Source organism: Neopsephotus bourkii, unplaced genomic scaffold (genome assembly GCF_033783945.1).
Source record: "Neopsephotus bourkii isolate Nb327-2 ecotype Australia unplaced genomic scaffold, CSIRO-AGI_Nbou_v1 NB_272, whole genome shotgun sequence".
Lineage (NCBI taxonomy): Eukaryota > Metazoa > Chordata > Aves > Psittaciformes > Psittacidae > Neopsephotus > Neopsephotus bourkii.
In genome coordinates, this window is record NW_026900781.1 from 10,763,512 (window position 1) to 11,046,007 (window position 282,496).

The following is a 282,496-nucleotide window of genomic DNA, read 5'->3' on the forward strand; positions in this document are numbered from 1 at the left end:
AAGAACATTAAACATCTAATATAAGGTAGTTGTTTTTTTTTTAAAAGGAGTTTTTTGTTTTTTATGTAATAGTGTGCCAAAAGAATTTTAACTTATTAAATAATATATTCTAAGTGAACCTAAAATTTATGAACATAAAATGCATTTTTTGGTGTAATACATCAATTAAACCAGCAAATAGGAAACAAGAACCGAAAACAAAACCCAAACTGCATATAAAGTAGTATTCTCACCCAGCAACAGAAGCACTTATGTAGTTATTAAAAAAGAAACCCAACAACCAAACAAAACAACAAAAAACCAAACCCCCAAAGCAAGAAAACAAAAAAAGAAATCCCAAATCCAGAGATTTTTAAAACCCCCACTAAAACTAACTTATAACTTAGGATAGTCATACAGAAGATATTCAGTGATTCACTAATACTGCAAAACAAGCTCTTTTTAAGTTTTTTCTTTCTTTCTTTCTTTCCTTCCCCTTCCATTTCCCTCCCACTTCCCCGCATTCCCCTTCCCTAAGAGACAGTGGTTTCTTCATGTTATCTGGGTAAGAATTAAACGTATTCCTGCCCTCTTCCTCCCACCCCTCTATACCTCCCCCATAAAAGGACAGAGTGTTTTCTTAGCAATAATCCTGAGCACACTCTCTTTTTGGGGATATATGGTGATGTAAGCTTAACAGGGTTTAATTACCCCACATTTTACAATGTTCCATTGCTTGAGGTATTTCAACCTTCTTCTGAGGCAAGGCCTTCTATCTTCGCTGACTCCTTGGGCAGTGAAAGTAAGGGCTGGCTAATACCCGTTTCAATGCTGTAATCTAATGAACAAGAAAAGCATTATTCCAGACTTCCCTGCCACACAGAAAATAATGCAACACCATTCACTTTTTAATCCATTCTCTATTTGATACAGTACTAGCCAAAGATAACAAAAACTAGAGCCTTTAAAGAGATGTTTGGTAGTGCACTCTATCTTTTTTTTTTTTTAGCTTGTGTGCGTGTGTCTACATACACACTGTCACACACATATTACATTTTATATATATATATATATATAAAAGACATATATGCACACACATACACTTGTGTGTGTGTGTATATCTATATGTAACAATCAGGGAGAAAGGAGTTTTGTTCAGATTTAAGTGATACAGTACTTTTAAACCCCTTGACAATAAAAGGGGAGGGTGTCCACTCCTGTTCCCAAGCTGAGCAAGGGGTTAGTTTATATAGGTTTTTTTAACTGGGCACTTTATGTTTGCCCTGATGTCCCAGAAATACAATTCCAGTGTCAATGGGCATCTCATCAGAACTCATCAATTTTCTTCTGCAGATATTTTAACATTGAGTCCATTCCTTGTGCTGAGCCCCAGATTTTCTTCAAAACTTCACATTCCTTTTCGTTTGCTTGTTCCAAGTCCACCTTCATGATGTTCCGTACTAAAGCTTTGGATTCTTCAAGCACCTGGGCCAAACAAACAAACAAAAAAAAGGGGTGTTGTGTTAGTGTTTACATGTGTACTTACAGGTCGTGTGGATGGATCCTGGAGTTGATTATGAACCTAAGCTCATCATACATAGCTTACCAGCCTACAAGCCTAAGAAACACTTCGCAGTTAACAAGTACACAAAAATGTGGAAATGATGAAAATAGTAAAATTGTAACCATGAACATACATATATATGGTTTTATACTGATAACTAGAGAAAACTCCAACTTCATTTTGGTGACGTCTAATCATAATACTGTTATCCAGAGCTGCTCCAATAACCAGACAGACCTTGACAATCTTGGGCATTCAAAGGAGGCTGAAGAATCTCACTTGCTTTTCCATTTAGAAAGCTATTGATCCATTTCAAAATCCAAAATTTCCAATGCACAGGACAGTTAATTTGTACTTCATCTCTTCTCATAAGATTAAATATGGGTAGTTTTGGCTATTGTGCAACAGCCAGTAGTGCAACCAAACATGGGGGTTGGACTAGATGACCTTTGAAGGTCCCTTCCAATCCACATTATTCTAGGCGCTTTGTAGTAAAATTAAATTCAACATAATGTCAAAGACTGCATTTACTTCCCTAGTAATCTATATTATTATAACTCAAGACATTATATTACAACTCAAAGACTTCTGTGCAGTACTTAGGGCAACTGTTTACACTGTTGATTAGAATAAGTTAGGCAACTATGTTAAACACAAGTATATTATAAAGAGTCCAATGCTGTTTTCAATTTCATAACCAACGTGTACTATGGCATATGATAAGAGTTGGGTATAAACTTAAAAAGCAGTCCTCAAAACCCAGGAAATAAAAAGACGGTGCTATAATAAAATGCTGTACTTACTTCATGAAAATGGTTTTTTTTCAGAAGGATGTAATGATGTAGCCTAGTAATACTTAGATTAATACTTATTAATCTAACCATAAGCATGTATTGCAAGAAAATAAAGGAAACTTACAACTGAGTTACATGTGACCAGTTCCTTGATTCGAACCATTACTTCTTGTGTGAATGTTCCTGGCCAAAACACTTGAGAGACGAGTCCTTTGGCACAAGCTTCCTGTGCAGTCAACTTCCTTCCACTGAACAACATTTCATTGGCCTGAAGGGATAGAAAGTTACTTCTGGTATGAAATGTAATGAGACAAAACTCATTAAAGGAAAAATGTTCAAAACAAATAAGGAAAATGCCTACACTATTTGAAACAGTTTTATTATAGCTCTTCCAACTTCTAATGAATAAAGAAAAAGACTTGTCTATAGATAGGCAGCTGATGGTGTTCGCTATACTATGGCAGGAGTTACAAAAGAAGCAGAGGTCTGTGATTAAGGGTTAAATGTGAAACTGGCTTTGCTTGTTTCCCATTACTGAGCATTCATTAGCTCTAGCTATCTTGCTGCATTGCTCACTTGATTAACTATGTGGTAATAGGTTACAATGCCTGGCAGATCTGTAAAGCAATAACGAAGACATTGGCTTGCCCTCTGCAATAGTGTTAGTTGCATCAATGAAATCTGTGCTAAGATCTATCCATAAATGATAAAGATGACCCAGTTTTGGTAGCAGACCTCCTGGGAACTGCTAGTATTGGTAGACAAGAACAGGTTATTTTTGCAACTAATTTTTTTTTTTAGTATTGAATACTCAATGTGGTTTATTTTCAGCACTGCTCCAAAGTCTGCATCAGGATTTCATTTATAATGTAACATTTAAAATACCTGGATCATCTTAGAATTTGACCTCCAAACCCCACTGCACTGGGCAGGATATAGTCCAATTTCTGATCAAATATATGGAAAATAAGCATTCCCATTTTAGTCAGGAGCTCAATATGGAACTGATAAATCCTTTCAAAAGCTGACTTGTCAGTCTAATTAACCAAACCAGTATTTAAAAGCTCTGACCATAGTTGAAAGGTACAGAATTGAGTACTACATTCTGTCCAACAAGGTGATCTCCAGTTCTCTAGATTTTTTTTATATGTAATTATAATACACTTGACTATTTACCAGCTTCTCCATTAAAGCTCTGTCCTACAACCATTTACACTTACACTTTAATTCTACCTTTAATGAAGTTTCTTACATAGTTAAACATTTTGTTTGCCGTGACATCTGCATGGAAACAGCCAGTGAAGATAAAGGCAGAGTAACTGCCAACCTCAAAAACCCCAAATAAAGATGAGTGTGACTGTTTCTTTATGACTAATTTATATTGAAAATATGCCAAAATCATCACTGGACTCTTGAAATCTGGGAAATGAAATCTAAACCTGACAAGTGCAGCATTTGCATGTTTTGCAAAATTTGGAGGTTTTTAATGTTTTCTAATACTGGAAATTCTGGCAATTATTACAGAAACTTTCAGTTAAGGGTCTCAAATGATCTAATTGCTGCAGGAACTGTTCCCAGTTTTGCCATTTAATACATGAAGCAAGCTGGAAACTCCGAGGTCTATTACTTGCCCCTTTGTAACAAAATACAAAGATTGGGTTCTACAGGCAGTTGGGTTGCTGACTCCCAGTCCATAGAATTTACCAGCAGCACATTTCTCAGAAGTTAATATGGGAAGTTAGGGTTCACATATATCCATTAAAAAAAAACAAGTCTCAATCTAAGGATACAGAGTACATGCATGTATAGTTCTACCTTCTCTGAAAGCAAAATCAAATATACAAGGTTTATTAACTATCATGACTTTCCTTCTAAGTTCCTACATAGCATGTGAATAACCTGAATCACTAGCTAAAAAACCATCTGTGCTACACACGTTTGTCTAAAACCAGGAATTAATTATTTTCCTATGGGGATAAAAAAGTTATTCCAAAATAATTTCAAAAGCTACTGCACATTTATATCAAAGATCCAAAGGTGAAATCAGTCCAACTGGAATAAGGAAAGTCAGAAATCTACATCAGCTGGTTAGGTTTGCACATTATTCACATGTATTTTTGGTAACCAGGATAAAAACAAATGCTAGAAAACCTTAATGTGTTTTCTAGAACTCAGTAGCAACATGAAGCCCCACAAGTGATAGTGGGGCAGGTGCCTGTCTTCTGCCAGCTGTAACACAGCAGTAGCAGTTAACCTCACACGAAATGAGTGATCCTATGGGTTTTCGCAGTTGACAGGCTTTGAAGGGACATGTTTTGCTCTGGCATCCCTGCTTTTGATCTATGTACAACATGTGCTGGAAACCCACTGCTAAACAAGTTTTAATCCAATAAACACACCTTGTGTCTGCTGTGAAAAATAATATGCTTGGTGGTTACTTTGCAAGACACATGATACAGCAATAGAAATGACGGTGATAAAAATATTTCATAAATATAAGATTCTCATTAACAACCTTAATTTTCTACTTGGTCTTCCCCTTCCACAGAGGAACTTCATAGGGACATCCTCTGATCCCTCTTTTACAGCACGTGTTTTGAGGCTCATAGAACTTCTGTGCAAGCCCACAGGCACTAGCTGCTGAGGAGCATGACTCTCTTGCACTATGATCAGGAGGCTCTGTACCACCTGAGTCCCTGTCTGTGATGTGGACTGCAGGCACTGTAGAAATGCATATCCTGACTGACTGACAGAAGAGCATGAGAAACACTGCCAAGTGAGCTGGAGACTGGCAGGGAAACCCAGTGTGGGAAGCTTGAGCACGTGGCTCCTGTGCTTTAGATCCAGGACCAGAAAACCAGAGCAAGAACTCCACAGCAGTGGCACAATAACAGATCTCCATAAACAGGCACCACTTTCATCTCTGTGATAGATTATTTTCAAAAGCTAAGTTTAAGAATCCTTCTAAAATCCTTGGTATTCTCAATACAGCATCAGTTTTGAATCCTAAGGTCTGGACTTCAGATATCCCGTAATAACAACCTCTGTTGAACATGTTCTGTGGAAAAACCCCTCCACAACAGAGCTGCTCACCAGCCACAACTGACCCTGCAGAGAGCTGAGTATACTACAACAGTGGACATTCACCCCTGTCCCCTTCCACACTAACTACGGAATTGTTGCCACTGGAAACTTTCAGTTTAAATCTTTGTATTTAATAATGAGAGCATTCACAAATACACATGAAAGCGTATACTAGGGAAGAGCTTGTGTTATTTGTACGTCTTCTAAAGAAACAAAAAGCTACAACCACAAGTCTCTAAAGGACGGGGATGGATGGAATGGATGGATGAATGGATGGATGGCCAAATAAAAAGGGAAAGGAACAATCAGTTGTTTGAAACTTGCTAAGATATTAAAGCTACTCTTATAACTGTTAATCTATTTCAGTTACCTTTTCTCTTCTAATAACTTAATCCAGACATCATACAGTTAGTTAGTCATTAGATCAAGTGCACTAGAACCTGATGCTTTTAATGTATCAACATCTGTATTTTAAATCAGTAAATACCTACAAAGAAAAATTTGCTTTTATAACAGACAGTGATTTCGGAAAACCAGGTGTAGCTACAAGCTCTTGTTTCATACTGTTACTGTGCAATTTCAAACTGGAATGGGGCATAGGTCAAAGTTTTCAAAGAACACGGCATAAAAAATAGTAAGTAACATGAAAAGAATGTAGGTAAGCGATTTTTAAATAGTTTTTTGTTAATTTGATTCTCACATCCAGTCAGAAAGCAAGAAAAGGGATACTAAGAAACACGTGGCTCATGTTTTCAGCAGCAGTGCAAAGCTTTTCCATTTTTCAATCCATCAATACTGGAAATTGAGTCCAAAGACTAAAAAATAAGTAAATCAGTAAATAACCCTCCACAAAGGTGATTTGGGCTGAGTATTTCTTCCATAATGCACTAGTGTGAAACATTAGCAGAGATGTACAAAGTGAGCAAGTTCAACACGAGTTCTTGAGAACGAGTGCACAAGCAGAATTACTTATTTTGTAGATCAGCAGGAGACTGCTGAGAGGTGGTGCCACAGCGCTCTGCTGTGTAATGACACTGAGTGCAGAGCAGCCCATTCTCTGCTACGCTTGGATGCTGTGCTGAATGCAAGATATTGGTGGCTGGTCCTTACAAGGCAACAGCAAGGAAGGTGTGTCCTGGCATGCAGGATATAACCCTTCTGCCACTGTCACGGTTAAGGATTAGGTCCCTGCTTTTGGTTCTGTGCATGCAGGTGAAGACTAGGTTGCAACAGCATGGAGCAGAGAAGCTGTAAGTACTGGATTCTCATGAAAGGTTTTCACGAGAGAAAAAAAAGGCAACTCAGCAAAGGTAAAAAGTCTTGAAATCACTCTGGATAAGTCATCATAACTGCATTGCCCCTACTCTGCAAGCTACTTACAGAAGCCAGGCCCATTATCCGAGGGAATGTAAGGGATGAACATCCATCCGGACCTTGTCCAAAAGTAGTGTATGGTGTCTGAAACCAAGCCTTCTCGTTAGCCCAAACCACGTCACACAGAGGCAATATAGATGCTCCAAGTCCAATGGCTGGGCCATTTACTGCTACAATGATAGGCTTCTTAAACTGAATAAAAGTATTCACAAAATTCCTGAAGAGAAACAGAAACATGTACTCACTATGCATTTATAGAGAGTAAAATATAGCAGCCCTTGAAAACTTAGTAAGAATTCATCTCCACAGTAACATTACTTTCAAAACCAACCTGATAACTTTCCATGATGAGGTGGTTAGCTTGGATGAGGAGAGTGCAGTGGGTATTGTCTACATAGGTTTCAGAGTGAGGCAGTCAGCACTCTCTCCCACAAGACTCTCCCAGCCAAGCTGTTGATGTATGAGCTGGATGAGCAGACAGTGAGGAGGACTGAAAATGTCTGAATGGCTGGCCCAGAGGGTGGTGACCAGCAGCACCAAGGCTAGTTGGAGGCCAGTAATTAGTGTCGCAATGGCTGTTTTTGCATTTCAGTGAAACAGAACACTTCTACTATATTGCATTCATCACTACAGGTTATCATGCCCAACTCACCCTAGCGAGCTGAAGAATGCTGAAAAACTGCTGGAACAATCTTATGCAATCCATCACACAAACACTCCCAATTCAGAGATTCAAGATAATTTTAATCACATTTAGAATATTCCAGAGATTACCATCTTAGCATATATATGAAAAATACCATTCCTGTACTTGAAGGGGGGTTTTAAGTTCCATTTAGCCATTTTCTTAACAACGAGTAATAGGTGACAAATCAGGATTCTGGATGGAACTGAATTAGAACTAGTGACAGAAGCTCAGTGTTAAGAGCCTCTGTCCTCTGGCTGCATCTGAAGTCACTGCATGAGCAACTTTTATTTGGAATGACTGAAATATTCCCTTCGGGGGAGAAAAAAAGAAAGGCAACAAGAAAACCCCCCAAAACCCAACCCAACCAACCAGAAACAACAAACCCCACCTATTATCATCTCTCTGAGCCAAATGTGCCTCCAATGAAACAGGCTTTACATGTCAGAAGGCCTTTTTTAGGGACATGAGTATTGATAATGACAACAGAATATTGGTCTCTGAAGGAATATAGATGCTCTGGAAACATAACAGAGCTAATTCAAGAGCCCAGGCCCTCAAAGCCAGTGTTTAAATGATTAACTAAACTACTTGTTTGTACCATCTAAACATGTCCTTAAGATCCATGCTTTTTTCTATACATATTCTTCTAGTTTGTAGCAGTTGAGTTAATTTTCTTTAAATATTGGGCTTGGTACCTAGTGTTGGGATGAGGGTCACCAGTTTTAGTCTACTCCTCTGAAATATCCACCATTCCACTGCTCTGAATGTACTATACCAAGTTACACAGTCAATGCATATCCTGTATTTGCATGTGTTAAATTTGTTTTCTTGAAGCCTTGTAGCTGTTTAAATCTTTTAAAATTGGTTTCAACTGGAGAAGTATTACCATACTAACAGTTTTCATAGGTAAATTTTAGTAGTAAAAATAGCAATGCATTAAATAGCAACCCAAATAAGAAGGGACAGGGAATATAGAGAAGCGCAGCACAATATAGCACATAACAGGGGGGTGTCTGGGATCTTGTTGAATTAGAGGCTTTTGAAATAAAGATAAGACAATTACATGAAGAATACCCACTCAGACGACTGAAGATAATCTTACATACCTAATGGCTTCTGCCATCTTAGTGCTTTCCTTTTTTCTATCATCCGTTAAACGTCGTATAAAATAAATAAAATCAAGACCACAGCAGAAAATGCTACCAACTGCACTGAACAGAACGAGTTTACTGTCATCTGCAGCTGCTGTGTTCAGTGCACTCTGGACTTCCTTCATTACCTGAAAATCAAAAATTCATTAGCATCTTTTTATCCCATTATTAAAAAGTAGCACATTGTTCTCCTCCCCTCCTCCCTCTGAGAGCTTTAATTTCTCCTTAGGATCCACTCAACCAGCAGATTAGAAAAGTTCACTTGTTTCATTATCCAAACATAAGAACGTTAAATAAATAAATAAAAAAAGGTATGAGAAGCTTTGCATTTCAAAAATGTAATTAGACAAAGATAATGAAATCATTAAGACCAGATCTATTAGATGCTATCTGTAACTAAAGCTCTCATTCAGCATTTCTGTAATTTGGACAGCAGGTGGCACATGCAACCAGTTCAGAAAAAAACAGAACCTTAAATCAGGTTAAAGCTGATTTCAGGGTGCACTTCATAAATCACCACGTCGTACAAAAGACAGTACATCTCCATGTTCAGATAACACAGTTCTTACACAAACAACTGATTTTAAGTGTAATTCAGTTCAGTTTAACATCTTGCAAGCCACAACGTGAATCTTGTTTTGTGTACGTTTGCACCCGAATAACAGGGATAAATGAGGCAAGGACTTGGAACTCCCCCAGTACCCTTCCCCCCAAAATCTGAATTGTTCTGACCTCTGGATTTAGTGAATTATTTTCAGATGATTTTGTTGATAGCAAAATATGTGTGAATCCATCTTGTTTCCTGACAACAATGTCTCTGTACCGGTACGCGCTCTCCGTCTGCCTCACACTGAAACGTAGCCTTTTGTCAAAAGGTTGATCTCTCCTGTCATCAATAAACCTTCGTTTGCTGGCTGTGACTCCTGTCACAGACGTCTGTATGTTGGTTGTACCATTGGCTGCTAATGCTTCCATAAAGGTGGATGTACCTGGAAACAGTTTAAATAATAACATTCTAGTAATTATATTATACTGGGTCAACAATTGCAAAATCCTTATTAGCATGAAAACAGGCTAGTGATATTAAGAACACACAGTAAAGATGAAACTCAGCCCCCTGGAACTGAAATGTTACAGAAATAGACTCCATGCACAGAGCAAAATTAAAGTGACAAAGGGATCCAACAAATCTATTTTACAGTTGTAAGAAAATACATCTTAAACAAGCCAAATACACCAATCATCATATACTTCTTTTTAGAAGGAGGGAAAGGTTTATTAACATTCCTAATATCAATGCACTTCAGTCGGTTGATGCTCTGCTTTCTCCCTTTCCGACATCTTTAACTCCTTTAGCAGCACCAAGACTGCAAAGAGAAAGCAGAAGCCTTTTGTTTCAAATGCCATGAGAAGTTAATAGATGGAAGAAAGCGACACAAAAAGCCAAATAAAGAACTTGATTGACAAGATCATATAAAGCATAATACTCTAAAGGAAAATGGAAATGAAGAAATACTGACTACCCTTCTTTGAGAGGGAAACAAGACCCATGCAGTAATGGATATTGAATGGATTCATAGACAATGAGATATTTCTCAAGTCTAAACAATTTTTGCTATTAGAATTGGCAAACAGAGCATTATCTCTTTCTGGGTCTAGTTCCCAGTTACTTAAATAGAATTTGAGGGCATGCAAGTAAACAGCCCATTCCTCATGACACAGAAGGGACAGGTTTTTCTGTATTCCACATTAGAAACATAATACCAAATAATCGGCACTTGTAAGAGAGAATAGGAGAACATCTTAGATGCATAACCCATCTGTATGTTAAAGTCTTCATGTAAAGTCTCCATGCAATCTGTCAGGTTAAAGTAATGGAAGTATGCACTGGGGGAGGGTGCAGTAGAGTCAAAATGCTGGAAAAATGTCTTGCAGGATAGGAAAGTTTTGAGAGCTTTTTCCTGAAAACTGAGGTCTGAGTCTGTTAAAACCTACTGGAATCCCGCAGCCCTTGTCTCACAAACAGGTATTTCAGAACGTCAGGCATATGATGTCTTAAACAGTACAGTTAAACCAGGAATTGTTAATTAAATGCCATTGATGGATCTTGCTTAATTCAGTATTATTTTTCTGAAGAAGCTGCATTTCTAACGCTCTAATAATATGCCATGCTGTGAGTTTTAACTAAGAGACTTCAAATGCGTGTCCAGCGTAGACATTAACCAGGTTCACCTAAATAACTGGAATATCCTATATCTCCACACTCCAATTGTATTCAAATATTGCTTACTTCAACCCACATGAAGTATGAGAGATATATTAAAAGAAAAACTAACTTAAACCCTAGAACATTACATGTTTTTCCCGTTATTTCAGGAACTGCCCACAGATATAGATGACGTCTTTATATCAAATATTTTAAAATAAATGAATCTTTGGTTACAAATCTGTTATGATTAATTAGGCAAGTTGTCTGTCAAGGAGCTATACAATAACAAGATTTTATTTTGCTTCTCAGGGTCTTTAGTGGTGTATTAGTCATTTAATCCTTAGCATTTGTGAAGACAGCTCAGGGTTTGTCAATTGTTTAAAGTGAAGAGCAAGAAATTGAATTCTGTTTGTGATTAGAGACAGAGGTAAGCAAAATGAAAAGTAAAGTTAATATTAAATAACATCATGGAAATTTCATGTTTATTCCTAATTTTTCACCTCTTACCAAATTTTTTCATTGCAGCAGAATAAATCAAAATTTGAAGCAGACCAAATAAGCAGCTGATAAGGGCTGTCTTTGATACTTTTCCCTTCTAAACCACCTTACATTGATTACATTCCTTTAAAGAATTCAGAATTTGCAGGAACAGCACCATTGTATTTCACTAGGAACACAAGATTAAGTGAAAAAATGGCTGCAATGGTTTGCTTTGCCATAGAAAAGGTAAATTAAAACAAATGAAATTACCTCTAATTTCTAAACCAGATCCAAGATTTTATGGCTTCTGTCATAGTGAAAAAAGCAGAGAACCAGGAGAGCACAATAGACTAGACTAAGCCAAAAAATCCCCCAAGAGTCAGTAAACTTGTATAAGAGCTATGAGTAGGTCTTTTCCCACGACTCATACTTCCAAAACCATACTCAAATACCAGAAAATTACTTTTGAGATGTAAGCGGCAATGATTATACATTTTGAGAGACAGATCTTTTGGCAAAGAGATCAAGACGTAAGCACCCCACACCACTTTTCATGCTTATTGAATTGGCAAAGAGGACTTCCTATTTTTCATATAAATTCTACCTGCACTTGTCAACAGTTTCAAACCACACACAAGGGACAGCTGCAGTTCAGTGGAAGAAGTCTTCTACATCCAATCTTGTAAACACACTTTTAGGCTCCTTAAGACTGGAAGATTTAACTTTACTGCCATAGATTCCCCCACATGAAACTTTTGCAGTGAGGTTACTTATTTTCAGGTTAATTACAACTGTATTTTATGATGTTAAAATATAGATTTCGTAACAAACCAAAAGCAATTCTGCATTTTTATACATCAATAAAGACAGCGTGGCAAAGACAAACAAAACACCACAGCACTCCTCTTTTAAACTGAGCCTTCCAAACCAATAAGGGCTTGGAAAAAAGATAGTTTACCCTGGATATTGCAAACTAATGCAGAACTATGTTGTTTAAGAGGTAAACAAACTGCTTGTATAATTACAAAAACCCCTTCCAATGCCAACTATTAATGTAATGTGATCTTCTCAAAGCTGAAGCCATACTCCTATTGCATAAAGCTTCACCATACAGATGCAGAATGAAATTAAGAGGACTACTTGGTTTTGCAGCTGCTGATCAAAATCTGGTAACAGTCACATTTTCATGCAGCTGCTTTCCTGAGGAAGAGAAAAAAAAACATCAACCCAACAGATAATAAAGGAACTGGTCTTACTCAAAGACACAAAATACAGAACAGCAAAAGTGTCTTCAATCCTATTCCACTGGCAGAAAACAGGAAAAATAAAAGGCACCTCTCCAAAACATGAGCAGGGTAACAATGAAAATGCACGATGCCAGACATCCAGATAAACACAGTTAAAACCAAACCAAGTAACATGCAACTTCACAACAATCCAAAAGTCAAAATCCCACGCTCCTCTCTAAGCTATTCATGCATCCCAGTTACCGCCTCCTGAATTTCTGAGAAGTTCAGTTTAGCTTACATAGCAAGCCTTGAACACAGACACTTCCCTCCCTCCAACAATACTGGGACACATCCAAGCAGGTGCTCCAAAACCAGCTAAGCCTCTTTAGCATGCTTATTTTCAAGTACACCCAGACAAGTGCTGGTACTCTCCATTCAAATGTTTGTCTGACAGAGCAGGCTGTTTCTGAAAGGCTTAGCACAGATGTCTAAGGAACAAGCGCAAGAAGATGGGAGGTGTGAACGTGCTGCCCCCAACTCCAGCCACCAGAAATCTAGCAGTTCTTAAAAACTGTATGTCCAGAACCACTGGCTGCACCCAAGCCCACATAATTAAATCCTCATTCTCACTGGGATTGTCCAATTTACTTCTGAAACCACTATCGTTTTGTCTTCTGAAGTATCTTTTGGCAGTAAGTTCTGCAACATACATCTTCACTTTATCCCTTTCACCACATCCCTTCTCCAGGTTCATTAGTCCCAATTTTATTTACCCTTTCTTCTTCTGGAAGCAGACCAAGGCTGTCATTCTCCTCCCTGCCCCTCCCTTTCTACTAAATCTTGGAACAGGGTCCAAAATGTCACACAATACTCCAGATGGGGATTTATAAGGTGATATATTCAAGCCTTTGTCCTCTACTCCTTTTCCATAATAATTTCTAACTATTTTTTTAAACTAGCACCGGGCAGGTGTTTGCAGAAAGCTGCCCAAAATGAACCCATTGCCCTTTTCCTGAGCAGTAACATGGGTTCAGGAAACAGTCTTTGTATAGGCATGGGTTTTTATTTTGTAATGGGCATAGTTTTGCCTGGAAGTCTGCTTTGTCCCTCTCCATTGCTTGGCATTCATCTGAGCTGAAAGCAGCCTCTCGTTTTAAATCACAAAACCACTTGGTGTTTGCAGTTCAGTCTGCAGTGCCCATCAGGCGCTTCAGGGACCCCCATGCCTTCATGCACCACCCACATCCTCCCCTACACTAGGTGACAAATCAGTTAATAAGTGTCCTACCCGGATAAGCAAGTGAGAAACAGTGGCAACAACAATTTCTTACAGTGTTAACTGCAAAAATAACACTGTAACTGTAACTGGTTATGACTCAAGTAACAGAGAGGGGAAAATGTGACGGGCAGAACTGATTGGGGAAAACCTGTAAAATTAAACAAACAAAAGGTGCTAGAAGTTGGCTGTATTTTTTCCAAAGTCCTTTCTATACTCCACTGCTTTACAGTCCCCGTATACACAAGACACAAGAATCCCCATTAGTCGTCCAGTGCAGGTTGCCTCATGTGCCCTTTTTGCCTATAAACGGCAGTTTCCTACATGTTCATACATACAAGCAAACTAACTATAAACGCCATTAAGCTTTTCCGGTGTTAACTCTGCATGACATCAAATATCTCACACAATGAGATGTCGACCGTGGACAGTGCAAACGTAACATGCAACACCTTCCAGTAATTTTTCCACCTCTGCTTCAGCAATTACACAGAAAGTATTTCTCACAATTGTAGTGTATTGGCACAGATAACAGAAATTTAAGATGAGAGTTCTAAAAAAAACTATGTACGTGCCCATTTTTTGTCTCAGTACATGTATTTATAGCATAAACAGCACTTACATTTTGGAATCAAACAAAAGTTCCAGCATCCTTTGAAATATCACTACAAATATTTGTAAGAAAAAAAAAATCTTAATTTCTTGTACATTTCACCTCAAATTCCTGTTTTGCCTTGTGTTTCTGAAACAGTGTTCAGAAGGTATATGTCATTTATGAAACAAAGGTACATTTTAGTTAAATCCTTCAGAATATGGTGCTGTATTGATGCAACACAGGAAAATCACAGTGTGATCCAAATTAGCTGCACGTACCCTAGTGTTAGCACAGGCATCCCCAAAGATGCCAGGGAGGAGAGGGGTGGGGGGAAAGGGCAACACTTCTTCAAACTATGGGCTGCTGATCACTGTGATACCCTGCTGCTGGTGCTGAAACCTCCTCCAGACTCTTACAGTTGGGAGGGTGTGTGTGTTGTAACTTTATCGTTTCTAATAAGGCTTCAACCACTTCTTGATTCTGTTTCAAGGAAACAGTTACACAAGCAACAATTAGATGTTCTTCAGCTGGTTTTGCAAACTTGTCACCTTTCCATATTGAAAAACATGTAGGTTTTAAGCACAGATTAAGTGGCGAATTACTGCAGTAGTACTTGGTGGGATGTCAACTCTGCAGTAAACAGTCCTGCAGCAGCCAGCAGGCTTGACTGTCAACATGTATCTTCAATTCCTAAAAAAACCCCACCTTTTCTCGTGCCCTGTAATGTGTACTCTTTACCATATATTTTGTATAGCTGTTAATTTTGAATGTCACTTTGAAACATTGCTCCCATAAAAATCTACAGTTCTTACAGGACACTGTTGCCAACAAAATTAACACAAGGAAACATCCCCCTCCCTCTTAATGATAATTTTCTACTCAATTAAAAGTCTTTCTTTCCTACACCAGTTTTCACCTTTGCTGCCATGTCACGTTTAGAGTAGTATCATCTACAGTAGCCATTTTTTCCCCTTTTGTAGCTAGCTTTCTCTGTTTCTTTGATTACTTACAGCATCAGTCAAATATATTCATATGTTTACAGAGAAAATGGCATTTCTCCACCCTCTAGTTAAACAGGTTTACCTTAGTAAAAGATGGGAATAACAAAATACTGGACCTAACACTTAAGAGCATGCCCATAAGAACCAAAGGATAACATTAATAATATGCAATTTGGCAACAAGTGTTTTAAAAAGTTGAAGTTTTACTGCCTTTAAAAATGAACCGTGCATTTTTATGCATAAAGTGTTATATAAACTTTCCATAGTCTTACAGTGGGAAACAAAGTCCCCCTCCTAACAACTGCAAAAAGCTTTCCAAATACATCTCCATTTTTACTATTTCACTAGAAATACATAAGCAAACACTCCTCAGGTGAGCAAATCCTTTTTCTTTTTAAACATAGCATCAAGGTAAGTTAGGATTGTTCTCTTTGCCCTTTCTGTTGCAGATTTAGACTCATCTGGAAGCAATTTTTCTCCCATTGACTCAGGATGCTACTGGCTGACAATAGAAAACAGTGCACATAATTCTCACCATTTTAGCTGTTGCTCTAGGTGGCTGCAAGGAAAAAAAATGTATGTAAAGGTTCTTAAGAGCCTCTGATATTACTCCAGTCCAGAAATCCCAGCCATATTTCACAGTATGCACCAATGTATTTGATGGAGGAAGCAAAGAGTTGTATTTCTTTTTCTCACAAATGAGTACAAATAAGAAAAAACTTCCCCAGATTACTGCCACCTTTTGAAGGCCTTTTAATGCCAGAAAGATTTCCTAAGGAAGAACCCTCTTATCTTGACACTCTTGGAGCTGCAAGTTATGATACCACGACATTCATTCGAAATGCTCCCAAATTTGAGAGTTAAGTAATGACATCTCTCGGGGCTCATCTACAGAGGAAAGATATCACAAAATAGGCTAAGGCTTACACTTGAAATATACCCAGCTATTTCACACTAACTCCTAAGGTGAACACATTCTATATTAAGAATACTTCATTGCAATTTAATCCAATCCAATCCTCAAAGTGACTTAAAAAATTGCTTTCTTCCTGTGGAATAAGAGCGCCCTAATGTAAGGCTAGCCTAGAACAGATACTGCCAAAAGACATCCCAGATAGCTTGCTGTGTGGACACAAACATACACATGCCATGTATGCCTGACAAAAGTCTTGTAATGACATCAAAACTTTCTGAAACATTTTAGCTAAATTATCAGTGAGATTTATATAGATGGGTGTAGCACCACTGTGTTGGCAGAATACTTTCATTTACTTCTTTTAAAGAAATATGTCTTAATATGTCGACAGTCATATTTCATTCTTATCACATACATAAGGCTTTTGTTACCAGAGTTTGCAAGAGCTCCATTCACAACTGCCCTCCAACATTTGGCATTTCAATGCAAAAAAGCAGCAGACAACGGGGGCTTGGGGCTTTCTGAGGTTCAGGACACCGATGTGTAGGTATTAAGCTTTACAAGAGATCCCAGCCCTTGACTGCTCAGAGTACCTGGAGTGAGAGTGCTGGGAAGAAGCACCTCTGGTTTTACTTGTCTACCTCAACGTAGTACATGTGCCTTTCCAGCTACTGTCTAATGTCTACTATTAACAGTAAATGTCTCAGTTTCCTGTGGGATTTTCACCAACAGGTTTATTAAGAGGTGGCAACAGGTCTCTAGCTTGCAGTAGAGAGGCCACCTTCCAGTACCCATGTGTGCCCAGCTGTGTGCCTTAACACCCTATACTCAGGTAACTGGCAATACACAATGTTGCTGGCTGCTACTAATATGGGGTTATCTATTCTGTACCAGCACACTTTTAACAGAAACTACTGACCTTGACAAAAATAACTGATGGGTTGGAAGCGGAAGCCTAAAGGAGGAGTCTCTTGAGTCTTCACTTGAGGCCTTTTGGGTACCTCTTAGAAAAAAGATACATATTGCAGTGATGGGTGTTTAGTCTTGAGCCTTGCACTTGGGCAAGGGGGCTACTACCTTCTGGAGCACTTCTGCTGCCTCAAGGCTTGTGGAGCAAAAATCAGGAACTGGCACTGACACCATGGGGAGGAAATATGGGTGAAAAGAAGATGAGAGGTCTCAGGGAAGTATAAACACAGCTCTAGAGCCCTTTGAGGAACGGCACATTCAGAAATGCCTGTGCCAGGCAGGTTCTTTCTTTTGATTCAGAGGTACTCAACAGAAAGTAGTCTCCACTGGAGAGTCCAGGATTTGAGCCAAGATGATTTCTGAAAGGCCCTGCCTTTAGGCTGTCGTGGTTTAACCCCAACCAAGACAGCTTGTGCACTTACTCCCAGTGAGTGGTGCCAGGCTGGAAGCAATTGAGGCCCACGTTAGTCCGCCCCCCGCCCCCCCTTCCCCAGGGGCTGCCGCCCACTTTCCCCGCTCCCAGAGGGGTGGGGAGGAGAATCGAAGGAATGCAACTCCCACGGGCTGAGATAAGAACAGTCTAGCAACTAGTGTACAATACGAATCACCACCGCTACCACCAACGACAACAATGGTAAGAGAAAATAGCAAAGGAAAGGAGTACAATACCACGCGCCGAACCACCAGTCCGACCCGGCCGACCCCCTGTCCTTCCGGGTACCTCCCAGTTCCCCCCTGGGCATGACGTGCTGTGGTATGGAATACCTCTTTGGTCAGTTTGGGTCAGGTGTCCTGTCTCTGCTTCCTCCCGGCTTCCCCTCCTCCCTGGCAGAGCATGAGACTCACAAAGTCCTTGGCCAAACCAAAACATCATTTTTATCAGCTTTGTTCCCAGCCCGAAAGTCAAAACACAGCACTGCACCAGCTACCAAGAAGGAGAAAAAATGACTGCTGCTGCTAAACCCAGGACAAGGCAAAGCACACAACTGTTGTTTAAACCACATCTAAAGAGGCATTTGCAAATTGTTCTAAAGGCAATTTCCTCACCAGTTTGCCCACTATTCTGGGAAAATAAGCCCACATTAAGAGCAGGATGATGAAAGTTATCTTTGGGTATCCTATGCAACAGGTGCTGAATAGCTAGGTGTTCTGAACTCAAGAAGTAATTCAGAGCAGCGTATCACCTAGCCAAATTTGTCCTTTCATATTGCTGCAGAGGAACAAATCCCAAATATGATCCACAGGCAACACATGAAATGGAGTTCGATGGCAAGGAGTAAGTAAATAAAACCTGTGTTCTCAAGCTGAACCTGATCTTTCCTGGTTTTGGCAATACTAGCTAGGATCAACAAGTATGTGAGGATATGCCGGAATTGAAGCAGCCATGAAGAATGTCCAGAATTCTTATTCTTCCTGTATTATACAACAATAATTCAAACAAACAAACAAACAAACCCACCAGAGGAAGTCCTGAAGTCAACAGGAGACTAATGAGAATAAAAGACTTGGATCAGATGTGTTGCATGAGGAAAACTTTTATAATATATCCTCCCTTGATTACACTTTGTGCCATATCACTGCGGGCAACTACTAGAAAATACAGGAGGCGTTTGTCTTCACAGCACCTTGCCCCACAGCTTGACCTCAGCACAAGTGGTATGGTTCTCCACATTTCGGGATTTGCAGAGACAGTGAAGATCTTGAACACGGCCATGAGACTTGGGAAAACACCCATCACAAGAACAGCTTTTTATCAAATTTTGAAATCAAGAATACAGTGACAAACAAGAAACTATACAAAACTGTGTCCAGGGTAAATCACTTGACAATAACCACAGCCAAAAGCAGGGAACAGAGAAGGCAATGCTTCAATCTTGGCCAGCATCTGGGAGAAACTGGAGGCAGTGAGCTGCCCTAACACAGCAGGATGGATCACACACATCATGGGTAGTGTTTGACTGAGTACTCTTCATATTACAGAGGAAAGCAATCAGCTTCTGTTTAAGACCTTAGTCTTTCTACTTCATTGACTGTTGTCATATTTAGGAATAGTCTATCAAAGAGAAAATCTCACAGAAAAAAACCCTAAACTGATAACTTCATAAAGCACTAATTAAATAGTTAACATTTGCTGCCATACATAGAGAGTGGTGCAGAGCTGTAAGTATCTCCCCTCAGGCAACAGAACAAGTCAGTATAGAAGCCAGGATTATTAGTTACAGGTGGTCCCATCGCCAAAAGCTACTTTTCCCTGTAAAAAGCTGCTTTTATAAAGATGTCATATATGTCTAGATTTAAGTACAAGTAGCAATATTGATACTACTGCAGAAGACAGAGTTAAGGAAGCAACAGAATAAGCACCATGATATTTAAGTGGGACATATTGTTTCAGCAGCACCAATATATTAATATGAAACCACAGCCTCAAAGAGATTATGAAGACCAAATCTAGAAGGCTGAAATTTTGAAGGGGACAAAATAATCAATGCATTAGGAAATAACAGATGTGGTAGGGGGAAAAAATAAAAACAACCAAACCAAACAATGCCCCCAGGAAAACCAATGTGGGTTAAGGCAAATTTCAGAAGAAGTTTAAAAAAGCCAAACCAGTTAAGATCTATTTCAGAAAACAGGACTTAGCACCTACTATCAACTGTGCCAAAAGCAAGGGAGGCTTACTTAGGTAAGTATATATATATATATATATACTTACTTAGGTAAGTACATAATGCCTGCTACTACACAAAACCAAGACCAAAGTATATCATATCCGATGCTTTGAATCAAAGTATACCATGGCCTCAGAGATATTTTTATAGCTTGTGTAGCTGGCGCTGGCAATAGGAAAGGAAGACTTATTCGTGTATTTGGAGAGGGAGGTAGGAGCACATCTTTTCATGGGAGTTGTCCTGGTGTGATCATAGCTCAAGAGTCAATTTGTAGATTTTTTAAAATGCAATCAATGCAAGGGCATGGAAGGGCTTGGGCCCAAAACCTGGTAATTTGAGACAGCAGGGGAAAGAAAAGGGGAAAAATAAAATAAATAATAATAATAAAAAAATCCATTTGAATTCTGGCCTTGGTAATTGTAGCAACTCCAATTACTGTAATTCCAAAGCCCAGCACAGGAGCCTCAGATATTCAGCAGGAAGTTCATAAAGCTGTGCTCAGACTTACACTTAGTGGTTCATGGGTGACAGGCTCTGAACATCTTTAGATACAATAGGCACTTAAAATGCTGAATCTTGCCTTAGGAAAAAATCCATTAACAACACATAGAGAAACCAAAAATATCAGAGGAAGCCACTACATGAAATACAGGAGAACTACTACTGAGTAAAGCAAAGATCGTGTACACAAAAATAATGGGACTAGTACGTAACTAGTCACAATTGAGAGCTCGATTCATTTAAAACATGTCATAGATGAAACAAAACGACAGACGACTTACACAACTGGTTGTTTCCTAAAACCTGCCAGGGACCCACCTGTTCCAGACAGATTCCAACGCTAAACCAAGAATACAGAAAATAGAAGCAGGCGAGTATCAGCAAATGGAATTGAATTTTAATTTCTACCAAGATGAATGCTGTGCAATCTTAGATAAATGTGTTATGTAAAAAGATACTGCATGAAATACTTTTTAGACAAATAGCAAGGTAGCCCAGTCATAAGGAGGGGGTGTATAAATGGAACTAAACTTAAACAGTAATTGAATTAATTTCTTCAGGAGTGAGATGTAGCTTCAGTAAAGTCCACATGGTTAAACAGGTCAATAGGAACTGAGGGGTAAAAGAGAATGTGCTATACTTACAAGAAAATAGGAAGTAAAGAACACTGGGAAGAATACAGGGAGATGCTAAAACAGATAAAGAACGGGTATTAGAAATGCAAAGCAAAACTCTAAAGTTCTCACAGTTACAGATGCTAAACACAAATAATTTTTCCAGTGATTTAAAACAAAAAAAAGAAAAAAAAAAAGAATTTGACCAAAAATAAGAGTGAAATGTAGTGTAAGTAACAAAGTCAATTAAAATATTAGTGGGGAAACCAGCATGCCATAAGAAACCAGAAAAGATTTATAATGAGTATGAATATATTGTACTTATAACAAATGACAGACTACAAGGCTTGAACATGGTAAGATTGTTGAGTGACAGTAAAAAATGAGAAACAGACAAATGTGAGGGTCTACAAGGGAAATGCATCAGAGTAACTGAAATACCTCTGAGGCTTGCTTGCTTAAAGATTAGAAAATTTGGAAGTTACCTTGAGTAATAAAATTTGTATTCATTTCAGAGAGAGTTGGGAAAAACCTAAACACAAGACCCAAACCCCACCAAAATCCTAAAACAAAAAAAGGGGCAAGAAATGAAAAGCCTTTAACCTCTGCAGTTTATTTCTGTTCATAAAGAAGACTGCTTTCAAAGTCATGTTTCAAAAGTGTCATTCCATTTAAAACCTATTGGAGATTCAAAGCAATACCCAGGAAAGCCATGCTGGATACTGCAAAGAAATGTCATCTTCTTACAAGGACGATTACATGGTTATAATATAAATATATGTGCCATATTTTTACCAATATTTTGCAGTTTCGTACCATTGAAAAACGAGCAACAGAAAGAAGCCTCCCCATCACATATACTCACATCTAATGTAAGTGTCAGGATTTGAAAATAACACAAGAGCAATCATGTAGTGCTATAAAGTTGGAAATCCATTAAAAAGTAAAAGTTATCTATAAAAAATTAATTTTACTTTATAAAAGTCAGAAATCATTAAAGTTCTTCTTGATGTCAAAAAGTGGGAGCTAGTAACAACAAAGTTTTCAAGGTTATTGCATGATAATAGTAACATTCTCTGTTGTTGGGAGTTTGATATACAAAGCCGTAATAAACTCTGTATCTTCATTTGATCTCAGAATATGTTGCCATATGGTCAATAGTTAAATGAAACAATGATATTGCTTATAGCTTTCTATTCTGTTATTTATCTATATATCAGCATATTGGTGATTTACAAACCCAAACACCTTGTCCATTTTTAGTTACTACAGCAGGTTACTTTTCCCAGTGTAGCAACACCACAGAAAATATCACACTATCAGATATTCCCCCCACAGCTCAATTAAAATACTATCGATATCTCAATGGAATCTATCTTCAAGCTGTTCTTCTGAATCATTCTAATTAAGAAAAATGCTACAGTGGGATCCTCCTTTTCATTAGTTTGTAAACAATTACACGCTTACTGAAATTTCTAAAAGAAAGATTGTGGGTTTTGTTTAAACAACAAAAAATTATTACTTCCTCCCCCCTTTCTTTGAAAGCAATAAGAGACTATGAGAAAGCAGCAGCACGTTCACATGCTGGCTCAGATCACACCAACACTTCAAACATATTAACCAAGTTCACCCCTGCTACAAGAAGGAAGAAGTCTGCCGCATGTTTGTCCTTGTGCTTGACTGTCTTTGCCAGCAGACTAGCACTCCATTCAGCTGGCAAGTTCAGGAAAATCAGTCAAGGGCCTTCTTCCATGAGCTTCTCCATACCCCTGCGATCTGGGCAGGCAGTATGTAATGAATTACTTATTATTACTTAAATACCCATATAGTTTACATAACATGAAAATTAAGATCTTTTTTTTTCCCCTTTGCTGCTCTATTTCTTCCCTGTATAGTCTGTCAGACCAGAAACAAGTATTAATCACAGGTATTTCTCTCTAACCCAGAAACAAGGCAGCTGGGTTTCTTAATACCTTCCCTCCGTCCACCGACAGATTTGCTGAACAATTCCACCAGAGCTTCAAAGGTTAAACCAAATTCCAGTTTAAAACTATTTACCATCACCAGTGTTTTTACCCCCTTTGGTTTTCCTAGTTTTAAGACAACTGGAATCCTTACCTAAATTTACAAAACCCATTAAATATAGGTCAACTGCAGCAGAATAGCCAGGCAAAAGTGTTAGCGTTTTCCTATTCTGGGCTCACTATTTGGACAGAAATATCAACTTATGACTAAGTAGCAAGAAATGAGTAATAAACTGACAAAAACAAATTAAGACATGCCAAAGAAACCACAAGACCTGACAAAATTAATTTAACAGGAGGAACAAGCCAGACATTTTTGAGGGGTGCATTCAGTTAGCTTTCAGATTGATCAGTTCCCGAGTGCTGCTGCTGACCAAGCTGGAAGCAAGAATGTGTGGGGAAGGGGTGGCGGAAAGAAGACAGTATAAATGAGAGTAACGGGAAAAGCACGTCTAAAGAGAACAGCAACACGTTTCCAGTTTAAATAACACACTGACTAGCACATAAAAATTACAGAAAAAAAGCAGGTATTTCCTCAAGTAAAGCATTTAAAGTATGAAACTGAGTCCCAATATTACAAAATGATTTATCTGCACAGGAAAGTGGAATAATTGAAATCATCAGAGAACAGGTATCACTGTAGTGCTACCATACTCTTTCATGCTCTACATTCTAAAGCTTTAAAAAACCCCACCTGATGTGAATCTACCTCCTAATATTTCAATAACATGGCTACATTAACACTGAAATTACAAACTACTTTTGCAAGCATTAAGGCAACTTCCAGTTCAGAACAGATTTGTGTGAACTAGTATATCTGTACTTCAGAAAACATCATGTGATGTAAAGTCTTTAAACTTTCCCAATTAGAAAAATCATGAGAAAAACCACTGCAGGTATCTGCAAGGGAAATACAGCACACTTCATTGCTGGCATCAATTTGTAGTTTATCAAGCTTACCTACACAGCAAATAAATTATAAAAGTTATCACAGAAAAGAAAATGGCATCAGAAACAGACAGGATGTCCTGCTGAGACATGAGCTAGAGTGGGAGGTGGGAGGTGAAACCACATATCTGCTGAGGTTGACATAACCTGCAGTGGTATGAAGCACAAGCAGGGGACATAAAGGAAGTGTGACTACTTGTCACCTCATCTTCACAAGCAGGGTCTTCCCTGCCTGCTAGGTCCAGGACTGTCCCAGTAGCATGAGTTTTGGCCATAATAAATTCTAGAGTAAAATACACAGAATAGGAAAGGAGACTAACGTTCAAGCTGAGGCTCCATAAATTAATCTAACAAATACTCTACTAAGCCCTTGGAAAATGTTGGAGTGCCCTGACAATTCTGAGTATTATATTGGTGCAATATATACTCAGAAAGCACATTCAGGACTGTTTAGTTGATGATTTTGACAGCCTTTTGAAAGACACAGAAAACACTGCAACTGATAAAGCCTCTAAAGCTGTTGGGAAAGTTGTTTTTTCTAAACTAGTGGCTAAGGTAAATAGAAGAAATGTGCTTTGACATGAAGTCTGCTACATGCCATGACATGTTACCTATCCTTTAAAAGGGACATGGTTTAGCAGTGAATTTGGCAGTGTCAGGTTAACAATTGGACTCTATCACATTAAAGGTCCTTTCCGACCTAAATGATTCTATAATTACCAGCCCATGAAACAGCTCTGTTTTCAGACAGACTCCCAGGGTGCCACTCTGGGTGGTTCTCTCACAACTGCTCTTTCCAAAGACAAGTCATTTACCATGCACCACTCTGTTTACCAGCCAGCAAGTAAGGCCTTTCCCTTTATTTTATTCTGGTTACGGTTTAAAACAGTACAGTTTAAAGTTTAGAATCCCCCCTTCCTTTTCATCTAGCTTATATATGTTCCTTACAATATACGAAAAACAAATACGATGACGATGAAGTAGGATGCAGTCAAGAACAGAAGTGGGCAAACAGTGGTCCAGAGGATGAACCGAGACACAACAAGAAACTTCAACAGGTGGTTCTTTTGTTTTCAGATTTATTCCTTCTAAGTAACATCTTTCGAAGTGTTCTGAACCAAAATTAAAATGCTGCTTCAAAACAAAGCCAGATGGGTATTTAATAAATTGGATTCATTTGTAAAGAGGATCCTGCTCTTCCCTGTTCTAAGCTCTGCTTTTGTTGCAACTTCTATTGTTAAAGTGTTGCCCATATCCATTCAGAAGTAAAATAATTATAGCATTTATTACTAGGGTTAATGCAGCTGTTCTAATTACTTTGCTGTATGACCACATACATATTATTGATGTTACTTGTAGTAAAGATAAATAAGAAACATAATAAAATTTGCAAACACTAATACAGCACTTACCTCACTAGCTTCTCCTTGAGAAAGGTTAAAATTCAAGCAGAACAAACCCAGCACTACATCCTACAGGTAGATTTAATTTAGTCCCACATGTGTTTAGCTGAAAGCCAGAAATGATTCAATCTCAAATTCTGAGATTGGAAAGATGTCTCCCGTATGTGGTAAAGGGAAACCAATGGCTTGAATTCAGGCTTGTGTTGTTTCAAGATCACTCTTTGAAAGGGTCTATCAGTGATTTTATTCTGCTTTGGAAACAAAAAAAATTACACGTCAGTGTTCACAAGGCAACTGGAAACAACAAGTTCTCACAATTATTTTCCTTCCAAAAGCATTGGAGAAGAGTCTCCCTTCCAGACAAGATTCCTCTACAAAACGCAAAGTATTTTCCCCACACAGCCTCACTAGGCAAGCTAGGGCTGTACAGCCACACTACACAACCAGGCAAATAACCAGGACCCATAAGCAAAAAGGGTGAAGTATGGTCCATTTAAAATAACAGACATCCATTACGCTGTGTTTCAATTCCCCTTTATTGTATGCCCAAGAGATGTCTAATGTTCTCATACAACTAAATACTTCAGGAAAAAGTAAATTCAACCCAGACTCTGAAAGCAAAACAAGATTTTCCCATTTTGTAGTCTTCACAATCAAAAATAGCAACAAAAAAGCCAAGTACCTCCAGAGATATGCGATTTTCACTGAAAATTCCCCTCATTAAAACTCTCCTCCCCTGCATTCATGACTAGCTAGAATTATATTTCTGATATCCCAAGGGCATCTACAAATGCAGATGGCATTGAGACTTTATTACACTACCAAAAACACCTTCTCCTCCAACAGATGACCCTCAAAGAGAACCTACCTCCATGTTGCAGCTCCTTGCTTTTATTTCTGCACAGTGACATAACAGCTACTAGTCTTTTTACTAGCTGGCACATTCTTTAACCACAGAGCTACAGGTGTTTCCCAGTAACCCTGATGGATTCCCCTGCATGTGAAAACCATTTGACTGAATCAACAACAGCATCTGCAGAGCAGTCTGGGGGGAGGAGGATGGATTAGACAGCAAGAGTCTCCTCCAGCCTTATTTCCCAGTATTCTGTGATATATAGGTGATCACTCTATCTAGCATTTATGCCTTTTGTCCTGAGCCAAAAGCAGCTGCTTTTCAACAAGATGGAATACAAAGACAAGGTACCCAGACCTATGGTAGCAGGTGTAGATTAGCAAACTGTAGACAATGACAGTCAGATTCTTAGCTAACTGCTGCTTTCTGTCCTGACAGGGAGCACTCTACCTGTGTCCTTGGATGAATCCTGAGGGTGAAAAATCCTCTTCTGTGGAGATGTTCATGTATTTGTCTGGGAAGCCGCAACCACAGCTCCAATATGTATCTGTACCTCTGCTTAGGGTTTGATGCTATGTAAGGTCTTTGTAAGAATGCTGCTATGGATTGCAGTCTCCATTCCAAACTGATCATTTCTGCAATATGACAGTTACTCCTGTTTTATACATTATTTGTAAAACACTTCTGAATCAAGAGACTGGACTCCATGGCTGGGTACAAGAAATGATAGCCTTCTAACAGCTTCATAAGACTGAGAAAAATAGCCTGTGGCAAGATGAAACTTCTAATAATAAGTGATCAGATTAAAAATGACAACTCTCTTTTCTCTAAGGGTAAGGAACACAGTCATTCATCTGGGGAAACTGCTATCTGCTTTGGTTTCAGCACAAACAAAATACTAGCTAAATTAAATATGGGTGCTATTATTGGATAGAGTTTGTGTAATACCTTTTGGACTACTCAAGGGAGTTTATGACCAACTCTAGAATTCATTCTTTGAGATGACCTTCTGCAATGCTTGGTGTTAAGCTAGAATTTGTCAGGGTTGCAGGAAGAGAAGTAAAGCTATCCTGATTCCTCTGCTATTATTGGCATTTAAGTTTGGACCATAGTAAAATCAAATTTCCCCTGATGTGGGGGAGCCAGGAATATCTGATAGAACAATGGCGAGAGAGGACATAGAGAGTTCAAGAGCAACATGTTTGCCTGGCTTACTGTAGTTATTGAGAGGGGATGTCTACAGTTACTTTTTGAAGGTATTTTTTTTTCTTTCTTGAACTTACAGTGTTTTTGTGTCTCCAGTGTTGCCCACTATTACTATACTACTTCTGAATGCTGAAAGTTACTTGGCCATACAAAGCATACTGGGAGAAGGGGAAAACAGGTTTTCCATAGTCCCAACCAAGCAGAGCCAGTTCTCTCTTGAGGGGGCTTCAACTTCCTCCTTTCCCCCCAAACTACATCAAGCAATACTTTGCAGGTAAACATCAACAGGAGCAAAAAGAGCATTCAGTAGCTGAGCAAGAGTTTCAGGAGGGTCTTCCACCCTGGTGATGCTTTAGGCCCTCTGCCAGTTTGCAGCTGCTGTCCTAGGCTGGCAGGCAGGAGGCAGTGGGCTCCCTGCCAGGCAGACATTGCAAGGATGCAGCAAGGGCATGGAGTCACTCTTCTACAGCGAAGCACAGGATTACATTATAGAAAGATGGAAAAGGCTGATGAAATTCATCAAGAAGGAAAGAGGGGAGGGGGGGTTAAGGGGGAAGGAGTTGAAGCAGAAAGAGTTTTTAGCTGCATGACAGCAGAGGTAGCCACAGCTGGTTGTAATTTGGTGAGCAGCCCCTTCCCCACCTGGCCTGATCAGAGAGAGCCTTAGCTGTCCCTCTTCCAGCCCGCAAAGCCCTCCCCGCACAAAAGGAGATGATTATAAAACTCACCCCAAGGTGTTTCTAAAGAAGCCTAGCTAGCAGTGCAGCATTTCTATGCTGAGAATATCCATCCATTGAAAAGGAGAATGCTTCCTCTACTGTAAGCATCCCGTTAGTAGGACACATTTGCAGGTGCTGTTATGTTTTACTTTCCAAGCCAAACTACGTTCAGTGTAACGTAATGGATAAAAAATGAAAAGGGTTTTGCTTAGTGTGCACACAGTCAAATCTTTTTAGAAAAACTTAACAGGTGGCCAAGTCTGAAAGGATTTTAACATGATAGCAAAAGCACATCTCTTGACACAAAGGAAAAAGCTGGGTTCAATTGCAAGTTGTTGCACAAAGGCTCATCTAGGCCTGACAGTTCAGGTATTCAGAATGCAAACTGATGAGCAAAACACGACATTCTCAGCATATGGGAATTCCTGACATCTCATACATTTCTGCCATGTAATTCCCTCTAACGCAGCCCAATATTCACCACAGAAGATTCTGTTACTGACATTTTCCTTTGTTTTTCTTTCCGTTACTTTTCTGGTAATGGGCTTAAGTTTGGGTGATATATGAAGAGCCTGATGTTTATGCCCCTCCTGTTCCCAAAAGGCAAAAGATCTCAAGCCACTGTCCCAGAGTTTAAATACTGCAACTAAGATGGCCAGAACCAATTCCAGTCCTAATAAATGTGATTTATAACAATGACTCCCTCTTACAGTTTCAATGGAAATCTACCCATCAGACACCGTTGCTGCTGAAAGTCAGCCTATGTGAACATATACACACTAAAAATTCCATGTAAACTTATTTTTGTTTTAAAATTTCTTCTTGGAAAGGATGTTCCCTTATTTATCATAGTAAGTTATGTTAGTTTGCACTGAAAACTGTTCCATCTGCTTAGCAAAGCTGCATTTATGATTCAAGAGAATCAATGACTGTTTAATACAGTTTTTTCATATTTGTTTTTTGCCAGTGTAACTGATTCATTTACTCATTTACTATGTGGATTTTAGTGTTAGACTTCATTAAAATAATTCAAAATTGGCTTATCTAATTTACACCTATAACCTATATTTCAAAAATCACTTTTGTTATCTCTTGGCAAAGACTCATTTCTTGGTTCATTTAGCAATGTGACCATGTTAAAGCCTATTTTCTTTCACAAAATATGGTGAAATATATCTATGCAAAATACATATTCTTAAGTATTGCTACAAAACAGCAAATATGAAATGTAGTAAGACATAAAAAAACAGAAGCACACAGATACTTCTCTGAGTGTACATATACATTTATCCCAAATATATTATATTGTGAAAATCAGTCATTCAAAGTAAATATTAACAACCCTATTGAAAGCTCCATGTGCTGAAGTTTCACAAATTACTATTATTAATAATATTACTAATAAAAACACCCAACATTTAAACATTGTCCTTGAACATAAACAGGAGATGTAGAGCAAAAAGGCCAGTGCAACTCAAAATGCACTAGCCAGACCATAACCTTGTAAGATGAGAGAGTAAGAATATGAACGCTATGACAGCATCAACATTATGGCACTCCTAGTCACTAAAGCAGTGGAGAATAGATGGAATATTATTTGTATGGGCTTGTAACAACTGCAGTGAAATTACTGTAACAGAATCCTGGGCAAACACATTTGGTCAAACAAAATGTTTGTCTATGGAATTCTTTTGATTTATAACAATGTACAATGTTTTGAGAGAAAGATACACAGACAAAGAAAATAAATACCCTCTAAACTTTAAAATATTTGTCCTTTAGCTGTTAAACTGTTTCACAATTTAATATCTCTAACAATAGTTGTAAGAGGAAAAAAACAAATATAGTCCCTAAACCAACCACAAACACTGACATCCTAGAAAAATCTAAATATTTTGAAGATGGAAACAAGACCAAACAAGCAAAATAAAGAACATCCTTCTGTAGACCTTTATGCTAAAATTAACTGGCAAAAAAGGGGGTCTATGAAACAGTGATCATAAGATGAAGCTTATGTATCTTTGCTCAGGAAACTTAGGGAGATTTGGAGGAATAAAATTTCCATGCAGGAGATGTTTTACTGAAATTGCTACTCAGTGAAGCCTGGGGCGCTCTTATTAAATGTTCCTTGTCCTCTTACAGATTTTACTGTTTAAATCCTTCCAAGTAAGCTAGAAATTAAAGAATAACATGTTTTCTGCAGGTTTCATTTCTATCCCACCCTATGCTTTTTCACCTCACAGCAACTGAAAAACTGCTCCACTTTGAGGGTAAACCTGAAAACCAACCAACCAATCAACCAACCAACAAGCTAAGAAACCTATTAGTATCAAAACCTTACTATGGGGATTGCATTGAAAAACTCAAACAGAACAGAAAGACTGAAGATAACATACAGAGAAATAAAAAGTATCAATCTGAACTTAGTATTGAGGCATCAGAGGAGGGGTTTTTGTTTGAGAAGCAGTAAGCTTAGGACAGTATCATAGTATCTGCCTCTACTGTCAATGAATAAACTGACTTCAAAGCCCAAAAAAACCCAAAAAGTTCCAAAAAGCCCCTAAACCATATCTGCATATCTTCCCAAGTGAAATGCAACTTTTTATTAAAACACAAAATAAAGCTCTGAAGAAATACTGGCTCTTTCATGCAAAGGTCAGAGTACAGTAAACTATCTGAATAATTCTAAAGCAATTATTGACTAGAATTATGAACTTTAATTATGAGAAAACCAAACACCTGCCAATGTGTTGATGAATGTTCATACTGGAAATGAGCACAAAATTCCGTAAGAAAGAACATAACCATAAAATAAAATGAGCTATGTGACAGTGAAGGAGTACTATGTCCTTGGTATTTGCCCGGCTTAAACCAAAATCTAGATCTCAGGAATGCTACAATTAATTACCCATTATGGCAGGTTACTGGAAGAAGCTTATAAAATTGCTAACTCATATTCTGTAGTGCAAACAAGACAGCTCTACCTCTCAGCTGAAACTATTTCATTTATATTATGTACTGAAACTAGGTCCAAAAGAGTGATTTCACATGTGCCGTAGGAAAATGTTGATGATATGCTCTCAAAAAAATAGTAGCCAGAATCGCATCTTTCCTTTTTAGAACAACTATAACTTTTACAGGCCACAAATCATTCAATGATTTGCTACTGAGCCTTTCTTCCACCAGACTGAATTTTGCAAGAATCACACGAGAAAACCATGGGAAATTCAAAAGATACGGAAGAGGCAGCAAAACCCCTTGATGTTCACAAATGAAATTACTCTTCACTGAGCATAACTGTCTTCATCAAACAAAGGGATTTAGATCAGCCTGATACTTTTGCAGCATTTACTGTCAACCTAAAGAGCTGTCTTACTGGATTCACACTGAGTTTAGCTCCCTGGCACGATCAGACAGCAGAGATTTTCCATGTACTTACCAATGCAGTCTCAGGGGATCTTATTATCCTTACCTTTAATAACATGAAAAAAAAAAGGCAATAACACATTTATCAAATTCTAGAGAGTCCTAAATTTAAGGTAGAGATATGGAGATTATTACCTCTTTGATTTAATCATGTTGTTAATTCAGAGCAGCAGACTCAGGCAATGAAATTTGAATTCTCTCTAACTTAAGGGAAAAAAGAAAACACTTGATCCTAGAGTTTGGCTAGTATATTTTGTTGGCAAAAACCTGTTACACTCTCAATAAAAACCAGATACTGCTGCTTAAAGAGGATTTAATCAAACTCATGCATAACAACTCCCCACCTCGCCCAGTTATTCATTACCTGTAGACAAAAAAAATAATATCTTGACTAGTTTGGATATGTATCACATCAGTAACAGTGGTGATCTGTGAATTTATAAGGCAGGAGTCTCTGAAGCACAAGACTGATTACAGAATCTGGCATCAGTGTTAGGAGTTTTATGGGGCAGGCAATATTAGACATATTTAATGTTAGCCACAATTAAGTTAATTCTCCACATCATCTGAAATACACTTCTAGTGGTATGTGTACACATTGCTGCAAACTACACTATCAAATAAATATATGAAGACTTCTCCTTAGAAAATCCACATTTAAGAATTGCTTTATGCCACTTCCCTCACAGATGCATTAGAAAGAAGCTATCCCACTACAGCCTTCACGTCACAGGAGTTACTATTTGCCACCAACAAAATCAAATACAAAGCTGCAATAGAATGCAATCACAGAAGGCCCTAAATTAAGTATTTCTGGTCAACCTAGAAACTAAGACAAGATTCTTTTATACAGTGAACCAGGATACCTTTCCTATCACTGTCCTGTGTCAAAAGTATCACTCCACACTCCAAACTTACCAGACTACAGCAACTACTATATCTTAGAAATGTATATGGCTCTTGGAGGCATATTGCTTATCTCTGTCAGGAAAACACTACCTCTGACAGAAGTATAAAGATCCTCCTATACATGCTGTGATAACCCATGAACATTTAAGTTTGCAGATGTGCATTTTTGTTTGTCAATCCATTGCACAAACACTGAAAACAGGTTGTCTCTTCTGCTATCTTGATGAAAAGGAAATAAACAGTACAGGACAAAACCTACCGATTATTTTCCTGAAACACAGATAATTTGTCATTACATTTAACACAAAATATTCTAATCCTTCTGAGTGGTGGCCATGGGAAGTTGGTTCTTAAAAAGCTTGAAATCCTTTTTACCTTGCAAACAAGAAAAACCCAACACAGGCTAGATTTGTCAACTTTCTAGAATGTGTTGAGACAGAGTCAAAAGATTTTCAAGAAAGTCTCAAGGTAATGCTTCATTGCTTATGGCATTAAATAGATGGATAAAAATCTCTCTAACGGTTTTAAAGTGAAAAGCATGTGGGGCAAAAAGACAAGCAGGTTTTCAGGAAACAGGTACTGTTTCTTTAAGTCTGAGATAGGAAGCCAGAGCTCGGACAGGAAAAGTTCTTAAAGTACTTAGCAGGAATTCACTGAACTGAAGCTCCACCAATTCGTAATTAGTGACTTCACTCATTGCACCTCTTTATTTAATCCTAACCAGGTATATTGTTTGAGCACAAATGAATTTCCATGATTCTGTATGGTCAGCAAACAACCTAGAACTAGATGCTGACATTCTTGTATTATTTCAAGATAGAGTGATAAAATAAACACTGAAGGCATTCTTTCAGTACGTGTTTTAATATCATATAAATGTGACCTATTTTGAGAATTAGTATTTCCCCTTAATTTAAAGGAGCTGAAGCCCAGCAACAAGGCTCATAATTCATGTATTTAGAGTCTAAGTGATTTATAAATCATTTACGTTCACAGGCAAAACGAGATTAAAACAACTATGGCACTGTTTTGTTTTTTTAAAGGATGAGGATCACCACCTGAAACAATTACAAAATGTAAGACATGTCTGGTTTTACCTACAAAGTCGCAACTCAGAGGATAGGAAATATGTGGGAAAATAGGCATTGTAACAGTGTTATGAGGAGGAACAAGCATAAATCTGAGATTATTCAAACAAGCAGTGCACAACTTCTTGGAAAGTCTGGAGCTAAAAATGAAACAGCAAGTGCAACTGATTCAGCAGTGTCAACTAGTGAAACTGCAAATACTGTGCAATAAAAGAATCTGTGCAGTATGAACACCAGAAAGTATTCCCATGGAAAAGAGATGAACTGCAAATCACTCCTCCAAAATCAATACTTAAAGTAACTATAATTACAAAGTTCCTTGGTCAAAACATGCAGTTAGTGCTACCAAAAGGAAATCAGACCAATAAGGTCCAACCCTCCCAAAAATTTAAATAAAAATATGCCTGGAGGAAAAAAAAAAAAAAAAGAAAAAAGAAAGAAGCGAATTAATGTGTGTTGCTAATACATGCAAACAACATCACCTGATCAGACTGAGCAGGCAATACATCATAAAGACAAAGATCTACAGATCTTGGGCTGCTAATCTCCAGAGTGATCTTTAAAATCTAATAGGCAAAACATTTCAGATTTATGAGCAATTCAGAAACTGCACACACTTGGATTTCAAAACCTGATCAAATTCACTGAACCTGATCAAAATGCGAGCACTCATAAATTAGACCAAGGTCACCTTTCCTGGGGCAGTCCAGAGGCTGTGATCACACACAGAGCCCACTTATATATAGAGGGCATGCAAAGACCTTCTATGGGAGAGGGGGCTACAACTTCACAGCCCACAGGCACTGCTTCTCACGACAGAAGAGGAAGGTAGGACAGTGAGCACAGCCCAGTCCTGCACTGAGGCAATGAAATGCTGGGCCTTTCTTGCTGCCAGTCAAACCTCACAACCACAACCCTAGCAATCTCACTGAGGGAAATACAAAAATCAAAAAAACAACAACAATAAAAGAAACAAAAAAGGAAACACTTTCTTCCCATAATGGGAGGTGCAAATAGGGTATTAAGCTGCGCTGTGAAACTGACATGTCTTTAGCACCTTTTTCCCTTTAGAACGATAAAATCAGGAAGTCTGCATAATCTAGAAAGTCTTTCAGGTGACAACATCGGCCCTAAGTTTGAGACACAGCAAAACAAGGTTAGGAAAACTTGGAAGGTACTCATCACTGCTGGACAAGACAAGTGGAAAAAGGTATGCTGTGACAGATCAGGAGGAGTACTGGGGCAGGGGTTATAGGAATACATGGAGGGGAGACAATGCAAAAAAACCCAGCTTAAGTATTACACTTCTACCTGTAAATATACTTGGACCACAGCCTTTTTTCAATAAAATGTTTACTCATATGGAAGAAAAATAAAGCATGCACTAAAAACATGTCATTAGAGACTATGAAGCAGAACACAGAAAAGTTTATTTGGGTTATAATCAGTTACAAAGTGTACACCAGTTAACAAGGCGATGTACAAAGGAAGGGAAAAGCTCAACTGTGAGGTATACTGGTAAGAAAACTGCATGTTCCAGGAGATGATGCTTTCTACTAAGTACTTGTAAAGTAACTGCTGAAAAAATCCAGTTTGGGGTACCATACACAAAGGGAGGTACTTTGGACTGTCTATGGTTGATCAGCAATGGCAAAAGATTCAAAAACAGGACATATGAGAAAAGATGAAAGGAATAGGGTAATTTTAGTACAGAAGAAGGAACTACGGAGATCTGACAGCTGTTCTACAGCATGTGCAAGTAAAATTTGAATTGTTCATTGGAAGAATCACTACTGAAAAGCATTGGCTAAGCCGCATCAGTTAGAATATATTGGGGAAAGAAAAGGAAGAGGACTTTTCTGATCAAAGCAGTATGAAAGGTGAGTTAGAGATGGTTTAATCCCCATTATGAATTTATTTTGAATTTTAAGAACAGGTTATGCAAGCCCTGTCAGGGAAAACAAATACTTGCTCAATTCTGCCTCAGTACAAGAACGGACAAGGCTGTTCAACATCTCCTTTAGCCCAAGCTGCATCCCTAACAACATCCCTGAGGTTTAAAAAATAAATAAGAAAATCTGCTTTCCACATGCATTGTCCTGTTTTCAATGCTATTGTATTTTGAACAAAGGCCAATATTTATTGCTTCAGTGACATGTTGTTCTACACAGCTTTTAAGATGTTAGGCATTTCTAAATGGAGGAATAGCGTTCAAGTAACAAGCTTTCTATAAACACATGCCATCTTGCTAGTTTGAAGCTACTGATAGAAATCCTTACATACCAATAAAGACAGAGATCATGGGAGTCACTAACTCTCTAAGCTCCAGAGCACACACCACAGAATTCCCATCTGGTAACAGCATCTATTTGAGGACCCCTATTGATCTCCCAAATTCTCCAACTTTGTAACAGAGACTGTGAGGATACATGTCCAAATAATAAAATGATTCAAACATGACTAGTACTTAACAATGACAAGGTCTGATGTGAGATTCTCAGAGCTAAGGATGTCCCTCTTCCCCCACCACAAACAGACTTCCCAAGCTGAAAGTTAACAAGCAAAAAGTATTCAGATTTTGGCTCCCTCAGTCTATGTAGGATGGCACGACATATTAGAAATAAGCACCTAGCAAAAGCTGATGATCTTACTAATGTTGTATTTAACTACCTAACATGTGGCGCTGCAGAAGCATATCCAGGTTATTCTTGAAGGTGCACATTAAAGGATGAGGGGCAATGGAAACAGACTGTAACTGGGAAAATTCTGACATTCTGATAATAGGTTAGATAAAAGTTCGCAAAGAGGTAGTCAAGCACTGGAGCAATCATCCCCAAGTTGTCCAGTCTCCATCCCTGCAGATACTTTAAACGAGCCCTGAGAAACCTTCACAAGCATATACAAATGTCTGAGGAGAAGCAAACCAAAAAACCAGGAATTTCAGCACATATTGAAGCACATAATGTTTTTGAATAACCAAATACAACCCAATGTATTCTATTAGAATACACTGTTTGATCTTGGTAATTATTCCTACTATAGAGCTGAGTAAAGAAGAGGGACCTATTTGTTAAATACTGCTTTTTAAAATTTGTTTTGCTTCTATCTTCCCTGTGACCTGCTGTCACATTAGTCTAATGAAATCTAAAGGCATCTTCCCTCATCAGCTGGTTCCAAAAAGTCATGGTGATTAATGGCCCAGACCACATTTTGCTTGGTCTGAATTTAAAACTTCTTGGCTGAAGTTTCAAGTCAGTTACTTCCATTCTTTTCAGTCACAGGGACACGGCTGCCATAAGATTGGAGATGACTACAGGAAATTGCCATTAAAAAGGCTTTGTATTAGCTTAGCTGAGATATAAAGTAATCTTTCCACTGCTGTAAAACTCAGTTCAGAGGTTTTTATGTTCATGGATTGCATACTGCCTGTATTTGAAGAAGCTGCTTAGTGACACTGCATGTTCCTGTGAAGGGGATAGCAGATTAGTATATTACATCAGGGTTATAAGCATAGAATAGTTAGGGTTGGAAAGGACCTTAAAATAATGTAGTTCCAACCCCCCTGCCATGGGCAGGGACACCTCACACTAAACCATATTGCCCAAGGCCCTGTCCACCCTGCTCTTGAACACTGCCAGGGATGGAGCATTCATCACTTTGTTGGGCAACCCATTCCAGTGCCTCACCACCCTCACAGTAAAGAACCTCTTCCTTAATATCCAACCAGAACTTCCCCTGTTTAAGTCTGAACCCATTACCCTTTGTCCTATTGCTACAGTCCCTGATGAAGAGTCCCTCTCTAGCATCCTGGTATTGATAATTAGAGGACCTTGGAGTTACTAATAGTAATAAGCGCTTTTGCTCAGTGAAGAAACCAGCTCCTAACTACTCTCCCACCACTTCACTAGATTTTTTTAGCAAGAAGTCTTTTCAAGACACATCTAGGCCATGCTTTAGTAAGCAGCAGTGCCAGTTTCAAGATCCTCCTCTGCCCAAGGCCTGCTTGTTTCAGCCCATTTGAGTAGGCTGGCATAAATTAAAGGATATGGAGAGGAGCAAGAAGCCAAACCACGAGGTGGTAAGAGGAAGAGATAGAACAAAAGACATCATTGTGCAAGAAAATGTAGGAAGCACCTCTACTTAATGTTTAATCACAGTACTTAACTGGGGGAAAAGTATAGCTGGCTTGGGCTATGTTGGCTAAAAGAAGTCTGTGGTTGTATTTCTCCTTGCCCTCAATGAAGCAGTAGAGTCTGAAGATTTTGAAGAAGCTGCATTCAACAGAGAGAATGAAATTGGAGAAGGCACTTAAGCAAGGCACAGGAAAAATAACCCAAGCAATTTCAGAGAAAAAAACCATTCTTTTTGCCAGGACCTCTCCTGCCTTTGCAAGGGTTCAGGTACAAGGAACCTGAGAATAGTCCTGAAGCCAACTTCAGGAAATTGTAAGTTGCAAAATTTTAATTATGCAAGAAAAAATGCAATGTGTTTGTGAGACCTATCTTAAAATCTATTCACATTGGACCTCTCTGTCTTGGAGCTCCTACTGGTATCTCTCCAGGCTACAGCTCAGCTTGGCACATGCAAAATTAAAAAAACCTCTTTGGCAATATGCTATTCCATAGGCACTCACAACAAAACCAATCAATCAACCAACAAAACCGACAAACTCCCTCTCCCCCCAAACACCCCCAACCCATTTTAGTTAAAAAGAGAAACCACAACAAAAAAAACTCCTGTATTTCTTTTCTATTCATAAAGCCCCTTGTGCCAACTCAGCTTCCATGCTCAAGACAAAGTCCAAAGTTTATGTAGCAGAGGTTTAGCAAGTAATCATCCGAGCCCACTTATGTTCTCTTCTTCAGTTGAGAAGGACGCTAAAGGAAGAAATTGCTAATAGCAAAAGCAAACACTTTATCAGGATGACCTCAACAGAAGGTTCAGTAACCAGCCCACACAGTTTTTCATTGTCAGCACACTCAGGCATTCAGGGAGACACAACAATCTGCATAGGTCTTGGGTAGAGCAGAGGTTGCCAGAAGGAACTGTTTGGAGGACACATTACCAGGGCTAGGCTATGTGTACATGGCTGAAACATAAGCTGCTTTTCTGAAAGCAAGCTCTTTTAATAGGAATCCAATTTATTTATTTATTCAGAAGCAGATGGCATCCTCTCAAGATGTTATGCAGAACATGACACACAAAACAAGTATTTTCATCTGAGCATATTTTTTTTAATCAACTCCCTGCTATTCAGCATTAAATGACAAACAAAAATTTAGTCTCCAGAGTCTGGTAATACTCCAGGCTAACTCAAGCTAACACAGGATATAGCAGTAAGTGATGAAATGTAATGACTTGTAATACACTGGAGCGCAGACTAGATGACCTCAGTGTCTTTTGACTTGGATGTTGTATAAAAAAAGCATTCCAATTGTTGGAGGAAAATTACAAATTGTGGCCTCCATGCCGATGAGCACATTTGATGGAGAAACCCCATGACCCAAGATTAGTCAAAAGTGCCTTAATGCAACTTTTTGTATTTACACAAAGGAAAACAAGAGGCAAGAAATCCTATCATAAAGCATTGTCAGTAATACTGCCATGCAATCACTGTACTGTAGGAGTCTGTATGACACTGCTGATAGCTTTCATATTACGTTTTTATGTAATTCCTCCTGAATCATAACCTTTAATTTCCATTCATTGCAAAGCCCAAGCAACCACTACAAAGACTTGTGGAAAGATACCTTGTTAAAGAAACTGTTATCACTACATACAGACAAAACAGAATTTAGAAGAGAGTCTAATACCACCAAATACTGCCTTCTCTCCTGACCCTTTCCACTCCACACCTCATTGCTTAGATCACTGTGTGCCACCTTTAATAGATACTGCATGGTTTCCTTCTAATAGTCATATATATCCAAGTGTGCTGATGTACAGAGGTTCATTTACCACACATTAGTACAATGTATTACACCAAAGTGAGTCATCCTCTCATTACAGCCTCATACAACACATAATTAAAGTATAAGGGACTCCCACAAACTAAAGTGTTTGTAGAGTTTTCTGCATGAAGAACATGTGAACTTAACAATTCACAATTTTGTTTTTAAATAAAAGCATGCTCAAAGAATACTAATTCTAACTGAAAGAATTTTTATGTTTATGCACTACTTCAGGGTCATCCAAATTCAGCAGTCATTTAATTCATATCCAACTGTTAAGGTCCCTTTCTCCTTCTGCCAGTGTTCCCAATCTTCTTTTCAATGCTTCCCCTGCACCCTCACCCAAGATCAGCACCTTGCACTCTCTGTGGAAGGAGGTCCTTCCCCCTGCTCTCCCTCTCCTATATGAATTCTGCTTTTCATTTCTTCCATCAGCAACAGCCGCTCCTGCACACACCATCGTGAGACTGCTAAACCATCGCTCAAAAGTCAACAAGTCTGGGAGAGCTGCTGCTGATGGGCAAGACACACAGATGCTGCAGGAAGAACAGGGTAGTTGCTTCTGCTAGCAGCTTCTCTCCCACAAGCAGGAGCTGCAACCCTGGATCCCTGGGATGCAGGCAACGGAAAGGACTTCTGGACTTGGACTGCACTTCACTTTGTTGTGCCTGAACATGGGTAAAAGAGCAAAACTGAGGGGTTTTTAAAATGTACGAATTCTGTCCACTTCCCCACTCAGTTTGCTATCACCAGCAAACTTCAGCAGGGTACACTTGATCACATCATCCAGATCACTTATGGAGATAAGAAACAGCATTTGGCCCAATATGAACCCCTGGGGGACCACACTAGTGACAGGTCACCAGTTGGAAAAGGAGCTACTTATCATCACCTCTGGGTGGTGCCCATCAGCCAGTTCCCCAGCCACGGCACAGACCACTTGTCTAGACCATAACACATTGGCTTCCCTAGGACGCGGCTGTGTGAATCTGCATTGAAAGCCTTGGAGAAATCCAGGTAGACAATGGCCACCACTCACACCACATCACTGAGAAGGTTACTTTGTCATAGAAGACCATCAGGTTTGTCAAGCACAATTTACCCCTAGTGAATCCATGTTGGCTGTTACCAATCATGCTTCATTTGACCTGTGACAGCCCCCAGGAGGATTTGCTCCATAGCCTTCCCAGGACTGAAGCAAGACTGATGAGCCTATAATTTCCTTGGATCTTCCTTTGAGCAAGTGCTGTAGACGGGGGTGATATTTGCCTTCTGCCACTGATTTACACAACTTCTCAAAGTTTATTGTGAGTGGCCTCGCAACAGCGCCAGCCACCTCTCTTAACACCCTCAGGTGGATATTTTCAGGGCACATCAATCTGTAGGGGTCAAGCTCCTGTAACAGTTCACATGCCAGCTCTTCTTCACTGATGATGATGGGTCTGTGTGCATCAACCTGGATTTTTGTTCCCAAGGCCTGGGGCCCAACAGTGCTGGTAAAGGCAGAGGTGAAGGAAGTGTTGAGAACCTCTGCCTTTTCAGCATTGTTGGTGACTAATTCCCTTCTCCTGCTTAACACAGGACAGTATTTTCCCTCTGCTTTTGCTTGTTGTTTACATACCTGAAGAACTCTTTCTTGTACTTTTTGGCATCTATGGCTAATTTGAATTCAGACTGAGCTTTTGCTTTTCTTACAGCACCTCTTCACACCCTGCCACTGCCCTTGCAGTTCTCATTGGTTATTCATCTGCTTTTCCATGTCTGGTACTGTTCCCTTTTGGTTTTGAGCAGACTGAGCAGCTCGCAGTTAAGCCAGAGGGGTCTTTTGCACCACCTGCTTCCCTTACCTTTAAAGGGGATGAACTGGTTTTGTGCTTCCAGGAGAGTGTTCCTGAAAAAGTCCCAGCACTCAGCAGCTCCTTTATCCTCTGTGGAAGCTTCCTATGGAATCCCTTCCAACTGAGCTCTCAGCAAGCTGAAGTTTGGTCTTCTACAGTCTAAGACCCTGTCTTAGTACTAACCTTCAGTGTGCTCAGCAGGATCCCAGGCTCCACGGTATTGTTATCACTGCAGCCAAGGCTATCCCAGAGATACTGCAAAGCAGTACTGTATTTAATTGTCTTTTCACAGCATCTAACTGATGTAAACAAGACCGATCTAAGGTACAACAAACATTGGGCAGAGCAGTTCTAGGATTTTACAGCAATTTCTGCAGAATCTAAATGTACAACCCCCTCTTCCCCTAAAACAACAAATCAAACCACTAAACCAATTTACCTTTCTAATCTCAACCCTACAGAATGTTTTCACTCTTCTAAGTGAAGCCAGAGTACAATTTGAAGAGAGTTAGAGTATCTGCGAAAACTGGACATACACCAAGGAACTTACTGACCTATAAACAAACTTGTGAAAGTACACAACGATCACATAAATATCACTCTGCAACCAACAGAAATCCTCCTTAACTGCTGAGGATTGCCAGGGATGCTGGAGTACATCAGTTTTCATCCAAGGGCTCCAACAGCTTCCCCAAGGGCCTTCTCTAACCCTGACACAGTACTGTCAAATCCAGCCTTGTGCAGATCCCTCCTCCCTGGGCATGGGGATAGTGGGTACAGTGCCTTAGCAAGGGTGGTAGGATCATAGCAGGACTCAGAGAGGGAACAGAGAAACCAATGAGCACATACAAAGAGGAGGGGAAGTGCCTTAGAGATAGAAATATATAACCAAATTAATTAAAATCCATCAAAAATTGTCATAATGTAAGGGATTTTTCTTTTTGGAGTCTTCAAAGGATAAAAAGCCTATCCAAAGAATAAATTAAATAATTATAGAAAGTAGGCTACTATTTAAGTATATTTTATATATACATATATAAATATCAACACATACAAGACTGAAACATTTGAAAATGTAATCATTGAGTTTAACTAAGTTGTCAGAAGATCACAGCACAGCTAACTCTTACAGTAGCAAAATCTAAGCAAAAGTACAGAGATGTTAGTGCCAGGTCAAATACAGACCCATTCAGTGACTTTTATACAGATTTATGCTGAAATAAATTTTATTTAGTATTACCCCCACCCTTTTTAACCTGAACATATGTAAGTATATGGCCTATTTGTATTACATTACTCTACCACGTTTGTGATTTATAATATGTAATAGTGCAGTAATCATTTCTTCATATTATATTTTAACTGAAAAGAATCTAGAGAGGTGTATTTTACTGGGGTCTAAATTTCACCTGCCACAATCGAAAATATGATACAAAGTAATTTGGTACCGAACTGCATACCAGGAATTTTAAAATAAAAAAAACCCCAAAATATTTTTTTTAAAGTGAAAATAAATGCAACTCTATCATAAGTATTCATATGCATAAAACCTCTAATGGAGCACAGAGTGCTCCTTAACATTTTATGCATCAATCACTAATCTACTTCTATATCTTATTCAATCTTAAGATGACATTTCACACTGGCCTATGATGAAAAAACAGGGACCCCTTAACTATGACAAGACATAATAAGAGGAATAATGATTTCTTGAAAATGACCACTGTGAGAGTAAAAAAATACTAGAAAAGAAAGGACTTAAGAGCAAAATATCTTAACAAACCATTGTACAAGTCAATTTTTTTCCTCAACATTTCACACCAAGCCAAAAAACAAATATCAGTGAGGGGTACTGACTGGTGTTGCTTGCGTTACTTTACCAGAAGACTTAAGAGCTCCGCCTTTAATGTTAGCTACGTCTGCATTTGGAAATGCAAATCAAAAGAAATCTGATTTCCAAAAATGGAGAGCATCAGCACTTCCCCATGAGATCAATAAACATAACAGATATCTAAACTGTCAATTGAAAAAGGAAGCAAAAAAGAAAAAAAGCATACCATTGATTTGTCATGTGGCTTAAAAGCACTCATGCTTGGATAATTTTACCCATTGCTTTCAAAGCTGATTAAACATAATATGATTGTTACTTTCTCCTTTTATTTTTACAGCATCTAAAGGGCTGTTGAATCTAGCATTCTGAACAGAAAAAGAAAACCTTTGAAATAGGCATTTCCTCTGATTCTTAAGAGCAGAAACCTCAAGTACAACTAAATCAAGTTCAGAAAACACTCATTTCAAAGCACTTATTCCAGAATAGGTCCTCAGTTCTGACCCATAGTTTGTGCAGCTACTTCATTTACTATCATCGCTGTCTTATACTACCATGATCATTTAAAGAAACCCATTCTCTCACTTATTATAAAATACATATTCTGAAATTTACTTATTTATACCTTTTTGAAATTGAAAACATTCCACTTCCTACAAGGACCTCAGATAAGATATATGTCTAAATTTCATTTTTCTCTCTCTCACATATTTAAAATGGATTTCTTGCTGCTCTACTGTTTGTGCCCAGAAAGGTCATTTCTAAAAAAACCCCCAAACTAACTGACTATACACAACCCAATAAAGCTAATGGAACAAAAAGCACTCTCAAGGTACAAAGCAAAGAAACAAGAAAACAAAATGTCTCACTAGCTTTCAGTAACACTAACCAAAGATGTGACTTGTGTTTTATATAAAACTTTTAAATATTTAAACCAGGTTTTCAAGCTAATTGCCTACACATGCACCGCAAGTAAAAATAGATGGTTCTCTAAACCAAAACCACAAAATAATCCGTCGTCATTTGTATTCAGAAATTAATGGAGAAAATCAGAAAACATGGTAAATTGTTTGAAATACCCATTATTACTGTATAAATTTTCCTGCTTGTACTATATAACCCATCTTTGGGTTCCTTGGTGAAAGGGTTTTGCCCTGCACTGCCACAAATACATCTCCACACAGTCACCAACTTTAAGAGAAGCCCTAGCAGGATATCCTTTCCATATGCTGAAAATTATTTTAAATTATCTATGTCAATAAAATGTTATGCCTGGTAAAATAACAATTAGCTTTGTATTTACAGTTGGTTTCAGCTCATTCCTGTGTTTCCCAGAAGTGCCCACTGCATTTGAAATCTGTCCAGAAACCAAGGGAGGAAGGAAGAATACAAGGTAACAAAACTGTTTACACTGCAAGGGTTTTGTGCTAACTATCGCAAAAGGATGAATGAAGATCAGAATTCTTTACTTAAAGCACTTAAATTTGGGATTTGTTTGTGTTTTGGGGGGTTTTTTTGGTCGGTTGGGTTTTTTTTCCCAGATGATTGTTTTATATAGTTGTCTTAGCATCTTTTCAAGGAAGTCCTGTAAGAATCTAGAGTAGAAAAAGGTGCTTCACAGTAAGGACCTCAGCAGGAACCAGACCACAGCTCCACCTTCTTCCTGCTTTTTCAGTCCCTATGCTACTATCTTAACAGGGCAACAACTGGAATTTCTGAATATTTGCACAGTATCATAAATAACAGCTGAGTGAATTATTTCCTAAATAATAATGGCTAAAAGTGCAGAAAGAAGCATAAAAATCCCTAAATTACAGTTTTCAGGTATGTTACAAAATGTTTCGTTACTTCTAAAGCAAGACATTCTTTGTAAAACCGTATAACTCCTATACAGTGTACTCCCATTATCCTTATAAAGGCCTACAATTCTTTTAAATAGCCATTATCTCTTTATCTCTTGTACTCAAATACATTTTAGCAAACAGCTCTCAGGACTAAATGGAAGCCATATCAAAAGCCATTATCTTTCTGTTCTGAATCTGACACACTTTGATTTTTTTAGATATTCCCTTGTCTTATTTATTAAATTCCAGAACAGACATTTCCAACTCCATCAGTCACTATTTCAAGACTATAACTATCTTATTATCTAAAATATTTTCAGTATGACTTTATATCCTCTTTGCTCCTATTGTTTCAGTTTTCATCAATGGATTGGCCTAGATTCTTCAATGATGTACACATCGGAAGTCCATTTGGACACCTTTCATATGGAACTACTCTTGAGAAGGCAGCCAGCCAGTTTCTCGACTCCCTCTTATTCTAGCCCATCTTAAAAACAATATAGTAATCCAAGTTGAAGTCTGAGGGACAGCAGTGCTAACGCATGGAAGACACTACGCCAGCCAACATGTATTATTTACAGATACATTATAAACCAAGCTTGTTTGAAGAGTAATGACAAAAGTATGTGACAAACAGAGAAACCTTGAGAGCTTCTCTGGTCCAATATTAGGCCAAGTCTTGGAGTTGCTCTCAGCAGTGTTTAGGTACCCGTATCTGTATCCCGGGCTGAAAACTGTTTAGGAGCCCACAAGGAAAACAATCTTCTCAAGTCATCTTCCTGCTGTTCACCATTTTTGCTTTGCCTCCTGCTTTAGATATGTCTCTCTGAAGTTTCTGTTCTCTTACATAGAATCATGGAATCATAGAATAGTTAGGGTTGGAAAGGACCTTAAGATCATCAAGTTCCAACCCCCCTGCCATGGGCAGGGACACCTCACTCTAAACCATATCACCCAAGGCCTCATCCAACCTGGCCTTGAATACTGCCAGGGATGGAGCATTCACAACCTCCTTGGGCAACCTATTCCAGTGCCTCACCACCCTAAGTAGTAACTAAGTATTTCTCTGTAAGTGTTGTACCTTTGCTGTGCACTGCAGCTTTTTTTTTAAGTAGAGCACTAATAAATATAAGTAAGCACAGATCCTATTGCAGAGTCTTATGACATCCCACTGTTAACCTCTGACACAACTACCATGAACGATGAAGTGCACTCCATTTTCCATCTTTCCAGCCCTTTCTTCACAGCCTTTTAAAGCACAAGTACTTACTTTCTTTGGTTGCCTCTTTCAAGGAATAGTTTCAAAGAAAATAAATGACAATCTGCACTTCTTTATTCTTGTTTCACTACGGTGTTCAAAGAACTCTTTATACAATGCTAAGATGCTCTTTCCTCCCCTTCTTCCATAGTATATCTGAAAACTTCCCAGTTTTCAGATGTGTTCGAATATAGAATATTGTAGTTCAAACTACTAGTCTTATAAATTGCTTTTGTTTCTTAAAGGCATCTAAAATATAACAACTTGAAAGCATTTTAAATTAATAATACTTACTTAACAAAATCCAAAAGCATTTTTATGCATTCTAAGACTGCAAAATTAAGAAAAGTTACTAGAACAGAATCAACTGTTTGATAATTTGTGGCTTAATGCATTTTAGTGTGTGCTCTTAAATACATTTACAATATAAATGGAGTGTACAGAAGATAATTTAGGTTTTTTTACTTGATTTGAAAAAAATGCACACAATATCACAAATGTATGCCTTCTGTACTTATTTTCTTTAAAGAATATTACTTTGCTGTATTATTATCAGTAACTCACAGCAGCAGTTTTGGATCATGACTATGCCAGTTTGAGTACTGCAGCTTCTCTGGCTGGGTAGGAAGTACAGCTATCCTAGAGTAATCAGGAATGTGGTGATTTTATTAGTTGTCATTATGAAAAAAAGGGATATTTTTGCCATCACCTGTAGAATACAAACCTGCTTCCAGCTGTTGCCCAAGCAGCTGGCTTAAAAAATAAAATAAAATTTAAAATTTTCAGGTTTGCATCTCCTCAACTAACCATTTTCTCTCTTTCACATGCATGGGGGGGGAGGGGGGAAGAAAGAAATAGTTTACTAATTCTATGACATTTTATCCCACCTGTAGCAGTCCACCTATGAGGATGTTTTGTTGACTTTTTATTTTAAGCAGATGATGTGATCAAGGCAGATCTCTGATCCATATTATGAATGTTTTGGTCTGGTTTTGACGGATTTTTGTATCAACCTATTTGGGTTAGTGCGCTTTTCAAGAAGACACAGATTCATAATAACAAGTTTCCCTAGCAAACATGCACACCCTCCACTTCACAGCCTTAACAGAGATGGGAGATGTAAGTTTTTTAAGAACTGAGACAGCAAGCGACCATAAAAGCTGGTGGTTACTCTGCCAGGCACAACTGCAAAAGGCATCGCACAAGTATTTCTGATAGCGCTTCACATTTCTACCACGTTACCAAAAGCTCTCCTGAAATTCTACGATTTTGACAGTGGTGGAAGAAAAAAAAAAAGGTAGCCCAACATTTTTACTCTATTGCTTAGTCTGATCTTCAACACATTTTCTCTGCATAGATGTATGCAAAGTAGGATGAAGCAAGCCCTGTAAACAGGGCCTTTGCTTCACAGTGCTTCATCTTCCCTAAGTTTCAATACAGCAGGTATGACAAATGTGTCTTCAGATATTGCTTTTGCCTCATGTCGGTACAGGTACTGCGGGAGAACATAATGGCTGATCGTTATTGACCTCACCAGAGCAGTCAAGACAGATTGGTACTCCAGATCCTCAGTCTGTGTAAACTAGTACAACATCAGAAGAACTGCACAGCCAAGAGCTTTATGTTTACCAGTGGGCCTGCAGGTATAATATAAATATCAGTGAAAATAACAGGAGTTTTTCTGTCAACTTAGGTTTGAGGATTTTTGATGCAAATGGAGTATTTTTTGAGAACTTTCTTGCCTAGTTTGGGGTTTCCTGTTTGTTTGTTCTGTTGGGGTTTTGTGTGCATGTGTGTTTTGTTTTGTTTTGTTTTAATATATTTTATCCGGTTTTCATTAAAGGTTTTCCAGGGACAGAATTCAAACAAGGGAAAAGAACATTTCTGTCTCCCTCCCCAGGGATAAATCCTCTCCCTCACTGTCACTTCCAGAAGGTTAACAAAAGTAAGCCTGTCCTTAAAGGAGCAGCTGGTTAGACCATATTATAACCTGTGGTTTGGGGTCAGGGAAGCAGGGGAAAGGAACAGGACCACTCTTTTCTAAGTAGCTACTTTTTACACCAGCTTAGCTTTATCAAAAGTCTACACGGCAAAGCATCCAACTGGGGCATCTCTGTTCTAAGCATTGGAGGAAGGCAGACAAAAGAATAAACCAGTCACTTATGCCTTATGTTCTCAGGAAACAGCCTTAGAACTCAAGCAAATCCTGCACTTAAATCCTGATCTATTATTATGATAATCTATTGACATAAAGCAGTATGGCCCTGAATATGAGAGATTTTCACAAGAAGTCATCAACCCTCAAGCACCCTGTAATGTAACAATAATCTGTACCAAGAGCTGAACAAACAGTGGGGCAGGGGCAAGACAAAACCCAGAACAGTGTGGGATAACAGATCAATTTTCCATACAATAGAGACCATCCAGTCTACCATATTTTTAAACACTTTTGCATTTATATTAACCCAGAAAATACAGACAAACAAGAAATTGGCAACACTTCTGAATATTATTTCAGTTATATAAACTGAAGAACTTGAAAATGACATAGTAATACAGATGGAAGAATTGCTGGCAGGTTAAAATGTTGCAATACAGTGCATTAGAGAAGTAATAATGTGATTTTTTAAGGAATTAAATCTAAATGAAACACAACTTCTGAAGAAAAGGAACACAGAGGTGTCTTTAAGATTGATTAAATGAAAACTGTTTTACTCTTTACTCTTAGTGATTTGCTAAATGCATACACAATAAAAGATACAAAATTACACACTGCTGCATTTGACAAAGAAGTTTAACCAGTAATTTCAGAAGTTAGACAGTCTTTACAAAGGACTTTAACCCATTTCATAGGCTTTTGTTTGCACTAAGAAAATACTTGGTTGCTTTCCAGATCACTCAGCAGAGATCAAGCCACCATCCAAGTGCAACTTATAAACACACTGAAAAAGGAAGTTCCTGTCCTACTGCTTTTTTTTTTAATCACATTTTACTACTTAACCAAAACAAAAACAAACAAAAGAAGAGCTCAAAGCTGCTTCTGTCCTTCCAGGAGGCTAAAAAGAAATCCAAAAAACTTCAACTTTCCTTGTACTGTCCACTCTAGTTCACACAGCAATGAACTTCTACAACTCTCCTTTTGATATTGCTTTTTGAGAGGGTTATATGCATATAGCTTGTAGTCCACTTGGACAGTTAATGTGGTTCATGCCCAATACACCATTGTCAACTGCTATGCTCTTCCCATGAGATTCGAGAGTGGCCTAATGTGCTGTGCTGGTGACAGTGAACTGTTCCTCATGTAAAGCCTGGTCCCAGGCACATAAAGAGTGAGGGAAGAAAGTAACTAGGAGAACTTGGGAGGCAAATGGGTGAGCTCCCCTCACCCTAGGGAACAGGGAGCCACTAAACTCCGTCCAGCTTGGCTTGGTATTGTACCGAAAATGTGCATTTCTCCCTGGTTCCAGTTGCCTCCATAAGCACTTCTACACTTGCTTGGTTCCTGTTGAAGCTAAAGCTATCAGACACTTAACCAACAACAAACACTATTTTCCCTGGGTGTTACGGTGGATTCTTGGTTTTCTGAATCTGTGGTTTTTAATCTCATAAGCTGCTTTAGGTAAGGGAGAGAACAGATAAGAAACAGACCTTAAGTTAGCTCATTTTTTTCTTGATGCCTGGCTTTTCTTTTGGTGCTAATACCATTGTTTTGCGATAACAGCAGCACCATTATCCAATTGAAAAAGCAGCAGACACCTTGTAGGGTGAGATATACTGCAATCATCTTTGTATTCTCAGACAGCCTGCTACTCCTGCAAGTTATTCATCTGAATTAATACATGCAAGGACAGAGATGCTAATGGCACTGTGCACACTGGTGGTGCTTGTCTGCCTAACAAGTGATGTAATTCATTGCATTTCTTGTATTTCTTTTCTTCCCGTACGCCAGCCATCAGCCTGCCTTATTCTAATTATAACATATGCAGCTAGATGTGCTCTTCGAGCTCATTTTATACTTTAAGCTTTGCATGCCTTCCTGCCCAAAATATCCCTTTTTGTGGCATTTATTCTCAATTGCATCCACATGTTGGACATTGTTAGCTGAATAAAAACTGTAGCTAGAAACAGCAATAGACACTGCAGAAACTGTATAGGGTGACCCAGAAAAAAAAACAAAAATCCTAGAATTTGCCAAGCAATGGCACCTGGTTTATGGTCAAGCTTTGCAGAAGGTGAACAATCAATAGAGGCATTTAGTCCTTTCTGAAATTGCAAGACAGCTCTCTAGCCTTGGGTAACTGACAGATGAGATTCCCTTTACAGTTTCACTTGCACACTCTATTAAATAGAACTTCCCAATATATTAAGAGTGTACTATGCCTAAAACATTTGCAATAAAATCTCAAAGCTATTTTTTAATTCAATTTTGATGAAGGAAGTCTTCATAAACTTTGAAGGTATCAGAACTTACTGTTAAGACATAAGGCCACTTTTTCTCTTGCCTTGTTTTGAGTATTATACAGAGCTTGTAGGTGCCATTAACATTTTTCCACAACATTTCAGCTCTTTGGTGATGTTTTTCTCTTTCATTCATCCACTTCAGGATCACTTCTATTAGCTTTTCATAACAGCTGATGATCAACACATATTTCAAAATACCAGAAGCACAGCAATGTTCATTCAGTGACACATTTCCACTTCTTCCATACATCACCCTTCTTAGACTTGTATGTAGTATATTATCCCATTGACCCTGTTTTCAAGGCCAAGCCTTTAAAATATGAACATTCAATACAATGGTTCTCTTTGTTTAAAAAATATACTTTGGATAGCAGCTAGATTTTAGTGTGCTGAAAGCACCAACTCCCAGAGCAAACATTACCGTTATTTTATTCCGCTGGTACCCCTGCATATTTGTATAAATATTTGCTGGTGCCTTTTCTGAGACTGCAGGAACTTTGGAACAAGAACCGCATCATGGCAGTTTGTCTCGTGAAAAGCCAGACTAGGTACTACAATAACATCAGTATTTCCTAATAATTGCAGTCATGGGATATTTTAAGGTGTAGTATGTATTTTTCTAGAATTTCTTAAAGATATGCCTTCCAATTAATGATTTCTGTTTTGACTACTGGGTTTTTCCAACAAAATTGTTATAACTCCTAAACCAGCTCAAGTAGAAAATTATTTTTCAAAACATGCTTTTGTTTTCCTGACAACATGCTCCATGTGGAAGTAGGAACTCTTTAAAATTAGCAGAAAGTGTATGTGGAGGAGGTGGGAAATTTGGAAAGAGTGCTCCAAATGCCAGAACTATCATCTGTATTATTAATATGCCAGACCTGGTGCATATGAAGATGAAGGTATGAATTTGACACTGCTGCCCCTCAATGAATACCTCTCATGATGTGTGATTCCTGAGGCTGGTGTTGCAAATGTGATAGGTGTCCATTTAAGAGAGAAGGAATGTCTTAAGCAAGGAATGAAACGGAATCCTGCACTGTGACAGCCCCATGCAGAGGAGGGAACGAAGCATTGATTTGCTACATTTTTAATGAATAGCAGTGTGAAGTTAAAAATAAAACCAGCAAGAAGAGCACAGCTTTAATGAAGAGATAGAGAATGGATCAGCCCAGGAAGCTCCAAGGCCAAGCTAGCTGTAGGAGTCAGGGCTGCCTCTCTTGGCTTTTCTCTAAATATCCACTCTGGCCATGCAGAACAGTTGAATTGGAGCCTGGGCTTCTGTGAAAAAGGTATCTGTCCAAGAAATCCTAAAAGCTAGTAAAAAAAGACTGATGTCCAATATAAATGTAAAGGTTTTTTTGTTTGTTCATTTGTTTTTACTTTGTTTCTAAATTTCATAATCTGAAAATTACTGCACGATTTGGATGTTACCCCCAAAAGTGTTGCAGATAAGCATAACTGCCTGTAAAGTTGTAGTACATTTGGGTATTTAGCTTCTGTCTCCCAGTGCACTGAAGTGCTCAGATTGAGGACTAGTGACAGCATATCAGGACAAAGAGGGAAAGCCTCAGTTAATGTGCTTGTACTAATATATGCCTCCAGCAGCAGAAAGAAGGTGGAAACTTATTCTGAATTTTTGGGCATCTGCATATCGTGACTATCTCAGTGGCTCTCCTTCTTTGATCTACACCTCAAGATCTCATGAAAACATATGAGAAAAAACTCATATTGCCATCATCCTTAGGATCAATTGATAGCTTTCATTGGTGGTTGCCCAGACAAATGCCTAAGAAGAGCTGAAGGAGGTGGTGGCAATTGAGGAAATTGTAACATATCAGTGAAATGGATAAATGAACCTTAGGTAGCATTTTATGTGTCACCTCTGTTCCTGTGCAGGTCTTTCCACTTCCACTTGATGACCTATAACTGGGCCCTCACTGTACCACTATTATCTGAGCAAAAAATTGGTGGGAATGACTTACTCTTTTGTGGTTACTCATCTACCCCAAAAAGGCCTTTTGTGTACCTTTCCTTTTCTGAACGCCATGAGGCAAAAGCAAAGCTTATCAATCACTTGACTAGGAACAACACCATACTCCAAAACGCATATTGATTATCACAAAACTATCATGCTTGCACACACACTCCTCTACCTCACCTACTCAGAAAACTCTTGTACTGGCATTTCTTGCATTTTCCCCTCCAGCTTTGTTTGCATCCTCTAAGATTTACATTCCTTCTTTAGCCCATGCAAAGGAAGAGATATTCCTGGCATCTGTGTGTGCATTACCATGGTTACCTAGTTCATCTGCAGCAACATGGGTTGGTCCATGACCTGACACTGCAGCTCCAAGAGCATATTCCTCCCTCATCCACTGCTTTTCCCCAGCTGTTTTCTTGGAAAATCTGAATGCAACAGTGGGGCACCCAACACAAACTAGTTTGCCTGTAAGCACGTTTTTTGGCAAGCCCTGTCCTTGGTTTTCAAGCAATTTTTCCAGCAAGTCATCATCAATAGCATACCTGCAGATTCTACCCGCTGCATTTTATTTATTTAAGGACACAGAATTACACTTCAAAATTGAGACTCAAAAGCACACTTACAAGAACACCTGTGACTACACAACAACCTGGGTCTGTCAGGGAAGAGCCAAGGTTTGGGGCACAAGAATGAGGATCATGACGTCTTAAATGAGGGTCTCACCTGGGTGAAAGGAACAAACAGCTTCTTCACACCAAAGTAGTTTGGGTTTCACTGGTATCACAAAATTTAAAACACATGAACAGATGATCAGAGGACTCAAGCACCTCTCCTATGGAAATGGGCTGAGAGAGCTGGGATCGTTCAGCCTGGAGAAGGCAGACCTTATAGCAGCCTTCCAGTACCTAAAGAAGGCCTACAAGAAGGGACTTTTTACAAAGGCATGTAGGGATAGAACAAGGGAGAATGGATTCAAGCTGACAGAAGGGTGATTTAGATTAGATATTGGGAAAAAAATTCTTCACTATGAAGCTGATGAGACACAGGAACAGGCTCCCCAGAGAAGTTGTGGATGCCCCATCCCTGGAAGTTCTGAAGGTCAGGCTGGATGGGGCTTGGATCAGCCTAGTCTAGTGGAAGGTGTCCCTGCCCATGGCAGGGGGGTTAGAACTAGCTGATCTTTAAGGTCCCTTCCAGCCCAAATCATTAGATGATTCTATGATCTATTCCCATAATTTATGCTTCTAATATTTATACCAAATATGACCTATTTAAATAAAGCAATGAGGTAATCTCTGGAAATGGTACACTGATTATGTGTACCAGACAATGTCAAGGCAAACACAGATGTGTCTCATGGTGATTCTGAAAACACAAGTACCAATGGATCTCTGCGAGGAAAACAAAAGCTGGCAAAATTCAAAATGGCTTTGTAGTCATATAGCTATGTAAAATAAAGTTGTGAAGTCCTTCAGACTTGGTTTAACATGGCTGAAACAGAGTGGTAATTCATTTGAATCTGAACAGCAAAAAGAATCAGTAAAATGAAAAATCTACACAAAAATGACTGACCCATACACATACCTTTTCCATTTATTGTTAATGCTGATGCAATTGTGGCTGTTACTGGCACTGGCAATTGTGGCACTAATGGATGTATCCTTGGTCGGCTGCCCATTCTAGCACGCTCTGCACCAGGTCCTAATAAAGCTCCCACTGGTTTTTCTGCGGCTACTTCTGGTGCTACAGAGTCTTCTTGATCCTGTTCTATATGGTCCATTTTATCCGGGCTTTCATTCTGGAAGCCATCAACTGTTGTCCGGCTCTTCATTGGACTTTTGGGCACTAGGATTTTAATACCTGATTTTGCGAGGTCCATATTTTTCCTTCCAGAAAGAGATGGTGAACTGTTTTTCCGGAACTTCTGGGTGGCAGAAAAGAGTTGATTATTTTTTGACTCATGGTCTTTACCCATAACTAAAGATTTAGTAGATGTCTTTGAAAAAGAACTATTGGTAGATCTAGAGATTTGTTTTCTGGCGTTATTTGGAGAGGTCCTGTTTGTCCTGGTTAATGTGCTTTCTTTCTGCTTTTCATTGTGGCGTCTGTTAAATTCATGTATATATTCCTCACAATTAACAAGGTGCTGCTCTGGCTCCCAAGTATCATCTTCACTGTCGTATCCTTTCCACCGCACTAAATACTCTGTTTTTCCCTTCTTGTTTTTCCTTTTGTCAACAATTCTCTCTACCTGTTAAAAAAGGAAAATTAAACATTAGACAGGGACATATATAAGTAACTTGCATGCCAATAATTTCTTAAGTCGAAACAGATTTAAAGATTTCTTATAGTTCTGTAATTCTGTATTGGAGATCTATAGCTTACAGACTTTCACTGCTGACAAGAAATTCCTCTCTTTAAACTTCTGATTGTTACTTCCACCTCATAAAAGATGTTCTAAAACACCAAAATTGTTCTTTACTAAGTATTTTGCATGCACAAGTATCTGAATATGAGTCATTACAGTCAAGAAGCAGCACTGGCCCCAGCAAAGTTTTGACACCGACTTCAATGTGGATAGGATTTCCCTCCCTGAATATAGAGATCATGTTTAAATATGCTGTATAAACACAGTGTGTTTACCTTATAAAACTTATCAATTTGATATTGTTTGAATACTTTGCTTGCTTAGCGTAAGGCACATGAAAGTATCCCTTACTCACAATGAGCTATCCTTCCACTAACAGGGACAATACGGTACAGCTCAGAAACTGGGACAATTGTTTTTTTTCTGAGGCTGCTCCTGTCATGAAAACAGAGAACTTGTTTTGGCCAGTCTTTGATACACGTACTTGAACAAATTACCATGCCTCACTTGTCTGCAAATAGGGATGGTATTTATGTCATAAGTATTAAGCATGCACATGCTACACCTGCACGTGGGACCCACAGGTTAGAGGAATTCAGGCACTGCGGGGCAAAGCCCACAGGGCAGACAGCAGCAGCTGCAGGGACAGAGGCTCATGCCTTGTCCCCAAACTCATGCCAATCTTGCTACTCCTGGAGAAAGGGTATTCTTTTACAGAAAAGAGATGCAAGTGCAAAGCTAGTTTCAAGATTTCCCCTTCTCATTTAATATCTCCTACTCAAGTTGATCCTTCTGGTAAATCCTCCAGCCCATTTAATTTCAGCTAAGGGACCAATACAGCTTTCTTCCCCATCTCCATTTTCCCTTTTGATTATTAAAAAGGCAAGGGGGGGGGATAGGACTATCACTTATTTCACTTATTAATTTAACTCCTAGCCCCTGATCAACAAAGATCACACATGTAAGCCAGAACCACACATACTTAGAAGAACCTCTGAAGACCAGTAACATTTACTGGAGTGGCACTCACCAAATTGAGCATCTACAGAAATGTTTGGAAGGGTGGAAAATAGGAGTATGTATGGTATACATATATATGGTATACACATATGGAATATGATTCATTACCAAATCATGTGACTGTTAACAGCAGATTCTCTTAGGAGTACACCTTAGTCTTATATGTGACATGTTATCATAATGTACTGCCTGGTTTTCTACAGTGAGTTTAAATGATTACTATTATATTGCTGCTGAGATTATAATAATTACACATCCTACAAATTCATGTGATACCCTGCAGGTGTTGTACTATGCTGTCCTATCATTAGCATGTTGCATAGCACTCTTTGAACAGGTCTTAAAAAACCCAACCAAAAGAGCAACACACAAATAAAACAAACACAAACTAGCTCCACCTTCACCTTGTTACTCAGTTTTACAATTCAATACATTTTACATGTATTATAATGTAATACAAATTGTCCGAATATTATTTAAAATGTTAAAACATGTAAATAACCATTTTTATTCTGGTTATTTCACTTCTTAGTAAAGTCACTGGACTTAAAAAAACATGCAGCTAGGAAAATGAAATTATTGTTCTTTCCATGAATTGTTACTTAAGAGCATCTTAACAAAAATGCTACCCCTAATAATAAAGTGATTACAGAGAAATACGCATTCTTTTTTTTTTCAGTAGACACTGCGTAAGAAGACCTTCAAGTATTAGGCCAGAAATGTTAAATTCAAACTTACAAACAAACCAATGAATCAAACTTGATATACTGTCAAAAAAAAAAAACAACAAACAAAAAACAACACCCCAATTACTACTATAGCCTTGGTCATCCCCTCTCAACCTTCTAAATTAGATTTTAAACCCATGATTCTCATAGAAAGATCTCTACCACTAGAAAGGCAGTTTAATTTTCTAGCAGGAAATCCTTGTAAGAAACAGCATTGATTACTAGGCACAAAGTTCTGCTAATGTCTTTCAATACTGAAAGGCCACCCATAAACGACATGCCCTTTTCAAGTACGAAGCCATCCCTCTCACCCCAAAAAAACAGGTACCTTGCAGAGATAACAGATGAACTCTAGAACAGGAGATGCAAAAATCCATTCCCAACCCCATGATTTATAGAGTAAACAGAAATGCATAAAGAAAATCATTATATTTAGCTGTATTGTCCAAGCCTGCAACAAAACCTACTTTGACATTGCTTCTTTTGAACAAAAGGAGGTATTTTTCCTAACCCATTAATTCTTCTTGAAGACAACTTATTTCTATTTTATTTACAACACAAAAATTACAGCAATTAACCTGTGATACACAATTTATCCTGTGGCTTTAGAGCTTTAGTGAGAGACTTTTTGGATTGCCTCAGCTTGATTAGTCTAACTCCCGTAGGACCACTTGAAAAACTGCTTAGGAATATTCTGCCTCAATACTTTTGCTGATGATGACAGCTAACATAAGTGGTTCTCATCCAGAGCTGGGAAGAGGAAACTGGAATGCTTCCATGATGCACACAAGGTTTGAGTAGAACAGGAATCGGAATATCCATCCTGAACTAGTGGCTTATTTAAACTTAAATTGCAAAAACAGTGACTACAAACTTATACTTCTCTTTTTCTACTGAAAAAAAAGAAAGCTTTTCCAAGTCTTCCACATCTACTTTGATGTACAGTGGTGTGACATAACATGAAATACAATGCAAGACACATCACAGCCTTATGTTAGAAGAACTAACAACTTACATCCAAATATTAAAAAAACAACCAACCAAAAAAAAAAAAACAACCACACACACACAAAAGGGGAATCTAACTGATAGGGAAAAAAAAGTCTAAAGTCAGCTAACACGCTGGGACACCTAGGTAACATCTGCATGGGTAGTATTGCTTTCCCCTCCACTACTACTGTTACTTTGGAGCTGAGCAGGTGCTTTTCTGATTTTATGCCAAGATAGTTCGGAGTTAAAAACTGGCAGAGTGCCCCTAAGCACCAGGACAAGAGGAAGACCGCATCCTTTGCCATAATCATGGCAGAAATGCTGGTAACAAGTTCATGTAAACTCCCATTTCTACAGTGTCCAGTGCCTTGTGCCATGGGGTAATATTTCTTTTCAGAAATTAAAAGATCCTGCACTGTCAGGATTTGCCACTAATGGTTAGTTTCCAAGTATTGCAGTAGAATCAAAATAGAACGCAAAATTATATAAAAAGAAAAGATAAAAAAAGTACAAGCAAAAGTTATCAGGCAAAAGATAACATCTCCCAGTTTATTTTAGCATGCTAAATTATCACTTTCCCCACATGGGGTAGCGATCAATAACATTCAAAACCTCAGCCAACAGAAAAACTAACAGAAAAACAACACACTGCTCAGAGGTACAATCCAACAGTGGAGTGCCCAAATTATAATCCCACATACCATAATTATATCTGAGATTTCCTGTCTGTAAAACAGTAAATTTCCCTTCCATGAATGTGGTGAGAACTGGTTCATGTTTGCTTTCTTTCCCTGAGGAAGCAGATACTTGGATTTTAATTGCTTTTATTAGCCACATTTACACTTTTTCAAGAACCAGACAAGAACAAGATAAGGTTACAAGCCAAACTGCTGTTCAGCTAAAGCTACATCAGGTGAGAATGGCAGCACTGTAACTGCTCCTCCTTGCCCTCTACTGAGACAACAGTTGTCTCCTCCCCATCTGTAAGCACTTCTTTAATTATTCCCTAATGTAGTTCTGTCAAAGTGACCTGGTTTAGATATTAAGAATACCTGAGCTAATGTAAGCATCCTGAAATAACTGGTTTGGAGAGCAGCTGCGTATGCAGTATTTTCTGACGCATCTAAAAGGACTGCAACTTTCAGCAGAGGACAACAAACACCTATGAGCAGGACAGGCACACAAGTCACTTCATTATGCTGTGGTCAGAAAAAGGGCATGCTGTCTTAATTGATAGTGGAAGATCTTTAGTTCAGGTCAATAAAAGGAAGCATAAAATTCAAAAGGTAGTTTGCAGTCTAAAGCAATGTAATTTGGGCATGTTTCTAAACTCTATAAAAAGCATATTCTCTGTGTGTAACTCTATATGCATGCATTACATATATAAAAAGATCATACTTTCATTTAACAGATTTCAAGAGATTAAACTAAAAGTACAATTCTTGAGGGAGGGCAACAAAAAACAGAATGAGCAAAAATAAACATACAAGTAAGCATGTAAATATTCAATGAGCACTGCCTTGTTTATTACAAACCCATTTTCTATTCATATCAGAGAATCATAGAATAGTTAGGGTTGAAAAAGACCTTAAGATCATCAAGTTCCAACCCCCCTGCCATGAGCCGGGACACCTCACACTAAGCCATATCACCCAAGGCTCTGTCCAACCTGGCCTTTAACACCGCCAGGAATAGAGCATTCACAACTTCCCTGGGCAACCTATTCCAGTGCCTCACCACCCTTACAGTAAAGAACTTCCTCCTTATATCCAATCTAAACTTCCCCTGTTTAAGTTTTAACCCATTGCCCCTTGTCCTGTCACTACAGTCCCTAAGGAAGAGTCCCTCCCCAGCATCCCTATATGCCCCCTTCAGATACTGGAAGGCTGCTATGAGGTCTCCATGCAGCCTTCTCTTCGCCAGGCTGAAGAGCCCCAACTTTCTCAGCCTATCTTCATATGGGAGGTGCTCCAGTCCCCTGATCATCCTCATGGCCCTCCTCTGGACTTGTTCCAACAGTTCCATGTCCTTTTTATGTTGAGGTGACCAGAACTGCACACAATACTCCAAGTGAGGTCTCACGAAGGCAGAGCAGAGGGGCAGGATCACCTCATCTGACCTGCTGGTCACACTCCTTTTGATGCAGCCAAGGATACGGTTGGCTTTCTGGGCTGCAAGTGCACACTGAAGCCGGATCATGTTCATTTTCTCATCGACCAGCACCCCCAAGTCCTTCTCCGCAGGCTGCTCTGAATTTCTTCTCTGCCCAACCTGTAGCTGTGTCTGGGATTGCTCCGACCCAGGTGTAGGACCTTGCACTTGGCATGGTTAAACTTCATGAGGTTGGCATCAGCCCACCTCACAAGCGTGTCAAGGTCCCTCTGGATGGCATTCCTTCCCTCCAGCGTATCAACCGAACCACACAGCTTGGTGTAATCGGCAAACTTGCTGAGGGCGCGCTCAATCCCATTGTCCATGTCAGCTACAAAGATATTGAACAAGACCGGTCCCAACACTGATCCCTGACGGACACCACTCGTTACTGGTCTCCAGCCAGACACTGAGCCATTGACCACAACTCTTTGCGTGCAGCCATCCAGGCAGTTCTTTATCCACCGAGTGGTCCATGCATCAAATTGATGTCTCTCCAATTTACAGACAAGGACAATCATGTTCCCCTCTGTCCTCATATTCATCTCAGGCTATATTAACTTAATAATAAGTTAAGAGAATAGCATCTATTTGACTCCATACTCTGTCTGTTGTCTTTAAATACAGAAGAAAGTCTCCAACTAACGCAACAAGGCTATGTTTACATTAATGCTTTGGTTCAGAGCAGTAGCACAACTTAAAAGCAAATCCTTCTCTGCTTCACACTATTTCCGCTTACTGTGCAATGGTTTTGTTTGCAGACCAGTCTTTGTATACGTGGTGAGGATTCTTTATGGAGAAACATAAACTAGAAATGGAAATGTACCAATGCAATGGTGTTATCAGTCATGCTTCAATCCCTAACGGGCCACACAGGTCCAGGCAAATAACAGCCCTGCACAATTTCAACACACAATGTAGCATGTCTACTTGATCTTGAGAGGCTCCACTAAATCTAGGCCAAAACAGAAGTGCCACATAGCAGAATATGTAGAGATGAGGTCACAGCACCAGCTACTATACTCAAGTGATTTTCTCCAATTGAGACAAACTATGACTCTAGACTTTCCCCAGTTCAGAGACTGAATCTAGAATATATGCAAGTCTTGCACACGTGTGTACTATATGTGAACAGTCACCCTTGGTTAAATTGGAAACTGTTCCATATACAAATGGGACCTAAATGATCATCCGTAACAAATCAGCAACGTTTACGAATGACTATGTCCTCTATTATTAAAATCTTGCAGAGGTCAATGATAAACAGTATTCAAATACTTCTCACTATAAAATAAAATAAATGCATTCAACATTAAAAAAATGCAACTCATATATAGCAGCATACAATGCATGAAAACAGTTAAGTGCCAAGTTTTGCTTAAAGGAAAAGGAGAAAAGAGTTTTGGGGAGACAGTTATTCAAAAGAAATTTAATGGTGATGTCAAAATACACCTGAAGGTCTGCAGAATGTGCACTAAAATCTTCAATTTATACATTGTATTAGAAAATACATCATTTACAAGAGTATGGCTTAACTTGAGTTTTGCTCATTGGTCACAGCAGATTGCACCAGCAGGTAAATTTTAAGAACAGCTTAACACACATATGTTCAGAATACCACAACCATAGTAGTGTGATTTAAGTTCAAACAACATCATATAAAAATTACACTAGGATACCGTATACATCCTGAAGTTCATCTTTACTGTAACTGCAATATTTTACTCCCTTTGTATTAGCCTGGGGGTGTACATGTAAGCCTGCCAGCACGTGCTTCTGGAGCCGACTGATTTGATCAGTAGGACAGAATGATTGGATTAAGTCGATGAACTGTTGTAAACTGAGCCACTGCATCCTTATGGCACAACTGGCCACAGCCTCTATACAGTGCAGGACTCTGGCTATGGTGATGACTGCAGTACATATATATTCTTCTGGAAACCAGAGCCGTGCAAAATTAGTATGTATCAGATGTGGGCAGATTATTGCCTTTGTGTCAAAATTGCTAGAGCAGGTAATACAGCTTTTGTGTTTCTTTTGTGACAGCTCTGGGATGAGGGATGATACCTGATCTGGCCTAAAGCCTGCCAGTACAGAGTTCACATGCTCAACTGTCTTCTGGCAATTGGGACCAGCAGTGTAAGTTCATACAGGATCCTTGCTTTGCAACCCGCAGCCACACCTAACCTGCTTTTGAGGAGGCAGTGTGTAGTGAAGCTGGAACACATTCATGCCCATGAACAGGAGTCACATAAAGGACTAATACACTTTAGGTAGTCCTTCATGCTAGCAGAGCAATAAAGAGAACCGTATATCTCAACCTTCCTTCCAAACTGTGCTAAAACAGACACTAAGACTTCTCTTTTCCCCAAGCTTTACTTCATTCAAAGAATGTCCATTCTTTTAGGATTCCTGGACACAAGTCATGCAAGAGCTAACTTTGTGGTTCTCTGCAACACTCAATTACTATACTGGCCTTCAGGTCATAACTAAAGTTTTAATTCACACTGTATAAATGTCTAATTAAGTTGCCTATAAAAACACAATTGTTTCAGTGAAGCTCATAATTTATCATCAACTTTATGACTTCTGAAGCCTTAACAAAGATGATAAACAAAATAATTACTGCATTCTCATCAACAAGCCAGTGGTTCCAGGGAATCACAGCTGTGGTGTGTGCCTTGCCTGGCTGCACAACCACCTCCTCCTGAAAAGGCATTTTAGGAAGTTCTATGCCTTGTACTTATATTCAACAAACTCAGTAGCACTGTACCTGCAACTCCTTTATGATCTATTGAAAAATACAGTCTGCAATCAGGAAAAAAGGACTTAGTAAGGAGCCTTTTCCATAGAGGACACCAGGGAAATGAGTAATTGCGACACAATCATTTTGCCTTAGAGAATTAACTGAGAATGATGAGATTTACTTCCTCACGAGTCACCGCTGATGATTGATGCTAAAATGTCAGCATCACAAATCCTTCCAGACACAATTTACATCGAAATAATCAAGCAAGTTGCAGTGCAAGTTACAGCCTACTACAGAATTGATCAACTGCTTTAATTGTAGTTATCTAACTATTGCAAAAATGGTTAGAAAAATCTTATTCTCATCAACTCACTGTTCATAATTGTTCAAACCTTTTTTTACAAAGAGATAAAACAGACTTACACACTTTCTACTGGGCACAAAAGCAGATTGAAAATACATGAAAATCTGTACAAATACTGAATATAAACAAACACCTGCAACACTGGATTCTTACCAAACATGCACAGTTCGAAGTAAGAACAAGTAGCGTCAAAGAGGCTTATCATCTTAAATGGAAATGGCCTTAATCAGAAGGAACTATTAAAAATTACTAGCATTTGATTCAAGATACACATTTTGGGCAGTCAAAGCTATTACACAGGTATTACTGTGCTATTAAGTTATTAAAATTTTTCTGGTTGCTCGTTATTAGAAGATCTCAGCACCACCCACACATAGAATTCTAAAGGAAATGCTTCCCATCTTCAATTCATTTCTAAAAGCTATATCTCAGGAAGTAAATCCTGGATTACTTTTTTTATTATTATTTTTTACCTCTAAGGTAAATATTCTGCCTGCACTTGTCAAATTCTCTTGCTAGTATCTCTCCACAGCAGTCAGGAGAAGTGCAGGTCTCTAACATGGCACAACCAACACTAAACCAAAGAAAAAATATAGAAAACTCCATCAGGTATTTATTACTAGCAACACGAAAGACAAAATTATCACCCAAAGTTGATCACGTTTTTGGATGTGATAATTCAGGGAAATGTAATAAACTAAAGCTACCTCACAGAAAGAACTTCAACAGCTTGATTACTATTTATTTAAAGTGTAAGACCAATAGAAACATTGTCACTTCATCCTTCAGCTAGAATAATACAGAGTAGCAGATGAAGAATTTGTCAACATTAAGTATCCAGCTTACGGACCTTTGCTTCCAAAGCAGGAGAAACTGAACCTTGAATCTTGAACAGTGCTAAAGTACAGACTCTGTAAAGACAAGTGACTGATAGAGATTAAAAATATTTTATCTAAAAAGAGTGCTTTAAGGAGAGAGTAGGTCACAGCAAAACCACACTCCAAACACACTAGAGAACACTGGCACAGCGAAGCAAACTTCAAAAACGGGAACTGTAACAAGAAAGAGGAACAGGAAAAAGAAAAAAGAAAAATGACAGGACAGTTGAAGAGTGAACTTGGTATGCTGTACCCACTTTATCAAATTCCATTTAATTCTACAATAACACTTTTATCCACCAACACCAAACAAGGCCTTTTAGCAGCCTACTGCTTGCAGAAGGGACAGCGGCATGAGTCTGCTACTGTAGGTCAATTGACAAGACCTCAGTAAGAAGGGACATAGACCTCACAGAAGATCTTTGAAGATTCTTAGGAAGCTCTTCTTCCTTTTTTCTTGTAGAGATCCTAAGATGCTTGTCCTAAATAAAGATAGTAGAGATAGCTTTCTTGGGAATCACTGCATACAAGAAGACACAATATAATATGCACTTACAACCTCCTACCAGGCTCTTCTCACCCTTGCACCAAAAGCTTATTTCAGCAAGACATAATTCAGACTTCTAGATAGAAGAACACGACTGCGTTTTTGTTTTCAAATACAGAAAAACACACTAAATGGTTCCAGATAATAGTAAAGACCATTATTTACTGTGTCTTCCTGCATTCCTTACCTCAATTCCACCACCTTCTAGAATGTCCTGTATATAAGCACAGGTCCCCAGTCACTCTGCCTGCAATATGACTTCCCTCAGTACCTGATCTAATCCCATCTAGAAAAGCTAGTGATATGGAAATTTCCCCTAATTAATCAACCTCAGTGCTGCACAGCTGCCTCTTAGTTCTGACATGAAGTTTCTCTATAGGATTTATTAGTAGATGAATTATTTTTCCAGTTGGAAAAAGGCAGTTGTCTGGTTTAGGCCTCAAGTACCTCTACCTCCCCAGCTTTTAGTCTTAACCTAAACTCTTGCTCCTTATTTAACACCACTGCAGTGGAGTGTGACTCCAACTCTAATTTTCTTTTGAAACCAGGCTGTGTGGTACCAATAAAGCCATGTGATCATTGGTAACTCTGCTTGGCAAAGATTCTTACAGCCTGCAAATTTTAAAGTTTATTCAAAAAAGCAGGGAAGTTTTATAATGTCCTTCCAGTGCGTACATTCCTAACAATTAACAAAATCAGAGTACATACAAGTAAGTCCATGATTCTGGCACATAGTTAAGTTTTAACTAAGCCTGCACATGGCACATTAATAGTACAAGTTTTGCAATAAGGTGTTCAAATGACTTTCTTATTTCACCCATGTTTGTAACTTTCCTAAACCTCATCTTTTCATCCTTCAAACATGCCAATTGGAAATAAAACTAGCCTACATTTCATCACTTTTTAACCTCCTGCTGGCATAATTTGACTGAAAAGATATTTCCAATAATTACAGTTTTCCCAAATTGTATCTAATGCTTTAGGCATGATACATACTTTTTTAACATCACTCGTCATTCAGCCTAACATATTACATTGATATTACAAGTCCTGAATTAAAGGGACTGATGCCTACAAGATTTTCTTCTATTGCCTTTTGAAGATATGTGCTGTCTTAAGCTCAACTATTTACGGATCCTACCCAGCACGCATTCCTATGTGCATGCTAAAAGTAACATACACTAGATATGAATCTGATTACCTTGATGCTGGTTCATAAAACATGTTATTCCATCTCAAAATCCCCCATGCTTTGTAATACCAATAAATAAGCATGAAAAGTGGTTTAGGCTTGGAAAACAGCAGCTTCACCAGCAGAAGTTAAACTCATTTTTCAATAATTCAGATTTTTTTTTAAAGCTGGGTAGCTGCAACTTCTCTATGACATGGTTAACAATAATTTCTGAGGTAATATAGACATAAAAACTTTCTGCAGAAGAACCTCTATTCACTATCTTCTGGAATGAAGTAAAATAAGGAAAAATACACAACTTCCAGAATTGGGTAATAAAACAAAACAAACAAACAAACAAAAGTTATTTGTTACTCAAAACACTTCCTGTCCATTATTTTCGTTCAGAAAACATTGTCTCAAAATTGGCCGTAGCATGAAGTAGCCACTGATCTCTTAATAGAACACTCAAAAACTATGCTCTTTAAGGTCATAATGCAGATATTAAAGAAACATAAACTATTTGTTCTACAGATTTTGCCAATGCTCTTCAAAGCATGTGCAAAGCCAGAGCTTCTCACTAAAACGAGCCATAGCTGAAATCTTCATATAGACAGAAATGATATGCACTGCAACTTGCCAAAGTCCATTCTCAGGAACAAAGGAACCAAGCACAGATTTCCTTCTCTACCTGCACCCAAGTCTTTCCTTCTTCAGAGAAGTCATATAAAATAATTTGTCAATTTTCTACTATTACTATGAAAATATTTTAAGTAAACTACCACGTGCTGTTTTGCAGAGGAAGCACATATTTTTTTTCTGCATTTTCCACCAGATATGAACATTGTATTGGCTTTTGGTGCATCTTCACCCTCCCACTGTACTCACTTCTAATAACTCTGTTTAAAAGAGTGGTTCTTGGTGGGTGGAAAAAAAAAGAATGTAAATCTCTCATGCCATCTCCTTCAGTTTCAATTGCTTTTTAGCCCTTTCTCTGTATTTATCCCTGTCTGTATCTGATACAATTTGCCGTACTTTTCCTAATCCCACATCATAGTTTGCTCTCCAAGTAATGCCTTGAGGATTTTATACTATAACAGTGTATTAAACCCTTATTAATTTCTCTAGTTTCAATACTGAAGTAATTTGTAAAATATCTTGCAAAATAACAGCTTTTGTTTAAAAAAAAAAATCATTGTGTAGACTAATCTATGCAGCAGTTTGTGGTACAGTCACTGTTCACAAACAGGTTTTTATTATATATAAGTATTTTAAGTTAGGTCCAAAACTTTCTTTTTACCATAGTTACGTGAACAATTTCACTGATGGATCACAAGTTGTTATATCTACATGGTATAGGCTGTAGAGAATAAATGACTGTGTCACCTCTGTGTTTATGAAATAGAAAAATTCACTAATGGGTGTGCGGAGAAGACTTAAGTATGTAATAAATACCCTGGTATCTATTTTCCCCTTCCCTATGTCTTTCATATTTAAAGTCCGTTTAAATATGCACTTTTTTACTGAAGAGCTGGGTTTGGTATAGAACATCTTAGCATTATTACCCTTTCTCCGCTGAAAAAACCCACAAACCCTCATATCCGAACTAATGCCACAAAAAAAGAATGTCAAATTCACATAAAATTAGCTTCACATTGCAACACAAACATTATTTACAGATTGCCTGCTCTGAGAAACAGTCATTGCATGCCAGTGTCAACAGGGGGAAGTTACCTTTCCAAAATAGCTACTGTCTCACAAAACACCTTTCCAGCACTAGTAATGCCAGTCTGTTTCTTTACACAAAGTCCTCCTCAAATTCTGGGAATGGGCAGGCAAGGTGTAGCATATTGCTCTTCCAACTGTCTAGCCTTGGTAATCCCTGTCTACACAAAACAGAAACAGTGTACATAAAAGCAAGTTGCCAAATTCCAGAAATATGGCATTATACATATTTTGTCATAGCACAGTTAAAATAACATTGAAATATAGAAACATATTTCACTTTCGAATTTGACTGGAAGTGCAGGTGAGAGCTCCTTTCTTCCTATATGTTTTTCTTTATATCTACCATTATTACTGCATATCTCTACTGCATCTAAAGAATTTATGCTGAAAATTCCTTGCCAAGAGTCCATCTGTTTCTAGAAATAGTCACATATTTTGAAAATCTTTTGAATTCAGGATCTTCTTTAAAAATATATAATTTCCTATTTTTCTTTCGATACTGGCAATCAAGTCATCTGTTGGCAATGTCCAATATTGCCCGCAAATTCAAAAGAGCTTTTTTGGTTAACTTGAATTAAAAAGCCATAACTTTAAAAAAGATGTTTGCATATTAAAAGTCTTTTGTGATAGTTTTTGATAGCTTTTTTAATACTTTAGCACTATAAAGTCCAATTGGTGCAACTCAGCACAGGATTTAGTCTTATCTCTATAGTTACTAAAAAATTAAACTAAATTAATTGACATTGTTACCATTACAATGATGCTACAGAATAGAATTGAATGTCTAAAACAAATGCACAAATTCAGATGTAATCCAAAGCACTAGTGATTTTGTACAGGCTTTCCTGGAAACTGTGTCCAAATCGCTGTACTTTGTCACGTAGTTCATGATTCTGCATCTTCCACACCTTGCTAGTTGAATAACACAAAGGTTCTGCTTCTTCCTTGCTATTTTTATTATTACTTATCAGTGACCAAGATATATACCACTGACAAATTTAGACTTTAAGGCTATACTTTCCATTATACTGTGTGAGTATTGATTAGAGAAGATGGCTCTGTTACTGTAAAGAACATGGCTCATTCCTTCCTTTTCCAGAAAGAAGCAACATTATGAATTAAACTGGTGAATGGATCTGCTTAAAATAAGTACATCTGAAATGTTTTGGTTTTCAATTGGTTTACTGTGTAATCATACCTTCATGTGACGGAAGTGGGACAGAGACAGGCAGCGTAAATGGAAATTCACTCCACTTACTTTTTACTCGAAAAAAAAAAAAAAAAAAGTGGTGAGTTTTCCTGGAATAATGAGAATGTGGAATCATGGTGAAAATTGCTGCAGTTCCATAGCAGCATGGTTTATAAGGGTTTGCAATGAACACAAAAGAAATTTAATCCAGAGTCCCTCAACCTGACAAAAAATTAGGGATGAGGAAGTTACCTGAATGAATACATTATTTTTGGAGGTTACTTTAAAGACTGAATGCTGACTTATATGCATGAAATTAATAATGAATTGTATATCAGTATTAAAGATAAGTAATTGCATAATCAGGAATTCTTTAAAGACTAATTAATTACATTATATAGAATAGTGGAAAGTGTATGAATTAAAACCTTCCAATTTCTAGATTGCATACATTTCTTTCACTCCTTGTTTTTGAAACTGTCGATTACATGAAGATGATATCACAGTTTTGAAAAGGCAAAAGCTTTTCTAGCCGAAGTCTTTATAGCACAATGTCATTTTAACTTACAATCTCATATTCAGACATAATTATTCAAGGGACAGACTGGAACCTTCATTCAAAGTGCTCTGTTTCAAAAACAACCAACCAACCCCAAAACGAAAACCAATGGATGACTACTTCCAAACCAGAAAAGCATTTAAGTCAAGCTTTTCTTGTTTGTTTTTCTTCTTCTAAAAGTCCAGCTATTCAGATGACAGTTTCTGAATTGCATTATTCTTCTTGACACTTTCAGAACTCTGTGACACCTCACTAGAGCGAGGAGAAAGGAAAGTGAAACAGACTCCTCTTTAATCCCAAATGATAAAGTTACTGATGAATGTGAAATTTCATTTCAGTTTCCACTATACACAAACGAGTGTCACTTTCAAAAAGAAACCTGGGGAAAATGGTTTATTTCTTCTAAAGGATTTCATATGCATCTCTCTATATATTCCTTAGAGACACCCTGCTAGTAGCACCACAACTTATAATGGGATGCTTTTTTTCCTACCTATCACAAGATATGAAAGAGATACTTCTGCAGATCAACAATGTAATGGAGCACACATTTATTTTGGCTTTTTTTTTTTTTTTTTTTTTTTTCTGCTTAATATTATGAGAGCGACAGCTTTTTTGCTGAGTGTAATGTGTGTACTGGAAGCATGGTAAGCTTTCTTCTGCCGTTAGCCTTAACTTGCCTGTTTCATTCTGCTTCCTTACATCCTGAAACACTGCTGCATAAGTTCTGCTGTTTTTTTCTAATACTTTCACAGTTTTCCAAGTGCCAGTATCCTGTCCAGACCAAGGCATCCAGTTTGCAGCCTACATCACCATTCCTCCTCACAAAAAAAAACGCAACAGATTCACCAGTGTTTCCTTTTCCCTCAGAGGATTTTTCCAAGGCAGCATATGTTTACAGTGAAATACTTACTACTGCTGTTTCAGATGTGAGCATCAGTTTGGATTAGGGGGTATTTGGATACCATGATGGATAGCTGATTCAGATTATCAGACTGATGTACTACTATCTAGATCGATCAACTGTGAAGGGTTGCTAGATCAAAGGTATTTTGAAGAATGTGATATGTGTATTTAATTAAAAGGAAGGGAAACTGAGCAAAGTACTGTCACAAATTAGGGAATGTGTTCTAACAAAGTGGAGTAAGTTCTTACTTGAAAAAGATATCAAGTCTTAAACAAAAATCCTATTAAAAGTTGCAACCAAATGTAGATAAATTCAGTGTGACAGATAAAATTAAGAGAAATATGATGGAAGCTACTAACCATGGTACCATGTTTTGCAGCAATATTTGTCACTTTAATAATGTTAATTGACAATACTTTCAACTTACCAGTTACTGAAGGAGAGGATTACTTGTCCTACACAGCAAGTACTACAGATTGCTGTTATTCTCCTTATCCGAAGCTTGGAGCCAGCTCTGAGGAACCAGAGTGGTAGTATCCAGAATTAAAGAGAAATCCTTCAAGATTTTCCTAAACTAACAGCTGAAATTAAGGTTATACTGACTGTATTTAAAATTTAAGTGTCTATGGGACAGAAATGCTCATGTTTGATATGGGTGGGGGTGGAAAGGCAAGACAAATAACTTTACAGTCCAACGTCCTAGAACAGATGGCACTCTGAGGGGCTTCATTTTTGAACTCCTGCTATTTGCAAGGGGTGGTAAGTTGAGTTACACTATGTGTAAAACAGAACCCTCTGCTGAACGAGGCTTTAGATCCCAAAGGCACTAGACAGATCTTTCGAAGGACCAGTGTCCGTCTGAGTTTACATTTGTCTTACCCTTTGTCTAACAGCTCACACCACCTCCCCTCAGAAATACATCTAAAACACCATCTTTTTCTTTTTTTTTTTCTTTTCTTTACTTCCCAGTGCCATTGGGCTCTTCTTCCTTAAACAGCTCATCACAAGCATGAAAATGTTGTGCTTTGTGTATCAGACTTTTTTCCAGCCTGGAAAACCCCAGAACACAATCAATGAACTTTTTGCAGTTTGCTTGAATTTCTCAAATACTAAATGTTATAAACCTGAATACTACACAAATCACATGTGCAGCTGTCTCTCCATCTTTCTTTCGGAGCAGGTGATCTCAAGTAACAAGAGCTATCAGAAGACTGTAACTGTTTTCAAAGGAAAAACTAAATAGACTGACTTCAGTCTGGGGAGGAGATGAATGAGAAAATGTACAGGAAGTATTTCCTGTACTACCCATAACAACAACAATAAAAAGCAGAGGATACCTATTGGAAATAAAAGAATTAAGCATAAAACCAAGTTGCAAAACATACTGCTACAACACATAGTGGAGAGAATAGACAAATTTATGATAGGTCGATTACAGTTTGCTGAATGCAAACTGTAGCTCAGTTTCCCTGTAACAAGAAGGGTATGCCAAAGGAAGAGTCACTCTGTGCTGTCCTATTCTTCTTTATCCATTCACAACTGTCATTTCAAGACAGGACACTACTTAGGTGGATATTCAGGCTAGTCCAGTAGAGCATTTCTTATATCAAAAGACACTCAGTATACTTCTTTAAGAAGTAGAAAGATGGGGATTGATACTTCATTGACAACAGGATAAAGAAGCTGTATGGAAAAGCCAAGGCTATCAGCAGATTAAGTACTTGAACTGGAGTAGTAGCTGCTATGTTCAGTTTCATTCAGAGCAGCGACACTTTAAAGTCAGGGTTACAGAGGCCTTTTGGAAAGTATAGGCTACATAAAGATAACTACTTATTAAATCTAAACGTTGTCAGGAATTTTTCAAATAAAGTCTTTTCTTATCAGTAAAGCGGTTTTCATTAAATCAACATTTCCACTGAATTTCAGTTCTCCTGAATGTTTCTCCAATCAATAAAACCATTTTTTCAATCTTTGATCTGAGCTTGAACCCCTCAATGCACTCTGCTTTAGTGCAATTCAAAACCAATTTTAACTTCCTTTTCCTACAGAAGTCGACATGATGGCCTATCCTCCAGGCTCCTAAAGTTCCCACTCTTTTCAGAGGATGATAAGCCCTTCCTCAGAAGATGATGCAATTCCTCACAGTATACAGGCATGCCTCCTATCTGCTTGCAGGAAACACAAAACATACACAACTCTCAGCGCATACTGGCATAAATAACTTGGCCAAAGATCCTGGTTCATTTGCGTAAATATACTGGGGTTCCTAAATGACAGCACCCTAAAGACGACATGCCACAGAGGCAAAATGCAGGTTAAAGTACCAAAATTCAGCTCAACTTCAAGATTCTCCCCAAAAAGGCAAAATGAGAATTTCTACTGTCAGTTAATTTCAATTAACTTCCACCAAGAAAAAGCCCCACTGTCCTCTGCTGTTCCCTCCAAACCCAAACAAATCCTGTTTTTCAGAATTTCCCTGTGTTGGAAGTTCTATGTTTTAGCTAGGACTTCACAGAAATACTTTGAGCAAGGACCCCAATGTCTGAAGGTAGATTAGCTTCCAAGAAAGAAAAGCAGAAGGCATTTGAAAACATGTAACACCTTTAGAGCAGAAAGTCACCGCACAGATAAACCCCAGATTTTCCCAGACACCAAAAGTGAGACATTCTATACATACACAGCCTGCTACAGCCTCCAGATTCAACACCTCCAATAGAATTCAACTATACCCTACAGCAAGGTGATATTCAGGCAATCACATAACTACAATATCAATGCCAGAGATGAGTGGCAATGCAAAAGCCTTGTCTTCTAAATGAAAACAAAACAAAGCACACAACCTCACACATATATTTGCATAAGAATACGTTAAAAATACCTGAGACTATCTAACACAATGAAAGGAGGCGCTACTCTTTTGGTATGGGCACTGATGCAATTTAATCAGTCCCTGCTCTTTGGACCCTCCCCCCAACATTAGCACAGGGCTTTTTTTAGATACACGATGAACCAGTCAGGAAAACAGATCTAGCTTTAAAATATCGCACTAAAGTATTTTCCAGCATCATGTTGCACCATTATTTCTGAAAAGTTTTGCCATGCACAGGGGCAGGAAGGAGCAGCGAGGTACAGGAAAATAACTTTTCTGCTTTTTCTGGTACCAGTGCTAACTTATGCTGATACAACATTAACTTTACCTGTGGTGTGATGGAACAGAATGAAGGTCTACAGATGCTTACAGGTAAGGTATTACGCTACAGGTAAATTATAAACTATTACTGAAGCAGGCAGTCATAATTTTACTATTTGTCTTCCCATTGCTTATATCAATTACAGGGATATTGCAGTTCCTGAAGAATCAGTTTGACTAATCAGTTTAAAGCTAATCATTCTGGGGAATATCTGCATTATCTTTCCTTTTATCTTTTTTTCCCCCATCATATAACAGGCATCAGAAAGGCTTTTTGAATTACTTTGAAACCAAGAACTTTGACAGTAACTACATGATGAAACTGAAACTGAGAAAGTTCTTCAAAAGATAACTGGGCCCAGCTCAGAGATCTTTTTGTTGGGTTTGCTGGCCTTTGCAGGCAACAGATACAGTCTCCACTGAAGACAGGTCTTCCCTGGAATTGCAAGATCTCTCCTGCTTCATGTGATTTGACAAACCCAGTGACTGCAAGATATGGCACCACTCGCTGATAATCACAACCATTCTCTTGCAGATACCAAAATCTCCAAAGGCATTTCATAGTGGGCCATGGAACATTTTGTCCCACTGCCACAGTGTATTCTTACTGCCGCTTTTTATCTTCCCTGTCTCCTCTCCTCTCTTCCTCTCCACAATCAAGTACCTCCTAATAACTGAACCATTTAGATTAACTAAATGATTAAGTACTATAATGCTCCTACCCTTTAACCAAATAAAGCCAAAGCTTTCGAAAGGCCATTTTATCACATCACCTAGCCATTTCTCTGGCTTTCCTATAAAGGAAGTTTCATGACAACAGCTGAAGTATTTCTACCACAGTCCTATTCTTCCCACTCCCAGAGTGTCTGAGTCCCCTCCCTTGGGAATAGCACTGGAGTTCCCCTGATCTCAGAAGGAGAGGATTCAGGACCCCTTCCTCCCACCTGTACCCTCACCTGGTATAAAATTCACCAACTGTCCAAGTTGCCTTGCCAATAGATCAGCTCATCCAGCAGCGTTCACACAAGTCAGGAAACTGTAGTTTGGCGTGGCTCAAGAGGAAGAACAGAGTCCCATCACAGCTCAGCTTAAGAGCTGCAGTGGAAATGCACCTTGAAGCTGCTCATTTCCATCTCCTATTGTTTGGATACACGGGTCCAGCCCCCGGTAATTGAGGACCTTTTCAAATGCAGAGTCTCCCGACTCCCAAGTCATCCTACACTTTTTGCTGGGTAGTTAACTCTTCACTTGCTTTCTCAAATCAGCTGAATGAGTTAGGTGGGCTTTTTTGGTTGTCAGAAAAAAAACTAACAACTGCATACAAAGAATAAGAACTAAATCAAAACGCATCAAATAGAAAGTCAAATTTAAGGGAGAAAATAAAAGAATGTTCCAGGTACAACAAATGGGATAGAACAAAGTTCAGCTAGCTCTTGCTCAACATGCTTTTTAAATTTACTTTTCTCACTCTATCCTTCTCTTCATCAACCACTGATTTACTTTAATTCAGATTTGTTCCCACCTTATTTCCTTCTCTTTTTAACTAACATGGACATACATGGAAAATGGAAATTGAGATTGGTTTAGTGAGAGTTGCTTTCTCCAGCCCAGTTCAATAGTCGTCTCACTTCTTTTCTTTAAGCACATCTGCAGCTTCCAAAGATTCAGAGTCCAGTTTTGTTTTCCTTTATAATTCAGTTTGCTCAGTTGTTCTTTCTGGGGACACCCTTCCCTGTTGCACCACAGGTACTTTAACAAGAAGGAATAAACTCAATAGGCATGGGATCAGCAGAATGGATTCACTGGAAGATAAATAAATTAAAACTAAACAATCTAAGACCACCACAGGTTTTAATCCTGGTTTAAATCAAGGTTTTCTGCTTGCTTGAATCTTACATTTTGACAGCAAATGCATCCTGCGTTTTGATAAGAGGCCCATTTTCACTGGTTGGTATTAAGTCAAAATGATAAATACCATATTTTAACCAAAGATAGCAGGTTTTGCAGAACAGGATGATACATTGCTCACATTTATTAGTGTGATGCTAAAGGTGTGAAAAGATTTACCTGATTTTTATTTTTTTTTTTATTTAGACAAGAAATACGCAATTCTTAATGCTAAATGAATTCAGGAAACTCTGACTTTCCAGGGTTTTATTTATAACTTACACAGATTCTTATTTGGATGTAAACTAAAATTTAACTATAGTGCTTGAGCTTACCTTTCCAATTGTTTATTTTAGTATTATTTAATGAATAATAGGTTATGCATATAAATACTTGATTGTTTTTTGGCTTGTTTTTTTTTGTTTTGTTTTTATTTAACATGATTCTGTTATAAATTCTTTTAAGAAAATAATCAGTAGCAGGGAGCTAAACTTGGTTTCTTGTTTATGCTTCGGGATCTTGGAAGTAAAATAGCTTAATGCATACCTGTTCTTTCACTTAGGAATATATGATACTGATTTCTGAAATCTAAAATGTTTTCTTAGCTTTTGATAAGTTAACTGAGATGAAGTTAAGTTGAAATGAAAGTTGAAATGAAGAAAGCATCTCTGTGCATTTATAAAAGTTCTACTACTGCTAAGAATGGATGGAAACTCAAATTTACTTAAGCTCAGCCCATGACTGATTCAGTGATGTAATTCTCTGGCAGCAAAATACGAAGTGCTTTATACTTTTCTGTAGTTTTCTGTACCTGGGTAGGCTACAAAAACTTCAGTCTTTAACAGGTGTATCATATCTTAAATAAGTTTTTCACACGCATTTTAAAAATGCACATGGACATATCATCACTTATTCAGGAGTTTATATTAGTCTGTATTGTATTTGCTGATCTAGTATAATATTGTCACTTTCATGTTCTGATAAGAAGAGATTTTAAAGAAATTGTTCAGATCCAGTTTTCTTACAGCTACCCGAGAGTTACTGTATCTGTTAAATGTTATTACTTCAGTGACTAAGCCTCTCTCTCCAAAGAAAGAGAAGTTCTAGTAGTAAACACCAGCTAAATTAAAATCAGACCAAATTCTAAATTTAAAAAACAGTTTCAGCCAATTTTTTAGACTAGCAGTGGGTATCTGCTAATGCACAACAGCTGAGGACAGCTATTTAAATCTAGGAAATGTACAGCTCAGTTAGGGAAATATGTTAAGGAACATGAAGAGCCCCAAGGTACAGCATATGAGGATTCATTCAGATAACCATTTTCAGATCTGGGAATCAACATACACTCCTTTCACATATCGTGAAGTGTATCCGATACATGTACACCTCTGTCACTGCATCTGGCCTAAAATTCTACATACATATATGCTTCAGACTTCAAAAAAACACCAATTTTTTTGAATGCATCTTAAAATTGTTTGGAAAAAAAAAACAAAAACAAAACACCTCAGTCCAAAGGACCATTATCCTGTGTATGTATTTTCCACATAAGTAAAAGTTGCAGGATTGCCTTTGCCTTTTAGAAACCAGAAGTGGATATCCTACTAATTAGCCAGGCACCAGCAGTTACTTTATCCTGAATTGTTCCAAAAAACTCTTCTTAACGGTGGATCCAGGTATAATGGGCCTAATGACAACAGTATCTGCTTTCATATTTAAGGATTAGTGTAGCAGAATATATACAATTTTAACTACCAAGTTTTACATTTAGTGGTATGGTTCAATCATGCCAACACAGTTTGCAAGGCATTTTGCTGACTACCAACAATGCTAATGCACCAAAATCAGCAGAAACAGATCCTTCTGTGACACCAGAGGAAATCTAGAAAAAATGCTCAGCTTGGCACCTGCCAAAAACCCTGAAATCCTCCTAGTAAGTGCATAGTTCCATAGCTGATCCAAAAAGCTTTAAAATACAGTAAGAGAAGGAAGACAGTAGAGAGGACGAGCAGGTCAACAGAAAGGTACTGTAAAGAGTACACTCTGAAAAAGAGCATTATTTAAAAGACAACCCTGCATCCCTCGCTGTGTTCTGTTCTCAATGTGGAAGAGTAGATGGTATTTTTTTTTAATAAGGTCTTAAGGAAATAATGTTTGAGAATAAGGATTTAAGCAGAAGGGAGGAAGGAACACAGTCTATAAAAGAAGCCAAGTAAAAAAGAAGGTGAGGATTAGGATCGAACAAAGGTTACAAAGGTTGCACACAGAAACTACTGTACAAAAGTAGTTTCACCAAAAAGACAAGGTGGCTTTTTAGCTCTGTATGCAATAACAAATTTGAAGGTGACTTGGAGTAGAAGAGGGGGAGTAAAATGGCCAAAATGGAAAAGCAGGAAAAACATTATGGGTGAAGTGGGCTACAGCACTACAAGCAGAGCTGTTAAGACAGTTGCCTTGCTGAGGCTCAGCAGCACAGTGGCTTTTGAATCTAGATGACAGCACCTAGTTAAATTCAGTCAGGACTCAAAGGATTGAGGATGTGCTTGAGCAACAGGGAAGACTGTGGCCTAGAAGCTATGCTCAGACTACAAGTGACACCCAGATTTCACCAAAGTATACAAAACTCAGCTGCTCAAGATTTGTTTATGCTGCATTTACACACTTCAGGAAAAAAAAAAAAAAAAAAAGAAAAAAGGAAAAGGGCAATTTTGAGCTAAACAAGAATTATTCCTACACTGGAACTGGACACTGTTGAAATAATCATTTTCTTTAAGTACTGCCTTCCAGAAAAGTGTTCTTTTTCTCAAGAGAAGCAGCTGGATGTTTTGAAGTATCTTCATGGTGGTGCATTATATTCTTCTTAAAACCTCCTGTCCTCAACAAGTGGTCTAAGGTCCGAACTTGAGTTCTCAACATGAAAGAATGTTTTTCATTATCTGCCTTGCAGAACAATCCTTACTGTCATTCCCAGCCTAAGAATGTACTGCAGGTGTAAACAGAGAGATGGACAAATATATTTCATCAAGCTTTCCCATAATCTGGCACTGACAGAGATCTGGCAACCTTCCAGTATTTTTAGTGCCTTCCTTATTTTATTATAAGGATTATGAAGTCTTTTCTTTTTGAGCAATATTCCTCCACAACACTGAGTGCATTTTGAGAACATAGTATTCTTGAGAAGGTTTCTCTGATTCCAAGACACTTTGCAGATTATAAGCAAACAAATTCTTAAAGACAAAACAATTACATGAAGAAATAAAGTTTTCTTGGGAAGAAACCAGAGGAGTAAGATTCAGAAGCCTTATAAAGCCCTTGTCAGTGCTGCCAGGATGAAGCAATTTTTTATACTACTGTGAAAATAATAGAGGCTTGCAAGCAATCTTTTGCCATCTCTCCATGTACATATGTTACCACTGAGACCTACATTGTCTTTGAGAGGATATCTAAACTCAAGGGCAGAATTTAAGGAGGTACTAAGTGCTAGCAGTGAAAATGTTATCTACTACTCTGGTTTGCTCTTAAGAGGAGGTTGCTGAACTGCCTCGGACAGCACCACAATTACAACAAATTTAGAAGCCAATTTGTTCCTTTTGAAAGCTGAATGGCAGAGTGGGAGCTTCTTCAACACTTGGCTTTGTTTTCTATGAACCAGAAAAATATGGGAAGGACAACACAAAGACCAGTCACAGCCAGATGTTCATGCTGAGAATTCATCTTACTGAGAACGAACAGGAGCCCTTTAATGGCAACTTGTGGAAAGTGTTACCCACTGGGTGATCTGCTACCTACTCATCCTGCTTCCTTCCTTCTAAGAACCTTCTTTAAGAATAAGATAATAATAAGAAAAGGGCACTTTTTTCTTAAAGTTCCTTTCTCCTTCTTCCCTACCTCTGTGATGGCAGTGTTGCTGTGCAGATACATATTGTACCCATTTGGAGAACTAATTCTGCTGAGAAGCAGATCAGGGTAGTATTTATGTTTTGCCTGAATTTCTGGACCTGTTTCACATTCAGCCATGAAAACAGATGAGCCAGTACAATGGAAGAGAATGCACTAGGGAGAAAAAAGAAAAAAAAAATCAACAAAAAAAAAACAACCCCTAAAAGCCAATGTTATCTCCTCCCCCCACATCATTCTTGCTGCAGAACTGACTTACTACATGTGAAAACTACAGCCTAACACTCAGATGGAGAAACACTAGTTTTATATCACTGAAGTAGAGAAATATAGGGAGATCAAAGGCTGGAAGAACCTGTTCACCATTTGCAGTTTTCCAAAGAGCACTAAAGCACAAAGTGAGTTAAGAGGCTACGAGACTTCTTTTCAGGGCTAGCAACTTATCCCCCACATAGACAGCAATGAACATCATGAGAAGATGGGACCCCTGACAAAGAACCCTGGTTCCACATGGTTCTTTGTTCCTCTGCTTTAGAACAAAGTATCCTAAACCTCAGCTAAGCAGGTTGTGCTGAACATTGTCCACAGAGATACTCCCAAGGTTCAAATGCAGGATTAGACTGCTGTTCTGTAAGAATGGATTAGACCATAGAATCACAGAATGGTTTGGGTTGGAAGGGACCTTACAGATCATCTAGTTCCAACCTCTCTGCCAAAATTGATTGGGGGCTGCTTTCGACTTATCATTTCTATGCATCAACCTAACTTGCACATGCTGGGGCGATCAAAATCAGCCCTTTATGTTGCTATGTTTCTTATTCCAGGGAAGTTTTTAGAAATATGTTGGCTCACAACAAAGAAGAAGAAAATCACATCTGAAATATTAACCAGTATTCCTCTGGAAGTGTATTTCTAAACTGAGCATTTTTAAAGCAGGCTTATTTCTGTAAATACCAATATGCAGAACTGAGTCATACACATCATTTGTGGTTGTTTGAGAGCTGCCTGCTGATACTAGGCATTATCAAGATACTCTCAAAGTCAGCAAGGTACAACCAAAAGGTACCAAGTCCAAAATGTACAGATTTCTTTTGATGCATGGCATAACTGGGATATTTCTGAGAAACATTTGCGCTGTGTGTTCTTCAGAAAATGAATGGAAAATTTTACACATAGCAAGCTGCGAATGGAAGGACTGATTATGTAAAGCATGGTTCTCTGAAGGGGGCAGAGGCCCTTGAGGTGGAAGGTGATACAGGGTATGAAAAATTTCTCCTTCAGTGATGACATCAGTTTTTAGCATTTTGTTGGGGTGTGTGGCAGTGTGCTCCTATCAATCCTCTGATGTCTAAGCTTTTCCATCAGTGGGGTAAGGACTTTAAATTAGATCTTGATTGTCACAATTTGGGATCCATCAAGGCAGAAAACTTTTATTTCTATAAAAAAGACCACTTTTCGTGTGGTCAAGTAATTTTCAAAATGAACAGCTAAAAGGAATTAGTAAGGAAGTGAAAAAGATTAGAAACTGACAAAAATGCTCCGGCTTTATTTCCGTGTATCTACTAAGAAATACACTTCCTAATTAGAAGATTTTACTGTTAGAAGAGGTACAGAAGACAAGCACTGTTGCAGCTGACAGTGAATACGTAGTTCTGAATTTATGTATAGATTAGCACTATGTACCATAAGAGAAAAAGTAGTCTACTAACATTACTGTCAGCACTCTCAGAAGTGTTATTACCAGGACAACAAAGAGACCTTTCCCTTTTCATACAGTTGGTTTTCAATCACTCAGTCCAATTATAAGATCTTGTGCTTTTAAAAGTAGGCACCAGAGGGAGACCTGCACTTTAGTTCAACTATGAAATAATGCTGGCAGGAGTCATTCAAAAGTGGACAATCAAAGCCTCTTGGCCAATAGACCCTAGGTGGTTCCAATGAAATTGTGGCTAATGGGAGCACTCAGAGAGGGACTGGCGTTTGGTAATCTTCTCTTTTCTAATGGCCAAAAAAAAGAAACTTAAGAGTGCTCCATGAAGAAAAGCAGGATCCCAGATTTTAGGCTGCAGATGAACATAACCTCAATCGCTTTGAGCATAGCTGGGAAACACCTGTTCTTTGCTACTCGTGCCCCAGCTCCTCATCACATCCTGCTGATGGTTACCACTTCCCAAATCTTCTGACTAAGCTGCGTATGTAAGAAGTCCCTAAACATGTCAGTCAAAATAAGCTAGATCAGCTTAAGTAATTTAAATAACAAATCTTTCCTAACATGGCTCAATTTGACTGAATTGGATTAGGGAGAGCTCCCACGAGCAGCTCAGCTAGCAGACCAGAGAGGGCAGAAACCCCAGGTAGAGGGCACAGACAAATGCTTTGGTGTGGACTTGCTCTTCTATTGATAAAGCTACTGTTGAAGGAGGACTGTTAACATGTATATATTGTAGGCAGGTTAATATTGTTTTCTAAGCAATGACTTCTAGAAGGCAGGCAAGAGCCCAGAAAACTGATCCTGTGCACAAAGAGTCAAGCACACTAACTGGAGTCCATGTATACAGATTAAAAAAAAAAAAATAATCATTATTATGAATGATAGGTCTGTCGGTATGGGAAAACTTTACCTGTACAGCTGGATACAAGGTTTATAGTTATGATAAAAGAGTTATTGACGGGAACACAGAAATGCTCACTGAAAGTACTACCTATACCCCGTAATTTTTCTCAGCTCCTCATACACATTCCAAGTTAAGAAAATTGTTGGACAAAGAATAAGGAGCATATTCTAGAAGAAAACCCAAATTCAACTCTGCTTTGTTATGATAAAAAAAAAAACAGGCAGTCAGTAAATCTCTCGAAAGTTTGGGTTTAACTCCCAAATTGAGAATTTGGGCTTTGCATTTTTGTGTTAAGTAGATTCAACTCAAGTTTTTAATGAACAAATTCATTCTAGATGTTTCCATGTACAAATACAAAAACTTGGCATTTCAACTACAACTAATATACCTTTAATACAATTTTGCACACTCTTTTAAAGAAATATCATTAAAGGGGAGTTGGTGGGGAAATGATGTTAAAGTTTCATTACAACTGCAGAGGTTATACAACTTCGAAGCTGCCAGCAACTTCTGAAACTCAGCAGATTGAACTGTCCAAGGATGCTTTTCCACAGCTGCTTAAAGCAATACGCATGGGATTGCCAAAACTGAAACTGAACCTGCTCTTAGAGAAAATCTAGCCTCAAATTAACCTTATTGAGCAAAACAGAAGGGAAAAAAAAAAACAACCAAAAACCCAACCAAAACCCCAACAAAACTCGGAAGTGAGAGGTAGTGAGGGAGAATAATTTTCAGAGGGATAAACTCCCTAAATTGACTCTATGTAAAATCCTGAGTGCCAGTGTTGATAGAGGAAACACCCAGCTGAGGAGGCGCCTTTCCATTTTCTTGGAAAATCATGGGAATGTCTAGTCCTTGAGAATAAGGACAAACAGGAGAATCTAAACATATCAGTACCCTGGTTTTTGCTTGTAAGTTACACTTCTCTCCTGGGAGCACCAAAAGGGAAGTACCCCTTCCCACTGAATTCATCCAAAAGGGTAGATTAGCTGTTTATCTTCTAGTTCTCATTTAATTACAACTGCAAACAGTTTTCTTCCCTGGCTACAGGGCTCAAGATCCGGTCTGTGCACAAATAAGAATTAAGAACTCACAGGCAACCATAAATCTGGCATTTCCTCAGTCTAGAGTGCTTGAATTTGTGATGTAAGTAAGTCTTTTTACTATGTGGTATAAAATCTAAAGAAAAAAAAATCTATTACAAAAAAAGAAGATGCTCAGGCACAGCTCTTGCCTTGCAAAGCTCACAATGCTCCTATCTGCAGGGGTAGAAGAGTTTTATCAGATTTCTCAAGTAGATATGAACAAGGGTCTAACTTAGATGTGGTTTGTTTATATGCACATGCTTTATCAGGCAAGCAAAGTTAATTATCATTTGGTGGGAGCTGAACTTGCAATAGCTTCTTATTATTCCTCGTGGTAACACATAAGCATTCCCAGTTACCTGTATCACAGAGCACACTGGATATAGCTTCAACTATATTGTTTCACCTTTTTTTTTCTTTTTTCTTTTTTTTTTTTTTTTTGCATCAGTCAAATAGTCTTTCTAAAGAGGGTCAAAGTAGACAAGTCTGAACTTGTCAATTAAGACAGGTCTAGGCAGGTGGTGTGTGCGGTAGTGGGGAACCGGCAGAGCAGTTGCAGCCAGAAGTTGTGGCAAATAGCTCCTTTTCCAACTTAAAACCAACTGACTTGTCACTAGTGCGATCCTCAAGGGACCCATTTTGGGCCAAACACTTGTTTAATACCTTCATAAGTGATCTCCAGATCCAGATAGGAACAAATGTACCCTGACCAGGCCACCAGGGCTACCCAACTGAAGGGGGAAGTGGACACTTTGGAAGGGAGAGTCACCCTGCAGGATGACCTGGATAGGCTGGAATAATGGCGTAATTGTTATGAATTTCAACAAGGAGAAGTTTAAGGTCTTACACTTGGGAAAACACAATCCAAGAATGCAGCACAGGCTGAGATCGATCTGGTTGGATCTGTGGATCTGGGTGTCCTGGTGGACAACAAACTAAATGTTTCTGAACAGTGGGCAGCTGTGGTGAAGAAAGCCAAGAGGATGCTGGGTTGCATCAACAAGGGCATCACCAACAGAGATAAAGAAGTCATCATCCCACTCAGCTCTTCTCAGGTCACACCTGGAATACTGCATACAGATTTGGTCCTCACTATGTAAAAAAGATGTGGACAACCTGGAGAAGGTCACAGAAGGGTCACAAAGATGATCAAAGGACTGGGAAGCCATGAGAGGAGAGGCTGAGAGAACTGGATTTGTGCAGCCTTCAGAAAAGAAGGCTCAGGGGAGATCTTACCACTGTATTTCTGTCCGTAGTTACAGGATGGCTACAAAGAAAATGGAAACTCCCTTTTGGAAATGAGAGGTAATGGGCACAAGTTACTCCTGAGGAGATTCTGACTGAAACACAAGAGGAATATTTTTCACAATGAGAACAATCGTCCGTTGGAATAATCTCCCCAGGGAAGTGGTGGATTCCCCAGTGTTGGACACTTTTAAGATTCAGCTGGACAAGGTGCTCGGCCATCTTGTCTAGATCATGCTTTGCCAAGAAAAGTTGGACCAGATGAACCTTGAGGTTATAGAATCATAGAATGGTTAGTGTTGGAAAGGACCTTCAGATACAGGTTCCAACCACCTGAAATTCTATGATTCTGTTATTAGTTATTTTAAAAGTTATGGTGAGCTACCAAAATGTGCTTTAACAAAAGGAATATTTGTGTGTGTTATTACACTTCCTAGTTTATTTCCATGAACAATATTCAAAGGTAATCTGGTCTATTCTCAGCCTGCCATCAACTCACCAAGTTATCACAAAATGTAGTATATTGTGCCTGCCTTAGATTTCCACACAATGATGGTATGCACGGAAGTGGTGGAAAGAAGGAAAAGATTAGGCCTGACCAAATTTCACCATTTAGATACAGTGACTACACTCACTAATTGCAAAAAAAAATCTCAAATTCATAGAGCTCTGAACTCTGTCCAATTCATTGTTGTTTCTCCTATTTGGTCATGTTTTCCTAAAAAGCATGAGAAGCTAAAGCCACATTACAAGGAAGGGCATGGCAATTAAAGAGGCAAGATGCTTGTATTCTTCCCAAAGGACGCAGTACACACTTATGTATGTACACAGAGTAAGCATAAGCTCTACAGCATGTCCCAAAGATATATAGAATTGATACACAATACACAATCTCAAGAGGCATATCACAAAATAACATCCAGAGATTGCCGCAAAGAGCTACCAAGATACATAAATCTGTCTAATAAGTCATGGCCATTTAAAAAGTCAAAATAGATTTTCCTTGATGTATCATTTTCCACCATCTGTCTTTAAAAAATGAGATATTTTCAATTTAAGATAAGCATAGGTCTTAAAAGCAGAATTTCATTCCTTTAAATATTTTCAATATGATCTTAATTGCATTACTAACACATCTTGTTAACTGAAGAATCTTGCAAAACATAATTTAGGCACAACTTTACTCCTAGATAACACTAGAGCAATTCAGACACCTTTATCATAGTACACAAAATCACCATTCAAACCAGAAAAACCTAGAATTATGGAAATCAAATTAAAGATTTTCTTATAAAGAAGTCAAAACATCTGAAAGAATCCAGACAATCTGAAAGGCTAAGTATCAATACCCAAATTCTACTGTAAAACTGCCATTAAAGTGGAAGAAAGTCTTTTAAACCACAGAAGTATTCAAGAATTTCTGAAAAACTGTATCTGTGCCATTCACAGAAAGCAGGATTTTGTATAGAGCCTTAACTTTCCCCAGTCCTAATCATAAAAAATTCATTATACATGCACCTCCAGCTTTTGTCCACAGTTACTCTAATGCAGTAGTGCTTCTGGAGTTTAACAAAACAATGTGACAACAGAAGACAAAAATCTGCACCCGAACCGTTAAAACCAATACAGAAATTGCACAAAATAAACAAAAACTGCAACCAAAAGGGGTTCTGACATATTCACCTCTACATTCACCAAAGAGAAAGACCTACTTAGTCTTTTCTACACTGTTTATGAAGTAAGTTGAAGACTAAGCTCAATAGCTGTGACATGGTTAAAAATAGCTGTATGGGTTAAGCATGGTAACTCATACTGCTCCACAGGAAGAATTATTCTCCTGGTCAAAATATTTGCCTTTTCAATGAGCTGAACTTTCAGGTCATCTGTTAACAATGTAGATTCTTTCCTGTCTAGAAGAACCTTATTGTCTCTCCTTTAACAAATAGCGGGGTATTGTTCCTAGCTGGTTGCTAATTCACACAATTATCATGTAAAAAACTTTCAAAATGCTGTATGCATTGCTTGGGTAATCACATATTTTGATTTAATAAATCTCATAGTCAATTCCTCTGCATGTGTAAAATAAAAATTAAATTTATTTTTATTATACCTTCTCCCCAGACCCCCAACCCTCCTTTTCCCTCTCTTTTCAGCCTTCCCTTCAAAACCACAGATGCACATTACAACTGAGTGCAGGGTGCCTTTCATGATGAAAACACTTTTGTCAGATTTAGTAGACAACGTGTGTGAATGATGACTGTTTAGTTTGCCTTCCTGTATAACAGATAACTTCACTCCAAAACTCCTGCAACAGGACATCATATTGTGCTTGAACTAAAGGCATCTTTTTGAAAAAATTGCTTCTTTGTTTTCAATGACCTATCCAGAACACCCTTAAATAAGCTGTTCTGATAGATAACTGCCTTCAGTTTTATATTTTTTCTGTTTCTAGAAGAAATTCACCTTTCAGCTTTCAGCTCCTGTATTTTGTCATACCATTGCCTACTATACCTGAAGGACTGATCTGTCTGAAATCTTTGCCTCATGTAAGTACTTACAGGTCAATCACTTCCCAAATTTCCCTTTGCTAAAACTAAACAGACTAAGCTTCTCCAGGCTCTTACCATATGCAAGGGTTTGTTCATTTACTTGTTTTTAAGGCTTTTACATGTTAAGCCTCACATATTTAAGGCTTGACATGTTTTTTCTGCATCTTCTTAAGTTTATCTAGGTTTTAGGGGTTTTTGCATCTTAAGCTCAAGCAGGATGTAATTTTCTAACATCACTTGAGCTATACAACAAAATAAAAGCACACCTAACTCCACTTGAAATGCTCTCTACCCATATCAAGAAACTGCACTGTGCATTTCAGCTACTGCATCATATCACTGTACTACTCCTTTCCAAAGTACTAGTCTCCATCCTACATGTATGATCTTACTGTCTAGACATATTTAACTATATTAACATATGTTGAAATGATCCCCATTAACTAAGTACAGACCATCCTTCACACTTACTAATCCATCCATTTTTTGCACAAATGCATTTTACCAGAGATTATATTCCGTTTTCCTCCAGATCATTATCCAAATCCTTAAAGCAATGAGCTGTGAAAAACTTGTATGAAATCCAACATGAATGTCCTTCATCTATTACTGCTTTATGATCTGCCAATTAACCAGTTTGAGATACATTTAATAAGGGCTGTGTTGACTTAGCAAAGAGCTAGGTTTTAAAAATCAGAATACCATGCAGTACTGCATCAGTATGAAAGCTTACTGTACCTATGTAAGTATCTTTGTCAACCAAAAACTTTCAGCCTCATAATAAAGAAATAAATGCAGACACGTTCTAATCAACACAAACAGCCGGGCAAGCAGTGACCCTGCTTTTTTCCATTTTCTGCTAAGCAATTATCATTTCAGTCTTTCCACAGTTCTTTCTGTGATCCTTATCAACCTGTCCAGTCTAGTATTAATGTTATATCCTGGCCCATCCCATCTCATTTACACTTCTACAACAATTAAACTAAAACAAAATACAAAACCCGGTACCTTAGATAACTTTAGTTCCTTGAGTGTAGGTTTGCTTGTTTTAAATCCTGACTGCTGTAGAGAAAAATTACAGAAAAAATAAATAAATTTGTTTGGTCCTACCAGAATAAAGAAATATTTTTTGTAAGTCACTGGAAATTGTGAATATAATATCCAGATATTCACCAAAGAACAATAATATTTTGACTCACAGTGTATTTTTTAAAGAATCATAGAATAATATTTTTAGCACTATTTTAGTCTCTTCTCAACTATTAGTGTTTACCTTATCTAGTAGATACATATCACTACTGGCATTTTGTTGCTCTAAATAAATAAGAGAATTTTCATACTGTTTTTAACCCCATTTATAGAAAGTTTATGACTAGTGCCTATGTAGAATCATTGGATTGTTAGGGTTGGAAAGAAACTTATGATCATCTAGTTCCAACTCCCCTGCCATGGGCAGGGATGCCTCACACTAGATCATGTTGCCCAAGGCTCTGTCCAGCCTGGCCTTGAACACTGCCAGGGATGGAGCATTTACCACTTCTATGGGTAGCCTTTTCCAGTGCTTCACCACACTCACAGTAAAGAACTTCTTATATTCAACCTGAACTTCCTCTGTTAAAGTTTTAACCCGTTACCCCTTGTCCTATCACTACAGTCCCCAATGAAGAGTCCATTAGCCCAGCATCCTCGCAGGCCCCCTTCAGATACTGGAAGGCCGCTATGAGGTCTCCACGCAGTCTTCTCCAGGCTGAACAGCCCCAGATTTCTCAGCCTATCTTCATATGGGAGGTGCTCCAGCCCCTTATAATGTATTATAAATGGTCTTTTTATTGAGACAGCTAGTAGCCACTCCTGCTTACGGCATTTTCTCTGAATCTTCATACATCTGAATTTTTCACCTCTGCCTTACTACACTGACAGTTTCACACCTACCACTAATGACTTTTCTTCGTAAGTGTTACAAATCCCCTGGGTAAGTTTTGTTTTAAAGTAATATAACCTTGAGACAAAACTGCTTTCTTCGTATTTATAGTAAAATCTGTATTATGTCATTTTTAGGAAATCATCATTTTAGAAAGGTTGATTACATATTAGTGGCAAGGCCTCTAATGGACAGAGCAGATTCAAAAAATAACTATTTGTGCTGATTGTTTTCATGGAAGTGATCTTTCATTTAATTTCATTTTTGCTAGAAGAATAAAGTTGAGGAGAACAGGATTTCTCATTCTCAGGGAAGTGTGATGAATGACCTGCACATATTAGAAATTCCAGGAAAATTTTATTAACCATCACCTAATGTAATCACTCTGAAATAATAATGCATAGTTTCTTTGCATCTAGATATTTAAGAAAGATTCCCCTGTCACATAAATCACAGGATATTATGTCTTTATCTCAGTAAAATGAAAGTTCAGACCTTACAGAACTTTCTGAGACACCTTTCTATCCTTAAGCGTACACTTTTAGTTGCTTATATCTTGCAAATAGTAAAAAAGAAACACAACAGAATGCAATGTTTTTACCCTTGCTTTCTGGAAGTAACAAACCTGGTGTATAGGCTGACTTGTTAAAACAACACCAGAACTGAACCACAAAGGAAAAATAGAAGGACCAACAATAATGGCCAGATTTTATAATTTGGTTTTGCTCTTAATAAAGTCTGGCACTCAATAAAAACTGGCACAGTGGAATTCTGTTTGACTTAGTGATTTTCTCATATGTAGTCTAAAGTGTTCTGTGTTGGGTTTTGGTTTTGTTTAAAATACTTTATTGGCAAGTACGCAAATTGGAATATACTGGACTGAGTTTCCAGGCAATGATCAACAGAATTTTTTTTTTTTTTTAACTGGCTGTAATTTTGGTTTGTACTTTAAAATTATTTATTTAATAATTTGTTGGGTTGGTTGTTTTTTTTTTTGTTTATTTGTTTGGGGTTTTTTGTTGTTTTTTTGGTGTTTTGGGTTTTGTTTTTTTTGGGTTTTTTTTTACCTAAATGAAGGATCAATGCCAATGTTGGAAATGCCATTAAATTGTACTGGTTTACAAGCAAAGTACAGATTTTAAACTTATTGTTTTAACAGGTGCATGTAGCAATGAGTCATCTGAATGTACCTTCATGCAATCTTAATTTTCGTATGCTACACCCCTGAAATAACCAATATTCTGTTCTATGTTTTTATACCACATACAAATGCAGACTACATTTCTAGTAAGTATATAAAATCATTTAATAAGAGAAAAATGTCTTTTAAATACTGAGTACATAATCTCTTTTTACCACCATATATAATATTTAGAAATAATCATTGAATCATAGAATCGCTGGAAAGGACCTTAAGATCATCAAGTTCCAACCCCCCTGCCATGGGCAGGGACACCTCACACTAAACCATGCCTTTTTTAATTAACTATTAACTACACATATACAATTCACAGAATAGTTCTGCTTAACATAAACAAAAATAAGTAGCCTACACATAGAGAGAACTGAGAACATTGGATTTTGGGCACTTAAACTACTTCACTGTTTTCTAAATTCTCACTCAATTACTAGCTCTACGTTCCCAAATCCTTCCATAATATATCACTAGCCTTGTAGTCTTTAGTATTAACAGATATTTTTCTTTCCTAACCAGTTTTTATTTATATGCTGGAAGGAGTTAAAGAGCAACATAGTTTACTTTCTCCTTATCAGTTTTCCCACCTTCTCATAAACATGTTCAAAGTGAAAGTAATTTGTTCCTGCCCATGAAACCGAAACCAAAAGTAATTAAAGCGCAAGTTTTTCTACCCAATAGATATTGACAGCACTTATACTTTGAAGTTTAATTCCATTGAAGGGGCTAAAATAATCTTTATGAATATCAGCACTTCAAATGAAATGCAGCTTAAAGGGAGGTAAACTATAAGGAGACATCCCACTCCATGCCCACTGCCCACTTAAAGAATAACCAGAATCCTTAAAAATAAATGATACTTTTAACTATGTTGTATATCACACCCCCATCTCCAGGCTGGCATCAGACCATAATTATAATACAACCAAGGCAGGCAGGCAAAAGACAAGCTTACAGGGCTGCAGAATATCCATCACTTGTGGCACACTGAAAGTAACAAAAAGTTTCAGCAAGGTTTGTAACTGCTACCCTTTAATAAAATGCAGAGAATTGTTAATAAGTAGCAGTTACCTGGCACTGAGGAGTAACTGGAATCCAAATTGTTGCAGACAGGAGTTTTCCATTTACCGGTTAAAGAGGAAGCTCAACCAGCAACTAAAACTACACAGCACAGCACCTTCTGCTCTACACATGATCACCACATCTCTCAGTGCAATCCCTTTTTCAGGGGCACTGCTCCTCTCCTGCGTGGTGCAGCATGGCCTCAAGGTGCAGTCCAGGAATATGGGCTCTGTGATTCAGCACAAGCCAAGGGCAAGAAGCTGTGCAGCCACACTACAAGTCAGTCCAGCAAGATGATCCAGCTGAAAATTAAACATGCAGTTTGATGGATTTTTTTTTTTTTTTCCTTTTTAAACAGAGCCAAGCCATTGCTGCAACACCCACCACATCTACCCGGATTTTTCTCCTGCCTCCCTTCCACTATGCCATATATTCCTGCCCCTTTACTTGAAGTGGCACCTCTGAAGTGGTTGGATTTCAACCTCAAGTCAGTCAGAAAACTGTCGGCAAACTATTTCTACAAAAGCACTGGGTAGCCTGCAGCTCGGCAGCCTTCCTTAAATGGCATTCACCTGACCCTGTGACACAGATGAGTGCCACTGCAAAGGAAGGGGGAAGAACGAGTGGCTTGTTGAAGGAGGCAATGGTGACAAGCAAGGCCCATAGCACTTCAATTGGCTTAAGTTGTAGAAAACAGAGCCCTTAGACTCCAACTTGAAAGTGGACAAGGAATAGATGGTCTTCTCCCTTAATATTTAAGTTTCAAACCCAGCTTCTAGATATCACACCACTCAAAGAAACATTAAGGGAAAGAGAGGAAAACTGACACAAATGCTGTCAGTATACACAAATTTCCCCAAGTCTCAGGGGTCACTTACTGAGGCTGGTCTGGGGCTTAACAGCATGAATGACCTTCCACACCTGCTTCGTCATCCTGACAAGTATGTGCATGGACATGCACTAAACCAGACTGAGGAACTAATTCAACCAAATAACCATTTTTGGAGGCAGGGTTTTTTGTATGGTTGGGTTTAATTATGTCAGATTGATTCTCCAATCCTCTTAGCACATGACCAAACTGCTCTTCTGGCTCATCGGAAGGAACAGCTGACTGTTTGGCGGAAAGACCTGCTGAAGTCAATTACAAAGCACTGCCACCCAAACATCTTCTGAGATTGAATGTAAAATGAAGTAAACCACAACAGTTATGGTTTAAAAGCAAAACTTCAGTTTTGTTGATTAGTTACTGTCACTCAGTAAACAAACCTTAAAACAGACCATAGTAGCTCAGTGCTGTGCCTAAACACTTCATACTTCAACATCAAAATCCCTTAATAACTTTCACCTACTAACACAGTTTACAGTCCCAAGGGAAGGCTGCAATGAATGAAAAAAATTGGTATTACCCTTTAGGTTCAGAATACAGCAGAAAAAGAAAAAAAAAAAACAAACAAACAACCCCAAACCAAAACCTGCAGTGCTTAGGAGGTAACATTTAATTATATTCAACTTAACTGACTAAACTAACCTGACTATCCTTTCTATACCTTTGTAGAGAAAGGGGATGAAGCCTGATGACCTTCCAGAGAAATTTTACTTAGAAGGTCTGAATGGCCTTCTGGATGACACTCATCACTGATTACAGAGTTTATCAAAGGTAACACTTGATTCTAGTTAAATATCTCTCTGCAGTTAGCTCCACCAAAACCAAACCACACCAGCAACATAAAAAGGAGGCAGGTTTGTCTGTCACTTGTACTTCCAGCACAGCTTCTCTCTCTAAGACCCAATCAGCCTTTATTCTAAGATGTTCTGACAGTACTTACTTGGGGGAGAAAAGGGAGGAGAAAAATGGCTTTACCCTGCTTGTGCTTTGGCACAGGGACTCAAACTTTGTCAGGGAGATGAGCAAATGATTAGCAATCACCTCTGAAATATTCAGTCTGAGTGATATGCTCAGTGCCAGCCTGTGACAGAGGAAAGAGAATTACATTTTTCAAGAGAGTATACACGTGTCCTAATGATAAGATCCTCCATTTTTCCTGAACAACCAGTTCCCATTCTACAGAAGATAAGGCAGTTATACCAGGATATGCCTTTTTTTTTCCCCCTACATAACAAAGTTCCAGTTTCTTGCTAGAAAAATAAAAATCATCCTTACTTTACAATCATTAGACAACTAATTCCACACTGAAAGTGCCCTTTTCTGAAGAAGTTGGATGGAAAAAGATTTTTCTGGTGGTTTGAGTATTGGGAAGGCACTGGGAAGGTAGAGTTCAAACAACTGACAAAAGGGACAAAAGATGAAAAGAGAGCATTCATTTAGTGAAAAGCAGAACATAAAATGATGTTTTCACAGTCCAATGACTACTTTCTTCTTCCACTTCTCATAATTTACTACACCTCAGTATACTTTAAGACTTCAATTTTCATACAAAGATCTAAAATCCTTCCCCCAAATTAATCACTTCTAGTCACATCTTAGTTCAAGCTTCATAAACATAAACGAGTGTATAGAGGAAAAATAAGAGAGCCAAATAAAGCATTATTTTACTAATGGAAAGAATAAAACCACATAAATACATGAATGTATATATATAGGCCAAGATACTGACTCATTAATTCCCATTATTTACGAAAATATCCATCATGAGGGAGCAAAAAAGCCAAAGGACATTTTTACTTGACAATAAGAGTGTCATAATAAAGAAAATTATTTTCTATTCATGCAAGGAATCATTCTGTTACATTTAATAGCTTTGATTGAAAATATATATGTTCAAGTGCAGAAGATTAAATTCTTTAGAATAAACTAGGTTGTAATTACTTGAGTAAGGACTTAAATGTTGAATAATTCCATTAATATTGAATATATTCAAATAACATAGAGCAATTAAAACAAGAACTTCCCATTTCACAAACCAATACCAGTAAACAATGACTAACTTACATCTTCACTTGCACAGAGAAAGCCCAGACACTATTGAAGTGTGACTTTAATGACAGCTGTCTCATCACTCCTTGCTTTTCACGAATGTCCAAAGGTATGAAGAACTAGAGCATAGCAAACATTTTTATATGAAAAATGGGAGAAAATAACACAGGAATAGGTATAAACAAATAAAAGTAGCTTCATCTGTCACCATGGGTGGATCAAGACCTAACGTTCATGGGGACAGAAAAAACATGAGGTCCTTGTACTCATTTTATCTTCTTACTAAATTCATGTTTTGTCACTAATGGCAGCAGAAGAAACCTCCAAAAACACCATCTTACTCAATATGCTTGCTCTGCATTACACCAGTTTCAAGACAAAACTGAACTTAAAATTGAAACTGATCCTTGTAAAGAACTGGTTTTAAAGATAAGGCATTTTAACGATTTATCTCAACAAGCCTTTTCTTAAAAAACCCAATAATCAAACAACCCTGCTATTAAATCTTTACTGATAAGAAAAAAACATGGCATGGTTTGTATACAGTGACGACACATACCCTGCTGATGAAAAAATGAGCAAGATCTCATGCTTGTGTGGTTTTAAAGATTTATGGAGTAGTAGTCCTTCATGTCCATTGGTTTCTGTAGTCACAGCCATAGCTGTCAATTCAAAGACCGCTCAATGCACTAGCTTTCACGTTTTAATACTCCTACAGTGCTACATTTTAAAGAATCATCCTTATATACAATGATATTCATTTTCTCATTCAAAACATAATATTTTATTCTTGGATAGTTGGAATAAAATGCACAAATAAAGCACAAATATCGGATCTGATGAGTACAATGTGGGACAAAAATCAATTTAAGAGCTGCCCTTATACAAGAGAGATGCCTCTAATATGAGTTAAATAGAATCTGAAACACTGACGGATCTTTCAAAACAAAGACACTACCTTATTTGCCATCAGCATAGGGAAAAAAAGTCTTTGTTGTTACTGACCATGATTCCTTGACGACTGGATAAAAATACAGCTTTTTCCAGTGTTAATTCTCTGGAAGTCAGGCCTTTCAAAAGTCATATGATAGTGAACTCACCCTTCTGTATTACATTGTCTAATGGACATTTTTTCCAAATTAAAAAGATAGATAGTGTCCTTTACACTCCCACTCAACACATACCCATTACTATCTGATTGATGCTATCAGACCAATACACAAAGTACATAACACTAAGCATATGAACCACACAAAGGAAAGAAGAATTTGAGAACAATTTGTGAGCTGGGCTCTAACCTTCCCTAGCCATTTCCATGCACTGTAAAGAACCTGGTGTGCATTGACAGTTTGAATTTTAACTTTGAAATTTTTGACCTTACTATATCGTAACTGAAAATCGACTGACTGATTTCTCTAAAACCACACTTAGAACTTCTGTTGCCCTTAGGAATATCTGGACATCTAGTTGTCCCTTCAGCTGCAAAGGATGATGGTGAGCTGTTCCTATGGACGCCTCATCAGTCTTCCAGATAAAAAAGCTCTACAGCATCACTTTGAGGAAGCATGAGATTGTTTAACTGGAAATGCTCACTCAACTAACTGTCGAGTTGCTTTGAATACATCTATTTAGAATAACTCCCAACCTAATTCCACAAAAAGTAGACTAAGTTAAAAAGCTCAAGGTTCTCAGTCTGGTGTAAACATCACTGCTTTTACTGTCTTTCTGTTTCTTTGTTCTTAGAAAGCACTGTTAATCAAAGATCGAGTTTGGTCCTTATCTGTGGCCCAAACAAGTAAGAAGAAATGTGCCAGCCTTGAAAACACGAAGGCCCATCCAAGAGTATAGAGTTACTGTTTGGCTAAAAACCTACAGAGAAAAAAAAAATCTCTGTGGTTTTGGTGGGTTTTTTTTCACTCTTTAAGGAAAAGTTTTCCGTCAATCTTCCTAATTTTAGAAAGATTATGCTCCAGTACAATCTACTATAGTTTATACTTAGTCTCATAAAATAGTATTAATTTCAAATAATGAAATTAATTGTTAGAATTATTATTACACATGCCGTTACAGTTTGGTTTATTCTGTGGCCATACTTCTCTGTTTAGTTTTTCTAGACTAGGAGTTTACTCACACAAAGCTGTTAGCTAGGCCTTATTTTGGCATACAGACCTTACGCATGTGAAGTCTGCACTGAAGACTTTGCTGATATCTAAAGCGTACACTGCTGATTATTTCAGATTTCACTCAGAGTTGGTGTTTCTGTTTTGGCTGATCACATACACTAACATCCTCTTCTTGAAAACTACAGTTCAAGCTAATACACTGTTCAGGAGCAGTAACGTATTCAGTGATTATGACTCAGAAAAGGCTTGTGCAAACACCTTAAATTCTACCATTTGAACAAGACCCCAGCAAGTATTTAGAATATTGTCTGAAGAGAAACAATGACAGTTGAGCCTGACTAACCACTGTGCTAAGACGAGTGAGTGACCTGGCAGTAATACCATACTCCTGCTTACCACACCCTGCCAGGATCAACAGAAACATGCACAGCACTGCTCTTTCTGCAGACATGCCCACCTTTGCCCAAGCCCGTAGCCGCTGGTCATCTAGGGAACTCAGGCCATGCTGCTGGCATTTCAAAACCAAGGCTGAAATCTGCCTTGGTCCCAACAAAAGTAACCGTGAAAGCTCCTGATGATTACTGCTGTGCCATGTTTCCCATTTCCCCCCCCTACAGTAAGACATTACAGATCTGTGATAGGAATCAGGGTGCTGAACTGGATGGAAATTTTTATGTCACTACATATAGACTTACATTCTCATGAGTTTAGTTTTAACCTTCTGAGGCACCTAGCCACTAAAATATGATGCAAGAGTCATACTTTGCTAGCACGAGCTATATTTTATATATATATATATACCCTTATATAGAAATATTTTTTATATATATAAATAAGTGGGGAAAATCAGGTGCTGAAATCAAAGCACAACAAATAAGCCTGATTTAGCAACCAGGTATAATACAGCTAACTTTTCCAAATTTACTTTGAATTGTTTTGTACCCTTCATATATCTACACTACTACTGGTAACAAAAATGTTATCAGTCTACAGACCATGTTGCATTGAAGAACTCAGGTTTATGGAAAGAACTTCAAAAAACGTAGACTTCTGAATATCCACTAAATGCAACATTCAACACATCACTGTGTCAGGGAAGTATTTTGGAGTTAAGATATATTCATTTCAACACTCTTAAGAATGTACCTTAATGGTTCCCCATCACACATATTTACAAAATGTACACCTGACATTTTTCTGTGATAAACACATCACCATGTATTTCCCATAATTTGCTTTAAACTGTGGCATTTTCTAATTAGAACCAAACTCTTTATTATTCCCTAAATTAAGCAGATTCCCATAAACCAATGTCTTACATGAAGTGGAAATGCTTAAAGAAGTAGATAAATGTCTTTGCAAAATGAAAATGACAATCACTTAAAAAAAAAAAAAAAAAACGAAAAAACCCAACAAAAAAACACATCTCCTTCCTTCCCTGTTCATTCAGGATGCTCAAAAAAACAACCCACAAAAAAAAACAACCCAGACCTGGGGTTTGATTTTTCAGATGCTACTATGACAAACAGCAAAGACTGAACGTTAAGACTTGCTTCCCTTAAAAGCAGTGAAACTTTCAGAAACTGTGGGGGCAGAAGAGTTGGAGAGGCACAACTACAATGTGGTTAGGCCACTTAAAACACATACCTTATCTTTCCCCACAAACAAAAAATGAAACAAACAAACCATCAGATATAACATGGCCAAGAAGAAAGATTTGATCAGAGCTGTACTGATTAATTTTATGAAGTGTGATTATAAAATGTGAAGCCTCACTGACGAATCACAACACAACTGATAGTTACGGTAGTTACTTTGTTGCGTTATTCAGTAAAACTAAGACATTTAATAAATAGTTGCTTTATTTTGCATTTTATGCTGGCAAAGTGAAAATTGTTTAAAAATGTAAATATGGTTAATTTTTTTTTCCATATCCATTTTATGTATACACACATATTCATAGATTCCTTGAAAAAGATCTACAGCAGGTCACCATTAAGGGACACATGTAAATCTTTTGAGGATGTTTATGAAGACAGTAAGTATTCTTGCCTTCATAGTGTTCTGAACCAGTAACGTGCCAATTTTCTTTTCCTCTAAGTCATATGGAGAGAAATTCAAAGAAATTATTTCAAAGAACAAGAAATTCTTGGTATAAATATTTAAAGACTATCAACAATCAGATAAATAAAAGCTCTTCTTAGAGAAATACTATGATGTTGGAGATTGCATTTGATAATGAAAAATATAGGACTTCCTTTTTTTAAGATATTATCTGGGCTAGCAATAAACTGCCAGAGAAAGCCCATGGTATATTTAATATGGGAATTATTATTGCTTAACTCAAAGCCAAAAAACCCAACAACCCTGTATTTATTGACAAATAAGGTTATCACATGCCAAACAGCCGCTCAAGACCTCAAAGGCACAAAAGAAGTTAACAGGGAGAGGCTTGTGCATCCCTTTTCACCTTGCACATACAGTCTGTGGAGCTCATGCTTCCAACAGACACCCCAAAGTAACACATCACCCAGTAACATCAGTTTTGGATCCTGTTACAGAAGAGTGGCACTATAGGCCTGAATCATCAGTTATATCCAACAGATCTGCACATCCACTTAACACATATTTAAGAAGTCATTCTGGTTGTCAAAAGTTTTAAATCAGAGTTTTTCAAGTGTGGAGCATTTATCAGAGAGAGATGAAACTGTAACCACTAGTAACTTTGTTTTTCTAGTACTCTGGCACAGGTCAGACATGCAGCAGCAGTCAGGAAGAAATGAAGCTGCACCTACTGGGAAGTCAGAGGGACATGCCATTGGTGATGCTGCTCCAGCTACACGAACCTTCCTGGGGAACAAGGGGCTGTAGCATGTCTCATTAAGTCCTTTGTGTCCAGTAATTTATCCTCATTCAAGAGGTACTGAACATCAGCGTAGCAGGAGCAACCTTATGCGATAGTACAGTCTTGTAAGTTGGAAGTAATTATTCTGTAACTCTAAACGTGACTGGCACCACCTTAGCCAATTGACCAAAAAATTCAAGAAATGAAATCACAGTCTGCTGTGAAAGACAGAGACTGTAAAGGTAAGAATTATCAGAGCCTCACATGCTTTATGGATGGGACATCTCTCCCCCTCTCCTGCTTCCTCCTTTTTTTCCATCCTTTCTTTCCATGATAGACATGGGCAATCTGAACCAAGTTACACAGAAAAATATGACATATACATGTATGTACAAAAGAATGCATGAAAAATGCTAAAACATCTTCTTATCTGCGAACCATTTGCAGTCCTATACAGGACCCCATCAGATTTTAATTCCTTTGGTCACAGATGTCTGAACTCTGGGAGCAGCCACTAAAGCCATGTCAGGCCAGTGGCACTGCAGAAAGCAGGGCACACCAGAGAAACCCCCAGGGGCTCAGGTTTTCCCCAGCGGCAGCAGAAGATGGGACACCTGACCTCCTCAATTCTGTCTGAAGCTCTAGGACAGGAGGTGAGAGAGATAACTCAAGCTGGCGAAAAGCAGTGTGGCAAGGAAGATGGAAAAAAGCCAAGTTTCTTGCACTGAGCATGGTGGCTCCATTTCTGCAGTGCTCTTACATTCACGCTCTGGTTTAAAGAGGTGAAAGTCAGCAGAAAGGGATGAACATCTAATCCTCAACTCTATTTTAAGCCAGATGTAGAGCTCCTAAGGGGTGGAAGCAATGCAAACAGGTCTGATGTAAATTCCTAGTCTTATTTAGTTAGCAAGGGCTAGTCAAGCAAGTCTTAGTCTTTTATCTCTTTTGAAACATGCAGTAACATTTGCACCACTTGCTGTCAAAATAAAATTGGAAAGATTCAGGCATTACAGCTCAACAACTGTAAGACCCCCTTTATGAACAAGTGTCACTGATGTTTAACCAAGATCTTACGAATAAGCACATCAGAAATAAGCAGCAGAAGACACATCCCAAGATATTTTGGCCTTCCTGAAAGACAGGTTGAATTAAATCAACCCATTTCAATGAGGAAAAAAATGTCTGTTGGCCAAACAGACAATTCCAATTTGTTGGTAATAGCAACTCTTATTATCAAATAGCCAAAAGAAATTACAACAAACTCCAAGCCGCACACTGTGGACTGGACTTACCCTTTCAGTTAACTTAAGCAAAACAAATGTTTAAACCTTCCAGTAAATGCATACAAAATATGATGAAGATCTGATCATTGCAATGTTACCAGGGTTGAGAGAGAAACTTGAGTTTTATGTGGGAAATTCCCATGCAGTATCAAATTTTCAACTAAATGACAGCATTTCTCCCTCAGTTTTCTACACTCTATCACTTCAAAAACTAGCACAGCAACCAAAGAACAGCCCAAGGGATCACGTTTTTCACTTCCGCCCAATACTGTATATAGAAAGTTGAAATTTTCATGGAATAAGTGTCTTTAGGTCTTACTTATCAGGTGACCAAACTTGACATACAGCCCAATGCAAGGCCATAGAACTTCAGCCATTAGCCCCTGAAATTAGTTTCAGTTCGTAAATTTACTATATCTATATAATTTAATGTGAAATGCTTTAATTCTGAAAATAAAACCAAAACCACTGAATCGGCATTGGATGTGAAGTATCACCTTGAGAATACTAGACACTGGGATGCAAAAAAATATCCACACATGTATTTTACATGACACTTGAAGAATTAAAACAAACACTTTCCATTCTATAAAACATACCAAAATACATAATTTTGAACTACAGGACTTCAAATATATCCATGGCAATCAATTACGTCACCTTAAAAATGGTAGCTTTATGAGCAATATCAAGGTAAAAATACAGAGTGAAGAAAAGACACCGATGTACTTGCAAAGTTCACAGTCTTGCTTACTTCTTGGTAAAACCCAATGAAAATGTTTCGATATGAGTAGCAATCATGGCCCAGGTCTAACTACAGTTACGCAAATGGGATCGAGTGGGCTGTGTATATCAGTTGTACCAGTAATTATCAGAGGAAAGATGGAAACACTTGGCTGTTTGATTAGATACAATCTCCAACACACAGAGAACTTCAATGTATTTCCACTGTACTTAGTACAAAGTGGGATCACTTCCACATTTCGTCAAACGAATTTATCATGCCAACCACAACTCAGGATGACTTCAGTACTGGACATCACTGCAAGGATCTGCCAGAGGAGATCAAGAGATTTGACTGCAGAGTAAGTAAACATAGTTTGCTTCCAAAAGAACTTTCTAAATGAGGTGGGTAGCCCACTTCTAATCACTCCAGTGAAGATGATTACAATAAGCAACAGTCTTTCAGAGGGCAGGAATCAGCCAGTAAAGCAAAGCAAACTTGTCACAGTGTAAAAGAAAGTAGCCCTACTATTTGCTCAAGCAGCTGTACAAAGGACTTTCCAAAAGCCACAGTAACGCAGATGGCAGCAGTCACCCACAAAGAAGTATGCTGTAAGATGTCAAGGCCTATTGAAAGAAATCTGGGGGAAACAAGTCCCAGTGGCACCTTTTCGTATGTTTTCCTTTACCTGTCTTGTTCACCAATTTCTCCATGTCTGTCTACCTCACCAATGTATTGTCACTTGAAGAATCGAACAAACAGAAAAACTTATTCACCTCACCCATGGAGCTTGGCAATATTACTACTTGTTTCACTTCCCATCTAGGAAAAAAGAGACTCCCCAACATTTTTCAATGAAAGTTTCATATTTTCTTCAAATCTTCTCCCTGCCTCAAAAATGCAGGTAATCATTACCAGAACCTCTAAAGTGCTTGGGAATTAATGACATACAGGATATACAGGCTGCCCAGCAATGTCATCCCTCCAGCCCAGTAGTGTATTTCAAGGTTTCAATCTCTGAATTCCACCTCACTGGCTTACAGTTTGGCTCCTTCTCTCCCACAAACAACAAATGAATCCATAAAGATTTTTTTCTTAAAAAAAAAAAAAAAAGAAAGAGAAAAATGAAATTACCATCATTTTTATTGTTTATAACAGGATTTCTCATTTGCATTTTGGAAGAACCATGACACATATCAGCAGGAGTAGTTGGTATTCATACTTTGTCTAACAATTGCAAATAGATTATACACTTTTTTTGACTGAGACACAAGATCAGGATTCAGAAAGAAAGAGGAAGGTATAATAAATGGCACTGGATTTTCAATCACCAGGTTCAAAGAATATTGTATGGTATTAATCACAAAGAAAATATCCATGAAACAGAAGTAAACGCCCAGTCAACAACATGGGCAGTTCACAGAAGAGTTTAAATTAGCTAATAGTCAACATTTCAGGTCAACTTGCAGTTACACACTTCCTAAATTAGTGTTCACTATATTTCAGTTACTTATTATTTGATGATTTTGCATCCATGGCTACAAATTTCACTACAAGACACAACTTGTCAAAAATTAACAGCAATTTAGAAAACAAAAAAGTAGCAAAAAAGCTTGACCACATGCACATAAACTTTGCACTTACACAATTAAAGAATGTGTCTGATTTTTAAAATTAAAAAGTAGTTTATCAACTTCAGGCATTTTGCAGAAGAGGCTTTTGCCCAGCAGACTACACACGCTGCCTGCCCAGTGAGGACAGACATTCTCAACAACCTACTGAGCCTTTTGCACAAGTCAACATTTTTAACAACCAACAAGAGTAATGAGTAGTGGCCACTCTAAACCTCAGCCCAATATCCAGCAAATGCAATTCTTCTGGTCACTTCTTATACCTATCAAAATTGATATCCTATTCTCTGTCTTTGATCAAACACAGCAACACACAAAGAACAAGTATTGGCCACAGAACAGTCTACGGGTCCAAGTCCACAAACTCAACAGAACTTCATCCAAAGTCAAAGCAAGTTGTTGGCAATCCTGTCACACAGACCAGTCCCTAAACTTCTCTCCTGCTTCCAAGAGAGATCCCTTCAAGACTGGCTTAAGCCACACTATGAGGATGGGGAAACTTGCCAAAGCAACTGGCCATGATTTATCTTGTCTTGGGAATACAGGCCTTCAGTCTTCTACCTTATCAGTTCAGCACCTCTGCTAGGCAGTCAACTTGCTGAAGACATAAACCCATCTAGGGAACCTTTCACTGGCTTCTCCAGATGTGTTCACCCACAGCAACACAAATGTAACTGCATTAACAGGAGACACACGTCCACCAACAGTCCAGTAAGACATCTTGTTCTGTCAAGTGTCCTGCAGGCTGCCTGTCTCCCTTTGACCTTATCCTTCCAGCCTCTGGATATAAATATTTTTGATAGAACACTGCCTGGATGTACATTAACTAGGAGATAAAGCAGTTTTGGGTTTGGGTGGCCACTTCTTTACCCAGAAGACAAGAATGGCTCCAAAACAACAACAGCTTTTCACTCCTAGGGAAGACTTCTTGTGAAAATAAAAACAAGGAAGTTAAATCCAAGAGAGCCATAATGCTTTTCAATTAAGGGCAAGGATGTGAAATTGCCACACATAAGACAGGAAATTCAAAGTTAGGCTGTCACCTCATTCCCTTCTTCACCCCAAAACCTTCCTCTCCCGTCAGCACACCCTTTGACCAGCTCCCGAGTGATGAGCGAAGGATGGCACGTCAGAACCTTAACTTTGAATATTTTTGGCTTCTTTTGCAACCTTAACCGTATCGTTAGAGCACGGAGAGCCGAGGAGTTTAAATTTTAATATTTTGCATCATCGCAGCCTGCTGCATGGCCAAGGCACAGGATGGTGGCACAGGACTTCGGTACAGACACCAATCCAGGAGGAAAGCCCCTCTTGCCCTCCCTCCCCCTCCGGACACATGCAATAACTCGGCTTTGCACGCATTTTTGCACACCGCCGGGCTCGCACTTCGCCGTGCTCACTCCCGGAGCAAGTCGCGGCTGTCAGCGCTGCTCACCCCATCCAGAATCCTCTCCCCCCCCCCGCCCCGTTCTCCTTCTAGAGTCAAAGTGCTGTGTGAACGGGGGGGTTGGAGGGAGAAGGGGAGAGCGCAGGCCACGGGTAACACTTTGCCGTCTCCTTTCAGTCACATTTCCGTCCTCCTCCGGCAAAACTGGGGAGGGAAGGGGCGGCGGGGGGGAGGACGGGGGGGCACACACGCAGGCGCCGGGCCCAGCGGGAAGGGGCAGCCGCAGCAAGTGTGGGTGACAAGACCGCCGGCTCTCCTGAGAGCAACAAAAAGGCGGGTGGGGTGGGGTGGCCGGCGGGGCCGGGGGCAGGGCCGGCGCTCGGGGGCTGTTACCTCGTAGAGTTCCTCGGAAGCCATGCTGGGGAGCCTCACAAGGTGGAGTTGGGTGCTGGTTTGGAAATACTTTGTTTCAGTTGGTGTCCGTGTGGCCTCCTCCTCTTCCTCTTCACCCTCCTCCTCCTCCTCCTCTTCTTCTTCTTCTTCTTCTTTTTCTTTTTCTTCTCCTCCTCCTCCTCCCGCTATCCTTCTCCTCCTCCTTTTCCCCTCCTCCTCCTCTTCTTCTTCTTCCTCCTCCTGCCTGCGCGTCTCTCTCCAGCGCAACTCGCAGCTCCGGTCGCTAACAGCCGGTGAGGTGCTGCCGCCGCCGCTGCTGCTGGTGGCGGCGGGTCTGCGCGCACGGCAGCTGCGCAACTCGCTGGCTCCCCGCTCGCGCCCGCTCCCTCGCGCTGCCTCTCTCGCACGCCCCGGCAGGCCGGCACGCACGCACGCACGCACACACTCTCTCCCTCGCGCGCGCACACACACACTCTCTCACGCGCGCACACACGCACTCGCGCACGGCGGCTGCACCCCGCACCCCCCCCCCCACCCCACCACCACCACCACCACCCCTCCGTCCCCGGCTCGCTCAGCTCGTTCGCTCCCTCCCCAGGAACACTAATCGAGCTCAGAGAGCGCCACACGCAACCACCCCGCCCCGGCTCCAGCCGCCCCCGGCACCATCCTCCTCTTCCTCCTCCTCCTCCTCCTCCCCCCGCTTTGATCTCCCATTGTCTGCTCAGCTGAGCCTCGGCGGCGCGCGGGGGCCGGCGGGGCCGCGCCCGGGGAACCGGGGATGGGGGGGGGGGGGGGTGCGGGACGGCCGCGGAGTTCGGAGAGGCGGGCGGAAAGCGCGGGGGGGGGGGTGCTGGGACACGGGGCCCACGCACGTGCGGGGCCCTCGTTGCTTCCCCTTTGCCCTACCCCGCGGCTTCTGGTACCCGCAGTCATCCCTCTCCTCACCACCACAGCTTGTCCAGCCCCACGGGGCCATCCCAACCCGTTGGCCAACTCTACCACCCTATATACAAGCAACGATGTAGTGCATCTGTCTACGTTTTCTTCTGTCCACACTTGGTGGAATACGTTTGCCATAAACGAGTGAAGGACATGGGCAAATCTGCATGAGAGCTAAGCAGCCCCACATGATCATTGCGCACAGCTTCCATCTCCCAGCTGACCGTGTCTGCAGAGTCAGGAAGGCGCTACACCAAGACCTCCCTTGGATGATGGCTCAACAGAAAGTAGATGAGCTGTTGACTTTCTTATGAGTCCAGTACTGTTTACACCACAAAACTTGTCGTTGTCACCTCATGTGTCATCTGGGAGTGTTTCATAGGAAATTGGGCCAGCAAGGTGCCGTGTAATAACCCATTAGCTCCATGAACTGAAGGCATCGTTGTGCAAAGGTAGATGTGACAAGTTACTCCTTCAAGAGCAAATTCTGCATGACAGCTTCTGATCTCAAAAAGGCCTAAGGGTGGGACAAAACCAGTGTCAGGAGAGGATTGCCTTACTCCACCTTTCATCACACCAAGGCATTTGTTCCAGTGAGTGTTTCCTATTCTGTACCATGTCAGGAAGATGCAGAACAGAACAAGTTAAAGAAGAGTCCATCATGTTTGTGTGATCAATGAACCCATTGGCACAACTAAATTTTTATCAAGCTATCTCTTTTTTTTTCTTTATTATTTTGTCAAAGTCCTTCAAAAACATTTCTGAAAAGCCAAGAAATTCCTCAACATTCTACTTTGATAAACGTGTTTTGGACCATTGTCCAGCGAGTACCCATTTGGAAGACATTGATCCATTTGTAGGCTTTGGGTGATTTATGCACAAAGAGCTGGAGATTCCCATCTCAGAGGTTGTTAACCTGGACATTCCTTGTGACAAATACATCATGTCTCCAAAGTCAACATCCTTCTTCTGGATAACTGAAATTCTGGTTCTGGACTGCTAAACAGACATAATTACCCTGCTCTTGCAGGGGAGTTGGACCAGATGATCTCTTGAGGTCCCTTCCAACCCTTGGGATTCTGTGATTCTGTGATTCTGTGTTTTGTGCGGATAAGACATCTAGCAACTTTCATGCTTTCCATACTTTCCTAATTTCCTAACCAGCCTATTAAAAGGTATTTGAACCACTGCTTGGGATCTTCAAGACCGAGTCTTGAAGTCTAAGTGGTGCAAAAGGGGGTCGTTCTGTGACAGTAAGTGGATTGTTGACGAAAGGATAGGCCTGTATGAAATGGAGGCAGTTAAGATCTAGGAACTCTGTGACTGCCTTCTGGAGGTGAGCATTTAATCACAGTTCCTAAGATGTGGTCTGAATCCTTTTTGAGCGGTACATGTCATGCCATCATTGTACCCACCTTCTGAAGAACAATCTTTTAAGGTAATAGGTACTTATGTTTTAGCAAAGAGATGGCAGCAGTGGTTTTTTAGCAAAGAGATGGCAGCAGTGGTTGCTAAAGACATTACTTTGCTTGCACGGCATAAGAATAAAACTTCTTAATTTTTACTAATGGTCTTACTGTTGCAGTAAACCAGGTCTTAGGTCTTGATCTTCTGGGTGACTAAAAAAAAAACCACAATTCATCAGTACTGCTCTAATTTTAGTATTTCGAGGAAACAACAAAAGCTCAGACCTATTACTAATTTTTAATCTTTCAAACACACTCCATGTTTCATCTTCAGTGAAAGAAGTTCTGTTACACATATTCATTTTTTGCACTGCCACTTAATTCCTCTCTGGTTTCTGTTCTAACCTTTTGTCCTTGTTGCTATATAAGGCTTTTCAGGAGAATCAACCATGCTGTTATAAAATACCATGCAGTAGTGGTGCCCAGGTTTTCCAGCTGGACTTTGCTTCACTAACTTCCATGATAGCTTGTTTTCATCTTGCTTTCGCTAGAAAAAAGTCAAGTTCTCCAAAGATTGTATGGCGAATTGTCTAGATCACCATTTCCTTCTTGCTTCTTAAGGCATTTCACCTTTACTCACTGAGGCAGGTTTGCCAATTTTCAACAATATTTTGGTTGTTGAAAGCTGTCTTCATGCCAGTTGCCTAAATGGCTTTACTAACATTGCATACAGATGTTTCTAGTAGAGAAGTTGTATGGAATACAGTAAGGAAGCAGTCTAGGAAAAGTGGAAAGCCAGGCCAGTTTGAGTTTTGACAGTGGCAGCAAATATTTCTCGAGGTGCTTGAGACAGCCTTGGTTAAACTAGCTTTGGACAGAATTGAGCAATGTCAGCTGACCAGGAAGCATTAGCATACACACATGGCACTTCCAGTTTGAAGTGGACAACCACCTACAGTGACAGTCCTGGTAAAGTCAGGAGAACAGTTATACTTCTATTTAGCAGAATGAAGAATGTTCTATGGTACGTAAGATCATGGTATAAAGTTCATTTGAAAGGTCAACTCCATTTTGACCTCACTGTGTGCCCTTGTAATGTCTATGAAGATCTTTATGGATGGTGGAATAGCTGAATTTGAGATAGTTAATGGTGGCAGGCCACAGCTGGCTGGAAGTTTATGGTACTGGAAACACTACAGATATCTGTATTAGATGGGAATGGGCCTCCATCTCCATGATTTGCTCTAACCAAGGGATAACAGCCTTATTTGATATGCAGGTATTTATCCACAAGGTCATAACTCATGATAATAAAGTGACTATCAATAACTTACAATCAGTTATATTAAGGTGATTATCTACTTTTTTAGTATTTGGGAGTAGGGCTTGAAAATGAAGGATTTAGTAGCTGAGACAGTGATTAGCTAAAGGATTTCAAAAGGCAGTAATGATACGGCTAAACGTATCAGGCACTAACATCTGATCAGATCATCCTATGCTATCTTTCCACAGTGAATGGAAAGCTAGTCAGCATAGTCAATGGAATTCACAGCATGCTTCATCTCATCCTAAAGTAGACACCTCTGTCTGATCAGATGAAGTCTAAATTTGATTCACTTTGTTGGCTATAACAATTGTGGGTTTGTTTTTTCTTTTCAATTTTTACCAATTGGAAGTATGGCACCTATTCCGCAACTGCCTAAAGATAGTTGAGATTAATCCTACTCGTGTTTCCAGGCTTCCTGGATCTAAACCAACTGGATAATCTAAAACTCCATACTGGCCAAACTATGTTGACAGGTTAGATATGAAGTACATAATATTCTTTTGCACCTAATTTTTTTTTTGATCCTATGCTCTTTTGTCCTCATCTCAACACCCAGGATGTAGTTCATCCTTGCCCTCTGATACTCTCCCTAATTTCTGTCCCTCTTCTTTTCCTCATCTCTTCTTCGTCTACATCTTGGCCTTTGGCCTTCTGAGTGGTCCAAGACGCTTAAGTTCAAATGAAGAAATAAAAATGCTAGAAAAAAACCAAACATTTCTTGCTATGCATATCTTCCAACGAAACTGAGAACTGTTTTTCCCATTTTGTAATGACAGCAGTTTGAACAGGTATCATTTCAGGAAGAAAAACAGATTTAGTTCTGTGCCACATTGAGGAAAATGGGATCACCTGAAGGAACAACTGTTAAAACAAGATTCTTTACATTAAAGTCTAGAAGAGAGAGGCTCCTAATTCTCTAAACTACTAAGACATTTCCACACACGCTCAAACATGGGGTAAAAGTTGGACTTGATGACCTTAAAAGTCTTTTCCAACCTGGTTGATTCTATGATTCTATGACATTACTTTCACTGACCTGCAAAACACTGAGAGAGCTGGGCTTGTTCAGTCTGGAGGAGAGAAGACTTAGGAGAGACCTTGTAACAGTCTTACAGCACATAAAGGGGGCTGACAAGAAATCTGGAGAGGTACTTCTCACAAGGGCATGTGGGGATAGGACAAGGGGGAATGGATTGTAATTGACAGAGTGGAGATTTAAGTTGACATTAAGAAGAAATTCTTTACTGCGAGGGTGGTGAGACACGGGAATAGGTTGCCCAAAGAAGCTGTAATTGCCCAATCCCTGGCAGTGTCCAAGGTCAGGCTGGATGTGGCTTTGAGCAACCTGGTCTAGTGGAAGGTGTCCCCTCCCACAGCAGGCGAGTTGTAACTACATGATCTTTAAGGTTGCTTCCAACCCAAACCGCTCTGTGATTCTATGGCGATTCTATGACTTCTAGATTAGATTAAGGCAGTAATACAATCAGATTTAAATATCAGACGAAAAGAATGGTAATTATGGTTATAAATAGATTCTTGGTAATTTTTGTTGACTGACATCATCATAGCTTACCTTATTTACAAGCTCAGGGTTGTTGCTACAAGCTCATGAGTGTTGCATCCCAACGAGAAGGAAGTGCAGCAGGAGGGACAGGAAACCTCCTTGGATGGATAAGGAGCTCCTGAAGAAACTTCAAGGGAAAAAAGAAGCTTATAAAAGGTGGAAGCAAGGACAGGAAGCCTGGAAAGAGTAGAGGGATGTTGTACAGGAAGCTAAGGACCAGGTTAGGAAAGCTAAGGCCCACTTAGAATTAAACTTGGCTAGGGATGTGAAAGATAACAGGAAAGGATTCTGTAGGTACACTGTGAATAAAAGACAGACTAGGGACAAACTGGGCCCTCTCTGGAAGCTATCAGGAAAAATGGCTACCCTGGATTTGGAGAAGGCCGAGGTTCTCAATGATTTATTTGCCTCGGTTTTCACTGGCAAATGCTCTGACCACACCACCAGGACTTGGAAGGCAGACGCAGGGACTGTGAGAATGAAGACCTTGGGCCCACTGTAGGAGAGGATCCGGTCAGAGACCATCTTAAGAACCTGAACGTGCACAAGTCCATGGGACCTGATGAAATCCACCCATGGGTCCTGAAGGAGCTGGGAAATGAAGTTGCTAAGCCACTGTCCATCACATCTGAAAAATCCTGGCAGTCAGGTGAAGTTCCAGATGACTGGAAAAAGGGAAATATAACCCCCATTTTCAAGAAGGGGAAAATGGATGACCCGGGGAACTACGGATCAGTCAGTCTCGCCTCTGTGCCTGGCAAAATCTTGGAGCAGATACTCCTGGAAGGCATGCTGAGGCACATAAAAAACAACAAGGTGCTTGGTGACAGCCAGCATGACTTCACTAAGGGGAAATCCTCCCTGACCAATTTGGTTGCCTTCTATGATGGGGCAGGGGTAGAGCAGTTAATGTCATCTACCTGGACTTGTGCAAAGTGTTCGACACTGTCCCACACGACATCCTTGTCTCTAAATTGAAGAGACATCAATTTGATGCATGGACCACTCGGTGGATAAAGAACTGGCTGGATGGCTGCATGCAAAGAGTCATGGTCAATGGCTCAATGTCCAGCTGGAGACCAGTTACGAGTGGTGTCCCTCAGGGATCGGTGTTGGGACTAGTCTTGTTCAATATCTCTGTCGGTGACATGGACAGTGGGATTGAGTGTGCCCTCAGCAAGTTTGCCAATGACACCAAGCTGTGTGGTTCGGTTGCTATGCTGGAGGGAAGGAATGCCATCTAGAGGGACCCTGACATGCTTGTGAGGTGGGCTGATGCCAACCTTATGAAGTTTAACCATGCCAAGTGCAAGGTCCTACACCTGGGTCGGAGCAATCCCAAGCACAGCTACAGGTTGGGCAGAGAAGAGATTCAGAGCAGCCCTGTGGAGGACTTGGGGGTGCTGGTCGATGAGAAACTGAACATGAGCCAGCTTCAGTGTGCGATTGCAGCCCAGAAAGCCAACCGTATCCTGGGCTGCATCAAAAAGAGCGTGACCAGCAAGGTCCTCGAAGGAGGTGATCCTGCCCCTGTACTCTGCTCTTGTAAGACCTTACGTGGAGTATTGTGTGCAGTTCTGATGTCCTCAACATAAAAAGGAGATGGAACTGTTGGAACAAGTCCAGAGGAGGGCCATGAGGATGATCAGGGGACTGGAGCACCTCCCGTATGAAGATAGGCTGAGAAAGTTGGGGCTGTTCATCCTGAAGAAGAGAAGGCTGCATGGAGACCTTATAGCAGTCTTCCAGTATCTGAAGGGGGCCTACAAGGATGCTGGAGAGCGACTCTTCATTAGGGCCTGCAATGATAGGAGAAGGGGTAATGGGTTAAAAATTAAACAGGGGAAGTTTAGATTGGATATAAGGAAGAAATCCTTTACTGTGAAGGTGGCAGGGCCCTGGAATGGGTTGCCCAGGAAAAGTGTGAATGCTCCATCCCTGGCGTTGTTCAAGGCCAGGTTGGACAGAGCCTTGGGTTGCACAGTTTAGTGCAAGGTGTCTCTGTCCGTGGCAGGGGGGTTGGAACTTGATGATCTGAAGGTGCTTTCCAACCCTATTTTATGATTCTATGATTCTACCTAGGTGTTTACTGATAAAGACATAGTTTCTTTCAGCAAATTTGCACTTTCGAAGAATGCTAGCAGGTACTCCCCTGTTTCGGGGTGTACTTCAATGATAGACTTATTGGAATATTTTTTTTAAGAGGCATTTTTTCATCTTCACCTTCTGCCCATGACATGAGTTCATATTATCATCCAACCTCTACCCCTCTAAAACCGAGACATGAAATTACAGTAAATATTGTCAGAGATGTCCACTGATTTCTCTGATTTCAATTAAAGAGGCCTAGATTTAAGTACCTCAGAGAATATAGTACCTTTTATTTTAAAGGTGTCATCTTTGTTGGTGTTTGTCACAAGTGTAAATACTGGATGCTTCTGTGACACCAGCTAGGTACCCAGTACCTTGAATTGAGTTTCAAAAAATATATGTAGAAGCCATCCATGACTTACATGTTTTAAATGACTTGCTTAGTATCAAATGGAAGATTTGTGATGAAAGTATGACTAAATTATAATCTCACAGGACAAAATGCATGTTTCATCTATGGGACCTGCTTTTATCTTCCTCCATTCTCCTGCCTCTGCCACCATCCACCTTTCTAGTTCTGCAACACATGAAACTGGAACTTTAAAAATGACAGCTTCCATCATTATACAGAAACAGACATATATAGCTGTGACTATGAGAGCCATGCAGTCAGTGTTAACAGAGGTGAGATTAATATCTATCTCTTTATGTCCCTGGTAAATCTGTATGCTACACATTCCTGATGTTTTCCTAGAAGGCCCTCTGTGCCTTGAATGAGTCAAAAGCTCCATAGAAGTACTAATGTGAATAGCTGATCGGAGAACACACATAGACAGTGAAGGTATAAAAGTATTGTCTAACTTTAAAGAAGTTTATGTTTAAAAGTCCCAAACTGGAAATCTAAAATGATCTAAAATAAAAATGATCTTGTGCAATCATGTTGCTCACCCTTTCAGCTCACCTAATGGGTCACTAGCACGGTTTAGATGTTTAGGTCCACATCAGAGATAAAAAGCTGTAGCTAATTCCTTGAACTCCTTGGCTCTATTCAAAGTAGAGCTGTCTACCACTGGAATGTAGCTTCCCTTGCCTTGGTGAGGATGAGAATGATTTTATAAAACAGCTAAGAAAACAAAATCCTAGCTTAATAGTTGGGTTGGGAACACTTCAATTGGCTGATCAGCCATAACAGTTCGCTCATCCTCAGAATCAAGTAGAGATCATTATGAAATGAAGAAAATTGATCCTGAAAACCGAATTAAGGGATGTCCTCTTCAGTTTTTGAAAGGAGGTGTCATAAGCTAAGAAAGCGGTAGGTGGAGAACTGATGTAAATGTAGGTAGGTGGAGAACTGATGTAAATGTAGGTACCATGTCTGAGAGAGATCCATTCTTTGCTTTTTTTCTGGAATCTGTAACTTATGTTCTCATGACTAAATGCAGTTTTCAAGTAAGTATATGGAGAATAGAGACAGGTGAAATTCTGTAGTTTTATAGAGGATACAGCAAGCTCCACAGATTTTTAATGAAGTATATATTGGGATGCAGCTCATGCAGGAGATTTAGTCATAAAAGATTATTATTTTTTTTCTGGCTGCAAGTATGGTATTTACAGGTTGGCTTTTCCAGAGTTTAAAAATCTCCAGCTTTTTTTCTTTTTTTCCTCAACATGATGTATCAAGCCTTTTCAAAATCCTATAACCAGTGTGCCAAGTGAAGAGAAAGTTAGTCTGGGTGGTAAACTGTTAGCTGCTTTCCATTATAAGGGCATTTGTAGATATTGAGAAAGAACCAGGTTTTGTTCTACATTGGAAGGAATTGTTTCTACAATTCCTTCTGAACTGTAGAAACACTAGAAAACATCAATTGTTTTTTCATTCAGAGGAGAAGAAGAAGCAGCTTAACTATCTTTTCTCCTTAAATAACTGAAGAAGGGAAAACTGAGAAATGCAAAGGAAAGCTATCTTCTAGAGCAACAGAAATGCACTATTACGAACAAAAAGAAATTTTGGATCCAACAGGAAAGCTTTGAGATCAGAAATTGGTCAAAGATCTATGTTTTTCTTTAAGTTTCAAGATTCAACTTTGGATTCTTCTGTGACTGGAAGAGCAATTTTGTTTTAACATGGTGATGTCAGAATATCAAAGGCTGTGGTGATGTCTCAGCCACAATTGCTGGCAGAATGTTACAGCTTGTGTTCCTTTCTTTCCTCAAGTTCACAGGACTGCAACATGTCGTCTGAAGTAAATGATGAAGAAACAAACATCCATGGGATGATCTGCTTAGGTCTGATCCTCTGGTTTTGTGGCTGCCTCTTGGAATTCAACAGGCCCTGCAGCTTCCCCTTAGTACTGGGAATATAGATGTAGGTACATGGGATCCAGGGTCTGATTTCCCTTGAATATCCAGAGGAACATTTTCGATACAGGGGATTAAATTTAGACTTTCTGTAATCATCATAAAGTAGGCCTATCCAGTGCACTGCAGTGTAGCTGAGTTGTACTAGTACCTCTTACCAAAAGTTTTAGTCATGTATATAAGAATATTATGCTAATTGGTTAGGTCTGGTGCTTGAGAAACTTCACGTAAAACTGTGCAAGCTGCTTTTCAGCATAGGGAAAGTATAATATCTGCTTGATTCATCATTAGACTGCAGATCTGACCATGAATTCAATATAGCCTGAACAACAACAATAAAAAAATATCTTCTGTACGGGTAGGGGAGCAGAAGGTAAAGAATCTTTAGTGAGAAAATTAATGTTGTCTTTCCTTGGAGGTGGTTTGTGAACAGTTCCTTTTTGGGGAAGTGTGTTCATGTCAGTATATAGCTTAGTAAAAGTGTGATAAAGTGGAAGAGGTAGTGGTCTGAATGTCTTTCATTTTCTCTCCTATCTTCCTCTGAAGTTGTCCGTATGGCTTATTGATTGGACTGGTGGTCCATAGATGGATTAATGACCTTTTGCAATAATTGTGGTGATATCAAAGATCAGAATTAAGCTACGGTTTCTTGAGACTTATTCAGAACTGGCACTGGAAATGAATTTATTTCCTAGGGCTAGACCATGGCATTATGATCCTTTAACATAGAAACTTAAGTCAACATGACTACTCTTCTTGGGTCAGTTTACAGTTGGAGATTTTACAGCTGAGAATTAATGGGTCTGAAATTGCAGATTCATGCAATTTTGATCTTTTCAGGTAGCCCCCACTAACAAAGGCTGGCACATACAGTCAATAGCCTTGTTGTTTAGCCTGGCAGGACTGGAACAAAAGGCCTTGTTCCAGAAGTTTGTCTGTATTAGGATAGGCTGAATTCTACTGGATTTGCTTTGTTGAATTTTAGCAGCTTCTAACTGGTGATCATTTGGTATCATTATTCAAGCTTTGCTGTCAATAGACAAGACTAATTCACTAGTACACATGTTACTAGGTTGTGCCATCAAGCCTTTATGGTGACTTGAACTGTGTTCATTGTCCTTACACAAGGAGATTTGTTTTAGCAGGGCATGGGTATGTTTTTATCAGTCTTTCTACAGCAATGCAATAGAGAATGACTTTTCCTCTAGAAGGTCAAGCATTAATATAGGCACAATGCCTCTTTCATTTTGGCATTAAAACTTAATGTTGCAGCATAATAGTAATTATTATTAAAAATAAAAAATAAAAAAGTTAATAAACAAAAATGGTCTAAAGTCACATTTAATCAAACTGAAAAACTGTCAACCGTGTTGGTCTATTTATGTCAGTTTGGCATATTGAAATTCCAAAAATGATCACTGCTGTAATTTGAAAGGAATTCTTGCCGTTAAAAGTTCCATACATCTACATTTTGTAATCTTACCCGTAGATCCCTATGCAACAGTAAAGAAAAGAAGTGAGCAAAGGAGATACGAGGACACTCCAGTGGGTACTTCCTCAAGGAGTCAAGCACCTGTCAAGTTGTATTGTTGGCACACCCCAACAATGAGACACTACAAAAGCTATTCAAAGAACATATTTTTCCTGAACATTGTTCTGGGGAAAAAAACCCACAACCTCAAACTGAATCTTTTTAGGTAAAATATTGAGAGGATTCATCCAAAAGCATATATTGAAAATGGTTTAAACTCAGCAAAGATAACAATGTAACATCTTGTAATAGAAAGTGTTGAGCAACATTAACTATAGGCATTATTATCTGTATTTGCTATAATAACATCAGTGTAACATAGCCTGGAATGCACTCCCCAGAGATGCAGTCTCAGATCAGCACAGGCATGATTAAACACTACATAATATAAAATTTTTTGAAAATAAATATGGTATGATTCTGTTACTCAGAAATAGAATATTTATTGATTATTCATACAGGTCATCCCAAATGAGCACAGAAGAAAACATCTTTATACATCACATCATAGTGTTATATTGCTTTCAATATAATACATATAAGAGAGAGGAACTACCTGAAGAATATTTTTTAACAACTGAAAAAAACACCAGTATTGCAATAGTTGTCTGTATCTTTTGCACCTCTAAAGGCTGGCGAAATTAACATGACTGTAATAGTTCAAGGTTCAGCAGATAAGATGAAGTCTTAAGAGTAGTATCTGCAAAAGACCTCAAAACCACTTAAAATTGTCTCTCTATATGTTAATTTTAAAGTGCAATAAAGGATTTTCCACACTTAAAAAGGCTGGAACACCAATACTTTCCATGGGAATAGACTTTTTACTCAAAGCTCTACAGAACGGCAAGGAAAAAATCCCTGTCAACCATCAAAATGTATCAGAAATCAGTTATATTTCTATTAAAAGTATCTAAGTCTAGAGCAGAGAATAGTGATTGTTAACTCCCTGGCTCTATTCAGAGAATCTGTCATGTGGAATGTGTCAAGGAAACTGGAGGTGGCGTCACAGAAGAAACTTCCCTGCTTCTGCATAAATCAGGAGAAGCTAAGGGCTCAGGGCCTACTTCAAATCCTATTCTTTGCATTAATTGTTCTTCAGCATACTTGAAACATACTAAAGAAAATCATCAGTAAGTTGCATATAATAAGACAGATTTTTATGCTTTGTCTACATACTCTATTAGTCAGGTGATAAAACTCTCATTGACTTCAAAGGGTCAGATTTTTATAATGCAAATTCTAAGAGTCATCAGACATAATTTTGCTAAACAGAAGTATTCATTCTCAGACAGAGAATGTATATGTATTCAAGGGGTAATAAACTCAAAAGGTGGTTGGATTTTGGTTTTTTTCTTGCAGAGAGTTGTAGGCCTAAGAGTAGATAGCAGTCAGTATCAGCTTTTATCAGAATCCAAATATGTCATTTTCAATGTTACAGGAGTGACTTCACCTCTGGCTCCTCTCTGACTTGTCTGATCCTGGGCTTGTGTTTGTGTACAATCTTGCTTTTATTTTCTGTCAGGAGGCAAGCACTATCTTGTATATACTAATGCCTATCCTGCAGATCTGACTGGTTTCAGGCACCTGTTTTTCTTTTGATATTGTCGAACAGTTCCCTTAGAAGAAAGCATCTTTATTTAGCAGTTGGAATAAAATATGAGAGAAAAGGGGGTTTTAGAAACACCAAAGAGCCTAAGCCCATAATTAGTTTAATTTTGGTCAAGATCCAGCTGGAACCAATCCACTTCATAGGGATATGCAGGAGTAACATAGTCATGCTGATAGTCATCAAATGTCTCTCATAATTCTCCCTCATCCCCAGGGACAGGCAACCTCTAACAACTGACACAATCAACTGTGAAAGAGTATCTCAGGTCACACAACCTGAGTTACAGGAGTGATTTTAAAAACCAGTGGGGATATTAATGAAAGTAATACTCCATTATGGGAATACTCTCATCCACAGAAGGTTAGGCCAGGTGTCCATATGTATGTGTCTGTCACCTGGCTGGAAGTGAAGATGCACTTCAAAGACCTGAAAATCACATGTCCAGTGCCTTATGTATAGCACAAAAACTTTATATTAAGGCCAGATCCAAATACAGCATAAAAAATTTACTCAAAGGCACACCCACATTTGTCACAGTTACATTCCTATTGCGTTGTGTAAGAAGAAAACAATATCTGGCAAAAATAAACAGAGGCACATAAACGAAAGAGAACTGGTTACAATCCTTTCATGTTTTATCTGATATTCTAAGGTCAGTTAAAATACATGTTTGGTGTTATCGTGGAAATGTCACATAAGAAAATATAATACCAGTTTACTTACAGAATGTTGAAGAGGAGAATGGTTGGAAGAATGTTCTCAACAGAGATGAAACAATGCAACAGTTATTGAAGATAAGTGTATATATTTTCAAAGTCTGCTTTCCATCTTATTTATTCTGTTCCAGAAGAGTCTTTCCTAGCTTTCATCATGGGTACTTTCTCAGTGACGTGAAACACAACTACAGTCCAGATGATGAAAGTGTAGCAGTGAACAAGATAGGAGTAGGTTTATTTTCTGTCCAACTGGTTGAGAAGAATTTTCAAACCTATCAGCTAATTTGGAATCTTGAGGGATGGAGGAAATTTATGAAGGTGAAGATGAATAACCAGCCTCTGTGCTATTCCTGACACACTGAAAAATATTTTAAACAGTATTTGCATAGCTCTTAGGATCCTTGGGTTTTGAAGACTTGCCCAACCTAAGAATTTGTTTCTCATTTTAGGATATAAAGGAAACAATTTTTGTTGTTAAGTGGAACATAAACCTTAAAGCAAGACACCTATGCACATACACGAATTTTCCCATTCACTATAAATAGTCTTCAACATGAAAACTAATGCCCTGTTGACTCAGGCTTGCTGAAGTAATGCAATTTCTATTTAAATCTTGTTAGGGAATTATAAATGTTTTGGGGGAAGGAAAAAAAAATTCCCCACATGGCTATTATTCCAGAAAACAAGCACATGCCTGAAAAGAGGGAGAAAATTCTATCCCTCTGGGAATATTAAGTTCTAGCTGTTAAGTGTCCACTAAGGTAAAGGTTGATAAGGAATTTACACTTTTGTATTATTGTTAACTGGTAATCAAGTAATAACATAATTTATTCCTGAGTAGCCAACTAACATCCACACTCCGAAAGGTCAGTATCTGTGCTTGATGACAATTGTAATTTCTTGGGGTGTTTATTCTTTCTTTTTTCTGTTACCTTGTCTTCTTTGGTACCAATCCTGAGTTCCTGCCATTTGTGAAACAAATCCTGTCATCCAGATTCATGTTGGCTTTGTTTAAATCATAGCAGCCTTCCAGTATCTGAAGGGGGCCTACAGGGATGCTGGGGATGGGCTCTTCATTAGGGACTGTAGTGATAGGACAAGGGGTAATGGGTTAAAACTTAAATAGGGGAAGTTTAGACTGGATATAAGGAGGAAATTCTTTCCTGTTAGGGTGGTGAGGCACTGGAATGGGTTGCCCAGGGATGTTGTGAATGCTCCATCCCTGGCAGTGTTCAAAGCCAGGCTGGACGAGGCCTTGGGTGATATGGTTTAGTGTGAGGTGTCCCTGCCCATGGCAGGGGGCTTGGAACTAGATGATCTTAAGGTCCTTTCCAACCCTAACTATTCTATGATTCTATGATTCTAAATCTTTTCTCATCTCTTTTCTCTTGCATGCAACAGCATCAAGTAAATGGATTCCTACAGTTTTTTAATTAGTGACAGTAGTTATTAGGGATATAAAAATGACTCAGATTGGTCGGCTTTGACTTAGATTCATAGCTGAACATACCCGGTCAGATTTCATTGTGTATACTTTTCAGTCACTTCTAAGTTTTGAGAACCTCACTAGCTCCCTAAGGCTCTACTTTTTTTTTCCTACTTTGCAAGTGGCAGTTAGTCTCCAATAAATTTAATGAAATCTTTTCAATCCAAAGAGAAATAATAACAATACAAATAACAACAGCAGCAATAATAACAACATTCACAGAAAAAAAGTTAATTTTTCCAGCTGTGATTTGAGGGATAAATTTTTCAGATACTTTCTTCCTCTTCACTTTAGACTGCAGCATCTTAAATAGGAGGTGATAGTTCTGAACTCAGAAACGTAGTCCATTAAATTCTAGAGCAACTCAGTTACACTTCAGGAGTCATTAACAATCTGTGGAAGCTTACACTGCTACCACTTTATATGATTTTGCTCAGACAGCATATTTTAATTCAGTTTAATTTATAACTGCATGGGGGTGAGAGAACATATCTCATGTTATTTTACAAACCTAACCAGAGAATTAATTGTTAGCCACCCCCCCCTTTCAAATCCAGCTTGGTATAGATCATTTGTTACTAAGACTCCTTTCACACAGGATTTTTCATACTTTTGCTATGTATAGAGTAACTTGAGAAATATGTAGAAGAGATTGCCATCACTGTCATACTACCAAGTTGCTATACACTTATGCCGAATAGCCTTGGCATTTATGGTTTTCAAAGTCTGAATAATGTCAAATTTGCTCTTCAGAGATTTTCTGATGATCTTTTTTTAACTTCAGATGTAATCTCCAGGTGCAGGTGAGCCTGACATGTTTGGTGACACGTTCAGACTAATGCAATGCATTCATGGAAAATAATGACACGTGGGAAAAAACCCAACAAACAAGTACATATTTTTTGGTGATACTTTCCCTGGAGCCTTCGCTATCTCACTCTGTGACACAGTAGTACCCACAGAATCAGGTCTCGAGTTACAGCTAAACAAAAGTTTAAAATGTGTGAAAGTCAAGGGGTTTTTCCTAGTTAAATGGGTGTTTACTCACTTGGAACAACTACTCTAGCAGTGGAACCACCTTCTAAAATGTACTAATATTCACAGGTATTTCCACTACCATTTCAGAGGGCCTCCAGTAATGCTGACAATCTGTGCGAATTGGTGTACATATTTTCCTCCTTATCCACCAGTAAGCCCTCTTTCTCAAGTGCTTTATGCGTTCCACAAAATTGTTTTGTCTGTGTTTTTGTTGTAAGCTCCTATAATAATAAATGTGTTCTTTGGTCAATACACATTCAGTTCCACTGATCCTCCAGTGTGTAGTCTGCCACGAAATAAACGTATTAAATCACATAAATCATATATATCACAGGTAGCACTTGAAAACAAAAACAAAATGAGCATCTTCTCCAATTAACACACTAGCTCAAGGTTCTGATGGAAAGGGATGCTAACCCACAATCTTGACTAAGTCCTAAGATATGCCTCTTCTAGATGCCAGTGCTAGAAACAAAGGCTGAAGTGAATCTATTCCACTGCTCTGCTTAAAAGCAAAATATCACTAAGGCCTAAAGCCTCCCACTTCCAGTTCATCTAGTTAATTTTTGACTCTGGAAATTGAAACTAAACCTTCTTAGTCATCATTACATATTACTTTTTTCCATCTGCAATATCCTTTGAGAACATGAATGCAACTATCTTTTGTTTGAAGAAAAGTGGGGAAAATGAATTTCCAAACCAGCTCAAAAACAGTCCATCAGACATATGATCAACCTCACAGGTGGTTATCAAGAGTAGCAAAGGGAGAGTCGTTTGTTGTCTGTTCCAGTCTAAAGAAAATCACTTGTCAAGACTGGCTTACCTGTGCAACTAGCTGGTTGAGTATTCTGCTGTGAGCCAGGCTGTGATCAACGTGACAGTACTACCATCACCTATCAGTCCCCTTGGTGACATCAGATCTGGTCTACCAATGCAACCCGCCAGATAATTCTTAGACGTCTGCTCTGCAAATACAGCTGCCAGTTGACTGTATTCAAACTCACTTTATGCAGGCACACAGTCTCCAGGTAGATACGCCTGTAAAAGGAAACGTTTCCTCTCTGACTTTGTTGATTTTGATTTTAATTACCAAATCAAAGTCCACTTCCTATAAAGGCAGAGTGATTCTGTGAACTTGGGGTCATCTTTTACAAACCTTACACATTCTCCCTTGACAACTATTAAAAATGTGTTCACATTTATACAATTCAAACAAATTATGAGCACAGTAACATGAACTTTGTATATGGAATTTCAGGTAACTGATATAGTTATTTAAATAAGCTGGCTAGAACTGACTTTTCCTTTTCTGCCTCAGAGTGAAAAAGAAAGTGCTATTGCTCTACCATGGTGGTACAGAGACATTATAGTTAATACAATACAAAGAGTTCTTTTTGCTTTGCAGGTGCCAATAAGAAACCCCAAGGGAATATTCACGAATCTTTGGTGTGTTTTAGAATTTTATTGCAGGAAAACAGTATGATGTAAGTGCCTTTCATTTCACTCTCGGCTATGGAGGCTTTAGTTAGTCTGCTTATACATATAAAACACACATGCCTCTCTCTTCTCTTTCCTCAGCCTTTTAAAAATACTTAAGCAGAGATTCAAAACAGCTTGTGTACTACTACACATGCACAGAAAACATTAAAGAACATTATGAAAGTTGTGAAGTAAAAACCTCTAAGTTGCCTTAATGGAACTCTATTTTTATAGACATTACAATACAACTTTTAGTTATACAATTGCATACTTTTTGTTTTTCTAAAGGACAACTTTAAAACTTTATCTCAGAAAGTTTATTTTACAAGTTTCATAATGTGTTGATGCAGCTTTTTCTTTTTAATTTTTCCTAGAGAAATAAAGGAGCATACAAGACTCTAAAATCTCCTTGTGTGGCATCATGCAGATTGTAGCATCACTATTCATTACCAGGGTTAAATTTTCTAGTTACAGAAAAGAGGTTCTTACCATTTCAGCTAGTAACTAAGTGTTAGTAAGCTATCCACCTCTATATGGTCTACCAATAGAGGGGAAAGAAGGCATCATTTCAGGGTGATTTAAGTTGATCTAGGACCAGGTAGTAAAAAAAAAAATTTGGGGAGTGGAGGTGTTTCCTGCATTCCCATCTGTCTCTTCTGCAGCTTCCACCATTGTAACTTTGGCTGATATGAGTAAGCATGTAGAAACACAGTAAATCAGATCAGCTTGCTGATCTTACTGAAAGCTATCTCTGCAAAATAGTATCTATGGTCTGATTAGATCTGTGAGCTGCATCAGTTCTTACTATCGGTCCATACTCCTCAGTGCTAAAGCAAGAAAAGGGCAGCCAGAGGAAGGAGGGAATGCATGTTAATCCTTTTCAGTGGTAGTGTGGTCTTAAATCCACTTACGAACACATACTGAGATGTTATGAGATGGTAATGAGTTTCACAAGTACTGGCTGACCGCAGAAGAATGTTAACAGTGAAGAAACTTAGATTCAGGTCTAAGTACTGCCAGGGTGTGATCTGGTAGGCACAGGACCTTATTCACCACAGCTAGATGTTTATGGCCCCATCCACTCATATCTGTCTTGCCGGTCCTCTTCTTTTTTGTCATAATATTAGTATAGTCTCTCTGTCATTGACTTCTTGCCAAACTAATAGATGTCTTCAGTTGCAGGATTCTTCTTGCAGCTCCAGCCCCCCCCTTCCCATTCTAAGTTTTCGGCTGTGGCTCACAACCAGTTTCCTCCTCTGGTCAGCATGCTTAGCCATTCCCAGACTGCTCTTGCTCCCCATTCCCTGTTCTGTTTAATTCTTGTCAAGCACACACATGATCACAGTTTCTTCTCCCAGTCCCACTATCAGTTTCCACCAGCTTTTTGCCTGCTTCACTGTCCTCCTTGCTAGTTCCGCTGTCCCAATCTTTTATTCCCCCAACTCAGACTTCTTGCTCCAGTTTTTTCATTTAGTCTCAGGATCCCCCTTCAACTTCCTGTTGTGTTTCAGCCTTCTCATCCCTTAGCTATCTTAGTCCCAAATCTCCCTTTCCTGAAGCTCATTTCCTTTTCTCAATTTGTCAACAACAACCAGCTGCCTGGTCCCCAAACTCTACCCAAACTCCTCCAGTCCAAGCTTTTACTACTTTTTGGCATTTCAGACTGATGGGTTTTACTTTCTTTCTGTATTTCACTCAGGTTCTTTCTCTAGTACTTACTTGGCAGTAAAAGAACACCAAGACCATAGAGAAGAGTCTTCCTGTTTTCAGCTCTGATGCCTGCTCCTGCATTGCTCTCCAGCAACCTGGAGTGGCAGTGGCAGGGAATGTCCAGCTCAGCACCTCAGCGCAGAAACTAAGAGACCGTAGCTGTCAAACTGTGGTGAGGCACTGCTGAGCATGTGCAAAAAGTGGTTCTCATAAAGGGCTTATCATTGTGGCAGTTCATCAGGGAGATTACAAAAGGCTCATACCTATCACAGAAGCCATTTTACTGCCATATTTAAAGTCCCTCACCAGCATTAAAAATACCTATGAACATCTCAATAATTTTAGTATTTTAAGCAACACAACAATTTGGAACAAATGCATTGAAAAGAAGGCATCACTTAACAACTATTATTAAATATTTATTTATTGTTATAATATTATTAAATCTATTAGGCCCCTCAGAGCAAAGTTAAGAAAATAATACATAGAATACTTTTTTCCAGTGAGGGTTAGAAAAAAGCTGCTTCGTAGCCATCTAACACTTATCACCAGAATGGTGAGGGGGAGACATTGCGTTAGTCACTAATAAATAGTCATTTTACTTCACAAACATTGTATAGCTGTTTGTCACAACAGTTTTATTTCTATTTTAAGAGAGGTACATGCTAACTTATTTACGTTTGCATAGCTGAGAATAAGCAGACTGTCAGTTACTGCATGTTGCTGATAGATGGCTTCTTAAGAAGCATTCTGGCTTCTCAAGATCTTGTCAGCTTGGGTCTTGTTACCTGACTGTATCCTAAGTGTTTGTCTACATGGACTAAAATTGCCCTTTGTGTGAATTACAGCAGTTTCTTAGCTATGTATTATAAAGCACTCTAAAAGGAAATGCCTCATTTTGCAAATGAAAGAGTGCTTATATTTGGTAGCCTGATAAATTATACCTTATGTGATATCGTTATTAGATTCTCTCTAATGACCTATAAACCTGTTTAATATTTTCAAGCAGACTTAAGAGAAGGATAGAGGTGTCACAGTTCCTTAAAATGTAGTGAAAATCAGCAGCAAGGTAGTTAATACCGTCATGTCGCCACTGAGGGAAAGGCATGTTACTGTGGTGTGGATGTTTAGGGATAAAGGACTAAAACCAATAGAAAAGCAGGCTTCCTTAGTACTCCCCTCGCTCATGGAAGAATTTATTCATACATAGGTTAACCCTCATCTCAGGCTATACAAATTAGAATTTAAAAAGTTTTTTTTGTTGTTATAGGCAGCCTCAGTAGTTGCTTGACACGTTCCATTACAAGTTTGTTTTCACTTGCCTGTTACTTTGAAAAACTTAAAAGCCATCTGGACTCAAATTTGGACTTACCCTTTTCCAGAAGGTCTGTTTCAGTTTGAGCTTCTGGGGGAAGTTTCTTCTGAAGCATAATAGAAAACCTTCATGGGATTTTTTTCTCCTGTGTTATAATAAAACTAACTATAGATGATACATTCCAGTAATTTTGGGCAAAGAATTGACTTTGGCAAGGTTATTACTCTTCTTTGAAATACTCATACAGTAATTATTAGGCCAAATGGCATTCTTTGGAAAAGCCTAGAGAGAGTTGCTAGCTAAATATGGTAACACTTCTGTTTCGCAGCTTCTTTGTGTGACTTCCTCTCCAAAGCATCTTGGCACATTCCTGCCCAAAGTTTTAGGAAAATCTAAATACTAAATGAAGCTACTGTTCCTTGTTGTCCTATGTATTATACATTTCTACATGTAGAAATACAGACAGGAGAATAACAATCACTCCTTTGTTGTCAGTTTTTCCCTAGAATTAAATTCAATTATCTTTTGGTCCCTCTAAATTTAAAAGCTTTATTAGTAGTATTGATTTTCAGGGATTTTAAGTATAGGCACAGCTCACATTCAGCAATAAAGTATCACTGTTTAGGCTGACCTTTTAAAGTTTTGTGGCAATCTGTTTCCTTTCTTTTCAGTAAAGTGTTGTTAATGAGGATGCACAAGTGGGACCTACATGTGGGATGTCACGTGAAAGCTTCCTGATAGATAGTGGATGGTTTAGGTAGTAACTGAGGCCACCTGAGAAATCAGCATTTGAATCAGACAGCTGAGTAAATTAACTAAGTAAACTTTTTGTATGTGATAACTTTTCCACCTGAGTTGGGATGGGAAGTTGGCCCAGTGGAAACTGGGTGTCACAACACTAACATTACTTATATATCTGCTTCATTGCCATGATTTACATTATGTCAGTCAGCTTTCATACAGTTTGAAATATATCCCTATTTTATTTTTTAAACAAAGCTGTAGTAACTATGGAGCTGAGGAGTGAAAGACATGCACCTAATCGAGCAAGGGTGAAATGTACAACCCTCAAGGTTCAGACAATGCATGTGCTAGCACAACCTCACTTCAGAACATAAATTCAGGTACTGCTGCTCAGATCTCCAATGACACTTCAGCTCTGCTTGTTGCCAGAAACTTGGATTAGGGTAAAAACCCCACAGATTCTTTTTTAACCTCAGACAATATTGCTGGTCCAGGCTGTAACATGGCCTCATAGCCAGACTGGGCAACAAACTCCAGTGCAAAAGCAGGAATGAATGGCCCAGGGAAGGCAGGGTAAAACCATTTTAAGCTGGTTTTTCCACTATGAGAAAGGTTTGTGTACTGAAGCCTAAGAGGGACAACAGGAAAGTTCACAATAACTGATGGCCCATGAGGCAAACATCTCTTGATCGTTGCAGTAAGAGAACTGTATCAGGGAAACCTAGATTTTTTTACTTGATTTTAAATTGATAGTATTTAAGAAAGGGACCTTAGCCCCTTTAGAGTAAATACAAAATAGCTCACACATACTGACAGGAGGTTCATTAAAAGGAATTAATACAAATTAATAGAGATTCTCACATTAGATCTTGGAGATTCAGACAACCTTTCCACCTGTTCACCTACCCTCATTCAAAGTCTATCAGTTTTCCAAACAACTTCACTATCAACATGGAATTTAAAGCACTTTCAATAATAAAATCAGCTATTTCCTGAGGAGAGCTACATCTGAGGAATGCCTGGGCTAAATGTCTCATAACTTCCCTGCAGGATAAAATGATTCATTGCCTGGACACAACAGTATTCAGTTATGTATATAGACTTCAGAATGCATCTAAAGCTGAAAGATGTTGTACTCTACGCAGTGTATATTGGAAGTGCCTTAGTCAAATGAACTGAAGTTTTTACCAGTAATTTTGCTTCAGTCCCTACTGTTACAATTTTCAAGACAATGAGCTTATGTATGTAAATCAAGCATCTGCCCATGAAAATAAGTTCCTTTGTGCAGAAGGAACAACTGAAGCAAAGTATCTTAAACTTGTACTTTTAGTTCTCCCCTTTCCTAGGCACATAAATTTCCAGAATACCTTGGGTATGCACATTGATTCTAAAGCATTTTGAAATATTGGCACTTAAACCTGAATTAGTGATTTAGGGCAATTGTTCCTGAAAGATCTCCTGCAGAATGCAAACAACACTCAAAAATCCTTAAAAATGGCAAGACTCAAATTCACACTATCCGGTTTGTGTTTGATGGCTTCAGCATGTTACCAGAAGCCACCTATTTATTCTGGTGCTAGCCTGTCTGCAAACACTTTGGCTTGCAACTGGACTCCACTCCTATTGTACAAATTATTTTATTTGGGTCATTCCCTGGACTTGACTCCCCTCTTGTCTCTTCTGAGGATCTTATAACATCCTGATTTCCCTATGGAATTTGGAGTGCTATGGCCAGATTTGAAACATGTATTTATTCTAAGAAGGATCAGCATTAAAATTTGGGCCAAAAGATACAAAAAGTATTAAAATAACTATGGCAGTTTGTTGTTATATGAATGTTTTAGAAGGACGGTGTTTTTAGAGAGTCTTGTTCAGCTTCATTTTTTTAACCATAAACTTTAGCTGGATCCTGAGTAGGTTAGAACTGTAGTACTGCAACACAGAATGTAACGGATAGATACATATATATATAATCACCACAAGCCAGCTTTGCTACACACGCTTGTTGAAGACAATTGCTTTGGTTTGTTATGTAATTTGCGTAGTTATATCACATAATATAACTTATAGAATCACAGAATAGTTAGGGTTGGAAAGGACCTTAAGATCATCTAGTTCCAACCCCCTGCCATGGGCAGGGACAGCTCACACTAAAACATATCACCCAAGGCTTCGTCTGATCTGGCCTTGAACACTGCCAGGGATGAAGCATTCACAACTTCCCTGGGCAACCTATTCCAGTGCCTCACCACTCTTACAGTAAAGAACTTCCTCCTTATATCCAACCTAAACTTCCCCTGTTTTAACCTGTTACACTTTGTCCTATCACTTACAGTCCCTAATGAAGAGTCCCTCCCCAGCATCCCTATAGCCCCCTTCAGATACAGGAAGGCTGCTATGAGGTCTCCATGCAGCCTTCTCTTCTCCAGGCTGAACAGCCCCAACTTTCTCAGCTGATCTTCATACGGGAGGTGCTCCAGTCCCCTCATCATTCTCGTGGCCTTCCTCTGGACTTGTTCCAGCAGTTCCATGTCCTTTTTATGTTGAGGACACCAGAACTGCACACAGTACTCCAGGTGAGGTCTCATGAGGGCAGAGCAGAGGGGCAGGATCACCTCCTTCGACCTGCGGGTCACACTCCTTTTGATGCAGCCCAGGATACAGGTGGCTTTCTGGGCTGCAAGCGCACACTGAAGCCAGCTCATGTTCATTTTCTCATCGACCAGCACCCCCAAGTCCTTCTCCACAGGGCTGCTCTGAATCTCTTCTCTGCCCAGCCTGTAGCTGTGCCTGGGATTGCTCCGACCCAGGTGTAGGACCTTGCACTTGGCATGGTTTAACTTCATGAGGTTGGCATCAGCCCAGCTCACAAGCGTGTCGAGGTCCCTCTGGATGGCATTCCTTCCCTCCAGCATATCAACTGAACCACACAGCTTGGTGTCATTGGCAAACTTGCTAAGGGCGCACACAGTTCCACTGTTCATGTGTCCTGGGTTCAGCAGTAGCAGTCATTTTTTTCCTTCTTAGTAGCTGGTGCAGTGCTGTGGTTTTAACTTTCAGCCTGGAAACAGCACTGATAAAACCGATGTTTTTAGTTGTTGCTCAGTAATGTTTATTCTGACCAAGGACTTTCTGAGAATCATGCTCTGCCAGGGAGGAAGGAAAGCGGGGAGGAAGCAGAGACAGGACACCTGACCCAAACTAGTCAAAGAGGTATTCAATACCACAGCACGTCATGCCCAGTATATAAACTGGGGGCAGTTACCCAGAAGGGTTAGGTCACTGCTCGGTTGGGCTGGGTATCAGTTGGCAGGTGGTGAGCAGTTGTATGCTCTTCCCTTGTTATTTCCCTTATCATTATTATTAGTGGTGGTAGCAGCAGTGATTTGTGCTATACCTTAGTTACTGGACTGTTCTTATCTCAACCTGTGAGAGTTACATTCTTTCGATTCTCCTCCCCATCCCTGCTGGCAGCAGGGGAGAATAAGGTCGGGGAGTGAGAGACTGTGTGGCTGAGTTTAAACCAGGACACCATGTCACTGACAAAGATGTTGAACAAGACTGGTCCCAACACCAATCCCTGAGGAACACCACTCGTTACTGGTCTCCAGCTGGACATTGAGCCATTGACCACAATTCTTTGCGTGCGGTCATCCAGCCAGTTCTTTATCCACCGAGTGGTCCATTCATCAAATTGATGTCTCTCCAATTTAGAGACAAGGATGTTGTGTGGGACAGTATCGAGCGCTTTGCACAAGTTCAGGTAGATGACATCAACTGCTTTACCGCTGTCCATCAGTTCTGTAGCCCCAAATAAAAGGCCACCAAATTGGTCAGGCAGGATTTCCCCTTGGTGAAGCCACGCTGGCTGTCACCAAGCACTTCCTTGTTTTTCATGTGCCTTAGCATGCCTTCCAGGAGAATCTGCTCCGAGATTTTGCCAGGCACAGAGGTGAGACTGACTGGTCCGTAATTCCCTGGGTCATCTATTTTCCCCTTCTTGAAAACGGGGGTTATATTTCCCTTTTTCCAGTCATTGGGAACTCCATTTGACTGCCACAGTTTTTCAAATATGATGGGCAGTGGCTTAGCAACTTCATTTGCCAGCTTCTTCAGGACCTGCGGATGGATTTCATCAGGTCACGTGGACCTGTGCATGTATAACTTGTAGATTATATTGTATACAATATGCAATATAGTGTATATATACACTATATATGTATTGTAAATTGTGCACATAGTTTGTATAGCTTGATGAGACATGAGAATAACTACGTGATCTTTAAGGTCCATTCCAACCAAAACCAATAAGGGTAGGGAGAAACTAACTTGTCTGACAGGATGGTCCCCACTGACATGCTTTCTCCCACTTTTTGCTTCCTGGAATAATGTGACAGCCTACATGTGATACAATAATGAGAAGTAAGCTCAGGTCTGTAAGCACACCAGAATTTTATTCCGGTATTCTTCTAATACTATGTATATTTCAATTACGAAGATAATTATTTCCCTTCAAATGTATGCTTGGTCTTAGCAGACTTTAGCAACCATATGAATGAACTTCCTGCAGTTTCTCAGGCTATTCCCATGGTGCTATCTCATGTCTGGAGAATATCCCTGAAGATCAGCAGTGCCTTTGCAGTGTAAGACACCTTCTCACAATGCACTTCCATTGAAGAAATAGTGAAATGCCTCTGTCTCTAAATATACAGGCAAGAGGCTCTGCAAGTCTTTGTCTCTTGATCCAGGACAGTTGTGGATAAGATGGACCAAGAACCAATGAAGAAACAAGATTCTTTGTAAATTTGGGTTGCCCACCAGACTATGAAGAAACGTGCATTTGGAAGAGGTATATAAAAAAAAAACATGCAGAGCATGAAGATAACTTAAGTATGAGTTTATATCACATTGAGTGGGATAAATGGCTGGGTTTGCCTGTTTATGTCTGTGATCAGATGAGAACCACCACTAGTGCTAATGATTAGCCTTTTGCCCTTGGCTATCAATTTTCCCAGAGTAGCATCACAACACATGCAGTCTCCAGACCAGCCACATGATTTGTTTGGGATAATTACGTGACATATATAAATATTATATATTATATTATATGTATATAATATATATTATATATATATTATAATAATATGTGACAATAATCAAACACAGACATAGCTACGTTCTCTATACCACTCATAATTCTGACGAAGCAGTTGTCTGTTTGTTTCTGAACCATATGATGTTTCTTTCCTGCTGATTCTTATGTGCCACAACTTCTAACTCATGTTTACTTCTCCATCCCCAACACTCAAAAATGTAAAGGTACTTGAAAAAAGCCTGACACGGAATGATCTGTGTTTACAGTAAAACAGGATTATTTTGAAATAATAGATAATCCATTTCAGCAAGCAGCTCTCTGAAGATTTCCCAATGATGACACATCTTGGAGGACAAAGCAAAATTTAAAGCATAAACCTGGGATAGTTGCCAACATACGCATGAGTATCAGGTATGTATCACAGATAGCTGCCATATTCAGAGTCAGCTTCTCTACCCTTTGATGTCAGTGCCTGCATCTCTTAGGTCATTATATAAGTCATCCACAGATTCCAGGACAAACAGTACCATATAATTTAATGGAAAACTGTTTTATTTTTATGCTAAAAATATTTACCATTAATATGCTGATATCATTACTTAAATATCACAGGGAGGCCTTTTGAAACAAATAGATAATACAAGAAACTGAAGTGTACTGACTGATCTCTGTAGCCTATTTATAGCCTGCTAACACAATTAAGAGGCCATGACTCTAAGTGCAGTCACAACTTTAGAAGCACTGAGGAAGCAGGAGTCCTTTATGTCATGGACATGATGTCATAGTGAAGAAAAAAAAATAAGGAAAAAGTTGAAGTCAAGCCACGATGGATGAGTGATGAACTTGTGTTTGAAGTTTCTCTGACATGCTGAAGAATCTACTACAGAACTATGGGTATAACCTTTGGGATGTATTCTTTGACATCCTTTTCTTCCTATCTCCTATTTTCTAGTCTCCTCTATCTCTCTTACCTTTTGAATCACAAACATAATCTGTTTATCTCCTTCCTCCATAGTCTCTTCACTCCCTTTGCTACCAATAAATACCATCCTCCTCCCTAACCTGTCCTAACTACTTTACTTACGATGCTATCTGTATTTTTCTAATACTCTAGTCTTAGAAGAATAACTGCTTCTTTAGCACTGTGACTTTTTCTTGGCAAGTTAATGTAATGTCTCATTTGTATATCTGTTTGTTTGTACCTGTGAGTTACTTTAAAGGTTTGGTGGAGTTTCTGGTCAAATAAAATACTTTTTCTTTAAGTGCATGAGGAAATGACTGTAGCTGTCATTTGACTGCAACATCATTTTTTCTGATTTCATTTAACAATGGCACATGAAATTTAAAATGAGGTAGAAGTCTTCTGACTCGTCAATGTAAGTGACCCAGTTCTGTAGCTCCTTTGGCACCTAGTTCAGCTAAGCAAAAAAATATTTCTTTCTCCTTCTTTCTCTTCTTCAGATAAAAAATCAGAAGTAGGAAAGAAGGGTAAAAATCCATGCAAAACCAAAGTGCTAATTCTGGAGGAGATCCTACCTACTTCCTTAGTCCACATGACTCTTGGATACTTACCAGCAGTTTAGGAGGTTCTTAACCTGTCCAGTAGGAACTGAGTCTAGAAATTAGTTAGGAGGATATTCTTGGTAGTGGCCAGTATTCTATTCACTGCAATGGGAAACGGGAGAAGCAGGGTGAGAACTTGGCAGTAAGGAGACTTCATTGATTAAACAGAGTCAGTTTCTTATGATCTACATGCTCAGCAGCCTGCTCGAGGTCACAAAGTTTTAAAAATGACTGTTTTAAAGGTCTTATATTGCAAGACCATCTGGAGGGTCGATTCTTGATAACACATGAAGCCCCATTAACATAAATGGGATTTTGTGCTGGTGTAAGAATCCTCCGTAGAGAATCAGCCCTGTACCATCCTACACATAATAAAAATTTCTGTATATCCTTTGGGGAATTCTGATCCATCCACTAGAACGTGTTGATTCGCAGTGCCAGTTATAAAAGCTAAAACACTGACATCACAAACAATTATAGAGACGAACTGAAATACAGTTGTAAAAAAAGCTAACAGGTCATGGGTGTGCCATTTCAGTAGTGCTTGTAGATAAAATCTGTTTGTGCTATTTCAATCTTTAATTAGGGGAAATACAATTTTTCTGAGAGCTAGATTCACTGTGGGGGCTGAATTCTATTCTCAGTCTTTTCACTTTCCAGAGGGAATGGAGACTGTGTTTTTGAAGTGGATAGGAGCCTCTCCCCCCATCAGCTTAGTCATTTTCCCTGACTTAGCAGAATTGTGACTTATGCAAAGTCATAGAGAGCCAACGTCAGAGCTGCAAATAGTTCTTCCATCCTCCTGTTGTGACTATTAGATCACTGTTCTAACAGTGCTCTGGATCAAATGTAGGTGTGTTTTGAGGAACTTTCGTTATCAGACATTTAACACCCTTTAATATCACACTGCAACTAAACTGGCATGCTCATAGAATAAGACTCCTTTGAGAAAGCTCTAACTAACAAGCCAAGGGAAAGTTACCTATTAAAAATGCACTAAATTAATCACATGTTTTTGTTATCATTCCCTAATATTTTAGATAAAGGATCTCTAGCTAAAGACAGTAGGGAATGTTTAAAAAAAAATCCCAGACTTTATTTCTTCGGAGAACAGATGATACTCTCCTTTTTCTACTTCATACAAATTAATTCAAGGTATTTTAGAGGTTGCTCAGTTAAATTTTGCTTACATTTTCTGCAAAAACCATGATGAATTGGTAAGTTTGTGAAGATTTCCCTAACATCCTGATCGCTGTTGTAATCTGATGTTTTTTGAAATGCTACCAAAATGTTTTCATGTTATTTATGCTTGGCCAAGGGCTAGTAGGCATTGCAAGTAGAAGTTACTACATGAGTAAGATAAAATTTTACCTGGCTTAAATTTTTCTCATTCTAGACATACAAAGTTTAGTAAAGTTTATTTATTTACTCTCAGCTAGTCATACAGGTTTCCTTTACGATCAATGGATAGAGTTTGGAACTTCAGAAAGAACTCAGCTGATGCCCTCCAGACATTTATTCTACATTTCAATTAATCGTTGTTGGGAAGTGCCAGTCTCTCTCTGTCGACTATAGAGGGAGCCTTGACAACTCACTGAGACAGGTAGAGTCTAGCTCTTATATGATTAATATTAGTGAGCTGAATCCCACCCTAGCAGAGATCAGAAAGACAGCAAGCAGTCTATTGCTTCTTAGTATTTTCTCTTCTAATCCTATTGTCAATGTCACACGAGCATATTATTCCAGCTGTGTTCATATTTTCAACTTTAAAAAAGAGAAATAACATAAAAGTATCCATAACCAGAAACCTTGCTGCTTTCACAATGTGTTTTGTAAGACAAATAACCAAAATCCTTATCCTGTTTGATTTAGTCCTCAATATTCTTAATCCTCTCCAGTTAATTTTGAATTCTTTAAAAAGAGCATTTGTAAGAATATGAAATGATAGAAATTATTCTAGTCTTGCCTTCAAGAGCTGTGCTTGAAGAATATTAACTGTGCATGTGCACGATATATAGAACAGACCGTTTCAAATCTCTGTGAATGTTAACTGAAGTATCTATTTTTCTTAACCATTCTGTACAGCTGAAAACTTTCAAACACAAGTGATCCACTTATCTCAGAAAATGGTGACTAGCAAGGGATGCTTTATTATTCCTTATATTTATATATAAAAAAAATTGTAGAATAAAAATATTTAAAGGGTCCACCATACCAATAAATTGTGCTTGGACCTAATACGCTAGAGTGAGACATCAGCTTTACCACCCAGAGGTAGGATTTGTCTGACCAGCAATAGAAGTCAACAGTGTCTATCTCTGAGCTTTTTGTCTAGACTTCTTTTATAATCAATGAGAGAGAAAATGACACCTCTAAACACGATTTGCTTAAGCACAAGATAGATATCTAAAATAGGTCAGATGAATCATTCCATATAAATTCTCTTTCTTTTTTGACCAGAGTGAGCCCAATATGACTAACTCAGGTAGAAAAGCCTATTTGGTAGAATTAATCATAAGCGTTGATGAAGCTTTAGGTTTTCATTATTAAAGGTGAGATTTTGTGAGAAGCTGGTATGTGTTAAAGCAATGGAAGAAATGTTAAGTTTGTTAGCCCCTGACAAGCTAAATCAATCACTCAGCACTCAATAGAAGGGGACAATTTTTTGAAGCATAGAATCATCGTCAGAAATATAAAGGAAAGATTTCTGAATGGCAAAACATTTACCAAATTGTTTGCTCTATCCAGCTTCTGAGTAGACCTTCATATGCATCTTTCAGGTTCTCTATATACCTCTCCATATAGCTCAGAAGGGCTGTCAGTTACTGGCAAAGAAGGAACCTATAACAAACTGCATGATAATAGTGAGTCATGAAACAGAGAACATTATGTGAGTGAACAGATTTTTTTTGTGTGTTTACATAGACATACACAGAAGCGTTGGTCAGAAAAGACAGATTTCACATTATTTTACTCTACATCGTTTTATCTTAAACTTAACATGTAAAAGAAGTTTCAAAGAGGATAAATTTGGTCCATTTTGGTGACAGTGAGCTATTTGTGAAGCATGCATATGAAATTGCATATCAAGAAAGAAAGGCAAAGAGGAAATGCTAATAGTTATTTTTAAATATATTCAAAATAATACACATTGAAAGTAAATAATTAAGAGAATTTCCTTGAAGTATCAGTGAAATTAACAGTCCTTAATAGTAACAAAGGAGTAACTTGAAGAATATTTAGCCTATTTTCCACAAGCAACTGGAATTTTTCCTACATTAGGTTAAAATCTGGGCATGTATAAAAACGTGAGGATTAACTCCTGTTATTTCTATTACTTTGATACAAACAATGATGTCCAGAATAGAAGTGTATCAGGTTTTCACAGCAAGGTTTTGGTAGCAGAGGGGGGCTACAGGGGTGGCTTTTCTAAGGAGCTACCAGAAGCTTCCCTGTGTCTCGTGGAGCCAATGCAGCCAGCTCCAAGACAGACCCACCAGTGGCTAAGACCAAGCCCATCAGTAAAGGAGGGATACATATATATATGTATATGGATACATATACCTCTGGGATAATGTATTTAAGAAAGGGAAAAAAATATTGTGCAACAGCAACTGGGGGAAAGGAGTCAGAATATGTGAGGGAAAGAGTTCTGCAAACACCAAGGTCAGTGAAGAAGGAGGGGGAGGAGGTGCTGCAGGTACTGGAGCAGTGATCTCCCTGCAGTCAGTGGTGAAGCAAGTTGCCTCTCAGCAGCCCATGGAGACCCATAGTGGAGCAGATCTACCTGTAGCCTGTGGAGGATCCCACACTGGAGCAGGAGGGTGCCCGAAAGAGGCTGTGACCCCTTGGGAACCTGGAGCAGGATCCTGGCAGGACCTGTTGCCCCATGGAGAGAGTAGCCTACATGGAGCAGGTTTGCTGCAGGACTTGTGACCCCACAGGGGACCCATGCTGAAGCAGTCTGTTCCTGAAGGTCTGCACCCATGGAAGGGTCCCTCACTGGAGCAGTCTGTTCCTGAAGGGCTGCACCCCATGGGGGACCCACACTGGAGTAGTTCATGAGCAACTGCAGTGCTTGGGAAGGACTCATGTTGAAGCAGTTCATGGAGGACTGTCCCCTGTGGCAGGGACCTGACACTGGAGCAGGGAAAGAGTATGAGGAGGAAGGAGCAGCAAAAACATATGGTGAACTGACTGCAACTCTCATTCCCATCCCCCTCTGCTGCTCAGGATGAGGAAGACGTAGAGAATTTGGGAGTGAAGTTGAGCCTGGGAAGAAGGGACGTGTGGGGGGAAAGTGTTTTTAAGATACGGTTTTATGTCTTGTTATTGTACTTTGACTTTTAATTAGCAATAAATTAAATTAAGGTTTATGAGTTGAGTCTGTTTTGCCAATGAGGGTAGCTGGTGAATGATCTCTCCCTGCCCTTATCTAAACCCATGAGCCTTTCATTATAAGTTTTTCTCCCTTTTCCAGTTGAGGAGGGGAGGGGTGGAGCAGCTTTGGAGGGCACCTGGTGTCCACAAGAAGGCAATGACGTTAATGAAGTTAATTTGCCTCTGAACTACAAGAAGTTAATGAAGTTAATTTGCCTCTAATTTGCCTTCTCAACTAAGCAACCCTGCTAGTCAAAATGTTCCTTTAAAAACTGTGTGACAGTACCAGTGTTTTAGAGCTGATAAACAGTTTATATGAGTTACTTTAAGTTATATCTTATGTATAATATTCCACTATTGTAAAACCAGATGCCTGGAACAGGGATCGTGGGGAATCATCTGTGACACTGTACACTTAGAAAAGTCCATTGACTTCAAGGTCACCTCCTACTTTTTTCCAAATGTTTTCTGGCAACTGTTCTAAGGAAAGAAGCAAGCATTTCCATGACCTCATGTTTGATTCTGCATAACACAAATCAAAGAATTTCATCCTCTAATTTCTTCACCAAAACCTTAATGTCTCTTCGAAACATCTCGTATATGAAGACATCTAACTTTAACTTGGGCCATAAGTGACAAAGAATCAAATATATCCTCCTAGCTTAATTTCCTTTCAGTTAAAAATAGAAAAGGACATCTCCTTTTCTACCTGAATTTATATAGTATCACTTTCAAACACTAGGTTTATTTTCACTCATTCAGCCTACAGTTTTGTTTCTAAGAAGAGAAGGTTGAATACCTTACTGCTGTTTACAGATACCTGACTGGAGGTTGTACAAAACATGAAGCTACACTCTTGAAGGAGCTCAATGAAAAGATGAGAGGCAATAGACACTATGAAGGTAACCAGACACTGGAGCAGGTGCCCAGTCCAGACCATCTGGACACAATCCTGGGAAACCTGCTCTGCCTGGGTCTGCTTTGGCCATGGGGCTGGACTAGAGACCACCGGTGGTCTGTTCCAGCCTATGTGATGGGTGATTCAGTGATGCTTAGATACCTGATCTTGGTTTTGGAGGTTAAAAAATCATGTTGTACAAATTAATCATTACTATTTCTACCATGGTAGCATCAAGGATTCCTATGCCTAGCACATCCATTAGGGCAGCTGTGGTGGTGATTTGCAGCGTTATCCTTTCAAACCTATGGAGTGGTAAAAGAAAACTGAAGAAAACTCATGCAGGTGATTTTATTTAGGAGATATGGAAGAAACTGTTGGAATAATTGGTCAGCTGTAGACAGGAACTGACATACCGAGAATGAATGAAATGGCTTGAAAAGTAGGAATATGCCTGAAAGGCATTCTTTAAAAAAAATGAACTTGATGTGATGGCAAAGAAGGAGCCAGTGCAGAGAGACAAAAAGAAAGGAAGCTTAAAGAAATACTCTTTGCAACAGTATTATTATTATTGTTGCTGTTAAGAGAAACAGAAAAAACGTAGTGGTTTTGAGGTAAAGATTAGGAGAACTTGGAAAAGCATTCTAACTTCATAGCTGTCTTACAGAAATAATGTGCAAGGTGGAAACTTAATATGATTTTCAGACCTAAAAAGATGTCTACATCACCTGCCTGTCTGACAAGCCTGGTGATCAGATAATTCACAGCAGTTCTAAATGAGGGAAGTTGTAAGGACTGACTAGGAAGGAGAGGAGTGTGTGACATGCTTTAGTCATGCTGCATTTGAGCTGATAGCTATCAGAAGATGCTGAAGCTGAGAGACAAGCCAAGATGTTATGGGTAGAGGTATAAATTCGTATCTCTGTATGGAGATGGTAGTTAAACTTGTGCTTGTGGGTGAGACTACTGAGACACAGGCAGACAAAAAGAAGAGAAAGGAGCCAAAGTCAGAACTCCATGCAACCATCTGTGAAGGCACAATATCCTTGGAAGTACACACTAGCAGATTGATTGGTGAGAGAACCCAGAAAGGACAAAGTTGCTGAAGCTAATGAAGGAAAACAATTCAAATGAAGAGTATGGCTATTGTGTTAAGGGCAACAGATGATTGAGGGTGGTGACAAGATTGTTAGCCTTAAGCAGATGTAGGACAATATAGTAATACTGACTGTAACTTCAATTGAATGAAAAGGTGAACAGAAATGTTCTGAAAGCTGAGCTAAATTTAAAGGAGGATGGAACTGGGGTATGAGGCAATTGCAGTACAAATTTAGAGAGCAGAAAGAGGGGGGGAAAGATGAGATGATTTTTTTTTTTGTTTTTTATGAGAAAATAAAACCAATATTTATTGTGAAAGGGAAGATCAAGAAGATGGGGAAATGACAAGAAAAGCAGGGGGGTATGGACAGGAATGAATCCTGATCTGCAAGGAGTCATTAACAGGCTCAGAGGTCAGCAGATGAGAAATCCTTGTACGAAGAAGATGTAGTTGAAGTACAGGAAGAGCAGACTACCCAAAATGAGGGAAAGAGCACCTCACAGTTGTCAATTTTCTCTCAGGTGAAACCAGTGACTTCCACCATGGAGAAACAAGTAAAACCAGAACTGAGGGAAGGTTTAAGAAGCAAGCTGTAGTTAAAAAGAAAACATCGAGAATACAGGAGTGAAAGTCTGATGAACTGGAGTTGTTCCATTTGAAGGCAGCAAAACTGACAGGGAGAAAATAAGTTTGTAGTACAGGAAGTCAGACTGTTCACAGACCTTCCAAATGAAGAACAGATTCTTCTGACAGACTTGTTTCCACTGGCTTACTTATGGACCACAGGATTTTAAAGTACCTTCTGAAGACTGATAGGTGAAACACTTGATCTACTTTGGAGTGTGGGTGTGAAACTGCAGATACCTGTATGTGATACTTCCTCTGGCTTTGATGGAATGTGAAGAGGTTGGTTTTCTAATACAGAGTTTTTTTTCTGCCTTTTTGCTAATTCTGCTATTACCTCCTAATAAAGGAATAGAATAGCAACAGTAGAAGGAAACATTATGTGGAATGTGCCTGCTATCCTGCTGGGAAACTGGGCATTGCCTAGCCACTGTGAAAACAAAAGCAAAGCGAATACTTTATATTTATATTAAAAGAAGTAATCAGATCCATTTTTTTGGAGGACAGCAGGTAGCCTGTGCCTTAATGACAGAAGCAGTTATGAAGCAGGCAGGTAACAACTTTTTCCTGTTAGATCTCTTGTTCTTTTTCATAAAATAAAGCAGCCGATCGTGTTTACAACACCTCTTCAACTAGAAGTCCTGATTGTAAGCCAATAGCAAGTCACCTAATGCATTAACAGACAGTCATGAACATTTTCTTCTAGCTGGAGAAACCACAGTGGCTGATTCTGCTCATTCAAATCCCTGTTTTAAGATCTGCCTCTTCCATGAAAACCACAGGAATTAAGCCAATATTTAAAAAAACCAAACCCACAGCTGGTAATTGCATTATCAAGTTCCCTAAATGCTTGAACAGAGTAAACAGGTGACATTATTGCTACAAACCTTGAACCACATCCTCTCTGTTCCATTTGCTACATTTCCTTTATGTGGTTGGAGTTTATCGTATACAAGTACAGCAGACACCATTTGCCAATGGCCATTTGCAAGAATTGAGTCTTTGATTATAAAACCATGGGATTGGTATAGGATCTGATAACGAGAAAATGTGAACAGGGTGGTTTCACTGACAGCTGGTTATGTTGCCTTCCTATCACAGTAATATATGTTGAGTCATCAGCCAGAGTTTGAATCCTTCCTGCAAAATTACAAATCAGTAAAGACTCACAAACCTGCCATTAAGTACTCCACACCGATCTTCATATGTACATGCCATTGTAAAGTCCCATAGATTTTCCCTCACTGAGTAATATTTGCAGGACTTTTTTCATTTAGGCTCTTACATGTATTCCTCCAGCTGCTCAGTGGCGAATATGCTATGGTACATGCTTTGGCCTCATTCGTAACATGTGCCATAAACATCTCTATTTTTCTCTCAACATAACTTTGGAGAGATGGGTCTGCTAAACCTTCTGATGAATGTGAGCAAGTAATACCTGCTACTCTATTCAGGCTGAGACATTTGTTTTTACTCCTTTTGGCTTTCACATATATTTATTGTGGTGAAATAAATTTCCAACTGGCAACTAATGGTCCCTGTAACTCTAGGTTCTTGATAACCAAATACTGTTTAATCTTGTAAATACAGATTATAATATTTTAAAATATCTGTTTGGACGCTTTCTTGGTTTGGATGTTAAGCTCAATGCTTAAACAGACAAAAATAATGTTATGAATTGTTAGGGAACCACTAGAGAGTACAACATAGAACATTGTATGACACCATGTTGAATTTGCTTCTAAGGTACTGTAGGAGGACCTGCTAACCCCTTCTATCAATACCCCTTCCCACAAAAAGCAGAGAGTAAAACTGGAAAAGGTTTAAAGAAAGTCTAAAAGAACATGGGACCAGCTTCTATACAGGCAGCAAATAGGTAGGTTAACACTCCTCATCCTGGAAAAGACGTTTGAGGAGGAAATGTCAGTCTCATATAATCCTGAGTGGCATGGAGAAGGTAGGAAATTATTAATTATTCACTGTCTCTCCTGACACAAGAATTAGAAGGCAACAAAAGAAGGCAGCAGACTCAAACTAAGGAAGAAGTGATTCTTCACAAAACATGTAGTTGAGCTGCAGAGCTGTGAAACAGTGAGAATTGCTGTTTACATTAAAACTGCCTTGGGCTTAGGGTGTCCCTAAACTGCAGATTAGAAATACAGAATCACATAGATTGGAAGGGACCACCTTCTCATCCAACCCCCTACTCAAAGCAGGAACAGGTAGAGAAGGTTGTCTAGGACTGTGTCCAGATCAGTCTTGCATGCCTCCAAGGTGGAGATTCTACAACTGCTCTGGACACCAGCTCCAGTGTCTGGCCACTTGCATAGTAAAAATTCTTTTCCTTATATTAAGTGAGGCTTTCCCAGGTTTCATGCTGTGCCTCTTGTCTCTTGTCCTTCCACTACACCTGCAAGAAGAGAGACCCTGCCTAAACTATCCTGTATACGAGTTGGTCTCCAGCTGTTAACCACTTGCCTCCCAGCCCGTACTGCTGTGTAGGATTATGCTATTCGTGGTGCAGGACTTTGCCTTTATTGAACTTCATGAGGTTTCTCTCAGCCTATTTTTCTAGCTTATCTATTTATAAAAGTACACAGGAGGCAGTCAACTTATTCACTATCTGTAGTTTGTTATCATATGCAAACTTGCCGGGACTGCTCTCCAATAATGATGTTGACTGGTTTTGCCAGCGTATTGACCCCTGAGGGATAATCACTAGTAACTGACTGTCTGTTGAGAATTCTTGCTGCTGATTACTGAACTTCAAGCCCCATGGTCCAGCTAAATTTTAACCCACCTTATCATGCACTTATTCAGTCCATATCTTACTCATTTGCCTATAAGGATACCAGGGGAGACTGTGTCAAAGACCTGCTAAAGTCAGAGTGTACATTCACTGCTGTCCCATTATCCACACAGATAACAATCTCATCATAGAAAATCAGTTGATTAGACATGATTTGCTCTTGGTAAATACATTCTGGCTGCTCCAAGTCACCACCTTCTCCTTCTTATGTCTGGAAATAGCTCTCAGGAGGATTTGCTCCTTGACCTTCCCAGGGATGGATGAGGCTGACCAGTCTGTACTTATCTGTACTTCTTGCCCTTCTTAAAGATGGGTATGATGTTTGCCTTTTCTCAATACCCTTAGATGCACCTGACCTGGTCCCGTGGACTTGTATGTGCTGGGTTGGCTTAAGAGCTCCCTAACTGTACCTCCCTTTACATTCCCACTGATTCAGTTAGTAGGCAATGGGAAAGAGGCAGTCAGGGGGCAGACCTAAACTGAAAACAAAAGCAAAAACCTTTGAATATCTCAGTCTCTTCTGTATCTTTTATCACTAGGTCTTCTCCCTGTTAAGGACCAGGCCCAAGTTGTCTTCAACTTTGCTTTGCTGCCAGTGTAGTTGTGGAAGTCCTTACTCTTGCCCTTCACATCCCTTGCTAGTTTCAACTCCAGCTGAGCTTTGGTTTTCCTAATTCCTTCCTCTCAAGAAATAACTCTATTGTCTTCCTGGGTAGCTTTCCTTCTTTATACTTTCTGTTTGCATCTGCACCCAAGTCAAGAATTCCCCAATCACCCAACCTACCTTCTGTCATACTTAGTCAACTCTTTTGTCATTGGAATGGATCTTTCTTGCATTTTGAGGAAGTTCTACTTAAAGATTAATCCGTTGTCTTGGGCCCCTTTGCACTCCAGGATAGTTTCCTATGGACTTCGACTGAGCAGATCCCTGAATGACACAAAACTTGCTCTTCTGGAGTCCAAGGCTGTGATCCTACTATTTGGCTATCTCCTCTCAGGATTTTTAACTCCATAATCTAATGGCCAAAGGATCTAAGATGGCTCATCTTTACATCATTCACTTGCTAATGAGTGTGCGGTCCAGGAGACCACCTTCTCTAAGCAGCTCCATTATAACCTATATCACGAAATTGTCATTTACACGTTCCAGAAACCTCCTGTGTTGCTTGCTTCAGCCTTATCACTTTTCCAGCAGATATTAGGGGGGTTGAGTACCTAAATGTACAATCATGAGCCTTCTGGATGTCTAAAGAAAGCTTCATCTATTTAGTCTTCTCAGTCTGTAGCACATGTTTACCAAACTATCGCCTGTGTTGTTCTATCCTTTGGTTCTTAGTTGTAAGGTCTCAGCTGGCTCTTCATCTATTCCAAGACAAAGCTCCATGCACTTTAGCCACTTCTTTGCATAGTGCAACCCCTCCTCCTTGCCTTCTCAGCCTGTCTTTCCTGAAAAGCCTGTATCCATTTACTGTAGCACTCCCATCCTGTGAGCTATCCCACTATGTCTCTGTAATCCCAGTGAGGTCACAGGTCTGCAAACTGCATGGACTGCTAACTCTTATTTGCTCACAGGCTGTGTGTGTTTGTGTACAGGCACTGGAGATGGGCCCCCAGCCAAGCTGCTTTCACAAGGGGAGTATGATAACCTCCCCACTTCTGTTGTCTCCCAGACGCTCCCTCAGATTGCTGGCTGCCGGGAGAGTATTTGGAAAAGTATCATCATATGCTTGCTCCATTTCTGTACTCTTCCTCAGACATCTGCTTTTGATCACTGACCTTGGTGTGTACCTGAAGAACTGCCACCAGTAGGAGGGATTACGTCTGTTAATTTCTGATGTCAAGAGTAGGACATGAACCCAAGCCTCCACAAGAAAGTCAGAAAATATGCTGCAGAAAAACTTACACCTTTGAGCCTAGTACCTCCACCCCCGCTTGGCAACTGTCCGAGACAGGATACTGGGCTACACAGGCCCAGTACAACCATGCTCATATTCTTGGGTTGCTGCCCAGAGCAGATAGGCAAACTGAATTACTTCTTTTGTTCCTTTGCCTTTTAAGATAATACTTGATTTGGAACTGCTGAAATTCTTGCTAGGTGTTTTTTATAATTGTTTTTTAACTCAATCTTTCTGATACTGAGTAGTCCTTCAATCTTCGCTTGCATGCTAATTGAGCTATCCCTAGAAAAACTGTATTGTCAGCAAAATCCAAGTCTCCTAATGTGCTGCTGTTGAACTAGGCAATGTATGTGTTACAGCAAACCATGACTTCTTTCATAATGAGTAAGAAATGGGAGAGAATGCTTCTGCATTCGATAGTCTATGTTAAACTTTTTAACATGTGCTCACATTGATTCTATCTTATATTGGTATTAATTTTTTTGGCATACACAAGATTTAAATATGTTCCAGAATGATTCACAGTGATGCTGTCAAATAGCCTCTGGAAATTTATGATGTTTACAACAACTATATACCTTTTTTGTAGCTCCATGCTCAATTTAATGACTGCACTTATGCTTAAAAAAAATGTGGTTAACACATGACTTTCTGAATCAAGCCTTGATTGATCATCCTTTTGCTTCCCTTCTTCCATTCATGATGGTATTGTAGAAGATTTGTTATTGCCCTCAAAAGCATGATACACATCAGACGCTGCAAAGGCACAGGTCACTTTTTGTATTATTTTGATTATTTGATGCTATTTTCTTACTGCTCTGCAAACCGGTAAGGTTGCTGAGGCAAGCCAAAAGTAAGTGTCAGAACCTATCCAAATAGGTGTTGATTAAGAGACTGTGGAAGAATGATGAAAGTGCTAACAATATGCCATAAAGCACAGACTTGTAAATGTTTACTAGGGCTTGTAAAAAGTAACAGAAAAGATTTGCAATTTATTTTTTTTATGGTTTAAAATATATGGACTCTGATTGTCAAAGTAGTGTTTTATGGAGATGATCCAAATGCCTGCATTATTAATAGGAGATGTCCTCAGGTCTATCTCATTAGATCCTACTCTTTCTTGTATTAATTTGAGCATAGTAACTGGACTGAAAACCTGTCCAGTTCAGAGCAACAAAACAAAGGGTCTTTTTATTCCTAAATTTCACACTGACAAACTTATTCTAAGCATGGGACTCTGCAGAAAGGATGGAAACACCCCATCTGATAATGAAGAAGCTGCCCTTAGCATCTTTTGCACAGCATGCCTAGGCAGGCATTTCTAGGAGTTGTATCTCAGAAACAATGAGTGGAATGAAGAAGACTGTAGAAATTGATACAGAAATGGATACAGAAACCTCAGAGTGATGTTGCCTGATTACATCATGAGCCATGAACTCTGAAATGAGAATACAGGCTTCTCAGTTCTAAGTCTTCCACTCTACATGTCCACACTACTTGCTAATGTAGACCTAGCATCAATAGTCCCTCTTTTACATGCACCTTCCTCATCTTTAACCTTTTGAAATTGGGAGCTCCATGTACTCTGATTTCTCTCTACAGAGAAAAGATCTACTGTACTTGAAAAAGTGTCCTCTCACCTCCCCTTGATCATGGGCTGGGGAGTGTCTTATAACTCAAGCTCTGTATTTAGGATCAGTTAAATACATCTGAGTCTTACATGAATAGGATAAATTTTGGGAAGGGGGATAAAAGCCAGGGCATTAAAAGATAGAAAAATATTAAAGCAGAATAACTTTAATTAGCAGAGGTAATTCGAAGTCACATTGTGAAAATTCAGATGCTACTTGTTTTTCGAAGATATATATAAACCGACACAAACAACCTAAGTGAAAATCATATAGCCAGTGGGTAAGTCGTGCACTGAGTAGATGAGGAATAGTTTGACTTAATCATTTTGCAACTGAATGGCAGACAGCCTGCTCCAGTGTGTCTTCCTCTGCTGCAGACACTTTGTAGAATGAGAGCAATGTCTGAGAGGAGGTATTTCAGTTTTGGTTATTTTGCCACAATTTCCAGCCTCTTGACAAATATAAATTGCATACTTTTTCTGTGACAGGGGGAATATTATATAAGGAATTTCAATCCGATTACTTACTTCTTATTTGTTTAACTTCTAGTATTTTCACCTCTGAGAATCAAACAGGCTGGTATTCCTCAGAGTCTAGGAAATGGATTTTTAATTAGGTACCCAGAGAATGACTCCAGATGATGGATGTGAAGGTGATTTTAGTATTCTGTGTGACTCCTGGCCAATGATTTTTGCACTTTGTATTTTAAGCCAGAGCTTAAGCTCAGGTACAACCAGTCCACAGAATGCTTCCTGCTGTGTCTAGACTGGCATTGCTTGCAGGGTAGAAGACAAGGAAGGATGAGTGGGGACAGTAGTTTCCTTGACCCCACTGACGTGATACAGGAGCTTGCTTGATGAGTTCTCCCTTTTTTTTTTTTTCTGGGAGGCCAACAGGACTGGAACGACTGTTAGGTGCCACTACCCAGCTAGCATTGGGGAATTTCTTCCACCATGGAGAGAGGTGAAGAGCTCTAGAACTAAGTTATGATTTCCTTCATTCCGTTCCTACTCTTCTGGCAGCTGAGCAGCATTAAGTGCAAATATTTCTAGGATTGTACTGAGAAGAATCATGGGGAGAAGGAGAAAGGTATTTGCCTGGGGAGGCAGGACCCTGGAATCAGCAGACAATGCTGCCACTCAACTGGTATAGGAGGCTGGTATGGAGGAAAGTGAAGTTCCTTTGGTTCCAATGACCTTTTGCTTCCATCCGTTTCCAAAATAAATGTGCTTATCCCACAAAAGCCTAAACCCTAACTTAAATAAGACAAGCCCCAGAAGCCAAGACAGCTGAAATCTATATTTACAAACCAAAGCCAAGAAATCCTGCATATCTCAAGTCACGTAACATTTACAGTGATGTTCTGAAGAAAAAATATATAGTATTAGATGTGGAAGATTGTGTAAATATAGGAAAGAACAAATAAATATTACAAACTAACCTTGAGGGAAGGAGAAAGGAAGAAGAAAGGAAGAAGGAACATTTGTTCCTTCATGTGATTACATGAGAGGCCACTTTGCTTAAGAATGAACAATAAATTAGTGAAGAGGTTGCAGTGTGAAGTAGAGTCCTATGAGAAAGTTAGTATAGAAGAAACAACGGTACAAACTTAAAGTGATTCTATTACTGCATGTTAATTGCACACTTGCATTATATAGTAAATGTGAGGTACCCTATGCTACAGTGAAAAAGAGAAATTACATAGCTTAATGATATTCAATATATATAAATAAAATAATGATATAAAAATCAGCCATTTTCACTGTCATAAAGCAAGTTATCACCACTGCTTACCCTGTAGTAATTTATTCGTGTAGAAAATTGAAAAAATTAAAGTAAAATACTGGAATTTGGATTATATATGTTGAGATGTTACTGAAATGGAAAATAAGGTTTTCCTCTAAAGGTCTGGCAAGTTCTAGTTTAGTGTGCCAGTCACCCTCAGAGCACTTCATTCTGGGCTTTTCATTGTCAGAAAGATGAAGACAAACTGAATCCTTAATTGTTGCTTACTATTTTACTGTTTATACATTTTTTTTTTCCTTACATTTCAATCCTATCACCTGGGAAAACATGGGCCTCATTACCATCTGCCGGACTATGCAGAGAAAAAACAAAGAAACATTTTTGTGACTGGGCCAAATTTTCTATATATCAAGGCAGAGTAACCCTCATTATTTTAATGGTATCATTTCTACATTACATCAGCAAAAATGAGGTAAAATTTTGTGACAGCTCATCTCTGTATTGCTAAAAATTACCTAGCCCCTCCCCCCCCTTTTTTGGTGTTTTTTTTTTTTTTTTTTAGTAAAACGTGTATGTAACAGTCTTAAAGGGATACCTGTCTTTACAATTGACATTAGAGTGTCCTTTCTTTTCAGTCGAAGTTGTCTATTTCTCCATAAGCTAGCTGGAAATACTTCTTTTCCAGAGCAGCATATGGTCTAGCTTTGTGAATGATAAACCTCATGGGGTAGCTCCTTACTTGGTTAAAAGGTTTTTAGAATATTAATCCTGAGAATCTGAATGTAAGGGAAAGATATGGGAATTATAAAATGAATTTTCACTCACTTTTTGAAGTTTCTGTTTGCTTGAGGGGGCCATGTCTTCAGAAAGCAGGAGGCACTGGCTGTTAGAAAACTGACACTGTTTGAAAGTGTCACAAACATGGTGATAAATTTTAATGATCATTAAAAGAACCCCAAAGAAACTGCAGACAGGTATAATTAAAATATTTCTGAATATCATATACATTTAAACTAACATGTCATCCTTATTTTTAAAAGCTTAATTGAATACTGCACGATTTACTTTGGTACCATTAAAGTACAAACAAACAGTTTTTAAATGATAACACATGAAGCAGTCAGTTGATCTGATTTTAGAGGTAGGAAGGACAGAAAAGTTGATAAATAAATACTTTTGAGGAACTTCACCTACTTATTATACCTTTCTATATAAGCATATGAATATTTGTTCTAGGACATTCTAGCTTTCTTGACCAACGCAAAGTTAACTTTTTTCCCTCTGAATTGTGTGTCACATCCTGCATTCAAACTACCTTACAGGAAACTCAGTCACACAGCTATGGTTAAATATCTGTTCCCTGTACTCTGGCAAGAGAAAATAGTTGGGGGCAGACCACAGTCGGTTTTTGGCTTGCAGTTTAATATGTCTCTCACTTTGATCTAAAGTGTTCTTCGTGTCTAACAGTGCTATAATGAGCACAGGTAGCATTCAGAGCTTACTCCTGCTCAGATTAAATCAATGTTAAAACTCAGTACATTTTCTAAGCATAGGATAAAACATTTACACAGGCATGGTTTGAATTTGAGACATATCCAAATGATAATAACTGGTGTTGGTTTAAGTAACCTGAGTGTTTATACAGAAAATCATTTATGGATCATGTCATTAAAGGACAACATACTGTTGACTAGAACACATATGCAGACATATCAATATCTTTGAATTTACTAAAGGAATTCAGGCATAGTCCTAGTAGCTAATGACTGTGAAATGCAAAAGTGTTTTCAATGCTGACAAATGAAAAGGGACCCCAGGTATGACCAGTTATTGTGCTGCACACTTCGATTTCTGTCTGAAACATTTATCCACTTGTTTTGTTAACCTTCATTCCAAGGTCTTTCTCTTGAGGCCCTTGCTTAGCTTTTACCCCATAGGTCTGAATGCAAAAATGTGCACCTGCTCTAGCAGGGCTGCATCTTTCGCTCTGCGCCCCCTGAGGGGTACAAGGACACGATGTCCTTCTTTCTACAAAAGCAACTATATTAGCAGAGTCTCATCTGCCTATTGAAGGCCAATGTCTGCCATGAAAAAACAATCTCGGGATTTTCCAAATAATGCTATATAATTAGGAATTCTTTCTTATGTGGCATCACCTGCAGCTCAGTGCCATTGCTGTCAGAGTAATCCACAGGGTCAGTGCTGCCGTAAGAGAAAAGCGGCGACCAAAAAAACCCCAGAAACATCTTTCCTTGTTACTCTTAGAGTAGTTCTATCCTAGCTGGACTCTGCTTACTTCCTAAGAGCTAATGAAATCTCAGACCCAAGTGTTGTGGCCACAGGCAGATAAAAGAAAACACAAATATAAATCTGGGCAATTTCTGTTTGCAATGGTAATGCTTTAAGCAGAAGCACTAATCTGCACTTACCACATTTGAATTCTGCTTTTCCAGTCTCTCTTAATAAGAATCACTCATACGAGCTAAGTATTTCCCTGAGTAACCATCCTTGCATTATTAATAACCAGCTCAATTTTGCTTGCTAGAATAAGAGCTCTCCTTTAATATGTAAGGGTAGGTTCAAGTAAGAGTCTTTTGTGAAGGCATGTATTATCAGCCTTTTCCACTAACTGGTCTCAAAGTATATAATCAATCTTATCAACAAATCCACATGGTTTGGAAGCTGTTCTCCTACTCAGAGGCCAACATTTAGCTAAAGACCTGGACAGACAAGCAGGAGGAAAAGCTGCAGCAAATGAATCCTATGTTAGCCATGGTCCACAGCCAAAACAAGAAGACCAAAAAGACATAAAGCTATCTAATGCTGTTAGAACAAACACATTACATGTAAAAGAACATCAGAAGTGAAAATCAGTGATGGAGGCCTACAACTCTAGACCTAATCCTTCAGCTCTTAATCCATTTTAATTCAAACAAATGAATCAAAGTGGGGACTCTTCGTTAGGAACTGTAGTGGTAGGACAAGGGGTAACGGGTTAAAACTTGAACAGGGGAAGTTTAGATTGGATATAAGGAGGAAGTTCATTACTGTGAGGGTGGTGAGGCACTGGAATGGGTTGCCCATGGAAGTTGTGAATGCTCCCTCCCTGTCAGTGTTTAAGGCCAGGTTGGACAGAGCCTTGGGTGACATGGTTTAGTGGGAGGTGTCCCTGCCCCTGGCTGGGGTGTTGGAACTTGGTGATCTTAAGGTCCTTTCCAACTCTAACTATTTTGATTCTATGATTATCACTCTGAGGAATGTGTGTCCTCTATAAACTGTTCTGCTAATTGTTAAATTATTCAAAGCTAGACTTGTGTGGCACAGACTTAGGTATTTCTGAATATAAGATGAACAAATTTGTAGTTGTGACTATAGTAAGTTTACTTTTTTTTGCATTTAACATACCTAGACAATAGTCATTATCTCTAAAGAGAAACTGCATATAGTCAATGACAGAAGGAACAGGTTGTAGAATCTCTGCTTACCTCAAACTGATTTATTTATGTCAGCTCTTAATCATTCTAATGTCATCCACATGGAAGATACTGGAATGAAATGTACAATGAAAGTACTGGAGCTGAGATATTTTTTTTTCTGCATGACAACTGTTTTTTTTTAAGACATCAATGTTGATCTCAGTTCTGATGGACAGCTTAATGGCAGCCACGGTTACCCCGTTGTGTCAGAGAAAATCTCTTCTTGTGAAATTCATTTCCCTCACTGCACAGAGCTAACATCTCATGTGCCAGGGAGACATTATGTGTTGGCACACCCTTAGGACAGGGTTTTCTTTCAATAGCACAAATGTTCTATTAAAGGCTTTAGCATATGTTACATGTGTATAGTTTCTGCAAGTGACATACTTATCTGTTACTACTTTCTGAAAAGCGAACAGTCACGCAGGGCTTTAACACAAGACAAAGTAGCATATAATACCTACGTTGAGTACTGCATCTTGCACTATGGACACCTTTCACTCTCCGGGTATCCTCTGGCTGTACCAAAATGAGAGGCATTAGTTCTATATCCTTCTGTTTAGTCAGGATACTGACTTGTGGGCTATTCACCTCCAGATCTTTAAAGAACCAGATCCTCACATCTTCGGCAGACACCTGCAGGATGAACCCTTAGGCATGTTGACACTTTTGGGCAGCTGAGCTTAACTCATCAGCCTTGGAGACCGGCACTAACAGCTGAAATATACAAGGCTAAAAACCCTGGACAAGACTGATGAATTCCGCTCCTAACTGTGAGGAATAGCTGCCTGCCTGACCATGTGTGAGCCCAGCCTGTTGTGTTGTGGGGAGAGGCAGGAAGGGGGCCTACAGGGTGGATGGGAGGGGGTCTATGGGGCACAACCCTGGAGAGGGTGGCCAAGGGCTGCTTCCCTCCAGAAGCCTTTGGCGGCTGGGACCACAGGTGCTTGGGCTGCACAAGCAGCAACATGTGAGGGTGCAGCCTGGAGAGCTTCATTTTCATCTGACTAACCTCTTTCCTTGGCAAGAAGCAACATTTCCTTGTATTTTTGAAAAGACAGAGAGAGTACATGAGAGAGAGAGCTATTTTCCTCCTTAGCATCTATTCTGTACCCTGGGTGAAGGCCCCAAAACCTGTATGCATGTGTACTCGTCTGTTAGGACAAGAGCATTTTATCTTGTGGTGGAAACAAGGAGCTTCGTACTTTTGATCAGACATTTGAGCAGTGGGGTTTTACCATGTTTTTGCTACTTTTCTGGAGGAGATGCATAGCAAGAATGCCCACTCTGCTCCTTCCTCCCTGTTCCTCCTAGCTCATCTTTTATCTCAGGGAAACACTTAGAGAAGCAGTCCCAGCAGCCATCCTGCTGTCTTTGCCTATCTAGGGTCATCAGTAACAGCTTTTGTTTAAAACTTCAGGATTAATGACCCTTTTTTTTTTCAGCAGATGAGAGGCATAATGTAATCCGTGTCCTCCCAGATCCTCAGTCCTCCAAGTCTTTTCACCTAGTGTGAGAAGGATTTTACTGGTTTTCCGGTCTCTCTTAACCAAATGCATAGAACAAATTTAACGCTGCTTCTCAGACAGTTAAATTGGATTTGTCCAGATGGACACTCAGGCCTCCTTTATAGGTGGGATTAATTTTATTAAAATATAATCCTCCCATGCTCACATTATCCCCTTCAGACATTCTGTTTTAATCTTTTGCAAAGTAGCATTAAAACAGTTTCTGGCATTCATTAAGAATTATACTAAAATGCAGACACACCTTTTTAGGCTGCAACTGCTGAGAAAAAGCAAAACTGGGATTTCCTTTTCTTGGGGGCCCTCTCTGAGCCAATTAGATAGGAGCAAGTAAGATGCAGTTGCACCAGTCCCATCAGCATGGCAACCACAGGGGCACGAAGTAACTGTAACTACTCAACTGCTTTCCTTCTGGGACAGAGATGCAGTTTATTTTGTGCCTCCCAATCCTGGAAATCAACACATGTTGCTCCGTTGCCCTGCTTTGAAGGAAGGTCTACAGAGGTTTCTGTGATTTTCCATTTCAGCCCTATGCAGCACAAGGCCTATGCACCACTTAAATCCTCATCAAAATAGGGCTTAGGTAATACCCTTGGCAGAAGGGCAAGTTCCACCCACATTCCTCTGTGCTCATCTGGGCTAGAGAACCAGAACTGAAAAGCTGCATGTGTGTCGAGTTTTTTTACAGCTTGCAACTAAATACTTGCTGTGCACCTATTTCAGCTTTGTTTCTGGCTGTGCTTTCTGTAATGATAGAAACTGCTCAAGTAAAAGCAGTTTATTTACAATCCCAAGATCAAGTAGCAAGAATAAAAATGAGAAATCTTTGCCATTCATTAATCTTGAACTTGGAACGAGCAAAGAGAGACTTCTCAATTACATTATTCGCCCCAAAAGGGAACCTCAAGTTTCCAAAACTCTGTCAGTCAGTTATGAAACATATGCATGTTGCAAGAAAGCAAATAAATCTCCTTTGACCAGTCTCCTGATTTCTGGCAAAGCCCTCCAATGTACATGCTTTACTGTTAATGGTAGCATGTCAAAGTCCACCTGTAAGTGAGAAATAAAGGAGAATTATATATATATGTAGTAAAATAAAAGGCAAAGGTCTGCTGAAAAGCCAAGTAAAGAAAAACATGAGCACAAAGAGAAAAGCAGTGTGTTTGGAATTATTAATTTCTAACTAAAACACAAAACCTCAGCAATAATATTATACATTTCAAAATATAACAATCCTTGAAGAAAATAAGGTCCTTGATCTGTTTTTGTAAAAATCATACTGCCTACTATTTCAGGATCTCTGATATTGATACACCTAAATGATTTGTGGGAAACAGAAGCACACTTTTAGTACATTTTGTTACAACTCACCCATAGCTAGCTAACAAAGATAGTCACAAGTATCTAGAAGATCTGAGGAAGAGCAGGGAAAAGATACTGGAAAGAGGAAATGACAGAAAAGAGAGGGCTCAGCAGCAGCGTCTGAACATAAAGAGAAGGGTCCATGGCATCATCACTGATGAAGTGGAAGTATCAATGCAGTTAAATCACAGTACGTTCTTATGTAGTTTTAATAAAATTACTTTATACTCTGTAGCAGAAGCTTAAGAGATCCTTTCTGACACTGGAAAGCTCTTAATTTAGTTTGATTTCCTAAATCCATCTTTTTGAAGCAAGCAAACTCCTATCTACCAATATTTGCTTACCTAAGTTTTCAGCCATCCCATGTGAACTCAAGACTCAAGCCTCGACATGCTATAAGCAACTTGTTAGCAGTTTTGGTCTTGGACAGGTAAATGCTAATGTTGGAAGTTAATCTCTGCTCCATCTTCCTCTCATAAAATCACAGAATCATAGAATAGTTAGGGTTGGAAAGGACCTTAAGGTCATCAAGTTCCAACCCACCTGCCATAGGCAGGGACACCTCAAACTAAACCATGTCACCCAAGGCTCTGTGTAACCTGGCCTTGAACACTGCCAGGGATGGAGCATCCAGAACTTCCCTGGGCAACCCATTCCAGTGCCTCACCACCCTAACAGGAAAGAATTTCCTCCTTATATCCAATCTAAACTGCCCCTGTTTAAGTTTTAACCCATTACCCCTTGTCCTATCACTACAGTCCCTAATGAAGAGTCGCTCCCCAGCATCCCTATAGCCTCCCTTCAGATACTGGAAGGCTGCTATGAGGTCTCCATGCAGCCTTCCCTTCTCCAGGATGAACAGCCCCAACTTTCTCAGCCTATCTTTATAGGGGAGGTGCTCCAGTCCCCTGATCATTCTCGTGGCCCTCCTCTGGACTTCTTCCAACAGTTCCATGTCCTTTTTATGTTGAGGACACCAGAACTGCACACAGTACTCCAGGTGAGATCTCACGAGAGCAGAGTAGAGGAGCAGGATCACCTCCTTCGACCTGCTGGTCACGCTCCTTTTGATGCAGCCCAGGATATGGTTGGCTTTCTGGGCTGCCATAGCCCATACTGCTCATAGTAAATGTGTTTGTTAAACAAGAGCATCAATCTCTATGACGCTGTTCTTGATTGAAGCATAAATCTAGTCCTTGTCTCTAGTATCAGTTGTGGATCTGAAGAAAACTGTCCAGCCACCTGCTCATCTTTCTTCACCAACAAGATTGTCCAGACCTAAGCTACTACTGCATTGGACCAGCCAATCTAGATATCACTTGCATCATGTAACACAGTTGCAGCCATGCAGCTATTCAGCCTGATTCAGATGAGGACCACAGTAATCTGATTGGTACATTATATGATATTAACTTTTCAGGATGGAACTGAATATCCTTAGTATGTCCAGCTCCTGGCATCTTTAGCCACCGGTATCTTGAACTGCCACAGCTACAGTCTGACCAGAATCTCAGCTAATCATTTAAAATCAGTGCTAGAATTTCCCACGTCTTTTGCTTTATCACTTCACATTCTAGAATTAGTAGCAAATCTGTAATACAGCAGAAAGGATATTCTAGCTGCCTTTAGAATGTCCTCCCTTCTGGTTTGGTTGTATTTACTTTGTCACACCAAATTCCCTGTGTACTGTTATCATTAAAGCACATTGCCACCATGTGAGTGCAGCTGGATACCTTTGTATGGCACTATATTGTCACAGTCATAACTCCAAGCCACTAGTTTAGCAATTGAAGGGCAAGTATCTCCAGTTCTGATGGTATAACAAAGCTCTTGCAGGCAGGCTGTCAAATCTTGCTGTAGAGTTTTAAAAGTTACATTTTTTATTTTTCTACTCCCATGTCTCTCTTGGATGCTATTACAACTGTGCAAGCAGAAGCAGAACTGGATAGGGCAGAGTCTCTGCATTTTGAAATTCTGGCACAAACTTAAGTTGTTGCTTCTTTGTATACTCAGGTGCTGCCTTGTTGCAATGAATTGAGAATGCTAAAAAAATTTCTTATAATGCATGCTAGTCCCATTCATCAAAGGGTCCAAAGAGGTTGCCTTTTGTTCCAGCAACCTTTACTGCTAAAAATCTGTTTCATCCTGATAGCAAAAACCTATTTTACCTTACTGTTTTTTGCAAAGATTTACCAGTTTTCTTTACGTCACTTGATTGTATTTGGAACTTACGTCCATTATATGGAAAATACTTTTGCATTGTGATGCATACATATTATATATACACACATTTTTTACCATTTTAAGATATATGTGTGCATATATAGGTATATATATATATGAGTATCATTCCTACAAAATATAAATCTAATAATCTAATAACTGTAAAGAAATTTCTCACTTATATTACTTTACACTCCCACTGCAAAATGGCTACCTCCCATAACTCCCCCGCAATGCTTTCCATTTATCCTACACAGGTCCCTACACATAGCACTTTCATGAGTACTAAACCACCAGACTGGTAAGGAGATGAACACTCCATGGTGAGCTCTATGCTGTGTGCATGCAGACTGTCAAAAATGACTGACTTTGGACAAGTTCTAGAATTACTGGAGGGAGGAGGGAAGGAAGAAAATAACTATGGATAGATGGTGTAATTGCATATGGTTAGAAAACCTGAGAAAACAAGGCTAAAAACAAAGCTAGGTGAATGAAAGATAAACTACTCTAGGAGAGATGTAGTAGAGATGTAAGAGAAGCTACTTAAAATACAAACAGCCAACAACTAGAAACATCAAGGCAAATGGTAAGCTGTTTAATATTATCATAAATGGAGAACTTTTACTGCAGGGCAATCAGTGTTTATCTATTAGGAGGATAACGATGGACAGATAAGGCTTTAGAAATAAAAATTGCATTTTCACATCTCTGCTGGTGAGGACATGGGTCATGTTTCTGGTCTGTTGTTATGTTTTTAAAGGTAACCAACTCATGATATTAAAGGTAGTGATTTCTAGCAATCCCGTTGATCAGAATAACTAAAAGAATTTGGAAAACAGCAAATCCCCAGAAGCAGTGCTATTCATGCTGCTGATTTGAAGAAAATTAGAGAAAAAAGGCAAATTAAATAATTAGATCTAATTACTATATCTTAACAAAAACTGTGAAACAAAAAAAGAACTTTAACATTTCAAAGTATATATTTCTCCTATTTGTAATGACTCCCTCAACCAGCTTTAGATATTCTTATAACTGGTTCTAAGCAAGAGATGAACTGCATCTGCAGGAACAGAATGGTCCCAGACTATCTATAGGTGTCTGTTTGTACCTAAGCCTGTGCTTCCCAGTGAAGGATGATGATGCCAGACCAATCCTATGGGCTGGAAAGGTACTCTGGAGACATATTCCAATAAAAGGTCATTGACTTTTCTCTATCCTCTTCTCTTTCCTTTTCCAACATTTATATTAGAACTCACAGTGACCTTCCAGTATCTGAAGGGGGCCTACAAGGATGCTGGGCTAATGACTCTTCATTAGGGACTGTAGTGATAGGAAAAGGGGTAATGGGTTAAAACTTAGGGGAAATTTATGTTGGATATAAGGAGGAAGTTCTTTACTATGAGGGTGGTGAGGCACTGGAATGGGTTGCCCAAGGAAGTTGTGAATGCTCCATCCCTAGCAGTGTTCAAGGCTAGGTTGGACAGAGCCTTGGGTGATATGGTTTAGAGCGAGGTGTCCCTGCTCATGGCAGGGGGGTTGGAACTTGATGATCTTAAGGTCCTTTCCAACCCTAACCATTCTATGATTCTACCCTAAGTCAGTGGGAGGTAGCCAAAGTCTGTGGTTTTAGCTCCAGTATGTTGATGGTGGCTCTTTCTCTTCATCCTTCCCTGTGCCTTGAGTTGTACTAAGTTTGGAGATGCACCACAGTGATAGAACCAGCATCCAGCATCCAACAACAGAGATGTGCTTCCTGTGAGAGCAGCATCTGACTGGCTAGAGGCAGCTAAAGGGCTCAGCTGTTAACAACTGTGAGACAGAAATATGACTTTCTCAGAGCTTCTCTATTGAGTTGGAGTACCAGGCAAGAATACTGATGAGATGCATCAGGAAAAATATGAGTTTTCAGTGGGCTCAACTAAAAGAGCAGGGGAATGAAAGGATATTTTTCTGGAAGCTGAGGTGCAGAATTTGAAGAAAAGGTTTGCACTGGGGATTCTGTTTTACTGGAGGCTGAGGTGCAATTTGTTTTTAAGAAACTCTCTCTTAAGAAGGGGGTGGGTAGCATAGTTTATTAGGTTGCCAAAGACAGTGGCAGAAAGGCAGTCCTGATCTAAAAAGATTTGAGAGCTACTGTTTTGGACCGTCATATCAAACATTTTGTGTTTACTTACTTTGGGGAAGTGACACCGAACTACTGTAAAGAGTATCTCATTATGCAAATAAAGAAACATGTCCAGCAAAAGATACAAGGTAGTTTGGCTGATTTGCTCTTGAGATGAGACTCTTGCTGCAGACAAGAAAAGAGGAAGAGTTTGTGAGACAAGCGACTAACCTACAAGAAGAATTACTTGGATTCAATTCTTCAACCTTCATTTTGCAGTTTCAGCCTTTTGCCCTGTTTGCCACAGCCTGTGGGTGAGCTAAAGTGTTTGATTTCTCTAGATCTTAATTCCTAATGCAACATAATAAGGCTATTGTGAAAATAACTTCTTTATTTGTGTTGTAGGGTGGTGAGAAAAAACAATAAAACATGCAATGTAAATTCCAAGGGAAAAGCTGACTGATTGACATGAAACCACATAAACCACTAAACATCTTCAATTATGACTGGCTGGTACTGAACATACACTAGCTAACAAAAATAAGTTTATAAAAAAATAAGGCAGTAGTGTTACCAGAATTGCTCAATTTAATTACTATTTCACTGTGATGTGACTAGGAAGATCTCTGTCAAGTAATCTAATTGAGAAATAATTTCAGTGTTATCAGGTTAAGATTGTAGTTGAAGTGTCTCTCATGTTAAGTTTTTTTGCTTGGATTCCTGCTGTAACATAAAGAAATGGGCTCCTGTCTTGAAGATGTTATATCCTTTCCTGTCCTTCAGTCTATTTTCAGAGCATTTAAAAATAATCCCCAAAGCCCAAAGATTACCTGCAAAATCTTTAGTATATTATTGTGAAATATAAAAGGCTATAAAAATAGGAATAACTGTGGAATTTTAAAAATAAAAACAGAGCTGGGAAAAAAAGGGACAATAAAGAATATCAGATGTATTGCTACTAAAATAATGCCTCTGTCCTGGAATTAATAAACAATTCAAATGAACTAAACAATTTGTTCCTTGAGCATTGTATCCCTTCTATACTCCATCTCTTGTTTAAAGATTAGCAAATACCGCTTTTTCAGTTCATTAGCTTTTCATTTTCAAGAGGGATAAATTTAGGCAAAGTACTTTTCCTTCTAGTTCACGTGCTAGAAAATCCTCAGTATCTGTGTACATTAGGAAGCTTCACTGCTTACATCAAGTCAGTTTAAAACCAATTTAATTGAGTGAAAATCGGTACTTTATTTCAGTCAGGTATATTCCACTTTTAAGTGGTTTAAAATAAACTGAAACAACAGGAGCTTAAAGTAGTATTTACACAAATGCTATATTACCTTAATTTAAATTGGAGTCACTTGCCATGTTCTCCCTAAAACATTGCTTTTTTTTCTCAGGGTAAGCCTGACTATATTAAGTAATAGAACTGTTCAATTTAATGAATTGCCGCCCTTCAACTGGAGGTTACTGCCTGTTTAGTTGAAATGTAATAACTGGAGTAAATGCCCTACCACAAACATGAAACAGAAAATACTAAATGAAATCACATGTTTGATGGGGACATGACTTCTACCTGAAGGCTTTCCCCTAGTCTTACTATATAAGAGCAAGGCAACATGAAGAAATCGATTTTCAATTTAAAGCTATTGATAGATCATGGCCAATTACTAGTAATAGACTATTCCATAAGGAGAGGAACCAGGGAAATCTGCTTTCTTATGCAGCTGCATCCTATGTGCCCTTTAAGAAATAAGGGCAAAATCCCAGTTCCCTTATATTACTCTCTCACAGTATCCATAGCTTTCTCCTATACCTCTCAATAAGATAAGAAGAAACAGCACAGGCAGTGGCTGAATTGTAGCTCCGTGTGCAGATAGGTTAGATGTGGTGTACACAACAGCTGCAGAGTCAGGACAAGCAGGATAGGTAACTGTTGGGATCACACTGTAGTATTTCCCTGAAAGGGCAGTGGGAGAGAGGAGGAATGCCAGTTTGATTCTCTCTGCTCATTTGACAATTTTCAGGAAATTTCAGTAACTAAATAACTACAAATGCTCTTAGTGACTGTCTAATCTGATTGAGAAAATAACTGTGAAATGAAAGACACCTCAGCTATATAAGCTTTACTTCCTTAGACAAAGGAATACTTGGCATCAGTTTCACATTCATGTTTAGGTATTTCAAACACTGGTATATATTGCTATCCTGAAGTTTTTGCAGGTAAGCCCATTGAGGAATGGACACATTATGCTTCTTGTCAAACACTGCTCACTTAGCTAAGGCAGGCCAGTGAGGAGAAAATGTCATTTCCAGTCTTGTACCCTAACCACTGGATAGTGCTGTTCTTTGGCATTCACTTCCATGGAGAAATCAATGAGATCACTTTCACTGGGGAGATGGAAAGGCTGGTCACAGCGGCTTGCTTGTACTTTCATTCTAGTTAGCAACTTAACATGACGAATGGGTTTCCAATTTCCAGTTGTCTTAGCTGTAGCAACAATGGAAGCACTGACCCGAGAATAAAATGTCAAGAAAATGCCTAGTCACAGAACAAGACCCTTCTGGGACACCAAACTTTACATCAATATTTGAATTTATTAGAAGCTGAAAACCTGCTTTTATCAGAAATTGAAAAACATTTCTGTTCTTGGTTTGCAAATATTTGAAATGGACTTATTTTGCACTTTGCAGTTTTCTAAGCATTTTTAATCAATGGAAAGACTTACCAAAAGCTTTCAAGTCTTGTAAACTCTAATGAACTATTATGTTTCCAGAATGGCTTGAGAATTAAATTAAAGATGCCATGGTGAGAAAGTGATTTGTTTTGCCAGTATTGATAAGAGGAGCTTGAAAAGGCAGTTTTTGACTAATCTTTTCATTATTCCATTAGAGGCTTTAATGAGCATCTTGATGTAATAAGAGACACGTAAGAACTTTCCTACTGTTGTCATTAATCCAGTCAGAACAGTCACAGTAATGCTACTCCACATCTTTGCTGCTTTCAATGTCATTGATTAGGGAGGAGGTTTTGCAGACCTGGCTGTAACCATCCTCACCAGGATGAACAGTTATACTTTAATATGGCTTTGATCATTCCTCCAGTTACTCCTTTTACTCATGACCTTTCACCATTCCTATTCAAGAGCACTTCAGCAAGACTTGTGGGAAAGAGTGTGCAATGCCCTGAGCTACAATGGCAGCAATATGCTGACAGCACCCAGCTCTGTGACTCAAGGCTGGCTTGTTCCCAGCTGTTCTACTATCTGTAGGAAATTGGAAGCCTGCTGAATGAAAGGCAGATGGTGTGATGGACAACCTATGATCCCTATCGGCAACTTACACAATGTAGACTAGTAGATCTTTCCAGTACATGACAAAACAAATTGTGCTTTCACTATCACCAAACTAATTCTTGGTTTTAGTGCTTGCAGACATAGGAACTGAAATTGGTTTGCTATTCCTATGTAAAATATTGGAAAACACTTATGCTCTGAGTCTGATTTTACACCCTCTTTCTTCATTATTGCAGAGCATTATTAGCTCAAGGTTAAAAGGCTCCAGTAAGTACAGTGAAGAATATACAGGGATTTATTTTCATAGTTTAACATTAGGTTAGAGATATATACAAAAATAGCAAAGGAAAATAGAAATTAATTATTAAAATAAAGTCAAAATGAATTAACTGAAACTAAACCCACCCAAGTTTATTATTCAGCAAACTAAAGAAAAAAAGATGTTTCTGAAATAAACCAAACCCAGAATCACTGTCCATGAAATGAGTGGAATTGTAGGATAAGACACTAGTTATTTTGAATAATATGGTTTAAATGTATTCATTTGTATATAAAGTAGTTTATCTTTTACTCCAAATATTAGCCTTGGTGAGGTGAGGAACCCTTAGCACCAAATCCACTGTCTTATAGTCATTGCCTGAAAAAGTACAGTTGCATCTTTAATCTATACACTCCCTGGATGACTTTGCTTTTATTACCTGAAAAAAAAAAAAGCTCATTACCTTATATTTCCTCTGTGAGAATTTCTAGAATCTCCATTCTCCCAGTCTGCACATTTTGAGAATAAATAAAGTGCTGGGTGATTAGACCTCATACCTGACGATACACTTGAGTAGGCTGAGGTGGTTTTAATAGCGAGTTTGGAGGGAATACATTTCTACTCTCCCACCAAAACTGCCTAATGAAATGTCTGTTGCCTTTTCTTCAATCATCAGTGTCAAAGTTGCATACAACCTTGATTTTCAACACACCACAAGTGGGGTGCATTAGTACAGACACATGCAGTGAGACAAGGCTGTTCCTAACAGGCTTGGTTCATGCCATAATGGGAAGTACAAGCTGCTCTGTGGCCCTGGAGCAGACTGTATTTCTCATCAGCATGGAGAGCTTACATCATTTTTCAGAGTTGCAGGGGCTGTGACAGCATTTGTTTACCTAACTGATTCCTGTGCCAGGTACAGTGCAGCACGTGGGAACCAGGAGATGGATGGGATAGTTTTCTTTCAGACTTTTACTCAGGGGCCGGTGCTGGCTGTCTCTGGTTTCCGGATGGGCTGTGCCTTCAACTGCTGTTTCTCTGGTTGCCAGGAGGGACTGAAAAGATAAATGAAATGGCAGAGCATTCCAAGCCCTCATTCAGCCTATGGTTGCTAGGTGGCTTCGGCTCCCAGATTGGGTGTCTCCTCTATTTCTGTGACTCCCAGAAGGGACAATGAAGATGGATGACATGGCAAAGTGCTTTATAGCTTTCATTCAGGCTCCAGTATCTTCCCTGTTCTGGTACAAGATTCTCCAATATCTGAGGAAAAGGAGGAAAATGCCTAGTGTGTCAAACTCCTTTGTATTAAAGAAGTTATAAGGGCAAGATTTCTTGTAAATATTGGTGGGGTTTTTTTTCCATATGCAGAGACATGCTTGCACATTAGCAGCCTCCAAGAGCTGGTCCCAAGGTATTGTTATTTAGGTGAAGGGTTTAAGTATTTGTTGTCACTGCCATTCTGGACTAAAGAAGGGAATTAGCTTAGAAAAGAATGGTTTAGAGGTGAATAAGCAGACAGGGAGGGAGATAGACAGATCTGTTGCTGTGGGAAGATGTCACCACGGTAACTGATTCATGGACATCCCAAGCTTCTCAGCAACAGCAGAGAACTCAGCTTTCCAAAGGCACCTAACTATAGGTGAAGCAGGTCTTGGAGCCATGGCTCCAGTCTTTTCAAACAACTGTTTTGTTTGTGCCTAAAGCCAGCTGCAGGGAAGACAAAGAAGCAAGACTTCAAGTCTCTCCACATTCTCTTTTCCCATTCCTGGTATAAGACACCCAAGGGCACTAGGAAACTTTAGAGCGTGGCTGTGAAGCTTCCTTGTGTTGTGGACCTTCAAAGTAATCAGTAGAGAACAGCTAATGGCTAAGAACTAGACTACTGCCTCTTACAAGGAGAAAAGTCTTTCTTCATGTGTGTTGTGTGTATGTTTGTACATAGACTTACACACATTCATACACTATGGAATTAATACTGGTTTGTTTTATCACAGTTTTATTCTATATTTCTTTTATACTCACAAAAAATTGTCACTTCTAATTGCCTGTTTTAACTAAAGACACAGTGGACAGAGGTCTGAGGACCAGACATTCTGCTTGTCCCTGCTGCCGAGCACTACCTTGCACTGCACGCTCACTTGTGGTGGGGCACATGATGCCACCTGGCAAAAAAAGCGTTGGAGAAGAAGGAATGTTATTTTAAACTGGAATAAATTTCAAACATATATCACCTTGCAGCTCCAGAAACAGTCATAAAGGCATAACTTAGAAGGCAACTGGGGCTGCTCAAAATGGCTCCTGTGGCCCAAAGAAACACAATGTGCATCAGCTATAGCCTTTTCTGTGCTGAACTAGGTAAGGATACTCACACTGTATGACTTTAGCATCTTAGTTTACAAGCCAGTGATGCTCCCAAAAAAGATGAGTGAATGGCCAGCAGGGGCATTTCCCCATTTTGGCCAGTGGTAGTCTGGCTTTGGTAAAAGATGTACTGTGAAACTCACCTTTAATGTAGAACAGTGCATAAAGAGATTTTTTTCTGTCAGGGCAGGGATTATCTTTATAATGTGTGTGTAATATACTGGCACAGGAAGGGTGGGGTCTTCCTCTGATAGAAATGGCAAGAAGAATAGAACACCTCAGGAAATCTCACACTCAGCAAGAGGAGCTTAATCTCATTAAAGGGACAGGAGGTTGATACACTGTATAAGCTGATTAACATTTACGCACAGAACACTACTACTTTTGAGAGATTTTGAAAACGGATGCCTATTTATAGTGCAAAGAAGCTGAAAAAAAACCCCAAATACCTTCTATTAAAAAAAAAAAACAAACACAAAAAACACAAACCCAACAATAACAGCTGTAATAAAAACCTTTACACTACCACAAAAGAATTATCCAGTAATTCAAAAGACAGAGCTCCCTGTTTGCTTTTGCACACTGATTTTTTTCCTTTCTATACATTTCTCATAGATGGAGTGGTTTAATAGAGTAAAAAACAAAAAGATAAACAGTCAAAAGACTTCAGACATGCTTAATTGAAACTTAATGCTTATGAAAGGTACTGGATTAACAACATCAGGAATAGAATTATTCAGAACAAGAACTTTCTGTGACATCTTTTCATCTGATCCCATGAACAGGCCTCCACAAGGAGCAACAGAAAATGTGCAGATGAGAAATACTGTTTTATCCTTCCCTGATGCAATAGCAGCTGCTATTTTTTGTTTACTTGTGGCTGAAGGGAAGGAGCTGGTGCTGGTAACATCTGCTTACTAGGATCTGTAGGATTGAAACTCCTAGATTATTTCATATTGGGAAATGATTCATATTGGGAAACTCCTAGATTATTTCCTAGATTGAAACTAGGATTGAAACTCCTCGATTATTTCATATTGGGATATAGAACATCATCAGATCAACTGGAACTCCTAAGAGCTCCCGTTACTGACTTATGGTGGGTTTCAGTTGGTGTTCAATAATGTAAAGTACCTAGCTCCCATTTTCAGCCTTCTTAGCAGTTTATAGACTATTTTGTGCCAAATTAACATTTGTTCCTGATATACAAAACTACCCACAGTTGGGATACCCTTCTAATTTTAGAGATAAAATCAGCTATTTTCTCACACACATACATGATCACATAGTCAACCTGACAGTTTTTAAAGGTATCTTCAAAGACTTTTTAATGGGTAGCACTGGCTTTTCTTAGGCTAGTTGTGCACTTCGAAAGGGGGAGTTAGGGCATGGTCAGACAAGCTCTGGCAAAACTAGCTTTTGCTTTTGCAGTTTAAGAAATCACTGCCCCCAGCTCAGTGTCTCTTCTCTAAGTTACTAACTGTACATGGGTTTTTGTAGGGAATTGGCTGAGACATGCAAATCCATTCCCTTCTGATGTCTTTGTTATGTGCACACTAATCACCAGGAGAGGCCTAGTGCAGCTTCAATCAAAGCTGCCATTTTTGTTGTGAACAGGGAGAGATGTGAAGCTTGGTCACTGCAGGGCTTGTGGAGAAAGCCAAATCAATTAGGACACAACAGGTACCAGGGAAACCTTTGTCAGCATGAGCAAAAGTCATGTCTACATTGGCTTCCATATGTCCACCTCTTTTGCCATGAAGATCTATGACTATAGACAGTATTTATTTTTTCTACCAGATTCTCTGTTCTTACCTTTTAGCAGTTTCTGCCAAGTGGGGGTCCTTGTTGCTCTCACCCGCATCCCTTCTAACCTTGGGTGGTACATGCAACTAACCTCTGACAGTGTCCTACTGTAAGAAAACCCAAAGGCCAGAGCTGATATCACCTTTATGATTGCTGTTTGAGGTCCTCAACAAAACATCGAAGCAAGAAGGATCGCTAAAATATTCCCACACTGAGGGCATATAAATGGCCCAACCTCAGAGTTTATTTCCTACTTGATGAGCAAGGATAATAAAGTAATGTAAATGACTGGGCTTTTGTTTTTCATGAATTTGAAGCATTGTACATGATCTAGGCCAGGCAGACAAGCAAAATAGTCTGTTAGGAGTGAGATCTGTCACTCAGCCTACTGAAGCACACTAACGATTCAGGTAGGTAATTAAATTGTTTATCTTAATCAGGAAAGGCTTGTGAGGCTTTGAGAATTTCCTTCTATCTTATAGTCAACATATAAAATTTTCTCTAATGGGAGTGAAGTTTATGAGGGGAAAAATATTTCCTCTGTGTAAGGATATTTGTGAGAGGAATTTCAATTGAGGGCACTTCATTAGCAACAGGATCTCTAAGCATTCCTTTCTGTTGTGCTTTAACATGTATGAAGGTACTTTTAAATAAAAATAACTGAAAATATTAATAGATATATATGATTGATTTGCTGAAATATGGAAGTAAAACTTCAAACATGCTTAAGGCTCATGATTCAAGCTTGCCTGCTTTCAAATGTTCCACAGAGTCAAATTAACTACTGTGGTTTGCTGTCAATGCCTGGCAGCAGGCATGTTGCTCAGTAGATCCAAATATGACTTCTCAAATTGTTATTTAATCCATAAGGAAAGGAGTGATTGTCACATCTTGATATATTTAGTATTGGGAGATTGATAAAAGTTCACTCTGCAGCTCTTAGAAATAATAGAATGTTATTGACACAAGTAAGTGTCATGCAGGCTGTGCTATTGCTGCTGTAAATTAGAATTACAACCTATATGACGACAGGTCCATGGTGCAATTGTCTCTCTAGTCTTGGGTGTCTTTATTAAGCTACCTTCCTGGAAAGGTATGCATATTATGAATATTTTTGTTTCTTGCACTTTATATATGGATAAAGTACATACTAGCACTGTCTATGAGGCTCTAGGATCCATAAAGACCTAAAATATATGTTGGATTCTACTTTTATTAGATTGGCAACACATTTTGAATAATTGTTTATAAGATGGTAACAATCTTTTTCCTTTCCAATGTTGACATTTTTGTGATTCTTTTAAAATTTCAATTGCTAAAAATGGAACATTAATAATATGATACTTTCCTTCTTTTACTAAGAAAAATTCGGTGATATTGTACTTTCTGTCTCAGTCTGTAAAAGTGCTTCTTTATATAATAACTTAGATCCAGTTGGCCAATTTCAGTCAACTTTTGCAAGCGATGGACGTCTGATAGATATTAAGTTCCTAAAAAGTTTCTAAAAAGTTTTAACCAAGTAGAAAAGACAGAACCTTGTGACAGAGGCTCTTTAAATCCCTCAAAGGTGTGAGCTCAGACCTTGGTAGACCAGACAGAACACCCATGCAAGATCAATCTTGAAATGCAAATCCAAAGAAAACCTAATCTGTGTCTACTGTCCACAGAGCTACCAGTTGGTTGGTCAGCCTTTGCTCTGATCAAATCCCCCTCTTCCATGATGCCTTAAAACAGATAGTCCAATAATATGCCTGGGAAAATCTAACATTTTACTGCTATGGAAAGTGTCAGTCATACTCCTTCCCATGTCCCTGTTTCTGTCCATCCTCTCATGTCCTTGTGTTGGGGTGGTTCAGCTCAATGGCCTTAGAGAAAAATAATTTGCTTCTCTGGTATTTTTTCTGATTGATTGTGTGGGATAAGTTTAATACGTGTCTTACAAGTGCCAGGGCTTGCACAAGGGAGTGGTGAATGTGTGTTAACAGCAGCAGGTAACAGCAGTGAGCTGCTCGATTGACTCGAGCTGATGGTGAATTTTATTTTAAGGTTACTCTACCTCTGCCACAGATTATCCACACATGAAGATAATTGCCAGGTTTAATTTAGTTCACTGACATTGCACCTTCTGTTAATTTGACTTAGCTGTCCTAGGACTTTCTGTTCCAACGTGAGACTTCTGCAGCCAATAAAAGAGCAGGCCACAGACAGTGCATAGAAAATAAGTTTTGTCTAGATAAAAGAGGCAATATTGGAAATTCAGGAGGTTAAAAATCATACCACTACCACCTTTTGGGGGGTTCGACAGAGAGGGCAATCTGGTTCATTTAGCTAGACCAAGGAGACAGCCGGTGTCATCTCTGTTTACCTATCCACATCGCTCACCTGCCACAAACCACAGCACCAAAGATGCAATTACTGACCCGCCTGGCAGTCAGCGTTGTAACACATGCCAAACATGAACTGGCAAAACCCCACATCCTCCTTTGCTGCTCCTGTGAATAGGGATAGCAATAGAAATGCTGCTGTTCCCCTGGTCAGATCTGGAAGGCAGCACAGCTGCCATTTGTTACTCAGGATCAAGACACATCCTGCTTTGCTGCTCCTGTGAATAGGGATAGCAACAGAAGTGCTGCTGTTCCCCTGGTCAGAGCTGGAAGGCAGTACAGCTGCCATTTGTTACTCAGGATCAAGACTCCATCAGGCAGTTAGATCTGGACTTGTTCCGTGAGAGTTATTACACTGGAGATGTGTCTGCTTCAATCCTGGAAATGATCCTATTGTGAATGAAAGACTGGCAATAGTAATACTATGATGGAAAGACATTTCTTAGAAATGGAAAGAAAAGAACAAATGAGGGTGAAAGACCTCCTGCAGTTATATGTACAGTAATCACAATTGTAAAAATATAATTAAAAAAGCCACAGAGTTCTAGCTAATATTTAAAATTCTGACAACAGCTGAAAATTATAAAGATGCTCCTACAGGAAAACTAAATATTTCCAGTATTATTTCCAGTATATTCCAGTATTTCCATAAATATTTCCAGTACATTTCAGTACGCTCATAGATTATGCTAGTTATTTAGTTAATGCTTGGCTTTGACTTTTATAAAGTAGCGATGGCAGTCCTTTGCTGTCATGAACGAACTAGACTTTAAGTTGTGCTATTGGTTCATTACTATTTTTAGCCTGGTTTCTTAAGGAAAGAGGTTCACAGATCCCACATGTGTATGTGTGTGTCCATCTATTCCTTTCCATGTCCGTCTTGAGTTTGTTGATTAATTTCAACCAAACACAGCAGAAAAGTGATCTCACAGAAATTAAGACCTTATTTTCATAATATCAAGCAAACTGAGACAGGAGTGCTTCACACATAGGTAAGTAGAGGTCACACCTTCTTAGTCACTGGAAAATCCAACTATGATGCACAAATGCCTACAGCCTGGGGAACAAGAAGGAGGAAGTGGAGCTTTGCACTCAGTCAGAAAGTTATGATATCACAGGAATAACTGAAATGGTAGGACAACTCACGCGAGTGGAGGATCTTGACAGATGGCTATAGGCTGTTTCATAAAAACAGGGCAGAGTAGGAGTTGCGTTCTATGTTGAATCTACAGAGTCAACTACAGCAATTCTGGAAGTTCTATCAAGTGCCTCTGGATCAAGATCAGAGGGGTCATCTTCAAGGTGCATCTGAGCGTAAGTATCTGCTACCAACATTCAAACAAAGACAATATGGCAAAAAAGGCAATATTTGGGTCATTAGCAAGATTTGGGTCAAGAAAACCTGGTTCTTATGCCAACTTCAACTATCCAGACATTCACTGGAAGAACAATACAGCAGCTCACATGACGTGCATCCAAGTTCTTGGAATGTGTACAGGACTGCTTCCTCATGCAAATGTTAGATGTGCCAGTCATAGATGAAACATCCTGGACGCTACTCACAAATCAAGAAAACCTGCTTTGTAATATCTCAGTTAGTGATAGCATTGGCTGAAGTGATAACAATACTGTGGAGCCTGGGATCCTCCTGAGCACACTGAAGGTTAGTACTAAGACAAAGGTCTTAGATTTTAGAAGAGCAAACTTCAGCTTGGTAGAGTTCAGCTGGGAGGGATTCCATAGAAAGCTTCCACAGAGGATAAAGGAGCTACTGAGTGCTGGGATATTTCAAGAACTCTCTCCTGGAAGCACAAAACCAGTTCATCCCCTTTAAAGGTAAGGGAAGCAGGTGGAGCAAGAGACCCTTTGGCTTAACTGCAAGCTCCTTAGTCTGCTCTAAACCAGAAGGGAAAAGTACTACAAGAAAGGTTCTTCAGGTACATAAATAACAAGCAGAAACAGAATGAAAATACTGTCCTGTGTTAAGCAGGAGAAGGGAATTAGTCACCAACAATGCTGAAAAGGCAGAGATTCTCAACACTTCCTTCACCTCTGCCTTTACCAGCACTGTTGGGCCCCAGGCCTTGGGAACAAAAATCCAGGTTGATGCACACAGACCCATCATCATCAGTGAAGAAGAGCTGGTATGTGAACTGTTACAGGAGCTTGACTCCTACAGATTGATGTGCCCTGAAAATATCCACCTGAGGGTGTTAAAAGAGAGATGGCTGGTGCTGTTGCGAGGCCACTCACAATAAACTTTGAGAAGTTGTGTAAATCAGTGGCAGAAGGCAAATGTCACCCCCATCTACAACACTTGCTCAAAGGAAGATCCAAGGAAATTATAGGCTCATCAGTCTTGCTTTAGTCCTGGGAAGGTTATGGAGCAAATCCTCCTGGGGACTGTCACAGGTCAAATGAAGCATGATTGGTAACAGCCAACATGGATTCACTAGGGGTAAACTGTGCTTGACAAACATGATGGTCTTCTATGACAAAGTAACCTTCTCAGTGGATGTGGTGTGAGTGGTGGTCATTGTCTACCTGGATTTCTCCAAGGCTTTCCTACAATTTCCCACAGCCACATCCTAAAGAAACTGATGCGTTATGATCTTGATGAGAGGTCTGTGCCGTGGCTGGGGAACTGGATGACTGGCCACACTCTTTTTCCAAGTGGAGACCTGTCATTAGTTGGATTGGAATAGCCTTCTCAGGGAAGTGGTGGACTTCCCAACATTGGACACTTTTAAGATTCAACTGGGAAGCATGGTGGGACATCTTGTTTAGACCCTGCTTTTCCCAAGGAAGGTTGGACCAGATGACCTTTCAGGTCCCTTACAACGTGGTATTCCATGATTTATGAATCTTCAGGAAACAAGGTGTCTACCATTCACATAACTGGTTGCTAAAGATGCTAATCCAGATATTTTGCTTTTCATGCCATGGCTTCTGCAATATTTGCATATAATTTTGTGGTTTGGATTAAACCCTGGTAGGCAGCTAAGCCTGCCCCAGCACACTGTACCAATAATATTGTTACCAATTTAGTAATGAAAATGGCCATTCCTGTCATAGCTATTTTTGTTGCTGAAGACTATGACTGTCTAAATGAAGCAGCATTCAAGACAGCTACACCATACTGCAGGAAACATATGAATGTGCGTGCCCTGTGAAAACACAATTTATACAAAACAAAGGAAACTTTTCAGGCTACAAAACATGGTATGAAAATTGGAGACACATCAGCTGCCTTTGGATGCCAGTGCTGCAAATTTTCTCAACTGCACTTTGTAATTAAGCAGTTATCAAGCTAGCATTAAAGAAGATACATTGAAGGCCAGAAGCAAACAAACTGCAGTGGTATGGAGCTCGTGAAGGCTATGTTTCCCTGCTAAGCAACAGTATGAATTAACCCATATTGCTACGACCAAAATTATTGCCATATTCAAATTAGCTATTTTAACTCTATTTTGGGTTTCTCTATGCTACAGTGTTGCTTGCCACATAGGCACTCTTCCCTCTGTCCTGGTAAAAAATTGCTAATAGGGTAGTACAACTATTTCAAATATCAGCTTTGTATCTTAACCTTCTTGGATGCACTGTGCATTAGGAAGGCTGGAAGAGAAATCTAGTAGAGACTTCCAATCTCCAGCAAATCAAGAGATGTTAACACTCCATGCTACTCTAGGCAAAAGAGGTTATTATATTCATTTTGAAATATAGATCCACTGATTTTTTTTTTGCATCTACAAAAAGTAGAGGCATCTAAAAAAAGTCTTCTTTTTCTCTGTTGTTCACAACTAGTTTTAGTTTAACACATTTAAAACTTAAAAACTGCAGACTTAACCACATATATTGATGATGTTTACTATTAAGAATATGTATTGAATTTAATATTGCCCCAATTAAGTATTTTCATTTCCTCCATAACTTTTCATTTGCACTAATGCATTTATCGATGAAGGTATTTTGCTGTAGATATGCAAAGCAATTTAAATAATTTTGTTGTGGTGAAACCAATCAGTATTTAGCACCAGTATGAAGATTTACAGGACAGGACAGTACAACAGAGCCAGGTTTATAAAAATACCAAATGCCTTGTTGTGGAAATATTCCCTGGTACCTAAGCCTTGCTTGAAGCCCCAGCAGCTCCTGACATCTGACAGAGGTTTCAGATCTCATTTCTGCCCCATCAGGAAAAGTGTCTAGTCCTGCTGGGAACTTGCATCAATTTAGCTCATTCTAATGAATCTTTATTGGCATAGAAGAAAGAATATCCCAGTGGTTAGCATGGTAGCCACAGGCTACTTCTGTGATGTTTAACAATTCTGCCTCTAAGTGACTGCTCAAGAATGCAGTAAGTAGTCAGTAGGATTTCCAGAGACACTTAAGTGCCTGTTTGCCATAGAGAACAATAGAAATTAGGCACCTGGTGCATTCAAAATCCCTGTGTAGGTGCCTATAGCCATGTCTAGACTGTAGAGCAGTTGCATTCCAGGGCTCTATGCCTTGTGTGCACAGCTTTCCTTCCCATGGAAACCAAGGCACTGAGTTGGGAGAGGGGGATGCTTCACTCAGAGATCACACTTTGACACAGCTGACTCACTGGGAAGCAATCCTGCAGCCCTTCCTACATCTTTATGTATCTAAGCAGTTTTAAGGTTCTAAACAAAGAGTCAAAGTACGTTAAAAATCAAGCTCTTTATTGCTCTGGGACTTGTTTCTCCATCAGTAAGATAGAGACTGCAATTCTTTTCTCATATGGCCATTATAAAGAAAAATACCCCAATGGCTTTGCAGCACTCAGAAGCCATAAAAACACCAACAAAGAAGTGCAAGACTCTTGGTCTATGCAGGGGCTGCATTACCAGCCAGGGAAGAGAAGTTAAGGTCGTACCAGTCCTCCTATTAATGCGCTTTGTCCAGCATGTAACTCCTCGTTCATAGTGCAGTAATATTCTTCCCTGTGATGTGAGCAATAGGTACAACCTTCACAGAATGAAATGGTGTCACTAACAGGCTGCCTCTGCATGACTTTTCCATCCCCAATTGCTATACAAATTCTCACTGAGAACTGCACAGAAACGTTTGATCCACCTTGGATTTCCATTTCACCAAAATAATGTCCAACTTAATCCCAATAAATTCTATGGCTAAGCTCCACTTTTGCACTGAACTGTGGGAGTTATTTATAGCTATAAATGAGGATGATTTTTGAGAATACTGTCTCTATAGAAACTGGTGGTGGACTAGACCAAAGAGGTTTCTTAAAGGAAATTCCCTGCTCTTTTCCCTTCATAGATGATGCCAGAAAGAGGTTGAACTCCTTGTTGGCAGGTAGGGAAGGATGTATTTGACATATTTGGTACTATTAATCTCTCTTCCATTAGTAAAAATGTAAACATTTATAATTGACGGTATTTACTTACATAAAAGTGTTTTTTTTTTCAATTGTATTTCATCTGCATTCATGCTTTCATTTCACTTACATTCCAAAAAACCAAGGGAAATTCCAGAGCACACACACAAAATTGCATTAAGATGGTGTTAAGGTTGCTGACTCTCATTCCTAAATAACACAAAAACTAAAAGCACAGGAAATCCTGAGTTAAGGCTCTTTCACAAACTTTGGACATAATTTCCTTTTTCATAAATAATACTTCCTTCAGTGCTGGTGGAATCAATTTGTGGCTGGTTGTTCTGGCACCATGACAAAGATGTGGCAGCAGAATACAGCATTTCGTTTCCACTTATACGTGTGGTATTACCATAAAGCCAAACCTTTTAAAAGCAAGTAGTGATTTTGACTACTTAACACTGAGATGTCTGAAGTTCTCTGATTTTTGGAGATTGCTGCCAGAAGGAAAACTGAAAATCATTTTAAAAGATGCGAAAATCCTACATGGAGTAGGAATAACAATAAGAGTTATTCTTTCAGGTAACTGCTAGTCACAGTCAAATTGCTTCCTCTATAGAGATTTTAACATCTTTCCGATCCCTAATGATTCACTTTTCTCAAGACATCTCATGAGATCCAAGTATTACAATAAACATCACTCTTTCCCTGAAGAGAACTCCTGTTGTGAAAGATAATAGTAAACTACATTAGCACGTTTCCTGTAACCAAAAGGGTCTGTGTTGCAGTGGAATCATTAAAAGCCATTCACCTACTGAGGCGCTCTAAGTTTCTGGGGCAGGTTCCATACTTTGAGGCCTGTCAGTGGATTGCACTTGCTGCTGGGGAAGGAAGCAATAAATGTTTAGATGCTGATAGCAACATTCCTCGCTATTTTAGAGCAGGAAGTTGACAAGCAACATGTGAATGGAACAGCAAAGAATGTCTGAATTTGCTTACTGCTTGGAACTAGCCCAGACCAGCAAGGACAGTGCTGCAACTCATGTGATAACCACCATTTTGTGTTTTTTCACTCTTACTTGCCAAAAAAAAAAAAACATAACCCAAACCAAAAAACAAACTTTGCACACTCTGACACTGTTAAGCATCACATAACCTGATAGCACAGCTATAAATCACACCCATTGCTTCAGCAACTCAAGATGTTTTAAAACATATTGAACGGAATGTTCTAACATCAAATATCATGTGGTTTTCAAGGCTTTCCTTAACAATATAAACTCATTTATAGAGCAGCAAAACCAATCCTGATTGATACCAATGAAAATTATATATACACTGAAAATACTCTTGTTCACACAGAGTAATAACTGACTTGATGAACAGCCCATAGTTAAGTTATTCTCATTTTATATTGCAGCTAAGACAATGCAGCAATGCAGCTGAAGGGGTGGAAGAAGTCCTGTACCCCAGTTAGCCTATGGCCAGATACTATCCCTGCTTCCTGCATATTGTACCTAATAGTGTACCTGCAAGGTGAGCCAGATCAATTGGCTGATCCTGTGGGAAAATAACCCTGAAAAGGAAAAAAAGAAACAGTTCCTCACTGAGCCAGGCAGCCACATCAGTCACACTGAGGCTGCACAACTTAGATCTGGTAACAATGGCTGGGGGAGAGAAGAGCAAAGCAAGACCATGTTTTCCAGCAGCTGCCATCAATAAAGGCCCTTAGCTATAGCATGAAAACTTACCCTCTGCCTAAGTGGAGAGTATGGTGCAAGCTGGTATAAGGACAGCTGGGATCCTTCTCTTCATGCACAAAAGAAAGCAGTGGACCAGACAAGAAACAAAACACAGGGCCAGTACACCCTTATCTGGCATGCTCAAAGCAGGCTGGGGTGGACCACTGAAAAGAGCTGGTGAGGCCCTAATTAAGTCACAAGCAGGACACAGCTGCAACGAGGCCTAAACACCTGAGGAGTTTAAAAATAGTAGTTGTCACTTTGCATTGTCACAAGAAACATATTTCAAATTAGAATGTCAGGAGCCTGCCTTTCCCATCCCACTCAGGAGCTGAACAACTGTATTTTACAGAATCACCAAAATACCTGTTTGGTGTAGTTCCGCTTATCATAGACCTTTTCATCAGTTTGTCTTACATGTGACAAAGAAGCCTATTGTGATGTCCACCCTAGACAAAAATGAGCAAGCCTTTGTCATCCCACCTTAGCTACTGTCCTAGAAAGCCATTACAGGCCACACCAAGAAATATTCAACTCAAGTGTCATTCTTTTACCTTATTTCAGACATCTACATTAGATGAAATGGACTGTGCTCCACAATATGCTTACTTCTTTTCCTTTTCTTATTACTTTCCCTTGACAGTAAAGGTAACTTAAGGAGGCTACCTCAGGTGCGGCTGCCTGTTTCAACCAACCAAAGTTAAATGAGATGTATCTCATCTGAGGAGCTGTCACCTTCTGTCTGGCTGTAGATGATGAAATACATGGTACTATGATTCAAATATTTGGGAGTAAATGTAGTGATTCTCAGAATTACTTGGTTATGTTACTTTTGTCACCCCATCCCATTAGAGGTTTTCCCTACCTAGTTAACCTCATATCAATCACAATGTGTCAGGCAAAGACATGTACCTTAACTAAGCACTGCAAAGGAAGAGAAAGAATACATTTTCTGAATTTCAATAATAAAATTTTGTTAATTAAGGATCAGAGCAAATAATTTCAGTAACCTCTCTACAACTGCTTGTGTATTGCTTTGTTCAATTTAAAAGTTTGAAGAAGCGGAGTGTCTACTGGTTTCCTAGACATCTTCATGAATCTCATCATCAGGGAAATGTTGCCCTAACATTTATATGTAGTAGTCTCTAACTTATTTTAAATCTGCTCATTCTTGTTATAGTTTCCTTTACAGCAGTAAACAATCCTTACTCTGTCCTGGTACTTAGATGTTCCAAAGATTTTACGCCATTACTGTATTATGCTTGCTACTTGGTGATTCAGGTGTACCTGTGTGGATCTCTTAATCTTTCCTTGTGATCCAAGCCGATCTTCCACACAATTATTACTTTGAAAAAAGTCTCCTAAAAAGAAGATTTGCTTAAATTAATTCAGTTCAAAAAACCCCATCTTTTTCTAATTTACAGTCATAGACTCTTTGACCTATGTGAAATTTATCAGTAACTGTTGGAGCTTTTAAGGTCTGTCTTGAATTTAGAATCTTTTCTTGGTACCAGCCACTGATACACTGCTATGTAACCCCCATGGCAGGGGGCTTGGAACTAGATGATCTTAAGGTCCTCTCCAACCCTAACTATTCTATGATTCTAAGATTGCCAAAGAGGAAGAGTTCAGGTGATATTTTGTGTTTGCCCTGTGCTGAGCCTTCAACACGTTTCTTCATTTTCAATATTGATAGTATTTCAATTGTCAATGTATACAATATGCACTGTAACTGTCTTACTATTTTTAAAGTAGTATGAAAAACACAGAATTCAAACCCAGTTGATAAATCAATGGGAAAAGAGCTCAAATACGTAAGAGACTTGCTTGACAAGCAGAGGCTGTGCATCAGCTGAGCACTCAGTACCCAGACTCTTAAATCCTGATAAATGCAGTGGAAAAGGCACCAGCAATGGTATGGGTCTCTGAATCCAAAGTCTTGACACTGGCAATATATTTGGTATTCGTCTTAAAGTCTCTGCTTCTGGTTTAACTTCATAACATAGTATAGACGTAAGTAAATGTTCACTTCACATGTAAGTGAAGTGAATTGCGTGTACAGTTACAGAAAAGTACTTGATTATAGTACAAAAACACCTCTAAAGTTCAGAAACTGTAGCAGAAATCAACAGTTTTCCCTGAGTTTCTTTCAATCTCACACATTTTCAATCACTTTCCTGATTTTGTGAGACCTGATTCAGAATCTCTTCATGGCTGGACTTATCCGTATGGCAATAATTGCAGCAATTTCACCGTAAATAAAATAATGTCCTTTTAAATGAAGACATAACTTTCAAAGCAGCTTCATTGCACCCTTCTACAACAGCTTTGGTATGAAACTTGACATAGTAATGACAGAGGAGCCATGAGTTTTTCTCTAATGACCATGAAGATAGCTCTTTTCCTCAAATTTTAATGAATGTTATATTATAGACAGGCATGGATGCACACGTCTCACAAGGTTGTCCAACATTTCGCATTATAAGACTGTTTTCAGTTATTTGTAACTTAGCCAAAGTTTAATTATTTGCACTGAAATTTTCCACACTGAGCATCTGCCTCAGGCTGCATTTGTTTTTTTTGGAAACAAATAACTCAGCCATTTCTGAGATCAAGGCAAAAGGAAAATACGTCATTTTCTTCATAAAAAACCGAACAGAGTTCTGCTGAGATGTCTTAAGGCTACCACAACTTGTAGAATGGGCTGAAATGTTGGCAGCGCCTTGCCTGTATTTCGAGGATGTGCCTCCCTCCACCTCTTAACAGAATTTTGGCTAAGTTCTAGTCCTTTGGGGAAAAGAAAAAGCAAAATCAGTTCACACATGCTCAGTAAAGAAGTCTCAGGTGTCAGCAGTTGCATTTCTCAAAGATTCTGTAATTATAGAACATGTTCCAGAACGAGGCTGAGCAGGATTTTCCTTGCAGCTACAGCTCTACGTCATACTGGGCTACAGTCCAAGATGGAGCGCAGAAGCTCTATTTCTCCCACCTACTCCAAACAGGAAGCAAGAAGGAGGAAGCTGCACTATTTAAAAGCAGAGCTTTCAAAAAGCTGATCTGCCCAGAGATGAGGAGCAGACAGGAACCAGGATGCCAGAGAGTAAAGACAGTGCAAGAAGAGGGAACTGGGATAGTTATGGTGACAGAGACAGTAAACTGCACATGGAAAAGGAAGTGAAGAGATTCAGAGCCAGCAGGAAAGAAAAAAAAAATAAATAAGAAATAAGAAGAATTGTTGAAGTGTTGGCAACTGTGAGGAAGACTGAAGGACCCAGTCTGTCTCAGGAAGGGATTGATGCTGGACATCAGTCTACAGAGAAATCCATGGTGGAGAAGGAAAAAGGGCCAGGAGAGACAGAACAGATTAAAAGCTAGAAAGGAAAGGAACAAGTGAAAGGAACTGAAATGTACTGAGAATTGGAGCTGGAATGAGGACTGAGATTAAGGAGAAAATAAGACTGAGGCAATGACTGTTAGAGCCAGAAGTGGTTATGCTTTTCAGGAATAAATTCAAGCATCTGTGTCCTGTGGATGTGCACTCAGTCTGGACCTTGTAGTGCAGCCCAAGCCCATATCTTCTTCAACAACCCAGTGACTGTCAGAAAATATGCTGGAAACTGTCCATCAAAATGTTCTATCAGTTTTCTGTAGTTCACATAGAGGATGGAAAATACTATTCCTAGTTAATCTGTTAGCTTAAATGGCAGGAGACTATGTGGGGCACCTACATTTTCCTAACCCATTGATAAAACCTGCACATTTAGGCATGACAGATGGAACATGTGGGAGATTTATTTTCTAGTTTGGATCAAAAAAGAGAAGTTTATCTACACATAGAAAACTATGATGGAACAATTTTAAGACTCCAAACTAAGAGATCAGAAGTTAGGAAATCGAAAAAATAAAGCTATAAAATCATGGAGACTGTATATTGGCCCCTTTGTGTTTAGGTGGACACACTTCTAAATTGTACCATTGTTTATCTGCTTAATTTATTTAACAATGTCACTATACACCTTCTTCTTTCTCAAAATCCCTCTGTAATTCTTAGCAAGTCGTCTACACTAAAAGCTTTTCATACGTGGTGCCTCTTTTTTTGAGTGCCTCACCTGAGTTCCTATGATCTGCCTTACAGAACTGTTGCACGCTTGAGAAGTTGGCAGGAATCACAACTTGAATAAATAAATAAATTGCTATATTAAGTCTCAAGATCATGCACCTTGAACTAAGCACCCTGAACTTACACAGTTTTATACTTCTCTCTGAATAAAACAGGAGTAGCTCTATCACTTTAACTGCTAGAGGTGTATCAGGAAAGTAAACATATTCATATTTGTGAGGTACTGGGAGAATACGGTGATAAGAACCACTGAAAAGATCAAGAGGAGAGTAATCATTCTGTTGTCAGATAGAATTTTAATATTGTGAAATAAACAAGGCAGAGGGACTCATACTGAACAAGGACAAGAAAACAAAACATCTGATATCATTTAAAACCTACCTGTCACTCCTGAGTGCTTACTGAGGCTTGGATCTTGAAGAAAAAAATCCCTATGTCGATATGTAACTAAAGGCATTTGCACAGGGAGATGAGTAAAGTTTGCATACAGTCTGACTTCTGGCATTTTCTGCCTTTGGATTACTTGACTTTGCAGCTTTAATGACATTCTTAAAGCCTATCATTTAATATGTTTTATACAAATATACAGAGCCTTAGGAATCCTGCTTATTATAATCACCACTATCACCAAAACCCCAAGATGGCATTATAGTTTTGCTTTACAAAGATGGTTGAAAACAAACATACTTCTGTTTTTAATGCTTTATGTAGTTAAAAGGTTTCAAAACCTTTTCTTTCTTTCTTCTTTCTGTTTCCACCTCTCTCCTTCATTCTTTGCAAATGCCTTCTTTCTTCAAAAACTGCAGGACTAGCTCTGGCTGAAACAGCTGCAGAAACAGCTTGGCTTCAGACATTTACCACAGCAGATTTGCTTAATCAAACAACCATCAGAGAAGCTTTGTTCCAAGCAGTTGCCAAAAGCCTGTCATGCTACAACTTCAAAAAGCTGCTCCAGCAGCTTTGCTGCACACCAGAGATGCTCATCATGCGTGGAGGTGACATCATACATTTCTAAGTAGGAAATCCAATGATATTAATGTTCTGTACATTTCTGTGGCGCAGTTTTACCCATCTAATTAAGGCACTGGTAGTAACAAATGTTACATTTTAGACTCCAGGGCTGCTTTATCTTGTTTATATCTTTTACAAAAAATGTGTTACTTTGTCCTAGATACTTCCCACAGTTGGCCTCTGTCCAAACACGAATTATTTCACAGAGTTTGAAGCAAACTCTTTCAACAACTTTGAACAGGCAATTGAAATCATAAAAGCAGCAGAGCCATCAGAATGAAAGGGTAGGAAGCGTGCTGTATGGTCATCGAGTTCCAGCCATCATCGACTACCACATTTTTGTGGTTTTGATAAGACTGTTTGTTTAACCTGCATTGAAGCCTTCAGTGAGAGCGACTCTACCAGCTCCTGAGGCAAACCACCTCCAGAGTGTCAGTACCCCTACCTTCAGCAAAGATTTCCCAACAGCTAGCTTGATTCTTTCTTTCTGTAATTTAAGGCCATTACTTCTTGTCACACAGGAAGTCTTGTCTCCATGGACTAGGAGAATAATGCATACCCTTCTCTCTAAAATTCTTTTCTCCTTTAGGGTACACAACAACAGTTCCTTCAGTCTTGGCTCATTTAAGGTAGTTTATTTTGGCTTGCAACTATTTTCGCTGCTGTACTCTGGACTATCTTGGGTAGCGCACTCCTTTCTTGAAGAGCAGCGCCTAGAGCTGAACACTGTAGTCCAGCTGAGGTCTTGCCAGTTGTGAGAGGAGTGGAAGGATTATTCTCTGTGGCTTGTAGGCTGTGCTATTGCTAAGAGAAGTCTGCACATAGTTAATGCCAGAGAGGACAAGTACTGCATCCTAAATATCACAGGCACTTAAATCTCTCTTGGGAATACTCAACAAGTATGCAGTAAATGTAAATATATTAGGTCAGCTAATAAGACTGGATTTTAAATGTACAAAAAGTTCTGGTAAATATAAATATCTGTAGCTTTAAACACTGGACACACCAATTTCTTACAGTGACACAACTAGATTTATAAGTGAAGCACTGATAGGTTCTTATTATGAACCTACATTTTTTTGAAGTTTAGACATAACAGCTATGCCAGTAGGAGTTAAATGCTCGTGCTTAATTCAAACAGGTCTGTGTTAACTTTTGTTAAACCTCTTGTGATTTCTCAGCAATTTTTCTGCTGTGCTTTTTGCAAATTCCATACATTAGATGCCTTATCTTTCATGGAAGGGCTCATGTTTGGGTATATCCATCATGCTGGCATTTTTTCTGTCATGCTTCGCTCTTCTAGACAGTCTTTACTGTGTATGCTTACCTATTCTAACTCATGCTTTGAGGTATAGGATACAATATCACTATCTGCTTATTAGAACCAGTAGGAGATGCAATTTTATATTTACAAAATTCAGATTTTTTTCTCAGAACAATGACTTATGAGCAAAGCTTTAAGACAATGGATAAATTAATCTTTCTGTGGGATCAAATCTGCAGGAATCACCTCCAGTGACTGTGTTTGGTAACTTTCACACCAGCAGTACTGAGTAACCTGGATAGAAATAAAACAAGTCAACTCTGGTAAACAGAGTTTAACAGAGAAGTAATTATGGAAATTGGATTGTATGGCAACAGACTAGGGTCTGCAACTTGATAAAGCATATTTAAGTACAGTGACTACAGAACAATCAGGTGGCTAGGTGTCTGCCCTGCTTGCAGTTCATGCATGGTTCATGGACCCTAGCTCATGCTGTCAGCCAAAGTCAGCGCTTTGATCTTCGCTGTTTTTCCACACCAGTTCATTCCCAGGAGTTATATTCCTTGCCAAAGTATCACACCTGGAGTTCAGCCAGTTACGAAAGAGCTGTGTCAATTTGACATCTGAGAATACTAAAAAATGGTGGGTATCGTCCGAGTGCCTTCTTTTGACAAGATGCTTTTTAGCTGCATTTTAGTCCCTGAGAATTTGAAGATTAGTGTTTAGGCTCAGGTACAGACATTTTTAGTTATCCTGAGAAAGAATCAAGCCTGCTGTCTTTTCCCACAAGATGGTTCTTCGCTTTAAGAAGGTGGTGTCTCATTTCAAAATCCCAGCAATCCCTCTCTCCCAAAAGAACAGGTAATCCCAAGATCTCTCTCTTCCTGTGAGTCCACTTAGGTTGGCTCCAGCCCTCTGAGCCAGCCACTATCTCTTGTGGTTGCAAAGGATGAGCAGCAGGGTCTCTGATTTGCACTCTAGCTGTACTACAGGCCCACACTAGCTTACAGCAATTCAGGATGCCTGTAAACTGGATGAAGGTCTCAAAGGATCATCAGCTGGGGACTACAGAGAACTAATCAGCACCGGACAGACTGGAAGGCAACAGCAGTGTGGCTGCATGAGCGGCAGCAAACTAGCAAACACCTTTCCCAACAAGATGACTATCTTACTGAGAAGATTCTGTGGATTTTCAGGCACTAAGGGACAGAAGCAAGAAAATTAACCGAAGTAATTTGCCCTTTGGTTCTGTTTTCTCTTGGTTTTGTTTTCCCATTTAACACTGCCTACTCTGAATGCATATGGCCCTTATATATCCTCTATGTTTTTTTGAAGGAGTGCGGATACGATAAGGTAGATCCCTGAGTGACAGAGGCAGCCCCTCATTGCATGTTCTATTACCTGACTTTCAGATGTCATATACCAGCCCTGAGTTAGTTGCCTACAATGCAGAGCTCAAAGACTCGGAGTGCTCTGAGCAGGAAACTAACAAAGTCAACAAAAACTAGTGAGAATACTGAGAACCAAGCTCTCAGAAGGATTTAAATGCTTAATCTCAGGTTATAACATGAAACTTCTTTTCTCTTGGTGTTAATACCCTGAATGCATGGTTGGGCTCACACTTTTCAAAGACGGGCATAGCCAGAAGCTCACTTTTCTATTCAATATCTCACTGGTTATTTTGAGGACAGAAAAAAGACCCATAATTTGTCTTGTTGGAGCTGCTTTATTTCACTGAGAATAATTAAATATTCATTAGGCAAAAGAGAGAGCAATACTTTATTGCCCAGCTCTTGAGGCACTCAGCTACAAGAGAAGAGCCTCAGTTCCTGCATCAATGAAATTTTAAGTATCCCATATTAAGTAATCATGAGATCAGGGACTGGGATTCAGTCATCTCTACTTAGGTGAGAGAGCTAACCTCTGAGCTATATTATCGCACTGCTTTTTATATTCCTTTGCTTCCTTTCATGTATTCTTTCCATTCTAACAAATATTTTCCTACTCTGTACAGTGGAAAGTATGGAAAGAATGGAAGTTAAATATCTTCACTCTGGAAAGCCAACTATGCCTAAAGTTAAAATGATCTTGGAAGGTGGGAAATACCCATTCAAAAGACACAGGCAATAACAAAATAAATACCATCTGCCATGTCTGAAGTGAACTCTTTAGCTGATGAGTAAAAGGGCAGGGAGAGTGAAGAGAGATCCTCAGACATGTGTCCTTTATGGCCCAATCCGACATATCTGTACTCAGGTTGTTTTCTGAACTGGATTTTAGATGCAAGCTAAAGAATGGAACATCTTCCTTGAGAAATACAAGGCTCAGGCATCAACTCTCCCAGGTTCATTTATTTAGCCACTTAATAAATATCACTCATGAGAACCTGGGAACTTAGAGATTTTATGTGACTCCAGGTTAAGTAGCATGTAGGTGAGGACACTGAATGGACATTGAATGAATCCCATTGAATTTGGGATTCAAACACCTAAACATTCCTGGTAATCTACTATACAAACAACATTTGACCTTAAATATCTAACAGGTACATATGAAAATTTGCTTTTTTGGCTTCAATGTATTTTCTCTTTTAAAGCTATCCATATATTGTCATATTGTTTCTGGAAGCAAACGCCTTAGTAGCCATCTTTAATTCAGTTCTCGAGGAAAATAATATTACCCTGCTTTGCACCTGTAATATTGACTTAGGAACAGCCATGTAATTTAACTTAGTATTATTTTGATGTTCCTTCTGAAGCTTTGGTATGTATATCACATTCCATAATGGTCTCCCAGCCTATGAATTTTGAGTTGGTGTGGTATAATATTTTATACAAAAAGAGGTGCTTTCTGCTTCAACACGGTGATTGTACAAGGCTGGAAATGCCATAGAAAATCAGTGTACTTCTAGTTTAATCAGTGATATTTTTATTGAACTTTGAAAAAATGGATACTTTAAGAATGAGGTAGGACACAGCTAGTGAGTCTGTATCCTAACTCTGGTTTGATTTGAAATAAATTTGGACAGTGCATAGGACTATCATTCAACTGTCCTTGGTTTTGCACCAATCAGCTCAGTTCCCATACAAAGAATCCATCATCTGAGTGAGAAAATAGGGCAGCATGGAAATTCACAGCTAGAAAATAAGCTGAAAGAACTAGTTTTACATGAATATAAGGATCTGCCTACATAGTTAAGTGGAACCAAAATAACAAAATGGCTTATATATTATGCTTACAGTTATGATAGTTCAGGTCTTCATAAGTGCTATCATTTCAGAAGAACAGTGTTCAATTGTGAAATAACATGGATTTTAAAATAACATTATTTAAGTAAAAGCATTCACAGACAGTCAAAATTCTGCATTTAAGCGAGGGCAAATTCCTTTCTTGGATATTTTGCATTAGCTGTTTATGGGATGTATAAGAGATGTCTTGAGTACAGTAATCAAAAAAGGCTGCTCCTGAAAGCCTACCAGCAGTCCTCCACCTTTGGACTGCCAGTGCCTACAGTCTGAAGTCCAAAGTGTTCCTCTAACTGGAATGTCTGAAAAGTGAAACGGACCTAAGAAGAAAGTTCAGATAACACTAAAAATATCACTGATGACAAGGTGGGGAGATCCAAGAAGGACTAATAACAGAATATACTTTGTTGACAGGTAAGCAGAAAAGTATGAAATATGTATTTGAGCTATTTTTCATTTTCTTATGAAATAAAAGCATTACAAGTATTTGTATTTTAAAAACACATTATTTCTGCTTGCTGTGTACTTAAAGGTCTCAAATAAATCTTTACTGGTTTTGAAAGATTTCTTGGATGGGTTAGATGAATGGGTGTGGATAGGAAGATTTTGACCATTAATCACAGGGTTCAATTTTTCACCGCAGCATCTTTTCATACAAATTTTTGAGCTGAATATACATTTGAAGCAAAAAGAATTTGAAGCTGTTGAAAATTAATTAATGTTTTAATGAAGTACATTTCTCTTGCCTGGTTAGCTGTATTACAAATATACCACAATTGGTTTTAGGGCAACTGAGATCAGACTTTGCCCTTTGAATACATGAAACATAAATGTCCCAAATGCTCTTCTTTAAAATTTCTTTTCTGGGGGGGAAGGAAACCCTAATTCTGTAACTGCCACAGAGCAGCAACAGAGAGCTGCAACCTATCTTCACCAGCCTCAGCAAACACCTTCTTCCTTCAGCTCACACCTGCAGCCATATGAAATTTCACTTTAAGATTCTCAAGAAAGTACATGCTTAACTTTAAGAACGCACACATTTTTCACTGCCTGCTGCAGAGCTTCAGCATATGCTGATGAGTTTCTTTGCACAGGGACAACTTTCTGAAGTTGGACTAATGTCTCTTATCAGATATTATCAGTTACACGAGTTTCAACTTCCCACAACCTCCAGTATGAAAACGTTGCAAGAGGCACCTGTGACAATCCTCGGGCCGTGCCCTCTCCAATGAGTCAGACAGACCCACGAGCCCAGAAAAGTGATGGAACTTTACAGCTGGAGGAACTACCTTGTGGGCAGGGGGAAGGGGTTGAACACTTTGGTCAATTCAAAATACGACAGCATTTATTGTAAAAACAATGTGTGTGGTTAATCCAATACTATTTGCCAAATTCCAGTATAGTCAATTGCAAGCATTATCACATAGTCAAGACTCAATCAGCAATTTGTAACATACGCTTGGGTTAAGATGTATTTGCATATGCATCATCTGTATTAACTGGGGACAGTCTTACTTAGAGCAATGAATGTTTTTAATCATTCAGAACCAAGCACCTTTGTAGCAAACTGTGTAAGGGATATCTCCAAGGAAACAATGAGTTTGCTTCCTATTTGCATGGTGTAACTTAGAAATGAGTCTCTTTGATGGCTGATAAAGGTTATCACAACTATCACAACTAGCTGGAGAGAGGGACTGGGACACACTTTCTGTTCAATTTAACAGATCAAGAGACTTGTGATGTTCCTGGGCTGCACTGCCAGCCATGGGGAGAACCATGGATGCCATGTTTGCTTTATAAGGAACTGTAAGGAACTTTATAAGCAACTGTAATTACATATCTGCTGGAAGTCCTGCTTGCTGAACAGGCAGAGTGACCATTTGACTTTCAGTATAATGAATAAATAAACACTCTCTGCAGTAATCTGCAGGCTTTGCCTGTAGGCATGGAGAGGAGGAAGCTTTTGATAGAGCTCTCACTTTCCTATCAAATAGTGCAAGAACACTACAGGAGCACCTGCATGGGCTGTGCAAGCAAAGGTACAACCCACTGATGTATGAGGGATGCATGAAGCTTCGATACTAAGTCAGAATTTCACTTGACAGAATATTTTATCTCAGACAAAATCCCTACACAAACCCTGGTATATAAAAGGAGCATGTGGGAATATCGCTGAACTTCTGTGGTTGTTTCCATAGCAAGCCTATTCTTTTTGAATCCTGTTTGGTTTCACTCATGAATATTTTCCTTCGTACATTTTAAAACTGTACATAAACAACCTTTAAGCACAACACTAACATACATTAATAAACTAAGAATTGTTTTCAGCTAGTTTTTCTGTAAGCTATGGGCATTTCCTAGATTTAAATTTTCTCTTCTTTTTTAGTAAAGGTTGAGGTAGTTCTTTTTACTGCCACTCTAGTTTCCATTTTGGAAAGCTAAAAGTTGTGGTTAATGGTAATATTTCGGTACTTTCCATTCGATTTTCAAATAGAGCTATGCAACAGACTTTGGCCTCTTCAGGAACCTGCTTAGTAAGGTTCCATGGGATATAACCCTAGAGGGCAGGGGGCCCAGGACTGTTGGTTGATATTCAAGGATTACCTGCTGCAAGCTCAGGAGTGTTGCATCCCAACTCGAAGGAAGTGCAGCAGGAGGGCCAGGAGACATCCTTGGATGGATAAGGAGCTGCTGAGGAAAATTGGAGGGGAAAAAAGAGGCTTATAAAGGGTGGAAGCAAGGACAGGTGGCCTGGGAAGGATACAGGAATGTTGTACGGGAAGCTAGGACCAGGTGAGGAAAGCTAAGGCACAGTCAGAATTAAAGATAACAGGAAGGGATTCTATAGGTACGTTGCAAATAAAAGAAAGACTAGGGACAGCATGGGCTCTCTCCGAAAGCTCTCAAAAGAACTGGCTACCTTGGATTTGGGGAAGGCTGAGGTTCTCAATGACTTCTTTGCCTCAGTCTTCACTGGCAAATGCTCTGACCACACCACCCAAGTCTTGGAAGACAGATGCAGGGACTGTGAGAATGAAGACCTTGGGCCCACTGTAGGAGAAGATCTGGTTCGAGACCATCTTAAGAACCTGAACGTGCACAAGTCCATGGGACCTGATGAAATCCAACCGTGGGTCTTGAAGGAGCTGCAAATGAAGTTGGTAAGCAACATCTGAAAAATCATGGCAGTCAGCTGAAGTTCCAGATGACTGGAAAAAGGGAAATATAACCCCCATTTTCAAGAAGGGGAAAATGGATGACCCAGGGAATTACAGACCAGTCAGTCTCACCTCTGTGCCTGGCAAAATCTTGGAGCAGATTCTCATGGAAGGCATGCTGAGGCACATGAAAAACAACAAGGTGCTTGGTGACAGCCAGCATGACTTCACTAAGGGGAAATCCTGCCTGACCAATTTGGTGGCCTCTTATGATGGGGCTACAGAACTGATGGACAGGGGTAGAGCAGTTGACGTCATCTACCTGGACTTGTGCAAAGTGTTCGACACTGTCCCACACGACATCCTTGTCTCTAAATTGGAGAGACATCAATTTGATGGATGGACCACTCGGAGGATAAAGAACTGGCTGGATGGCTGCACACAAGGAGTTGTGGTCAATGGCTCAGTGTCTGGCTGGAGACCAGTAACGAGTGGTGTCCATCAGGGATCGGTGTTGGGACTGGTCTTGTTCAACATCTTTGTCGGTGACATGGACAGTGGGATTGAGTGCGCCCTCAGCAAGTTTGCTGATGACACCAAGCTGTGTGGTTCGGTTGATACGCTGGAGGGAAGGAATGCCATCCAGAGGGACGTTGACATGCTTGTGAGGTGGGCTGATGCCAACCTTATGAAGTTTAACCATGCCAAGTGCAAGGTCCTACAGATGGGTTGGAGCAATCCCAGGCACAGCTACAGGCTGGGCAGAGAAGAGACTCAGAGCAGCCCTGTGGAGAAGGACTTGGGGGTGCTGATCGATGAGAAACTGAACATGAGCTAGCAGTGTGCGCTTGCAGCCCAGAAAGCCAACCATATCCTGGGCTGCATCAAAAGGAGCGTGACCAGCAGGGTGAAGAAGGTGATCCTGCCCCTCTACTCTGCTCCTGTGAGACCTTACGTGGAGTATTGTGTGCAGTTCTGGTGTCCTCAACATAAAAAGCACATGGAACTGTTGAAATAAGTCCAGAGGAGGGCCATGAGGATGATGAGGGGACTGCAGCACCTTCGGTATGAAGACAGGCTGAGAAAGTTGGGGCTGTTCAGCCTGGAGAAGAGAAGGCTGCATGGAGACCTCATAGCAGCCTTCCAGTATCTGAAGGGGGCATATAAGGATGCTGGGGAGGGACTCTTCATTAGGGACTGTAGCAAGGGACTTATCCTCTGTTCTCTTCTCCTCTCCTCTTTTTAATTTCCCCAAATCACCACGTGAGACATATAACATTTACATTAGACCTCATAGCAGCCTTCCAGTATCTGAAGGGGGCATACAAGGATGCTGGGCTAATGGACTCTTCATTAGGGTCTGTAGTGATAGGACAAGGGGTAATGGGTTAAAACTTAAACAGGGGAAGTTTAGATTGGATATAAGGAGGAAGTTTTTTACTGTAAGAGTGGTGAGGCACTGGAATGGGTTGCCCAAGGAAGTTGTGAATGCTCCATCCCTGGCAGTGTTCAAGGCCAGGTTGGACGAGGCCTTGGGTGATATGGTTTAGAGGGAGGTGTCCCTGCCCATGGCAGGGGGGTTGGAACTAGATGATCTTAAGGTCCTTTCCAGCCCTAACTATTCTATGATTCTATGATTCTAAAAGGTCAACTCAGGAAGAGGCATGTTTAAAGTTCCTTCTCACCCCACAATTAAATACAGTATGATAATTCAGATTAAAAAAAAAAAAACCAAAACCAAACAAACCCAACAAAATAAACCTAAATGTATGAAATATACTAGAGAACTAAGTAGTATTAAGTGCTGCAGGCTGAGACACTCAAGTGTAATAGTGATTTGAGACTGCAGGCCCTAAGACAGTGGAAGCTGAAAAGCTTTGCAGATGTGATGTGGTCATTCTCCATTGACGCTGGTGGTCATGCTGTTATCACAGCACTGTTCCCACAGCTGTCACTGGAGTGATGTTGGCAGAGCCTCTGCTGGGAGACATCTGCCTTGGTCTTCTAACTGGAGTTGAAATGCTATGATGACAGCTGCACAGAAAGTGAAGAAAAGGGAAGACAATAGAAATCTGAAAGAAATACGGAAGATATAAATGGAAGCAACTATGCTAACCACTGTCAAGAATCAGACCAGAATTCCACAGAAGTTAGAAAATGTAGCTACAGGGGTATCATTTTTATTTCAGCTACAATGCTGTAAATCTGGGATTAGGTTAGGTGAGTGTATTAATACTAATACAACCAGAATCTGCCTTGAATCCCTGAAGCAATTTTAATTCACTTCCCTTGTCTATTTATGATACAGTAGCTCTTCACAGCAGCATGCTATGATCACACAACATACACATGACATTTTATGGAAATGTTATAAAAGAAGTTGACCGCTGAACATAACAGCTTGCAGTCAACTTCTATGAACATTGAAAGAAGAGAGGTTGCTTTCAGTGTACTCTGATTTGTTGTTTTTCTTTGGAAGGATAGCAATGATGCACCAATTTTTATCTCTAAGCAACATCCACTGTCCTGACAGTTAAAAAAAAACCCTATTGCAACATACAGAAAATGGTATTTTTGTCAAGAACACCATGTCTATTTTTTTCTATTGTTCTGTATATTAAGCCTTACCCACACTTATATGTAACTTAGTCCCAGTGGAAAAGCTATTATAACTGGTATGTATTTGTTATAAAGACTTGGGACATAACAAATACTTTCAAGAGCACATACATAAACTAGATGAGCTCACAGAAACACAGACCATTCTGCTAGACTGCCTAAATCATGAAGCACTGTTCAAATAGAACAGCTGAACCCCTCATATCCTAAATGGAACAAGCACTCTCCACACACACACTTTTCAGGTGCAAGAGATTAAAATGTAGCCCAGGGTCTGGCTCTCTGCTGTACATCAATTTAGGTCTAATGCAAAAAAAGACCATCTCACTCCACTGCACTTACAGCTCAAGTGTTAAATAATCTGTACACTGGGGCACCCTTGCCTCTGTGTTTGCTACAGACTGACTGGTGCTGGAAAAGTGGACTTTTGAGGGACACACAACTTGAATCTGCATGACTTAGAACAGATGGAGGATACAAACAGCCTGCTGTGCATGCGACATTACCTTACCTAACTGTGCGGCAACATGCCAAATGTGTGGGTGTCCTGGCCCTCAAATACGCAAGGAGAAAGAGTGTTACCTTTACAGGCATTATACCTTGTTGTATTTTCACGTAATGAAAGCATTTGGCTTCCTTCATTTTGGGGGCTGGGGCTTGTGTACCGTACACAATGATACATATGCCATAATATATAGTAGTAGCACTCCTCCACAAAGTCCTATTTTTTTTCCAGGATGCCAAAGTAGCTGTGGCTGAATACCTGCACATAACAAAACTATTTAGTCACAAAGTTAATGTATGGGAAAGTATGTAAAAGCACAAGGGAGACAATGAGAGAGGTTGCACAGATTTCCATCTGTCCTAAAAAAGTATTTAGAGTTTCCTGCAGCAAACATGAGTAATAAATAGATGACATAGTAAAAGAAAATAATAAACCCATCTATAATCATATCCACATTACAAAATTATGCAGTAGTTGGTACTTATGGTGATCCCATTTTGTAAGCAAATGTTTGCTAATGGTTCTGTTTCTGAGCATCCACGTCTTCCTACTGAGATCTGGCTTGGATTATTTCCAGAGGCTCCTTTATAGTTTCTGTTCTCTAAACACAGTGGCTTTGTTGTGGTGATGTTCCTCTGTTTTGTGAGGGTGACTGTGTTTCCTACCCCAGTTTCTCTCCTCACATCCAGGAGTTAGCTCCAAAGAGCTACAAAACCAACCTGGGGTGATAGAAGAACAGGATCCTGTTTCTCAGATATGAAAGCTCTTGCTGTTCTCTGGCTGTTCTCAACAGAAAGCCCTAATCAATGTGTTAGCAAATGTAACAATGAAGATGCTGCTATTTTCTCAGGATAATGTAACTTGCTTTGGTACCTTAAATGTGGATTATGCTTTTTTTTTTCAGTTACAGAATTTGTGCACAGCTTCCCACAGAACTCTTTAGCATTCACCTATGCACTCCCCAAGGACAGAGCCCCTGAGCTTCAAATCAGGTCATGGACCAGCTCAAGTCTGCCTTCAGCTTGTTTAACACCGTAAAACAGCAGCAACAGCAGCAATATCAGACAAGAAAGAAAGTGGAAGTCCTCAGCAAAGGTGAGAAGTCTTGGCAGTATTAACTGAGAAAAGAAAAATTGAGTAAGAAATGCTATACTCTAGCAGTGGCTAAATATCAGAGACTTATTTCAAGACTCTCGGACATGACAGAGGTGTTACTGGACTGCGCAGATAATCAAACATACACAGAAAAGAAGAAACAAATGAGTTAACTTGACAGCAAAATGCCTGTGAGCAATGAGACCTTTTCTGTTTCAAAGGAAAATTCCATGCCTTCCCTTCTGGTTGGCCTGCCGGAGCGAATATGCTTTTGGAGTACAGCATGTACAGTGCATAAGCAACTATTGGCATTCATGGTTGGCTTCCAAATCATCAGTGCTTAAAAATATGAAGTGCAAACTTGGCTCTCTCTTCTATCCTGGGTTTTGTTATTGTTGTTCTTGTTGTTCTTGTTGTTGCTCTGAAACAGCATTTGCTCACTTAAAAAAAAAAATACCAAATTTTAACTCATTGGATGTATTCCTCCTTTATTCAGTCAAAATGACTTTTGTTTCTTTCTGATGTCTGTAGCAGTTGGCAGTTTCCTGTGAAGAATCAGTGATGTAGCTGACTGCGTGAATCAGCATTTCTCCTGAAGACATTAAATATCATCCTAGACCACCCCATGAGCAACACAAGAAGGAACACTTCCACTAGCATAAATACATAAACACCGTCCTGCCCAGGCACTAGAGGCTGTGTGTAAAACCTACTCTAGAAAATGTAACTAAACTGAGTGACAAGCAGAGATCAACCTGAGAACGTCAGGTTCATCATGAGTGATCATCTCCTAATTAGCAAAATATTTACTGTTATCCATGCACTCTTCCTAAAACAATATATATCGTTGGAATTAAAAGAGATAGCTGTAGGTATTGTCTATATTATTCAAATATCTATATATGCTAGTGAAAGAATAAGACACTCAGGATGGCTAGCAGTAAAGACTTCCAGTATGAATGAAGATCACTACTCAGAGCCAAGTAGCAGGTCAGTATGTCCTTGGACATGGATAATGCAAACAATGTGGAAATTTTCAAGGATGGGTTGGTCAGAGCAGCTGTGCAAGGGTGAGGAAATTGCTTTCACCAGAGATGTAGAGAGAAGGAATACAGGGATGCGATGATAGCAGGGTGTAAAGCTCAAGGAAGGGACTCTTTCACAGTCAAAACCAGCTTCTCAGTGTAGCTGTAATCTCCTATGCCAATAGATTCACATATACCATGGCTGCAGTTTTGGTAAGTTACACATGCCAAACAAGGAGGGCAGACAAAGTTTTTTCAACTTTTATGCCTATGTATAATTATAAATATGTCTCCATACAGTAATATTTTGGATTATTTCAGTTTTTTCAGAAAGTATAGGAGAACTGAAATAGGTCGTCCTTGTCTCAGCTCTAATAGTTACTCTTTTTCTCCTTCCTAGTAGTTAGTGCAGTGCTATGTTTTGGTTTTAGTCTGAGAACAGTGCTGACAACACACTGATATTTTAGCTGTTGCTAAGTAGCCCTTACCCTGATCAAAGATTTCTCAGTCCCTCATGCTCTGCCAGTGAGGAGAGGAAGCTGGGAGGAAGCAGAGACAGGACACCTGACCCAAACTGACCAAAGGGGTATTCCATACCACAGCATGTCATGCCCAGTATATAAACTGGAGGCAGTTACCCAGAAGGCCCAGGTCACTGCACGGGTCGAGCTGGGTATCTGTTGGTGGGTGGTGAACAATTGTATTGTGCATCACTTATGTTTATTGGTTTCTTTCCTTTTGCCCTTTTCTCTCCCCTTAACATTTTCCTTATCATTAGTAGTAGTTTTATATTACACCCTAATTACTGGACTCTTTTTGTCACAACCCATGGGGTTTACATTCTTTCAATTCTCCTACTCATCCAGCCAGGAGCTGGGGGGAGGAAAGGACAATGAGTGAGCAGCTGTGCAGTTCTGAGTTACCAGCTGGGCTTAAACCACAACATAGGTATAAAAACCCAAAGCAGTGTATCAGAAGAAAATGTATGTGTCAAACTTACTTCATGAGCACATCAGAAAACCTATGGTGTTCTATTAGCAACAAAGGCAGAAAGTCCACACCCTCAGTTATTTCTTCAGACCTACCTCCATTTCACTTCAGGGCACCCATCCAATGACACTATCCCTCAACCAGTCATTCTTGCAGAGATGACCTCTTGCTAGTAAAAATGACCACACCATGAAAACTAAACCTTTCCTAGTATCTTTCCTTGTGAAGTTAAGATGGGTTAAGTGGACAGGCAATACTCTTATAGAACTCATTTGCTTTGTCATAAGGCTCTAGAATAAAAAAGGATTATAGGATGTATTAGTACAGATCACCAACAAAAAACTAGCTCATATCATCCTGGCCTTCACTTCAGTGAGCCCAGTGGAGACTTGCCAATGAAAGCCCTCTTGCCCAATTTGTTTGGGAAAATGCATTACAATAGAAAATGTGTCAGCTAACACAATGTTAAATACAGTTTTGCTCGTACTACAGCAAAGAACAGTAATGTTTAAAACTGCATCGGCTGCTCAGAATAAGGCTGTGAAGTGGTTGAAGAGAAACATGAATAAAAGTACTATTCCTCTTTCTGTTCCTACTTGAAACTTCACTGTAGCATGTTTGAAAACACATATGCTCTTTCTCACTGTGGGGAAGAGCCTAAAATGCCTCATGTCTGAAATGTTCAGACAACAGTCTCTTGTCTGTTCTGTACTTATTAGTTGCTTGACTCTAAAAAGGTTGTTATTAAAACAACCCAGTTTAATGTCTTTCATGCTGTATTGGCTTCATGTCAAATAATGTTTATATAAATAATATTTGAGCCATGGGAAACTTGCAGGATGTTTTGTAAAAGTCTTGGTAGCGTTTGTCTCAGGAATTGTTAAGACATATGAAGACTATAAGAAATTCTAAATAAATTGCAAATTCATGAAAAGGTTTTTCTCTCCAGCAATATGCTACATTTTTCTTGTACATGGATTTAAAAACACTTCATTCATTCCCAGTTTTCAGCATAGATCCTGTGGACTGGGATCCCAGGGTTTTTTTCAGTTTCCAGTCTCAACAACTCTACCCACCACAGATTTTCCAATTTTCTTCAGAATTTCTTTTTTTCCTTCCTCTCCAAAGTCCTTGCTGAAAGCCTTCAACAAATCAAATGCTTGGCAGCAACTTCTTTTATCTTCATTTTAAAAATCTGTCATCTATGTTTCTGTAGCATGATATTTCAAACTAGTGTAGCAGAGTGATTTATAAGCTTAGAGACTGCTTTATTTGACCTCCTTCACCTTGAAAGGACATGTAAAAGGAAACAGAGATTCATCTTCTGCCATTCCATGGGTTCCCAAGCTCCTTTTCATTGAGAACAGAACAGTCATTTATCCTGAGTAAAACATTGCTGGTTATAGATGCTCTGCTCTCTCTGTAACAAATTGTGTTTTAATTTAAGGATTTTTTTCACAATGTGTTAATGTTAAATAAAGTAGCTGACAAAAACCTCCAGTGCTTTAATTTTTTTCCTACACTGGTGACTTGCCAAAGCATCAGTACCTGGTTCTTCCTTCATGACATTTTACTTTGACACTCACATGGTTAAACAAGCCAAAAGTAAAGGAATCTAACTTTTCCTTTCTGTTTGCTAATCTAGATAGAAATTATGCAGTGGTGCAAAGGGGGGGGTAAAAAGTTTTGAACAAATATATCTTTAATTAAGCATGGCATCAGTACCAACAGCCATCTGATGTAATGAGTCATGTTGTGTTACTTTCAATGGAGTGAGACCTCACTCATAGGTGTTAATGTGATCTTCCCAATGTAAAGTGTTAAACCATTTAACATGGTTTGTGGTTTCAAGTACAGAGAGCTTAGCCTGCTCAGTCACATGGCAGCTGCACTAGAAATTCATGCCAAAGCAGGGAAGTGTATTGATTAGTATGTAAAAGAACAAAACAAAAAGCATTTGGAAATTGAAGTCAAGTGGTTAAACAAGACTAACAATCAAAATCTGTCAGATTCTCTTTCCTAAATACAGGTTATTCATTTAGAATCCATCGTGCTATCCAGAAGTCCTTCTTAGCACACAACAGGAAATATTTAATTCTCTTATTCATCTCTTGGTTCATGACTGTAGAAGTAAAGATTGATTTGCTTCTTCTGATAATAAATATAGATAGGGAAAGGGGAAAGGGGAAGAGAGTGGAAAGCAGAGGAGGTGTAGCTGCTGATGAGCATTTCCGGTTACAAGACAATTGAAAAACAGTTTGGAGTAGCCAGTCACCCCTGGTAACTGCTGGCCTGGAGCCTGATTGCCTTGCCTGATATTCTGTGTGATAGCCCCTGCTTGGCCAAGTCAGATCTCCTTCCTTCCACTCATCATCTCACATTTGGTAGAGCAACACAGACCAGATCAAGTGAGGTCTGAGCTGGTCTGCAAGCATAAAAGCTGAGTGACAAAAAGAGAGAATAAAAATGAGATAATAAGGAGAAAGAAAGAGACTCGGAGAAAAGGCAAGGCAGGACCTTGTTTTTCCCAGGTCGCTGGTTTGTTTGGAACAGGCAGGTACCCTCTCATGTTTGACAGCCTGGGTCTGGTGGAAGCTGCCCAGTGGAGAGAAGAATCAACCAGTGACCTTTCCTCAAGAAGTCCTTCAGAAACCTCTTTTACCATAATGGTTCCCACTGTTTTGCTTTTTAAACGTTCAGCGGGTAATGTGAGACCAAACAGGCCATCCCTTCTTTATTTTATTCACCTATTTGCATCACTAATTTCTCACTTCACCCTTTCCTTATGTGTCAAATACTACCTTCATACCACCCTTGACTGGATCTGGAAGACCTCTCTGAACAAGAGATTGTTGTCTGAATTTCTTAACCCTTCTGCTGTCTTTAATGCTTACAACTAACTGCAGCACTTTATGAACTCTTACTGATTTCTCAGAGATGATTTTACAATAGACACAGATTATCCAATTATCACAAAGATAAGAAGAGTCAACAAGTAAATAGCAAATTGTGTTTAATTTCAGCCAAGGATGCTTACTGGAATGTGAGTTTCCATTACAGCAATAAATCCCCTAATAAGGTAGGGAGGAAACCAAGAATCCTGATCTAGCTGTCATGGCTAAATCTGATTTACATTACAGGAACAGACTTCAGGATTTTCATAAACCACTATAAAGATCAAAACAATCCATCCAACCCTTTAGGCTGAGGTTGAGTCTTTCTCCATGGCAAATGTGCCCAATGTTTCACAACACATTCTCTCAGAGATGGCAGCTAGCCACCTGGCAGCCAGTCTTATGAAAGGGATTTTCCTTTTAATTATAAAAATATCCACAAAAATTCCTCCATTGCCTATCACACTGTTTCCACAATATAGTTTAAAATGATTTATGAAGGAGTAAATTAACACAGTCTTACTATGGTCATTATAGCTATAGTTGATTGGGCAGCACCAAGCACCACATTTTTCAGTTTAGGTACCAGAGTCATTCATTTGACCTGATTTACACTGATGGCATTCAATGCTGTCACTCTTATGATACAGCAACTTGTCAATGCCAGCTATTTAATTTTGTGAAGCCATTACCCCAAATTTATTAGTGATGGGTCTTAAATGGCAATTCAGGCCTGAAGAATTATATTTTGGGGGTGGTGAACATCCTTGAAACAGGCTTACATTAATGTCTTGTGTCTTGCAGTTGGGCAGACTAGGAACACTCATACAGTGAGCGGTAGCTGTTCAGCCAAGCTTTGCAGCTGGTCCCTTCTGCTACAACCAGAAGAATGAAATATTTGGATTGTCATAATATAAAAAAATGAAAAGGACTGCATCTAGAACTAAGGCTGGATTTTCCTCTTGCTTCAATGCATGGTTATACATAGACACAGATCAGTGCCTGCAGTTGCCTGCATCAATTTTACTATTGACTTCAGTAGCTCTATGGCTGGTCTTCTCTACACTAGGGGGTGATTGACTAGTTATTTAATTAACAGTTTAAGCAGCATTAACAATAATCTCAGCAGTACCCAATGGATTTTCTGCTTTAAATATACTGTGCACTTCCCTATTTATAGTAAACACCAGCAGTGGGATTCATCTGTCCAAATATAGATTCTGCATTGTAGGTGTCTGTATCTGAGCTAACTGTCTAGGCTCCCTTTATAGTCAAGGGAACAGACCTTCTGAGGGCAGAGCTCCTCTCATCCCATTTCCAATAGCTAAAACAGATTAAACAAGTCACCTTCATTTAGGTGATTGATAGAATAGAAAGGCCTATTTCTGTCCATTTGCTATGGAGTGAGTCTTGATAACTGGTAACGGTACAGATGCCTACACTGTAGAGGCTACAAAAGAGAGAGATACCTCATGCCCTAAAAGTAATACTTGAAAGCTCTGGCCATCAAGCAGCTCCTATGTTTCCTCAGATGAAGAATTTACCACTTTGCTGCCTTGCAATAATGTTTGCCTCTATCTCCTACTTGTTTCATTTGGAAGCAGGGCATGTTCAAGAATGGTGTTTTAGACCCACCCTTCTTACTGGCTTTCACTCTTCTTTCCATAGTTTCAACTCCATGGTCTCATTTTACTGGCCAAGGAGGTAATGAGCTATTGAAATGAAACAGTGCTGCTGTGTGTCTGGTTGAGGAGATCATTGTTGAGCAATGTAACATGCTCTTATCCTTTGTCCCCAGAGGACTGAGCAAACGTTTTGTGAGGCAATCCCACTTACTGCTGATGCCAATGCCAGGAAATGAACAATCTGTGTTAGCTTTTGACTTTTAAAAACAATGGGCTAGATGCAATGCCCTCTGAAGTTACCAGGAGCTTGTTCTTCCTTTGTTTTCAAAGGGCATAGGGTCAATCTCAACACTAGGAGTTTGTTTTGCTTTGTTTCTATTCTTAATGAGAAATGACAGTTAAAAGCAGGTGTAGTTGTGACTATGAGAAGTTGACCCATATGGCAAGAGCAGAATGTGATTTTTAAATAAACAACAATTTTTCTAGTTAAAATTGCTTTACTAATAGCAGATGGAATTTTTGATCACACATGCTGTAGCTTAAGGTTTATATAGGAGATTACTCGCCTCTACATTATAAAATTTAGACACACAACAATTTTGTTATAAAGTTCTCATGATTTTAGAGAGGAATTTCTCAAATAATGTCTGTATTGCGATAAATAATTTGTGTGCTAATTTTTCCTGTCTGATGATATTTTATGTAAATACTGATAAAGCTTCTATCACTCATATGCCTTTTTCCTCCATTTTTCCTCTCCCTGTGTGAAACATCCTTCTGAGGACCATGCATAACTTGCATCATCTCCTTAGATTATTGGCAAGTGGGTTAGTATAACTGCCATAAGCTTTCGCTCAAGAGGCTTCCTTATGCATGGAAACATATATAGCATCTTCATAATCTAACATCTTTCTTAGCATCTTTAACACCTTTATTGTAATATGGAGGGGTGATGGAGTAAACTCATCAAGTTTGCAGATGACACCAAACAGAGGATACCAGTTGATGCACTTCAGCACATGGCCTCTCCACAGTGACCTATATAGGCTGGAGTAATGAAACTCAGCAAGGAGAAATGAAAAGTCCTGTACCTGAGAAGGAATAATCCCCACAGTGATACAGGCTGGGTACTTAGTAGCTGGAGAGCAGCTCTGTTGAGAAGGACCTGGGAATCATGGTGAGCAGTCAGCATGAGCCAGCAACTTGCATGGCAGCAAGAAAAGCCAGCAGCATTCTGGGCTGTTTCAGCAGAAGCACAGACAGGAAAGTGATAATCCCTCTCTACTCAGTGCTTGTTAGACCACATCTAAAATACTCTGTACAGTTCTGGATGCTCCAATACAAGAAATTCACCGATACATTGAAGAAAGTTCAGCAGAGGGCTAACAAGATGCTCAAGGGTCTGGAGCACCTTTCCGGGAGGGGAAGGCTATGGAAATGGGGCTTGTTTGAGCTGAAGAAGAGACAGCTTTTAAGGGACCTAACTAGCAGCCTGCTAGTATGAACAAGAAGGTGGCAGCAGGCTCTTCACACCAGTGTGAGGTGGGAGAATGTCAAACAGTGGATGTAAACTGAAACATGAGAGCTTCAGGGTGGGAATAAAAACTTTTCTATGTGTCATGCATAAAAACAGGTTAGCAGAGAGGCAGTGCAGTCCACATCCTTTGAACTTCTCAAGACTTGAATGGATTAAATCCAGAGAAACCTTGGTTTGATCTCATAGAAAGCCTGCTTGAGGAGGGAGAGCTAAAGACCTCCTGAGGTTCCTTCCATTTTGAATTATCCTATAAACTTATGAAGGAGAGTTGTCAGCAAAAGATTTTGTCTGGGAGGCAGAAAATAATATTTTCAATTGGCAAATTTCAGGAAGAAGTGTAAATGTGTACTAAAATCTTATAGCCGTCACATTATACATTCCACACACAGCAGTTACTTCCATTATATAACAGCATTTGCATTGTTCCTATTTTTAATTCCTTTACAATCACCAATCACCACTAATGCAACGAGAGAAACAGAAGGAGTGTGGACTGCCATAGTGCTTATGATGGCTTTTGGATGCACTGCAGAGCATGCACAAAATTGCTTATCTTTATGGAGAGACATTCTGGCCTCTGCCTCACTACAAAAACATGTGCTTTGCTTATATAAAAAACTGACAAGTCTAAGGTAATTAGAGTTCCTGTGTTTCTAATATTTCGCAGTCAGAAGTGTGTGAGCGTGCACTATGTGACACACCACAGTGAGTCTGACACACTGGAGAGGTAGCTGAGTTGCAACTGTTATTGTGCAAGTACATACCATCTGTGTAATAAAAGGGATGGCCTGAATATGGCTATTTACCTATGCTCTCCTATCCAGGCCAGAGGCCTGGAAATCTCAGTCAAATGGCCATATTTATCTTTCCCACATGGACAATAATATAGAATAACTGGCAAAAAAAAGATATAGCATACCCCTAGAATAATTGTGTGTAGTCATCTCTTTCCCCGAGAGACCTTAAAATTTTAAGAAACACCTCTTTTGCTCCCCATGCTGAAGAAGTATCACCCCTTTCTTGTCCAAGGAGAAAAGTAAGTCACAGGACTACAGCTTTCATTTTTGGTCCTTTCAGTCCTGCGACGGAATGATAGCAGGAAGACAAATGCCACGTTGGTGGGATGCACCAACTTGAAACACAGTCTCAGTACCATTTCCCAGACTGGCTTTGCTGACAGCAGCTGCTCTTCATGGCTGGTGGGAAGGATCACTGTAGAGCAGATCGATTTCCAGGTCCAGAGCAGACCCAATGTCTCATTACAAGGCACCCAGACCCCTCCCCCCCTCAGGCTTTCACCACAGCTTTTTCCCACAGGGTCAGTACTCTGTCCAAAAAGAAAAGGGCAGTGATAAATGATGAGTGGTTTCCAGCTTTTCTTTACTCAGGTCTTGTTTATACTGTGGTTCCCAGAAGCCTCAGACCAGTTGTGAACTGGTAGCCTTGTCTCACCAGAAGAGCCAATGAAATAAAACAGGAGGAAAGAAAGCAAGAAAGTTTCACTGAGTTCACTGAAATTCTTTGGGCTTGCCCATGCATGGAGTTTTGTGCTGACCTAACAAAATGGAATTGGGGTTGCATCAATTTAATTAAATCACTGCAAAAGCTATGTAATCTAATCCTTTGTTTTGGTTAACACCTATGCAACTCAAACATCTGAGCAATAGCTACATAAAAAGCTCAAAGGCACAAAAAAGACTCAAGCTCCAGTCCCCCAGTCTCAGTTCCAATTAAAAGCTAAGAAAGCATGCACTTCATGCCCCTATGCTTTACTGTAAAGCAGAGAGAAACAGAGAAAGTAATAGATGTTCCTTAATTAAAGAAACTCACACCTGGTAGCGATAGGCTAAACCAAATCATGTAACTTTCAGGTCTTCTTCCTCCTTCACAAAAGCAGCACTAAATGCCAAAACCCTTTTTTTTTTAAGTTGCAAGCCACCTTTAAGAACAGAGGGAAAGAGTCTCCTTGACAATATCGTGTGAGTCCCTCGAGGCTTTTCTAACACTTCATTTTAGTCATCTGGAACAATTTATTGATACACAGTCATCCCTTTCAGAAATTTCCAGAGAAGTTAACTTGCTCACAGTGGGTTACTCACAGTGTAAAACCCTAGGAAGCAGTTTGGTTGATGCTCTTGTATATAGTGACTCCTGCCATGCATGACAGTGCCAGACTCATGGAGACCATCAGAGCTTTCTGAATAATCAGCAAATATAGATTGCTTTCTGACATTGTCAGCTGGCAGCTCACAGCATCTCTAATGGTAGAGTTGGTCATTCCTTCCCCTTTTTTGCCCCCTCCTTTGCCTGTATAGGTCCTGAAAGGGAAACCTCAGGGAACCCAGGAGGCATTAAATTAGTCTAAAGTGGAGGTTATCCTCTGGTTTCTGACTGTAGCAGAAACAGACTGAAGATAAGCATTGTTAACTCACTAAATGTCAGCAAATCCTGGCTTCTGTTGCTTTGCTGTGCAAATGAGGAGGGGGCTCAGAAGTCTTTCCCTCCCACACTCTTAAATAAAGACTGTCCTCTTTGTGCTCCCCTGAGAATAAAAGTGGGGCTGGCAGCTACAGAATCCAGGACTGGCTGCAGCAAGAATATACTCTGCACTTCTTTACAGTTACGTAGCTGTTGCTGTTTCTACACAAGCCTCATTTGGAGGCATGCTGACCACCTCTTCTGAGGTGGTTATTACTGTAGTTGTGAGCATCTCTCCTTAGCTTACCACTGCCTTTTGCCACTGCAGTCTAGGTTCAAGAAAGCCAATGACTTTATGAGATACCTCTGCACTTTACATACTAAACACACAGCTGGACAGTCAAGTGGGCTGTGGTTGAATATCCTCTTCCTGGCGTAGCTGTGCTCCCAGTATTCTGCCAACTAAAACCAGTGGCACCAGCTACAACAGTAATGGACTCCTCCACAATCCCAGAATCATAGAATCACAGAGTGGTTTGGGTTGGAAAGGACCTTAAGATCACCTAGTTCCAACCCCAACGCCATGGGCAGGGATGCCTTACCATAGACCATGTCGCCCAAGGCTCTGCCCAACCTGGCCTTGAACACTGCCAGGGATGGATACACAGCACCCTCTCTAATAACCCTGTAGTTTTGAAGATAACAGGTAATTCTTCTAAGCCTTTTAAAATCTTCTTAATCCTTATCACCATCAATTTCATCACTTCTAAGTTCACTTTTCTTTTTTTTTTTGGGGGGGGGGGTTCCATTATGTCCAAATGTTTTGCTTGGTCACATCTGTGATATGCTTTTAGAGGTACCATGGAGCCTTTAAGGGCAAGTGTAGACAGAACTGGCCTCTGTTCTCATTGTTTTGTTCTGACATACATCAGTTAAAAGGCAGAGTTTTGTGCAGTTTCCTGACCCAGATCTCTTATGGTCCTGGTTTTATTATTGTTGTGAGATGTGATATATGTATCAAAGTATCCTTGTTTCCACCAGGATCTTTACATCTTTTCTTTTGCCAAGTAAGCCTCTCTTCAGTGTACAACACCAATAATGCTTCAACAACTTTAATTACTTGCACATTACAAGCACAAACAGTTTTTGTTCTCTGGTGAACATACACACCCCCTCTTAAAGCCTTGCGCACTTAACGTGCAAGCAGGCACACATGTAAGCCTACACTGCCCTTCCAGTGGAAAGAAATCATACTCTGTTCACAGAAATTTTCTGTGTTTACAGAACAGACATCTTTAGGCTCAGTTACTACAACGCTCCATTATTTCCTTTGTTGCAGAATGGTAGGGCTGGCAGGGACTTAGGTAAGCCTCATTAAGCAACTCTTGCAGTATGCATAATCATTGTGATGGAAGTTATAGGAGTGTTTGTGATATTCTCACATGAATAAATTAAATACGGGACTTAAAATGACTCATCATGGTTCTGCAGCATTCACTTCCCGTCTGTCTGACCTTTGTTCCCTACACAGGCATGCTGGATCTTCTACCCACAAATATCTGAACCTAGTATATAGCCGACAAGAATGCTGTATGACTTTCATTTATCACAGAATAAGAGCATGCTTTAGGCTGCAAGGAGTTACTCTGCTTTCAAAAACACACTCGCAAATTACCTCTCCAAACAGTAGAGAATATCAGCCCTGGAAGTACCAGTGTTGGTTATTCATAGACACAGCTAACAAAAGGTTATATGTCTTCACAGCTCACTGGCTTTATCTACTCATAGGGGAATATCTCATACAAAGCTTCCCTGCCATTCTGCCCCCCAGTGTATGTACTAATGCACACAATAATACGTACAAACTCTCCTTACTATATGGAGTTCTCATCTTTCTTTGTTTCTAGATGAACCATGTCATGTTTTTAGTTGCAACTGCAGAGACAGTAGCAGGAGCAGTGCTGCCAGCTCATTATGAACACTCAAAATCCCTTCCCCCATTGACCATCAAGGAGAACATTACTCACAGCCTACACAAGCAGTATAGCACACTTTATTTTCATAGCACCCAGTTGCAGGAGCATTAATTCATTCCTTTTCCATCACTATCAGGAATGTGAAAAGTGGTGATCCACTGGGAAGACAAACAAAGACAGATTCAGATGAGCAAGGTCAAATCAAAACACTTTGGGCTATGATGGCAGGCTTGAAGAACCAGCAGAAATGCATTGCTGACTGCACTTGCACAACACTGTAGGTTCATGACAGACTCTCAAAAGACAGTCTGTGTGCTGTCAATGCAACAGTTAATTCCCTAAACTGCACTGTAATTCGGAGACAGCTGGGTAAGCATCTTAATATTTCCTACTAGAAAGGGGAACAAATTTCCTGAGTGCCTCTATGAGAAGTTTTCCCATTTCCAGCAGTTTTAAGGAATAAAAATGTAAATATAAATGCAATCAAAGTGTGGTGGAAAAACAAAACACATGAGAACATTTTATACCACCATTGCATTGGTAATAATCACTACTTCGTTGATATCCCACAATCCTGCATTCAATAACATCATCTGCCTTACAGGTTAGGTAAATGTTCATAGAGAATACCCTACCTAAAAACCAAAAGGGGCTGCTAACTTAAGTGATTATTATGAACCCTCCATAATTCTCTATCATCATTTTGAGAGGGCATGAGCACAGCATCTTTAATATCACTCCTTCACATTCTTATACTCATCCTTTCTATCTGCACAGTAGCAATAGTGAGGACCCTGCAGACCTATCTCCCACTTCAGCAGAAGCAGAGAATACTCAGACTCCATGCTGCTACGAGTGAAATGCCTCATTTAACCATATTGACTAAAAATAAAAAATAACTCAGGAAAAGCGCAAAGAGTTTTTTGGTTGCATGGGTCCCCTCATCTGGTTCACAGCTCATACCTCACATGCAGTTCCACCATAAATGAGGGATAAGCAATGGGATGGAAAAGAGGCCAGTGACAGAGATATGGGAGCTGTTTATACAAGCACTACTGCTGGGAAAATGCATGTGCAACCACAGATAAATTCAGTTTGTGTTATTTATATATGAGCTTGAGTTCTGGAAATGAAGTGGCTACAAACCACACATGGCCCATCTCTTCTCTTAGCAGTATAACACCAATACTTATTTCATAGACAGCAATTCCACATTAAGACAGACAACAACTTGGGAATTGCTCACAAACTGAAAGATACAACAAATTGACTTAAAGGTTGTACACTTAGTCTACACTAATTCCTGCATGAGAAAGGCAACAGCAATACAACATATCTCCTATAGGCTGAACATTTCCTGGCTCCCTAAGAAAGAAGCACTCTGAAAACATGTACAATATTCTCACTGCTGATATGTGCTGTAGCTATCAACCAAGGAAGAAACTGCTTGCACGCTGTATTATCAGCATGTTGTTTGTATGGCTGTGCAGCAGATTGTTGCTGCTTCCTTATTGCTGCTCCTGCAGATTCCATCATAGCTTTCAAGTGTATGATTAGAAATGCTTTATATTAGGGCTGCAAATTAATCATTAAATTTGAATTGCAGTCTGACAACTCCTCCTAGTTCACAGTTGCCCAAAACTGCATTCTACCAGGTATTTTTTTCATATATGGCTGAAACTGTCTTTCAATGTCATCTAGACATGCCTTCATAAAAAAAAAAGATGTTAAGTATGCAGGGCCACTTGGAACTGCAGCACTGTAAAGACATTATGAATGACAGTGTTTTGGCAGACATGAAGCCAAGACCACTTTTCCCTAAGGAAGCAAACGTTGAAAACATGCACTTTGCCTGGCCTCCCTATGTGTAAGTCAACAACTTCCTATGATGATTCACTAAGACTTACATCATCATCACTGTTGTTATTTATACTGAGAGCTCTTCAGAGAAAGAACTATCTTTTGCTGTATTTGTGCACAGCATCTGTCACGGCTACCACCTCAGAACATGAAATGACATGGATTCTTAGTTAATATGGCTTACCTAATGGAGTATTTCTGTGCTTATATGGAAAAAACAAGGGATAAGAAAACAAGCACATGAATTCCATCAACAGCTCCTGAGAAACCTGTGAAATTTTTTTTGATGTTTCTTCAGCACGCTGTAATTTCCATGCACTCTTTCATATCATATCAGCAGGTCAGTAACCGCAAATGCTGAAGTACTGCCCCATTGAGCACCACTGGCGAGACTGGCTGAAGTCTGTTGGGAATCTAGCAGTGCTCTCGTCTTGGATGTCTGGCCTGATAACAAAAATGTCTCCTTCCTCCTCCCAGGGAAAACGTTCCCTGTGTAACTCAGGACTTGAAAATATGTTTGTCTGCCCAGGCCAAAAAGCCATAGATGTCACCATCCTACAGAACTGTACAGATCGGAGCTGAATTCACAAGGGTCTAAGTTAATGCTTCCAGAATGCCCCCACATCAGTTTGATGCTCCAGCTGACAGTACAGAAACTCCAGCAGATACTTTTCGTTCCTCACCAAGCACAGAGTAAAAGCTGAACATTTTTCCTGGCCTCTGTTATAAGAAAAGGAGTTGGAAATGCTTGATGAAAATTTCCTTAGCAACTCAGCAGGATATAATCTGTCCTCTCACAGTTCCACAAGGCTCTGAAGGGCCCTTCAAAATTTCCTATAGCTTCAGAGATAAGTGCCCAGGGGGCAAAATCCTGCAGTTCTCTGTAGCAGAAGGACAGGCTGAGAACAGCAGTGAAGTGAAACACTTAAGACTGGACATACTGCATCATTAGCACTCACACATGTGTTTTCCTGATCAGTCAATTCCACAGAGTAGAGATCAAGTGGATCATTAATTCTTCACAGTAGAATTAGAGGTCACCTGCATTTTAAAGAACCATTTTAGTGAGAGATGTCCAACAACAGGAGAGCAAAATAAATTGTGTGTTATTAATGGGAGCACTCTGCATTAGATTCATCAATTTAGTCATCTACTGAAGTATCCTCACATCCTTCTGTACTTTATGTAGGCAAGAGTTGCAACTTAAATACTGCAACAGGGAGATATTGTAGATAAAATACAACTTACTGGCACTGTACTTAGAGAAAAATATAATGCAATAAATACTGCCTAATACATGTTATTACTGCAACAGAAATTTGCAGCTGTGGAAAGTGTTCCACAAATTTATGACATTTATGTACCATAAAGTAGACTATGCCACACTTTACCATTTTATCAGTTTTGTGTTGGTTGGGGGGGGGGTGGGGTGTAATTATTATTTCCTCTGCTAAAATTGTTTTATACAGCTTTCTTTCTATAGCAAGTTACATGAATCAGGTTTTCCAACCTCCCAGTGAGTTCACTGCTGAGGCATTTTCATAGTACCAAAGGGAATCAGAATTGCCCTATTCATCTTAATGGTGTGCTAACTTACCCAAGTATGTACATTTTAATGTTTAATTTGCTGTTTGTTGATAGTAAGACAAAGCAGTGTGTAAAGAAAACATATACAAAACACAATGTTTTGCTAGCCACTAAACAACATAAAGTACACGTGAAAATCCCAATTAAGAAAGCCTCAATTAAACAGAGAAAACATACCATCCTCACAGCATACCAGGATCCCCTTTTCATTTAGGGCAGATACATGCACTAACACATTTTTTGCCAGGGAGCCTGAGTCCCGTAAGACAGGAATACCTTTAATGATTCATTTCTCTGTGCAAAGAGAAAGGATTTTTCTTCTGCTATTAATATTATAGGCATTCCTGCTGGACAGTGGATAAGGTTGCATGAGCTGTTCAGTGCTTCACTCTCACCTACCATCAGACTCACACAGGCTGGATCTAATTCACCTGAGACCTGTTGATTTTTGGGTGAGGTTCCTCTCAGCTTTGAAAGGGAGAAAGAGAACGTGTAATTCAGGAAGAAGGGACCGAAAGCTAGAGGAGAGTATCAAGGACAATGTGATAACTCAGATATGAAAAAAACAAAACCACTTTAGCAAGCAATGGAGTATATAACCTTACCGGGTGGCCGCAGGGAAGGTGCTGGTGGGAGCTGCTGGGTGACTGCTGGGTGGAGCAGCCGGTTCTGCCCGGTGCTGGACGCAGCCGGTCCCAGCCGGCTCCAACGGGCCCACTGGGCCCACCGCAGGGCAGAGCTGAGCTCAGCTGAGGCGGGCGCCTCGGGGAAAGCCTGGGTAAGGAAGGGCAAACGGTGCCCGGCAGCCAGGGCTGAGGGGAACCGGGTGAGAAACAGCCCTGCGAGCCCCGAGGGCAGAGCGGGAGGAGGGCAGGAGGGGCTCCGGTCGGCTCCTGCAACTCCTGGGCAAGACCACAGTGGAGCAGGTCTTTCCAGATATCTACACCATAGCCAGTGCAGGACCCCACACTGGAGCAGTTGGATGTGTCCTGAAGGTAACCGCAGCCCGTGGAGAGCACACGTTGGAGCAGGCTGCTGGCATGACCTGAAGTCCATGAAGAGGAGCACACTCAGGAGCAGGTCTATCCTGAAGGACTGCAGTGTGAGGAGAGCCCACACTGGAGCAGGGGACAAATGTGAGGAGGAAGGAGTAGCATAGAGGAGCTGTTATGGACTGACCAGAGCCCCCCATTCCTCATCCCCACGTGCTGCCAGGGGAAACACAGAGGAGTTGGGACTGGGAGAATGAATTCAAACTGAGGAAGAAGAGGGGTGAGGGTAAAGTGGTTTAACTTTTGTCTTTGTTTCTCACCATCCTACTCTGTTTGTAAGTGGCAGTAAATGAAATCATTTTCCCCCAAGTACAGTCTGTTTTTTTCTGATGGTAATTGTAAGTGATCTCCCTGCCTTTATCTTGCCGCATGAGCTTTTCCACATTCAGTTTCTCCTCCTGTCCCATTAAGAAGAGGACAGAGAAGCAGCTGGGTGGGCATCTGGCAGCTGGCCCAGGTCAACCCACTACAACAAATAAGTACCTTAAATTCAGTGTTGAGCAACAGATAGATGACCTTTCTGCCCATATCATATGAGGAGTTTGTCTCTTCACACCAGTCTTGTCATTATCGAATCCATTGATAAAACATCCACTGAGCATTTCCAAGGATTAATTTCTACCAGGTTTACTTAGGCTGAGTATTCTCACTGACTACCAGTCATAAAGTTCATGGAATCTGGCCTTGTCCTAAAACCCACTACTTCTAGGGATTAGCCATTGACATTTGTAACTAATGGTGTATTTTCCAGCAAAGCTTCTTGTATTATATGTAAAAAAGCAACCTACTACATAGCAAAACATTTGCAATTGTCCTACACAGTACTTCCTACAGTACATGCAGCATTGGACCTCTCAGATTCAGGCACTCTGATCTTGGTTCAAGAGGCAACCTGTGGAATGAACTTGAGGAAAGCAAATACAAGTGTAGTTTAAATATGTGGCAAAACACACGCCAAAAGATGGAAGATGGCATGTAGTTCATGCCAAAAATAATTTTTGGCACAGTTGTCAGAGTCTACATGTTGATTAGATATAGTCAAAGACTGCAGATTAATATTCAGTCTTACCTATAATACTTCAAAGATAGGTAAAGACAGATCAAAAAATAGGACCAAAAAATCAAAGATAGGTAAAGATAGATCAAAAAATGCCATATCATTGTCACAAAAGGCAAAGCAAACATTCATCAATTTTTGAATTTAACTCAAGGTATTTAAGCTAGTCTCATCTTTCACTGGCATAAATGTTCAGAAGAAACCAGTTTCAAAATGTTGAATTCTGTGTAATCTTGGGATTGGAATTTCAAACTCAGGCACAAGTATTACTGCTGGAATACTTTCATATTCATGAAATTAAAGAATGAAAACAGTGGCATGGGATGTTTTTAATCAGTCTATACTCAGATATGAAAAAAATCCCTGGAAGACTGTTTGCGTTCCAGTCTGTGTCAAAGACATCTGCACTAATATTCATCAAATACTCTAGAATAATGGGAACAAGCAGTGAAATCACAGTCTATTCACTGACGGCCATCAAGGAGAAAGAGCAGTTAAATTTCTTGTCATTGCTTACGAGTGCTAGTGAAACACATTCAGATAGCAGGGTAAAAATGTCCCATGATACAACTGATCATGAACATTAAAGACAAATAATCATGGTTAAGGGTCTGAGAAATAACGGCAGTTGTCACAGCCCCAAATTCAGCACCATAGCTTGCAACATGTCAATATTGCAGTGATAGGACAAGGGGTAATGAGATAAAACTTAAACAGGGGAAGTTTAGATTGGATAGAAGGAGGAAATTCTTTCCTGTTAGGATGGTGAGGCACTGGAATAGGTTGCCGAGGGAGGTTGTGAATGCTCCATCCCTGGCAGTGTTCAAGGCCAAGTTGGACAAATCCTTGGGTGATATGTTTTAGTGTGAGGTGGCCCTGCCCATGTCAGGGGGGTTGGAACTCGATAATCTTAAGGTCCTTTTCAACCCTAACTATTCTATGATTCTATGATTCTATAATATGACATTTATGGTAACAGCTGAGAGTAAAGGTAGCATGACCTTTACTTACCAGCCAAGAGTAGAATAATAAACACTGCTAAGGACAGCAGACTTACAACTTAATTATGTCCAGAACATAAGATATTCATACTAGTGAAAGGTCATTTATCTCAAAGGAAGATTTCTGAATTTCCATATTTCTGTTGTTTTCCATCCTTAACCTGTATTTTGAAATTGAAACATTATCATTACATGATAAAAGCATGAAATAAAGCATGAAGGAAATTAAGCCAGAAATAATTTTCTGTTTATGCAGTGGCCCATTCCATTAGCAGTTGATTGTATTATCAATGTGAGTGTTCTACAAATACTGCAAAATGCAAGGGGAGGTTAAAAATCCCCACCCAATCTTAAGGGATCTGTTGTCTGTACTACTATAACTTCTTTCTCTAATGACTTCCTTCTGTTGCTATCTTGAAGAGTCTGTATATTCCAGTGGCTCTGGAAACTCTCTGGAAAGTCTGGAAACTCTTGTCATTGGAAAAACCAAATACTCTGCATCCTGTGATTTCAGCAGAGATGCAACAGTGTAAAACTGGAAGCAAAAAATGATGAATAAGCATTTGCATTTTATTTAGGAGAATTTTAAATGGCTACTCTGATTCCCTGCTGCTATCACTAAGGTACTGTTCAGAGAATGCTTGAGACAGGCTGACAGTCAAATTGTGTGAGAGGCTCGTTGTTGCATTAATACTATAGTAATTATGGATTATTTCCTCCCAAACTCACATGAATATGCAGCCTAAAGGCCTGAATCCTCATTTGTTATCTAAAGAAATGACTGCAGATTTTCCCCCAATAGTATGACTGTAGTGGCAAACACAACCTTTTCACTAATCATGGTTTCTGAAATATTCTTTCATCAGCATTATGTCCAGTGGTTGCCTTAGGTTAATAAGTGAACCATCTATCTGTAAAGGATTCTAAAAGAAATAGCAGAAGGAAACTGTCACCATGGTATCAAACTGTACCTTCTTTTTCTTGAAGAGAAATATTAATAAGTTTGTACAGAAGAGGTGGGAGGGGTAGAGTTACCAACAGCAGCAATGCACTAACATTCTGAACTTAAATGAAGGCTTTTAATTGAGAACCCAAGACTTAAAGAAGCATCTAACAACCTCTTCCCACTTGCATTCACACATTGTCCACAACGTCTCAAACACATCTACTGAAAAGAAAACAATTGAACATTTAGTATAAGCTATTCAGCTGTGACTAGCAGTGAAAAGCAAGGAAAAAATATACTCAATTCATGCAGTCGTATATTTTCCCTATTATCAATCTCCATGCTCTCTTTTGGAACTTAAATGAATTTATCCTGCTGTGTGTTAGCCCTAAGAAGGTATACGTTTATTTCTGATAAGATACTCATTTGGTAGGGAGTCAAGCTCCTGCCTTCAACCTCTTGCTGAACAAATTGCTCTGAACAAGTGAAGTTCTTAGCCTAATGTGGAAATGCTGATAGATTTCTCAAAATAAATACCAAAACTGTGAGAGAAATATCCAATAATGCGTTCTTTATTAACAGGTGTTTACTAAAATCAAGCCTCTAACTGTAAAGATTCCCTAGCTGTAAGATACTTAAAGTCTGAAAGTTCATCTAGGTTCCAGCAACTTAAATGAGTAGGTTAGACTAGATGCCTAGCTTTTTAACTCCTAAAACTGGAGAAGACAAACCTCATGTTAAGAAAGCTTCAGCAGTTCTGCTGGTGAAAATCCTCTCCCATTCAGCCACTCAGAGAATGTTTGAGCTATTTAAAAAAATAATGTTGCTCTGAGGATCTGTTCAAGGTGATTTAAAGACATGACGTGGGGTACGATTATTGACTTTTAGGGCTTTCCCATTTCATTCATGTACTTTTAAAAAATGTAGCTTGCTGAGAACAAATGTAAATATACAAAAGCCAAAACCAAGCTAAATGTTCTTAAAAAGCCATGTCTCACCTTGGCCACCCAATCATTCTAAAATCATTCATATTTTTAATTTTTAGATCAGATCTGTGTAAGTCACAAGACTCTTCCATAAAACCATTTACTTCTGTTGGGCTTTTTCCAGAGTATTTTCTTCCACTTCAGTGATCTGAAAAGAACTGCTCGTCCTTTGAAGGTCTTTGTATGTATGATTTCCAAAACTGATTGATTTTCATCGTAGTTGTTGTTTTAATAATGAATTAAAATTATTTTCTGTAGTGTAACAGGGACAATTTTGAAAAAGCCCTCAGTTCTCACCAGTGTCATTGGTTTAATATTTAGCATTTGAAGCGCCTGACTCTCAGTGCAGCTTACCAGCTGTCTTTGTAGGCCTCTTGTTTCGATGGTTGTTTACATCATGGAAAGATGGTAAAGCTCCCACATCTGCCAAGTCATGTTTCAAGTGAAGTGCATGCCATTTCAAAGCAAAGCACTGGGTCTCCTACAGGGGAGCCATTTGTTTATAGTGCAATGAATGTTAGTGTTTTCCTTTGAACTTACAGCAAATGAGTCCTATATCATCAGACTTCTATTGGACTTTTCACTTCAGCAGACAACAGAGCTGTAATATAACTTCAGGGTTTGACTTATTCTACATCCACTGGGAATACAGTCCTGCAAAGGAGCAAAGACCTGTCTCTATCTATCCTCAGGTTACAAATTAGCTTCCTGATCATATCACCCCAACAACTGCACAGAAGAGTAATTGACACAGCTCTCTTAATCTGCAGTTAGAAGATTCTAAAACAGTACATTTTTGCTTAAATCTAGATCTCAGGGGTTTGATGTCTCCAGTATTCCTGTATTTCTCAGTCTTCTTCCCATTGCTACAGAAGCAGGCAGACTTCCTGACTACACAGTGCTGGAACTGGCTTCCTCAGAAAAACTATGCAGTGAATTCTGTGTGGGGACAAAGAATAGAGCAGTCTGATTCTGAAAGAGCAGCCATTTGTTTCCTGGTCTTTGGGGAAGAAGGTCCTTGTGATCGGTTGCCAAATGCCTGCTTTATGAAATGACAGATGTCCATTGCGTCCCAAACTCTTCAACTTTAGGTAGTGCATCTCCCCAGAACATCCTGGTTTTATCCTATGTGGAATTCTGACAATCCCAGTGAAGCTCCTGTGCTCTGTTAACATGCTCTGTTAACTTCATCCTTGAAAATCAACACTTGCCAAGGTCTCTTGATGTGTATAGAAGATACTGTTTCATAAGATTATTCCTGCTCCGTTCCTACACTTAATGTATTCTCCCTTTTCCTCGATACAACCATTTAATCTTCTAGGTATTTACTGTGAATCCAAGGCAACTACACCAGTTTTCTAAGATCATAGATAGCCAAGAACCTCTTATCAAACCAAGTGTTTTATGTCCAAGTGTGTCTGCCAATTATATGACATCATCTACACAAGCTAAGAAGCTTAACTCTCTATCAGAGAGCCTGAAACAACAGAAAGTTTTACAGACCAAGTCCAGCCCATCAGAACAATTTCAATGTAGCAGTGCGTTGCCTATTACTCACTTATCCTAAATCCTTCAGATGCAGTCTGAGAGAAGGATCGATGTCTTAAGTTTGTTACTTCCTATTCTCTTGTCTCAAATTCTTTTGATACTGAAGCAACTGCACTGAACTTGCCACATAGCAACAGTGTAAGCTTTTTCAAAACACGTAATTTGTGTGACCTGTGGCAAAAGCACACATGAATGTTGGGGAAAATGACTGGCCACACAACTAGAGACCCATAGGGACCAGGCCCACAGGGACATCTCCATTTTGGTCACTGATGTGACATGCTTGCAGATGCAGGACAGAGGAGGCATTGGGGTATGCAGTCCTCATAAGGTGGAATAAAGCCTTTTCCAACAGAATATTTGAAGAATGCTGTTCATCCAGTGTTACACCCTGGGCTTCATCATAGCCAGTTAAAGACAGTGATGAAGACAACAGCTCTGTGGCCCTTTTTCTTCTATCAGCCTTTGGAATGAGTTCTTATGAGACGGCAAGAGTTCTTATACAGACCTTTTAGCATCATTGTCACTGTATCTGTATCCCCTATTAGTCTGATTTAGTCACTTTCCATAGTGCTCCCTTCTGAGCTGAACTTAATGTCATTATAAAATCAATTTTTAAAAAGAATTGGAGTTTTCTTTTTAGTAAGGCTTTAAACCCCATTCTTGCTTTTTTTTTGCAGTCCACTGTTAAAACACAAATATTAAATCAATACAGTTTTGGCTAGGCCATGCTGCACTGTTTTTCATCTCCTCTTTCTTTTTAAAGTGACCTTAATCTGTTCACAAGTACTATAAAGATTACTTTTTCTAGTATTGATGGTAAATTTTATCTATATAATTATTTGGATTGGGAAGACATTCTTTCCTTATGAGTGCTTTCTAAATACAGTACCTTCCAGATGCTTGTTCCAGATGCTTCTGCCACCTTAGTGGTAATGTCGTGTTCCAGCAGCATTTGCGCTTTATTTGCCTCAGTGTTGGCTCTGTTTCTTCTATGGATGAAAATTCAGTGCTGAGATCTTTTGTTGTTCTGACAGCCATACCATCTTGCCTTGCAAGCTGTCTTCTCCCTACTATATGCCCAGAATGCATGTGTCATCAACTAAAGGGAATACATGTTTTCAAAACATCCTTCTTTACCTGCAGCATGTCTTTATGACTTGTCAAGATACTGTTAGCTATCCTAGCACAAATAATACCAGCTCAGTTTCTTTTCCTGTACTATTTAACCACCATGTAAACTGTTTTTCTAACTAGTCTGTAGTATTCTCTAGTTGCTGAGCTTCTATCTCCTAAATCTTTGCTTGTGCTGTCTTTGTGATCTCTTCACTGCTTTGATCATGCTCTTGCTTTGCCAGCAAACGTGGCCTGTTTGTGTTTTTCTTGTAACATTCTATTTTATTGCTTGTCCAGCTTGTCTTTATTTGTTTATGACTTCCAATAACTTCCTCTGAAGTTTTTGGTATCACTTTCTCAAGTATTTCCCATACAAGCTATAGTGAGATTTCTTCAGCATCCCAGAGAAATGGCCTGAAATGCACTCTCAGCTTCACCTTGCATGTCTCCTTTGCCAAGCTGTCTTTGCACTTACAAAAGATCAGAGAGACAGCAACACCCAATCATCTTCCTCGGTTATATCTTACTTTTTCCCAGAACAAACAGAACAGAACAGAATAACAGAACAGAACATGCTCACAACCACAGTGTGTACTTCCATAGAAGGTAAAATCCCACAATGAGTTTCCATATCTTTGACTGAAAATAATGTGTTTAATGTGTGTCTTGGTCTGTCCATTTAGAGAACATCATATGACTTCATGCATATATATGTACACAAGAGAGCCAAAGAGACATTATTCGTGACTTTCATGACCTAGCTATTCACTGACTTCTTAGGTTTTAATTCAGCCCTCACATTCATACCATCAACTATCAGATTTTGGAAGCTTGTCCAGAGTGTGGTTTCATCCATCCATCCATCCATCCATCCATCCATCCATCCATCCATCCATTCATCCATCCATCCATCCATCCATCCATCCTTCTCTGCATCTTCTGCTGCTTTGGTTGGTGTCACATCTATGCACAGTTCAGTGTACTAGTTGCAAATATGCAGTACCAATTTGCCTAAGCTCAGTGAGGAAATTGTAGTGCTGCCTATTGCTGTAGCAATGCTATCAGCATGCTTCCCTTGCCACTTGAATATCTGAAGTTAGAAAAATGTAATTTCTTATTCTCACCTCTCCTGTGCTCTGTTCTGACAATTCCTGAATTCTTTAAATTCTGTTGCATACTGATATGCTACTGTAATATAAAACAATGTGACACAACTGGCTGCAAACTTTTTCAGCTTTCCTTAAGCCAAATATTTTTACCCTCTCACATGGTGAGGTCTTCTATTTTTTTTTGTTCTAAATTTCATTTTGCAAAGACTGTTCCGTTTTGATTCACTTTGATTCATACCAGAGAAAATTAGGAAATGTCAGAATTTCCCGAGAGAAACAAATTGCAGGGCTTTGACCAGATCTAGTAAGTCATTGACATAGACTGAAGTGTATCTTTGCAGTTCATAAATTTATATGAAAGATATACCTTGATGGGATAGTGAAGCTGGAATAGTGCTGCTGACTCACTGTGATTCTAATCTTTACACACAAGAAACTGTTGATGTGTGCAGCTTCCTGCAATGCCAGTCTACTCACAGCAGGTGAAGTACTGCCGGATTTACTACACAAAAAGTCCCATAGGCTTCCATGTGCTCACTCTCAAGTGAGTATCTGAGGGAGAATGAAGACATAAAGAATCTTTGCCATGTGAGAAGCCACCACAAGGTCCCCTGACAAGATAATTCTACTTTAATTTTTCCTTCCTCTTTTAGAAGACACAAGGGGGATAATCATACTGCTGCATCCAGTGAAGTGCAAGGCGAACTTCACAAATGAGTTTATAAGCAGAAGCACTGCCTCTCCATGCTAGGGAAATAAACAGACATTTTCCTCTGTCTAGACTAAGCAGCAGAAGTGTGTTAGAGCATGTGCTGTAGTCCTGATACCCCAATTTTCCACAGTAGAGACTTGGCTAGATATCAATGCTCTGTTTTGCCTTATTACAGTCCCATTCACTTCCCACTGTCATTAGGAAATCAATGGTTGGGAGAGATGGTGTCTAGATAGACAGTTTACACTGAAATGAAGTTGGGATGCAGCCAACACACATACCTGGACTTGAGATTTATGATGTGCTCTGGCTCAGACTTCCCCCACCTCCAGGAGAAGGCACCTAGAGCATTTTTGTCATCCTCAAAATGTGGAAAGACTCCTATTAGTGTTGGTTCAGTCTGTATCTCCCAGCATTCCCTGGAGGGCAGTGGAAAGACTGAGGTGTTTATGCAAGATACCATCAGCCAAGTGGGGCGTTTTGGGGAGTGAGTCTGAAGGCAGAATCAACCTGAGAGCAAGGAGCATTTTAAGAGTTGTCACTTACTAAAATATCAGAGAGTAAAGAGTTATGTATGAAACAGCACAAGTTTGTATTCAGTCTGAGGATTTGATTCTCCTCTCACCTCAGTGAAAGTGTGAAGAAACCACTAAGAAGGCAACGGTGTATTAACAGTGTAAGATGAAAAACAGAGCAGGAGGTACTCTCTAGTTTGTGGGTTCCAATAATCAAATCCACAGTATTACAACATGGCAACCCCACTCAATTCAACAGATCAGCATGAACAGAACAGCAGAGAACCAAACTTAGTAACAAGTAGACAGTGACCCTAAAACCATTCAGGACAAAACCGTGTTCTCTGTGAAAGTAGTGAAAATCAAGCAGAGCTGCACGGATTTCAGAGCAGAACTTAGCCATAAGTCACAGAACTAAGAGACTGTGAGTCATTTCTTGCATGCCAGATGTCATTTGCCATGTACAGAAACAGCACATGTGCTGGAGCTGTTCTTGCTGAAAAAGGACACAGTAGTTCCAGGTACAAGAGATACAACACTCTTGGCATCTGACATGTTCAGCAGTATAAATATGAAGAGGAACTGAAGGTGCTTTCTTCCAGGAATAGTCAAACTCTTTTTATTTAAATCCAGATGAAACAGATGAAAAATCTATTTTTTGAAAAATCAGAGCGAGTTTAGCCACTGGTGCTCATCAAAAGTGAAGCTATTTCATGTCATATGCAACACAGATTTGCATTCTGCAGGGTTTTTTATACTGGGTCAAAGATGCTGGAGGAAAATCACTTCAAATAAACTTGCCAAGGAATCCAAGACAATGCACCCTGGCCAGGGCTATGAGGATTCTACTGCTGATGGGTTTGCTGCTAGACAGTGAGTAAAAATGCTCCTTAGGAAAGTGCTTGCACTGTCTCTGAAAGTTCAAGGAACTAAAAATGCTATTGCTGCTGAAGAGTTTGACAAGTAGGTTTGCCCTAGAGAACACTCATTTTTCAAGTCCATAATAACAGGTCTACTACACACAGCTTATCTTTGAAGACCTGAAAGAAATCCTTTGGTGAAAGATAGGCCCGACAATCCAAATCATTCAGCATTATTTACTCAGACTGGAAAATAATACCACTTAGGAACTTATTCCTAACTACTGATGCTTCTGTATTGCCTATTTTTGTAACTGTGTATTAAAGCTAGACAACCCTCCAAGAGACAGATGTGACAACTGATGCTCCAAAATGCAGGTTTAATCTACTCATGACATGCAGGGGGAAAACATCTTATAAACAAGCATATGGGTGGCACCATTACAACATGTTTGCCAAGGGATAGTATCATGCAGCCCTGGGATAACGGCGTCTCTATGATAGGGAAAAAGCAGTCCAGGTATGAACGATGGTGCTGGGAGTAACATCAGCTGTGTTTACTGCATTTAGCAGGTGTATCTCCCATTATGAGACTTTCCACTTAGGAAGACCAATATCAGAATGTAACCTTGGTTTGTTCAGCAGGTACACTTGGAATGACCACAGTGCAAACAAACTAGGAAAGTGGTGCAAGACCATCCCTCCAGGGTAACAGAGATTATTGCTCACGGAGAAAATGAATATTCTGGAAAGCAAGAAGCAGTGCTGGGGGAGAAGGCACAGGACTTGTTTTGCACTATCCTCAAAAAGCAATTCAAGTAATTGGCATTTCTGAAGAGAAAGTCCTGGGTTGCTCATTTTCTTGCTTTCTTTTGAACTGTATCTGTAACCTGAACCAAGCCACTTCATTATTTATTAATTTTACACTTGTGTTTGAGTACATGATGGGAACAGATCTTCCATCCCATATTTTACAACTGTCACTTGCAATCTCCCTTGGTGCATTTTCCTACAGTGATGAACAACAGTTTGTCTGCAGATCTGGGATAGAGGTAATACATAATACAGCTACACAAGGGAAAAAAACTTCCATCCTTCTTTCAGGCATCCCTCCTGTGATGACTGTAGGAACCACGAATTGAAAGCAGGCTCTGAATTCAGGCTCTACTCTCTAAGTACCACATGTAGGTGAAATTATTACAACTTAATCAATTTATCATGACAGCTAAGGGACTGGAAATGTGTAATACTTTTTTTTGTGTGTGGCCCTGCTCTCTGAAAATACATGTCGTAACAGAAAGTGAGAGTACTGGGAGATGTTCTGTTTTATTCAGAAGCACTGCCCAGTGCAGTCTCAGATAACAGGCTCATGATGGAGACTTCCATTATCAGGATGATACATTAATGCAAAGTGAATTCTGAAAAACTCAGAAAAATATTCAGAATAAAATGAAAACTAGTTTTCACAAACCAACTCAATCTAATTTCACAACTGTGTATAATTTTCATCAGTGAAAGATTGATCTTCTGAAATTATATTTCACCATAAATAACAATCCAGAACTTTTCCTGCCTTCCGTGACCTTGGCAATGAATACAATGGCAGGGAGAAATCCTCCACAACAATTTTATATTTTAGGACTCGTAAGGCAGATTTTTGTAGTTAATCACTCAAAAAACAATGGATTGCACAGGCTCCAAATCCAAACCATTTGGCAAAAGTTAGAATAAGGAGTTCAGTTTGTTTCTGTATTGGACAAAAATGAAAACAACTCTATGTGGGGCAGGAAAGGGTGAGAAGACTTTATTGTCTGAGATTTTGTTATTTTTTTTCCTCCAATTTTTTGATTAAGCTCTCTGCTGTCTTTACAACAAAGTCAGTGACCCTTGTGCCTAAAGAACTGCTCTTTCAAGGCAAAGCAATACTCTTGTCAACAGTGAGAAGATTCCCAGCTGGATCTAGATTCAAGCTTTCTTTTTTGAGTGCTAAGATATGTTTTCTTTATAATGAGAGTTTACAAAATTACTCATTAAATACTAATTCCGATTTTGACTGGCATACGTAACAGGTCTCTTTTCTATAACAAGAAAAATTAATATCCCTACTGGGATATGACAACAAATGAATAAAATCAGAAAGGTTGCATCATTTTTCTTAATAGGTTAGTAAGATCAATTGACTTGATCTCACCTTTGTATTTCCAATTCCAAAAATTAAGTAATGGGAACATTTTATCATGGAGTTACTTAGAATTTAGTAGCGGTGCCAGTTTTTTATTTTCCAGGTATTTGCAAAGTTAAACTTTAACAATGCCATGACATATATGTTAACTACCTATATTCTTAGGGGAGTTTCTTCTCTGCTGGAGATGCTGGACTTTGCCAGGGCTAAGCAAAAAATACTCAGCTGGAATTTGGGAACTTGGACTTGACCCTTGGTTAAAATAGCCAATTTTTTACATCTTAAATGCCCTGGTAGGCACTCAAATTAGGGTTACACATATAATTTAGTAATTCTTATATAAAACACTGGGAAAAATTGGAATTTTAAGTATATTTGTGATACATGGAGCACCAAAGACCTATATGTCTCAGTTCGCATTGATATAAATCTTGTTCCACCTTAGTAAAATCCACCAGGATTATACAGCCGTAAATTCTTACCGATTTCTTGTTGTCGAGTGCATTATATCTAATTATCCCACTTTATCCTAATTATATTTAATCTGTCCTGTTTGGAGCAGTATGAAGAGGCACTACAAGTGAATTCCAAAGATGTTAAGTGAGAATTTACAGTGATACTTATGTGGCTTAAGGCCCAATTATGGTTTTTGTTTGAGCTTTCACACTGCATTACTACAAATGTTATGTTTTAATTCTAACCCACGCTTTTTAAAAATTCCAGTGAGGAAAATGGTTTTCTTGGACTAGGCTTGTTGCAACTGTAGTCCCGCCCTGGCCAGGACAGACATACACGCCAGAAATAAATCCATCGTGAAGTGGGAAGGAAAAAGGGTTTAGCAGACAGGCTTTCATGTGAAAAAGAGGGAGGGAGAGGATGTAGGTATCTACAGCTGTCCACACGAGCTATGGCAGGGAGGGCACCGGGGCCCCTCTGGGGCTTAGAGGGAATGTTTGGGTTTTCTCCTTTTCCTGCCCTTCTGTTCCACAGTGTTTGCAGTCGGTGTGCCCTCTGGCACAGTGCTGTTTGCTGAGGTCATTGAAGCAGAGCAGCATGCGATTGCTCAATCTGTGCATTTTACTGGCTGCTTCCCTCGCTGTTCTGTCTCATGATCACCAGTAGGTACTTGCCTGGCGCTCTGGGGAGAAACACTTGGGCTGCAGGGGAGAAAGATTGCCAGCAGGTACAAAAACGGAGCCTGCAGTCATGGCGAATAGTAGAGAATAGCAATGTACTTACTTCTTCTCTCTCCCTGGGAAGAAGTAATGGGAAAGGTATGAAGCCTGGCTGGTTAGACAGCTGACTGGTATAATGGAGGTCCTAGAAAAAGGTTTTTGTTGTAGGAGGTTACATACTTTTTACCCCCCAAAAGCATTGTATTTCAGTGTTAAAGTGGTTTATTCACATTTTCCTTCTAAAGCATTAAAAGATTCCATTAATAAAGGAAAAGTATATGGGACATAAGTCCAATTCATCTAAAAAATTGCTGAAGGGGAGAAATCAACAACAGCTGCCAGCTCAAGCCAAAGGGACAGAGGCAGCAGAAACAAACTGGCCAGGAAGAGAGACAACAATCCAGTAGAATTCTTATGGAAAGTAGTACAGAATGAAGACTGAAACATGCCCGCGGGCAGGATGTTATGGATGTTGAAAACAGGATTAATATCATATCAGTGCTGTAGCTGACAAAAAGAAAAATAATGATAATAAAAAGGAAGCAGTTCATACAGCAACTAGGAATACACAAACTTGCTATGAAAAAGGGACTCTCCGTAGCATAAGTTTAAGGCACCAGCATTTTTGGACTACAAATGGCGTGCACTCAGTTGCTTTGTTTGCAACTGTGAGGTGAGATTAGTGACCTGCTTGATTGCAGCAGAATTGTGGAGGCAGCTGTAACATGGCTGTAGTAACATGGGTAAGTCATCCCCTCAACCTATAGCAATGTTACCAGTTGTGGGTGAGGTGGTACGGATACAAGAAAAACGAAAACTTTGCCAAAATACTTAGAACAAAAGATGGAAAAATTACTTAACCCAAATGACCAACTGTGTTCCCCAAAGGAAACAATAATCTACCAGAAGTCAGTGAGACTTCATGACATTTGTCAAGCAATGCCAAGGAACAGCAAAATGTAGCAAAAAAAACCCCCAAAAAAACCCCAAAAAAAGTGAGCTATTGAAAGGAAAAAGAAAATATAAGAGACACGCTGTTTCTGAGGGCTGATAACCCTGCAAAGCTCCAGGGAGACCTGAAGCCACATTATGCAAAGGTAATACCCAAATCAATTGCTAGTCTAACAGGGTTTTGCTATGGAAAGGGGGAGTGTGCCTGGTAGTAGCCGCTGTCAGCTACTTGTGGAGACTAAGGAAAAGGAGATTGTAAGGATGTAAAGAGTGAACTTCCCCTTATGACAAGCCCCTGTCTTCTGACTATCAGCTGTATAGGAGCTTCCTGAGCCAAAGCTGCATTCAGAGCACAGCACTTAACCTTGCTTATAGTAGTTCATAGCTCCTTGTCCTATGAATTTTTCTGATCCTTTTTTAATCCAGTTCCAATTTTTCACTGGTTGTGCTCTTTGAAGTGAGATGATTTCATCAGTTCACCTTTGTGTGTCAGGCCGACATGTAATGTAATCACAAGCAACTAGAAAGCATCAGGAACTGGCTTTAGCTACAGTTCAAGATACTGAAACTACAAAATGGCGATGTGAGGCTTTTGCAGCATTTATCTACGGCTGGAGATGATGATAGCCAGCAACTCACTCATTCAAGTTGAATGAGAACTCGTAATCAAAATTAGCATTGAGTTTTTCTCAGGAAGTCACTGTTTTTTGGTTTTGATTTGGTTTTGGTTGTTGGTTTGTGGAGGTGTGGTGGTTTTTTTTTTTGGGGGGGGGAGAGTTGTTCTTTGTTTTGTGGCTTTTCTTTGTTTTCTAAGAAGCAAAACCAAATGAGGATAAAGACCTGTGTAGAAAATCATTACATGTATCAGATTATTTGAACAGGGCATACTTTTCAGAGTAAGACAACAGTGGCTCTACACAATCAATGGTAGCCTTTGGTCATGCACCACAGTATGTTCATATTTGTAAGGGAAAGCTCTGGCCAGTTCAGTGAAGCACTGACAAAGATTGAGTGCTGTATGCAGAAAATTGCTTCAGAATCTTCCGCAAGGGATGAATGATGGAGAAGAAAGCCTTCTGCTAACAGAGAGTGCAACATATTTGAAGTTGGGATTTTCTTTAAAGGAAACTAAGCCCTAATCCTGATTAATCAAAGAAGTACACCTACAGACCAGACTACTCTTAAGGACAGATTTAGAAGGGTATTTAGGTGCTTAATAATACAAACAGGCATCTAGCATTTCTGCTGAAGAGCTTAAAGTCCATTGGCTTTAAGCATTTCTGGAAGAAGAAATACCTTTGCAAATCTGGTCCAAAAGGATAGTTCACATCACTCTGCTGGCGAACAGAGAGCCTCTATAGCAAATACCAGTAAGCTAGTTGCTCAGGCATAATAAATACTGAATGCATTACAAAGAGGAAGCAAAACTTCAGGTGACCACAGGAACCCAGAAGGAAGCCTTACTCCTATATACACACACCCATAGTATATGAATGTTTAACTTTGAAATTATGGCTGTTCATAAGTAAGTTACTCTTTTTTTTCTTTTTTTTTTTTTTAACTTTTGGCTTTTAATGCAGTCCCATTTTTAACCTTGGCTGTTACTTTGAGAAGGGCTTTCTGGATGGTGCCATCTGTCTGTCACCAGTTACTGCTCAGTCATATGCAGTTGTGAGAATATGACCTGGAACAGCAAAATATTCTATTCCATCTAGTTTCTAAGCTCATGCTTCATAATACTGTAATACTTGATAATCTCTTCTTGTTTTCTCTGGTAGCTTAACAGTCATCTTGAAGTTGATTTCAAACTACACTTGTAATTCTTTACCTGTAAATTATGTCTTTTTCCCCATGTTTTATTTCTTCATCTGCTACAAACAACGTGATACCTTTTATGTGACTGACTGCTTTTAGAGTTTGGTTTGTCATGAGTGGTACAGTTTCAAAGTATACTAAGTAATAGTATACATAAACCCCTTTAATATGCCAACAGTCTAGTTCTAGAGTTGTCTATAGGTGAGCATCTGTAGCTTCTAAATCGTGAGTAGTTTTTTGTCTCCTTGTGGAAGCAAATATATGTCATAATACAAAGATAATAATTTTATGAATACTGTATCATTTTACCTGTACATTGCTTTTTGTCTAGATGAATCCCAGTTAATACAAACTTAGAGCTATGATTTGTGAAAATCCTATGGTTAAAATTGTTGGCCTCTTCTCCCCGCAATGTACAGTACACATTAAATTCAATGCATGGCTGTAGATTCGCTTTACATGTGTACTTTCAGACTTACCACACAATTTTATAGAATTTGTTTAAAACTGTTACCCATAGACTTGATGTGAACTGAATCACACTTTTCACTAAAGGAGTTTGCAAAAATGCACAGGAGAGCTTAGCAGAAAGGCTGACTTCATGCTTTCTTACAGAAATACGTAGGCCTGGACCAGTATTTCAGCATACCTGTATTTTATTAAAACTTGGAGTTGGATCTACAATTGGCAGCTCAGGCTGATCATTAAATGAGAGCTTTTCCCTACATAAATGTTGTACCAATCAATGGTACAATAAAAACCACAATCAATGGTTTAATTTAGTGACAGTGGTACAAATTCCTTTGTGCATATGGCTGAAAACCTCAAACCCTGCAAGGACCTGACTTAATTCTAATGAATTTAAGCTAGATTAAAATGTAATCAAGAATATCCACATGGGGTTTTGTAAGAATTTAATAAAGTTTTAAAATATACATCTGAGGAAGCAGATGCAACTTTGTGTATAAGTGGGCCTAATATTACGAAATCATGCTGAAATAATTTTTTACATCTTTCAGCCTATTTTCAAGAACTGCAATTTTATCCTTAAATTCACTATAATTCAATGAAATCCTTTTCGCTGCATGCTGATTAGCTGTTTGCATCAGACAGAGTAGAAGAAGGAGCATGAGTAAGATTTATAACAATTTAGACTCTATCAGCTATTATGCTTTCAATTTCTTGTAGGTTTTAATAATTAATGTCCTGAGAATAGCTGACGGCCCCAATTATTTTTAAATTACTGTAGTTAAAAACATGTGTTTTTTTAGTCCTCCAATATGGCACCAAATATTATTGCTTCTGGCTCCAGCACTTCTTTCTTTCTGACTTAGATTCTCTGATTCATTTTTATTCCTCTGTTTTAGCTGAAAGACAAGTTGAAAGCAATTGTCACTTCAGAAAGAAGCACATATATGTAATTTCTGTTTCGTTATAAACATGCAGACAGGGGATTACTGAGTTCATTTATATCAGTACATATTCCATAATTTGGAAGCTGCACTGATTCAAATTCTCCCAAAGTCTTGTCTACACAGGAAGACTCACCAGCATATGACTTCGTGCCAGCATACCCGTTCCTATAGTTTTACTCTCTGTGTAAACATTCTTGTTTCCAGATCAGAGTATCACCCAGGAACAAGAATTTAAGGATCATGCAGTCACCTATCACATTTATGTTCAACTGTAGTAACCACACTCATGTCATAGCCATGTACTCGTGCCTATTTTATAAAGTTCCACAGTAGTAGAACTCTGTCACTACAGTGCACCACAAACACTTCCCAAAACCTTGTGACAAATGTCAAATTTGGAATAATTCACAGCTATAGTGCACTGCAAAACAAAAAAGTTACTCTACCATCACTGTGCTATGACTGTGTAATAGCAGAACTGCTAGAGCATCTTAGAAGACAGATAATGGCCCTCACAAAAAAGAAGGGTAAGAAACACAAACCTAATTGTCCCTGGCAATCTGTCCTAAGTGCAATGTTTTGTTTCCACTCTCAATCTGACCACTGGTTTATAGCTGAATACATGAGCAGAACACCCAACTTTCTGATCTCTACAGGCAACCAGGAGAAGACAAAAGATCAGATTTTTACTGTTTAAAGGTAGTGCACAAAAATAGTGATTCAGCCTCCCTCAAAAGAGGTATTTTTTGAGATATCAATACCTGGGGTACTCAGGGCATCTTAATTCCCATCTCCAGGATTTTTCTCATTCCACCATATAGTCCCTCATTCCGGTTTGTAAAGTTCAACTTTTAAGACATCATTGACTTCTCGCCCTTACTATTGTTGTTTGCAAGATCACTTCAAGTCATGCCCTAGAAATGCATTAGGACTTTTTTCCTCATTTTTTGTCTGAAGTTCTTTGTTTTTGTGATGATGCTATCTTCAGTTTTTCATTCTTTTCAGTGTCTACTACAATATCTTTTAATTCTCTTTTGGTCTTCCTTCTTCTGCAGCTATTTCATTTTAATCTCCTCTTAGTGAACACAGGCGAAAACTTGCATGTGATACTGCACCTTGTTGGTGCTTTGTACAAATGCAGCTCCAGTATCCACAGACACCTAAGCCAATGAATCCTAATACTGCATTTCACAGCTGCTTAGAAATGGTCATCAATAGTCACACTCCAATAAATAACCAATACACTGAGATCTTTTTCTCCCACTTGTTTCCCTGTGGATGGGTGATAGTTTTAGCATGTGCTGGTATGTCATATTCCTTTAAGAAAGAAGGAACCGAGTCATGCTGGCCTTGTGGAGAAGGGGAGACTGCTGTTACCCTGGAGCAACTGCCTGGAGGAGAGACACTTCCTGACATCAGGGTGGGGCTGGCAGAGGAAGAAGCAAAAAAAGTCCTGCAGAGCAGCAAAGGGACAGAGAGACTGTTCTCTAAGGAGCAGGGAGCAGAGTCAAGGCTAGAGCTCTATACCTCCTTCTTATGGTCCAAGAAAGCACCACACCGAGTTTCTGCAAAGAGGAAAGCCACTCACTGAACTGAAATCAGAACGAGAAGGAAGGGTCCAGCCAATGTTACTGTGGGCAGGAGGCGAGTTGTTTATAAATGAATTCATATTTCTGTTGCATCTCACTTAGCCACTGAGCTGTCCTAGCTTAAAACAGAATCTGTTTTAATGTATATGAAACTGAGACCTGGTCTTTTGAGATTGGAAGCCTTTTTTTTCCCCCCTCCTTCAGAAAACTCACTATAAGAAGGATGCCTAGACAGATCCACTGCAAAGTTCTGGCTGGCTTAATGTCCAACCTGTGCATGACTTTGGGCTACTGAACCTGCTACCGTTCTTACCACTTGTCCTTAAGCTGAAAATTATTAAACAGGGTAGGATAAGTCTCCAGACTGTTCTGTGAGGAAAAGTCAACAGATCACCTTCTTGAGAACTTCTCTTTTTCTGCACTGCAGTCTCACACTAGTCAGCGCCTTATCGACCTCATCAATTCTTGTGGTAATCCTCATAATTTGCACTTCAGCAATAATTTGCTTTCATGCTACAACAAGTGCTGCTCTAACTTGTGTGAAAATTCAGGCTATCGCATTGTCCTGTGTAAAAGTTCAATTATCTTATCCAGAAAGATTTTAGTCCAACACTATCTACATTTGATAAACCCAGGATTATCCATTTTGTACTTGCCTTCGGGGCTTTAATTATCCTTTCTTTCATATATTTTCCAACACTTTATACAGTGTTGCATTCAAACCAACTACTCAGAAATATCTGTGCAATTTCTCTTTCCTGTTTCTTAGAAAGTAAAAATGAAGGGAGATGAAGAGTATATTGACATGAGTACATATATTATGTCAATAAGGCCTCAATTTTTATTCACTTGAGAAGAGCCATCTTTTGTCAATTTTTTGGCTTATTTTATAGGTATAATACACTGTGATCAAGGTTGCCAAGGTTGCCAAGGTTGCCAGATTTTCAGCTTTGCAAAAGCAGCCTGCCTACATGCCAGGTTCATAACACATATAAAAGATTCTACAAAGAACCTCATTCCAGCAAAGCCTCATTTTTCAACAGAACATTGTGTCAAAAATATTAATCAGACCTAGCCGTAGATTTCTTTTACTATATAGCCTTTTCCATCATCTCTGTAGTCTTTGTGACAAGCTTAACTGGCTGAATTTATGTTGTTTGGGTTCTCATACTGAGACCATAACCTTGCTTTCTAAGCTACTGCTTAATCATGTAAGTTTTGGGTAAACACAGGTTAATGTCACTGGTGCATTATGTAAGTGCCTTTATGGAGTCGTATTTCATTAGCAGACAAATATTTAAGAATCTTTCCATGTATAAATTATCTTCATTTCAATAATATTCACAGTGATTGATGAGCAATTTAAGATGTATTGTCATAATTTTTAAAACATGTTTTCAAAGCACTTTTCAATATACTCAGGCTCATGGAGAATTAATGATGACTGCAGAAAAGTGGTTAGAGACCTCTTACTTTTTTATTTCAATGAGTACTTGGTGATGTATTTTTTTTATTTCAATGAATACTTGGTGATGTATTTATCAGGCTATTCAAAATGTTTGAGAGTAAATCCATCTAGAAACAGCATAGCTTCGTAGGTTTTAAACACAGAAGGGAATACTGTAAGACACAATATTGCACTAATGATTCCCTGTGCTACAAAATGCTACAAGTCTTATAATTAATACCTACTTCAAACCAAGAGCATTCTCGCTTTGAAAATTTCCAGTGATACATCTCGTACAGTTCTTGCTTAGATGTTCCAGTGCTGATTTTTCTTATCCCAAGACATATTCATTTTATTTCTAGCTGTGACTTTCAACATCAGATCATCTTACACTTTGCTTATTAAGTATAAAAGCTGCCTTCTAGCGTATGTTCTTCATAGACAGCAGTCAAATCACCCCACCCCTATACCTCTGCATCAGTGAGCTTTTTGCACCTATCACTGTAAGTCATGCTTCTCGTTCTTTAATTATCTCACCTTTTCCAAAGGAGAGAGTTCCAAAGCAACTATTTAACATTTTTCTCAAGAGCATATTTTGGATAGAGTACATTTTGGTAGACAGTCTACCAGTGGTTACATCAGTGCTAACTCCATATAGCCACAGCATCATACTGTGGACATTTGTTCAGTTTATTATTATTCGCAACACTTAATTTTTCCAGGCATTACTTTCCATACTACTGTCCCACCTTCTGCAAGGATGGCCTATATCCTTTAAGATGCGTGTGCTGAAACACTTTTCTGTTTGCTTGCAGCTGGCTTGCCGAATAATTCATGTCACTGTCTTGATGTTCTGTCCTTATTATAATTCAGCACTCCCCCACAGTTTGTGAAATGTGCAGATTTTATCAGTAACTGCCTGATGATGATTTGCCTTTTATAGTAAATATTTTTAATTCAGTTTATAACCTATCATACTGAATCTTGCTTGGGTTACTTTTGCAGTTGATGAGCAGTGACAATCCATTCAGTGAATCAACAAGACTGATCAGGCGAGCAGCCTGTATGAAAATATGTTTTGGGTGAGCTTGGACTTTGTGTAACAAAATTTGGCAGGCTGTGACCAAATCCTTCAAGTGCATTGCTTCTGCTCTGTGATTCAAGGATGAGATTTTAAATTAGAGATGAATATTATGCTTTAACAATGTATTCGTATTTTGAGAGAAAACAATTGCTGTGCTCAAAAAGATGAGGTCATTTTGAGAATGGGAAGATTTTTTGCAGATAGCAATACTTGTCCAAATAAGCCTTACTTTCCCAGTAATAGAGACCGGCGACTTGAAAGACCAAAATCCAGCGTTTTTGAAAGTATTTCGGCCGATAAAATCTCACCTACCCTGCCTGTGTTTCAGAGGTGCAGGGAGCCTGGAATGGGTGTGGTGGAGGCATATGAGCTGAGAGTACCAGCCGCAGGAACCAGTAGAACCAGTTCTCTATATAGCCTGGGAAATCCTGCCTTCAAAGACATGACTTGATTGCTTTTACTAAAATATCCAGCTCACATTCAGGTTAAATTCAGACTATAAATCACTGTCTACTGTGGCCTACCTGGATGTAGGCCATTTTCATAAAAGCACACATTTTCCTACCATATGACAACAGAATTTGACTGGCACGTTTTGGATATTTCTCCAAGTGAGAAGCCAGAGAGTGTCATGGCAATTTTTTTTTTTTCTTAATACTGTAGGATTCTTTTTTCCTGGTAATCAGCTCCTGCCAACATGTATCTCATCTCAATCACAATTCCATTTAAAAAGCACTGCTTAAAATGCACTGTCCAGATCTTCCACTAACTGCAGATGTTGGAACCTCTGGCATTTATCCTGTTATTTACATTCTCTCCATCTGTCCTTCAGAGGGAGAGTGATTTCACAATGTGTATGCTTTTTATAGACAATGGAAAAAAAGTTCTTTTTCAAAAATCAAGTCTAGTTAAGCAATGCTTAAAAACAACATCAAGCAGTACCTCATTTTACATCTGTAGCATTTAAACATGTGGAATGCTAAATAAATCCAAATATGTGTTCTTCTCATTTGATTGGCCTACACAAGACATAGTTAAGTTCCTGTACTCATTGTCGATGAAGGAAATCTGAAAAGAAATTGTGTCCAGCTTTGCAGTTTGAATTTTAGTGACAAGTATTTTCTTTGTGTAAATGTACATGTGTAGATCAGTTTGATATTGGTTACATGGTTAACACACAGTTTATTTCATTTTTCATTGGAATTACTATATTTTCTCCATGTAACTCATAATAGTAATTGCTATGTTTAAAGAAGGTCATTGAAAGCTGAAACAACGGAGCTTTGCGACTAAACTAATGATGATGAGTAAAAGGAAGACAAGAGTCGGTAAGTTGTTACATACGATACACAGGTCAGGATAGACTGACCTGAACAGCTAACCACTTTATAATAATGTATTAGTTTCCTGCAGTCTTTGGATTGTTCATGGATTCTGTCTTCAAATCTCCTATGTTTACATATTGTGTTCATTGACAGTTTAATGACGTTCATGCAAGAATCATTTCAATTTGAAAGAGTACGGGTTTCCAAAGAGTCAATTTATCCTACACGAATGTCCTCCAGAGGTTTCTTTAGATTACTATGATCTTTAAAAAGGGATATTTTATTTTCAGTGGTGGAGACAGTTTGTCAGGGAAACCCCTAAATACTGGATGTTAAGGCAACTCACAAAGCAATCAAATTAATCGGTTTGATCCTATATTATATGAGGGGGAAATGTACTAAAAGGCTAATGCTCAGACTGTAGAAAAACTTGGCTGTATTATTGAGAACCTCAAAGAATAAAAAGAGAAAAGAAATTATTTACTGAAAGAAAATATTCTCCACCTGAGATTGAAAAAGGATAAATAGGTCAGCTATGGACTGTAGGTTTGAAATAGACGAGCTACAGAAGAAATTTAGGACAAGAGGCTATTATATGAGACAATTAGAGGAAGGAAAGTGCACTTGATAAGCAGAGACTGCAATTGCTCAGCAGAAGTATTAAGGACCACAAAAAATCCCTTGCTCTTTTTTTCGTCAGTTTGCTCCACACTTATGTCAACTTCTAGTGGATGGCTGGGAGTGCAGGGGTGTGAGCTTAGTTTCCTCTAAATTGTCAACAGACAAGAGATTTAAAGGATGAATCTGAGTCCTCCTTTAAGACACATGAAAAACAGACCCATTATAGCTTGATTCATATGGAACAACTCACTAGGCTGACACCCACTCATTTCCTTTCAATCACAATGCAGGGGAGTTTCCTGTTTAATCACTTCTCAGATGGTCATAATTTTGTTAGGTTCATCCTTTCATCTTCATGATCGCCATGAATTCAAAGTTAGAAAACATATACTAATTAGGACTTGCTGCATGGTGTGTACAGTAAATAGCTTAGTTGGATCAACAAGAAGGCAGAAATGATGAACACCTACTGAAAGAAGGCCGGGAAACTGCACAGGTAAAAACAAGCAAACAAGAAATCCCACCTTTATGGAATTCATGGGGAGAGGTAGCACAGACACTGTAAGAAGTTCATACAGGACACATAAAGGCAGAAAAAAATTTAGGGTAGGGAAACTCAACACAATTATCATCTGCTGTTGCTGAAGCAATGAAGATATGTAGACAATTGGGAGATGGAGGTGGGAAAGTGTTGAAAATATCCACAATTAGATGGTAGAGTAATACTGCCCTACTAGCCCCTGTAATTCAGTAGCAGTTCTGGCTTTGTGTGAGGATACAGCCATTTACTTATAAATAAAAGAGATAGGATAGAAAAGAAATGTAAATTTACAGGCTTGTTTAAAGTGATTGATGTTAATTATCACTAAATTGCGGATGTGTCTAACACAGGTGGCAACATGTAGAATGGCAGTTTTATCCATAATAAAGCACATCCTGTACAGGGCTTCTCACAGCACAAAATCGTTTTTCCAGACAGCTTTCTATTCCACATAGAAAATATTTTCCATGAGTCATTTTGTTTAAATGTAAAAGAGAATTAACATTGATTGTTCTCGTGCCCTTTTATGTTTGCTGTCTAAGAACATTTAGGTGATATACTGTCTGCAGAAAGTGAATTTTAAAGGCAGTCTCCCCATGCTCTGTTCTGTGTTGTGCATTAAACTCTCCAGAGTTCTCCATGCTCACCTAGTTATTGTGTCAAAGATTAACATGATGCTCAGGAATCACATATAATTTGATAGAAAGCAGGCAGCAATTGCAGAGCTCCAGAGCTCCCTTCTCCTAAAATCCATACAAATCCATACAGTTGAATTGTATATTCTTCATCTTTCACTGATCAAATACTTCCCTGCAGCCTTCCCTCTTCTGTTAAGATCATTAAGGGAGTTCTTTATTTGCCAGATTCACCACAAGAAAGAGAGGCTGTTATTCAGTTCCTTGTAATTGAGATAGCTGAATGAGGAGCATCTGACCCTCGTGTGTTACTTCATGACAAAAATCACTTTGAGAAAATATCTGAGGATGTTGCTGAGGTAAAAAATTGTTAAATAAAGTGAGCACGCATGGTTGGTCATTGAGAACAAGGGAAGCTGAAAATAAAACCTCCTTGTGAAAAGAAGTATCACAGACTTCAGAAACAAACCAGAAAGAGTGCTATCGAGACAAAATGAGATTGGGGAAAGATCAGGGAGAAACACATTGAGAATCATTATCTTTCAGAGAGGATGCATAAAAAGGAGCACCAGGAAGGTAGCTGGTGATTAGGAAGTGCACCATAACGACAATAGTGAATCTTTAGTGACCATGTAGCCTGATAATCTCTAGCAGAAGCAGCTAGAGAGGGAGGGCAAGAGATCTTTAAGCCTTTTGTAGCCAGGCTTCTCATCAGCTAGTGCTACTGGCAACTAGCTTCAATAGAAATGTTCCAAGAGCCTTACATTTCACCCTAAGCCTATTAAAGGACCAATTGCATACATGGAGTGAGGCTTCAATTAGTCTTATCTATGAGCAGTGTTTACTGTCTCTTTCCACCAGAACTTGGCATGGAAATTGCACCATGCTACTTGAGTAGATCTAATGGTTCACTGCATGCCACTGCCCTATCTCTGGAGCTGGCTCTGGCTGTCTTCTGACCTTGCGCTCAGCTCATTCACCTCATTAAAAAGGGATAAATGAAGCTAACAAAATCCAAACCAAAATTTTTGCTTGTTTAGGAAGAAGAATCAGTTCAGTCTGCACCTGGAGGAATGCCAGAGCCCCTGCAAAGGAGGGAATGGGACGTGCAAACAAAGGTGCAAGCAGGACTGATCCATTTTGTAATGGCTGTACTGTGAAAATTCATCTTTAGAAAAGCAGACAGCCACTGTTCCTTTGCAGAAAATACCTTGATTTGGTTTTAAGATTTCAAAACGCAATAAGAGAATTTCAAACTGGAAAAAAAAATTATTGAAGATTCAATTATGGCATAGAAAAGACAAGGGGTGGTGATTTCCCGTGATGTGCTTTAAGAACATGATGGAAAAGAGGACAAAATTCAACACATGAAAACCATCATTGACGTCAGGAACTGGTTTACACTATTTTCTTTCCTGAAACTTTTAAAAAGGAGAACAGGATGCTTTGTTTTATGAAAAGTTTTGAGAGAGATCCAGTATTACCACAACAGATGACCCCTCCCCCAAAAATAATGAAGACAAGATGACATGAAGTATTTTAAAAGATGGGTTGCTACTGCACTAGAATTTTCAGTTCATTGTCAAACTGTAATGATAAGCCCACCATTTTGTCTTCCCTTTTAACTTTTTCCTTTCTTTAGGTCTCCTTGAGTTTACCAGCAGAGGGAGCAGGTGGAAGAGCAAATGGGTAGGGAGAAGCAGCTAACTCGGATTAAACTTTGATCTTTGCTCTTTGTTCCAGACAGAAAACAGGGACTAGCAGCTGCTAGTACCCACAGAGTCAGGGTATTCACAGCACGAATACACTTCTTCCTCTTATAGTTCCTGACAGCAAAGCCGTATTAGAAAGCCTGCCTGTTCCACTGGTCCTGACTTCTTTTCATCCCTGTGCACTGGCAATATTTAACAGAAAACTGAGGCAAAATTCTCTCTTTGATGACGTCTTAAATTCAGCTACACACTACTGACAACCCTTCCTGTAGCTTTCTTCATGTGATTTTGCTTTGTCTCAGCCATTTTCCTAGCACTGGGGTTACTGTAAATATGGAAACATGCACCCTATTTATGTGAAATGAAAACTCATAGGGAAATTCATGTCTGAATAGTACAGTGCTAATTTTGATCTATTGGAGAAGCCTTTCAGTTCACCATCTCCTCACAAGGGGATTCAATAAACTAAAGTCTTGTTCAAAACAATATTTATAAGCCATAAAATATTTTCTCTGAGCATGTTAGTGTCCTTTTATAAACACCTGGTTTTCTTCCCACTCCTCTTTTCTACCTATCAAAATTTAGCTTCTTTTGCACCATTCCTGAATATGAAATGGCCTCAATACCCAATCATGAAATTAAGCCAATTATAATCTTTTACTGTGCATCAAAGATCCTGTAATTTTTTCCTCTTTCAGAAAAACCCAGCATGTAGGAAGATGGAAACTAGCTCTCTTTCTTTTTGAAATATTAACCTTTTGGCAATATGGGCTCATTTTCCTTAAACCAAATGTCAATGTATGAGATATGCAAAAAATGGTTTACAAGAATTAGGTACTGTTCTGTCCTCAGTAAGGATGAGGAGAACTGGTGGGATTAGATCATAGATTTTGGGAAAAGCTTGATACCAGACTTCTCAGACATTCCCAACAAAATCTTTCACAAGCGGTTTAACACTATCGCAAAGTAAACGGGCTTCTCCCAGTCCAATCTGAAGTTGCCCCCTCCTTTTTTTTTTAACTCAGTCATGTAGGGTTTTGAGAAAGACCGTCTTAATCCAGAGTAAAGGTGAGAACCCAGCAGATCTGAAAACAACATTGCTTTCATTAGATCAAAGGTAATTACTAACTTAAAAACAGTCACTGACCAGTTTCTGAAATTCTGGCTAGCACTTTACAGAAATGATTCACCACATAGCACAGGGGAAATGGGTGGCTTTGTAACAACTGCGGACTCCCACAGCAGAGCTGTAGGTGTGGTTTATCTATTATTCTCAAATAGAGGAGATAAACAAGGCTTTGAAGGAAAAGAGCAGAGCCAAAGCCCTTAGCTCTGCTGCTGTGTCTAGAGAGGTCCACCAAATCTTCAAGAAAACTCTCAGTTTTGACCTTGTAGGCAGTTACTTAGAGAAGGTACAGAAAGATTACAACCAGCTAGAAGAGAAACTGTTAAATCTGTCCTTAAAGTGGAAAAATATGTGCAGAACCACAGCAGATATTTGCCTGTCTCCCTTATATAAAACTATTTCAGGCTATATTTGGTAAGAGGTTTGATGAGGTCATGAGTGATAGGCCTCAGGCTAATCAGGGTAGATTTATTTTCTAAAACGTTCAGACAACCATCAGTTGATTAACATTAGCATCCCATCCACATTAGAGAGTCCCTATGCAGCCATTTTTTCTCTAAACAGAAGAAGGGTTTGATTGACTGACCTAGCTGCACACTGAATAGTACATAGACCAGTAGCTGGCATGTTTGTCCAGTTTTGGACTCACCAATATTTTCCCATGAAAATGCAGATCCCTGAAGAACGAATTCAAACTGACTGACAACAGCCTTGCAATTCTTAGTTGCCTTTCTTGAACCACTCAAAAGTACCTGATCATGGGCTGAAAATGAAAATCCCTCATATATATATGGTCATATACAGCCATGTGTGAAATAGTTTAAAGCATAATAGCCTGAAAAACACTTCTTTCCCTTCCTATCTTTTTTTTTTTTTTTAGCCTTTCCAAGGAACTATTCAGGAGTGTCTCTTTTCACCTCATTCTGACAGGACTATATTCTTAAGGAATAAGTGGACTCAAGAAAAGTTTAGAAGATAAAATCCTTTTACATGCAAATGGTATCCTCTCACTTGGTACAATCCCAGATCAGTCTAGTCTGTACTGTATTCTCTGTTTATAAAATAAATTAGAATAAACTGAAAGGACCGATCATCTCATTAAATAAGCTGGAAGCACTCCCTCTGCAGGGCTATTCAGATGGGAACAAAAGAACTTCAAACACTTTGGCACCCACTTTCCAAAGGAAATTCAGTCAAGGTTAACCCAGCCCTATTAATTATGCAGTTAGTAAGTGACTTAAATAGATGGAGAGTGCTACCTCTTTCCATATGGGGAAAAGTAAACATAATTAAAATGAATGCTGGCCCTGGTATTTTGTTTACTTTCAGCTCTCTCCCTATCCATACTTATGACATTTATTTTTAGCAAAATGAACATGTCAAGATTCTCCCTGTGGAACTCTAGTAACCAGACCAGAAATGCTATACAAGTCCTATAGAGGGCATTAACTTCTGGTCATCAAGAGGCCACAGAAAAAGTTTACTGGTGCAGATTACTGGTGCATCCTCTAAATCTCAGTTTAGGATCCCATCTAGTTAGTATATAAATTAGTATTACATGCAGTAATGAGTAGACGAAAACATGCAAGGACTCAGAAACTGCTACTTCTGCAAGGCAGTTCCTGAAATATCCTGGTCCTTGCACTCAGACCCAGACTGCTAAACACAGGCTAACCAGCTTGTAAAAACCAGGTAGCATCTATGCCACACAGGTTAATTGTCATGCTGTAACACTGCTTGTTGTTTGCTACAAAGCATGGATCTATCTCATCCTTCAAGATCTTGTCAGCGTATGCATCTTCCCTGTTGCAGAGCTAGATGATTTTTGCTATGATTGCAGTATGTATGACCAAGCTCTTCCACCAGCAGCCCACACTGAAAACTAGTGAAAAAGGTAAAATGCAATACTGTCCAGCTTCTGATTTCCACCTACAAACATGGCACAGCACACTGGTTCTCTAGTGAGGCTGCCTAAAGTGGTTCACCTAAATCTGGGGCTTATTTTTTCAGCCGCTGCTCAGAAGTCTTCATGAATGGCACTCCGCAATCCTTAGCTCCAAGGACTACCCCTTGACTCTGAAATAGTGCCAACTCTTTTAAACATGTATATCAGAGATCTGCCTGAAACTTGAGCTTGTAAATCATCTGTCTTGATGGCATCTGTTTGCACATTCATTCTTAGGGCTTTTCTGACCTTGAAAATAACTCAAAACCTGATTCATCAATAATGCTGCCTTAAGTGGCATTTACAGTTGAATGTTTTGCTGTTGTAATTTCTCCTGTACTTCAAGTTTAGTTTCTCAATGGAATACAATCCATATCTGGTCTATCTCATAGTTTCTCTTGATAAATGTCTGACTTATCCTGTCCATCTGATAACACTGGCTGTCAATGTCAAGACCTGCAACAACCTAGTGACAAAGCTGTTAGTCTTAGCAGGCACGGTCTTCAAATATTTGCTATCATTTAGCTACTCAGGAAGGAGTATGGTCTTCCAACTTTGACCTCCTCACCTCATGCTACACTAGCCAACATGCAGCTCCATGGAGTTACATCCAGTATTTTGCATTACCCATCCTGACTAATAATGTTCTGCCACATTTCAATTCTGAAGACACTGGATTCAAAAGGGTCATATATATCAAAACTTTGCCTGACCTTCTGTTGTATTTGAAACTCTATTTAGCCCTTGTTCAACTCACCTAATATTATGACATCTCATATGGTCAGCCCTGTTACACTGCAGCATTTTGACAGCAGAAAACACAGACCCTGCTGGCACCAAACTGTTGAAAATCCCACCATTTGACAGCCATGTTTTACGCTGTGATCTTCCTAAAATACTTCCAGATTGCTTGAAGCTAGAATGCTGCAACCAGGTTCTGTTATAGCATAAAGAGAATATGAACTGCAGGTGCAGGCTGTGATTCACAACTTACAACATCTATTTCCTAACTAGATGAGGTCTAAATGCACCAGATTCTGTCTCTGACGGTGTTGAGGTTTCATAGAACCAAATTTGTACATACTAGCATCACTACTAATATTACCTACCTGACCATTCTATAACTGAGTATGTAAAATAACCAAAAGAAGCCAGGGCTAACAGATGCTGTCAAAGAGACCTGGCATATACATTACTGTTAAAAAGTCATTATGATTTAAAGATGAAAATTACTGTCCAGTTGGTCAACATCTCAGTTTCATTTGTCAATGACATTCAGATCATGCACCCTGACCTCTGAGCAACAAGCAGGGTATTCTGTTGAGTGGTCACATTGTCTCACTCTACATTTTCAGTAGATTTTCAGATCCACAGGTATTGAGTATATCTACCTCTTCAAGGAGCTACAGGGATGTTGATGTAAAATAAAGCTGGCATTTTCGTTTACAGTGTGCTAACTACTTCGTACTGCATCCCCCATCAATGCTCACTTAAAAATCACACAGGCATCAACTGCAGAGGTGGAAAGTGGAAGAAAGAGGCCTCTGTACTGATGTTTAATAGTATGGTGAGCTAAAACAAGAAACACAACACTTTTATATGAGTCATTTGTTTTCATGTCACTTCAATACTATTTACAGCACATGTGGAAAAACAACTCCAAGTTGTGATTTACCCCCAAAGAACTGCAATGGAGATACAGATGTGCTGAAAATTACACACACCTTTAACCTCAGCTGGACTGAGGCCAGCAGTGCCACGAGAAAATAAGAGGATGAACGAAAGCTTATATTTACATTGTTAGACTTGTCTGATCACATCAGGTATTTGTATTGATGTACATTTCAATATTGTAGAAGGAGTGCTCACTATAGAACCAGAAACTGAATGCCTTTGTATTTCTGTTGTTCATTACCTCCGATTATGTCACTTACATTCAGGAAGAATTTCTCCAGAGCCAGGGTTCAGCCGATAACTTTTCCACATGAATCATGATAAGGGCTGTTGCTATTTGCATAGCACTAAAAATTATCAAGATGAAAAGAGATTAGGAATGACCCTTTTACTAATCAGAATGTAGTTTGTTCTATCTTTTTTTTTCTTTTTCTGCTTGTAGTTGGTACTCATTGGTAATTGTTGAAGCAGATAACTGTTCCAAAGGAAGCAGAACTCAGGGAGTCCCCAGAAGAGTTTCCAGTGCCTAAAGGAGCCAAAGAGAAATCTGTAGAGAGGCTTCTTACAAGGGCTGTAGGGACAGAATCACAGAATCATAGAGTAGTTAGGGTTGGAAAGGACCTTAAGATCATCAGGTTCCAACCCCTGTGCCATGGGCAGGGACACCTCACACTAAACCATGTCACCCAAGGCTCTGTCCAGGTTGGCCTTGAACACTGCCAGGGGTGGAGCATTCACAACTTCCTTGGGCAACCCATTCCAGTGCCTCACCACCCTTACAGTAAAGAACTTCTTCCTTATGTCTAACCTAATCTTCCCCTGTTTAAGTTTGAACCCAATTTAGGATAGGACAAGGGGGAATGGTTTTAATCTGAAAGAAAGGAGATTTAGATTAGATATAAGGAAGAAGCTCTTCACTGTGAGGGTGGTGAGACATTAGAACAGGCTTTCCAGAGAAGCCGTGGCTGCTCCATCCCTGGCAGTGTTCAAGGCCAGGCTTGACGGGGCTTTGAGCAGCCTGGTCTAGTGGAAGGTGTCCCTGCCAATGGCAGGGAGGTTGGAACTTTAAGGTCCCTTCCAACCCAAAACATTCTATAATTCTATAAATGGAGGAATTTCTTGAAGGAGGGGGACTTGATTAGATCTTCACATTATTGAAAAAGACACTATCCAAAATAAAGTGCAAACAAATCTCAGCACCATTTACCAAAGCAACCATCACTAAGTGCTCATCACCTGTACTGACTAGTTTCTTTTAGAGGGGGCTTCAAGGGTTGTTTTAATGTAAGATGTAATCTGGTCTGAAAAAAACATTGGGTACATTTTTCTCTTCATGTCTGCCAGAACACAATTTATTTGTGCATAAACTTGGCTTTTACTATGCAAACCTTTTATATCAGAGATTTTCTAGGGACTGGACAGTGTAAATATAAATTTTAACTACTTTGGACCAGATGCTTAAGATCTTGTTTTGTTTAAATAGCACCTTGTTCCTTAAGTGAGTCCACTGGAGTGAGATACGGTGTAGTTTATCAGAATCTGGCAGCAGTGGTTTATTTCATTATTAACATCAATATCTTTCAGTTCTGCCACCAGATGCTAAACAGTTACAGGAGATTTGTTTAAAGTCAATTACAACAAAATCAAAGCAGAATCCACTGATATGATTTTGTTTACAAAGGCTGAAGTCTGATATCGTTATTCATGTGACAACTGGCTCGTATTCAAGTCACAAGCCTTTCTACATGTCTCACAAGCCCTGAATCAGACCTGAAGACATATTAACAGTGCTTGCTTTTCCCCTGTTATCTGAATATTCATTTAAGAACAAGCTATAGATGCCTTATTATGTGACATTAATGGCTAAGCTGAGACTCGTGTGTCCAATTTCTGTAAGTCCACAATGAAGGATTTGTGACAGGGCAGATCCATGTGTGGGGACATGGAGGAGGAGCAAAACAAATATTCTTGACTGTAATTGACTGTTAAAATGATTGAAAGTCAGTGGGCTTCTAGCCTGAGGCAGGGATAGTTTTATTTCATTCTTTCCCTTTCCTAAAGACAGCAAGAAATGGATAATATGCTAGAAGTGAGGAGACTACAGCTCTTCAGAAAGCTCAGGAATGCATTGTATGTGGAATTACTTCAGTGAGATTGGGATGTCAGCTCACATGCAATAGCAGATTAAATGAGGATGGCTGGAGTACTTACAGCTCAGCTGCCTCTTGTTCTTTGCTGGAAGCTGCTGCTTCAAACACAAGGAGAGCCGCAAAGGCTGTTTAACATCTCTTGCACCCTCATATTTATAACAGTTTATAGGTGAAGATAAATTGAAATCAGTGCTGCTTTGCTGCAATGGAGAAGACTGCAACCCTCAGGGTTTCTTTTCTGCTTATTCTTTCCACCTTTTTCTGCTGTATCTAGCTCATCAGGACACTCTGAAGAAGGGCTGATACAGAAAAAGGGAGGTGGAAACAGCTTTTGCTCTTTCAACTTTTTCACCACTGGTGAATCAACACGAGTAGTGGACAAGCATCCCTATTAACAATTCACTACTACTGACATAGTGAACAGCCTGGATCAGTCCAGATTTGGCTAACTCCTGAGAGACCTGAGAGCTTTGTGAAATGTCACTGTCCCAATGAAGCAGAAGAAAACAACAACCTTGGCACACTCAAGGAACTCCTATCTAATATTCATTGTGTAATATCCTAGAACAAAAGTGGCTTATATGCAACCAGTACAGCAGATATGAACCATGATATCATTTTACATGATCTGCTACCATTTTATACACCTATATGTACATACGCAGATACATACACATACATTTGCATTATTCCTGTGTAACACTAAAATGGGAGGCTCGTTAAATGTATTTGAAAGGATCTATTCAACTCTCATCAAGTAAAAAAATTCCTTTCCCCTATCATAAAAGATTGTTCTTTTTTTTTTTTCCCTTTTCCATTTAAATATTTATTCCGTGTTTTGGAATGGACAAAACCAGCTGGAAGAAGGAAAATACTGCCCCAGAAATGAAAAGTATAAGAAAATGGTAATGGGAACAAGGTTAAGGATGGTAAGACAGGACTTCTCCATGAAGATCTTTTAAGTGAAAGGGCTTTGTACCTCAGGATCACACTGAATCAAACCATTGACCATACACTACAAAGGCCACACATTTCCAGATTGTCCAACTCAGATGAACATGACTGTTGGGTCAAAAGGTCACTTAGTTCAATAGCTGTGACAGTAGCCAACAGCAGATATTTCAGAAAGAATAAAAGAAACAGAGCAAATGATATTACTGCTGATCTTTCCCCCCAGCTGCTATAAACTGGTAATGTGATATTGCAAGGTTCTGTGAACATCTTTTCACATCGTTTACCTTGTTTCCCACATCATTCCAGAAGCTGAGTGGTACCAAGACAGATTATGGAGAAACTCTGTATGAAATGTCAGCCTTTTCCAAACATTCGGAACATTTGATTTCCTAGTAGTCAGCTCCTAAAACACAAAAAGGCCGTTCCTATCTAGCAGCAGCTTGATTTCTGTAGGAGTCTTTTGAGAGTCTCTGTTGAATGACTTTTGAAAACGCAGTCTTCTTTGCTGATAACCAGGGAATCTTAAAATATAACCTTACAGACTCCTTCAGAGCATTTTAACAGATTTATGAGACGTGACACCCCTCCACAAAAGCTCCAGTGTTTATCTATATATCTCTAGCATAAATTCCACAAATTTGCATGGCATGGAGGTCAGACGTACAGGCCCTGGAATCACAGTGGGAGTCTTTCCCTCTCAGTGAAGGTAGCTTTAAGTGAAAGAACTACAGAGAAGCCAGCAAGTATAACATCTAAATAGCTATAAATCATGTTAAGTACTTTGGGACTCATCAGCCAATACCATCAACAATGAGAACACTTTGGCACCGACAGGCAGATTGAGAATGTGTCATATCAGAAATTACTGTGAGTTAGATCAAGACACATTTTTTTAAGTGGAAACCTTTTCTGCAGAGAAAATCTTTTCAGCAACACAAACTCCAACCCTGACAGGAATCCCTGCAGTAGTGTGGCTCAGGGATGATCTCTCTTTTTCCCACCTCGCCCTTACCTGGCCGTTGCCCCCTTGGGCCCTTCCAGGCCTTCTCCTTCACCCAGCAGGAAAGGGCTTTTCAAACAGCAAAGTGGACAAAGTCTAAGTGAAGAGCTCACCCTTTCCTTGTTTCTGGAATCGAACATCCAAGGCCAGCATTTATTCTAACCAAGAACTATTTTAAAGCTCAAAAATCATCACTGGCAAAAAGCTTTCTTAACAAGCAGCTAAAATATAGTTTTTTTTAGCATAAGTCAGTCGCTCCTGGTTGTACAATCATTTGCTCTGCAAACCTGTGGAATTTCTTTCCTTTTGTATCCCCAAAATACATGTAGATATTGATGCTTTCCCTTTAATTCCTTTTTCTGCATTTGAAGATGTATAATCTACACAGAAGTGACATTTCAAGTCACTCTGTGGTTTGATTTTGTTCTTCAAGCACTTTAAAGATGTCTAAGAAATCAGAGACAAAGGCAGATGACAGGTCTTCATATTGGTAAGACTCAGGGGGAGCTTTGTAGGGGGGAGGGTTAGATATCAGTGCAGGTTTCCATTCATGTTATTATTGTTATCTCTTCAGCAGCCCACAGATGCCTAGGTGCTTGGGAAACCACTGCATTAAGCTCAGCCCAAGCCCTACAGAAGTAGTCTTTCTCTAAGTATCTCAGTCAAGGATTCAGACAATATTAATTACAACATTACATAGGCAAACAGTGCCATGAGAGGACAAAGTCTGGCAAAAAGCAATTGCTTAATTTAATAGTCACTATGAGAGCACTGACAAGTACACATTGTAATCCTCAGTTAGTTCAGAAGCCTAGATGGGTGTTTCAGAACAACCCTGCAGAAGCATATACATGCACATGTGAACAACAGAAGTTTCCAACTTCCTCTATGAAACAGTCCTTCTAAATCCCCTGTCCTAATAACTGATTTTTAACCTTTCCTCCCACTTTTCAGTCATGTGCTCTGATGTTGCTCATAGCACAAAGTTTGCTAGCTTGATCCAGTGAGGTGTGAAAATGTAAATCCAAAAACTGTAGCACTTTTCACTATCACTATGCAAAACAAGACTTTAATGTTTCTTTTCCATTATTTTGAGAAGTTTGTATGTAGACCCTGCACAGCTTCAACTTTCACTCCTGGTGTACTTTGCTGAGAAATCATACATTAGTTTTTGCCCATTATCACAATTTTTTTTCTTTTTTGGTGCCAGTGTTTCCACACACCCCCCACCACTCTCACAGTGAAGACCCTTTCATCTGCATTTGGTGGCTTATTTGTCTCTGCATCTATTCAGCTCTGAAGCAATTTTCTTCTTGTGCTAGCTGTATCCTAATATTCTCCCCTTTCTTCTCTCATTTCTCCAAAGCTGGTTAAAGGCTTTTTCCTGTTTTGTTGGTGTTTTTTTTAAGCACAAGTGCTCTGGAGAGCAGACAGCCATCCTTAGGTAGGCTGTACCCATCAGTCCAACAACATGTTATTTCTTTAAGACGACTGCTACTGATGATGGGATGTTTGGATGGTACTTGCTCCTTGTCCTTGTTCGCTGGAGTTCACAGATTAATTGTGTGATCTGGGTGAGAGGCAGAAGGGACTGGGAAGAAGAAATAGGTGTCCCTTGCAAATATTAAGGAGGCTGACAGTGGTAAGGAGAGCTACAAACAATTCATCCTGAGACAGAAGTATTTTGATTTACAGATTAATGTGATTTTACTATTTTGGTGACTGCCAGAGTGTGTGACCTTAACCATAAACAAAGAGAATGGAAATAAGGTTTAAAATGGAAAGCTATGTAGATAGTTCCTGTTATGTCACTCCCTCTGGCAGCAAAAGCAGGAAGACTGCTCAGATTTCTTAAGATGTTAAACATGTGTTAGCTGTCTCAAATGTTGTTAATACAGCCATGAGTATGCCTTCCGAGGAGTAACTGTGCTGTCTTTTCTTTTTTTTTTTTTTTACTCTGAGTTTTAAGTACAAGTTCTCCTTTTTGCATTTTCTCACCCAAAATATATTTAGTTTGAAGACCTTCTCTGTGCCCACCTTTTAAAATCTTTTATTCAGAGGAACCTGAGTATCAACACTGCTAAATGTATGGGAGAACTGGACACAGTTACTTCCGTCAAGCTGCTTGTAAAATGAATCAGGTCCTTTGCTGGATCAGGTCCTATATTTGCTAAGCTTAATATGTCGAAATGAATAAAGAACACTAGAACTTATCATAAAAACTGCAAAACCTTTCACTTTCCAAAGAGCATTTTAACCTGCAACCATGCTGTGCAAAGCAGATGCCATTTAAAAATCGACCATTGTCCATGGTCTGAAAAAAGTTTCTAAAAGAAGTTTGTTAAAGTGTCCCACTGATCTTAAAGCGTAATAATGCTACACTGTTCACTAATTTCTTTTCAATAACTATTCTCTTCCTGTTCACTTTTCAAGTTTGGAGATGCTTGCATCTTCAAAACCACAATTTCTAAAACCAGTTCCCCATATTTGTTCACTGTGGTCACAACGCTTTGAAAAACTGGTATCAGACCTCCCATCTTTGTTTAATCAAGCAGGAGGTAAGGGCTGTTTTGCAGTGGAGTTGATTTAGCAAGAGTAGCAAAAAAAACGCAGAAAAAGAAGAAAGAAGGGTTTAAATATGTGAACTTCTTTGGCTCACAAATAGCTGTGAGCACTCCCATAGGGTGCCATAGTCTGTTCCAGCTCTGTTTTCTCATATCCCAGGATTATCTGTTCTGTCTCAGAGTTGTGACTCTTGGATTTGTAATGCAACACTTGACATCAGCTTGGCTCATGGGGTATTATCTTTCCCATTATAAACTAATTCATCTTTTGAAAAAGCAGTGTCCTACTTTCAAATGAAATTGTTCTAGAAAAGAATCACACTTCCAAACATCAAATGCTTGTCCTTTTGTCTGCTTCCACAAGGAATTAAATCTTTGTTATCCTGAAATAATTTTGGACAGTCATCATATCACACTAAAGCATCTGCTTCAAGAGCTGTATTAAGAACAGGCAAAATTATTTGAATAACACAAGAACTGGCCTAATCGTTATCATTAACCTCAGAACACCACCAGACTAAAGTTTAAAGAAGTTCAGCCAGCCATTACATCTTCCCCTCACCCACAAATATTTTCACCCACCTCAAAACAACTGGGAAGCAGTGTAAGAAATCATCGCTATTTTCTTTCAGCTTATTTCAGCAGCACAGTAATCCCCATAAGGCAGCCCAGTTACCATGCTTTTCATCCCGATCACTGGAAGAGGTGAAGATACAACTCCTATGAAATGTCAGACACTACAGATACATTTTTAAAACAACAGCAAAATTGAACCATCTCAAGGTTCACCATCAGCATGTGATAGATGAGTAGACATCACCATTTAAAAAACTTCAGAGCAACAGGAACAAAAGAGGAGACAATTCAGACAACAGACTGAAAATGAAAGATTTATGACTTTTCCTAACCATATTAAAGCCTATTATGTGAAAGACCTCATGCAAATACTTCGTGGAAATTTGTGTATAATATTATCCTCTGGCAGAACTCTTTTTTGCCTTTCTATGACTTGCAGTCAATTAGAGATTATTTTACATGCTCATCTATGAGCAGGAATTTAAAATAAAGGGAGTTTTCCTCCACGATTCTTTTTGTAACTGGAAATGCATTTGTTTTTCTACAGGTTTTATAAGCACTAAATCATATTTTACATTGAAGACGGTGGGAATCTTGTCTGTATTCTCTGTCAGGACTGGGCCTATTGAAATTTCTGACTGGAAAATAAAGAGCCCAACACAAAAGACTGCAAAATAGAGAACTTGCATGCAGACATAAAACAACAAAACTGACTTCGCATTTTGTCTACGGATACAAGAAAAGTATCAGATGAAAACTTAGCAGGTTGCTTGATGGGAGGATTCCTAATAACTGCAAGTATCTGCCATTAAACCCATTTGACAGTCTTGGGCATTGAGCATTTAATGCTCACAGGGCATCATGCCCAAGAGTAAAGACAGTGTTGTGCTTATTATCCCTAATTTGACTGTGGAAATGTGTGTTTCACCCAGCACTTCAAGTCTCAGTCAAATGGAGCTGGTAGGAGTTCTTCTGCACACTTTAGGCAGTTTGGATACGTTTCATATCTGTTGTATAAGCAGTAGAGAATGCGTACATGGATATTCACACAAGCACTGTGGTTAAGCTGCGTACCAGAGAATGAGTGTTTCATTTAATTTAGCTGCACCAGTTGTTGCCTCAGTTTTGTTTTTTGTCTTCCAGATGGCTGTTTCTAGTGGTCAAGGCGCATGTTAACAGTAGGCAGGTTTCCCTCTCTTAACTGCTGGATCAGCTTTTCCTGAGTCCTTCTTCACAATTTTTGATGCTAAAGGTGGGTCAGTGCTGCTCAGCCGTATGGGTGCCTCTCAGAACTCACGGTTTAATAGCCAAATTCAAGAATTAAACAAAACTGGAATGATGACCCCAAAAGGAAGCAATGCTGTTTAAATGGAAGGCTGCTTTTGACACATGTGTTCTGGGGCTGCTTGTTTGCAAGGTGGTTGATGCTTCCTTTGCAAAGCTCCTGTATTTAAAGTGAACGACCTTGAAGAAAGGCTGTAACCCTTGGCAGCTTGGCTGGGTCTCTGAACTCAGGCACTTAGCTGCATTTCATATTCACTCATATATGATGAAGAGTTAGTATTATTTTCAGTCCTCAAGAAGCACATAACTGACTGTGGTGAAATGGAGCTCGAGGGGCTGACACAGCTAATGAATGTACCTGAAAATGCGCAACTAGGACTTGGCGGGTTCCAGTGTGCTGGCTGGGAACATATGAACTCCTTATTTGCTCAATTTCTGCATTTGCTACTACAGCTTACCTGCCAGTGCAACCATTTTGGAGACCCTGGTTTTGATTTTCCTCTATATCTCAGTGTAGTGCACAAGCCAGAGTGCTGCAGCTCTTAAGAGCGCTTTACAGCACAATGGCATATTTTAAAGATGACAGCATTGTGAACTGTTCCAGAGGAGCTATTTGACTTTTAGGATGACTGCTCTAGAAAGAATCCTCTGGCTTAACAGCACCAGTAAAAGGCAAGAGAAATACAGATGCTGCAGTCTGGTTAAGGAAATGACAAGCTCCTGTTCTGTAGTACTTAAGCAGGGTCTCTAGCCGACACCATTTATGAGCTGTTACATACGGCTGCAATCACACACAGGCTCAGCAAAGCTTTCCATAGGGCTCACATTTGTTTTCACATTCACTTTGTAAATGAGTTTGTAATGTGGTGCAAATGGTAGCAAATGGACATTAAATGAGGCTTGCATGTAGACTGATCCTTTGTAAATATATAGGCTATTATAAAAGCAAATAATAAGAAGGCAAGCTAAACAACAGCAGCCTCTGTGACTGAAACCAACGAAAAAGCAGTTGGTTTACATATACAGCATTTTGAAATGTGGGTTTCCTGTTTAAACTGTCTTCACTCCAGCCTCAACTTCTCTCTCCATTCTAAACCTACAACATATTTTATATTGCCATGGATACTTTGGACGGAAGACAGTGTGCACTAGCAATCAAATTTTCCGCAGGAAACTATTCCAAGAACCTGTCCCACACTGCAGTGCTCATACAGAGTTTTTGCTCAACAGTGCACAATCTTTTTCTAAAGAGTATGACTAGCTGGGACTTCAGCTGCCTGCCTGCAAGTTTGGAACAGGCCCAAGGCATTAGGACTCTCCAAGATAATTAATTCTAACTGCACTTTGCTGTCACTTGCCATTGCTAGCTATTTACACCTTCCTTCAGACCCACGTAGCGTCTGAAAGACTGCATAAGGAAACTCTCTTTAGGGTGTAAAGAAGAAATACAAGTTGACATTTTAAAATAGTTGGGACACTGGAATACAAGCAAACCACAATGGTGGCCAAACAGAAGTGAGTGCACAGGAATTATATAGAGCTGAAGGTATTAGAGATTTAAAAGGGGAATAGTAAGCCATAATGCTTATGACATAAGCATCTCATGGAGAAGAAGAAATGAAGTTAAAAAAAAAAAATCAAAGGAAATGGCTAGGCTAGTCAAACTGCTCAGTGAACTTTTACTTGCTTTAGGGGTCAGGAATATCATCTGATACTTCTATCTCCTTCTCCCCTTGCGGTTTGACTTATCTTTTTTTCCAGTGGACTTCCTGAAGGAAACATTCAGTTAAGGTCTGCTAGGTTATTTGAAAGTTTCATAATACTTCTCCCCATAAACAATATCACAGTACTGTCAAGCTATTTGAATAAGGGGTCAGTGGAGTTCCAGAGGTGGTGGAAAGGGGCCTTCTCTTCTCTTAGCAGCCTTCATGCCCAGGTGTTGCAAGATCAGTGGGGGTTGAACAAGTGTCTCCTCAAGCTACAGGCATGTGCAGTAACTTCTTCCTCTCTTTGCCTTCAGCTGGGACACAGAACAATCTTTTCCCTGCAACAGCCTTTTCCCTCTGCCTTTCCTTTCTGGTATCCTGTGGCTACATACACAAAAGCTCTGCTCTGTGATGATGCTTTCCTAGGAAAATCAGTAGAGCCACAAGTCAGGAGAGCAAAGGGGAACTGCAGCCTGGCCCAGCATGTCTCCTTCCCCACTGGAGTAGGTAGGTCACACATAGCAATATCCCAGCCGTCAGGGGGACAACGGGTGGATGGCCATAGCAAATCCAGGACTGTGCAAGGCTGTGAACAACAGAGCACAAAATTAGATTTACAAGTACTATGGTACTGAAGTGGAAGTATACTTCGGTATTACTATTTAGTAATTGTTTATTACTGCCATCAATTTTAATACCTCCAACTCAATAAAACTTAACACTCCACATTCATCTTCCTGGATATCTGCAGCCTGTGTCTGTGCCTCACAAAATTACATCTACTGACTTGGAGGTCAAAATCTTATCCTGCATGGAAAGTTCAATAGCTGCAATGTATACATTGGTGCAAGCTGTCTTACATGATTCCTCATGTTAAACTAAATTAATCGGAGATAAGATCCATTCACTTTTCTGAAGTTAGAGTTCCTGCATAAAGCATAAAACTTTAAGCTATTTCCCAAGCCATTTTTGTAAATATATCTTCCATATATTCCTTTCTATTTGATCAAATGTTTTTTTGGGTGTGCAGAGAAATGTTCTAATGCAATGCAATGCAGCTGTTTGAGACATTCCTTTTTCTGTACAGAATCAATGCAAAACAATATTAATGAATGAGGTTACGGATACTTTGTAGTATACTCACTTGTAGTACACTCATTTCTCAATGTGCCAATGCCTTGGCACAACTTTTCATTTACTATTTATTAAAGATACAGCTCTATACGACAAGTAATTGCTGTGCTTGCTCTTCTGTTTACATGCTACATTTCTCCCACTTCCTTTCTAGGGGAAGCATCATCTTCTTTTGGCTTGATCCCATTAAATGCTTATTAATATAGAAGTGAAGCCTCTGTAATACTCAGCCTTTAAACCCTCATTGACTGCTTCCTCTCTTATCTTAGACTTTTTAATGGCATACCCACTCCTTCATTTAAAATTAAGCTCTCCAAAATGAGTCTTTGTTAAATATTGTTCATCCTGTATTCTGGACTTCTAGAAAGATGGAGCTTTACAAACACCAATGCCTCCTGACTTTTCTTCTGGTCTTGCCAACACACATTGCATCTTTTATATGTCTTTTACCATTGTCTCCTAAATATTTCTGAGAATCACTCCCTAATTCTTGTACTTTAAAAAGGAACTCCCATGAGTTTCTATGAATGTTAGCTGGTGAAATCTAAATTGATTTCCAGATCAGATCTATCATGGAGTGCTCGGACCACCTGATCACTGTTATAGATTCAGTGTTGATGCAGCAAGACACTGAAGGATATGCATTATCCTTCAAGACATTATAGGATATGTATCATGTGGTACGTAATAGTAAATACAACTTCCAAAATCATGATTTATCTATGTCCAAATATTATTTGGTTCCAGTGCTTTTAACAAATGTATAACCTTTCTAAATATCCTGCTCTGGACACCACTCCTCTGTCCTGATCTCTCATCAGCTGAACCTAGGACTTCGTTAAAATTGTCCTCAGGAAGGTAACTTCCTCTTCCATGAATGGTATAACAAATCTAAAAAATGATACAAAGAAAATGAAAAAGAAAGAGGAGACATTTAAGACATCCTTTAGATAACTTTTGATCAGGAGCATCTGCCTCCTTCACCTAGCAACTTGATTTTTAAGACAAGCACTATATTGAGACAGTAAAGTTGCCACACTTCTCTCCCACTCAAAAAAAGAGCAATGCCTTGGTTTTCATGCTTTTCAAGTGTTTTTTTCTTGTGGTGGCACAATGGAAGGTGTACCACTCTAGTTTTTCTGAAGTTCTCTTCAAACCTGTTGTTTAAAAAATTATAAAGGTAATTTTCATTGGTTCTATCATTCTACCACTATTATCTTATTTTTTTTTACTTTCAAAGCATATTTCTTCTTTTCTCAAATTCAGTGTTATACTTATGTATCATTGAATACACAACAGTAAGGATTATATGTTAATACTTATTTAATTCCTTAAAAGAGCCACTGAAGATCTGGCTTTCTTCTAGGTCTTCTCAATGTATTGTGATTTCATTTTTTTAGTCCCAAAGCATTTCCTAGTATATATTAAAGCTCTACATTTTCCAAAGGAAGACACTATTAGCCAGAATTCATTTCCCTGTCAGTATTCCCTGTTTAATCCCTTCTGCTTATTACCTTCCCAGAAATGCAAATATTTCTTACTGCAGAGAAAGGGATAAAAATTCAATTTCCCAGCCCTCACCTCAGGGGAGCAGTGGAAGATTCCTGACTGGGTGCAGCTATGACCCTGTGATATATTTGTTGAAGACTGGCATTCTGGCTCACTCCTCCTCTGCTACCATTACGCCTTCTCTTTCTCAGTGCTTTCCTTTCATCCCCAGAAACCTCCTTTTCCCACATCCATTTCCAGGAGTTCAGTTGCACCTCTATTATCTCCTGTGATGTTCCACCTTCCATTTCTGATTTTCTCCTTCCTACCATCCTTCAGTCTCTATCAAATCCTCTTGAGTACTCACATGTTTGTGACTTTTTATTATATTCATAGTCTTATTACCCCTGTACTTCAATATCATCTTTATTTTGGCTGTAAGCTTGCTATGCAGTATCATGGTGCTGTCTCTTGATGTCTACATCAGATTCAGATTGTATTTCTAGACGGTTTTCCAACCACATTCAGTTCTTCAGGGATTTAATCTTTTTCTTTTCTATGATGTGTCCTTAATATATAGCAAAGCATTTGAGAGGAAATCTCTATATTTTCTGTTCTAAGGAAGGCCATAATATTGCTCACTTCTTGTTTCTCCCTTGAAGCAGTCAGCAATGGGCCCTGAAACATTTCTGGTTTATATCCTCCCCACAAAAAGGCTATAGCCTTCTTCAGAATCTTACCCTTCTGTTTAGAAGAGTGCAATGTTCATGTTAGGAATTTTTGGCAGGGGTACAGAAAGCTTTCTGGGCTCAGCCTACGATGATTGCTGGATTTGTTTCCAGTTGCACAAAGAAGTGAAGGTCTTGCCTGAAGTATTTAAAAGGAACTTACTTCTTTACACCTCCTGTGAACTTCTCACTCTTATATTACTTTTACTTGTATGATTTTTTGTCTACAAAATCCTTCTGGTTTTATTCTTGATCAAATCTTGATTTATTTTGCAGCTTTGTTCCTCGCTGCAGGATTTTCCACCCTTTTTACTTTTTTAGGCCAGTGACTCTGCCCACTAAATCCTTCCATCAGATTTAACCACACAAATCCTCACCTCTATGGAGGATTTTTAGAGATCCGCTCTTTAGATATCTTGCTGGTGTTAACTCCTCAAAGTCTCTCTAGTAACTGGGCTTGTTTTTGTCATTTTCCTTTTCTGGTCTCTATGTTTTCATTCACCCTGCAACGACTGTCTCTGGTAGCACAGGCATTGTGTGCTGTTCTATGCTAAGATCTCACAGTATTTTCCTTGGTCAGCGGGTGAAAGAGTAGGAGGAGAGGTAGTATAGCTTTTCATAGTGGTCTCCTAAATAGGAAAAGACAGGGAGCGGTGATATTTGTGAATCATATCATGTCCTCCTTAAAGCTCCAGTCTGAGCAGCCATCTGCTCCTGCAACCCCTGGTAGTCCCTTAACAAACCATTTCTAATACATTCATGAGGTCAAAATTACTTCAGCTGAAGTCAGTGGCATGGTTTAGTTATCCAGGGAATGTGAAAATGCACAATTCAGGCGTTTTGTTGTGGGACTACACAAACGGCAGTTGCAGAAGCACATGCAGAGGCAGTGACAAGCTAAGTTTAAGTTCTGCATAGAACAATTTGTATCACATTCCTTTCTTGTTCACAGCTATTTCACGCCTCTAAACAGTTATAATTCCTCTGAAATGAAGGAGCATTTAAGTGGTAACTCCCTGTGTTAAGGACACGCCACAGGAATAGGGTGTAGGGTATTTTTCTCTCTGCGTATCCCAGGCTGGATGTACACTCTTGTAATTTAACCCCAGGCAAAAGCAGACCAACTCTGTTCAGCTCAAACCTATTTTAGAGAATTAAGCATCAATCTGAGTGTCTCCCCATGCCCTACACCCAGTATCAGTAACCATCTTTTTATTAAAAGCAAAGAAATGCTACGACATAGTTTGATGGGCATCTTTCAACTTCAGTTTTTAATTTCAAAATAGTATATCTGAAACCACTTTCACGGTACCCATCTGTGACAACTGCATCTATGCTCCTAGTTTTGACAAGGATGACATCTCTGACTGAAAGGAGAAGCACCAATTCATTTACTCTAAGGTAGCATATGGTCCTGTGAGTGGACTATGGGTATGGGATGAGAAGTACGAAAGTTGCAATTTGCTGCTACAGCTTATTTACATCAGAACAATACCTGTCAACAGCAACTGCTTAACTGACTGCTCATGGCACCTCAGTCATGCTGCTAAAGAGTGCCTCAGAGATGATGAGTAGAGCAGGCATAGACCATAAAAGGTCCTAATGTTACAAAAAAGCAACAGCAAGAGGAAATCAGAGGTCAGACTTTCTTGGTGAAACTCTTCCACTTTGTATGAGTCATTAAAAATCCAGTATGCCAGAAGACAGGCTTTAGGCTCTTATTGCTCTTTCTTTACAATTTTCAAAAGCTTTTGGTTTGTATGAAATGAAAAACATTTTGAAATCTCTGAAAATTAAACAAAACTGGACATTTTTCCTTTTTGTTTGGTTGGGTTTCTTTTTCCTTGAATAACAAGGAAAGATGAACATCTGGGTTGGCATTCAGAATGCCTGGATTAAATTCCTGCTTCTGTTTTGGGCTTCCTATGTAAGTTCCTGTTCTGCATTCTTCCAGTTGCAAAAGTAAGAGTATTTCCTTTATCCTCTAGACATTAAATTTGTCTCTTCACCTGCACACTTTGTTCTGTGTTTCTGTTAATGGTGTCATACTTAAGGGGGTCTGAATTTGGGCAAATTTCTTAGAAGTACATTGTGACCTTAAGGAATTTATATAGTGTTAAGAAGAAATCTTCATGTTCAGTTCATATTTCAAACTTCATATTGGAACAGAAGCATCATCACACACGATCGTAAATCCAGCAGATCTGCTGAGCTAGCCACATTTGAAAGGATTCAGATCTTTTCAATGATCTCAATTACTTTGCATTTTAAAAACTAGGAAACTTGGATCATTTAAAAAATATCCACTTCTCAAAACCATTCTGACTCACTGATCACAGATGGATCAGAGAAGCCAGGCAGGCAAACCATATTTCTGGAACAGTAAGTATTCCTGTTACAGCAGGATTTGATTCTAAACCCTGATTCAAGAAAACACTTAAGCCTGTGTTTCCGTCCCAATTTCGAGATAAAGAATATGATAACAAACCCTCTCATGTGAGAATGTTTTCTGGAATTGAAGCAGCTTGTAGTAGCCTGATGTGCTGAAAACAATATAAAATTGGCCTTCCACTCAAATATAATGCTGCTTTATCTGAAGTCATCTAATGATAGCTACTGATTGTGGTATAGCTGTAAGCTAGGTCTGAACTTGATTCCTCCCTAACTGGCAGATCTGGTATGTTATCTGGGACCACTTCAAAGAGCCCTCCTAGCCCAGGTGTGTGTCCCCACCCCTACATTTACACCGGCTCCCATAGTCACACAGCCCCAAGTGGAGTTGTCTCAGGTTGCTGCTCTGACAAATATCCATCCTCTATGGGAAAGAAAAAAAAAAACCAAAAAAACAGAAAGGAAAAAAAAAAAAGGAAAAGGGGGTGGGGGGAAAGTATAAAAAAAAAGAGAAAGAAAGATAAAGATTTGTGTTCCCTCAGATCAGAAAGCTGAGCCATTTCACCCTACGGCCACACAGTCGCTAGACTGAGAGGGAGGAAGAGTGTGGGAAGTTACAGCTGTGGGTAATGGATGTGGACTGCTCATATTCTTAGCAGCCTGCAGTCACACTGTATTAGGTGTAATGTGCAACTGCGCCCTTGGTTGCTAAGAGAGATCTGAGATCTTTGCTAGTTTTCTTTGAAACAGTCTTTTAGCTAAACTACTCAATAATACTAATGTACATCACACATGGGAGCTATTACAGGTGATCTCTGCCATTCAGACATCACCAAGCTGAGCAACTCAGTTTGCCAAATGTTAACTGAGGCTTCCTCTGCTGCTTCCTTTTGCTTTGCCATATTTTTTGTGCTTTGTTCATACCACTTTAATTAATCTTTCCTCTACCTTATGGAAAAATACTAGTGCTTCAGCTAACCCCCTTGAGAATATGTCTGAAAGAAATCTGCTTAAATTAAAAATGACCACATCAGAGTCTTAAGATTTTTCACTAAATTTGAATGGCAAGAGATCCCCAAATGCTCCAGCTGATAAGGTTTCCCTGTCACTATTACAGGAGTCATAGACATACATCAAAAGACACACACTGGAATTAAGATGCGAGAACACATTATAACTATAAATGCTACCTTAATGGGCTTTAAGGATCTGGGGTATTTTTTGCTATCAATTATGACAAAATTGTGAATACTTTCATAGACAAAAAATGCCTCTATCATTTGGTGTTTATTTGGTTCATCTATTTCATAGTCAGCATTTATGTATTTTCTTTCCAGCTGCTCATTTGTTCTTGTACATTCTTCAAATCAAATTGGCAAATGATTAGTCTTTAATAAAGGATACGACTTTGAGGATGCAAAAGAAGGAATTTAAAACATGCTGCAGCGCATCAGTTTTGCAATATTGAGATCATCATGAAAACAAAATGCAAAGTTATTTTGCCTATTTAATTTGGGAGTTAAGACAGGTTTTGTGAAGTGTCCAAGTGGAATAAGCATTTCAACTCACTTTGCTAATTATAGCAGGTAACATCAGTGACCACAGTGGTTCAGATTGCAAGATAGTTTCCATGTTATGACACTACCTTAATGTGCTCACAGCTTTCTGAAAACACTTCTTGAAATGAAACTTCTTATTCTTAATTTCTGCCTGATGGTGGTCTATTTTTGTAGATAAGAGCTATGAGGGAGTGTTTCTATGTGTGAAAAAAGGAAGCTATGGTAAAACACATTAGTATTTGTGAGTTATTTTACTCACCCTTTCTGAACAGAGTGTTTCATGAAACGCACAGAACCTACAACCTAATCTAAAGCCCAGGGGAATTAATGGAAATACCCACACTAACTGCAGTGATCTTTCAATCAGGTGCACTGTATTTAAGAGTTAGTTATCCTTGTTTGTTTTAAAAACAATACACGGGTTTGAATCAGAAGCATGTTAGCCTAAAAATCTGCTGTTGTGGAGGTAACACAGGAAAATATGGTGGACCTATTGTCTGGTAAATCTGAGTATGCAGTTTGCAAAAGGCTTGTCTAGACACAGAATATTGTTATTTACATCTGTAAATGTCAGATCAGTCTATTTATATCAAAAAAAGCAAATGAACAAAAACGCTTTTCCTGAAGCCCCACCATTTTAAAGTAATAGTCACATTGCTGCAAAAATTATGTGCTCAACTCAGAATCCTGGAGAGTTGAAAATCCTTATGGAGAATGAATTAACATTTCTCTCATTGAAGTTACTGGGCACTTTTCTCCAGTAGGAGTAGGGCAAGACTAATAACCAGTGCTTTTGAAAAAAGCCTTTTCCTTAGACCATAATGGAACCAGAAATATAACACTTACTTTCAAATTCTTTGGAAAAGAGAAATCACCAAACTAGTGAGTTCTTCAAGCTGAAGAACTTTCGGATAAGTCATTATCTAAACATCCAATTTTAAGGAGGAAAACACATCTATGTGTACTTCCCCCCCACACACATGTGGCTAGACTATTATTAAATTTTCAGTGGAATTTGCATAGTTACAACCACAGACAGTCTCAGGAAATGCTAAACATCAGTGACAGAAAAATCATTTAAGGTAGCCATCCTTAAAACAGATCATAGAATCCAAGTGGGAGAACGTGTGCTTCTAGGAGATGAGTCCAGCACAACAGAATTTTCCCTGCACCGCAGAATTTTATCTGCAAAAAGATCAGGGATTTTTGAAGAGTTCTTCTCAACTGATTTAAACATGTTGAAAATTCCAGTACCTAGGATGCAGAAGTCATCTAGGTGCTTCTTTCAAGTCAGGGAAGAGAGACCAACACCTCCACAAAGTTTATTCCTGCCTGTTACAGGAAGAATACTTAACCTATTGAAGCAAGGTACAAGCCTAGATGATCAGCCCACAGAGAGAGCAAATTTTCAGATGGAAGATGAATTCATCTTCTTGCCTTCCTAAAGACTCTGTTTCTTAGTTTTCCAGCTGTAAAATTATCCCTGACTACAAGGATAATAGCATCTCCCTACTACATACGATCGACTTAGAAATTAATACACTTAAAGATGGAAATAAGAAATAGATAATTGCCTAGAGAAGACAGACAAACTCCAGGGCTTGATCCTGAGCGAGAAAGGCCTCTGTGTATGTCGTTATACAGGTCCATTTAACTGAGAGGGAATAACTGCTTATGCAGTCAAGCAGAAGTATCTGGCTGCAGGATTATGTCATGTCACCAGCTATTTTCTCTCTCTGTCTTTTGGGCTAAGTATCTTGCTCACTACTGTTGTTAATCTGTTCCGTAAGACATACAGCTACTGTATCACGAATTTTGTATATGCTGATATTATGACAAACACTAATTTTCACATGTACCAACTAAATTATTTCAGTCTGAATGTTGTATTAACATATGTCTTTCCATTTCATACTATTATATATCTAAAACATACAGTTCACATTAAGAAAGTCTTTAAATGCATATTCAGAACTTGGCAAATAAACCTTCTGAAACACATGGAGACCAACTTTTAATGGATATCACTGGATTATTTCTAGAAGCAGGTATTCAAGACAGCATACTCTGTTCTACATTTTGTTCCTGAAAACGTTCACCTCAACTCTTTAATAATTAGGAAGCAAGTACAGATATTTTGAGAAGTTTGCATGTAAATTATGGTGAATAAAGACACCTTGGGATATTAATGCTGTATTAACAAGCCTCCAGTACTGTATTATATAAACCTGTTCACTTTCAATGTATTTGCAAATACGTTGATACTTTCAAACTTTCATGAAATATTTTGTGCCTTGGAAAGTATCCCTAATTACTTTTTTTTTTTTTTTTTGCCGTATTTTGTAGAAGTCAACACATGCATCTGTTTAAAACATGGCAGGACTATGACTGAACGTGATGAAAGGGAATTATTTGAGACATACAGTGAAATGATCTAAGATATCCCAGTTTCTCCATTTTTACTTCAGCTTTAAAAAAGCATTTGTATTCAAGAGCCCAAGTCAGATTTTCAAATTAGAGATCTTTAAGCAGTGGCTTCACTTCAATTAGCAGCTAAATAATAAAGGCCAGAGTTTCAGCCATGAAATCAATAGAAATTCCAGATACTTAATATTAGAAGTCTGTAAAACAGTCCTGTGTGTTTAGATGGCTAAAGATAATGAACAATTTTCAGAAGAGCTAAATTGTCTCAATTAGAAATAAACATAGTTCCCAGCTCTGGAAAGCAGACCCTCTTGTTGATCTAGTATTGACCTATTCCTTTATATTTGCATCTTTTATGTTTTTATATAGGAGAAAAATAAAGAAACAAAAAAAACTCTTTCTTCAGCAGATTTCTAACTGGAGCTGAATTGTGCCCTTTAGTACATCAATACAATGCAGAAGTACCTTTGCTGATTTTAATGAAATGACTGTATTTTTTTCCTTTTTTTTTTCACAGAACAAATCTTCCAATTTCATAGGTTAGACATTTTTATTTAATTTTTTACTTCAGATGTAAATATGCAGCTCTAGAAACATGATTGCTTCAACTTTTCTGAAACTCATAAAGAAGATAAGAGGTTGCAGCAGGGAAGGCTTCAGCTGCAGTAAGAGTTTTGGAGATTCCATTGCAACATTTCTGTAAATAACTCTCATAATAAAGGGGCCAACTTGGCTTGGCTTTACAGACACTGTGTTCTTTCATGTCATCACCAAGAAGTTCATACATGAAACAAGGCTAAAAAAATAATCACTCCCTATTAAAGAGAATATCTGCAGGAAGGGAAATTCCACCTGAGTAAATCATTAAAGTTGGAAGAATGCACCACTTCATTGATTCTGAGTATCAGAGCCAGATTTACCAACAGTTTAAACAATAAACAAACAAACAAGCAATACTCTTCAGGCAACATACTAGACTTTCTCCAATTTTACTGCAAAGCAGAAATGTGGTGCCTTTTGTCAGTAAATGAATTGGCGCTACTATGTTCAGGACACCAAAAATTTGCTTCTTACAGAAAAAGGTTCCATGGAAACCAGTGAACACTGATGAACATTTGACAATCATCTATTTTTACTCCCAACAAGTCTAAACACCACAAAGATCATTTTACCTTGTTTTTTCAGGATTTTTTTCCCTTACCATTTGAAATAAAATGTGGTATTTCTAATTTATCAAATGGTTTTTTTCTGCAAGTGTTTAAAAAGGATAAACAAAATTCTTAAAGACATTAGAAATACTGATTTGGCATGGAGATCTGGGATTTCTTTCAGTTCTGTGAAATACTGGACTGCTGTCAGAATGATATAAAGAAGTCATAGTAAACCATGCAATAAAATTTTGAAAATACATATTCAAAACCAAGAGGATTTCTTACCATTCAAGGCTTTCTGAAGGATTTTTATTTCAACACGCAAGGTATTTCAGTGAAATTAATTGTACACTCCAACATTAAAAGTTAACTGCTCCTGATGTGAGGAACATAGAATGTACCTACTTCTTACTCCCTTGTATGTGGGATCCCATAGAGGTTGGCTCCTTTATTTTTTACAGAGCGTTATACCTCAGTACAGAGTAGAATAACAGCTTGTTAGCTACATTGCAATGTCATCACCAGCATGAGAGTCCTCCTCAGTTTTATATTGGATCTATGTAAAATAATAAACCTCCCTGAAATGCCAATAGATCAAACAGATAGGCGCAGAAAAGGGAAGAGTAAATCTTAGCTTCTTAAAGACATTTAAAAAAATGCATAGCTGATGCACAGAGATTAAAGTGACTTCAGTAACTGATAATGGAAACCTAATTAATATAATAAAAAGCTTATCTTTCTTTCAATCCTGAAAGCCTCTTAAAATCCTAACCCAATCGCCAGCAAAGACAGTGAGAATTTTTCCATTTACTTGAAAATACTCCAGATTCAGCCACAACATGTAGCTTGCCTGCTCACTACAAGCTAAGATTTATCTGGGAATTTTGTATTTTATATAATGCTTAGGCTGTTTTCCTTTTTTTCTCCAAATTAAAACATGGTGTCTTCAAAAGTCTTCAGTCTCAGACTAGTTTTCACAGTTATCTGTCTTTCAGATGGGTACTATGACTAGTGAATGTAGGAGAATCTCATCCTCTTTAATATTGCCTATACTATGTAATAACTTCAAAGGGTTTCATATTTATCAGGCTAAACCAGTTATCAGAAGAACTATAAATAGAGTGATCACAGCTGAATTCATTTTATGCAGGTTTCATCCATGTGCGTAGAACTAGCTTTATGGTGTTCACCCAGATTACTCCTTCATGCAACTTATGCTCTCCCTTGGAATTCTGGGCCAGTTCTGAAATATTTGTGCTGTTCCAGGGAGCAATGGCTCATAAGTCATTGTGGATGAGGAGCTGGAGGTTTTCTGTTTTGTTTTGTTTTGTTTTGTTTTACTGATTAAAACATGTTTAAAATATCTCATCATTTTAACTCAATTCACATTTGCATAGAGTTGATGGGTTTATGTGCTTTTCTCTCTGCTGTCTTGGTCTAACCCCATCTTCATGCTTTTTTTTTTTTTAATTACAGTATGAAATTTGTCTTCCTAGGTCATAAATTCTTTGGAACACAAATGCTTTTTTCCCAGATGCATTCCTGTATATACATGCATCCTGTAGCCCAGCATGTAATGGTAGTGCTTCTACAATGCAGAAGCATTAACAAGATGTAATCAGTCTAATCAGTGATAAATGCATATCAACACACCTTGCACTACAGGCTACTTAGAAGACATACAATTTAGTCATGTTTATGGGAGGTTTTTGCAACAGGTTTGTTCATCACCATTTGCATACATTTCTAAGTAACAATGAAATTTTTCATGTGAGTTTGTAATCCCCCACAAATACAATCAAAAATATTTCTTAGTCTTAGTTGTCCCTTCTCTTCCTACAAAGTTAATTGACTAATGCCATGATAAACCAGTAAGAGATCACCCTAACACAAGGTTACATTTTTCCAATAAATGAGAAAAGTGAGAGTAGAGATATTTCATTGTTTTGCATCCAGTAGCATATATTGTTAAAGCATCAACTCACATCTGTCACATGAAGTCATATTTCTTTTTAATAAATAACTTCAAGTAGCATTATAGTGCCATGGCTTTCACAAGATATGTCAAGAAAGAGGCATCTTTGACCATTCACTTAGATAAGGAGTTACACTGTTATATTCCTGACAGTTTTGGGACAGGGGAATAAAGCAAACCTCCCCCTTTCAAATCATACTTGCATCCCCAGTAAAGACCAAACCCTCCTCGGGTAGCTCCAGCTCAAACAACACAGCTTTTAGAGAGCAGAGGAAGCAATCTGTGTATTGAAATGTAAATACTCGCTACAGTGTACTGTACGTAGAAATTCTGAGGGAAAGCAGGATGCTGAGCATATTTATTCATCCATCATTACCCAGAGTTCTCTGTCTGCTCTTTCATAGAAATGCTTTTCAGTTTGAGCTCTGGAAGAAACAGAGCTTAGGCGTTGCTTTGGAACAGGCAAAGTTCTTTTCTTGGCACTTGTAGAGCACTAAAACTCATTTGAAGGCTTGATTCAGATGAGTCAGTACCTTCATTAACAGATTTTAGACTTTCACGCAAAAGTTGCAGGTTTGAGTTTACTGGGAGAAGTAACAGGGCTGTAGACCCATTACCCCATCCTTTCCATTAGCACAGTCTCACATGCTTATAGCTGTGGTTGTGTGAAAGATTTAAATCAGTTCCATTTGTACGTTCGAGCAAGGCATTTGAAGAAGAAAGATGGGTAAATAAGTGCCAAACAGTGAAAGCTGCAGATAAGTGGGAGGAAAAAAAAATCACTGATCTATACAAGACAGTCACTTTCATTTTAAGGAGTCAATTTTAGATGACACTGGCAATCCAAAGAGTAGAATTTCACCAAGAGCTTATTTTCTCATGTTACTGGTACTTTTGGAAAGAAATAACAAACAAAAAAAATCCAAGAAATTTAATTGTGAGCTAGCCCAAAAGGACTTTAAAACCAGAATTTCATCAGACCAAAGATTCATTCTGGGCAAATAAATTCTGTTTCAGCATTAAGAATTCTATATTTTTAAAAAGGATGCTTTTTTAAATCACTAGAATTAAGAGAGGAAAATTATAATATCTTGTTTTAAGGATGCTGAAATAAAACTCTGCCTCGTTTTCAATTAACAGTTTGGCAAATATGAAAAACATGCTGGTGTTACTCCTACCATCTTCTCTGAAAGGGATCTTAACATCAGTAATGCACTCAGTTCTTGTGAAGAGGCTTTAATGTAGTTTACAGTCTTGTAATTTTTCTGCCAAAGGGAGACACATGTAAATATAATAATATTCCAGATACTATGTGCACGTGTGTAAACAAGCCATTCTTCTTTCTTTAGGAAGCATTTAAGAAATATAAATACCTGTGAAATAAATCTTAACAAATCCTGGAGACCTTAACAGGACACTTAAACTTGAGCACTTGAACTGAGAAAATTACATTCATGTTATCTACTAGTATAAAATCATGTCAAATGCAAACCACACTACTTCAATATAACTGAAGTAGGTTGCATTATTGTTTCTGAATTTGACTTGTTTCTTTTCTTTCAAAATGATTGTGGATTATCTTTTTTAGTAAAGCCCATGTAAATCCTTTTTTTTTTTTCAACCTATTTGCACTTACATATATGCAGAATCCATTTAATGACTTTAATGACAAAGTTTTCACTATTACTAGTAGTCAAACTTCCACATCTGATACAGATAAGAGAGCACAGATGAACTGAATTCCTTCTCTTGAATAATCAGCATAAATCTTTACAAGTTCAAGAGATGGAATAGGTCAGCAGAAGTAAGGAGCTATCCTGTTTGACCTTCACATGCCAATAGGGACAGCAATAAAAGCCATCTGTCTGCTTTTAAACTAAAGACAGTTTACCTCCTGGTGCTGTTCTTTGAGGTAGAATCTGTATCTATGGAAGTCAAGAGCAAAGAGGCAATGGTAAAGTAAATAAATCCAGTGGAGAAATAAATTATCTGTGCTGCTACTATGCATCTTTACGCTTCGTGGTCCAGTGGTCAGAATTCAGTTAAGTGAACTGCAAAAGCCAAGGATAAGATCCTGCAAAGCATGCAAGAAACATTGAAGAGAGGGGACAGAGTATGTTTAACAAAAACATGTTTATGAGGAATATCACCAAATAACTTTTAAGAAAGAGAACTTAAAAAAAACCCACAATTTTAAAACAGTTTGCAACTATGATAATCAAGTAATTAAATTAATCTTGAAAAAATTTGAGATTATCAATTTTACTACAAGACTGAATTGACAAGAATTTCAATCTGGAATGCAGCAAAGCACAAGCAGTGTAATACATGTTGAGAGTAGGCATTTAAAAGAGCTGTTCCTGCTCTAATGGGATAATTATACACTGACCTGAGATGAAAACCTGCTACTTCATCTAAGAACAAATACAGAAATGTAACGTGGTACCTGGAGACTTCAGAGGAGCTGATGATGGACTTTGAAATGTTTATGGTGATTGAGGATGTATATGCACATAACATGCATGTTAAAAAGAGAAAAAAACTAAAAACAGTAAGGAGAGAAAAAGAACTACCAAACTTGTGAACAGGAAATAAAAATTGGATTATATCACTTATTTCTGTGAAAATAATATACAATGACTTAAGAAGAGGAGGTTAACGCTCCTGTAAGCTTTAATGTTCGAAAGAATTAAATTCTCAGCTTTCAATAACATTTGCAGTAAATTAAATTGGCAGTTATGCAATGTCTCGAGTACATCGTAACCTCCCCACAATTAACACAGACAGCCAAACCCTGTCCCCAAGCAGGCAAAACTCCTAACTGGGATCAAGGTTTTTATCCAGCGTTTAGTCTCCTTTGACCTGATTCATTTCACCACCCCTGCTTCAGAAGTAAGGGGAAAGTCTTGTTGCTGTGAAAGCCAGTGCAGTTATCTGGTCCAAAATTAAGCCTGATGTAACTCAAATGATGTCACACCAGGGATGAATTTGGCACGGTGTCTGAGGAGGTTAATGCTCTTGCTGAACTAGAGATCAGTATTATATCACAGCAGTTCTTTACCTTTGCTGCAACTACAAGTTCAGCCTGGCCTTGAGGGACCAAGGGGCTAGGTGACCTGATTGCACTAAAAAGGGGAGTGCAAGTTCCCTGCCGCTGGGCCAATAATTTGTTTTGTACCTTTACAATTGAGACAAACTGTTCATTTCTTTACAAAGATACATTTATCTACAGAGGTGCAAAACCTCTTCTAGCAGCCACTCTTTTAAGGTTCTTTCTGCTTCAGTCACTGCAAATAAAACCCTTTTGTTGGTAGCATTTCAAGGTAGGAGCTGCGGCAGTTTACAAACTGCACCTCAACATCTCCTTGGCAATGGTTGCTGCCTTATATCCTGCACTAATCATCTTTGTAGAAACAGGGCTACCATATGCTATGTTAAGGGCTGGATTTGTTCTCTTATCCCAACTCATTAGATGGAAATGGTATGGCAACATTATAACTAAGGGTAGAATTTAGAGCTCATGAAAAAATGCTGCCAGACTGGGAGTGCTTGCCTCCTGCCTTTCAAATATTCCTTGTCTGAGCATGCATCCCAGTTGAACAGCTCTCTGCACATACAGATGAGCAATAATGACTTCTCATTTAATGTCCTTTTTCCCCAAGACAGTTATTAATGGTGAAAAGAATTTACCGCAAGTTTGACACATAAATTACAGGAGAGCTGTGGAGAGTCTGGGTGTCCTGATGGCAGTGGTGCCACACCTTGCAAGATTGCTCAGGCAGTAGTGCTATGTGACTCATTCATAAGGCAGACAGAGGAAGCTGCTGAGTGCAGGAAATGCTCATCTCTATGGTCCTTGGTAAAGAAAATAAAAGGGCTTTGACAAACCTGAAGGAGGAAACCTTTGGTCCTCCTCTAGCACAGTCTCCTCCTACCCCAAAAAGCAGAAATCAGAAGGGCAGAACAGGAAAATTAAGATGACTTTACGTTGCATTTCTTCCTCCATTGCCCTGGACTGGCTGAGAAGCTGCTTTATTCTGAGAAAAAGACAAAGCACAACCTGTCCTACACCTGCTGTATCTGGGTCACAGCAGGGTGTTCTGGGCACAGTTTGCTGTGTACTTCCAAGTGTGGTCCCCTTCTACTGACGATCTTCTAAGGAGGCTTGAAGAGAGGTAATGATGTGACCTACACACCAACCAAGGAAGTCCTGCTTCGTAATTACCTTCTGTTAGCAAGGTCAACCATCTGCACAGCCATGAATCACAATGAATGAGTCTCATGCTGCTGTTAGCCTAGGAAACAGCTGGAAGAAAGCCCCACTTTTAAATTGTAGTTGGACAGGGACACCAGGTTAATTCACAAATCCCATCAGTATTCCTAAATTAAAATCACCAGAATCCCACCCAGTATTTAAATCACATTTTAACAGTATGGTTAGTAAGTTAAGTTTGCAGTCAGCTGTAGAGTATCCTTTTTGTTTGCCACTGGAGAATTTCCCAATTTTTATTCACAGTCAGTGTCAGGTAAACTATCAATACACCTGCACTTCCTTTTGCAATACCACAGCCCTGTAATCTATTAAATTCCTTCCAAACTCACCATGTAAAATGCTGTGATCTAAGCCAGTTGCTTTTCCTTCCAAGTGAGACAAGGAACAGGCAGCTCTTCTGCTCCTGTTCCCTGCTCCACACCCAGCCTACATTTTCTTCCTACTCCCAACCTTCAAGTGAAATACTTGTGCTGCAATGCCATTAATTCTATCTGCTTTTCCCATGTGTGACTCTCTTGATCTGCAGTATCCCTCACTCCATAATGCCCCTCCAAATCTTGAGATGAGGGGAAACTAAGTTTGCTTCAGCCAACAGTGAAAGGGCTAAAGCCTTGAAAAACATACTGATGTTTTCTTCCCATGTTAAAATGAGTTTGGTTTGTCTTTAGGGGGTAGAGACCATGACTCCTTTCTCTGAATATTTTTCAGAAAATGTAATGTGAATCCCTACCATTAGTCAGAAGGATAAACAGAAAGTTGAGAACTGCCAGGAAAGGAGTAAAGAATATAACAGAAAACAGTTTTATGCCACTATATGAATCTATGGTTTGCTCATAGCCTGAGTAGTGAATATGCTTCTGATCATTCTAACCCATAAATACTATAGTGGAGAACAGTAGAGGGCAGAAAGGATGATCAAAACGTTGAAGTGTTTCACTCAGACAGCAACTGAAGCCCTTCAGTCCAGAGAAAACACAACCCAGAGAGATTATCAGATAACTAAAATATCCAGAGTGGCAAGCAGAGCAACTGTTCATAGTTCCTCAGAAAAAGAAGGAAGCAAGAGGCTCCCAGTGGAAATTATTAAGCTTCAGGATTAAAAAAATCACGAAGGGAAGTGTTTTTCCACAGACTGCAGAATGAAGCTCTGGGACTCATTGACACAGGATGTTGTGGAGGTCAAAAGGAAAACCTGATTAAATAGGACCAGACCAATTCATAGGAAGGTCTACTAAGCCCTGTTAAATGTGATGGTCTGCGTGTAAGCCACAAATCTAGAAATCCCTCATCATCTACTGTTAGAAGATGGAACGGTATTCCAGGGAAGAGCATATTTACTTTACTATGTTTCCCTAAACATCCATTACCAGCCCCTTTAATAGGCTCAAAACTGGCCTTTCAGTCTCATCTAGTGGGGCCATCTTTGTGATCTTTTGTTTGTTTCTCCCAGTAATACTGAAGATGTAGCAGAAGTTTCCTATCTCCTTTACTGAGCCTCCCAGGGGAAGAAAAGAACATCCCTTGCTCCAAGATGCTAGCAAATGCTCTGGCTCATTACATGCCAATCCCGGAATATATAGGTCGCTGTCTCAGCTTTGCCCTTGGCCTGCTGTGTGCCTTGCTCAGTGATTATTCAGAAGCTTAGTATATGCTGTGCATATACAGAGATTTACCAAGAAAAAAAAAACAAACACCTATGTCACCAAGAAAATACAGCCTTTCCTGTCATGGGTGTCAGTACCTTGAGAGAAACAGGCGTAGAAAAGTAGTTAGGAGATTAGGGCAATAACTTAGCCAGAGGTGTTTTTGTGACTGGATCCATCCATTTCTGTGCTTGGTTCTCAACCTAGAAAACAATAACGATCATGCGGTGTTTTTTTGTTTTGCTTTTTAATCTTGCAAAGGTTTTATGGGGCTGAATATGTCAGATGTTTTAATAACTAGTGAGACAGGAACCATAAAAATGCTTGAACTTGAATGCAAATGGTGCTCAAGTCCAGCTCTGACATTTCTAAATTGCTTTTTGTCTCCCCAGTTTAAAGCTTAAAGTCTTCTTAAAAATAAAAGGGAAAACTAGCATGGTTCCCTAAGAGTACTTCTTTAGAAGCTGGAGGGTGGATTTGCCCCACTTCATATCAAACCACTTGTACCAGATGGTTGCAATGTCAATGTAAGGACAAAGCCAATGCAGATTTTAGAAAATAGCAATGTTGTGGAAAAAGTGCTCCCTCTGGTTATTTTGCTGGAGAATTAATTGCTCACAGCAGAAGAGAAGTAGGGCAGAGGGCAGTTGGGCTTACCTGCATTGTTTTCACCATTACAGTCAGGAGACCGGGTGTTTGTCAAACAAGGGTTTGTGTTTCTGCCCCTCAACAAGGGCACACATTCCTGACACGCTGTTTTTGTTTTCTGAGGAGGGGATGGCTCTTTCTCAGAGGCCGTCCATTTTCTGGGTGCAGTACGGAGTGAAAGAATGTAGTTTTGTATCCAGCATGGGAGTCAATCATTTTACCTACTAGATCAGCCATGTTGTTGGGAGCAGAGACCCAAAATGACAGACGCGACTGAGGCAGCTGCTCGAGCTAGCACAGCTTCCTTCAACGCCACCCCCCCATCTGACACAACAACAGTGCAGCGTGCTGGCAGTCCTGGAGGATTACAGCATCACCGCTGACTTGCTGTTAACCCTTTTGAGCTCACAACCTGCCAAGCCACGGGATGGGCTGTTAGGTGAAAAATAATGACAGCAATGGGGGCAAAGTGTCTCTCCAGAGACGCTGGCACAGTATTTGTTGCTAGCATGGCACAGTCAACTGCCTTAAAACGGTCACAAAAAGAGAAAACTGTCTTACAAAATATTTGCAAACAGAAAGAAAAACCCCAAACAAGTTGTGCCAAGACACTGAATGGAGATAACAGCAGTAACTTCAAGGATTATCACTTCAGGAGGAGACATAACATCAATCATTTGTTCATCCTCACAGGGAAGTAATGGGGTCATGTGCTGGGCAATGTCATTTAGACTGAGTCAGAAGTACAAAATATTCAGGAGCAGGGTGCTTGACTGCTGAGAAGATATCTTTACAAACTATCAATTGCCGTGTTAAAAAAATTAAGAATAGTAACAAAAAAGTAGAAGTGCCCAAAAGCAGTGCTGAACTGAAAACCCCAGAGATTAAGTATAATCTCAAATTACATCTCTGGGGAAGTCAGTGGCCCTTCTGCTCCGCAGGGGTCTACCAACACTCATTTCAATCTACTTATCAACAGCAGAGAAGTTTTGTCATCTCAACCCATGCTGTCCAGGACCATAAATACTCATTTTGGGTGTCCAAACCATGTCATGATTCCAGGGTATCCTTCCTAGATAGTGGATACTAATGAGTATTATTATGATTAATGGCAATCACACCTTTGACCACAATACTTGTGAGCTCCAGAGCAAACACAGATTGGCAGTGCTATGTCTACATTTTACAGGGGGTTACCGCTCCTCCCTGTAAAGATTGCTTCTTACAGGAACACTCTCCTGTTAGTCTGAAGAAGACCAGGAAGATGAGTTTTTGCCATATGATGTCTGAACTGCTTTTGGCCTTGACAGTATGGACTGTTATCTTTTAATACATGTTAATCACCATATCCCTTATCTTAGGTAGTACAACAGAAAGTTTATGGACTTTTGTTACAGGCTGTACCTTTAACAATATGCAATTCATGGTGAAGGAAAAAGGCTGTTTTCTGTGACAATATGTAAAGGGTTTACAGATAGTAAACATGAAAAGTCAAGACAATCTTACTGTCAGTCCTAAAACCAGTTTAGTTTTAGATAGGAACATTTTCTAGAATGTGAGATTTAACCAGTACTTTTATTATTACTTATTTTGCCCTTTGTCTTTTTTCTTCCTCCTTCAACACCTAATATATTGACGTACCAGCAGGTCCTTCTAAGTATCTGTCATTTGACATATTACGCCTCTTTTCTCTTCTTTGAGAAATTGCCTCCTCTTCCCTTTTTTATAGGGACAAGAATACAGTTCATTTGCCATACCCATTTAGTTTTTTTCTTTTGCCTCTCTTCTGAAACTACCAACAAGGATGACATAAGTGACATCGGATAATACCGGTTAGACGACACTAGGAATTAGTCATAGACCAGCTGACATCCAACCCTTTTATTCTTTTCTTTTTCTTACATTTTTCTTTGAAAAAGACCTTTTTCCCTAAACTCCCAAATGCAGTAATTCATGAAGTGTTCCAACAATAAGGAAATTAATATTTAATTACTTTAATTCTACTATGTTGTTGAAAGCACTGTTTCAAGGAAGTTCATTTTACATGTGGTGATATTAAGGCAGTCAGTCTCAGTCCCCAGGTCTCATCACAAGTGCTGAAGCCATTAACAGATTTGAGTATAAGTCACATTGTTCCAGATCATTGAAATTCTGAATGTCTAGTTAGTATTGCTCATTACAGGGGAAAACCAAAGGTCCTCCTGTCCCTACCAGTGCTCAGAAAAAGACTCTGCACCTTTTTGTTGCAAATGAACTATATTGCAGCACACGCAGAGCACAGCTATATTTGTACAACCAAAAGAATTCCATTAGGAAGTACTCTGAAGTTGCACTGAAGTTGGCATTTCCAATTATTTGGGCTGAGCAATTCCTATGGGCCGCTTGTCAAGCACAATCTGCAATGGCTCCTGGCACCCTGACCAAGGGGGAATTCCCCAGTTTGTGTTGTAACACAGACAACAACAGAAACACTTTAATCAGTCAGTGGAGCCTGCTGGAAAGCTCTATTATAAAGCATTATTATATACAACAGAACTGCAGTTTGATATGGCCAGAAAGTCTATGGTGGGCTGTGTTTCCTTAGTGAAGCCACCATGGATGCCAAAGTAAAATTAAACAAAAGATGGTTCCCCTTTCCCTTGACACTTACACACCTATAGTAAATTACCTCCTCTGCATAATAGCATAAACTATTTTCAGAGCTACCTGCTCTGAAGTTAGATTAGGGAATACCTTGTATATGAACAGAGGAAGTCACAATTAGAGCAGAGGTCTTAATCTGGAGGACTCAAAAACCATGAGTGAGAGATGGATACTGACAGCTCACTTAAATGTATGTTAAGCATGAATTCTCCATCTATACTAAACTTCTAAGTTATGTTAGTGAACAGAACGGCATTGTAGCCAATTTTTATAATCAGGCCTTTAAAATCAAAAGTGGATTTTCTGATCTACATTTGTCAAAACCATGCTATCTTTTAAATACATGGAGCAATGGAAGGGCAACAATATCAGCCTTCATCTCATTGTATAGCTGAGGAGGCCTCAGTATAAAATCAAAAATACTTCAAGGAAAAGGGAGTAGGAACAAGAAGAAAGAAACATAAAATTATAGATTTAACAGGAAAAGAAGTAGTGTATTTAAAAAAGAAAAACACAATTCAAATGGAATAAGAAATATAATCTTAAAATTTATATCCTGTGAATACAATAGATCCAAAGTTCATCTTTTAAATACATGAACTAGAATCTTTCTTGAAGCAATTACAGTAGCCCTAATTAAACTGTGGCTTTTGTATAGTAATATCATTTAGCTCTTTAAAAACCACATTATTAATTTATCAAGGAGACAGCTTGATAACATGGTGAAGGCAATAAAATAGATTAGTCTGTAACGCCCACTGCTAGAGTGCCCATTCAGAAGCACACGGGCAGTGAATCTCCACTAACTTCTGTAGAGCTGCACCGATTCACCCTCTCAGGATGGGATCTGCCTTAAAGAATGTTTTGTGTTATTATGTGTTCTGTTGACTTTTTTTTTATGCACAGCCATGAAGAAAATCTTAGTGTCAAAGAGCATGAGCTGTAGTGAGGCTGTGCTGTAATGGGCTCTTCTTTGCTGTAAAAATGCATGTTAGTGTAAGGGGAAAGAAGGTAAGAGCAAAAAAAAAAAAAGCGTTTGGAGGGAGAATGAGAACTGAAATTAAAAGCAGAACAAAAGAACAACTTCTACATTGAAAGCTATTTCAGCTACTAATAATGAAGTTTCCAGATAAACCAGAAAAGAAAGGAGGTTTGGGAAGTACCTCTGGAAGTTATTTCTGAAGAGTAGACAGATGGTTCGGATGGCTTGCATGTGCTTGACAGCAGCTACTCTGTGGAGTAATAAACGAGTAATAGACAACTATTTGATCTGCTAGTGGGTTTGGATGGCAGAGAACCATCTGCACTCAAAATGGCAGTACTTTATGGGAATGAAAATGTACAAATACTCTGAAGAAGAGGAATACAAACAAACAAATGAGGAGGGAGAAGTAGAACAAGCTTTCCCCACTGTTACAGTAGTATACAGCTCCTCATTTACTAGGCTATTAAACCAGCAACTCTTTTGAGACACATATATTTAAATCAAATGTTTGGTAAGTATTTCTCTCAGTTCTGTTTATTACACCTCACTAATTTCATTACTCCTTTCTTCTTCTTCTTTTGACCATATTTTCAACATCATGTCCATTAAGCATTCTTCTACAGACAATTTCTTCAGCAGGGCCCCACAGACATCTTCCTGATTTGTGAAAGCGTCACCTGCATTTACATGCATGTTTGTGGTCAAAACACAAGCTCCGAATCCCTTAAGCACTTCACTGCAACGACTTGGTGATGGCGACATACACCAGCTTTGGGCCATGCACATAAAGCATAACGTACAGCTCCACCTGCTGCTGGCGGTGCCTCCTGCTTGGATCATCACCACAGAGTTTCCTGCAAATGCACTTAGAGAGGACACAAAGTTTATGCCACTTAATGTTTTGGGGGACTTTTACATAGTCTACTGTCCATGTCCATCACTCACTTCCAGGTGAGCCTGCCTGCTTTGCTCCCATGTGCAGTTATAGGGCTGACCTTCTTCACTAAGACTACCAGCAAACATTAGGCCCCAAAGCTGCCCTGTATATGCTTTACAGATGCTCTGCTGAAGGTTTCTTGCAAATCCCTTCACTTGCAAACCAGAAGTACAGAGGAAATACCTTTTTCAATGACACTAAAGCAGTTTCTAATACAGAATGTATTTTTGCGCAGCTGCTCTGCAGATCTGGAAAGACCAGCAAAGAAATGAGTGTGATAGTCAACTTTACACTTTGGAAAACAATTTATAAGCATTTGTGAAAATATAAACAAATAAACAAACAATCTGAGCTTCTGATTTGGTAAAAAATGATGAAATTTGTATTTCTACCAGGTTTGTATTAGAACCCTTTTTTTCTTAAGAAAAGAAGGGGTGCAGTGTGGAGAACAGAATGAGAAGATAGAACAAAGAGACGTTTCCCTCAAATAAGAACATATCATTTATTCACAGCTTGGCATAACAACAAAGATCTAGTTCTCAAGAAGACTCAAGAGACTTCATGCTTCTCTATGTCTTATTACCACAGCTGGAGGCCTCCAAGCCCAGCCAGGTCTTAAACATGGCAGTGTACCAGCAGGAACCCTCCCAGCACAGCCCTCCCATGTTAAACACTGAGCAGAGCTCCAGGATCTGATGCCGTGGCTGCAGAGTCCATGAGTTCTGAATGTCTGTCTGATAAACACTGTCTTATGTATGTCAAAAATATGGTTGATGAATGCAGCCTCTACCAAATCAAGTGTTTGGAATCATAGATTTATTTTTATTTTTTTTTTCTGTGTAGAAACAACTGCACCATTGGAAAATTTCTAATTAATTTTTTACCAAAAATTCAAAGGGTGGTGGTGACAAAAGTCACCTGAATCCTCTGAAATGTGATCTAGGAAAATGGTTCCAACTCTTCTTCCAAATTCCTTTGAAAGAAGGAGGCACGCAGGCAAAAGCTAGACTAATAACTAGATTTAGAGAGCACAAAAATATTCCAGCAGAAGCATGAATAATACTGCAAGACAAAGTCAGCCAGAAATCTAAATTATAGTTTTGTTTTGTTAACATTTTCTTCCAGGGAAAGTGTTTTTCTTTTTTCTTTACAAGAAATCATACACCTGGCAAGACTATTCCCACTGTGTTACAGATATCTGAAGAGAAATAAAGTTATAAAAATTGAAAGTGCACATTTGGGAGCAAGTTTTTTGTAGTCTAACTGGTCAAATCAACATTATTGAGAGAATGAGGTAAACATTTTCAAGGAGCAATGGCTTTTTGCAGGACTTATTAAGAACCGTGCTTTCTAAGTGACAGTAATGATAAAGATAGACATATGCCATGCCCAGGTATAAAATAGTATTCTCTTCAAATTCAGAAATAATCACAATGTAGCAAAATTACTTCAGTACAGCTGAAACAATCTGTTGTTCCCCGTAACAACATTCTAGATAATCAGGTAAACTTCAAATAGTTACAGGTTTGGATGAAAACCAACATTTATGGTAGGATTGACTGGATACAGAATGTATAAAACTCTGTATCTTCAGACCATATGCTGAAAAATACATTTAAGCTATCCTGTTTTGAGGTCAAGTCTCAAAACATTGATTCTCACACAACTGAATCAGGAGGCAGTGAAATTGTGAAAGACCTCTTGCCTAGAACGCAGGCAGTCACTGTCACAAAGCAGGGCTCTGCAACAGAAACTTCTGCAATATGCCAAAGAAAAGGTGAGAAAGGGAGGAGAAAGACTAAGCTCAAATACATAGGGCGAGTACGTGAATTAAATTCTCATTGCCAAACAAGTTTGACCAAATCCGGGAAAGATGGAAACAATTTTGCAAAAGGCAAAGCTCCAAATCAGTAATGCCTTACATAAGGTTCAGGGAATGTTTCCTTTGAAGATAAAAGGTATCCAAGTGTGAAATCCGTGATCAATAGAGGAAGCAGAATGAAAAAGCAAACCAGCCACAAACAAAAATTCGGGTGGCATTTTGATTCCACAAGCTTTAGACAGTACCCAGGGAAGACTGTATATACTTTAAATAAACTTCATGTAAAATATAGAAAGTATTCATTCTTGATAATATATTTGTTTCCCTTATCAGTTCGGGACTCCTTCATTCCCATTTTCTTTTTATTCTCTGAAGTCTTGAAAGAAGGAGGTGTAATAAAATTAAATAAGTCTACTCTTATTTGCTAGGGAGTATTGGTGATCTTATGAACAACCAGCAGCTTCATGTAGCTATAAATATTTGCTCTTGAAGCATTCAGCAACTTCAGGAAGTATCAGCAGCAATTAGAAGAAAAATGCATTAAATTTGGAATTAGATGGGATAAAACTTCACACTATTCCCACTGAAATTTCTTAGGTTGAAATATTGGCTGTGCGATTTCAAGAAGGCCTGGCTTCCACTGATACAAATAATTCAGTTAGAGAAAGCCTAGTGGATTTCCTGAAATAGCTTTAAACTAATTTTACCGCTACTGTATCTTTCAGAAAGCAACTATTACCAATCGGCCTCTCGACTAAAGGCAGACCTAAGGAAGCATGGCTCTGAAGACCAATCTCCCTCAAAATTTGGCAAACATTTGGGTTTGGTTTTCTGATTTGTTTTCCGAGTCTTGAAAATGAGTTACAAAATTAGACATTTTATCTAATGCCTACTTTGTTGGCAGTTAGAAATGAGAATGCTTCAGCACCTCAGCTGAACACATATTTAATACCCTGATCAATTTTAAGCACATGAATAGTCTCATAGATTGCAATAGGACTACAGTCAAAATACTATCTTATGTGTCTTCTAACAAGACAGAGAGCATAGAATGGCTAACCTCCCAGGGCAAGCACAGAACTTAGAAAACTGTCCTTTCTGATGTAAGTCAAGCAGCCAAGGCAGGAGGCTGTTTTGATAAACATCACTCCCGGTTGATGAAGAAAGATATGGCAAGCTACAGGCTGGTCAGTCTTATCTCCATCCCTGAGAAGAAAATGTAGCAAATCTTCCTGAACATAATTTCTGGACACATGAAGGGGATGAAGGTGGTGAGATGACTGATTCAATGAATAAGGGGATGGAAGTAGATGTCATTTACCTTGACTTTAGTAAGGCTTTTATTACAACCTCCCAAAGCATCTTTTGATCCTTTCTGGGAAGGTACGACTTGCATGCATGGAAAACTAGCTGAGTGCCTGCCTCAAAGAACAGAATGTCCAAAGGACAATCAGTTCCTGGGGATGTTTCTAAAATGTTGATCCTGGTAATGGTATTGCTTAACATCTGCTTTAAAAAAACAGGACACAATAAATTATTGTCTTTTACCAACACACTACTAGCAATAAGATGTGGTCTTGGCCATACAGCCTCAAGGCTGGAGATGAGCATATTCCTAGTGTTAATTAAACACTATTCTATTGAGTGGTACCACTAGAAATCATGAAATACATACTTCATTGCATAAAATATATATAACAACACACATCCAATATGTGAAAAATGAACTTACTTGATACTGAGCTCACTTTATTTGCTGTTCATCTGCCTAGACACTGTAGAACAAGGAATAAATCTACTTTTTAGGTGTTTTGAGAACCAGTACCGAGAGTCAGATGTGACTGGGATCTTGAGGAACTATCGGGAGAGTACGTTAAAGTACTTACAGCCACAAATTAGGAATCCTTCCTTGGTTACCAGAAAATGGTCTCCTTGGATATAAGATTAGAAATCTAAGATGAGATTTCTGATGGGCAGATGGGCTAATAAAAAAAGTATTGAACCTCTCAGTGTTTTAATGTGCAATTTAGGTGCCTAATTAATTGAACTCAATGAATTCATTGAATTCAGTTTTGAATGCACTGTTTTGATGTCTTTCTATTTCAGAAGTAATTCCCAAATAAGCTAGATCAAAATTATCACTTCCCCTTTGTCAGTCTTACTTATCAGACTGTTCTCTGCTCCAGTCTTTTAGGTAACTACATGTGTCCTGAAACTTTTCTAAATATGCGTTGGCACTCTTCTATGCAAGTCAGGATGTCATGTTTGGATCTTTTAACTTCTCTAATTCCCAGCCCAGTGACTAAGCATATTTGTCTGTACATACAAGTATGAAGGATTTATTGTCATTTTCCATTTCTTTAAATATGTCAATAGTATTCTGACAGATCCTACCAAATATTGGGAAGGAAACCTCTTTATCAAGTCCTTTTTTTTAAAAAAAAAAAGGAAAAAAAAAAGAAAAAGTAAACTTTGTGCCTGAAAACACTAAACCCCCAAACTACCAAACCCAAAACATACCTCATGACTCCTGCTAGTCTGTGCCTTAACTGAATGTAAGTTGTAGGAGAGATTCCTGTACGATAGGTGGTGTTGAGAGTACCTCTTGGCACATACCACTTTAGCTTCTGTCCACTGTAGGAGACCTGGCCATATGAGTGCTTGTAATTTATTAATTTGTGTGGGTCTGTTTGATGGTGCTGGAGCACTGCAAGGTTTGCTTGTTCACTTTATTTCTGCCTTAAGCATTCATGAAAAAGCACACTGTGTGCTGTGTAGATTAGCAACTCCGCTATGCTATATGCATCCAGAAAGCTTTGGGGTGTATTCAACTCATCCCAAGGACCTCCTTAAAGGCACATACAGCCATCTACAGTAACACTTACAAATAATATCTTTTGATTATTTGAAGCTGATGGAAGACTGCTGAAGAGGGCATTGTGAATGAAAAGTATTGCATTCATATCCAGTTTTAGGTCTGCTTGTTGATTTTGTATTGGAAGCATGCACTAATGCTCTTATTGATGAGAAGAAACTTGGACACAAAACACTGCCTGACTGAAAGCATCTACTGAATGCTGGATTCTACTGTAATTGAGTAGATTAAACTATAAAATAACATCCCTCCTAATTTTCCTACTTGTTTAAAATCCAAATGGTTCAGTGTGAGGTGTCCCTGCCCATGGTGGGGGGATTGGAACTTAATGATCTTAAGGTCCTTTCCAACCCTAACTATTCTATGATTCCATGATCCCAGAAGATACTGACTTTGATAAATTCAGTACTTTAAATAAAAGACTCCTGCAATTTACCACTAACAGCAAAAATCAAAGCAATAGTAAACTGCCCAGAAAAAGCAATGATACTAGTTTTGCAGTGCACTGAGTAATACATAACTGTAAACTACATATTAGCAAACTCAGTTAATGAATTTTTAGATCTATTCAAAAAACTGTCAAAAACAGTTGCTGATGCCACTAACATCCATTAATTTCAACAAACACGTAATGAAGCACATCTAAACAAGTGTGTGTTGGCTATCAAGAGCATGACTAGATCAAGACTGAAGACAATGAAATGAGCCTTCATTCTAACTCAGATGAGAAAATTTGTTACTATTTTGCTTTTTTATAAGTAACAATTAAGTACAAATACAAATGGTCAAACAACACGTACACTAAACACAAGTTTCCAGAAGTTCCCCTTAAAATGTAACTATACATTTTTGTCTATATAAACAATATTTCATTATCAAACTTATACTAGTAAGTTGGGTTCCATCAAAAATAACATCTACACATCAGCTAGCAGAGCAAAATTTCTAGTAAAACTGGGGAGTATTGAGCTTTGGATCTATGCAAGGCTATGAATTTATCTTTAAAAATACTCCAAGAACTGACTAAAATCACCACCTTATTACTGAACATCACGTTTTGTAATTATAGGTAGGATATTTGTTCCAGCCTTTTAAGTTTATTTTCAGAACAATGTCCTCTCCAATTAGCCCTGCAGCTTACAAAACATTAGCATACTTGACTTCTAGTGACTGAAGTTCATGATGCTTTTATCAAAGGCTAATGGCTGGGGAGACAAAATAATATGTATTTGTTTACCGTATGTTAAATGTAACTGAAATTGACTTAAGGGAAGGCACAAATACCTTAACATTTGCAATATCCTGTTTCTCACTTGCTCAAAAAGTAGGGAAGGTTATCAACCGGTCTCTGGTTTGTTCATAAAGCCACTCATATAAAATACAATTATTGCAAATTTCAATAGCTGAGCTAAGTGCAAACTAAGTTCTCTTTAGCTGCATTTATGTAATCCTTCTGTATTTAAGAAGAAGTAAAAGAACTGAGGAAGTCAATGAATTGGGCCTTAATTTTATCCAAAATATCAATACTCCTGGAAAGCTAAACAACAAAGTAATCTGATTGAGAATATGGGATCATTTATAATAAAATCTGCTAGCTCTCAGGGTCTTGGTCTAATTATGTTTTTACCAGCACCCGTGATGTGTAATTCAACTGGGGGCAGTGTAAAATGAGTAGGTGAGACCATGATCATGCCTTTTGAGACCAATATCAACCTCTTCACAACTTTTATTTGAAAGAGTTTTTTCCTCTTGATTCATATTACCCTTTTCTTCCTAGAAATCCTGGCAGAAAAACAGTCTCTTTTTTTCTCTCTCTTTTACTCTTTTCCTCAGAGTTACACACAAATTACATAGCACTTAGAGAAGCTGCCAAGGACAGTTCAGCTAAAAGTGTCATACAGGCATCACATTTCACACATTTCTTAGCCAGCCTTGATGTAATGCAGGAAAGATCAGATGATCTTTGGCATGTGCAAGTGGAGGATAGACCAATCTACCAGGTCAAAGCTACAGCAGGAGAAAGCTGGTGTGAACGCAAGGAGTTTGCTTCCCTGGAAATATTCCAGCACTGAAACGCCTGGAAAGCCCCTCTAGGAAGAGCTTCAAAGCTTAGAAAACTATGCAAAGAGCAAAATGCTTACCTGTTTTGCATCTCCTGAATCCCTCTGCAGGCATTTACTGCCAAACTTGCACTGACTGGGTTTACTATGCATCAGACTGACTGCTCATTTCTGCCTCCCATTTTCTCATATACATGGCACAGAGTAAAACAAGGAGCTCCAGAAACCTGTAGGCCCACAAAGAGGACAAGTCTATTAAAGGCCAGGCCACTGGAAATCTGGGTACAGCAGAGAACCATGGCCAGTAAGAAAAGGGGAAAAGGGAAATGCCCATGACCTCTGTTACAACTCAGAGCACCTTCAGCCTCTGTAATGCTGTTACTGGCAGCCAAAGGTGAGTGTCTGGAGGAATCCTGATTGAAATAAAATACAAGCCAGCTGAGCCCAGTTTTATGCCTCATCACCACTCAGAAAGCTCATCTGGATCCTTTACCCCGTTACTTGCTTTGTGTCTGTCAGACATAGCTCCATCATCAGGTTGTACCTGGTATAGAAATGGCTGAATCCTGCATTTAAGAAGAGCATCGAATTGCACTGGTGTGTTTAGGAGACTTCCTTGTTTCAGGAAGTAGCAATTTCGACTGTCAAAGGAACCTCAACAGTTTTGCAGAAAATTCAGAAGGTGAGTAAATAAATAAAGAAAGGACATTTGGGGATTTTGGTCTGTAAGAACCTGAGCAAAAAACCACCAGAGACAGCAGAAAAACCTGGTGCAGCTACGGTGTTTCCAGATCTCAGCTAATAACCTGAACTTTGGGCTAGGTTACAGCCTACAGCCAGAGTGGCTCTGGAGATTGCTGTGTTGTTGTCTGTGATATAGGCAAGCTATGGGCATTGTTCCAAGACAGATACAGATGGGTTTTGAAAGACCATTTGTCCACCAGAGTGGTAGTCAGTTGACAATGGTAGTTTTTTTCCAGGAAATTTTATGAGAATTCAGAAGAAAATAGGACTGTCCCTACATTGGTCTATTTACAACACAAGTCCCACAGCTTTTTTAGCATCTCCTCCCACTATAGATCTTAAGTATTCATGTATCCTGCCTCATTTTACTGTATCTCATACTCCTATAAAGGCTTCTGCACTTCTCTTAACTCTCATAATTCTAATAACAGTTTTCATGAATAAAAAAGGGTTTGGTCTGCTTACAAAGGTCTTCCCACATGGAATGAGACTTTTAAAGTACTTGAAGTCCTGCAAATTTTATTTAAGTAAAATGTTGTGTTCAGAGGTAACCAGTTTCTGTTGTGACTTACTCCTTTGCACAATGGTTGAGATGGATCAACACAGGAAGGGCA

At 39.1% G+C, this 282,496-nt stretch overlaps 1 protein-coding gene and 1 long non-coding RNA gene across 5 annotated transcripts; both read right to left on the reverse strand.

The window, feature by feature from the left end:
- Positions 1-475: 475 nt before the first annotated feature.
- On the reverse strand, positions 476-104,338 carry CDYL (chromodomain Y like). Of its 4 annotated transcripts, XM_061346566.1 has the most exons (8): positions 104,150-104,338; positions 54,418-55,084; positions 21,124-21,168; positions 9,367-9,623; positions 8,590-8,762; positions 6,802-7,012; positions 2,462-2,605; positions 476-1,464 (listed from the first exon to the last, which is right to left on the reverse strand). In XM_061346566.1, exons 1-8 carry the CDS (start codon positions 104,171-104,173, stop codon positions 1,306-1,308), a joined length of 1,680 nt encoding a protein of 559 aa, XP_061202550.1. In that variant the 5' UTR covers positions 104,174-104,338; the 3' UTR covers positions 476-1,305. The 4 variants fall into 4 exon arrangements, with proteins under 4 accessions (XP_061202550.1, XP_061202547.1, XP_061202548.1 ...); XM_061346563.1 differs by lacking the exon at positions 21,124-21,168; XM_061346564.1 differs by lacking the exons at positions 21,124-21,168; positions 104,150-104,338 and adding an exon at positions 58,992-59,299.
- A 2,242-nt stretch (positions 104,339-106,580) lies between these two features.
- LOC133208591 (uncharacterized) lies at positions 106,581-175,246 on the reverse strand. The gene is made up of 3 exons (XR_009724444.1): positions 175,110-175,246; positions 116,144-116,201; positions 106,581-107,038 (listed from the first exon to the last, which is right to left on the reverse strand). It is a non-coding gene; the product is annotated as an uncharacterized LOC133208591 (long non-coding RNA).
- Positions 175,247-282,496: the final 107,250 nt, after the last annotated feature.

What these genes read in the sequence shown, in the direction of transcription:
- CDYL (XM_061346566.1), bottom strand. Translation starts at nt 104,173, where the DNA reads ATGGCTTCCGAGGAACTCTACGAG. An exon ending in TCTTTACTTCCTATTTTCTT is followed by an intron (nt 9,624 to 21,123) that starts GTAAGTATAGCA and finishes AACTGTTTCCAG; the next exon opens with GTACATCCACCTTTATGGAA. An exon ending in GGATAATGGGCCTGGCTTCT is followed by an intron (nt 2,606 to 6,801) that starts GTAAGTAGCTTG and finishes CTATCCCTTCAG; the next exon opens with GCCAATGAAATGTTGTTCAG.